This window comes from Jaculus jaculus, chromosome 1 (genome assembly GCF_020740685.1).
Source record: "Jaculus jaculus isolate mJacJac1 chromosome 1, mJacJac1.mat.Y.cur, whole genome shotgun sequence".
NCBI classification, from domain to species: domain Eukaryota; kingdom Metazoa; phylum Chordata; class Mammalia; order Rodentia; family Dipodidae; genus Jaculus; species Jaculus jaculus.
The window spans coordinates 262,869,869-263,156,042 of NC_059102.1; the positions used below are offsets into that span (position 1 = coordinate 262,869,869).

General features: G+C 46.0%; 6 protein-coding genes and 2 pseudogenes across 17 annotated transcripts in view; 5 read left to right on the forward strand and 3 right to left on the reverse strand.

Annotated features, from left to right (window-relative positions):
* Window positions 1–14,273: 14,273 nt before the first annotated feature.
* On the forward strand, window positions 14,274–136,966 carry Znrf1 (zinc and ring finger 1). 6 transcript variants are annotated; one of them, XM_045149056.1, is made up of 5 exons: window positions 14,274–15,057; window positions 122,100–122,195; window positions 131,342–131,447; window positions 132,801–132,892; window positions 133,256–136,966. In XM_045149056.1, exons 1-4 carry the CDS (start codon window positions 14,634–14,636, stop codon window positions 132,856–132,858), a joined length of 684 nt encoding a protein of 227 aa, XP_045004991.1. In that variant the 5' UTR covers window positions 14,274–14,633; the 3' UTR covers window positions 132,859–132,892; window positions 133,256–136,966. The 6 variants fall into 6 exon arrangements, with proteins under 6 accessions (XP_045004991.1, XP_045004996.1, XP_045004999.1 ...); XM_045149061.1 differs by having other exon boundaries at window positions 133,396–136,966; XM_045149064.1 differs by having other exon boundaries at window positions 133,717–136,966.
* Ldhd (lactate dehydrogenase D) lies at window positions 135,022–141,841 on the reverse strand. 4 transcript variants are annotated; one of them, XM_004659616.2, is made up of 11 exons: window positions 141,725–141,841; window positions 141,488–141,600; window positions 140,968–141,109; window positions 140,645–140,786; window positions 140,355–140,514; window positions 139,997–140,196; window positions 139,759–139,887; window positions 139,550–139,677; window positions 138,915–139,005; window positions 138,702–138,813; window positions 135,022–138,616 (listed from the first exon to the last, which is right to left on the reverse strand). In XM_004659616.2, exons 1-11 carry the CDS (start codon window positions 141,791–141,793, stop codon window positions 138,451–138,453), a joined length of 1,452 nt encoding a protein of 483 aa, XP_004659673.2. In that variant the 5' UTR covers window positions 141,794–141,841; the 3' UTR covers window positions 135,022–138,450. The 4 variants fall into 4 exon arrangements, with proteins under 4 accessions (XP_004659673.2, XP_045004967.1, XP_045004975.1 ...); XM_045149032.1 differs by having other exon boundaries at window positions 140,355–140,562; XM_045149040.1 differs by having other exon boundaries at window positions 141,716–141,830.
* A 9,404-nt stretch (window positions 141,842–151,245) lies between these two features.
* LOC123458620 lies at window positions 151,246–157,611 on the forward strand (annotated as a pseudogene).
* On the forward strand, window positions 157,454–186,357 carry Zfp1 (ZFP1 zinc finger protein). 2 transcript variants are annotated; one of them, XM_045157974.1, is made up of 4 exons: window positions 157,454–157,592; window positions 164,666–164,724; window positions 179,327–179,453; window positions 184,505–186,357. In XM_045157974.1, the coding sequence occupies exons 2-4, from the start codon at window positions 164,710–164,712 to the stop codon at window positions 185,557–185,559; spliced, it is 1,197 nt and encodes a 398-aa protein (XP_045013909.1). In that variant the 5' UTR covers window positions 157,454–157,592; window positions 164,666–164,709; the 3' UTR covers window positions 185,560–186,357. The 2 variants fall into 2 exon arrangements, with proteins under 2 accessions (XP_045013909.1, XP_045013914.1); XM_045157979.1 differs by lacking the exon at window positions 179,327–179,453 and having other exon boundaries at window positions 157,522–157,592.
* Window positions 186,358–186,726: 369 nt separating this feature from the next.
* Window positions 186,727–186,874, forward strand: LOC123458041 (annotated as a pseudogene).
* A 23,282-nt stretch (window positions 186,875–210,156) lies between these two features.
* LOC123457767 (chymotrypsinogen B) lies at window positions 210,157–214,985 on the reverse strand. The gene is made up of 7 exons (XM_045142397.1): window positions 214,934–214,985; window positions 212,646–212,749; window positions 212,470–212,549; window positions 212,296–212,374; window positions 211,863–212,043; window positions 210,719–210,852; window positions 210,157–210,377 (listed from the first exon to the last, which is right to left on the reverse strand). Exons 1-7 carry the CDS (start codon window positions 214,983–214,985, stop codon window positions 210,216–210,218), a joined length of 792 nt encoding a protein of 263 aa, XP_044998332.1. The 3' UTR covers window positions 210,157–210,215.
* A 2,861-nt stretch (window positions 214,986–217,846) lies between these two features.
* Window positions 217,847–222,680, forward strand: LOC101611862 (chymotrypsinogen B). The gene is made up of 7 exons (XM_045141645.1): window positions 217,847–217,898; window positions 220,087–220,190; window positions 220,287–220,366; window positions 220,462–220,540; window positions 220,793–220,973; window positions 221,985–222,118; window positions 222,460–222,680. The coding sequence occupies exons 1-7, from the start codon at window positions 217,847–217,849 to the stop codon at window positions 222,619–222,621; spliced, it is 792 nt and encodes a 263-aa protein (XP_044997580.1). The 3' UTR covers window positions 222,622–222,680.
* A 20,414-nt stretch (window positions 222,681–243,094) lies between these two features.
* The window catches only part of Bcar1 (BCAR1 scaffold protein, Cas family member), a 43,138-nt gene continuing 58 nt past the window's right edge, over window positions 243,095–286,174 (reverse strand). Inside the window, exons 1-7 of one of the 3 annotated variants that reach the window (XM_004659613.2) lie at window positions 285,885–285,977; window positions 256,229–256,861; window positions 251,184–251,345; window positions 250,865–250,981; window positions 248,535–249,632; window positions 247,720–247,809; window positions 243,095–244,044 (exon numbers count right to left, since the gene is read on the reverse strand). In XM_004659613.2, the coding sequence (XP_004659670.1) occupies window positions 243,532–244,044; window positions 247,720–247,809; window positions 248,535–249,632; window positions 250,865–250,981; window positions 251,184–251,345; window positions 256,229–256,861; window positions 285,885–285,896 (2,625 nt within the window). In that variant the 5' untranslated portion in view covers window positions 285,897–285,977 and the 3' untranslated portion in view covers window positions 243,095–243,531. Of the gene's footprint in view, window positions 244,045–247,719; window positions 247,810–248,534; window positions 249,633–250,864; window positions 250,982–251,183; window positions 251,346–256,228; window positions 256,862–270,112; window positions 270,199–285,884; window positions 285,978–286,174 lie in introns of those variants that run through there. The other 2 variants (XM_004659612.2, XM_045159900.1) reach the window with 2 other exon arrangements.

Below are 286,174 nucleotides of genomic sequence, written 5' to 3' on the forward strand. Positions count from 1 at the left end.
GGAAAATGGCTGGGTATGCTGGTGCATGCCTTTAATCCCAGCATTTAGGAGGCAGAGGTAGGAGGATCGCTGTGAGTTCGAGGCCACCCTGAGACTACTTAGTGAATTCCAGGTCAGTCTGGGCTAGAGTGAGACCCTACCTTGGGAAAAAAAAAAAAAAAGAAAAAGGGGGCTGGAGAGATGGCTTAGCGGTTAAGCACTTGCCTGTGAAGCCTAAGGACCCCGGTTCGAGGCTCGGTTCTCCAGGTCCCACGTTAGCCAGATGCACAAGAGGGCGCACGCGTCTGGAGTTCGTTTGCAGAGGCTGGAAGCCCTGGCGCGCCCATTCTCTCTCTCTCCCTCTATCTGTCTTTCTCTCTATGTCTGTCGCTCTCAAATAAATAAATAAAAATTAAAAAAAAAAAAGAAAAAGGGAAGATGTACATCTCCATAGGCTGATGAGCCCATCAGGTCTGCCTGAGACAGTCTAGGTTTTTAGCACTGTATCTAGCAAAACATCCTGCATCCTAGAAAACTCAAGAACTAGGCAAACTGGAACAGTTGATCCCTCTTCAGTAGATATATATGTGACTGAATGAATTGTGAATGAATGAATGTGTTAGTATGGAATAGCTTAAATAGGGGAATTAAATGGCATTTTTAATAAGTAAATTTATTTATTTTAATATTTTAATTTAATTTATTTATTTGAGAGAGGGAAAGAGGTTGAGAGGGAGGGATAGAGAGAGGGAGAATGGGTGCACCAGGGCTTCCAGCCACTGCAAATGAACTCCAGATACATGCATCACCTTGTGCATCTGGCTTACATGGGTCCTGGGGAATCAAACCGAGGTCCTTTGGCTTTGTAGGAAGCACTTTGACCTCTAAGCCATCTCACCAGCCCTTAAAGGGCGTTTTGAAGGTGACATTTGAGCTTTTCAGCCTGGGCTAGATGGAGACCCTACCTTGAACTGCTCCCCCCCCCAAAAAAAAAGGCTATGAACAAAGACCTTGAAGTACAAAGGATGTGTTCCAGCTGTTCCCCCAATTGATTCTCTCAGGGGACTATACTTCCTTCCTGCAAAGTTCACATCACAGTTGAATTCAATATTTATCTAATACTTACAAGCTTCAGGAGAACAGGAACCCAGTTCGTTTCATTGAGTTGTTTGGTTCCATGAAAAATAAACTCAAGCAGCAAATAAAGCAAGCCATGACCCCCAGAGAGCTGGCCAGGTCAGAAGGACATCTTCTGTGCAATTTCATAGTTATTCAAGACCACCAGGTATGGTGGTTCACACCTTTAATGCCAGCACTCTGGAGGCAGAGGTAGGAGGAGCACTGTAAGTTCAAGGCCAGCCTAGAACTACAGAGTGAATTCCAGGTCAGCCTGAGCTAGAGGGAGACCACTACCTCAAAAACAACAACAAATTAATCAAGACCTTTATATGTAATTCTTTTTTTTTTATTATTTATTTGAGAGTGATAGAGAGAAGGAGGCAGAGAAAGAAAGAGAATGGGCGCACCAGGGACTCCAGCCACTGCAAATGAACTTCAGACGCGTGCGCCCCCTTGTGCATCTGGCTACTGTGGGTCCTGGGGAATCAAGCCTCGAACCGGGATCCTTAGGCTTCACAGGCAAGTGCTTAACCACTGAGCCATCTCTCCAGCTCTGTATGTAATTCTTTACATCAAGGAGAAAATACAGAATCACCAACTATGCTCTTGAATGCTTTTGTTTTGTTGTGTTTCAGTTTTTTGAGGCAGGATCTCACTCTAGTGGCCTTGAACTCATGGCAATCCTCCTACCTCTGCCTCCCGAGTGCTGGGATTAAAGGCATGCGCCACCACACCAGGCTTGAATGTTTGTTTGTTTTTTTCTATCCATGCATTCATCAGATTTTTCTCACATACTGGAGACCTGGAAGACAGACAAACAGACAGAAGGGAGGGAGGGAGGCCACTTGAGCCTAGGCATTAGACCAGTCTCTGCAACATAGTGAGACACCCTCCCACCCAAATAAGAAACTCTAGTCTCTGCCTCCACCCTCCTTTAATAGCCCACTGTTCCTTCATTTCTCTTATCACAAAGACCAAAGATTACTCTGAAGAAAAAGGGTGGGCTCGCCTCAAAATAGTAATCCTCCTTCAGCTTCCTGAGAACTGGGACTGCAGACATGCACCACCACACCCAGCTAAGATAAATAACTTTCTATGCGTGTGAAAGCACACCAGAATAAATAAATGCACTCAACTGACATGGCTTGGCGTTAGTTGCTTATTAGCTGGAGGTCATAAGCATTGCATGAGTGACTAGCAGAGTCAAATATGCTTTGCCCTTCACGTGTATGGCAGGACATAGTAAGAAGTGCAGCTGGAGAAGCTAGAGCTACTTAGGAAGGGCTCTGCTTAGATGTCTAAGTTTTATTTGGAGTATGGATAGAGATAGTCCAAAACTCTGACTGTCCCCACATAGCTTGGTAATCTGCTTCCTACCAAAAGTCATGGGATCGTCCTCACCTGATCATTTCAACACCCCTCCACTCTCACCTCCTTTGCTCCTGTTTCTCCAATTCTTTTGTTTGTATTTCTAAACAGAGTCTTGTGTTGCTCAGTCTGGCCTCAAACTTGCTGGGTAGGTGAGGATGACCTTGAAGTCCTGATCATTCTGCTTCCGACTTCCAAGTGCCGGGACTATCCGTGTTTTCTGCCACCCCTGGCTTCTACTTGTCAAAGTCTGTATGTCACAGGCTGTGGGCACAGAAAGTACTCTGGGTTTCGAGCCCTGGGTGTTCTGTGTTCTTTCAGTGCTTTTCTTTCTTAAATGTGAAAAGAAATTTGAGGAGATGCAGCATTTCCATCTTCCTGATTTCCTCCTCCGGCCCTGCCTTTCCATCTTCCGCCCACTCTGTGTCCCACCCACAGTGTCATGACACTGTCATCAAAGCCGGGACTCTGAAGCAAAATCAAGAGCTCTCTGGCTGCTTCTTTGTGGCTGTGCATCTCTGAGATTCACAGATGAATGTTCTGTCTGAGACAGGATGGATACCGTTGAAGGAGGCCCTATTTCCTGATCAGGCAGGCCACAGGCTCTAATCATCCTCTGTCTTATCAGAAAGTCACTTATTAGCCAGGCCACAGGAGAGCACAATACACAGGAAACCCAGAAATCCAGGCCCTGGCTTACTCTTATCAGCAGTTACCATGCACCTTCAACAGAACCAATTATCTTCTTTTCTGTCTCTCTATTTTTGTTGATTATGTGGGTATATTTTTTCTTCATTAATTTTTTTCACTGTCCATTGTACATATTCATTGTACGTGGTACTGTATTACATAAGGACATTTTCATGTAAGTATGCATTGTACTCTGAACATATTCCCCCCATGTCCTCCATTTTCTCCTCCTTCCCTACCCTTTATTCTTTTGTTCCCCTACACAGTTTTTTAAACTTTTTATTGACAACTTCCATAATTATAGATAATAAACCATGATAATTCCCTCCTCCACCCTCATTTTCCCACTCTCAAATCCATCTTCCATTAAATCCCCTCCCCTTTTCAATTAGTCTCTCTTTTATTCAGATGTTATCATCTTTTCTTCCCATTATGAAGGTCTTGCCTACACAGTTTTGCTTCTACTTTCATGTCATATATACATACATGATTTTATTTGTCTATAAAATCTAAAAACCACATATGAGAGAAAACATGATATTTGTCTAAGACTGGTTTAATTCTCTTAATATGATTAGCTCCAGTTGCATCCATTTTCCTCAAACAATACAGCTTTGTTCTTATGTTAAGGCTAAAAAAATCCATTGTACATATACCATGGATATATGCCATATGTATAATATTATAATTGAAAATTTTTTTTTTTTTTTTGGTTTTTCGAGGTAGGGTCTCACCCTGGTCCAGGCTGACCTGGAATTAACTATGTAGTCTCAGGGTGGCCTTGAACTCATGGTGATCCTCCTACCTCTGCCTCCCGAGTGCTGGGATTAAAGACGTGCGCCACCACGCCCGGCTTGAAAATTTTTTAGTATTTATTTTGAGAGAGAAAGAAAGAGGCAGAGAGAGAGAGAGAGAATGGGCACACCAGGGCTTTCAGCCACTGCAAGTGGACCCCAGTTTTGTGTGCTCCCTTGTGAGCATGTGTGACATTGCACACTTGTGTCACTATGCATCTGGCTATGTGGGACCTAGAGATTTCAACATGAGTTCTTAGGCTTTACAGGCAACTTAACCACTAAGCCATCTCTCCAGCCCCTATAATTTCTTTTTAAAATATATTTTATTTATTTATTTACTTATTTGAGAGAGAGAGAGAATGGGTGCACCAGGGCCTTTAGCTACTACAAATGAACTCCAGATGCGCATGCCACATTGTGCGTCTGGCTTTATGTGGGTACTGGGAAATCAAACCTGGGTTTTTTGGTTTTTCCAGAGAGTACTTTAACCGTTAAGCCATCTCTCCACCCCCAATCCACAACTTCTTTACCCATTCCTCTGGTGTTGGAAAGCTGGGTTGTTTCTACGTTAGCTATTGTGAATAGCACTGCAGTAACCACTGAGGTCCAAGTTTCTCTATGGCATGTTGACTTGGAGTCATCTGGGTAAATACCCAGGTGTGGTATAGTTGGGTTACATGGTGGATCTATTTTTAGTATTTTGAGGAACCTCCATGCTGATTTCCATAGTGGCTGGACTGGTTTACATTCCCACCAGCAGCATGCCCGACAACCCTTCCTCTCTCTAGTCCTCCATGTCCTCCACTACAGAATGTAGAGGCAGCTGACCTCCCAGACCCTGTGCGTTTCAGAGCCACGGACCTGGCCTGAGCCCCTCTAGTAGTTCTCTCTTCCTTAATCAGCAAATACTTGGGAAGTGCTCTTCATACTTGGTTGCTTATTTCCCTGACTTATCTGCTTAAGTTTTCCATTTTCAAGCAAGACGAGAGAACTGTAAGGAGCTCTGAGAGGGGTGAGGAGGATGTCTCTCACTGAGAGACTTTTGTCTACCCTCAGTGGAGATGCTTGGGGCTCCCCGAAAGCCACAGAGGCCCTCCCCATCCTCTGGTTTGTGGAGAGAGAAGGCCCTAGGTTTCCTGTTGCTACACAGGAGTCAATTCTGACAAGCCATTTGTCTATTTTTTGAACTGTGCAAGTCCCAGAGTTACCGTAAACTACCTGAGATGTTTGTAAGAGGGGCTCTGCAGCAAAGTTACCCCCATCTGCAGTGGGCTTAGGCAACGCCTATTTATTAGCTTTCACCTGACTCTTAGGGGAGATGGGTCAACCTCATAGCCACAGGAGCGCAGTGAAGCAGCTCACTCAGGGTTAGAAACAAATAAAGAGATTCAACTCAGGAGAGGGACTTCAGTGAGTAACAGATTATTGGTAGGTCCTGAGAATTCCTATCTCTTGGACCCATGAGGATCCTTGTTCTACCTGCTAACTAGGTCCATTTCTGCATCTAATATCCTTGCATTGAGAGCATAGGAAAGGACTTGCTGATCTCTCCGGTCTCATTAACTTCTTTTTTTGTAGTGCTAAGGATCCAACTTAGGGCCTATGGCTAGGCAAGGCAAGGGCTAGAACTCTGAGCTTTAATTGCAGTCCCAACCCCCCGCCCCACACACACAGTTTTTGTTTTTTGGTTTTTCGAGGTAGGGTCTCACTCTAGCCCAGGTTAACCTGGAATTCACTATGTAGTCTCAGGGTGGCCTCAAACTCACGGCAATCCACCTACCTCTGCCTCCCTAGTGCTGGGACTAAAAGTGTGCACCACCACACCCGGCCAGTTTTTGTTTTTGGAGACAGGATCTTGCTGAGTTAACCAGGATAGTCCTGAACTCACTCTGTAGCTCCACTTCTCTATCTCCGCCTTCCAAGTAGCTGGCATTACAGGCATGTATCACTACACCTGGCTTCTCACTGAAATCTTTTTTTTTTTTTTTTCAGTTTTTTGAAGTAGGGTTTTGCTCTAGCCCAGGCTGACATGGAGCTCACTATGTAATCTCAGGGTGGCCTCGAATTCACAGTGATCCTCATACCTCTGCCTCCTGAGTGCTGGGGTTAAAGGCATGCACCACTATACCTGGCTCAATCTTTTTTTTGGTGGGGGGCATATGTGGTGTGTGTGTGTGTGTGTGTGTGTGTGCATATTCATATGCATGTGGGTGCACGTGTGTATGTGGAAGACAGAGGTTGATGTCAGGTGTCTTTCTCTATTGTTCTCTTTTTTTTGTTGTTTTATTTATTGAGGTAGTGTTTTGCTATAGCTCAAGCTGACTTGGAATTCACGGTGTAGTCTCAGGGTGGCCTCGAACTCACGCGATCCTCCTACTTCTGCCTCCTGAATGCTGGGATTAAAGGCATGCACCACCACATCCAGCTCTTGTTGTTGTTTTAAAAATATTTTTATTTATTTACTTGCAAGCACATAGAGAGAGGGAGAGGGAGAGGGAGGAAGGGAGGGATGGTGAAAGAGAGGGAGGAGAGAGAATGGGCATGCCAGAGCCTCTAGCCACTGCAAGGGAACTATAGATGCATGCACCACTTTGTGCATCCAGCTTTACGTGGGTACTGGGGAACTGAACCCCATTCATTAGGCTTTGCCAGCAAGCACCTTAACTGCTGAGCCATCTACCTAGCCCTGTTTTTTGTTTTTTTTTTAATCAAAATTTTATTTATTTAAGAAAGAGAGAGAAAGAGGCAGACACAGAGAGAGTGAGTATGGGTGCACCAGGTTTAGGTTTCCCCAAATTCCGTGTTTCAATTGTGGTAGCAGTTTAATAAAGTTTTTAAGGTAACAGAACAAAGAAAATCATCAATTTACATACTTTGAATCCATTGGTGGAAACTTCAGGTGGGCAGGTGACAGCAAACTGGGGAAATTTGTGCTGTATAGGCCTCAGATGCTCTCTGATGAAGTTCTTAGTTTAGGGTTGGTGGAAGTCAGGAGTCTGTTAGTAATTCCCAAAGGATTTACCTATTAGTCACAAGCATGTTAGGTCACATACAGAGGTGGGTTATAAATGGCTATTTAAGGGGCTAAGATAGTCCAAGATAATTGGGCTCTGGGCCTGCAACTTTCCAACTCCCCACAACCCTTGGAGTTCGAATCAGTCAATCAACCTTTAAAATGTTTAATGCAGGTGCAGCTGTTTTTCTGGGAACTTGAATTCCCAAAGCAGTCCTAATCTGTGTGGTTCTGTTTGAAAGCATACAAAGCAAACTAAATTGTCATCTGGAGATTCCGTGCTTAGCATGTTCACTTGAAAGCTTAGAAGCTCAGCTCTGTTCCTACTAGCCATGTGATACGTTAATTTTTTTTTTTTATTTTACAGAAGATTACTCAACCCAAACTTTATTTTTTTTCATTTTTTAAAAATTTTTATTAGCATTTTCCATGGTTATAAAAAAAATCCCATGTTAATTCCCTCCCTCCCCCCCACTTTCCCCTTTGAAATTCCATTCTCCATCATATTACCTCCCCATCACAATCACTGAACTTACATATATACAATATCAACCTATTAAGTACCCTCCTCCCTTCCTTTCTCTTCCCTTTATGTCTCCTTTCTAACTTGCTGGCCTCTGCTACTAAGAGATACTTTAATTTAATGTGCATGTGGCATATATTTTATCTACCTGTCCATCTGTGTATGTGCCTAACTACCTCTCTAAATTCGTGAGGCACAGCTTGCATGGTAGCATTCACTTGCACTCAGGAGGCTGAGGCAGGAGAATTGAGAATTCAGGACCAGCCTGGAAGCTACATAGCAAGATCTTACCTCAAAAAATAAAAATAAGGGCTTGACAGATGGCTTAGTGGATAAGATGTTTGCCTGCAAAGCCAAAGGATCCCAGTTCGATTCTCCAGGTCCCACGTAAGCCAGATGCACATGGTGGCACATGCATTTGGAGTTTGTTTGCAGTGGCTAGAGGTCCTGGTGCACCCATTCTCTCTCTCTCCCCCTCCCTCTCTCCCTCTCTGTCTCTAATAAATAAATAAAAATAAAATCTTTTTTTTCTTTTTTTAATTTTTATTAGCATTTTCCATGATTATATAAAAAAATAAATAAAATCTTTAAAAAATTCGGAGGGTTGTTGTTTCTAGGTAGGCTCTCACTCTAGCCCACACTGATCTGGGATTCTAGTCTCAGGTTGGCCTCAAACTCACATCGATTCTCCTACTTCAGCCTCCCAAATGCTGGGATTAAAGGTATGTGCCATCGGGCCCAGCTTCAATTTTTAAAATTAATTAATTAATATTTTTTGTTTTTTCAAGGTAGGGTCTCACTGTAGCTCAGGCTGACCTAGAATTCACTATAGTTTCAGGGTGGCTTCGAATTTACAGTGATCCTCCTACCTCTGCCTCCTGTGCATATTTTGTAAATGCAGTAAACACACAGATTTTTTAGCTAAGGAAGAGGGAAATTTCTTAACTTGAAGAGGGCAAGTTTCTCAACTTCTTTGGGCTTAGGGAGAGCTCCTATCTCAGCATGGTTAGAAGAATTAAATGTCAAACTCATTTAAAGAACTTTGCATTCACTCTGGCACATCATAAGTGCTCATATTACTATTATGTAGGTTAATATGCTGATAAATCTCCCCATGCTGTCTTTGGGAAAGGATTCATCTCCCTCCATGGCTCTAGGAATCTCTTGTCTGATCCTAATCACCAAATCTTTAACTCCAGAGCCCACTCCCAGCCCACTTTGGTCTCTCTTGCTCCTCTTCACTTCTTCTCTTTTTAATTTATTTTATTTTTATTTTTGTTTGAGAGAGAGAGAAAGAGGCAGAGAGAGGGAGAGAAAGAATGGGTGTGCCAGGGCCTCCAGCCACTGCAAACGAATTCCAGATGCATACACCCCCTTGTGCATCTAGTTTGCATGGGTTCTGGGGAATTGAACAGAGGTCCTCTGGCTTTGTAGGCAAATGCCTTAACCACTAAGCCATCTCTCCAGGTACCCCCCCTTTTAAAAATTTTTTTTATTTGATGGGCTGGAGAGATGGCTTAGTGGTTAAGCGCTTGCCTGTGAAGCCTAAGGACCCTGGTTCGAGGCTCAATCCCCCAGGACCCACATTAGCCAGATGCACAAGGGGGCGCATGCGTCTGGAGTTCCTTTGCAGTGGCTGGAGGCCCTGGCGCGCCCATTCTCTCTTTCTATCTGCCTCTTTCTCTCTGTCTTTTGCTGTCAAATAAATAATTTTTTTTTTTTCGATTTTTCGAGGTAGGGTCTTACTCTAGCCCAGGCTGACCTGGAATTAACTATGTAGTCTCAGGGTGGCCTTGAACTCACGGCGATCCTCCTACCTCTGCCTCCCGAGTGCTGGGATTAAAGGCGTGTGCCACCCCAGGCCCAGTCTAACTGAAGTTCTCTCAATTGCTCCAACATGTCCTACTCTCTCATCTTTGGACCTCTGAATAAGCTGTTTCTTTTTCTTAGAATTCATTCCTCCTGAAACATGGTTCTGCCTTGCCTGGCTAATTCTACAACTTTTTTTTTCTGCCTCCAGTAAGAATCATTGTGCTTTTGCCTGTCTCCTGTCTTTCAATCAGCACTGTGCTCTTTCTCCATCATCACACTGAATCATTCATACATTTATACAGCAGATACTGAAAGCCTACCACATGCCAGGCCCTGTTCTAGGTTTATCCATCATGCTGTATTGTTGGTGGCTTCAGCTCCTCTCCTTTTTCTCCTCTTCTTCCCTCTTCTTCCTTTTTTTGGAGTGCTTGGGATTATATCCAGAGCTTTGCACATGTTAAGCAAACACTGTACCTTGATCCACATTTCCCAGCCCAATATTTCTTGATATATGGTATTATAATAAAATTCATATGTCACAAAATTGACCCTTGTAAATATATTATTCAGTGGTTTTAGTATATTCACAAGTTGTACACTCATCATCTAGATCCAGATCATTTTCATCACTTCAGAAAAAAACTGATAGCTGGGTTTGGTGGCGCATGCCTTTAATCTCAGCACTCTGGAGGCAGAGGTAGGAGGACCACTGTGAGTTTGAGGCCACCCTAAGACTACATAGTGACTTCCAGGTCAGCCTGAGCTGGAGTGAGACCCTACCTCAGGAAACAAAAACAAAAACAACAAAAAAAGAAACTGATTATTAGTTACTCTCCATTCTGCCCATCAGGCCCTGATAACCACTAACCTCTGTCTCAATGAATTTGTCTACTTTGGATATTTTATATGTGGAATCATACTACATGTAGCATTTTTTTTTAAATCTTGTTTTATTTAAATTATTCATGTTTTTTTAAATTTTATTTATTTATTTGAGAGCGACAGACACAGAGAGAAAGACAGATAGAGGGAGAGAGAGAATGGGCGCGCCAGGGCTTCCAGCCTCTGCAAACGAACTCCAGACGCGTGCGCCCCCTTGTGCATCTGGCTAACGTGGGACCTGGGGAACCGAGCCTCGAACCGGGGTCCTTAGGCTTCACAGGCAAGCGCTTAACCGCTACACCATCTCTCCAGCCCACATGTAGCATTTTTATAGCATGGTGTTTGCCAGGTTTGTTCATGTTGTAGCATTTATCACACTTTGTTCCTTTTGATAACTTCATAATACTTAATTGCATGGATACCATTATTTAATCTGTTCATTGCTTGTTGGACTTGTAAACTGTTTATATTTTGGGGGTATTTTATTTTTATTGTTTTTATTTATTTGCTTTTGTTTTTCGAGGTAGGGTCTCACTCTAGCCCAGGCTGACCTGGAATTCAGTATGTAGTCTCAGGGTGGCCTTGAACTCACAGCAATCCTCCTACCTCTGCCTCCCAGTTGCTGGGATTAAAGGCGTGTGACACCACGCCTGGCTTTTGGGGGTATTTTAAATAATGCTGCAGCTAAGAGTGATGGTTCACACTTGTAATCCTAGCACTTAGGAGATAGAAGAAAGAGGACCAGGGCTGGAGAGATGGCTTAGTGGTTAAGGCACATGCCTGCAAAGCCTAAGGACCCAGGTTCAATTCTCCAGATCCCATGTAAGCTAGATGCACATAGTGGCATATTCCTCTGGAGTTCGGTTGCAGTGGCTGGAAGCCCTGGCATGTCCATTCTCACTCTCTCTCCCCCTCTCTCTGTCTCAAGTAAATAAATAAAAATTAGATCATTGTCTACATAGCTAATTCAAAGCTGGCCTGGGCTATGCAAGACTCTCACCAAAACAAAAGCAAACACAAATAATGCTGTTATGAGCATTCATATGTTGTGTGTGTGGATGTATGTTTTTATTCTTTTAGAAATAATCTCAGAATGGAATTGCTGGGTCCTATTGTAACTCTATATTTAAACTTCTTAAAAATAATTTTTATGTTTGTATTTATTTGAGAGAAAATGGGCACAGCAGGGCCTCTTGTCACTGCAAAAACCTCTAGATACAGGCCAGGCATGGTGGTGCACACTTTTAATCCCAGCAGAGGTAGGCGGATTGCTGTGAGTTTGCGGCCAGCCTGAGAATACATAGTGAATTCCAGATCAGTCTAGGATAGGAAAAGACCCTACCTTGAAAACCAAAAAACAAACAACAGAAAAAAGAACTGGACATATGTACCACATAGTACATCTGGCTTTTTTGTGGGTACTGGGGAATTGAACCCTGGCTGGCAGGCTTTGAAAGCAAGTGCCTTTAATCACTGGACCATCTCATCAGCTTTCTATGTTAACTATTTCAGGAACTGCCAGGCTAGCCAAAGCAGTTGCACCATTTTACATTCATCCTTAAGTGCCTAAATCAGGAGGCTGATTTCTCTACTTCTCTCAATGCTATCATTGTTATTAAGTGGTTGGAAGATGGTTGTTCTAAAGTTCTATGAGAACAGGGACTCCACATGCTCTGTTCACCTAGAATGAAATAAGAGTGCCTAAAACTCATTAAATACCAAATATTTTGTTAGGCTAGGTGTAGCTCAGTGGCAGAGCATGTGCCCAGCATGCATGAAACTCAAGTTTTCAATCCCCAGTCCCACAAAATACACACGATGCACAGGCACATATGTGTTGAATTAGATAAAAAGCTACTGGGGGCTGGAGAGATGGCTTAGCAGTTAAGGCACTTGCCTGCAAAACCAAAGGATCCAGGTTCAATTCCCCAGGACCCACATAAGCCAGATGCAAAAGATGGTGCATGTGTCTGGAGTTTGTTTGCAGCCTGAAGGCTCTAGGGTGCCCATTCTCTATCTACCTCTTTCTTTGACTCTCAAATAAAGTTATATATATATATATATATATATATATATATATATATATATATATACATATATATGTATATATATATATATATATGAATATGATGTATTTTTTAAAGCTACCTGCCAGGTGTGGTGGTGCACGCCTTTAATCCTAGCACTTGGGTGGCAGAGGTAGGAGGATTGCTGTGAGTTCGAGGCCACCCTGAGACTACATAGTGAATTCCAGGTCAGTCTGGGCTAGAGAGAGACCCCACCCCAAAAAACCAAAAAAAAAAAAAAACAAAAAAGCTGCTTATATGGTAACAGTGGCAATGCATTTGTCTCCCCAATAGAGTTCTATCAAGGATGTAGTCTCTTTTCTTCTGCATAGTAATAACTGTGACACCCCTCTTCTGAGAGGAAATTAGGTAAAGACAAAGTCCCCCCCCCCCCAGTTACTAATTTGGATTTCAGATGTACATAAAGTCCTGATTTAGGCACGTGCGGAAAATGTCTTGACTATTTGTTCTTTCATTTTTTTATATACAAAATTCTCAACGTCCTTGTGCAAGGCTTTTTACTTCCCCCTCCCTTCCTTTATTTCAGCCCCGGAACCCATGCTTGCAAATAGCCATCTTCCTGTTGTCTTCCAGGCTGGTCACACTGGAATGATCAATATCTGAGACAAGCCAGCTAGCAATCTCTGGCTCTCCTCTTTAAAATTATCTCGGGCTGCTTGTGACGCAGAAAGTCCGTTAGGCCAGGGACTGGTGATGCTCATAGCCAGAGCTGAGCACTTGACAAATGGTTGTTCAACAAATGAATGAATGTGACTATCTGACAAAGTCAGGAACTGAAGTGGAAAGGTGATTCTCTGTTGCAAAATGCATATTTGATCAACAAATGTTTACTGAGTACTGTTTCCTAGCCTTGTGTTTCTATGTCAAAATACACAGTAAATAGAACCAAGATTTGGCCTTGAACAAGGAGTTTCCAAAATCACTTCTAGCGGCATCCTTCTATTTCCATGACTATTTCTCTTTTTGTCCTCCACTTATTGATTCTGAGGATTACATTTAAGCCCAAGGAATCGACTCCTTTGCTTAGAGGCCCAAAATAGGTAGTCCTGATGTAAGGTCAGCAAAGCTCAGACTTACAAGTGCCACAGGAAGCATTGTGGTATATCCTAATAGCGAACTCCCTTCCCCCAAATGCTAGGCTTCCTGATGTTAGGGTCCTTATCTAACTCCTCCAAAAGGCTAAGCTCTTTGATGTCGGGGTCCTTGGCTAATTCCACACCCAAAATACTAAGCTTTTTGATGTTGGGGTCCTTGATGGGGAGCCTCCAAAATAGACAGCACGTCCACCAGAGGGTGCTGTGGGGGCAGATTTGTACAAGAGGGGAGCTCCACCAGTGACCCTCAGAGGCAGGTAGGCATCCTGAGTGATCTTTTTTCCTAGTGTTTGCTTCCCACCCACCCAACCCCCACCCCTTAAGCCATCTTCCCCGCGCCACGCGTGGTTCCTCCCCCTGAACAATTGGCCACGTTCGCGAACTTCGTAGTACTGGTTTTGGAAAGACATCTTGCTTCCGTGGCTGACATCCCCCGTGGTTCTAGCTGTCCGGCCTCGGTCCAGCCGTGAGCTGGAGGTGTGGGTGGGGAACCCTCCCGGGCTTCGGTGGTGGCCGGGGCTCCGCAGGGGCGGCGAAGGGGTTAACCGGGGGGGGGGGGGAGGGGGCGCGGGCCGCGCGTGCGCTCTGCCGCCCTCCATTGTCTCCACGGCGGTGAGGAGCGCCGGCGAGCGCTGCCCGGGACCGAGCAGGGGCGGCGCGGCGCGGCACGGCACGGCGCGGCGGGGCTGGCGGGGCCGGCGGCGGCTGGAGCCAGAGCGCGACACGACGCGATCGCGGCTTCCAGAGCTCCGCCCGGCCGCTCGCCGCCGCCACCCGTCCGAGGCCTGGAAGGGGTTCCGGGCCGCCGTCCATGGTCGCCGCGTCCTGAGGCGGGGGACGCGCCCGGCGCCCCCGGCCCTCCTCCGCGTCCGCCGGCGGGGCGGGCGGCCTCCTCCGCTCCCTCCTTCCCTGCGGCTCCGCCGGCTTGGCGAGCCCGGGGGCGGCCTGTGGCGCGCGGAGTCCGCGCCGGACTGCGCCTCTTCGGACCTTGAGGGGAAACATGCATTTGGCTTGGATTGTTTGAAATTCTTAGTTTGGGGTCCCCGCCCGCCTGGCCTTTTTTTTTTTTCTTTCTTTCTTCTTCTTTTTTTCGCCACACGGATTTTTTTTTTCCCCTCCAGCTTTTTCTTTTTCTTTTCGTGTTCTTCCTCCGGGTCTCCTTTTTGACTCCCTTCCCCTTTATGTTCTCCCAGCCCTCCCTCCACTACTGACGAGTGGGGGAGGGTCTCGGCCTCCAGGTTCCCGCCCCCAACGGGGCCCCGGGCGAACATGGGGGGCAAGCAGAGCACGGCGGCCCGTTCCCGGGGCCCGTTCCCGGGGGTCTCCACCGATGACAGCGCCGTGCCTCCGCCTGGAGGGGCGCCCCACTTCGGGCACTACCGGACGGGCGGCGGGGCGATGGGGCTGCGCAGCCGCTCGGTCAGCTCGGTTGCCGGCATGGGCATGGACCCCAGCACGACCGGAGGGGTGCCCTTTGGCCTCTACACTCCCGCCTCCCGGGGGACGGGCGACTCGGACAGGGCGCCCGGCGGCGGAGGGTCCACGTCCGACTCCACCTATGCCCACGGCAATGGTTACCAGGAGACCGGCGGCAGTCACCATAGAGACGGGATGTTGTACCTGGGCTCCCGAGCCTCGCTGGCGGATGCTCTACCTCTGCACATCGCACCCAGGTGGTTCAGTTCGCACAGTGGTGAGTCCACGGGTGGCGGAGGGAGGCCTTGGAAGGTGGAGTACAAGGGAGGGCGCGCCGGGACTCCCCAAACCTCCTCGCGTGCCAAGGTATGGGTATAAAGCACACTTGTACATGTCTGCCTTTCCCTTGGTTCCCTGATGCCAGAGGATGAATGGGATGCATACTGTCTGTTAGAGGCTGTCTACCAGGTAACAGAGCCGGGCATTTTAGGACTCCAAGGCATGTGTGCACTTGTGGATGATGGCACAGTGAAACCTGCCCATTGAAGTTCCTTTTTATTAGCATCTCCATTCCCAGAGAAGAGTACTTGTCTGGCTTGGGCGCTTCCTTTCTAACCACTGCAGCATGGTGCCTACCACTCCGTTTTAGGGCAGTGTCTCCTAAACAAAGAGTGTTGAAAGAAATAAAATTGAGGTCAAGTGGCTCTTGGGTGAGGGTTCTTACCCTTACTCAGAGAGGGGGATGCCCAGTTTTTTCTCCCTGCTTGGAATCTGTATGAATTGTTTAAAATGGAGCAGGCGGCTTGCATAGACAGATGTGGCCTGTTACAAGGAGCGCCTCCCTCCTTGGCTTTGCAGGACCAGGGCTCTGGTCTCTCATGCTGCATGCAGTAGGCTTGGCTCAATGACTCTCACATCCCTCCATCTTTTTTCTTCAGCTCCATGCTAAGTGCTTGCTCTTCCTGTGAATCTGCATCTTTTGGTAACAGTCTGGCAAGGTGGGATGCTATTGTCTGGCCGTTGGCACATGACTGAGGAAGAGGAAGGTTCATTGAATCTGGATGAATTCAGTTTGTGAACTTCTGGTGACAGGCCAGCGAGAGGCTGGAGGGGAATTCCCAGGCTCTGGCCGGCTGGGCAGGAGAGGCCTGGCAGCCTCCTGTAGAGGAAAACAGGTCTGTCCGCTTGGCTGTCTTGAGAGGCCAGGTCATGCTTCTAGAAAATTGGTCAAAAGGGGTGTAGGGCTGCTGTTTGCTAATTAGCAAGATGAGTTCAGAAGTTATATATTAGATTACTTTGGGTGAATTGAGAAAATTTAGATGCTGTGTCTGAGAAACATTTTTGTTTCTCTTAGGCACTTTATGGAAGATTTAACTATCAGGTAATGGTTGTAGCTATTTGGAAGCAGTAGGTTTTGGAGCTCTTTTCTTTCTTTTGGTCAATTCAGTAATTTTTTTTTTTTCAATTCAGTAAATTTTAATATGTGAAATTACTTTCGGGGGCATAGTGACTAGTGTAAGGTAGCACTTGGAAGTAGCTTTTGAATTACTAATAAAATGGGGTCTTAATCCCAAGGAAACTCTGGACATCATTGGAGCTTCTCTGACTTGAATTAAATGGTTGAGAATGAGATGCAAGGCTTGTCTGTCTTTGGTACCATACAGGTATTTGGTCAGCTTTAGGCATCTTGCGCTTAATAGTTGTTTCTATGAAGTTTAGTCTAAAGAGTCAGCTGTATTGGTGAAATGTTATGATTAAGTTTTTTTTTTTTTTTTTTGTTTTGTTTTTCAAGGTAGGGTCTCACTCTGGTCCAGGCTGACCTGGAATTAACTCTGTAGTCTCAGGGTGGCTTTGAACTCATGGTGATCCTCCTACCTCTGCCTCCCGAGTGCTGGGATTAAAGGTGTGCGCCACGATGCCCGGCTATGATTAAGTTTTTAAAAGAACTATCATAAGTATCTGATTTTAAACTGAAAAGCAGAAGAAATTGGTTCTCTTACAATCACAGAATTTTGTGTGTAGCAGGACAGCTAAAAGGCTTGTATGAAGAAGAAAAGGAGATTAAAAAAAATTATTTGCAAGGAGAGAGAGAAAAGAAAAGAAAATGGGCATGCTAAGGCCTCTTGCCACTGCAAATGAACTCCAGATGCAGGTGCCACTTTGTACATCTGGCTTTACATGGATACTGAGGAATTGAACCCAGGCCAGCAGGCTTAGCAGTCAAGCGCTTTAACTGCTAAGCCATCTGTTCAGCCCCAGGACTTTCTTTTTTGATAAAATTTCTTAAATTTGTCTTATACTAGAAACTTATCTACCTTTATTCCACTACCAGATTTCCTAATAGTTATGAGCTTTTACACACTCAGCTGTGAAGCCTTGTTTTTTAATTTTTTTTTTTTTCATGCAGTCCTGAGAGTAGGGAGGAGTGCCACTAGCCATAGGGACACAGGAAAAGTTGGAGCATACTATCCTTTAAGGAAGGTGTCTCTAGAGTGTGCGTGGGGGAGGCTGCTGTTAATGTTAGGAGTAATACTCTTTTTTTTTTTTAAACTGTTATAGGACCATTCTGTCCTTTTGTAAGATTTTGAACCTATAAAATGTTTGTAACATCGTGTAATTCACCCCATAACATTTCTACAGATTTTCAAATGCTCTGATGGCAAACCGCTGTTTATAGGATTCATTTTTTTTTTTTTTTAATTTCAACAAGAGTTAAGTAATTAGCTTTCTCTGTGCTGTTCGCTTGAAATGAGCCCTCATTTGTAGTGGTGGTTCTATCTCCTTGAACAGGCTATGGGGTTTTCTGGGGCATTTTTTTCCTCTCGTTCATTGCTGTAAGGAGAGAAGCTCTTTTAATTTTTTTTTTTTTTTGAGCCTTTGAGTCAGGCCTGAGCTGCTTTTGCTCTTGTATAGTAAGATTCAGTTGGAGGCATTTCAGCGTGCAGTTGACCAGATTGCTGGAAGTTGATATGGTACTATCAGTTGTGTTTTCAAGGTGTTTTGGAGATTTTTCACTGCATGGAAAGCTGCTGTTAGTGAAACATGTAAAAATAGTGGGCTTATGCTGTGTCTGCAAGTAGAATACTAAGGGGCCCCAGTCTCAGGTCCTCTTCTGAATAGCTTTGACCTTGGACAAGGCACATTACCTCTCTTGCTTCATCTTTGTTACTTTAAAAATAGATGTGGTAATCCTTGGTGGTGGCAGCCTATAAGAGTTGTTCTCCAAACCTCATGTGAGGACACACTGCACTCACTTTTGTCTTCTGGGTTCCTGTGCTTCCCCATGCTGTGACCCTCACACATTTTGAGGTCCTTCCATTCTTCACACAGATAGCTCCTATGGACCCCACAGGGCTCAACAGAAATTTATTCTACCAAGTGCTGGGATTAAAGGCGTGCGCTACCATGCCTGGCCAGAGGTTTCTTCTCAGAGGTCACCCTTCAAAACTGGCCCTGTCTGTGATCCTTCCCATTCATTCACTGTAACCTTAATAGTTCCAAATATACTTCATAAGCATATTATTTACCTATTATTTTTTTTTCTTCTTATAGTTTGACTAAGTTGTAAGCTCTGTGAGAGCAGAACTCTCTCTCACTGTTGTACTGTACCTGACACAAGTCTTTGCTGAATGAAAGAATGTGAATGGTTTATATCCATCATGTCAGTCATCACTGTAACTCTGAGGTAGAGCTATTCCCTCCCTCCTCCCCACTCACAAGTGAGGAAACGCATTTGTGGAGCTCATACGGGATCGGACAGCTAGTAGGTAGCAGAGCGGGGACTAGAGTGCAGGTGTGTGGTGGTGCCAGAACTCTGGTTCTGGTTCTGGTTTGGTTTTTTTTTTTTTTTTTTTTGTGTTTTGAGGTAGGGTCTCACTCTGGCCCAGGCTGACCTGGAATTCATTCTGTAGTCTCAAGGCGGCCTCGAACTCATAGTCATTCTCCTATCTCGGCCTCCCAAGTGCTGGAATTAAAGGCGTGCGCCGTCACGCCTGGCTTACTGAGATTACAGGCATGCTGCTGTATGCAACTGGAATTTGGGCTCTTAACTATCACTTTCTGTCCTCTCTGTAACACGAGGAAGCAGGCTACTGTCCTGGAAACTGTTTTGGCCAGTGATTGTGAAGGCTAGGCTCATGTTCTAGTTGAGCTGCTGATAAAGTACCTGATTTGTGACCTTGGGCAGGCGAGTCATTTAGTCCCAGGGTCGCTGTCAGATGTCTTCTGTAGATGTCTGACCTGCCTTCATTGTAGTCATTGCTGAGGGTCTTGTGAGACAATGTACAAGAAAGCCAAAGGACATGTAAATGGAAAGATGAGGTTCTTTTGGGGTTGCTTCTCCTACAGTCCGTGCAGTCTCTTGTCTCCTCAGGACCTGACGGGTAGAGGGGTTTACAAGTGTGGGAAGGTAGCCCGCAAATGGAAGCTAGTGCTGTCTGGAGTCTGACCTATGCTGATGAGCGCTTTATTGTGGTGAGTGCCACCAGGGAGAGCGACAAGAAGCAGTCACGTCTCTTCCTCTTCCTGTCTGAGTGTTAGTTTTGCTCTGAGGTGATGTTACAATTTCAGGTTTTCAGGGTATTGTTCTGGGGCCTGGTCATTCTTTTGTAGAGGCCCTGTCTATCTCAGAATAGAGGTTTCTAGGTGTGGGGGAAAACATGGAGGAGCCACCATGTTAGAAGATAAGCATTGTTTTCTGAATCCTGCTATAAAATGGCTGGTCACTGAGTGTTACAGTCTGGCTTCTTAGTCACGTGTGTGTATGCATGTGCATATTTAGAAAACTCCAAACTTGTTCCTATTGCTATCTGGGCCACTAACTGGGACTGAGATGGGTGACTTTTGATGAGTGTTTGAACATGCTAGCAGGGTATCTCCTGGAGCCTATTTTACTACCACACTAGGATTCTCAAGAAGTTTACTTTTCTCTATTCTTAATGAGAGAGGGTTGCCATTACCAACTCCACTGGAGTAGATCAGAAAGCCTCATTGTGTGTCTAGGTATGCTAGAGATAATGGGCTTTTACGTGACTTCTGAAGAAGGAAAAGCTTTCTGTGGCCTCTAGAGAACACGGGGCATCTTTACCTTTAATGAAGACAATTTAAATGTGAAAATTTTTTTAAAAATTCATTTTCTGTTACCATGAGGGCCTCCTTTCTTCTTTCCTCCCTCCCTCCCTTCTTTCCTCTTCCTTCTTTCCCTTCTTCCCTTTCTTTTTAGTAGGGTCTCTAGCCCAGGTTGACCTGGAACTCACTCTGTAGCCCAGGTTGGCCTCAAACTCACGACCATCTTCTACATCATCCTCCTGAGTGTTGGAATTAAAGGCAGGTACCACCACACCTGGCATGGACTTATTTTCTGTGTTACTGGTGGCAAAGATAATTCCTAAGAGTCATAGTTAATTATTCCCCATGAGATCTGAAAGGCATTGCAAGCAACAACGGTTTTTTGTTTTTAGTTTTTAAGGTAGGGTTTCACGCTGAAATTTACTGTGTAGTCTCAGGGTGGCCTTGAACTCACAGTGATTCTCCTACCTCTGCTTCCGTAGTGCTGGGATTAAAGGTGTGTGGCACCACACCAGGCTTTGTGTCCTTTTTGTTTGTTTGTTTGAGGTAGGGTCTTACTCTAGCCCAGGCTGACCTGGAATTCACTCTGTATTCTCAGGGTGGCCTTGAACTCACAGTGATCCTCCTATCTCTGCCTCTCGAGTGCTGGGATTAAAGGCATGTGCCACCACGCCCAGCTCAGGTCCTTTTTTGAGAAGGAATAGGCTGTGTATTTTATAAATGTGATGAAATTCAACCTAAGCTTATTTGCCACTGAAGTTTAGTGTGCCCAATTATAGTTCTAAATTTCACTTATGACACTTTCAAAATTGGAAAAACAAACAAATAATCATTGTAGGGAACTGGTGGTGATTTAAATGTGATCATGTCCTGTTGCTTCTACTCTTAAGTAGGATCTGTGATAGTGACTCACTGACGTTGAGGCACTAGAATCTTGAAGTTAGCCACAAACATGAATGCTAACCTGTTAGAATGATGATAGAGGAGCATACATTTGTTTGCTATGCTTTGCCATGGCCCAGTCTGAATCCAGTCATTCTTAGCATTTTATTGTGGGTCTTACAGGCTTAATATGAGAAGAGACTCACTTGTCAGCAATCCAGCAGTTGTCACTTCTGAATCTTATGCTCTCTTAAACACAGGTTTGTCTTTGCATACAGCAGTAGGGTTCCTATTTGTGATGTGCCCTTTGGATAAGGGTGAATGGTGGGTTGGTGAAGACTAACCTTCAAGTGTGAAGGAACTAAGGAGCCAATTTTAACCTTAAAGCAATAGCTGGACAGCTTCTAAGATGATGCCACTGTATGTTTTGATATGTCCCTGGGATTGTTAGTCTTGGGTATAAATTCACTATCAGCTTAATACTTCAAGTTAGGAGAGACATACTAAGAATTTGTGTACTCTTGGATATATAGCAAGAAAGAGACAGACACAAACTAGACCTCTCCTGATTTCTGCAAATGGTACCAGAGGGTTCTGAAACTTGACTATGTCTAGTTATTCTCTAGGGAGACCAATAACAATGCAGGTGACTGGACCCCCACCCCAAATTCAGTAGAGCTGAGGAGAGACCCCAGAATTTGAAACTGCAACATATTTGAAAGTCTACTTAGAAAAGTATCTATATTTGAAATAATTCTATGATGCTTTACATTTTCTTTTTCAAAACAGAGAAAGAACTCAATGTTTTTCTTTTTTTGTGCATTCATTAGCATTATTTTTACTATTGTTAAAGTAGTTATATATTTTCTAGGCAAGATCCATACAATTCTTTTTCTTGATGCCTCCCAGAGGGTAGGTTCATCCAGCAAGAACATTATTTGAGTTTTCTTTCACATGGAACTAAGCACTTCTTCCTATATAGAGGTCCACGTCAATCTGTCATGGTGTTGAGAATTGAAACTGCTCAGACCAGAAGGTAATTATGCCAATATCTTCTTCTGTGCTCCCCTCCCCCTTGGTTTTTCTTACAAGGCCAGCTGCCTGTAGCTACTGCTGAGGCTACTGTTGAATCCTCTGTCTTACAGGCCCAGGCTAAGCAAGCTAGACAAGTCAAGATCCAGAATGAATCCACACAGCAAAGTGAATACAGTATCTGTTCCCCTTTCTCTCACTGATCCAGAACACGAGACTTTTTCTGCCTGCATCGAGTGAGACCTGTTGAGCTATGATATTCATTTATTCAGTTGATTATTATTGGGTATTTGCATTATACCAGGAGCTATTGTAGTTGCTAGGAATATATATTTATTGTAAATATTAATATTGTTGCTTTTCTCAAGAATCTTCGCTTCTTTACTCCTTAAGAACCCAAGTCTTACAGCTTTAGATTTTACCTTGATCAGATGATTTCTCCCTTTGCATAAACACATCAGGTGGTCATGAGGTTGATACAAGGATGAAGTCTATTCTTCAGCCAGTCTGTGCATCTTCTCCTAATCTCTATTTCGGGCTGGGCAGCTGATCGACTAAGAAATTTCTCACGTGTCCCAGTATAAGGAGTTCTTTGTCTTCTCAGTGATAATATCAAGGGAAAGGCTGCTTTTTTTTTTTTTTTAAACTTCATGTTTATCCTTTGACTTCAGTATCTTTGTTGTCCCTAGAGCCACTTTGCTTTCTGGTCATTGAACACTGTTTTCTAGAAGCATGATTCACTACCTTTTAAATCTGTGTCAAATTTATTCCAAGCTACAAAATATCCATAAGAATATGTGCTCCTTAGTCCCCTAAGTGTCCATCTCTGAGCGCCACAGTATTGAGATCAGTGCTGCTCCCCTCCAGTGATTTGGTTCTTTTTTTTTTTTTTTTTTTTTTTTTCCTGAGTCTTGCTTTAGCCCAGGTTCACCTGGAACTCACCCTGTGGTTCCAGGCTGGCCTCAAACTCACAGCAATCTTTCTACCTCCGCCTCCCAAGTACTGGGTTTAAAGGCATGGGTCACCATGCCCTACTCTCCTTTTTTTTTTAAAAAAAGTTTTATTTTTATTTATTTATTAGAGACAGAGAAAGAGAAAGAGAGAGAGAGAAAAATGGGCACACAGGGTCTTTAGCTACTGCAAATGAACTCCAGATGCATGTGCCACCTTATACATCTGGCTTACGTGGGACCTAGAGAATTGAACCTGGGTCCTTAGGCTTCTCAGGCAAGCGCCTTAACCGCTAAGCCATCTCTCCATCCCTCTCCCTTATTTATGTATGTATTTATTTATTTTGATTTTCAAGGTAGGGTCTCTCACTCTGGCCCAGGCTGACCTGGAATTAACTATGTAATCTCAGGATGCCTCAAACTCATGATGATCCTCTTACCTTAGCCTCCCGGCAGCTGGGATTAAATGTGTGCACCACCATGCCCAGCTACCTCTTCCTTTTTTTTTAATGTGTGTTTTTTTTTTTTTTTCCAAAGTAGGGTCTCACTCTAACCTGGGCTGACTTGGAACCCACTCTGTAGTCCTAAAATGGACTTGAACTCATAGCAATCCTCTTGCCTCTGCCTCCTCAGTGCTGGGATTAAAGACATGAGCCACCACATCTGGCTTATTTTATGAGAAAGAGAGCAAAAGGGAGAGAGAATTGGCATGCCAGGGCCTCCAGCCATTGCAGTCAAACTCCAGACATGTGCACCACCTTGTACGTATGTACAACATTGTATGCTTTTGTCACTTTGTACGTTTGCCTTCCGTGGGACCTGGAGAGTTGAACATGGGTCCTGAGGCTTCGCAGGCAAGGATCCTAACTGCTAATATATCTCCCTAGCTGTTTTTTTTAAAGGAAGTATCTTTCTTTTAAAAAAATTTTTATGTTAGATTTATTTTTATTTATTTATTAGAGACAGAGAGAAAGGGAGAGAGACAGAGAAAGAGAATGGGCATGCCAAGACCTCTAGTGACTGCACACAAACTCCAGACATATGCACCACCACGTGCATCTGCCTTACATGGGACATGGAGAATTGAATCTGGGTCCTTAGGCTACGTAGGCATGTGCCTTAACCGCTAAGCCATCTCTCTAGCCCCCCCCCCCTTTTTAGGAATTACTTTACATTTTACATTCCTACCAGTGGTGTACACCCTTCCAGGTCATCCACTTCCTTTCCACCTCTCTTCCCCACCTCTCCTTCCCTCTCTCCTTTTTTTTTTTTTTTTTTTTTTTTTTGAGATAGGGTCTCACTTTAGCTCAGGCTAACCTGAAATTCACTATGTAGTCTCAGGGTGACCTCGAGCTATCTGTGATCTCCCTGCTTCTGCCTCCCAAGTGCTGGGATTAAAGGCGTACACCACCATGCCTGGCTTCTCTTCTCTTCCTCCTCCTCCCATCTCTTCTTTTTCTGAGACAGGGTCCTGTTACATAGCCCTGGCTGATCTGGAACTTGCTATATGGACCATACAGGCCTTGAACTTATAGAATCCTCTTGACTGTACCTCCCAAATGCTAGAATTACAGTTATGAGCTGGCATAGCCCAGCTTATCCCCCCCCCCTTTTTTTTTCTTTTAGGCTCTTAAAAAATTTTACTTTTTAAAAATTATTTTCTTATTTGCTGGGCTGCATAGATGGCTTAGCAGTTAAGGTACTTGACTGCGAAGTCTAAGGACCCAGGTTCTATTCTCCAGGACAAACATAAGCTAGCTGCACAAAGTGGCACATACACTTGGAGGTTTTTTTTTTTGCTGGAGCTGGAGGCTCTGGCATGCCCATTCTCATTCTCTCTCTCAAATAAATAAATAAAATATTTTAAAAATTATGTATTTAATTGCAAGCAAAGAGAGAAAAAAGAGAAGAGAGACAGACATAGAATAGGCATGCCAGGGACAGTTAGCTGCTACAAATGAACTCTAGATGCACGTGGCATTTTGTGCATCTGCCTTCACATGAATACTGGGGAATCGAACCTGGGTCCTTAGGCTTTGCAGGCAAGCTCTTTAACTGCTAAGCCATCTCTTAAGCACTCCTTACTCCCCCCTGTTTTTTCTTCTGAGGTAAGTCTCACTTTAGCCAGGCTAACCTGGAATTCACTGTGTAGTCTCAGGCTGGTTTTGAACTCATAGCAATCCTTCTACCTCTGCTTCCCAAGTGCGCCACCACGCCTGGCTCTTCCCACTCTTGAATTCCCCTCCCTCCACTGAATCCCTTTTTTTTTTTTAATTTTTTTGCTTTATTTTTATTTATTTATTTGAGAGCAACAGACAGAGAACGTGGCGGGGGGGGGGAGGGAGAGAGAGAGAATGGGCGCACCAGGGCTTCCAGCCACTGCAGACGAACTCCAGATGCGTGCGCCCCCTTGTGCATCTGGCTAACGTGGGTCCTAGGGAATCAAGCCTCGAACCAGGGTCCTTAGGCTTCACAGGCAAGCACTTAACCGCTAAGCCATCTCTCCAGCCCCCTGAATGCCTTTTTGACAAATCTCTTGTTTTTTGTCTTTTGGGTTTTTTTTTTGGTGGGGGAGGGTTATTGAGGTAGGATCTCAACAGTAGCCCAGGCTGACCTGGTATTCACTATATAGTCTCAGGCTGACCTTGAACTCATGGCAATCCTCCTACCTTGGCCTCCGGAGGGCTGAGATTTAACCGGTGTCCCACCACACCCGGCTTCTCTTCTATTTTGATGTCATCTTTTTTCCCTCTCCTATTGTGAAGGTTTTGTGTATGTTACTTTAGCCGCTGTGAGGCCTTGAGTACAGTATTATAAGGACTCCTCCCTTCCTTTGTCCCTCTTTCTTTTTGCCACCTCTTCTGCAATGGAACCTGAACCTTGGAGGATCTTGAACACTCCACTGTTTCTTCTCAGCACTTTGGTGAGTTTTCTTTTTTAATATATTTTATTTATTTGGGATCCTTTGGTTTTGCAGGCAAATGCCTTAACTGCTAAGCTATCTCTCCAGCCCACTTTGGTAAGTTTTTTTTTTTGTTTAAAGTTATTTTATTTATTTATTTGAGAGAGACAGAGAGTCAGATAGAGACAGAGAGAATGGGCGCTCCAGGACCGCCAGCCAGTGAAAATGAACTCTAGGCTCATGCACCACCTTGTGCACCTGGCTTACATGGTACTGGGAAATTGAACATGGGTCCTTGGGTAAGTGCCTTAACTGCTTAGCCATCTCTCTAGCCCCTGTGGTGAGTTTTGAATCACCCCAGTGGTCACCATCATCTGAAAAGAGAAACTTCTCTAACCTAAAGTGAGAGTAACATTAATATGTGGACATAAACATAGTATTTAGAGGGCATTTTGATGGGCCTTATATAGCCCTTTAACCAGACAAAAGTAGTGGTTGATTTCCTAGCATTTATGACCTCCCCAGCCATAGGCTTTTGATTAGGATTTCATTACCAGGCATGACTTAAATATTATTTACTTATTTATTTGACAGAGAGGAAGAAGAAGGGGGAGAGAGAGAATGGGTGTGTGGGCCTCCAGCCACTGCAAACAAATTCTATATGCATGTGCCACCTTGTGCATCTGGCTAATGTAGGTCCTGGGGAATTGAACCTGGATCCTTTGGGTTTGCAGGAAAATGCCTTAACTACTAAGCAATCCCTCCAGCCCACCAGGCATGAATTAGATCAAGCCTCCAACCCAGTCAGAGAGCAGGTGTTTTCCCCTATAACAGACTTGTCACCATTGTACCATTTGGTGTATTTGGCCTGGCTGTTCAGCCATTAAGCCTGCATAGTCCATTTGCTGGTTAAGACTTGATGACTTTTCTCTCCCAATAGCTGCATAGCTGTTTTCAGCATCCTGACATCTAGTCAACAGGAATGGAGCATCTTATTTTCACTTTTTTTTTTTTTTTTTTTTTTTTTTGGCTTTTTGAGGTAGTATCTTGCTCTAGTCCAGGCTGACCTGGAATTCACTGTGTAGTCTCAGGCTGGTCTTGAAGTCATAGCAGTCCTCCTACCTCTGCTTCCTGAGTGCTGGGATTAAAGGACATGTGCCACCAGGCCCAGCCTGTTTTTACTGTGTTTGATAGTAGATAACATAATGGGTGATATATAATATCATAGAGTTTATATTTCTGTTATAATTATTGGTAGGCATCAGTCATTTCCTAGTCATATTTCTTCATAGAAATATCTGTTCATATCCTTTGTCTACTTTTGAATGTTTTCTTTTTGTTGTATTTAATTCTGTTTATGCTATTTTGAATGTTTTTTTTTTTAATTTATTTTTACTTTATTTATTTATTTATTTTTGGCTTTTCAAGGTAGGGTCTCACTCTAGCCCAGGTTGACCTGGAATTCACTCTGTATTTTCAGGGTGGCCTCAAATTCATGGCAATCCTTCTATCTGTGCCACCCAAGTGCTGGGGTTAAATGTGTGTGCCACCACACCTTTACTTTTATTTATCTTTATTTGAGAGAGAGAGAGGGAGAAAGAGGGGGAGAGAGAGTAGATGCTCTAGGACATCCAGCCACTGCAAACAAACTCCAGATGCATGTGCCATCTTGTGCATCTGGCTTACGTGGGTCCTGGGGAATTGAACCTGGGTCCTTTGGCTTTTTAGGCAATCATCTTAGCCATTAAGCCATCTCTTCAGCCCTTGAATGCTTTTTATTTTTTTAAAGAGATTGACATCAGTGTCTTCTTCCATTGCTCTCTACTTTATACTGAAGCAAGGTCTCACTTGAACCCAGAACTCAGCAATTTGGCTAGTATAGCTGGTCAGCTGTCCCCTGGGAACTCCTTCTCTGACTCTCAAGCACTGGGATTGCTGATGGACCACTACACCCTCTACTCACTGGGGTTACTGGTGGGCTGCTATGCCCACCATTGTTTATTTGGGTGCTGGACTTACAGACTTTGTTTCTCATGTATATGCAGCAAGCATTTGCCCAGCCCCTTTAATGTTAGGTTCTTTTTTTTTTTTTGAGATAGGAATTCACTATGGAGTCTCAGGCTGGCCTTGAACTCATAGTGATCCTCCTAACTCTGCCTCCTAAGTACTGGGATCAAAGGCATGCACCACCCTACCTGGCTTTCTTTAATGTTGTTTTAATGCTTGTTTATGAGAGTAATGCTATTTACTGTACTGTTATTTCCCAGGAATAATTAATAAACCTGTGTTACATGGGAATAACACAGTAACATTTTCTCAAAATAAGGAATTTTAAAAGCTCGTGTTGAGAGACTTTTTTTTAATGATGATTGACTATCAGGTGATGTCTTAATTTCTTTCTTTTTTTTTTGTATTTTATTTATTTATTTTGAAAGGGTGTTACCAGGGCCTCTAGCCATTGCAGTCAAATTCCAGAAACATGTGCCACCTTGTGCATCTGTCTTACATGGATACTGGGGAATTGAACCTGGGTTCTTAGGCTTTGCAAACAAGTGCCTTAACTACTAAGTCATCTCTCCAGCCCAATTTCTGCCTTAATTTCTGAAGGATTACTTTTGGAGAAATGTCTCCTTATATTTTGGTTCACATGCTTTGTCATTTTGGTCTTGGTGAATTATTCTTATTGTAGTGTGGCTCCAGCCTTTGTGTTAGTAGTAGTTGGCCTTCTATAAAGTATGATTAAGACATACTTTAGAAACAGTTGTTTTACTTATTTCCAGTCTGTGTACTCTACAGTATCAAAATTGAATTCTTGCTTGTGGGAGAAACTGAAATGTGGAGATACTCAGGTGATCTGGGCCAGAACTAGAACAGCTCAGGGTTTGACCCAAGGGTCATGCAGTCCTTTTGTCCCCATTTCTGAACTCTTTGGAGCCTCTTGTTTGTTTTCTTCTCAAATAACCTTTTCCCTTATATAGGATTCTTCATTCTGATGTCTGCCTAAGGACCATGGGGCTCCTACAAGGATTCCAAAGTAACAAATTCACTTTATGTAACATTATTTATTCCATATAGATCATTTACACCCCCAAAGGTATAACACCATCTAAGCTACATTTTCAAAGGCGCTTTCTTAAAATACTTCTCACTGTAACAAGCAGCCCCAAATACCCAAGTACACACCGTAGATGATTAGATTTCCTCAATCTGAAGCCTTTACACTGTTGTGGCCAGATGCCCTGAAAAGCTGTAGGTGTCTTAAGGTCTGTGATGCAAGCGAGCTGCCTTCCATCTTAATATCTAACAAGACCAGCCACATAGCTGGGTTTAATCCATCCTTTTCATAATTCTTTCTCAACCTTAATAAAGGTCAAATGTAACACAAAAAACTAGCAGATGTAAATATGCCCCGTGTTTTGAGGCATAGGAATCTCCTATGAAGTGAAAGACCTTTGAGAAATACTATTATGCACTGTTCTCTTTTGCTGTGGCTTTGGAAAACCTTTGGATTCCTTTATTGAAATTTGTTTGAAAAAAAAATCTTTTTAATGAAACAGTGTGAGTCACAAAGCAGCCACCCCTTCTTATAATAGCATTTCTCACCAGGGGAATTTTTGGTAGCTGTTGGGGGAGGGATTTGAGTAGGATGTGGATGATGCATCCCTTGGAAGAACATAACCAAAGGCCACCGCATGAGAACGCTGGTGCTTTCCCTGCTGATTCCAAGTTCTGAACTCAAAATGCAGGACAGCTGAACAGAATAGAGAAGCATGGACCAGTGAATGGACAAATGCAGCATGCGCAATGACATTGGAGCATCAACATTGAAAATCAGTTCATTAAAAAAGCAACCCAAGCCAGGCGTGGTGGTGCACGCCTGTAATCCCAGCACTCAGGAGGCAGAGGAAGGAGGATTGCCATTAATTTGAGGCCAGCCTGAAATTACATGGTGAATTCCAGGTTAGCATGGACTAGAGTGAGACCTTACCGAAAAACTAAAAAAAAAAAAAAAAAAAAAAAAGGTATATAGTCAGTTTAGGTGTCCATCAGCATATGAGTGGATAAAGAAATATATATGTGTATGTGTTGCAGTCCGGTTCGCATTGCTGTTAGAAATCACCCAACCAAGAGCAGCTTCTGGGAAAAAGAGATTTATTTTGGCTTACAGGCTCGAGGGGAAGCTCCACGATGGCAGGGAAAAACGATGGCATGAGCAGAGGGTGGACATCACCCCCTGGCCAACGTAAGGTGGAACACAGCAACAGGAGGGTGTGCCAAACACTGGCATGGGGAAACTGGCTATAAAGCCCTTAAGCCCGCCCCCAACAATACACTCCTTCCAGGAGGCATTAATTCCCAAATATCCATCAGCTGGGGAGCTAGCATTCGCAACACCTAAGTTTATGGGGGACACCTGAATCAAACCACCACAGTATGTATGTATGTACAATGTAGTTTTATTCAGCTATAATGAAAAGTAGTTGCTGGGCGTGGTGGCGCATGCCTTTAATCCCACCACTCAGGAGGCTGAGGTAGGAGGATCATCTGGAGTTCCAGGCCAGCCTGGGGCTATAGATTTAGTTCTAGGTCATCCTGGGCTACAGTATGTTCCTACCTGGGAGGGAAAACAAAACAAAAGATCAAAGTCATCTTATTTGCAGGAAAATGGATGGAACTAGGGATATTTATATTAAGTGAAATATGCCCTTCCTTGACAAGTGCTGTATGTTAATGTGGAATCTAGATTTAAGAAAAGAAAATAAGATGTGAAAGTAGAGGGGGACTATTTGGGAAGAGGAAGGGGACCAGTGGGGTGGGGAGGGTAAGCAAGGGTAAGGGAGATAATCAAAGTACCTAATATCCACTTAAGAAAATGACATGATGCTCATAATGAGGAAAAGATGATGACATCAAAATAAAAGGGAGACTGAGGCCTGGAGAGATGGCTTAGTGGTTAAGGTGCTTGCCTGTGAAGCCTAAGGAAGCAGGTTCAATTTTCCAGGTTCCATGTAAGCCAGGTGCACATGCATCTGGACTTCATTTGCAGTGGTCAGAGGCCCTGGTGCTCTCATTCTCACTCACTCACTTTCTCTCTAATAAATAAACAAATGAAAATTAAAAAATAAAAGTAAAAGAGAGACTAGTTGAGAGAGGGAAGTTATATGATGGAGAATACATTTGTGAAGGGAAAGCAGAGGAGGGGAGGGAGTTATGGTTTACTATCTATAATTATGGAAGTTCTCAATAAAAAATAAATACAATTTTACGATGAAACCCATTATTTTGTACAATTAGTATACACTAATAAAACTATAGAAATTAAAAAGAATTAGACCTAAAGACATAGAATGGCACTTCAAAGGGAAACATTACCCAGTCAGCCTCCTTATAAATGGTGAAAAGGCATGAGTTCTAGAGGTGTTAAGAATTTAGGATGAGCTGGACGTGGTGGCACACACATGTAATCCCAGCACTTGGGAGGCAGAGGTAGGAAGATGACTGTGAGTTCGAGGCTAGCCTGAGACTACATAGTGAATTCCAGGTCAGCCCAGCTAGAGTGAGACCCTACCTCAAAAAACAAAGGAAAAGAATTTATATTGAGCCTGGATTCTGATACCAACATCCAAATCGCCTGCTCTAACCCTCCCTGCAAACCTGAGGTGAAGGCTTTGCTTTACTTGTTATTGCTTGTTTGCTTGAGACAGAGTCTCTTTGTAGCCCCAAACTGGCCTGGAACTTACTGTATAGCCCAGGCTGGCTGTCCTGCCTTGGCTTTCCGAGTGCTAGGATGACAGGACTGACCCATCATGCCTGGCTTCTGAGTTTGAGAGCTTTTTTTTTTTTCCAAAAATTTTTTATTGTTTTTATTTTTTAAATTTTTTTGTTTTTTATCTTTATTTATTTATTTGAGAGTGACAGACAGAGACAGAAAGAGGCAGAGAGAGAGAGGGTGGGGGGCATGCCAGGGCTTCCAGCCACTGCAAAGGAACTCCCTAATTGAGGGCTGGAGAGATGGCTTAGTGATTAAGCGCTTGCCTGTGAAGCCTAAGGACCCCGGTTCGAGGCTTGATTCCCCAGGACCCACGTTAGCCAGATGCACAAGGGGGCGCATGCATCTGGAGTTCCTTTGCAGTGGCTGGAAGCCCTGGCGCACCCTTTCTCTCTATGTATATCTGCCTCTTCCTCTCTCTGTCACTCTCAAATAAATAAATAATTAAAAAAAATTTTTTTTATTAACAACTTCTATGATTATAAAAAAAAAAATCCCATGGTAATACCCTCCCTCCCTCCACTTTCTCCTTTGAAACTCCATTCTCCATCATATGCCCTCCCCATCTCAATCAGTCTCTCTTTTATTTGGATGTCATGATCTTTCTTTTCCTCCTCTTATGATGGTCTTGTGTAGGTAGTATCAGGCACTGTGAGGTCATGGATATCCAGGCCATTTTGTGTCTGGGGAAGCACATTGTAAGGAGTCCTACCCTTCCTTTGGCTTTTACATTCTTTCCACCACCTCTTCCGCAATAGACCCTGTGCCTTGGAAGGTGTGATAAAGATATTACAGTGCTAAGCTCTCCTGCCACTTCTTTCCAGCACCATGATGCCTTCTGAGTCATCCCAAGGTATTGCCATCTGAAAAGAGAAGATTCTGTAAGAAAAGTGAGAGTAGCAGTAATATAAGGGTATGAACATTAAAAGAAGTGCTTACTGGGTAGTTTGATAAGCATAGTATATACATTTATCCAGACAGCAGCAGGCATTACACCCCTAGGGCTCATGACTACTCCTGTTATAAGTTTTCAGTATCAGGGATGTATTCCCTCCTATGGAGTGGGCCACCAGTCCAATTAGAGGGCAGGTGGTTTCCCCCATGACAGATGTGTCACTATTGCACCTGTTGGCTCATTTGGCCTGGCTGGCCAAATAGAAGGCTTGCAGTGTCCACTGTTCAGTATCTTCACTGGTGATTTTGCTCTCTCCCATTGAACTGCATGCAGAATGGCTTCTTCCAGCTTTCTGTCAGCTGGTCTACATGGAGGAGGTTATCAACTAAGTTCCAGCAGGATTTCTAAGTGGCCTTGCAGCCCTAGTATGTGGAGTCTTCAGTACGGTCTTACCATCTATTTCTGGTGGGAAAGCAAGGGCCTTGGCAATGGCCTATAATGTTTTGGGGGCATCAAGGACCTCCCTGGCCAACAACTCATTGGAATGTATCCCATCCCTGGCACTGAAAATTTCCTAGTAACAATCTATGACTACTGAGTGTTCCATTGTCCAAAAAAGTAGGTTTCCATATGATTTATTTATATCCTCTTAGATTTTGATTTGCCCTACCTCCACCTTTCTTTACTCAATCTCTTCCCCTGACCTCACTTTGGGCCTTTTCACCCCCATTAATCTATTCTTCTACTTAAAATACCATCCTATTAAGTACTCCCCTCCCTTCCTTTCTCTTCCCTTTATATCTCTTTTCTAGCTTACTGGTCTTTGCTAATGAGTTTTCTTCCTACTCACACAGAAGTCCAATCATCTGTAGCTAAGATCCACATGTGAGAGAGAACATGTGATGCTTGGCTTTCTGGGCCTTGGTTACCTCACTTAGTATAATCCTTTCCAGATCCATCCATTTTCCTGCAAATTTCATAACTTCATTTTTCTTTACCGTTGAGTAGAACTCCCTTGTATAAATGTGCCATATCTTCATTATCCACTCATCAGTTGAGGGACATCTAGGGTGGTTCCATTTCCCAGCTATTGTGAATTGAGCATCATTAAACATGGTTAAGGAAGTATCTCTAAGGTAATGAAATGAGTCCTTAGGATATATGCCTACGAGTGCTAGATCATGTGGTAGATCAATTTTTAGCTGTCTTGGGAACCTCCACAATGATTTGCACAATGGCTGGACCAGATGCATTCCCACCAACAGTGTAGACGTGTTCCTCTTTTTCCACATCCTCACCAGCATTTATGGTCATTTGTTTTCATGATGGTGGCCAATCTGACAGGAATGAGATAGAATCCCAACGTAGTTTTAATCTGCATTTCCCTAATGACTACGGATGTAGAACATTTTTTAGATGCTTATATGCCATCCGTATTTCTTCTTTTGATAACTCTCTAGTTCCATAGCCCATTTTTTAATTAGGTTGTTTGACTTCTTATTATTTAAGTTTTTGAGTTCTTTGTATATCCTAGATATTAATCCTCTATCTGATGTATAGCTGGCAAAGATTTTTTCCCATTCTGTAGGTTGCCTCTTTGCTTTGTTCACAGTGTCATTTGCTGTACAAAATCTTTGTAATTTCATGAGGTCCCAGTGGTTAATCTGTGGTTTTATTGCCTGAGCAATTGGGGTTATATTCAGAAATTCTTTGCCAAGATCAATATGTTAGAGGGTTTCCTCTACATTTTTCTTTAGCAGTTTCAGAGTTTCTGGTCTGATGTTAAGGTCTTTAATCCATTTGGACTTAATTCTTGTACATGGAGAGAGAGAAGAATCTATTTTCATCCTTCTACAGATACATAAGTAGTTTTCCCAGCACCATTTGCTGAAGAGGCTGTCTTTTCTCCAATGAGTATTTCTGGCATTTTTATCAAGTATCAGGTGGCTCTAGTTACCCAGACTTACATCTGGGTCCTGTATTCTGTTTCTTTGATCTACATGTCTGTTTTTGTGCCAGTACCATGCTGTGTTTGTTACTATGGCTCTGTAGTATGGGTTAAATCAGGTATAGTGATACCACCAGCCTTATTTTTGTTGCTCAGTATTGTTTTTGATATTTGAGATTTTTTGTTATTCCAAATGAATTTTTGGATTCTTTTTTTCTATGTCCATGAAGAATGTCATTGGAATTTTGATGGGGATTGCATTAAATGTGTAGATTGCTTTTGGTAAGATTGCCATTTTCACAATATTTATTTTTCCGATCCAGGAACATGGGATGTTTTTTCCATTTCCTAGTGTCTTCTGTAATTTCTCACTTGAGTGTTTTAAGGTTTTCATTTTAGAGATCTTTCACTTCCTTGGTTAGGTTTATTCCAAGGTACTTTATTTTCTTTGATGCAATTGTGAATGAGAGTGATTCTCTGATTCCATCCTCTGTGTGTTTGTTGTTAGCATATAGGAATGCTACTGATTTCTGTGTACTTATTTTGTATCCTGCTACATGGCTGTAGGTGTTTATCAGCTCTAACAGATTGCTGGTAGAGTCTTTAGGGTCCTTTATGTATAGAATCATGTCATCTTCAAATAATGATAACTTGATTTCTTCCTTTCCAATTTGTATCCCTTTTATGTGCATCTCTTGCCTTATTGCTATGGCTAAGAGACTTCCAGTACTATATTAAATAAAAGTGGGGACAGTGGACACCCTTGTCTTGTTCCTGATTTTAGTGGAAAAGCTTCCAGTTTTTCCCCATTTAGTAATATGTTGGCTGTAGGCTTGTCATACATAGCCTTTATTATATTGAGATATGTTCCTTCTATTCCCAGTCTCTGTAGGACTTTTATCATGAAGGGATGTTGGATTTTGTCAAATGTATTTTCTGCATCTAATGAAATGATCATGTGGTTTTTGTCCTTCAGTCCATTTATATAATGTATTACATTTATCGATTTGTATATGTTGAACCATCCGTGCATCTCTGGGATAAAGCCTACTTGGTCAGGATGAATGATCTTTCTGATATATTCTTGTATTCTGTTTGCCCATATTTTATTGGGAATTTTTACATCTATGTTCATGAGGGAGATTGGTCTGTAATTTTCTTCTTTTGTTCTCTCTTTGCCTGGTTTTGGTATCAGGGTGATGCTGGCTTTGTAGGAGTTTGGTAGAATTCCTTCTTTTTCTATTTCCTGGAAAAGCTTAAGAAGCAATGGTGTTAGTTCTTCCCTGAAGGTCTGGTAAAATTCACTAGTGAACCCATCTTGGCCTGGACCTTTTATAGTTGGGAGGTTTTTAATAACTGCTTGGATCTCCATACTTGTTATAGGTCTGTTTAAGTGGTTAATCTCATCTTGATTTAATTTACTTAGGTCATATAAATCATGGAATTCATCCATTTGTTTCAGATTTTCACACATAGTGGAATATATGTTTTTATAATATGTCCCTATGATATTTTGAATTGCTCTGGTATCTGTTGTGATAGTGCCTTTTTCATCTCTAATTTTATTAATTTGTGTCTCGTCTCTCTTTTTGGTCAGATTTGCTAAGGGTTTATCAATCTTGTTTATCCTTTCAAAGAACCAACTCTGTTTTATTGATTCTTTGAATTGTTGTTTTGGGTTTTATTTCCTTAATTTCTGCCCTAATCTTTATTATTTCTTCCCATCTACTGGTTTTCAGTTTGTCTTGTTCTTCTTTTTTCAAAGCTTTAAGGTAAAGCACTAGGTCGTTTGCTTGCAACCTTTCTAATTTCTTAATATAGGCACTTAAAGCTATAAAATTCCATTTAGGACTGCTTTCATTGTGTCCCAAAGGTTTTGGTATGTTGTGTTCTCATTATCATTTGACTCTATGAAATTTTTGATTTCCTTCTTGATTTCTTCATTGACCCATTCATCATTCAGTTGTGTATTGCTTGGTATCCATGATTTTTTCATGCTCTATAGCTTTTCTTGCTATTGATTTATAGTTTGATTCCATTGTGATCAGATAGAATGCAAGGAATTATTTCAGTTTTCCTGTATTTGTTAAGATTTGCTTTGTGTCCTAATGTATGGTCTATTTTAGAGAATGTTCCTTGTGCTGCTGAAAAGAATGGATATTCTGCAGCATTTGGATAGAATATCCTATATATATCTGTTAGGTCCATTTCTTCTATGACCTCATTTAATCCAGATGCCTCTCTGTTTATTTTTTCCCGGTTTGACCTGTCAATTGATGAGAGTGGGGTGTTGAAGTCACCAACTACCACTGTGTTTGGTGTTATCTGTGATCTTAGTTCTAATAGTGTTTGATGAAGTTGGGAGCCCCCATGTTAGGTGTATATGTGTTTAGGATTGTAATTTCCTCCTGTTGGAGTGTTCCTTTAATCAATATAAAGTGACCTTCCTTATCTTTCCAAACTAATATTGGACTGAAGTCTACCTTGTCAGATATTAAAATAGTGACCCCTGCTTGTTTTCTAGGCCCATTTGCTTGAAACACCATTTTCCAACCTTTCACCCTAAGATATTGTCCATCCTTTGTAGAAAGGCGAGTTTCTTGGAGGCAGCAAATTGAAGGATCCTGCTTTTTTTTTGTCGTTTGTTTATTTTTATTTATTTGAGAGCGACAGAGAGAGAAAGAGGCAGATAGAGAGAGAGAATGGGTGCGCCAGGGCCTTCAGCCTCTGCAAACGAACTCCAGATGTTGCGCCTCCTTGTGCATCTGGCTAACGTGGGTCCTGGGGAATCGAGCCTCTAACCAGGGTCCTCAGGCTTCACAGGCAAGCGCTTAACCTCCAAGCCATCTCTCCAGCCCAGGATCCTGCTTTTTAATGCAGTCTGCAGACCTATGTGTTTTGGTTGGGGCATTGAGTCCGTTGATATTAAGAATTATTATTGAAAGGTGTGAATTTATTTTTGCCATTTTTCTTGTTTTGTTGTTCTTCCAGTTTTACTTTGCTTTCTTGTACTAACTAGCATTTGAGTATGGTTTGTTTTTTCCAGGTTCCTTATATGTGTGTTTTTCTTTCTCTTCAGCATGGAGGATCCTTTCAAGTATTTTCTGCAGAGCTGGTTTTGTCTTCAAGTATTCCTTTAGCCTGCTTTTGTTGTGGAATGTCCTTGTTTCTCCATCTATCTGAATGGATAGCTTTGCAGGATAAAGTAACCTTGGTTGACATTGTTATCTTTCAGAATTTGTAATACATCACTCCAAGCCCTCTGGCTTTTAAAGTTTGTGTTGAGTAATCTGCTGTGATCCTGATGGGCTTGCCTTTTTTATGACTTGATTTTTGTCTCTAACTGCTTTCAATATATTTTCTTTGGTTTGTGTGTTTGGTAGTTTGATTATAATATGGCAAGGAGAGGTTCTTTCCAGGTTTTGTCTTCTTGGTGTCCTAAAGGCTTCCTGTATCTGCATTGACATCTCTTTCCCAATTTGGGGGAAGTTTTCTTTTATGATTTTGTTGAAAACGCCTTCTATGCCTTTGCAGTGAAATTCTTCTTCTATTATGCCCCAAATTCTTAAGTTTGATCTTTTCATAGCATCCAGAATATCTTGAAATTCCCATTCATACTTTCCTATTAGTTTGTCTTTCTCTTTGTTGGACTGTATTAGATCTGCCACCTGGTCTTCTAGTTTAGATATTCTGTCCTCTCCCTTCATCCATTCTTCTGGTGAGATTTTCTAGAGAGGTTTTTTTTTTTAATTTTTTTTTGTTTATTTTTATTTATTTGAGAGTGACAGACAGAGAAAGAGGCAGAGACACAGAGAGAGAATGGGCATGCCAGGGCTTCCAGCCACTGTACATGAACTCCAGATGCATGCGCCCTCTTGTGCATCTGGCTAACGTGGGTCCTGGGGAATCTAGCCTCGAACTGGGGTCCTTAGGCTTCACAGGCAAGCGCTTAATCGCTAAGCCATCTCTCCAGCCCTCCAGAGAGTTTTTTAAATTTCATTGACTGTGTTCTTCATTGCTAGTACTTCTGATTGGTTTTTCTTTAGTACTTCCATTTCCTTATTTATGTTTTGCATTGACCTTTTCATTTCATTAACTTGTGTCTTCTTTGATTCCTTTAATTTTTCATTCCTTTGATTTCCTCCCTGATTTCTTTGAACATATTTATAATCATTCTTTTGACATCTTTCTCAGGCATTTGCTCTCATTCTCACTGGCAGTCTTTTTTGATGCATTAATACTTTTTGGTGGATTTATATTGCCTTGATTTTTTTGAGTTTCTTGTGTTATAATGTACATATTTTTGCATCTTGGATTAATTTAATGTTTGGATTTTCTAATTATCTGCAGTACTATTAGATATATCAATAAATCTGATGTTACATATCTTGAGGTTAGGAGCTTAAGGTGCTAGGTATGGCTCTTAAGACTCTCAGAGTAACTACAAAAGTGACTTTAGATGTTGGGTTTGCCTGCTATTAGCGTATTCAAGAATGCTTAGTGGAACAAAATACAGGTAATTTCCAAATTTTAACTAAACAATGTACACATTTAATGAAAACAAGCATGGAGTATTTATGTAAGAGTAGGTATTATGACTACCAGATCCTCAAACAAAGTCACAGTCCCTTAAGATGTGTGTTGCCCCATACCCTAATCCTGTTAACTAGGAGGCTAAGACTTCTGGTCTGTTGAGGACCCCAGTTCGCAGGCAAGTGTCTCAACCACTAAGCCATCTCTCCAGCCCTTAAAATATATTTTATTTATTTTTTTTTTTTTTGAGAGGGAGAAAAAGAGAGAGAGAGAGAGAGAATGGGTATGCCAGGGCCTCTAGCCACTGCAGACGAACTCCAGACGCATTCACTTCCTTGTGCATCTGGCTTATATGGGTCCTGGAAAATTGAACTGGGGTCCTTTGGCTTTGCAGGCAAATGCCTTAACAGCTAAGCCATCTCTCCAGACCTTCAAATATATTTTACTTATGAGCGAGAGAGAGACAATGAATGTGGGCATGCCAGGCCTTCCAGCAAGTGCAAACAAACTCCAGAAGCATGCGGCCTCTTGTGCATCTGGCTTAGGTGGGTCCTAGAGAATTGAACTGGTTTCCTTTGGCTTTGCAGGCAAACGCCTTAACCACTAAGTCATCTCTCCAGCCCTAAATTTTTATTCATTTATTTTTTTGTTTATTTGTGTGTGTGTGTGTGTGTGTGTGTGTGTGAGAGAGAGAGAGAGAGAGAGAGAGAGAGAAAGAGAAGGGCAGAGATAAAGAAAGAATGTTATTTCCAGGACCTCCAGCCATTGCAAAAGAACTCCAGACTCATGTGCCACCTTGTGCATGTGGTTAATGTGGGTACTGTGGAACCAAGCCTGGGTCCTTTTGGCTTTGCAGGCTACTGTTTTAACTGCTAAGCCATCTTTCCAGCCCTCTTTCAAATTTAAAAAAAATACTTCATTTATTTATGACAGAGCAAGAGAAAGAAGCAGATATATATAGAGAGAAAATGGGTGCACCAAGGCCTCTAGCCATTTCATTTTCATTTCTTTTTTCTTTTTCTGTTTTCAAGGTACGGTCTTGCTCTAGCCCAGGCTGACCTGGAGTTCACCATGTAGTCTCAAATTCACCATGTGGCCTCAAATTCATGGTGATCCTCCTACCTCTGCCTCCTGAGTGCTAGGATTAAAGGCATATGCCACAATGCCTGGCTACAGTGGTATTTTCAAAACTTTGAAGTTGACCTTTAATTCATTTGTATTATAGTTATAGAATAGTCTAAATGATACTGAACATTTAGATTTTACTGAGATTTGAATTGTGGCATGCAAATAGCCAGTTTTCATAAATACTTCTTTTTTATTAGAAGGATCTATCAAAACTGTTGAGTGAAATTTGATTTTATATCTCTAGATCAAAAACCTACCAATTGTGTTGTTTGTTCAGTCTGGTAAATCTTGTTTTTTTTTAAGATACACTTTAAAAAATATTTGTTAGAGAGAGAGAGGATGGGTATGCCAGGTGTTCTACCCCTGCAAACAAACTCTAGACCTATGCTCTACTTTGTGCATCTGGCTTTACATGGGTATTGGGGAATCAAACCCAGGCCCTAGGCTTTGCAAGCAAGCACCTTTAATAACTGAGCCATCTCTCCAGTCTGAATTTTGGTGTTCCTAATCTACTAATTCCTAAGATTATGATATCATTTGTCAACATCTACATTTTGTCATTTCTTTTTTTTTTTTTTTTTTTTTTTTAGGGTCTCACTCCAGCGCAGGCTGACCTTGGAATTCAATATGTCATCTCAGGGTGGCCTTGAACTCACAGTTGTCCTCTTACCCTGCCTCCCAAGTGCTAGGATTAAAGGTGTGCACCACTTACATTTTGTAAATCCTGTTGCATATAATTTGAAGTTCTTTTAAATTAATGGTTAAAATTGTTTATATCCTCTTGAAGAATTACTGTGTTTGAAAGTGAGGAGGAAAGTGGGGGAGGGAGGGAGGGAGGGAGAGAGAGAGATCGAGAAAGAAAGAGAGAGAGAAGGTAGAGAGGGCATACACGTGTCACAGTGCACCTGTGGAGGTCACAGGACAACCTTGGTGTTGACCTTTGCATTCCACCTTAAGGCAGAGTCTCTCATTGTTCACTGCTGCATTTGCCCGGCCTAACTAGAGATTCTATGGTCTCTGTCTCTCATCTTGCCATAGGAAAGCTTGAATTATAGACGTTTGTGCTACTACATTTGGCTTTATGTGGGTTCTGGGGATCTGAACTTGGATCTTTACAGTTGTGAAACATGTGCTTTATTCACTGAGCCATTTCCCCAGCCCAGAATTTTTTTTTGTAGTGAGCATTTTTATCTCTAATAGCTTATTCCTTTGTTCTGTTTTGTCTTGTATTAATGTTAGCATTTTGCTCTTTTCCTCTTTCTCCTTCTCCTTCTTCTCTTTTGTGGTAGGGCCTGCCTCTAACTCAGGCTGACCTGGAATTCATACTGTAGTCCTATGCTGGCCTCAAACTCACAGTGATCCTCCTGCTCAGCCTGGAGGGCTGGGATTAAAAGCATGTGCCACCATGTTCTGCAGTTTTGTTTTGTTTTAAAGTATTTATTTCAGAGAGAGAGAGGAGGGGGAGGAAGAGGAGGAGTGAATGGGCGTCTCTGCAAATTAGCTCCAGACACTTATGTCTGACTTAAAGTGGGTACTGACTGGAGAATTGAACCAGGGCCTGCAGGCTTTCCAAGCAAGTCGTTTTAGCTGCTGAGCCATCTCTACGGTCCTCAACTTTGAGTTAGGGTCTCATTCTAGTCTGGGTGGACCTGGAACTCACTCTACATTCCCAGGCTGGCCTTGAACTCACAGTAATCCTCCTACCTCTGCCTCCCAAGTGCTGGCATTGAAAGCAGGCTACCACATCTATGTGGCTTCAACTTTATTTATTTGTTTATTTTCAAGGTAGGGTCTCACTCTAGCCCACGCTGACCTGAAATTCACTATGTAGTCTCAGGGTAGCCTCGAACTCACGGTGATCCTCCTGCCTCTGCCTCCTGAGTACTGGGACTAAAGGTGTGTACCACCACACCTGTCTTCAACTTTCTTTTTTATAAATACCTGTCCGGTATATCTTTTTTTTTTTTTTTTTTTGGTCTGTTTTTCGAGGCAGGGTCGCACTGTAGCTCAAGCTGGCCTGGAATTCACTATGTAGTCGCAGGGTGGCCTTGAACTCACGGTGCTCCTCCTACCTCTGCCTCCCCAGTGCTGGGATTAAAGGCGTGAGCCACCACGTCCGGCGCGGTATATCTTTTATTGTCCTTTACTTTCCGTCTGTCTGTCTGTCATTCTTCTTCTTCTTTTTTGGCAGTATTAAAGATTGAATTTAGGACCTTGTATGTATGTATGTTTTTGTTTTTGTTTTTTGAGAGAGAGAGAGAGAATATGTGTGTCAGGGCCTTCAGCCACTGCAAAGGAACTCTAGATGCATGCACTCCCTTGTGTACATATGCAATATGGCGCACTTGTGTCACTGTGCAGTTTACATGGGACCTGGAGATTCAAACATGAGTTCTTAGGCTTTGCAGACAAGCATTTTAACTGCTAAGCTACCTCTCCAGCCTAGACTCTGTCTTAATGTCCTAGATGTGTCTCTTGTAAAGAATACAGTTGGGTATTTGTTATTTTTTCAATCTCATATATGATTATGTCTTAATCAGCATATTTATTTTGATTGAAATTACTTTTTAATCATTTTTATTTATTTATTTGAGAGTGACAGAGAGAGAGGGAGGAAGAAAGGGAGGGAGGGAGCAAGAGAGAATGGGCATGCCAGGGCCTCCAGCCACTGCAAATGAACTCTGGATGTGTGTGCCCCCTTGTGCATCTGGCTAACATGGGTCCTGGAAAATCAAGCCTTGAACTGGGGTCCTTAGGCTTCACAGGCAAGCGCTTAACTGCTAAGCCATCTCTCCAGCCCTGATTGAAATTATTTTAATATATCATGTAATGTTTTATATATCTTAGGCTGAATATAAGGGGATGTTGAGTGCTCAGTGCTAAATGAGACAACTGTAGCACACCTTCTAAGGTAAAGGGAACATTGCAGAAAAGGGAGTGGAGAGTATGTAAGCCAGGTACTTGCCTACCTGTAAGGACCCAGGTTTGATTCCCCAGTATCCATGTAAACCAGATACACAAGGTGGCATATACATCTGGAGTTCATTTTCAGGGCTAGAGGCTCTGATGCACCCAGTCTCTATATGCCTCTCTCAAATATATAAATAAATAAGTAAGTAATATATATTTTTTAAAGAGAAAGTCTGGTGTGGCGGCACACACCTTTAATCCCAGCAGTCAGGAGGCAGAGGTAGGAGAATTGCCATGAATTCAAGACCTCCCTGAGACTACATAGTGAATTCAAGGTTAGCTTGGTCTAGAGCAAGACCCTATCTTGAACCCCCTCACCCCCATAAAAAAAGAGAGAGAAAGTCTAAGAGCCAAAGGGTGGGAAGGAGTACTTTGGGATGCTATTTTCTAGACTTGACGAGACCATTGTGTTTATTATCTCATGGAGATTGTCTGCTGCTGCCACCTCCAAGAAGACCTGCACAATATTGGGCCCATCAATATTTTGACCCTGATGATGTCCTCCAAAAAGAAAAAAAATTGGGCTGGAGAGATGGCTTAGTGGTTAAGGTGTTTGCCTGCAAAGCCAAAGGACCCATGTTTAATTCCCCAGGACCCATGTAAGCCAGATGCACAAGGTGACTCATGCATCTAGAGTTTGTTTGCAGTAGCTTGGGGGCTCTGGTGCACCCATTTTCTTTCTCTCTACCTACCTATTTCTCTCCCTGACTCTCAAATAAATAAATAAACCGAATTTTAAAAATATTTAAAAGAAAAAAAATCATCAAAATAGAAGAGGGACTAGTTGGAAAGAAGGGGTTCAGTGGAATGGGTGTGGGGGAATGGAACAAAAGACAATAGTAGAAAGAGATTATGAGCAAATTATAGGATGTGCATGTATGAAAATTCTCAATTAAAATTCATATACCTTATTATTTCTGCCTAATTACCATTACTGTCTTAATTTGTGCTGTTAGCTATATGTTTTGCTTCCTATCTTTCATTAGTTAAATTTGGGTTTTCCTTATCCTTCACTTCCATACCTTCCTCTACTCCCACCATCTATAAGCTTTCAGATCTTTTAAAGGCTCATCATGAATTTTTGGCCTGCATACTTCAGTGAAGTCTAAAGTTAACTCATTATCTCTACTCTCTTCCCAAATAAGAACCTACAGTTTTCTTACACATTTCTGTGGTTCTGTATTATAATTCCACTTTGTTTTCATACCCTAGAATTAATTGTTGATATTCTTATTTGATAATGTCTGCTCATTTAGATTCACCCACTTGCTTACCCCTTCCTTTGCCTCCTGTTCCTTCTTTCATGTTACTTCATCCTTCTGACCTACATTTTCTAACACCAGAGGTGTGATGTATATTTTTTCATTCAATTGCTACTAACCCATCCCACTCTCAGCTTGGCCAAAACATTTTTATTTTTTCCATGATTATTGGGTAATTTAGCTAGATATAAAAATCTGGTTTATTAATTTTTTTAGTAATTAGCCAATTTTACATTTTCATTTTGTTTAGCTTCTCTGATATTGTAGTTGAAAAGTCTGTTAATTTAAAAAAAAAAAAGTATTTCTTGGGGCTGGAGGGGTGGCTTAGCAGTTAAGGCATTTGCCTACAAAGCCAAAGGACCCAGGTTCAATTCCCCAGGACCCACATTAGCCAGATGTGCAAGGTGGCAAATGTGTCTGGAGTTCATTTGCAGTGCCTGTAGGCCCTGGCATGCCCATTCTCTTCCCCCTTCCCTCTTTCTCTGTCAAATAAATAAATAAAAAATTAAAATTAAAAAGTATTTCTTAGCCAGGCATGGTGGCACATACCTTTAATCCCAGTACTCAGGAGGCAGAGGTAGAAGGGTCACTGTGAATTCAAAGCCACCCTGTGACTACATAGTGAATTCCAGGTCATCCTGGGTTAGAGTGAGACCCTACCTTGAAAAAACAACCAACCAACAAACAAAAACCCCAAAAGTTATTTCTTATTTGCAGGTACACCCAGTGTGTGTAGGCACATGCAGCAGGGTCTCTGAATAGCTGCAAATGAATGTCAGAATCATGTACCACTTGGCATCTGGTTTTACATAGGTGCTGGAGAATTGAACCTAGTCTGGCAGGTTTTACAAGCAAGCACCTTTAACCATTTGAGCCAGCTCTCCAGCTCTAAGGGCTTTTTTTGGGGGGGAGGGGGGGTTCTTTGCTGCTTTGTGCTTTGTTCCTGGCATTCTGCAAAGTTATTTTAATGTGATTCTGATTCGATTTACTTTTCTTTTTTTGCTCCCTTTTTTTTGTTGTGTTTTTGAAGTAGGGTCTCACTCTAGCCTGGGCTGATCTGGAATTCACTATGTAGTCTCAGTGTGGCCTCAAACTCATGACAATCCTGCCTCTCGAGTGCTAGGATTAAAGGCATGTGCCACCATGCCTGGCTTATTTTTATTTATTTATATATTATTTGAGATAAGCCCAACAGACTGGCCTTTTTTTTTTCTTTCAAAGAAATATATGTGTATGCATGTGTGTGTATGTATGGGGACTCCAGGGTCTCTTGCTAGCTGCAAATGAATGCCAGAAGCACATGGTGGCTCATGCATCTGGCTTATGTGGGTTCTGAGGAATCAAACATGGGTCCTTAGGCTTTGTAGGTAAGCACCTTAAACACTAAGCAATCTCTCTAGTCCCTGGCTTTCTTTTATATGTATATAAACTTTATATAAATATAACTTATATATAACATTTATATAAATATAAAATATAAAATTATTATTTTTTAACAGGCAATTCTCTTTTATCCCTCACTCCAGCTCCCATTTCCTTGGAGACCCTCCTCAGTCAGTCCCTGTGGGGTAGCAGGGGACCATGCCTCAGGATATTCCTGTCTACTCTGTGGTTCTTACAATCTTTCTACCCCCACTTCTGCAGTGTTCCCTGGGCCATAGCAGGCCTGTTGGCAGTCTTAATTTATTGTTGAGCTCCCTGTAGCCTTTGGATTTCTGTTTTGATAGGTTTTGATCACCATGTTTGTCACCATCAACCTGGGGCTGGTTGTCAGGCTATCAGTAAGAACAGTATTTATGTCATCATTTCCCCTGCAGTTTCTCCTGGGCTGTGGAAGTTGTGGTAGAGGTGACACATCTCATGGTGGGCAGTCGGCTAACTTCTTGGTTCTTTTCCATTTTCTCTGCTATCTGTAAAATAAAGCAAATTCTCCAAGAGTGAGAACAGTTTGAGTTAAAAGGGAAGTATGTGCTGGGTGTGGTGGCAAATACCTTAATCTTAGCAATTTGGGAGACTGAGGTAGGAGGATCACTATGAGTTTGAGGCCAGTCTGAGACTACATAGTGAATTCCACGTCAGCCTGAGCTAGAGTGAGACCCTACCTTGAAAAAACAAAACAAAAAAGGGTTATACAAATTTGAGAGTTTATTTATTATTTTGTGGTGTGCAAGTCCACTCTTCTTTTCCAAAGAGTAATGGGGGCTTCTCTCTAGTGTATGAGTTTCCTTACAGTGGGATTCTGACTTTGTTTCCAATGCCAGATATGAGTTCTCCCTCACTGAGCAGGCCTCATGTCCAATCAGAGAACAGCTTGTTACCTGCAGAGGTGTACCACTATTGTACAAGTGTTTACTTCTTGTTTGTTTGTTTGTTTGTTTTTCCAAGGTAGGGTCTTGTAGTAGACCAGGCTGACCTGGAATTCACTGTATAGTCTCCGGGTGGCTTCAAATTCATAACAATCCTCCTACCTCTCCCTCCTGAGTGCTGGGATTAAAGGTGTGCGCCACTGTGCCCGGCTAAGTGTTTACTTTTTGACTGGCTGGTTGATTTCATAATCTGTTGGGTCTCCTGCTTTTTCATGCTCTTGGCGATTGTTCTCGTCCAGCAGCTTCCACAGGGCTCTCAGCATTATGAAGACTAGCCAGGTGAGCGCTAGTTTTCCTTTTGGTTCCAGCATGATGTGTGGATGTCCTGTGATGGCAGCCAGTAGTGTCTTCAGCAATAGGGTCTCTTACCTTTTAGCTCTGGCAGGTAATCATTACGTGTATACATTATGTTTATTGTCCTTGAATATGAGATTTCAGGTCTTTCAAAGCATTTAAGATTTTACCATCTGTCACTCCAAATTTTGCCTTTCTCTTATCCTCTTCCATTTCTTCTTTAAGAAACTCTGGACACTATGTATTGGACTTATTATTTATTTATATATTTATGTGTGTGCACACATGTGTGTGTATGTGTACACTCCAGGGTCTCTTGCCACAGCACAGGAACACCCATCTGGCTTTATAAGGGGAGCTGGTGAATTAACCCAAGCCAACAGGCTGTTCAAGCAAGCACCTTTAACCACTAAGCCACCTCCCCAGTCCTGTATTGGACCTTCTTATTCTATCCTTCATGTTTCTGAAACTTTCGTTTTCTAAATTCTTTTTTTTTTTTGTTTGCAAGTTTATGTATTTTATTAATCCCATGGTTTTACAAATATGTTCAAGTATCCTAATAGGATCTCAGTGGCTCCTAATTATTTAGTTCTCTATTTCACAAATAGGGAAACTGCCTTAGCAGATCCAACTTTCTACCTATGTTGTACTTTTAACTTCTTCTTTATTATTATTATTAACATTTTGTATGGATTAACATGTGTTGGTACCCTCTTTTCCCTTGTCCCTGCCTCCATTCCACTGGGGACCCTCCTATTGGGGTTGCAGGCATTTGTGGGTTATGCATTGTGGTAGCAGCAGTCAGTTAATTTGGGGGGGAGGGAATTTTCAAATTTCCTTTCTTTGGATTTTCGAGGTAGGGTCTCAGTCTAGCTCAGGATGACCTGGAATTCACTATGTAGTCTCAGGGTGGCTTTGAACTCACAGCGATCCTCCTACCTCTGCCTCCCGAGTGCTGGGATTAAAGGCATGTGCCACCACACCTGGCTTTCACAATTCTTTATACCACCCTTTGGATACTTCATTGAATTTTTTCTTCACTCACTTTTAATTTATGCACAGAGTTGTAATATTTCATTTAAGTTGCCTTTTAAGTTCCTTGGACTGATTTAGTGGGTTAATAATTGGTGTAAAACCAAAATATAGCAAATTACTTTGCTTATGTTTTCTTGTGTTCTTCTCTGGGACAATAAGTAGGGTTAAATAGCTGCTTTCTGTTGTGTGCACTTCCTGCTCAAAAATTCCATGAAGCCTTATCACTCTGGCATCACACTGTTGAGCAAATAGCCTTCTGCACTGGCAGGCCAGGCCGAGAAACAGGAAGTTGGAGCCCAGCATGGCTTTGTGCTCCACACCCAGAGGAAGAGCAGCTCCTGAGTCATGGAGGGGAAACCTTGCAGCATTGTACCTTTGGGGGCTTCCAGCTGTGGCAGGGATCTGTTTCTATGGCAACAGAAGCTTTAGCTCTTCCTCTTTTCTCATATGCAAGGGGAAAGTGACCAGCTAAATTTTTGAGCATTGTGTTCTAGGCAGGCTAGATTCATTCTCCTTCTTTTAGACCATACTGACCTATATAGTAGCCACTAGCTATAGGTGGTTATTTTAAATGTCAATTAATCAAAATTCCATTTAAGGTTTTGTTTGTCTGTTTGTTTGTTTGTTTGTTGTTGTTTGGTTTTTCCAGGCAAGGTCTTGCTTAGCCCAGGCTGACCTGGAATTCACTAAGTACTCTCAGGGAGACCTCAAACTCACAGGGCTGCGGCAGGCAGAGTACCACCAAGAGTTCAAGGCCAGCATGGTCTACAGAGTGAGTTGGGACAGCCTCAGTTTCATGAGACCCTATCTAAAATAATAACAATAATAAGAAGAAAACTGGGGCTGGATAGATGGCTTAGCAGCTAAAGGTTCTTGCTTACAAAACCATAGCCAGGTATGGTGGTGCATGCCTTTAATCCTAGCATTTAGGAGGCAGAGGTAGGAGGATCGCCATGAGTTCGAGGCCACCCTGAGACTACATAGTCAATTCCAGGTCAGTCTGGGCTAGAGTGAGACCTTACCTTGAAAACCCTAAAAAGGAAAAAAATAAATAAACAAACTTGAAAAGATAAAGGTATAAAGGGTAAAGAGTTTAGTACTTAGTTTTTCTGATGGTTTTTGTGGGGTTGGCAAGGATGGTTTAGAGTTGATTTTCTGGAAAAAAATCTAAAAGAAAAAAGATAGGTTGCAAGCTGTCAGGGAGGAATTTAGAAAGAATTCAGAGACAACATTTTGTAAACGAGTCATAAAAGAAAGAACACACTTCAAAGGATGAACCAAAGGGTGTTCTATGAGAAGAAATTAACAGAACATTGCAGTGATACTTACTTTTTATGTAAATATGGAAGCAAAGATTCTTTCTGGTTTTTTGTTTGTTTTGTTTTTTTGAGGTAGGGTCTCACTGTAGCCAAGGCTGACCGGGAATTCACTATGTAGTTTCAGAGTAGCCTCGAACTCATGTGATCCTCCCTCCTTTGCCTCCCGAGTGCTGGGATTAAAGGCGTGTGCCACCACACCTGGCCTTCTTGTGTTTTGGTTGTTTTTTTTTTGTTGTTGTTGTTGTTCTTTCTGTTTTTATCTTGGTCATAAAATAATCAGAATATTCACTGTAAAAATTTCAAACATTGAAGTAGAAAGTCCTCCATGATTCCTCACATATGTATTCTTCCAGATGTTTGCCTCTGCAAATGAATATCTGTGTATAAAACCAGTACAAAGAGTCAGGCAAGGTGTTGCACGCCTTTAATCCCAGCATTTAGGAGGTAGAGGTAGGAGGATCACTCTGAGTTCAAGGCCACCCTGAGACTACAAATGGTGAATTCCAGGTCTAGAATTCCTGGGCTAGAGCAAGACCTTACCTCAAAAAGCAAAAAAAAAAAAAAAAAAAAAAAAGGAAGGAAAAAAAAACCCCACCCCCCCCCAAAAAAAAACCAGTAAGAATAAAGGAGTACAAGGGTGGGTGTGGTGGCACATGCCTTTAATCCCTGCACTCGGGAGGCAGAGGTAGATGGATCACCCATGAGTTTGAGGCCACCCTGAGAATACATAGTGCATTTCAGGTCAGCCTGAGCTAGAGTGAGACCCTACCTTGAAAACACGTGCACACACACAGCATAAAACACATGATGCTTATTGTTTCACAGCTTCTATTTCTGTTCTATTGTCCTTTCATTGTTCCATGCCATTCTATGCTTGTATGAGTTATAGTTTTTGTTTTTTGTTGTAATTACCAGAAATCTGCTCTTTTTGGAAGTTGCACCTATTTATTATAGCAACTTTCTCCTTTCCCCAGCCCATTGTGACTGTTTGGAAGAAGTCACAATAAACCCCTTTTCTTTGCTAGAGAGGTCACGTCTGCCATCTCCATAAGTTATTGCAAGAACATCACTTGAAGATCACGTAACACTTCCTAAAAGCTTAGTTTGCTCTTGTAGCACAGTTACCTTCCAAGCTAGGAAGAGCCCAGAGGTGGCCCCCACCTGCAGGGAACATTTGGTAAGTAAATAACTCCAGACCATAGGACTCCTGACTTGTTCTAGAATACACTGCTGCATTCCATTTTGCTTTCTAGTGGGATGATTGCTTCTGTCAGTGGCTAGACTAGAGGATAAAGGGTTTTGTTTTGTTTGTTTTATCTTGGATTCACAATCTGAGCAAGAAACTGCATTAGAGAGGGGGTGCGTTTCAGGTCAGGTTGTGAGAGGCTGCATTCAACTGGGTGCTTTTGATTCCTTAGGGTGCTATAAACCAAAATGTCAAATGGGCAGCAAGCTGGTGGAGTTTGCAGTGGCCTGCTGGGGCTGAGTCATGGGTTTGGGATTGGAACACACAGAGGGGTCTTGTGTGAGATTGACCCTCCAGCGCCAGCAGTTGCAGGCATTAGGTAAATGTCCTATTTTTCTTATAAATGACCAATAGCTCAGCATCGTGTCTTTGTAAAAGAACTCTGATCTTCATACTACTAAGGAAGAAAAAGCACCTTTTCTATTACTTTGATTTATTTATTTATTTATTTACTTACTTATTTATTTATTATTTTCAGAGAGAGAAAGATGTAGATAGAGAACGGATGGCTCAGAGCCTCCACCTGCTGCAACCAAACTCCAGACACATGCGCCCCCTTGTGCATATTGGCTTATGTGGGTCCTGGGGAATCGAACCTGGGTCCTTTAGCTTTGCAGGCAAGTGCCTTAACTACTAAGCCATCTCTCCAGCCCTGGTTTGGGTTTTCTTTGTTTGGTGTGGGATTTGAACCCAGGGCTTGGTACACGTCAAGCAAGTACAGGATTTTTGAGCTACATTTATAGCTCTTGGTTTGTTTTTTTTTTTAAACAAAAACTCTATTGATAGTTTCCATACATATAGACAATATACTATGTCCACAATCCTCTTCCACCATCATCCTTTTTCCCCTCCCCTGTGGTCCCTCCACTAAGTGCCTTCTTCTTTCTAACTAGTCTCTCTTCTATTTTTATTTTTATTTTATCTTTTGCTTTTGAGGTAGGGTCTCACTCTAGCCCAGGCTGACCTGGGACCCTAGTCTCAGGCTGGCTTCCAGCTCACAGCAGTCCTTCCATCTCTGCCTCCTGAGTGCTGGAATTAAAGGCATATACCACCACACCTGGCCTCTCTTCTATTTGATGCCATCATTTTGTTTCCTCTTATTCTACAGGTCTTGTGTAGGTATTGTCAGCCACTGTAAAGTCATGAATACTATGGCCACTTTGTATCTGGAAAACAGTATTACAGAGCACTCCTCCCCTTCCTTTCGCTCTTATATTCTTTGAGCCACTTCTTCCACAATGTTCCTTGAGCCTTGGAGGGTGTGATAAAGATGTCTCACTTAGTGCTGAATACTCACTGTCACTTCTTAGCACTTAGATGAGTTTTGAGTCTTCCCAGTGGTCACCACCATGTGAAAAGAGACGCTTCTCTAATCAAAAGTGAAAATAAACCGGGTGTGGTGGCACAAACCTTTAATCCCAGCACCCAGGAGGCAGAGGTAGGAGGATCACCATGAGTTCAAGCCCACCCCGACACTCCATAGTGAATTCCAGGTCAGCCTGAGCTAGAGTGAGACCTACCTTGGGGGAAAAAAAAAAAAGTGACGGCTGGAGAAATGGCTTAGTGGTTAAGCGCTTGCCTGTGAAGCCTAGGGACCCTGGTTCAAGGCTCAATTCCCCAGGACCCATGTTAGCCAGATGCACAAGGGAGCACATGCATCTGGAGTTGGTTTGCAGTGGCTGGAAGCCCTGGCGCACCCATTCTCCCTCTCTCTCTCTTTCTCAATCTCTCTCTTGCTCTCAAATAAATAAGTAAAAAAAAAAAAAAAAAAAAACTAAAAAAAATTACAAAGTAAGAATAACATTAATATGTGGGCATAAATGTAAGTATTTAGAAGGCTGTTTGGTTGGCACGTCACAACTGGCCATGTGTTTGTCTTTTAGAAGATGTTTCTGTTACATGTGATGAGGCCGCTGTAGGGCAAGAGCAAAGGTATCGTAGCCCTGAAACTGGAAGTAGGGTACAAAATGAAGGTTGAACTCATTACCCAGCAGTGGGTCAGTGTTTATCCAGTTCCAGTAGGTGACATGTGTCATTTCCTCTGTTTCCCGAGAAAGTAGAGAAACAGGAGCAGATTAGGAAAAGTACTTGGAAAAATTCTGTAATGATTTCAGCCTGAGCCAGGCTTCATACTTGAATGTTTGAACTCTTCTCTACTAAGAATTTATAACAGTCTGCTTTTGTTAGTTATTACATCATTTTAAAGTAAGAAACAAGTAGAGTTGTAACAAATAATGTATAATAACAGTACTTCTAATGGCACACATTTATTTAATTAATGCTTACCAAGTGCCTGTCACAGTTTAAGTGCATGAGTCTGTCTTTGTCCTGTGAGGTGGTTACTCTTGCCATTCGCATTTGGCAGATAAGGAAACTGAGCCCCAGCACTTAGGGAACTTGCCTAATATCACCCAGCAGGAAAGTGGTGTGGCTCTATAATAAGTGATATCTCATATTATTATTAAATTGCCCTCATTTTGGCTATGAGAAATGCAATTACAGGAGCCCCTTTCACCCCTGTGGTCTTTCCTTTTACTTAGAAGCTTGTAGCGTTCTTTATAGTTCTATAAAATGACGGAGAAAGAAAGTACACTCTTTACCATCATCAGTCTTACATAAGAGTTGCATTTGAGGGGTGGGCTGGGGATATAATTCAGTTGGTTGAGGGCTTGCCTAGAATGTGCAAGGCCCTGGATTTGATCCCTAGCACCACATAAGCCCCATGTGCTCTTGGGAGGTGGAGGTATGAGGCTCTTGAGTCAGAGACTAGCCTGGGTTGTGTACCAGGATCCTATGTGAGACTTGTCCCAAAATCAAAACATGGTGCCTGGCATGGTGGTACACTAATCCCAGCACTCAGGAGTCAGAGGTATGAGGATCACGATGAGCCCCTCCTCCTTGCCCCCCCCCCCCCCGACTATATAGTGAGTTCTAGATCATCCTGGGCTAGAGTGAAATCCTACCTTGAAAAAACAAAACCAAAACAAAAATAAACTAAAAAAAGGCAGGGGGTCCTGGAGAAATGGTTCAGTGGTTAAGGCACTTGCCTGTGAAGTCTAAGGACCCAGGTTTGATCACCTAGTACCCATGTAAGCCAGATGCACAAAGCGGCGTATACTTCTGGAGTTCATTTGCAGTGGCTGGAGGCCCTGGTGTACCCATTCTCTCTCGATCTGCCTCTCTCTTTCAAATAAATAAATAAATTTTTTTTTTTTAAAAAAAAAGCTAGACATAGTGGCTCATGTTTGTTGTCTGTAAGCCCAACACTTGGGAGGCTGAGGTAGGAAGATCACTGTGAATTAAAGACCAACCTTGGCTACTGAGTGAGTTTCAGGTTAGCCTAGGATAGAGTAGTGAGACCTTGCCTCAAATACTCTTTCTTCCCTCATAAAAAGATATATGTATATTTTTTGCTCTTTGTTATAACATCAGTCCTCAACTGTTGACTCCAACAGGACCTTACTTCTCCTTCTCATGCTTGTCTTCCATTTCTAAACAGCTTAAATTCCATGTCAGTCATTGTAAGTCACTGACTCTCTTCTCTCTGTAACTTTCTGTCTCATTAGTCCCAGCACTCAGGAGGCAGAGGTAGGAGGATCGCCATGAGTTCGAGACCCGCCCCCACCACCTTCTTTTTTTTGATTAGTTTGGCACTAGAGATTTGTCACTTCTATTAATTGTCCAAAAGTTATTTTGGGGGTGTCACTGGTTTTCATTGTTGTTTTTCTGTGTTTTGTTATTTCTGCTACTCATTGTGTCCTTTTAGTTTTTTTTTTAATATTTTCTTTTTATTTTGGTTTTTCGAGGTAGGGTCTCACTCTACCCCAGGCTGACCTGGAATTCACTGTGGAGTCTCAGGGTGGTCTTTTTTTTTTTTTTTAATATTTTTATTTATTTATTTATTTGAGAGTGACAGACACAGAGAGAAAGACAGATAGAGAGAGAGAGAATGGGCGCGCCAGGGCCTCCAGCCTCTGCAAACGAACTCCAGACGCGTGCGCCCCCTTGTGTATCTGGCTAACGTGGGTCCTGAGGAATTGAGCCTTGAACCGGGGTCCTTAGGCTTCACAGGCAAGCGCTTAACTGCTAAGCCATCTCTCCAGGCCCCTTTCTCTGTTTTGAAATAGGATCTTGTTATGTAACCCTTGCTAGTCTCTGGCTCAAGAGGCACCTGCCTGGGACTCTGGAGCACTGGGGATTGATTGCAGGCATGTAGCATTATGCCTAGCTTTCTTCTCCTCCTCCTTCTTCTTTTTAATATTTAACTTTAATTTATTTATTTGAGAAAGAGACACAGAGAGAGAGAGAATAGGGCCAGGGCCTCCAGCCACTGCAAATGAACTCCAGACACCTTGTGCATCTGGCTTATGTGGGTCCTTGGAAACCGAACCATGATCCTTTAGATTTGCAGGGAAATGCCTTGACTGCTAAGCCATAACTCCTCTATCCCCAGCTTTCTTCTTTTTTTTTTTTTTTTAAATTTTTATTAGCATTTTCCATGATTATAAAAAAAAAAAATCCCATGGTAATTCCCTCCCCCCCACCACTTTCTTCTTTTTTAATTCAAGCAGTTAAAGCTGTATAATTCTTCATAGATAGTGCTTTATTTAGCTTTTTTGGATTATTATATAAATTTTGAGGGTTTTTTTTTTTGAGATAATGCCTCATATATGTGAGGTGGCCTTGAGCTTACTATGTAGCTGAGAATAACCTTGAATTTCTGTTCCTTCTGTATGGGCTCCACCAAACTCAGTTTATGCTATGCTGGGGATTGAACTCAGGACTTCGTGTATGCAAGGCAGGGACTCTGTCCACTGTCACATCTCTTTCCTATATACTGTGCTTTTATTTTGATTTATTTCAGCATATGTCTTTTAATATTTTTGTTTACTTACAAGCAGAAAGCAGAGAGTGAATGAATGCATCAGGGTCTCTCTCATACTGCAAATGAACTCCAGATGTGTTTTTATCATTTTGTGCATGTGGCTTTATGTGGATACTGAGGAATAAAACCTGGGCTGACAGGATTTGCAAGCAAGTGCCTTTAACCACTGAGCCATCTCTCAAACCCTCATGTATTTTCTGATTTTTCTTCTTCTATGACTCATGGGTTGTAAGAATTATCTGTACAAATACCTGGTGATTTTCCAAATGCCATTCTGGTGTAGGTCTTTAGCATAATTCTGCTATGGTCTGGAAACATACATACATTACATGACTCTTGACTTTTCTAAGTCATGTTTGCGGTCCTAGAGCATGCCATAGCTTGGGGAATGTTCCACAAGCATTTGAAGAGAATGCCTTTGCTGCCGTTGTCAGACAGATTGTTCTGTCACTGTCTGCTGGGTCAGTTTGGTTGGTGGTGTTTTCAGTTTCCTGGAATATATACTGATTTTCTGCCTGCTTATTTTTGTTTTTTGTTTGTTTGTTGAGGTAGGGTCTTGCTCTATTTTAGGCTGACTTGGAATTCACTTTGTTGTCCCCAAGGCTGGCCTCAGACTCACAACAGTACTCTTACCCCAGCTTCCCAAATGCACCACCATGCTGTGGCAGAGAGAGAGAGAGAGAGAGAAAGAGAGAGAGAGAGAGAGGGAAAGAGGGAGGGAGGGAAGGAGAGAGAGAGAGAGAATGGGTGCACCATGGCCTCTCGCTATTGAAAGTCAACTCCAGATGCATGCGGCACTTTGTGCATCTGGCTTTATGTGGGTACTGGGGAATCAAACTCAGGTCATTAGGTTTCACAGGCAAGCACCTTAACCACTGAGCCATCTCTCAAGCCCTGTGTGCTTGTTTAAGTACTCACAGAGGGAAGAGTGTTAGTAATAAAGCAGCTCCTGCTTTCTTCTGATGAGTTTGCATGGCTGGCTGTTGCAGTCAGGTTTACATTGCTGGCAAAAATCACCCAAGAGCAGCTTGTGGGAAAAAGAGGGTTATTTTGGCTTACAGGCTTGATGGGGAAGCTCCCTGATGGCAGGAAAAACGATGGCATGAGCAGAAGGTGGACCTCACCTCCTGGCCAACATCAGGTGGACAATAGGAACAGGAAAGTGTGCCATACACTGCCAAGGAGAAACTGGCTCTAACACCCATAAGCCCACCCCCAACAATACACAGCCTCCAGCAGGTGTTAATTCCCAAATCTCCATCAGCTGGGAACCTAGCATTCAGAACACTTAAGTTTATGGGGGACACCTGAATCAAACCACCACACTGTCTTTGCCCTTTCACTTTTAACTATCTGTCTCTATTTACAGAGTTTTTCTTATAGAAAGCATAGGATTTAGTATTGCTTTTTAAAAATTTTTTGTTCATTTTTATTTATTTATTTGAGAGTGATAGAGAGAGAAAGAGGTAGGCAGATAGAGAGAGAGAGAATGGGTGCGCCAGGGCCTCCAACCACTGCAAACGAACTCCAGACGTGTGCGCCCCCTTGTGCATCCTCCTGGGGAATCGAGCCACGAACCGGGATCCTAAGGCTTCACAGGCAAGTGCATAACTGCTGAGCCATCTCTCCAGCCCTAGTATTGCTTTTTTTTTTTTTTTGGTTTTTCAAGGTAGGGTCTCACTCTGGTCCAGGCTGACCTGGAATTCACTATGTAGTCTCAGGGTGGCCTTGAACTCATGGCGATCCTCCTACCTCTGCCTCCCGAGTGCTGGGATTAAAGGCGTGCGCCACCACACCCGGCTAGTATTGCTTTTTTATCCAGTCTGATAATCTTTGGCTGTAAATTGGAATATTTACACTTGATGTAATTATTAATATAACAGGGTCTAGCCATCTTGCTCGTTTCCTGTTTCCGTTTGTATTCCTCCTCTTTTCCTGTCCGTATTTGGATTAAGAAAAGCTTATCCCTGGCCGGGTGTGGTGGCGCACACCTTTAAGTCCAGCACTCAGGAGGCAGAGGTAGGAGGATCGCCATGAGTTCAAGGCCACCCTGAGACTACATAGTGAATTCCAGGTCAGCCTGGGCTAGAGTGAGACCCTACCTCGGGTGGGGTGGGGGGGAGCTTATCCCTCTTTAGCTCCACTATGGGCTTTTTACTTCTTTGTCTTATTTAGGAGGGCATTGCTGTAAGTTTCACAGTGTAGATTGTGTGTGTGCAGAGCATGTGTAGTGTATGAGCATGTATGTGCTGACGTGTGCGTGCTCGTTTGAGAAGGCTAGAGAATGTCGGGTGTTCTCCTACATCACTCACCCACCTTTTTTTCTGTTAACTGATTCTGGAGCTTGCTGTTAGAGAGCCCCAACAATTCTTCCATCTTTGGTCCCCCACAGGTGTAGGGTTACAGACATGCATGGCTATGGCTAGCTGTTGACATGGTGGTGTAGTCAGCTTTACATTGTTGTGATGAACCTCCAAACCAGGCACAGTTTTTAGGAGGAATGGAATTTATTTCAGACTTACAGATCCAGGGGAAGCTCTATAATGGCAAAAAAGAAAACCCACCACCAAATGCAAGAGCAAAATCTGGCAGCCAAACAGCAGGGAATCCAGGCATAACTCAGACTGATCCAACTCCAGTAATAACTTAGGGCTGGACCCCAGGATCCACCCACTGTGACACCTCCTCCAGCCAGGCAACTGGAGATCTGAGTTTCAGGCTTAAATAAACTAAATCTATTGGGGAACATCTATTCAAACTACTGCACATGGGTTCTGGAGGTTCAAACTCAAGTGATCTCAGTCTCCCTCAGATTTTCATGCTTGTGCAGGAAATGAACTCAACTGTTAAGCCCAATAATATAGAGGTACTTATCACAGGTGCCTTTAGCTAGTAATGCTAGTTCATGGACAGTGACCTCTGTAACTTTGTGACACACACAACAACTCTACAATACATTGAGGGCTGGAGTGGGTATTAGTTGTTATTTGTTTTAACCAGTTAATTATCTTTTAAAGAAGCTTGATTTAAAATGAGTTCAGAAATACACACTCCCATCAGCCTTCCTTAGAAGATTTCTAAGCATCTAAACCCAGCCTTACATTCACCTAAAAGGAGAATGAGTAAACCCTAAAAATTAAACTCAGAGCTCAATTTATTTAGCAAACGTACAAAGTAAATAGTCAGAATCGAGCTATATGAAATTGACGCTTAGAAGGCCCAGACAGCCTCATTTTTCTGGTATTATGTTTCAAGAATGAGGGGAATTTTAGTATAACAGACAGGTGAGGGCTGGGCTGTAATTAGTAGGAGGCTGCCATTATCAGTTTAATGCCTGTTAGCATAACAGGTTCCACTTATGTAAGAATGCAGAGGGATCATACTGAGAATCTCAGTCACCTCTTAAACTCCAGCAGAGCTAAGCTCCTATAGCTAGCTGCCAGCGTCTTTCTGAGTGTGAAAACATCTGCTGTTTCTTCTTTTTTTCCCAAGCAGTAGATTCAAGGACCTGTTGCTTCCAAGCATCAGTGTTCACAGACCAGCTCTCAGTCAGAGTGGGGATCCTAAAGACTTGTTGCCTTGGGCTCCTGGCACATCTCTGAGGTTCTTTTAAGGACCCATCTCTAGACAAACACAGCCTATTCTCTGGCAGTTAAGGTATCTGCTCTCTTACCCTGAGAGCTTTGGACAACCTACCCAAAAATGTAGAATCAACTTAACTCCTTTTCTTTCAGCTGTTGAAATTTTAAATACTTATAAAGTGATATTAATACTTTAATGGTACTTGGATGAATAAGATTTGTCCAGTGAACACATGGATGGTATATATTTGTATATATGTGTGCTTAATGAATTGGAGAACTGTGTGATTCAGTGTTTTTTTTTTTAAATGTATTTAAAGAAAAGCTTGGGCTGTGCAACACTTGTACATGTCCAGTTGTGTTGGCTGGGGATGAAAGTCGTGAACTTGCCAGGTGTGATGGCACAAAGCCTTTAATCTCAGCACTTGGGAAGCAGGCAGAGGTAGGAATCCTGTGAGTTTGAGGCCAGCCTAGGACTGCAGAGTGAGTTCCAGGCAGCCTGGGCTAAAGTGAGATCCTGCTTTGAAAAACAAAAACAACCAAACAAAAAAAATCATGAACTTGATAGGTGGGGCACTTTGGTAGTGCCTTACACATATTCTCTTAAGTTTTTCCTTACAACAATCTCAGGCAGCATAAGGCAGTTAAAGTCAGAATTTGAATCTGACTGTGGCATCATATTTTGCAATCTTTGTGATAGGTAATGCTTCAGATATGATTGGGTTTATTCTCTTTCCTGTTGCGCAATTGACAGGAAGTGTTGTTCTTTAGAAGGAAGAACAGAGTATATGGTACTGTTAAAATTTACATCTAGGCCGGGCATGGTGGCGCAAGTCTTTAATCCCAGCACTGGGAGGCAGAGGTAGGAGGATGACCCTGAGTTTGAGGCCACCCTCCCTGAGAATACATAGTGAATTCCAGATTAGTCTGGGCTAAAAGATTTACATCTTTAATCTTTTGTTTTTCCTGGTTCAGCAAATTCTTTTTGCTTTTCAAGGTAGGATCTCACTCTAGCCCAGGCTGACCTGGAATTCACCCTGTATTCTCAGGGTGGCCTCAAACTCACAGTGATCTGTTGGGCCTTGAGAGGCCCGGACACGAGGCCTAGTGGAACTTCCTGAGCCTAGCTAAAGTTTGGCGACCTGTGTCTGGCCAGCTATGACTCAGCAGGGCACCAAATTGCCTCTGGCCTGCTACTTCTGCAAAGAAAGTTAGAGTTCCCGTGTGCACTTAGAACCAATCATTTCAAAAGTCACAATATGTTATTGGCCCTTCCACCTCATCCTTTCCTGAGATCCCCACCTTCGTTCTCAACGCTATATAAACACCTGCCTGTTACAATAAAGTAAGATCCTGCTTCGACAAGTCTCCTGACTCAGTGTGTTTCTCTCCAGTGACTAGGAGGGAGTCTGGGTCGTGGACACTCAGCATCCCGCTCAGCCCCAGGAAGAGACCGGCGGGACCGGCTCTCCTACAGCCCTACCTGCTGCAGAGCCCGGCAGCGATCCTCCTGCCTTTCCCTCCCGAGTCCTGGGATTAAAGGCATGCACCACCGTGCCTGGCCAAACTTATTTTATATATATAATTTATTTTTATTTACTGAGAGAGAGAGAATGAGAATGGGCATACCAGGGCCTCCAGCCACTGCAAATGAACTCCAGACACATGTCCCACCATGTGCATCTGGCTTACGTGGGTCTTGGGGAGTGGAACCCGGATCATTAGGCTTTTCAGGGAAGTGCCTTAACCATTAAGCCATCTCTTCAGCCCCTAAAACACATTTTATTAGCCGGGCCTGGTAATGCACACCTTTAATCCCAGCACTTGGGAGGCAGAGGTAGGAGGATCGCTGTGAGTTCAAGGCCACCCTGAGACTACATAGTGAATTCCAGGTCAGCCTGGGCTAGAGTGAGACCCTACCTTGAAAACAACAACAACAAAAATATTTATTTTATTTGCAAGCAGAAAGATACAGAGAGAGAGGGGGGGAGGGAGGGAGGGAGGAAGGGAGAAAGTAGGGGTGCACCAGGGCCTCTAGCCATTGTAAATGAACTTTGTGCATCTGGCTTATGTGGATGCTGGGGAATGGAACCCAGATTTTAGGCTTTGTAGGCAAACACCTTAACAGCTGAACCATCTCTCCAGACCTGGTTCAGCAAACTCTTTAAGAATGGGACCATGTTGATAGATTAGTATGTATAAACAAGGTGGCCTTCAGACGCTTGTGTTTTTTTGTTTGTTTTTGGTTTTGTTTTTTTTTTTTTTGAGGTAGTTTCTTGCTCTCAGGCTGACCTGGAACTCACTAGGTTGTCACAGGGTGGCCTCACACTCATGACCATCCTTCTACCTCTGCCTCCTGAGTGCTTATTTTTGTGTTTTATTCCTGGGTTTTAAGGTCAATGTGCATATGACTTACTGAGAAGAAAGTTTAAGCACACACTCAAAATCCGTTCTTCTCTGTTGCTAGATAACAAAAACTGTTTCAAAACTTAATTAGCCAGGCGTGGTGGCACAAGCCTTTAATCCTAGCACTCAGGAGGCAGAGGTAGGAGAATCACCACAAGATTGAGGCCACTCTGACACTACCTAGTGAATTCCAAGTCAGCCTGGGCTAGAGTGAAACCCTACCTTGAAAAACCAAAAAAGAAAAAAAAAAAAACACTTAATGACTTAGCCAGGTATAATGGTACATTCCTTTAATCCCAGCATTGGGAAGGCTGAGTAATAAGGATCAACATGTGTTTAAAGCCAGCTTGGGGCTACAGAGTGAGTTCCAGGTCAGCCTGGGCTAGAGTGAGACCCCAAAACAAACGAACAAAAACCTTAACAATTTAAAGCCGGGCGTGGTGGCGCACGCCTTTAATCCCAGCACAGGCTGGAGTGAGACACTGCCTTGAAAAACCAAAAAAAAAAAAAAAAGAAAAAACCAACCTTAACAACTTAACAATCATAGCCATAATAATTCTGTAACTCAGAAACTCAGGCAGGGCCCAGTCTGGTGGCTGTTCTCTATGGCTACCATCTGAAAAAGGAGTACAGATTCTCTAAAGGACAGTGAAGTCAGCATGGATAAACATTATTAATTTAGGGAGAATTTGATGTATGTAACCCCTCTTTTAGCCAAAGACTAGTGAGAGCTTGACACTGGAGGACATAACCTTTGTCTCCATAGGATTCTGATCTGGTTCCCAATTCCAGAGATGAGTTCCTTTACATTGAGAGGACCTCTTAGCCAATCAGAAACTCATAGCAATCCTTCTGCCTCAGCCTTCCTAGTGCTAGGATTATGGGTGTGAGCTACCATGCCTGGTTTAAGGAATAAATTTCTACCCTTTTTATTGTTTCTTTCTAAGAATCACTTTGGTATTAGCATGAGAAGCCTTATGCTAATTTGGAATTCAGGATTCATAGTTATAGAATCTATAGTGAAATTATTCTTAGATCTTGTGATGAAATTGGCAATTACATTGCCTTAGATGATCCAATAAAGATGCATACTATTTGCTCTGTTTTTAGTAGCAGGAAATCCAGATCGCATGAAATGAAACTAATTCTGAAGTCCTTATCTCTATAAAATACTTGGATCTAGACGTAGTGGCACATGCTTATAATCCCAGCCAGCACTTAGGAGGTGGAAGCCAGAAGATCAGTTCAAGGCCAGCCTTGGCTACATGATTGAGGTTGAGGCCAGCCTCTATAGAATGAGACCCTGTCTCAAAAAAAAAAAAAAAAAAAAAAAAAAGTTCAATCAAGGATTATGTTTTGCACGTAGTTATCATGTTTTCTTAGTTTCTTTTATACTAGAACAATCTCTCCTCTTCCCACCAACTCCCTTCACAGGATTGACATTTCTGAAGAGCACAGGACCAGAAATTTTGGAGTTGTTAGATCTCTCCTTATGATTAGATTCAGATTACATTTTCTTGGCCACAAAGGGCTGAGTAGATAATCTTTGTCCTTCCTATTGTATCATACTAGGAATCCTGTAATGCCATTTGTTCCATGAATTAATCTATGCCTAATAACTCTGAAACGGTGTAAATGTCTTACTTTGCAGTAGCCTTAGACTCAAGGGTATCTCAATCATGAATATTTATTTTTATTTGCTTGTCTGTTTGTTTAATTTGTGCTGGGAATTGAACCTGGGGCTCTACCTCTACACTATTCCTAGCCATCTTTGAATTCTTTTTAGCTTCATGAATATCCTTTTCATTTCCAAACATTATACTTAGTTCTTTTTTTTGTCTCAAATATTTAATTATCTAATTATTTATTTATGAGAGAGAGAGAGAGAGAGAGAGAGAATTGGCATACCAGGGCCTCTAGCCACTGCAAATGAACTCCAGATGCATGTGCCACCCTGTGCATCTGGCTTTATGTGTGTGGGTTCTGGGTAATCAAACCTAGGTTCTGAGGTTTTGCAGGCAAGCACCTTAACTACTAAGCCATCTCTCCAGCCCTATTCTTTTTTGTTTACTTACCTTTTTTCTCCTTCCTTCCTTTCTTCCATAATATTTTAGTTTCTAGACTTTTGAATCAATCATTGAAGTCTTTAGCCCTTACGTAGATTCTTTTAAAGGATCTATCAGAGTGTACTGTTTTCTGACCCTTGCCCGTGTTGGATTATTTTGTAGTTGTTGACCGAGAGTGCATCCCAAACAGTATAAGGGATGTGGCACGTGATCGCTGGTCACTGGAAGCTGCTCTTTCTTTGCCTGGGTGTGCAGCGCCGGCAGGGCTGTTCCTTTTCCCTTCCTCCCCCTCCACTCAGTTCTCTGTTTCTGGCACCTGGGGATTTCAAGTTTTTCTTCGTTCTCCATCTGTATTGGGTGTTTGTTGCATAGAGTTTTCAGATTATCTGGGCAGTTGTGTTACTGTAACTGGAAGTTTTTGTGATTTTTTTTTTTTATCTTCGATTTACTCTCTTCTATTGCACTTTCAAGAGTAGAGTTTTTATCTTTTTCATCATTTAGAAAGTCCTGAAATCTTAGCTCTTAAATTATTATTAACCCCGATTACAGAGGTCTTACCAATTTTTTTTTAATTTTTAATTTTTATTTATTTGAGAATGACAGACAGAGAGAGAGAAAAAAAAATGGGCACACCAGAGCCTCCAGCCACTGCAAATGAACTCCAGACGCACGCACCCCTTGTGCAACTGGCTAATGTGGTCCTGGGGAATCAAGCCTCGAACTGGGATCCTTAGGCTTCATGGGGAAGCACTTAGCCGCTAAGCCATCTCTCCAGCCCCCAATTATTTTTTAATGATTAGAAGTTGGAGAGGGGATAAGATGGTGGAAAGCATCAAGGAGGATCTTAAAGTTGTTGCAGCTTAGAGTGTCTTATTTTGCTTAATGTTATAGTTATTTAAAAAAATTTTTTTTCTTTTTTTAAAATTTTTTTTGTTCATTTTTATTTATTGAGAGTGACAGAGAGAGGGAGAGAGGTAGATAGGTAGAGAGAGAGCAATTGGGCATGCCAGGGCTTCTAGCCACTGCTGACGTACTCCAGACGCATGCGCCCCCTTGTGCATCTGGCTAATGTGGGTCCTGGGGAATCGAGCCTCGAACCGGGGTCCTTAGGCTTCAAGGCAAGCGCTTAACTGCTAAGCCATCTCTCCAGCCCTAAAAAATATTTTTATCAGAGCCAAGTGTGGTGGTGCATGCTTTTGATCCCAGCACTGGGGAGGTAGACGTAGGAGAATCGCCATGAGTCTAAGGCCATCTTGAGACTAAATAGTAAATTCCAGGTCAGCCTGAGCTAGAGTGAGACTATCTCAGGGGGTGAAAAAAATCTCTCCTTGCAAATAAGTAAATATTAAAAAAGAAGAAGAAAAGATTATTTTGGCTCAGGATTTGAAGGTTTAGTCCATGGTCAGGGGCCCTGCTGCTTTTGGGTGTGTGACAAAGGCAGTGAGTCATGGCAGGAGCATATAGCAGAGGAAGCTGCCCCTGTCTTGTCAGCCAGGAAGCAAAAAGAAGGAAAGAAGACAGGCCAGAGTATCAGTGTCCCCCTCAAGAGTATGACCAACATGACTGGCCCATTTCCAACTAGGCTCTCTCTACCTTTTTTTTTTTAATTTTTATTTATTTATTTGAGAGCGACAGACACAGAGAGAAAGACAGATAGAGGGAGAGAGAGAGAATGGGCGCGCCAGGGCTTCTAGCCTCTGCAAACGAACTCCAGACGCATGCGCCCCCTTGTGCATCTGGCTAACGTGGGACCTGGGGAACCGAGCCTCGAACCGGGGTCCTGAGGCTTCACAGGCAAGCGCTTAACCGCTAAGCCATCTCTCCAGCCCATCTCTCTACCTTTTAAGTGTGTGCCACCTATCCATAGTGCCAAAGGCTGGAGGCCATGCTTTTCTTTTTTAAATTTGTGTGTGTTTGTGTGTGAGTGTATGGGCAAGCACTTGCCATGCATGGTGCACTTATAGAGTCAGAGGACAACCTCTCACCCTTTGAGACGGGGTCTCTTGCTGCTTCTGTTGCTGCTGCTTGTGAGCTTCTGGGTTCTCTTGACTTTGCCTCCCATTGCCATAGGCATCTTGAGATCACACACTCGAGTGTGTGCCACTTTGTTTCCAGTTTTAGATGGGTATTAAGGAGGATCAAACCTGGGTTGGCGGATTTGCAAGTAGGTTTAAACCACAGAGCCATCTCCCCACAACCTTGCGGACCATGCTTTTAAGACACAGGCATGTGGGGGACAACATTTATCTAAACTATAATAGTTGGGTACAATAGGTATAAAATATTCACTTAAAAAAAACAACAACAGGGCTGGAGAGATGGCTTAGTGGTTAAGCGCTTGCCTGTGAAGCCTAAGGACCCCGGTTCGAGGCTCGGTTCCCCAGGTCCCACGTTAGCCAGATGCACAAGGGGGCGCATGCGTCTGGAGTTCGTTTGCAGTAGCTGGAGGCCCTGGCGTGCCCATTCTCTCTGTCTCCCTCTATCTGTCTTTCTCTCTGTGTCTGTCGCTCTCAAATAAATAAATAAATAATTTTTTTAAAGAGTTTAAAAAAAAACAACAACAAAAACTTTTAGAAGACTGCTGCTGGGCATGGTGACACACACAGTTGAGTTCAATGGCCAACCTGAGCCACAGAGTGAATTCCAAGTCAACCTGGGATAGAGTGAGGCCCTGCCTCAAAAACTGAAAAACAAGCTGGGCATGGTGGCACATGCCTTTAATCCCAGTACTCAGGAGGCAAAGGTAGAAGGAACACCATGAATTTGAGGCCACCTTGAGACTACATAGTAAATTCCAGGTCATCCTGGGTTAGAGTGAGACCCTACCTTGAAAAACAAAAACAAAAACAAAACAAAACCAAGCTGAGAATGGTGACACATGCCTGTCTATAATCCCAGCACTTGGGAGGCTGAGGCAGGAGAATCACTTGAAGTTCCAGGCCAGCCTGGCTACATAATAAGACTGTCATAAGCAAAATAAGGGCTGAAAAGATGACTTCGCAGCTAAGGTGCTTGCTGGCAAGCCAAATGACCCAGTTGTGATTTGCTAGTAGTCATATAAAACCAGATGCACAAGGTGGCATATATATCTTGAGTTCATTTGCAGTGGCTAGAGACCCTGGCATGCCCATTCTCTGTATATCTGACTACCTCTTTCTCTGTCAAATAAATGAATAAAATAATTAAAAAAAAAAAAAAGAAAGCAAAACAGGGCTGGAGAAATGGCTTAGTGGTTAAAGCATTTGCCTGCAAAGCCAAAGGACTTAGGTTCAATTCCCCAGGACCCACATAAGCCATATACACAAGGTGGCACGTGCATCTGGAGTTTGTTTGCAGCAGCTGAAGGCCTTGGTGTGCCTATTCTGTCTCCTTCTCTATTTGCCTCTTTCTCTCACTCTCTCTCTTTCACATAAATAAATAATAAAATGAAATATTTTTTTAAAGCAAAACAAAACAACCTGGAGCCTTATCTATAATTTTTTTTTAAATTTTATTTATTTATTTTGTTTTGTTTTTCAACACAGTCTCACTCTAGCCCAGGATGACCTGGAATTCTCTCTGTAGTCCCAGGCTGACCTTGAACTCACAGCGATCCTCCTACCTCTGCCTCCTGAGTGCTGGGATTAAAAGCGTGCACCACCAGTCCTAGGATCTATAAGTTTTAGATTGCAACTTTGCAGATGCCCTGATATAAATATAGAAATAACCTGTTTTTATTTTTCTTTTGGCTCATTCAACTTGCCTTTGGCCTGTGATTCTCATCTGCGCCCCCCCCCCCCCCCCCCGCCACAAGTGACCTGTTTGGATTATCCCAATGTAATGTTTGAGGAAACAAAGTCATTACATTGCCAAGCTAAATATCTCCAGGAGGAATGAATGACATCTTGATTCACAAGTGGCTCAGCACAGTTTTGATAATTGTTTAACTTTCCTTTAGTTTAAAATTGGAGTACATAAGCTTTGTGATTCAGACAGCTTTTGAGCTTTGGCTTTCTTCTCTACAGTAGCTGGTTAGATTCAATTCATGGCTCTTAACCTGAGATCTGTTTCACAGTCATCTGAAGAACATTTGTTGTTTAACTTTTTACTTTGAAATAACCGTAACATTACTGAAAGTTAACTAATAGGTGCCCCATGGACCTTCCTTCTGATTTTTCTTGGTACCATTGGTACAATCCACAAGCCTTACTCCAAATTTCACCAGTTATATTAGCAAGCAGTCTAACCTCTAAGCCATCTCTCCAGCCCCAAATTTCACCAGTTTTAAATGTACCCATTTGTGCATGTGTGTATGTGCAATGTCCTATGTGTGGGTTCATATATCCAACATCACAGAGGTATAGAACTCCATCACCAGAGACTGTCATTTGTGTGCTGTGCTCCACGCTCCCTCCCCACCTCCAGCTCTTGGCAACCACTGATCTATTCTCCATCTTTGTAATTTTGACAGTGAATGATAAGTAAATGAGATCATATAAAATGTAATCCTTAGCTGGGCGTGGTAGCTCATGCCTTTAATCCCAGTACTTGGGAGGCAGATAGATGTAGGAGGATTGCCGTGAGTTCAATGCCACCCTGAGACTACATAGTACATTCCAGGTCAGCCTGGGCTGGAGTGAGACCCTACCTCGAAACACGCCCCCCCCCCAAAAAAAAAGTAACCCTTGGGAATGGAGATATGGCTTAGCAGTTAAGGTGCTTGCCTATGAAACCTAAGAACCCAGGTTCAACTCCCCAAAACCCACATAAACCAGATACACATGGTGGTGCATGTGTCTGGAGTTCGTTTGCAGTGGCTAGAGCCTTTGCACCACTCCTGTTCTCTCTCTGTCTTATAAATAAAATAAAATATTTTAAAAAGTAACCCTTGAAATTAGCCTTTTTAAAAAACAGCATGATTTCCTATTCATGCCACCGTGTGTGTGTGTGTGTGTGTTTTAATAGCTTATTCCTTATTATTATTGTTATTATTATTATTATTATTATTATTATTGGTTTTGGTTTTTTGAGTGCTGGGATTAAAAGGTGTGTGCTACCACACCCAGCAGCTAAATCCTTTTTATTGCTAAATAATAGTCCATGTGGATAGACAGCAGTTTGTTTAACCCATCTGAGGAACTTTCTACAAATACTACTGCATGGCTGGACATGGTGGTACACACTGTAATTTCAGCACTTGGCGGTCAGAAGCAGGAGGATTGTAAATCCCAGGCCACTCCCAGCTACACAGCAAGATCCTGTAATGAAATGCATACACCAGTATATGTTCACTGGGTTTAGATATCAGCACAACCCAAACCCCTCTTGAGAGAATGTCACATTCCCTTCATCTACCTCATGGACTCATAATAGGTCTAAGCACAAGGTCTCTGATTTTTACGTTTTCCCCGTCAAGAACCTTCACTGACCTGAAAGGCTTCTCTAGAAGGCCAGCAGGCTTGTTTAAGGTGAGACAGGTCTTCTGATCTCAGGATGTGTCATGTTCTCATTCCTGTAAAGCTGCTCCCAGCTTCTAACTTCCAGCAAACAGGCCTTCCAGAGACAGTTAAAGTGAGAAGTAAGGTCTCACGGAGGCAACTACCAGCTCTCCAGTCAGTGTTTTCCTCTATTTGCTTTCTTACAAACTGCTTATCTCCCTCCATCCCTCTTGCTTTTATGATTTTGCCAAACATAATCTTCATCTTTACACGAAGTGCTCTGTGATTCTGCTCTATGGAGCACAGGCCTATACGCTGACAGCAGAACTGGAGATCTATGTGGAAACCAGGAGAATCTGAGCCTGCAGACAGCAGACGGTTTTTGTTCTGACTGTAGCCCAGGGTGGTGTGTGCAGACCGCCCCTTACTTTACCTCCATGAGGTGTCTCATTGGAACTGAGGGAGGAGCCTGCTGAGAAAACAGACTTTGCTGACTCTGAAGTCCTGTCCAAGGTGGGCTGATTGCCTTCCTGAGGCTCTATTTACAGATTTCAGAGGAAATCTAAGGGATTTTATCTCACCTCCCACCCTACCTTATAAAATTAGTTCAGGTGGGTGGCTAGAACCTTAAAGTTAAACACCAAGTATCTAAATATACATACGAGGTGGGAGCAGAGGGTCAGAAAAAAAAAATATGTTCTCTAACTTGAGGGTTCCAACTGGAAAGAAAAATTTCAAATGCCTGATGTCTGCAGCTGCCAGGGGTTAATTTTGAACACAGTGGTTTTCTTTGCTTTGTATCCTGGGTTCCCATCTCAGGCTGCAAAGCACAGTTCACATAGTAATTATTACTTTTGTTTTTGTTTTGACACAAGGTCTCATTAGGTAGCCTAGGCTGATCACAGCTCAAGATCCTCCTGCCTCAGGGTCTTCCCAGTGCTGATTTGGAAGTTACTACCATCATGCCTGGCTACAGTTCACACACACACACACACACACACACACACACACACACACACATATATTTTTTTGGTTTTTCGAGGTAGGGTCTTGCTGTAGCCCATGGAATTCACTATGGAGTCTCAGGGTAGCCTTGAACTCATGGCGATCCTCCTGCCTCTGCCTCCCGAGTGCTGGGATTAAAGATGTGCGCCACCACGCCCGGCTTACAGTTCATATATTAAGTAAGCAAAGTTGATTCTCCAGTAGTTTCCTCATCAGCTTGGGCTATGTCCTTTCAGTTCGCACATTGATATGCATACATCATATTTTTAAAGAAAATCTTGAATTTGAAAAGAACTTTTAGAGCATTCCCTGGCTATTCCTGGCCTCCCCGTTCAGGCCACCCCACTGTGGTATCCACTGGCTTGTCTGCTTATCATATCATGGCAACTTGAGTTCTTCCAATCCATATTCCCTTTGCTAGCCATTCTTCCCAAGCTCTGCTCAGAGCTGTGCTTTATTTATTTATTTGTTTGTTTTTGGATTTTTGAGGTAGTGTTTCACTGTAGCTCAGGCTGACCTGAAATTCACTATGTAGTCTCAGGCTGGCCTCTAACTCATGACAATCCTCCTACTTCTGCCTACTGAGTGCTGGGATTAAAGGTATAAACTACCACGCCCAGCCAGAGCTGTGCTTTTGGTTGAATTGGCCATGTATGTCTTCTGAAGCAATAGATTAATTGGATTGTTCCATTTATAATTATTTCTGCTTTGGGCTTTCTCCTTCCTCCAGCAAGGCCCTTAGTTTCCTCTGATTTTGTGGTTCTTGTGGGAAAGGAAGAAGCCCATAGGGGAATAATTAAGTTAGTGCTTCTACATGGGTCTCTTCTCTTCCAGAGTATGAAGGACCTTGACTATAATTATCCAGAAATGTATTTCTTACCTTCAGCAGTTTTGGTTTGAAGAAGAAAACTAAAATCCAGTGTGAGGACTGGTAGAGTTCTAAAAATCAGGTTGTGATGAGGGATGGCCACTTTGCTCTCCTGGAACCCTCTCTTTTGCCTCTTATTGATCTCGGTGGCTCAGGGGCCAAACTAGGCACCAACTCATCCTTTCCTATCCAAGAGCTGGCACTCATTTCCCTATATGGCTAATGGAGGAGGAGGTAGATAAAGGGTAGAAATGGTCACACCACGAAAGAGATCTCTGTGGCTTCTTGGTTATTGGGCCTTTTGCTAGGTTTCTAGCTCTGATACTCTGGTATCTGAGCCAGACACCTCTATTAAGGATATAAGTAATCATTGCTGGAGTGGAGAGATGGTTCAACAGTTAAGGCATTTGTTAGTAGAGCCTGGTGACCTGGGTTCAGTTCTTTAGTACCCACATAAAGCCAGATGCACAGGGTGGCCCATGTTTTTAGAGTTCGCTTGCAATGGCTAGATGCCCTGGTATGCCCTTTTTTTTTTTCTCTCTCTCTCTGCTTGTAAATAAAATTTTAAAAAAATCATTGCTTTTTACTTTAAACAGTGATTAAATCATTTACTAGTCAGATAATATAGTAATCCCCCCTTATCCTGAAAGGATATGTCCCAAGATACTCAGTGGGTTCCTAGGATTACAAACCCTAAATATACTGTTTTCCCCATTGCTATGCAGTGATTTCACATAATGCCTGCATTCATCTGTCTCTCCATGTACTATGCCCTACTTTCTCATTTGCATCATTACACTTGAGTTGGAGACCGTAATTAAGTTAAGAATTGTTACATAAGTACTGCCGATTGATAACTGAGACCTAATACACAGTGTGGGTATGCTGGACACAGTCACATCTCAGGTAGAATGAAGCATGATGGCGTTTCATCATACAACACAGCTTATGAATTGTTTGCTTATGGACTCCATGTTTCGGGACTGCAATTAACAGCAGCTGACCATAGGTAACAGAGCTGTGTTTCTACTTCCTACAGATAGTTCTCTGGTGGCTTTGCTTATTTTCCTCCTGATATTAGTTCCTTTGGGAGATTGGCCTTATCTAGTCATGTGGAAGCCTGATCTCCTAGGAGTATGGGATTTGGTCCCTGGTGATGGTACTTTGGCTTTTACTACCCACTTCAGTAAGACTTCAGACCTCCTTGTCTCACACATGCAGCTTTTCTACTGTCAAGTCCAAACAAGAGTGTCTGGCTCTCTTCCTGGCCTGATCTCTTATGTGGCATTCTTTTGTTTATTTTTTATTATTATTATTATTATTATTATTATTGACAACTCCCATAACTATAGACAATAAACCATGATAATTCCTCCCCCCTTTCCCCTTCACAGCTGCATTCTCCATCATATCTCCTTCCCCTCTCAATCAGTCTCTTTTATTTTGATGCTATCACCTTTTCCTCCTTTTATGATGATCTTGTATAGGTAGTGCCAGGCACTGTGAGGCCATGGATATCCAGGCCATTTTGTGTCTGGAGGAGCACATTGTAAGGGGTCCTACCCTTCCTTTGCCTCTTAAATTCTTTCCTCCACCTCTTCCACAATGGACCCTGAGCCTTGGAAGGTATGATAGAGATGTTTAGTGCTGAGCGCTCCTCTGTCACTTCTTCTCAGCGCTATGTTACATAGCATTCTTGGTTTAGAGCAGTAATTAAAGGAGCAGGGTGTCTTGATGAACTTGTTACTCTGATCATGTCCACTTGCAGAAACAAGGACATTGTAACAGGAAGAATGGGTGGGCAGCACTCATCTGTAGAGAGATGGCTTTCCTCTACCAGTGGGCAGGGCCAGGCATCACCCTATGATGCACTGATGCAGAAAGTGAGTTGAGATGTGTGGGAACATCATTTCAACATTCTCCCTTGCTCTCTTCTTATAACTTTGCAAAAAAACTATTCCCCTGGTTTATAAAGAAAGTGTTAGTGCTGGCTTAGAATTTAGAGCCACTGGGCTGGAGAGTGGGCTTAGCTGTAAAGGCACTTGCCTGCAAAGCCAAAGGACCCAGGTTTGATTCCCCAGGGCCCATGTAAGCCAGATGCATAAGGTGGCACAGCACGTGCATCTGGAGTTGGTTTGCAGCAGCTATAGACCCTGGCATGCCCCCTGTCTCTCTACCTACCTCTTCCTCTCTCTCAAATAAATAAAATAAATGTTTTTAAAAGTGTTTTTTTTAAGGCCCCCCCCTTCAACACTCCCACCCAGTGCCAACAGCATGGAGCATTGCCTTGAACCCCAGAATGTTCTAGGCGTGTGGATGCACTTTTAAAAAGTGTTTAAAAAAAAAGAAGAATTTAGAGCCACTCTCCCTTATACATGTGTCTGTTCTGGTTTTCTAGTCATCCTATGTATGACTTACAGTATTGCCTTCTTGGGGCAGAACCAAGGCACTGACTTATAGTACGAGATGACTCTTTTTAAAGAGTTTATTTATTTATTTACTTATTGGAAGTAGGGTCTCACTTTAGCCCAGGCTGAGCTGGAGTTCACCAGGTAGTCTCAGGCTGGCCTCAAACTCATGGCGATCCTCCTACCTCTGCCTCCCGAGTGCTGGGAATAAAGGCATGTGCCACCACACCCCACAACTAGATGACTCTTTTGAAGAACTTGGTCTATAATATTTCCATGCTGCTAATACAGGTATAGGCCATATTCCGTTCTCAAACAGAGAGGTCTTCTGTGGCAGGCTCTGATTGTGCCCCTGGGAGAGAAGCTTTTTCTTTGCTCTGTAGGACTCAGAAAACATCCTCTCAAGTATGGTACAAGGAGGGGATTTCTCTGACTAAGGGACTTTCCTTCAGTAGACATGCTGTTGTCAAAGGCCTCAGTAAACAAAGGTATCAGTAAGCAGAGTTAAGTACAGGAAGAGAGACCAGAGGCTGACACCTGACCTGAGAGGCTTTGACTCGAGGACCCAGCTTATTCTGAGAATCTTTCCCCTACAGACTGCATGGCAAAACAGCATTTGTTCACTGTGTATTTCTTGCACTCTCCTCCAGCCCCTAGTCCCTCTGGAGGCCCCAGATACTTGCTCCTTACTGCCATTGACTCCCCAGAAACTCCAACTCCTGACTTCTTTCTGTAGCTCAGAACACTAATTACACTCAATCATCTTGGCCCTTTTGTTTCATACTTTGTGTGATTCCCATGTACTTGCATGTTAATAAGTTTGTATGCTTTTTTCTCTTATTTTTCTGTCTGCTGCCAGTTTGCTTCTCAGATGCTATATCTTCCTCCCCACAGGGGAAAGAGAAGGTTCTTTTGTCCTGTTAGCCCAACAAAACAAAGGCATTGTGGACATTCCAGGAGGGAGAAAGTCCTTCTCATCAGTCTGAGACGCCTCAGTTCTGCTGGAAAGGTATACAGAGCTGTCCGTAGCTGGACGGGCGTGGTGGTGCACATACCTTTAACCCCAGCGCTAGGAGGCAGAGGTAGGAGGACCACTATGAGCTGAAAGCCAGAGTGAGTTTCAGGTCAGCCTGGGCTAGAGTGTGTGGGGGAGGATTGGGGGGCCATGAGATTAAGGAGGAAAACTGTCTCTTGACCTCAGGACCTTACCTAGATATTCAAGTGAGTTTACACATGAAAGGACTTGATTTTACAGACTAAAACAGCATAAACATGCAGTCTTGTGGATGTGATTATTGGCTAACTGAAAGCCTTGTTTCTAACTGGGCATATTTTTGAAGGACCAAGCAGGTCTCCCTGATATCAGTAGTTTCAAAGAAAACAAGCTTGTTTCTGCTCTGTTAGTTCCTATCTGGTGACCCAAAACCATCCCTGGGGTGCTCGGAATTTAAAATCAGTTCCTTTGCTGATTAGGCAGGTTATGTTTATATGTTTCAGGAAACATTTTCTATTATAGAACATTCTGGAGACCATACTTATTTTTCATTTATAGCCAAGGGTTAGTTCTATAGTTCCTCTCCCCATATTTCTTTGGCCCTTCTTTTTTTGTGTCTGGTTTGAAATGGAAGGTTCCTTTTGTAAAGATGAGCTGGAACCTTTTTCAGAGGCAAAGGCTTAAGAACATTGATCTATAAAGGAACTTATCTGAGGCTGGAGAGATGGCTTAGTGGTTAAGGTGCTTGCCTGCAAAACCAGAGGACCCAGATTTGAATCCCCAGGACACACGTAAGCCAGATGCACAAGGTGGTGCATGCATTTGGACTTTGTTTGCAGTGGCTGGAGGCCCTGGCATACCCATTCTCTCTTTTTCTATCTCTCTCAAATAAATACATAAAAAATAAAATATTTTTAAAAACTTACCCAATTTTGTAAATACCCCAAGCTGTGTGTTCTTCACATTTTCTCTAGAAGAGCTGAGACAAGATTCCATGATTTTCAATGCTAACACTCTCATAAGTCCTAATGTCATAACAAACAGGTTTGAAAGCCAAGTAGATAATTCTGACTGGTGTTGGTATTTACCTTTCTTGGTTGAAGAATAAATCTTGTTCCTCTTTAGCAAAGATTAACAGATAGAGAAATTCAGAAGTATCAAAATGTGGGAAGACAGATCTTCATTTTATAACATCTGTGGACTTGCCTCATGGGAAAGACATCTAATGCCATAGAATTCCTATCCCTGATACATTCAGTCCCCACACCTTTCACTTTAGTTACTTGTCTATCTGGAGTTCCAAATTTAGGTTTCTTCTTATGACAGCTTTCAGATATGTTCAGAATCTCCTGGGATTTCCTTCATTCAGAGTCCAGTAGCTCCAGGGCTTCTTAGATTGCCTCCACCCTGCCATCCTCCCTTGCCTTGCCTTCTGGATTTCTAACTAAGCAGAATAATATAGTGAGGTTATTCCAGTAAGATGTAGGCGGCCACAGTTTTATTTTCTTGTTTGTTTTTCCAGAACTGCCAGGTTTCATAAATACCTGGAGGCTTTTTAAATAAATTATCAACATCCTGGATTGAAAGGTACTTGATAACGAAAACCTTCTACACTTCAAGGTTAAAGAGCCTTCCCTCAGCAGCATAATGACAAGTATTTGTTTTTTCATGTGCTTTCTCTTTTTGTGTGTGTGGCATTTAAAAAAAATTTTTTGGAGCCGGGCATGGTGGCGCACGCCCTTAATCCCAGCACTCGGGAGGCAGAGGTAGGAGGATTGCCATGAGTTCAAGGCCACCCTGAAACGACAGAGTGAATTCCAGGTCAGCCTGGACCAGAGTGAGACACTACCTCAAAAAACCAAAAAAAAAAAAAATTTTTTTTGTGTATTTATTTACTTAAGAGACAGAGAAAGAGGCAGATAGATAGAGAATGGGCGCGCCAGGGCCTCCAGCCAGTGTAATCGAACTCCAGATGCATGCCTTCTCTTGTGCATCAGGCTTATGTGGGACCTGGGGAATTGAGCCTCCAACCCCGGTCCTTAGACTTCACAGGCAAGCACTTAACCTTAAGCTAAGCCATCTCTCCAGCCCATGTGTGTGGCATTATTTATTCATTTATTTGCAAGGAGAGAGGAAAAAAATATGAGTGGGTGTGTCAGGACCTTCAGCCGCTGGAAGTGAACTCTAGATGCATATGCCACCATACATCTGCCTTTATGTGGGTACTGGGGAATTGAAACCAGGTTGTTAGGCTTTGCAGGCAAGTGTCTTAAGTGCTGAGCCATCTTTCCAGCCCTCATGTGCTTTTTATCTTGATTCTGTCCACTTTTAAACCTTCTAGTTCTAGTTCCAAAGATAGAGATAAAATAGAAACCAGCTTTACAAATGAAATTGAAACTCCATAAACAAAAGAGGAATTCCTCTTCTAGCTTCAGAATTGACCCAACAGCTGCTTTGAGAGGAAGTCAGTGGAACTGGTTCTGTCTGCCTTGGAAATTGCTATTTATACATGCTGGTCTGAGTGGGGAGAAGAATGTCAGTGCCAGTGTAAAGCGCCTCAGTAAATACAGGGCCTTATGGAGGATTTCTGTTCTCCCCCTTCTCATCCTATAAACATTCTACTTTGGGGATGTTTTTCTTTGCTTTCTATGTAGGCATGTGTAGACCTGATAATAGTCTCAGCTGACTCCATTAGGTAAGCTGTCCTCATCCATTATGTATTCTTTTAGTTTTACTTCCAGTAGCTTCGCTTGGAGCTGTCTCTCTGAAAGGAGCACAATTACTTCCTCGACCAGCTGGATCAGCACCACTGGTTGGGGTAGGTAGGAATGGAGTGGTCAGAACCTCCCAGAAGACTGAGAGGAGGCTTCAAGGTGAAGGCAGCTTTTTCGGACCACAGTATGGAGCCCTGCTCATAGTGGGGATCCTAGTCTTTCCTGTGAGAATTGGGCAGGAAATAAACACTGAATGTCACCAGGTTGTTTTGAAAGAAGGCTTGGGTAGGAGTTGATGACCCATCACAGGTGAAAGCAGTCTGGTGCAGTAGGTAGCAGCACTTCCACCTGCCCTGCTGGTTTGACCCAGGAGAATTGTTCTACATTCTATGGTCCTTTTCCTTGTCTCTTTTTTTTTTTTTAAATAAATTTTTATTAACATTTTCCATGATTATAAAATATATCCCATGGTTCCTTGTCTCTTTTACAGAAATCAGATTTCATTGCCTAGAACATGTACTGGGCTTTCTGTGGGCCCTACTGAGAGAGTTTGACCATGTTTGTTTAAGTAAGACAGTTTCCAGGCTGTGCCAGATTTTTCCATCAAGGGGCTACAGGTGCAGCCTTTTCATATTGGAATCTAAATGACCAGGTTCTGGCCTTGATCCTGCTCCTGTGTGAGCAGTAAAGGAAACCCTACATGTCCCAGGCTTGCCTGCTGTACTAAGAGCCATAGCAATCATTTGCTTGCTCTCTGAGCTGATTCAGTCTAGGCATCAGGACTCCTTGCAGACATTTACAGATCCCCTTTCCTGTTACAAGCTTGGCATCAAGTATCTGCGGGATTTCAAAAAGAACAGTATAATAAATCAAGGTCAGGCATAATAAATCTCTGATAACTGGGTATCAAAGAAAACTACAGCCTTTTTAAAATTTTTGTTTGTGATGAAATGGCATAGATCTCCTAGGAACGTTTTTCTATCATCAAAAGACTCTGGTCTCTTGAAGTTTGTTCTCGGGTCTTACTTGATCCTTCCATTTCTAGCTGTGAGGCAAGAAGTATTTGGAGCCAAAAGTTTGAGGTTTTTCTTCTACCTGAAATAGTGGTTGGAAGCTGAGTAAATCATTGTCCAAAGTGGACAAAAGATCTGAAGCTGGAGGATTGAATCACTCCCCTCTCTCCTCCCGGCTGCTTCATTTCACTTGATTCTTGCAAGTCATACTCTTAGTGTTTCTTCTGCCGTTTCTCTCTTACTCCTTTGCCATTTACTGTCTGGGGACAGACAGCTTGGGTAGAAGTATATTACCCAGCATTTTGGTTTGATGATATGGTTCATTCCAGCACAGGAAATGCCTCTCCAAGAAGCACTTGGAGTTACCATGGCCAAACCAAAGCTGGGTGGTAGTCCTGCACACTGATACAGGGAAAGGAAGTTATATTTGCTTATGCAGATGAGCACTAGGACCATGAAATCCATCATAGCCTACTGGACTCTGGAACTCTTAAAGCTTAAATGGAATTCTAGCATTTGAGAAGCCTGGATTTTAGTCTTGGGTAATAACCGTAATTTTGAGGAAAGACATTTGAAGTCATCTTGTCATTTCTCCTCTTGCTGTGAGGTTATTAGTTTCTTAAGTGTATAAGGAAGAAAAAGCTAAGAAAAGAAGAGAGAAATCTCTGTAATGCCTGGCCAGGGTAATTTCCCTCAGGGGACATTCATAAATTCGGACCCTGCAATGGTGGTCTGATATTCTTTCCAGTTAATGATGTAATTTGATATTTTGTGTAAGAAGTACCTAGTGAGAATTCACCATGGGAAAAAGACCTAAGAAGAATGGGACTTGTCATTTGATTTCTACATCTCAATGTAACCTTCCTCCACCAGGTTTTTTTTTTTTTTTTAACTTTTTATTTACTTACTTGTGTGTTTTTACGTATGGACATACCAGGGCTTCTTGCCTCTGCAAAAGAACACCAGATGCTTGTGCCAGTTTTTTGCATCTGGCTTATATAGGTGGCTTGGTTGAACCCCAGGCCAGCAGGCTTTGCAAGCAAGCACATTTAACCACTGAGCCATCTTCCCAGCCCTGCCAGCACTGCCCCCCCCCAACCATGCCACCTTTATTTTCCCCATGGAATGGCTCTTCTTGCCACCAGCTCTGTTTGAAATGTTGATTCAGGAGCCTGCATCAATGTGTCAGCGTCTGTCCTGGCTGAGGCCTGTGACTGACAGGTGGCCTCAGTGTACTAGTGCTGGACAAGGGTCCCTCTCAAAGCGTCTGATGCTGAAGTGCTTGGAGGTGCTGGTTTCTGTTGTATCCCTTCAAGTTAATCTGAGAGAAATGTAAAAATGGGTTACACTTGACAAAGTGTCTACGAGAAAACATCCTTGTTCTTGTTATGATGCTGTATAAGACAGTCTAAGCAAATGACTGTTAAATAACTTCAAAAGATTTGAAGCACTTTAAAGATCTTGCTTTGGCAGGCCTGTTCTAGCTCATTTGTAAGAACATGCTCTGAACCTCCTGTGTTTAAAGGCATCTCAGAAGGGTCATGCCTTGATGTGTCTCACCAGAACAGCATTCGACCCAGCCCTGGGAGGCTGGCGTGTCAGAGTAGCACCACCTGCTCATGGCCTCTCCGAAGGAAAGGCAACTGGAAGAGTTTCCACCTGCAGTGATTCGTGGGCAATACGCTGACCTTTTGCTAAACTTGAAGGTTGCTGGCATGGTAGTGACTGTTTATCAAACAGTCAGTGGAAGGGCTAAGTGAAGCAGTGCAAACATGGACGCGTCTTGACCTTTCCATGCAGTCTGAGTTCCTGTTGTCTGCACATATAGCAGTGGTGGGTGATAGTACCCTCAAAGAGAAGCTCTTGCTGCCTGTGGCAAGATGAGGTTCTCCCAGCCTTTCCCCGAGAACCTCTGTGCTCCAGGTGGCTGTAGGTAGTGGGGAGTTGGAGGTGTGGGGCAGGAGTGCACAGGCGTCCTGCACAGGGTAGGGATGAAAAGCATTCTTCCCAGGTTCTTAGCTTCTGTGGTGATGAATTTAGTTATAGTCCTGAATTTAATTACACAGTCCAGAAGGGGATGAGATAAAAGAAGTTAATCAAGTAACAGCTACTGGCAGAAACTAATAAGAAAATATATGATAAAATCTTGGCTTGAAACTGTTGGCAATGACCCTTAGGCTCTACCACATTGCTTTACATATGTATGTTCCTAACCACTTCCCTAAACTGGTCCAGAAGCAACAAGTACTTCTGGATTCCCTCCTTTCCCAGGGCTTTTCCTGTCATCCCACTCCTTTTATCCACAGTCAGGGTAGGCTTATTATAAACAATTTATGCCTCCTTTCCCCAAATTTCAAGAGTATATGAATACTTTTGGCTTTTTGCATTTCTAGCTGATAGCTAGTTTTGATTCTGGTACTTGCAGAACTCTACCAGGATCCAGTCCTTCACTAGCAAATGTCGGTAACAGCTCAGTCACGTGGATATTATATACATAACATCATTTTATTGCAGAGACACTGCAGTCAAGAGTTTTAGTTCCATGGTATGAATAACAGATATCCCCTTCTTACCTTTCCTAATATAGACTGCTCCCCTCTCCCCTCTTCCTCCCTTCTCCCTCCTTTCTTCCCTCAATCCTGTCCCTCTCTTTCCCTCCTGTCCTTTCTTTTTTTGGTGTGTGCATGGTGCCAGTGATCAGGTCCCTGGGGTACCCCAGCCCCTAATACAGATTTTTTTTTGTTTTTAGTTTTTTGAGGTAGGGTCTCACTGGAGCCTGGGCTGACCTGGAATTCACTATGTAGTCTCGGGGAGGCCTTGAACACACAGTGATCCTCCTACCTCTGCCTCCTCAATGCTGGGATTAATGGCGTGTGCCACCACGCCCAGCAGATTTTTTTTTTTTACTAGGGTATGTGTTCTGAAAACATTTTAAATAGTGTTTATTTATTTATATATTTATTTGAGTGAGCAAGAGAGGAAAAGAGGCAAACAGAAAGAGAATGGGCACGCCAGGGCCTCCAGCCACTGCAAACAAACTCCAGACACATGCGCCACCTTTTGCATCTGGCTTACGTGGATCCTGGGGAATTGAACTGAGGTCCTTTGGCTTTGTAGGCAAATGCTTTTACCACTAAGCCATTTCTCCAGCCCCTGAAAATATTTTATATTATTTACTATGTATGAAACTTGGGGCTTCCCAATTCCTTTTGTTAACTTGTAAATAGCAATGTCTTTTTTCATGGGCAAAAGAACCCAGGGACCTTTTTGAATTTCTTTTTGAGAGACATACCACAATAACTCATGATTTAGAATGCTTAACCCATAGAATGAGAAGCAAATATAAAGTCATAAGCTAGTCTCTCACCTTATGGGTGAAAAGTAATGAAAAATGCCAAGATTTGTCCAGAATTATGGGAGTAGTTGGGGACAGACTCTAGATGCAAGTGCACATGCATCAGCTCTCTGCTTAGCCCTTTTTCTACATGCCACCTTGGGAGCAAGCCAGGCATGTGTGAGTCCTCCTATGCCGATAGCCAGGGAGAGCACTGGGATGTTCTGAGAGAGCCACCGGCTCCGCACAGGTGGGTGTGCAAATCTGGAGGTGAGCAGGTGAGCCGGTAGAGTCCAGTGCCAGCATAAATGGCTGTGCAGGTTTTACTTTCCCCTCAACCCTTTTGTCTCTGACTCCAGTTCTGCTGTATCCACAGTCTTTGCTTTGGATGAGTATTATGTACATAGCTTTGAAAGTTACATAGTGGTATTTCACTGTCATTTTTAAATTCTAGCCCAAACTAGTTCAGTAATCCCAGCTATTAAGGGAGGCAGAGGCAGAAAGGTCTTGAGTTCAAAATCTGCCTGGGCTATAGATTAAGTTCAAGGCCAGAATCAGGAAGCCTGAGTAACTTAATGAGAATATGTCTCAAAGTAAAAAGACAGAGGGCTTGGGAGATGGATGGATGGATGGATGGGTGTGTGTGTGTGTGTGTGTGTGTGTGTATTGCAAGCAGAGATAGAAGAGAGACCAAGAGAATGAGGGTACCAGGACCTCCAGTCCTTGCAAATGGACTCCAGCTGCATGCACCATTTTGTGCATCTGGCTTTATGTGGGTGGTGGGAACTCCAACTTCGGTTGTTTAGTTCTGCAGGCAAGCGCCTTAACTGCTGAGTCATCTCTCTAGCTGTTGATCTACTCTTAAAAGTATCTGAATTACTGGATGAAAGTAGATGATGTGGTGGTTTTAAGAGTGAGCAACACAGGGTTCATGAAGTCATTCCAAATGCTGTGTGAACTCCATGTGTGCACCATGTTTGTCTGCAGGTGTCAGGAGAAGTGAATGCATGTGAACATATGGCAGACCTTCCCTATAACAGTGATAGGCAGTGGGTTAGTGAAAGACCCACTCCTAAGAAGAGAGGAAACTCCATGCACAAAGCAGTCACTGCTTTCATCCAGTAGTGATGATGGAGGGTAAGTTACCCTCTCTTCAGCTGGCTGTGACCTCCCTGTGTGCATCCGTCTCCTTCCTTCTATGTGGGGCTAGAGAACAACTGGAGCTAATCTCTCGGCTTGTGATTTTTGTCAAAATAGCAGCTCTCCCTTCTGTATTTCTGTTCTTTCCTTATACTTCTAGATCATACAGAAAACACCAGAATATTATTTCTGGAAACTTCTCTACCTCAGTCAACTATTAGCTAATCTTTGAAATAAGGGTTATAATTTTAAAAGCAAAACTCAGTGGCATGGCTCTTGGTTAAAAAGGAACAGGTCTGAGTGTGGCTTGTTTTGTCTTTTAACCACCACTATGCCCCATGTATTTCCATGTTGTTTTGAGGACAAGCTACATGATTGGGATCCAGCCACTCACAGCTATTCCACCTTTAACTCCTGGTGCCTCAATGTCCTCATCTCTAAAGTAGGAGTAATAAGTGGTCCAAGTGATCCCAGAGATTCAAGAGGTTAAGCACATTCGAGAAGATAAAGTGCCCCAAACTGACCCTGCATAAGAGAGGCTCCAGAGATGTGGCTGCTATCATGTTTTTCCTCTTATTACTGTATCCCCTCCTCCCAACCATCCTCCTGGGTAGATGGAAAAGCTAAATGAGCCGTAGGCTCAGAGCTGCTGTGAAGAGAGAACAGAGACGTTTTCTAGCTGCTATTGGCTATTCTTGCAGCACTTGGTACCCCTGTGTCTTGTATCATTGAGAGCCAGAGGGGCTTTTCAGAAAGACTGGCTGCCTATCCCGCCCTGGCTCAGTGTGTGCCTGGCTGTGCTTCTCACTTGGCCTATCAAAGAGCAGTGGACAACACTGGGTTGCAGACCAGGTCATGCAGAATCACAGTATTCACTTAACTCAGACTGATGAATCATGGAACTGAGGGGTCTCACCTTACAGAAGAGAACAGGCTGTGTTCCTATGGCCCTTGTTCCCTTGTATCTCGAATAAGGAAAGGAGGAATGCATGTCCATAAAGTGAGAAATTATACAGCTCCCATTGCCTTGGTAATTACAGTATTGCATGTGATAATGCAGGCAGCTAGAGCTGAAGAGAGAGCAGGGGAAAGTAAGAAAGCTTAGGGGAAGCCACTCCTCATTCTAGTACTGTCTGACAGCCAAGGCACTGGGCTCCTGTGGCCATGGCTCCTGCACTGGGCTGGCAGGGCAGCCTGGGGGTTGCACGGTGGACATGTTAGCTTGGGTAGATAGGGATAGCTACTCACAGCTAAACTCCCCCAGAGTCCTTCTGCTTGTGCCATGGATCCTGGCCCAGACTACTTTGGCTATGTCTTCATAGTAATAGTCTCAACCACTGACTTTTAGCAGAAATCCCAGTGATCCAAGAACTAATTGTCAAGGGGGCTAGGGAGTGGGGAGATTCAATTATAAAAGTAATTTTAGTTCATCTTTGCACAAATCAAATAGTACAGGGCATCTAAAATAACGAGATTACACTTTTTTTACCACACCAGTCTTGCTACCCATGGTTCGTTAGCCAGCTAGCCATTGTGTATGTACCATGAGTGTGTTCAGAAGTCTATTCTTGCTTGCCAGGCGTAGTGGCACACTCCCATAATCCTGTAATTCTAGCACTGGGGAGGTGGAAACAGGAGGATCAGTTCAAAGTCATCTTCACTGCCTAACCAAGTTTAAGGCCAGTCTGGTATTCGTGAGACCTTGTCTCAAAAACCCAAATCTCAGTTACCAGTTAGAGGTACTGCCACGAGCAGCCCCTCCGAGGCAGCCTTGTCCTTGCTGGTGCTTATGGAAGGAAGCACGTATGAGTTTATTTCTAAGGGAGGTACACTCTCCACAATCTGTCTTTTGCCTTTTTAAAAGTACAAGTTGTGGACAAATTGTACAGATGTTTCAACAGGTTTTGTTGTGTTGAAACAGCACTGAATTTATAAGTCTGTATGGAAAGGAGAGTATCATCTTTTTGCTGTTGTCTTACATGTGTATGTATGTGCTATGTGTGCATAAATGTATGCATGTTCATATATGCATAGACACATGTATATATGTTTGCATATGAAGGCCAGAGGTCAACATTGACAGTCTTTCTCAGTTGCTCTACACCCTAGGTTTTTTGTTTTTGTTTTTTCCCTGAGGTAGGGTCTCACTCTACCTGATACTGACCTGGAATTCACTATGTAGTCTCAGGATGGCCTCGAACTCATGGCAATCCTCCTACTTCTGCCTCCCAAGTGCTGGGATTAAAAGTGTGCACCCATGCCCAGCTACCACCCTTGTTTTTCAAAAAATAGTATATATTATTTTATTTATTTGTGAGCGAGGAGAGAAGAGGCAGATAAAGATAGAGAAACGGTGCACCAGGGCTTCCACTGCAAACAAACTCCAGATGCATATGTTACCTTGTGCATCTGGTTTACATGGGTGCTGTACTGGGGAATTGAACCTGGGTCCTTTGGCTTTGCAGGTAAGCACCTTAACTGCTGAGCCATCTCTCCAGCCCACCACCTTAGTTTTTGAGACAAGGTTTCATATTAAAATCTACAGCTCACCGATTGAGCTAGATTACCTAGTCAGACAGCTTATGGTCCTTCCTGTCTCTCTGCCTTCCCAGTGCTGAGATTACAGGTCATATTGCCACATCAGGTTTTATTTACATGTGTGCTGGGAATCTAAACTCAGGTCCTCATGTGTCCATGGCAAACACTTCATCCATTGAGCCATCTCTCCAGCCCTGAGATTATTATTTTTCTAATATTACATCTCTTGTGAGACTATAGAATGTCTTTCCACTTTTTGGATCTCTTTAGGGGTCTACACATTCTTGTTTAGTGGAATCCTAGAAACTTAGTGGTTTCTTTTGCTATTATTTACTACTAGTTGATTATTGCTAGGATAGACAGTTGCTATTTGATATGATAAATAAATCTTACATCTAACTATATAATATTAAAATAAGAAGTATGATACTTTCCTTTCTGATTTTTTGCTGTCCTCTTCTGGTATGTAGACAAACTTTCAGGTGCTGGTTCTCACTTTCCACCTTTTTTTTTTTTTGAAAGAGAGAGAATTGGCACACCAAGACCTCAGCTACTGCACTTGAACTCCAGATGCTTGGGCCACTTACTGTGCATGTGCTACCTTTGTGTGTCTGGCTTACGTGGGATCTGGAGAGAGATTGAACATGGGTCCTTAGGCTTCCAGGCCACTTCCACCTCTTTTTGAGACGAGGTCTCACATTGTTCTTACTCCTGCTTTCAGCAGGCTAGCTGCTCCCCCAAACGTCTACCTTTTTTGGTTTTTCAAGGTAGGGTTTCACTAGCCCAGGCTGACCTAGGACTCACAATGTAGTTTCAGGGTAGCTTTGAACTCATGGCAATGCTATTAATTCTTCCTCCTAAGTGTGGAGATTAAAGGCATAAGCTACCATGTCCAGCTCCACCTCTTTGAAACAAGGTTTCATATTGTTCACACTGTTGCTTTCAGCAGGCTAGCTGGTCCCCTAAACTTCCAGTGGGTTCTTCTGTCTCTGCCTACCTTTGTATGCATAGGTGTTGCTGGAATTACATGCCTGCCACAATGTCTGGCTTGTTTTTGTTTTTGTTTTTCGAGGTAGGGTTTCACTATAGCCCAGGCTGACCTGGAATTCACTATGCAGTCTCAGGGTGGCCTCAAACTCAGTAATCCTCCTACCTCTGCCTCCCGAGTGCTGGGATTAAAGACATACACCAACACTCCTGGTTGTGTCTGGCTTTTTACAAGAGTGTTGGGGTTCTGATTTCAGGTCCTCATGTTTGCATGGCAAGAGCTTTATCTACTGAGCCATCTTGCAGCCCCACTGAATTTTACATTTAGATTTTCTTGCCTTAAACTGTTCATCATTACACATACTGCAAGGTTTAACAAAAGCTCCCTCCATTAAATATGTTTACTATAGATTTTGGTTTTCATGTAATTGTTTCCTCTTATTATGTCATTGAGAATTTTAAACATGATAATAATTCATTAATTTTGTTTTCTGTATCAAATGAAATAATCCCCCCCCCACACACACTTTGGTCTATTGATATGATAAGGTTTCCTGGCATTTGGAGAGAAACAGCATTTACAGTGACGTATATGTCCTCAACACACTACTATCTATAGGTCTTTTCTTTGTAGTATTCAGTTTTTTCAAAGAAAGGACCTCCAAATTCTGGTATCTACGCTCAGACTTCTGTGACCTCTGTAATTAGCCAAGTCCATACATTGGGTCTGCAGAGACAGCTTCACAGCACCTGCAGGGCTGGCAAGGAGAGCTTTTTTTTCCTCACCTTTTAATTTTTATTTATTTGAGAGAAAGAGGCAGGGAGAGAGATAGCAAATGGGTGTACCAGGGCTTCTAGTCACTGCAAACGAACCCCAGACACATGTACCACTTTGTGCATATGGCTCACATGGATACTGGGGAATCAAATTTGGGTCTATAGGCTTTGTAGGCAAACACCTTAACCACTAAGCCAACTCAAGGAAAGTTATTTTTTTTTTAATTAATTAATTTAGGTAGCTACTTATTTTGAGAGAGAAAGACGAATAGAGAGAATGGGCATGCCAGGGCCTCTAGTCACTGCAAACTTAAGATACATGTGCCACCTTGTGCCTCTGGCTTATGTGGACACTGAGGAATTGAACCTGGGTCCTTAGGCCTCTCAGGTAAACGCCTTAACCCCTAAGCCATCTGTCCAGCCCTCAAGGAGAGTTTTTAGATGGCATCCTTACCCAGCTTTACAAGCAGTGCCCTGTTCCTAAGTTAAAGAGTAGTGCCACTAATAGTTTATGGAATATTTCTTTCAAAACAAATTGCCCAAAAGTTAATAGCTTAAGCCAACAATAATCATTATCTCTGGTAATTTCTGGAAGCCTGGAATTCAGAGCAGCTGTGCTAGGCATTTTTGGCTTTTAATGCCTCTCATGAAACTGCATGGATGGTGACTGTGACCATCTTAAAGGCTTTTCACTCACTGACTCCGGGTCCTGGGAAACTCAAGGAGATGAGGACTAGGGTGTCTGGGGCTGTTGTGACATCTGTGTTTTCTGTGTTTTTCATGTGATTTGTTCAGTCAGCATCCCTCTGGTAGCTGCATGTAGTACATATTAACTTGGTTAGGATCCTCAACCCAAGAGAACCAATGGAAGCCACATCACCTTGGGAGTTACAAGAATCAACTTTGCCACATTTGTTGGTTAAGATGGGTGCAAGATCGCTTTAAGCAGAGAACATAGAGTCTGTTGCTCAATAGGAGAATGCTGGTATCACATTTTTAGAAGGTCACATAGGATGAGGTATATATTAGTGCAGCTGTCTTTAGGGAGTAGCAGTGTACTTCCTACAAGGAATCCTTTTACCTTTTTTTAGCTTTATTTATTTTTAAAAAATATTTTATTTTTATTTATTTATATGGGAGAGAGATACAGAAATAGGCAGGGAGAGAGAGAGAGAGAGAGAGAGAGAGAGAATGGGCGTGCCAGGGCCTCCAGCCACTGCAAATGAACTCCAGTTGCGTGCACCACCTTGTGCATCTAGCTTATGTGGGTCCTGAGGAGTCAAACCTTGGTCCTTTGGCTTTATAGGCAAGTGCTTTAACCGCTAAGCCATCTCTCCAGTCATAATTTAGTTTTATTTATTTATTTATTGGGTTTTCAAACTAGGGTCTCACTCTAGCCCAGGCTGACCTAGAATTCACTATCTAATCTAAGGCTGGCTTCAAACCCAGAGTGATCCTCCTACCTCAGCCTCCTGAGTGCTGAGATTAAAGGCATGAACCACCACAACCGGCAGAAAGAAAGAGAGAATGACTATGGGTGCACCAGGGCCTCCAGCCTGCAAACGAACTCTAGACGCCATGTGTGTCAATTTGTGCATCTAGCTTTATATGGAAACTGGGGTATCAACCTTGGGTCATTAGGCTTTATGGGCAAGTACCTTAACTACTGAGCAATCACTCCAGCCCTAATTTAGCTTTTTATATGCATGCATTTTATTTATTTTATTGGGTTTTATTTTGAGATAGGATCTGGCCATAGCCCAGGCTGACCTGGAATTCATTATGTAGTCTCAGGCTGACCTTAACTCACAGTGATCCTCCTACCTCTGCCTCCCAAGTGCTGGGCTTAAAGGAATATGCCACCATGCCTGATTATTTAATTATTTAATTATTTATTGGTTTTTCATGGTAAAGTTTCACTCTAGCTCAGGCTGACCTGGAATTCACTATGTAGTCTCAGGGTGGCCTCGAACTCAACAGCAATCCTCCTACCTCTACCTCTTGAGTGCTGGGGTTAGAGGTATGCGTCACCACGCCTGGCTTATATATCTATTTCTAAATATATGTGTATGTGTGTGTGTGTGTGTGTGTGTGTGTGTGTATTGAGGTAGGGTCTCTCTGTAGTCCAGGCTGATCTAGAACTCACTCTGTAGAATCAGGGTGGCCTCAAACTCACAGTCCTCCTACTTCTGCATCTCAAGTGCTGGGATTGAAGGCATGCACCACCACACCCAGTTTATGTATGTATTTTTAAAATAAGGTCTTACTCTGTAGTCTGACTAAGAACTCATGATCCTACTGCCTGAGCTTTGCATGTAATGGAATTGCAGGCATACACCATCATATTAGCTTCAAAATGCTAGCAGAACTTTTTAAAAAAAAATAACTTGTAGGGCTGGCGAGATGGCTTAGTGGTTAAGGTGCTTGCCTGCTATGCCTAAGGACCCCGGTTCGAGGCTCGGTTCCCCAGGTCCCACGTTAGCCAGATGCACAAGGGGGCACACACGTCTGGAGTTGATTTGCAGAGGCTGGAAGCCCTGGCATGCCCATTCTCTCTCTCTCCCTCTATCTCTCTTTCTCTCTGTGTCTGTCGCTCTCAAATAAATAAATGGAAAAAAAAAATAACTTGTATTGTTAAATGTATTTGAATTAACTAAGTCAACCTTTACAAAGAAGAGATAGGGCTAGGTGTATAGATACATACCTATAATCCCAACTACTTAGAAAGATGAGGCAAGATGAGAACAAGTTTGAAGTCAAGCTAAGAAATTTAACAAGCCTCTGTTTCAAAATCAAATTAGGGCTACAGGTGTGGGTCATTGGCAGAGCACTAATTAGCATGTGTGAGGTTCTATGTTTGATTCCCCAGCACTTTTTTTAAAAGAGTGTGGTAGTTTGAATAGATATCCCCCAATATATCCAGTGTTTTATTAGTTTGTAGTTTGGATCCACAGCCACCTAGCTGGAGGAGATGTCACTGGGTCGATCTTAAGGTGTGGTGGTGGGTTTGAGATTCCAATCTAAAGATATGCAAAGTGCCCGAGTTCCACCTGGAGTTCCTGAGGTGTGCTGTGTGGTATTTGGCTTTTGTCTTTTGGGCTTGTGATTTTTCTCTCTGTGTTTGGACCTGTGAAAGCAAAGCCATCTTTTTCTGCCATTATGGAACTTTCCCTAGATCTGTAAGCTCAATAAATATCCCTTCTTCCATAACTGTGCCTTGTTTGGAAGTTTATCTCAGCAGACTTGAAGCTGTCTACTATAGAAATTAGTACCAGGAGTGGGGTTAGATGAACCTAACCATGTGGACTTTGGTCTTTTGGAACTTTTGTTTAGAACAGCGGGCATGGACTTGGTGCTTGTAACAGAAGACACCTTCTGGAGTGGTAAGCCAAGTTTTATGGACTATTCTGATGAGAATTTGAGAATACTAAGTGCAGACAGTGTTGAACTTTGAGGCTTGGCTTATCAGCTTTCTAAGGGGAAGGAAAGACTGCGGAGGACTTTGTTGGAACTGGGCTACTGGCATAAGGGCTGATTGTGTTCTGCTGCCCAGGCCCAGAGAGTTTGATCATGGTTAAATTTGTAATGGACTGGTATGCTTGGCTAAAGATATTGGGCTGAGAGATTTAAATTTTTAATTTGGGAAACCTCAAGCAAGTTAAAATTAGAAGGCACTGAGACTGGTTTTAGGTTACTGAAGCTGCTATTGTCAACACATTAGCAATCTTAAGGAAGATGGCCCAACTGCTTTACATTAAAACAATGGAAAGGGGCTGAAGAGATGGCTTAGGGGTTATGGTGCTTGCCTGCAAAGCCAAAGGACCCCGTTTCAAGTTCCTAGTACCCACATAAGCCAGATGCACAAGGTGGCACATGTATCTGGAGTTCATTTTCAGTGGCTGGAGGACCTGGTGTGCCCATTCTCTCTTCCTTTTTCTCCCTCCCTCTCTTTCTCTCTTTCCTTCCCTCTCTGAAATAAATAAATAAAAATAAAATATTTTTTAAGCAATGGAGAGGATGCCTGAGGAAAGACTATGATAGAAATGCAAATTCTTTTGGGAAACAGTTCAGTGTAGAAGGAACCTGATTTTCAAGGTTAAGATTTATTTCATTCCTGAATTAAGAACATGCTGTGTTCTGCACACCTGGTTTTGGAAGCATGAAAAATGCATGGAGTGGTCATGAAATGCATATGGTTCCAGGAGCTGTTTCTGAAATGCAGAATAAGGCAGGACATGATGACCTTGACTGGCTGGCAAAGCCATTGGAAGATGGACCATGGTTTGCATGTAGACCTTAAGACATTTTGGATATACCAGGACTGTGCAAGGACTACCATGGAGTGCACTGTTGGCCTGGCATAGAAGTTTTCCCTGCCTACTCTGCCCAGCTGGAGGGGCAGAATTGAAAAAATCTGGAGTCTGCCTATCTCTGGTTATATTGGACTTGAACTGCAGAAGTTTGCTTGATGGTGGTTGGGTTTGCATTGTTTTAGTGTCTCCTTGCTATGCCTTATACCAGTTGAAAATGCTTATTATGCCTTTATATGTTGAAGGTTTTTAACTTGTTTGATTTTACAGGACTCACAGCTAAGAGAAAATCTTAAATCTCAGAGGAGACTTGGGACTTTGGTACTATCCTAAGTTGGTCAAGACTGTGGGAACCTTTGAAATTGGACTGAATAAAATTTACAATTTGTGATGGTTTTGAATCTATTGGGGGCCAGGGGCATATCATAGCAGTTTGAATAGATGTCCCCCAATATATTCAGTGTTTTATTAGTTTGTAGTTTGGATCTGCAGCCACCTGGCCATAGGAGGTGTCACTAGGTGAATCTTAAGGTGTGGTGGTGGGCTTGAAATTCCAATCTAAAGATATGCAAAATGCCTGAGCTCCTCCTGGAGTTCCTGAGGTGTGCTGTGTGGTTTTTGTCTTTTGTCTTTTGGGCTTAAGGTTTTTTTGTCTCTCTGCTTGGACCTGTGAAAGCAGGCCAATTTCTTCTGCCATTATGGAACTTTTCCCTGGATCTATAAGCTTCAATAAATATCTCTTCCTCCATAACTGTGCCTGGTTTGGAAATTTATCTCAGTGGACCTGAAGCTGTCTACTACAAGGAGTATCTTACTCTAGCCATAGCCTGTTGGCCCAGATTTGATTCCCAGGTGCCCACATATAGCCACATGCACAAAGTGGTGCATGTGTCTGGAGTTTGTTTGCAGTGGCTAGATACCCTGATGTCCCTATACTCACTTTCTCTTTCAAACAAATAATAATTGATTTTTTTAAGTTGCATTATGGCACTCACAATATAGTGCTACATGTGGGTGTTCCCTCAGAAAAAGGATATTGTGTGTGTGTCTGTTATGATGTATGCAGCTGCTTGCACCATTTATGCAAGTGTGTAGAAGCCAGAGGAGAATGTCAGGTGTTCTGTGTCACTCTTTCATGTTACATCCTTGAGACAAGTCTCTCACTGAACCTAGAGCTACTTTTCAGTCAGACTGGCCAACCAGCGAACCCCAGCAATTCTGTCTCCAATCCTGCTCAGGACTAAGGTTACAGGTGTGTGTAGCCATGGCAAGCTTCTTGCATGGGTTCTGGGTATTCAGACACTGAATAGCCAGCTTGTAGAACAAGCTTCTGCCACTGAACCATGACTTTATTAAACCAACATCTGGTCAGAGTTTCCACATGGTATTTGTTTTGTTTGCTTTTTTGTTTTTCAAGATAGGGTCTCGCTCTGGCCCAGGCTGACCTGGAATTCACTATGTAGTCTGAGGGTAGCCTTGAACTAGTGGCAATCCTTCTACTTCTGCCTCCCAAGTGCTGGTATTAAAGGCGTGCATCACCATGCCCACCTTGTTACACTTTTCTTGAGGGGGAACGTCCTCTCCCCCACAGAGCTAGGTCCTTGTGCCACTAAACTGCACCCCCAGCCTGACATTGGCCATGGCTGCTGCTGCCCCTTCCACCTCTTCCTTTCCTTCCCATCTCTCCACCCCCAAACTTTGAACTCACTCAGCTTGAATCCACATCAGTCCTCCTATCTCAGCATCCCAAGTGCTGGAATTTCAGGAGTTAGCCACCATGTCTGGCAACACTGGCTTCTGGCAAAGACCAGAGTCAACTGCTTTCTATTATAGAATGGCTCTCATTCTAGATTAGTCTTAACACTTCATCAGAGTGTCATTGAATCTGTTCCTCTATTTTATTCCTGTATAGACTAGAAGTTAGTTCTAAAGGCTTGATAAGTTTCAGTTTAAGCATTTTTGGCAGTGTTGTTGGCTATGTATTTCATGTTGGGTCATGTGCTGGGACATAACAGATGTCAGACTTTCCCACCATTGGTTCTGGTAAGTTTGATCATTAGGTTCAAATGGTGACTGCTGTGTTGTTCCTTTGTAAACATACATTTCTTCCTTTTCAGTGAGCAAGTTTCTTACAGGCTGTGGTGGTTTGACTCAGGTGTTCCGCATAAACTTATGTGTGCTAAATGCTTAGATCCCCAGCTGGTGGCAATCTGACAATTGAAGCCTCCTGGAGGCCGTGTTTTGTTGGGGGTGAGCGTATGGATGTTATAGCCAGCTTCCCCTTACCAGTGTTTGACATAGTCTCCTGTTGCTCTTGTCCAACTGATGTTAGCCAGGAGGTGATTCCACCCTCTGCTCATGCCATCATTTTCCCCTGCCATCATGGAGCTTCCCCTGGTCTCTGTAAGCCAGAATAAACCATTTTTTCCCTACACGCTGCTCTTGCGAGATCGGGTGCTTTCTACCAGCAATGAGAACCTGACTGCAGCACAGGCCATTCATTGGTCGAATGCAAATGTCCTGTTCTTCAACAACTCAATGATTTTAGCATTCTAAAGACAAAATCTAGTGGTCCTCTCCTGAAGCAGTGGTGTCTCTGGTGGTCTGTGTCAGCACTATCTGTGTATGTAATTATGTGGTGCTTTCTTATGCATTGACAGGAGTGCAGGATCATCCTTAAGTCTGGAGAGGTCTGAATTCCAAAACACCTCTGGTTCTAGGTTATAGGTAAGACACCGTAAGACAGAAGAAAATAATGTGCTAGTTCTGTTAGAGGAACAATGAAGGACTTCTCAAAGCATATACACAGCTGAAACACAAATGGCTCTTAAAGCTGAGAAATTGCTGGGAGAATGTGTAGGGAAGGGTCAAGGAAGGGCTGAACAGTATTAGGAACTGGGGGCTGGGAGTGTTGCTTAGTGGTATAGCACTTGTTTTCCAGGCCCTGGGCTTAGCTTCTAGTACTCCAGGGACTGAGGTGGGGTTGGGAGGTTGAAGAGGAAATAAAAAGGAGACATAGGCACTACCAGTGGGGTAAGCAGAATCCAAAGAGTATAATATGAGTACCAGTAGAAGCCATGGGTCAGGAGTATTAACTACACTACTAGGGTGAAACCCTGAATGCAGATTGTTTGAGTTAGCAATACGAAGAGGCCCTTGAGTGATTTCAAAAGAGCTGTGAGAACCTTGAGGATCAGACCCTGACCAAAGTGGGTTTAAAGGGAAAGAAAGGAATTAGACAACCTTTTAGAGAGATATGACAGAAAGAAATGAATTAGCTACCAGGGGCCATGGGATCAAGTGAAGACATTTAAAAAAAAAAAAAAAAAAGAAAGAAAGAAAGAAAGAAAAAGAGAGAGTTGGAGAAATGGTTTAGTGGCTAAGGCACTTACTTGCTTGTAAAGCCTAAGGACCCAGATTCAACTTCCCCAGTACCCATGTAAGCCAGATGCATGTATCTTGAGTTTGTTTACAGTGGCTAGAGGCCCTGGTGTGCCCATTTTCTCTCTCTCTCTCCCTCTCTCCCTCCCCCAGATAAAGAAGTTGGGGGAGGATGAGGAAGAAACTGGTTTTTGTTTTCACGGTCTCACTGTCCCTGATTGGAACTCACTGATTTGGAACTCACACTGTAGCCTAAGCTGGCCTCAAATTCAGCAATTCTCCTACCTCAGCTTTTGGAGTGCTGGGATTATAGATATGAGCCATTATGTCTGGCTCATTTTTCAAAAAAAAAAAAAAACATTTAGGGGCACTTTTGGGGGGGTATACCAGCATGTTTGTTTGCTAATGAGAATAATGCACTAAAAGACAAAGAGTGAAAAGGTTGCTCAGCATGGCAGTCTATATTTCACCAGCACACCCATGAGCTAAAGGGTAGAGAAAAGATGCTGTGGAGAGGAGGGTCTACAGGGGACAAGAGAGACAAACTGATAAGACAAAAGCCTTGGCCAGACTGTGTGACAGGAACCACAGTGATCAAATCAGCTCCTACCACCCCTTGGATGATAAATAAAGGTGTTCAGAGAGCAGCCCAGCAGTGAAGCTGCCAATCAGCCAGCCCCACCCACAGACACAGAGGGGAGACTAGTCTGCAAGGGCTCAATACAAGAACATGAAACAACCTTCCCTTTTTGGGAAGGGCAAAGATGAATCAGTCCATAAAGTGCTTGCTGTGCAAGCATGAGGAGCTGAACTCAGATCCCCAGAATCCACATAAAATGCTGGACATGGTACATACACCTATAATCCCAGAGCCAGGGAGACAGAGATAGAAATATCTGTAGGGCTCACTGGCTATTTAGTCTAGACAATTTGGTGAGCTCTGGGTTCATAGAAAACCTGTCTTGGCAGATGTGGTGGCTCACACCTTTAATCCCAGCACTCAGGAGGCAGAGGTAGGAGGATCATCATGAATTCAAGACCACCCTGAGATTACATAGTGAATTCCAGGTCAGCCTGGGATAGAGTGAGACCCTACCTCAAAAAATTAAAAAAAAAAAAAAAAACAGGGCTGGAGGGATGGCTTAGCAGCTAAGGCATTTGCCTGCAAAGTTAAAGGACCCAGGTTCGATTCCCTACAACCCATATTAGCCATATGCACAAGGGGATGCACACATCTGGAGGTTGTCTGCGCTGGCTGGAGGTCCTGGCATGCCCATTCTCTCTCTCTCCCTCTTTCTCTGTCAAATAAATTTTAAAAATTTTTAATAAAATTTTTAATAAAATTTTTAATATTGTTTATATATTTATTTGCAAACAGAGAGAGATAGAAAAGAGACAGAATGGGCATGTCAGGACCTCCAGCCACTGCAAACAAACTCCAAATGCATATGCCATTTTGCACATCTGGCTTTATGTGGGTACTGGGCAATGGAACCCGGGTCATTAGGCTTTGCAGTCAAGTGTCTTAACCACTGCACCATCTCTCTATCCTTTTCCATAGTAATTTTTAAAAACAGCTTTCTTTTCTTTCTTTTTTTCTTAAATCAGTAATGCATTGTGGTAAAGTATCCATTTCTCTCCCTTTTTTTAGGGGTAAATTAGAACAGATTTATTAAGGGAGAGTTGAGGCAAAAGGGAGAAAATCAGAAAAGCTCCAAAGCCAAGAGAAGTTCCCCCTCCTGGGCGGGGGAGAGGAAAACAGGGAAAATCTGAAAAATATTGATTTCTTAACTAAGTAGTTTGACTTTATGAAATTTACCCAAAGGGTGAAACTGGACAAGCACCCAAGGCATTATTTGAAGTGTTGTTTCTAATACTAAAAATTGAGCCAGCCTTAGTTAGCACCTGTCTGTAGGAAATTAAGTAATTTATATTTTCATGAGCAACACACTGTTTCTTCAAAGAAATGAAGGAGGAAAGGGGATGTAGCTCAGTGGTAGAGTGCTTGCCTAGCTTCCAGCACTTAGTGGAGGAGGCAGGAGAATTGGAAGTTCAAGATCATACTTGGCTACATAGTGATAAATTATTTACATGGAAAAAAGAATATCTTTAAAATATTTTTTTAAGTTTATTTGAGAAAGAGAGAGTGAGAATGGTCATGCCAGGCCCTCTTATTGCTACAGATGAGCTCAGGACACATGTGACACTTTGTGCATCTGCTTTACATGGGCAGTGGGAAATCAAACCTGGGCTTGCAGGCCTTGCCATTTCCTCTACCTGAGAAAGAATATTTTTGAGAAGAAACAGATTTTGCACAGTATAGTTAAGGGCTGGGTGTTTAGCTCAGTGGTGGAACTGCCTTCTTACTATGTATGAGGCCTTGGATTCAGTCCCCAGCACCACAAAAATAAATAAAATTAAACCATGTATATGATAATCACATCTGTGATTTGTAAAATCTTACTAACAGCCGGGCATGGTGGCATACACAAAGGCAGAGGTAGGAGGATCACCATGAGTTTGAGGCTACCCTGAGATGACATAGTGAACTCCAGGTCAGCCAGGGCCAGAGTAAGTCCCTATCTAAAAAACCAAACCAAACAAACAAACAAAATCTTGATAATATTTATTTTAGTCCAGATTATATATTTTTTAGTTAAAAAAAAAAAAAACTTCTACATGGGGAGTAGGGTGGCAGATGAATAAGCCTGGAAGTTAGGGGACTTTGTGCCATTGCAGTTTCCCAGAAAGCCCCTGGTGGGAGGAGCATGGCAAGCAGGCCTGATGCACATGCTGCAATATGCTTAAGGACCATCTCGAGCAGGGTAGAGCAGATGCCCCTCTAAGTGGGTGCCCAGGCTAGTTTGACCAATCCATTTCCAGCTGTGGTGGGTTCTATTCTATACACTGTTCCATGGATTACATAGTTGATTGGTTTTGCCTATTGAAGCCAGACTCAAATATTTGTCAACCGAAACACAGACCGAGCGATCCTGTTCTGTCATGAGACCTTTGGAGGACTGCTGGGGTGTGTTTTAGGCTGACATTTGTGTATACGCTCCCTCCTCACTTCTGTAGCTGTCGTCTACCTTCCTTCCAGGGCACAAAATAGAATATCATAGTCTAAGCTGCAGGTTTGGCCCTTTCATGCTGTTTCTTTTCCCTTACTCTAGCTAAGGGTTTTCCCTCTTTGGGAAAATGTGTCTAAAGCTACCTCACCCAATTATTTTGTATGCACTAAAAAACTGAAGGCCCTCTCCATCACCCCTCCCACTAGCTTCACGGGGTAAATGGATAGAAGCTGACACCTGCAGAGAACTGGAGTGTCCAGAGAAAACCCGAAAAATGATTCTACTGCTCTCTAGCCAGAGGTGTGAATGGGGTTAATTGGTTCATCTGCTTCAGGATCTAAATTAAGTTGAACCAAAGTCAGGAGGTTGCCTTATAGTACTGGCTTTTAGGTAAGTAAAGAGGAAGGGAAGAAGAGAGTGAGGACCACTCTGCACCCCTCCCATGTACTGTAAATGTTCTTAGTTGCTGTCAAACCAGGCTTATCTTCCTGTCCATCATGCTGCACCCTCCCCCCACCCTCGCTCAGTGTTTGGCCTAATCCATATCTCTTGTCCCTCTTTCCTCTAGGCCTCTGCCCCTTACAACAGTTAAACAAGCATCTCTGTCAGATGCCTCAAATTTCCTATGTCCAAAACTGGACCATCATCTTCCTCCCTGTCCTCTTTCCAGCATCCCATTTTTCTCAGAGTCTTATCTCCATGAAAACTTTCATTTCCTTGCTTGCCTAAGCCAGAAACTGGAACATCCTTGTTTGAGACAGAGTCTGGCTGTGTATCCCTGACTAGCCTTAAACTTGTGATCCTCAGCCTTCTAAATGAGTTCTGGCATGACAGGCCACTATGCCTAGCAACTTCTAAGCTAGTAAATTCAAAGGGTGAACCCTTTAAAGATCCTTTAAATCTGTTAATCTGTACACTTTTTTGCCAGAGCCTGGCACAAGTTATTGGGGGATGCCAGAAAACTCAGTAATCAGGATAAATAATTGTTCAGAGTCAAGTCGACCAGATGTCCCTTCTGGATTCAGAATCCACCAGATGGCCCATTGGGCAGCCAGCCCAGGGCCCCAGAAGCATAGGGGACCTTGATGTTTGCCAGGGGTGGGCAAGGCAGCGAGGCCTGCTTCTGTCCATTCACACCAGCAGTAGTCTGAATGACTGTAGCCACTCTAGACTGTGAACACCCATGCTCTCCCAGAAGGGTTACTGCACTGTGGCCAGAGTGGCATTCCTAAAGCCTGAGCCACCTCAGAACCCTTCAGTAATATGCAGTGTTCCTGGAATGATGAACCTTTTGTCCTTTACCAGACTTGATTCCCACTTAGATCTTTAGCTTTCACTTTTACCACTCTAACTTGTCAACATTTTTTTCTTTCTTTTTTTTTTTTTTTTTTTTTTTCAAGGTAGACCTGGAATTCACTATGTAGTCTCAGAGTGGCCTCAACTCACAGCAATCCTTCTGCCTCCCCAGTGCTGGAACTAAAGGCTGCGCCACCACGCCTGGCTTGTCAACATTTTTTAAAAGGTAGTATATTGCAGTTTCACTACATACCAAAAAATGTATATAGTACACTATAATTATATCTTGATGTACTATCATAAGCTCACACCTCTGTGTGATCTGTATCCTAGAACACCCTCTCATGCCTCTTCCATGTCACTACCTACATAATGGGTAATTGCTGTCCTGCTTTGCAACAGATTTACCTGACCTATTTGTTTACTTTAAGTGGGAAAAAAAATCACACAGGGCTGAGAGATGGTTTAGTGGTTAAGCGCTTGCCTGTGAAGCCTAAGGACCCCGGGTTGAGGCTTGATTCCCCAGGACCCATATAAGCCAGATGCACAGTGTGGTGCATGCATCTGGAGTTTGTTTGCAGTGGCTAGAGGCGCCCATTCTCTATCTATCTATCTGCCTTTTTCTCTGTCTGTAGCTCTCAAGTAAATTAAAAGAAAATTTTTTTAAATATATTTTTTAAAAATCAAACAGTGTATACTTGGAGGTCTGCCTCCTTTACTCAGCATTGTTTGTTGAGAGCCATCCATGTTGTGATATAGTGCTGTAGACATTTAATTAGCCTTGCTGGGACAGTTTCCATTATATGAATAAACTATCTTTTATCCATTTGTTTCTTTCATTGCAGCTGTGTAACTAAACATTTCCCAGCTTTGAAGCTACAGCTGTTTATTGTGCTCTCAGATTCTGTAGGTCAGGTATTTGCATGGGGCATGGTCAGAGCAGCTTGTCTCTGCTTCATGGTATCTGGGGTCTCAAGACCTCAGCAAGAGCTGTCAACCAAAGGTCTCTCATGGCCTGGGTTGCCTCACAGCCTGGTGGCTGTCTCCGGAAGGTGAGAGTCCTGAAGGAGCTAGGCCTTATTATGGCCCTGTTTTGTATAATATGCTGTTTCTGTTGTATGCTAGCAGTTCCAGCCCATCCAGGTTCAGAGGAGACCATATAGACTCCAGCACTTAATGAGAGGGGTGTCAGGATTCTGTAAGTATATGTGGGACTGGGAACAGTACTGAAGCCATTTTTAAAATACCCTTCAGCTGTTGATGTTTTCTTTTTTTGGTGTGTGTATAGTATGTATAGTATGTGCTCATGTGTATCCATATGTGTATGCCCCGTGCACCTGCGTGCAGAGGCCAGAGGACATCAGTTATCCTCGTCTGTCACTTTTCCACCTCATTTCTTCAAGATAGAGGCTCTACTGAACCTGGAGTTCATGCCGCTTTTTTTTTTAAATCATTATTGCTGGGGATTGAATTCCGCAACTTGTGTTTGTGCAGTGAGCATTCTCACACACTGAGCCTTCTCCTCAGCCCAGATGTGCTCCTTTCTGATCCAACTCTGTTAGTACACTTGGGTTGGTTGGTTGGTTTGTATTCCAGGCAGGGTCTCACTCTAACTCAGGCTGGCCTGAAACTCATTCTGTAGCCCCAAGCTGCCCTTAAACTCCTACTTCAGCCTACTGAGTGCTAGGACTAAAGCCACGCCACCATGGCCCGGCTGTTAGTACTCTTGTAGTTCTTTGAAAGAACCATCTTCTGGCCACAGCTGGTCCTGGGTGACTTCTGCTTGTTCTTTAGTTTCAGCTTAGATTTCCTTTCTTTAAATATTTTTATGTATGTATTTATTTGAGACAGATACACAGAGTGCATATGGACACACCAGGACCTCCTGCCCCACTGCAAATGAACTCTAGATGCATGCATCACTTTGTGCATCTGGCTTTACATGGATACTAGAGAATCAAACTTGGGCCATCAGGCTTTGCAGAGCAAGTTCCTTTAACCTCTGAGCCATCTCTCCAGTCCTAGACTTCCTTTCTGATATTGCTATCATATTACTGCCCCAAATTTCAGTGTAGGTCTCACTCCTAGTTCTGTTTGGTACCATGTTTTGTCCCTGTTCTAAGGCTGATTATATAGTGGCACTCTTGTATATTTACTTCTGTGTCCTCCATCAGAGTTAAGGCTCCATGAAGCAGCTCTTCTTTCCCTGTATGCTGTTCAATGTCTATCCCAGAGCCTGGCACAATAAAATGGGGAAAATGGATTCAGCCTTCAGTGTCCACCTATTAGAGACACTGATGTGTACACAGAGTCAAATGCTAACATAATGTTGCACATAGGATTAACTATGTTGTAGGATACTTAACTACATACTCTCATGCAGTCATCAAGTGTGAGGACAGAAAACAATTTTAGGTGTAGATTGTGCTGCTGAACCCTTTCCTTCTGTAGGTTAGAAATGTAAACAGAGGGGCTGGAGAGATGGCTCCATGGTTAAAGGCGCCATCTTACAAAGCCTAGTGGCCCAAGTTTGATTCCCTAGTACCCACATAAAGCCATAAAGTGGTGCATGCATCTGGAGTTTGTTTGCAGTGGCAATAGGCACTGAAGTGCCTATTTTCTCTTTCTCTCTCTCTCCTTCGCTCCTTCTCTCAAATGAGTAAATATTTTAAAAAAGAAATGTAAACAGAACTGTAACATGTGTCATTTACCTAGAAGCAAGTAGCCTGAGACAAGCAATTATAGGTCCTCGAGGTAGTGTTGTGAGAGGCTTCATTACACTGTCTTCACCTTCATCTTTGATGTACAAGGACTATGTAGCTTCAGTGATAGACCCATAAGCTACTCATCACACCATTCCTGTGTTTGAACTGCAAGAAGGTTGCCTCGGGCTGGAGAGATGGCTTAGCAGTTAAGCGCTTGCCTGTCAAGGCTAAGGACCCTGGTTCGAGGCTCATTCCCCAGGACCCTCATTAGCCAGATGCACAAGGGGTGCAGGCTTCTGGAGGTCCTTTGCAGTGGCTAGAGGTACTCTGTCTGTTGCTCTCAAATAAATAAATAAAAGACAAAAAATTATTTAAAAAAAAAAAGGTCACGTTTCCCTGACCCGGGTTCGATTCCCAGTACCCACATAAGCTAAATGCACAAGGTGGTTGGTGCATGCGTCTGAAGTTTATTTGTAGTGGCTAGAGGCCTTAGAGGCTTTAGTCCTAGCACTCAGTAGGCTGAGGTACGAGTTTAAGGGCAGCTTGGGGCTACAGAATGAGTTTCAGGTCAGCCTGAGTTAGAGTGAGACCCTGCCTGGAATACAAACCAACCAACCAACCCAAGGCCTTGGTGTGCCCATTTTGTGTATCTGCCTCTAACTGTCTTTCAAATAGATAAAAATAAACAGTAAATATTTAAATATTTAATTTATCCAAACTCATGTGCTACCTTAAGCATCTTATGCATCTGGCTTTACATGGGTACTGGGAATCAAACCCATGTGCTTATGCTTTGCAGGCAGGCACTGAGCCATCTCTGCATCCTATGCCTCCTTTTTCAATCTTGCTGCCCTTCTCTTCCCAGGACCTGGACCATTTTCCAGCCAATTATCTAGTTGGGTAAAATAAAACATTTAAAATATCATTGAAGCCGGGTGTGATGGCATACACCTTTAATCCCAGCACTCGGGAGGCAGAGGTAGGAGGATTGCCATGAGTTCGAGGCCACCCTGAGACTCCATAGTGAATTCCAGGTCAGCCTGGCCTAGAGTGAGACCCTACCTTGGGAAAAAAAAAAAAAATCATTGAGCCGGGTATGGTGGCGCACACCTTTAATCCCAGCACTCAGGAGGCAGAGGAAGGAGGACCACTATTAGTTTGAGGCCACCCTGAGACTACATAGTGAATTCCAGGTCAGCCTGGGCTAGAGTGAGACCCCACCTAGAAAAAACAAAACAAAACAAAAAGTTGAAGTTAGGCTCTTTTTCTATTGTTTTGTTTTTATTTGACAATGAGCTTTTCCCCATTTCTTTTTCCTCTTGAACATTTTTGTAGTACACAGGCTAAATTACTGCTGTTCTATTTTGGTTTAGTCATTGATCTGACTAGATTGCTCTCAAACCATCCATACATTGATTTGTTACTTTTATCCTATTTTCCATGCCCTTCCCTTCCATATTAGTGTGTAATTTAACTCCAGATGCGTGTACCACTTTGTGCATCTGGCTATATGTGGATACTGGAGAATCAAACCCAGGCCATCAGGCTTTATAAGCAAGAGCCTTAATCATTGAACCATCTCTCCAGCCCTTGTGCATGCATTTTAAGTTTTAATTGTGTGTCATAAGCACTTTTAGCTCCATTCCTGTGAGCACATTGAGCCATTGCTTGTGTCTGCTGCCAGGTGTAGAGGGTCTGCTAAACCTACGTGTCATGGCATACATTCTCTCTGTGGCACCTGCCCGTTCTCCTTGAGTATCTTCTGGGTTGCCTGTCATGGTGCTGTGATAGGCATCCTCAGTTGTCTTCTGATTGACCTGTAAGGCTTTCTGTAGGAAATAACCTAGAAGTGGGGTTATTATGGGTCATAGACCAATAGACTTTCTAGAATCGTGCCTTCTGAGAATTTGGAAGGCATAAGGGGTCCCGGTTCTCCCTAGTTTCCTGTGTTAGGAAGGTAGATTGCTTGGGATGTCTCAGCTTCAGCCTGGATCTGGTTTTTCTTTCTTCCTTTTCTTTTTTTTTTTTTTTTTTTCCCTGAGGTAGGGTCTCACTCTAGCCTATGCTGACCTGGAATTCACTATGTAGTCTCAGGGTGACTCACAGTGATCCTCCTACCTCTGCCTCCCGAGTTTTGGGATTAAAGGCATGCGCCACCACACCCGGCTTCAGCTTGGATCTGAAATTTTGCAGTGATATCCTCTAGAGAACAGAGAGAAAGGTTAGGATTTTATTCTCTTGTAGGTTGGTATGACATTTGCATTCACTGGCTTTGAATTGTTCAACCACATGCTGCCCCTTCCATGTCCATGTATAAAATGAGCCATGACTATTGAAGTCCATTCCACTGTCCTGACTCCAGTGTCATTTCTAGACCTTCTGTGGAGGCAGCATGGTACCATAGTAAGTAATATGGCAGAGGTAGACTGGCATATAAGCACATAATTTTCTTCTCTGTGGGTGTTAGCCACATCTGTAAGCTGAAGCCAGGCCATAATATGGATGTGCCTAGTCTACATGCCTGCACATATCCATTGCAGTCTGCCTATCCTTATCCTCCTTGCTGTGAGACATGAAAAGTCATAGCACGAGGATTTAGAAGAAAGAACATGGTGCTCCATGAAGTATTTATGGGTAGACTTAATGTCACTGTCTGGAATTTGCTTCAAAATAATTGGGTGCAGGGGGAATGAGTGGATGGAGTAATAATCGGATGACTATCTTAATTGACCATTCAATTTTAAGCACATTTGAGACTAAAAGAAGGAGCTACACTAGGACAGCAAACTTAACCCTGGATTTTCCTGGCAAACCAACCCCAGGGAAAAATGGAACAGGATTCACCAGTTGGTCTCTGTTGAAACCCAGTGATGAGTACCTGGAAGCTCATCATACTCTAGTTTTTATTTGTTTGTTTGAAAATTGCCATAGTCCACAATGCACGACCCATATACCTTAACAAGGAGGGGCCAATGGGAAGGGGGTAGGTCATGGATGATTCTAACAATGATACCAAACTGCCTGTACTTGCAGAATAGAAAACTAATTTAAAAAATAATAAAAAAATAAATTTACCATGTACCTCCCCCCCCCCCAAAAAAAAGAAAAGAAAATTGCCATAGTAAAAAGGGTTTTAAAAGGGAACTTTACCAGGCTGCTGAAGCATTGCCAAGCTGGGCCTTTAGCTAAGTGGTAGAGCACTTGCATGCACAAGACCTTGGGTTTGATGTCCCCTCCCCAACAAACAGAAGTCTCCATTGTCCAGGAAGTTGCTATTAGATCTTCTGCTGACCTATGTGTGAGTAGTAAGCTCAGGTCACTGCTCCTGGCTACACTCTAGGCACCTCTAGGTATGGGGAAGGTTAGATGGGGAAGGGCTTCACATCCTGTTGGCAGCAAGAATAAAAAACTCCAATGATTTGATTTGGCATAGGGGTAGAGGCTGCCTTCTTTTCCTGTCCCAGTATAGTCAAGCCCTGCAGGTGACAACTGAAACAGTTCCTTCACATCCACACTACAGACTGGTGGCAGAGGTACCCACAGTTTATGCACATGTGATTGCTATCTGTGCCTCTTATCAGAACATGGGTGGCAGGAAACAGCATGCAAACAGTGGGTTTTTAACCGACATACACTTCCTTGTCCTACTTAACCCTTATGGTGGTCACAGCAGTTTCTGGAACCTTAAGTAGAAGGCAGCCTCAGCTGGGAATGGACTCACAGAAGGCTGACATACTCTTAATTTGTTATCACTTTCTGGTAGTACAGCTGGGACTTTTTCACAGGGCTTCATGAAGTGTGATGTTTATTCATCCAATGAAAGTTTTCAAGAGCCTCTCATGTGCCAGGCTCTGGGCATATAGTAGCAAGAGACCTGCTCTGTCTTCAAGGAGCTTATTGCGATGGGGGTGGGGGGCAAAGGACAGCAGGTGCAGTGGGTGTGAGTGCTAAGAAAAAAGTAAAGCTGGTGGGCATGGCTGAGGTTAAGATGAGAACTGTTCTAGATGGGCTGTTTAAAGCAGGTGTCAGAGAGAAGGATGGGCTAAAAAGCAGGAATGACAACAGTGGGAAACGGGTCACCTCTCTCAAGCTGCTGAGTGTTCAAGAATTGACTTTAAGACTGGAGAGATGGCTTAGTGGGTAAGGTGTTTGCCTCCAAAGCCTAAGGACTCAGATTCGATTCCCCAGTACCTACATAAGCTAAATAAACAAGGTGGCACATGCATCTGAAGTTTGTTTACAGTGGCTAGAGACCCTGATGTGCCCATTCTCCCTTCCTATCTCTATCACTTTCTTTCTCAAATAAACAAAGTTAAATTTAATTTTAAAAAAGAACTTAAAAAAAGAATAGACTTTAGGTTTAGGCTATCAGGTAGAGGTCACTGGTGACCTTGGTAAGAGAGGTTTTAGGGATTAGAATAGGGACAAGCATGACTAGAAAGAGAAGCATAGGTGTTCAATGCAGGCAGCTCCTCCTTCTAGGTGCTGCATTGTGAACAAAGCATTGCTGAGGTGGGTGGAATTGAGAGAACATTGTGTAAGGTAGGGAATAGTGCAGGTACACCCTACTCAGGCAGGAGGGAAACGTGCTCAATGGAATACACTGTCAGTGACCATCTAACATGCGTTAGCAAATATTAAGGGACCCTGATCTTGAGGTCTTGAGGTGGAGACCTTGTTCATTTTATTTCTTTAGACCTCATAAGTAAATCACAAATGGTTGAACCATTTCTGAAATATATATTATTGCATGTTTTAATCTTCTCTTGTTATGCAAATTGTCTGAACTTTAGGATTTTAGACCCATAGTTTTTGTTGTTGTTGATTTTCATTTTTTGAGGTAGGGTCTCACTCTAGCCCAGGCTGACCTGGAATTTACTGAGTCTCAGACTGGTCTTGAACTCAGTGATCCTCCTAACTCTGCCTCCCGAGTGCTGGGATTAAAGGCGTGCGCCACCACGCCCAGCTCCAAGAATCTGATTTTTAAAAAGCTACATGTTAGGTATGTTTACTGGAAGGCCACTGAAGGCTATGAGTGAGAGAGCTCTGTGGCCATTCGTTCCTGCCCCCTAAGGGTCATCAGTTCAGTGAATATAGAAATTACATTTACTGCTTTGTCATACTTCCTTACCACTTAATAGCTGGAATAAATAGGAATGGGCAACTGATTGGTTTGATTGTTCATCCTCCCTGAGTGTTGCCAATAGCTACATTTTCATTGGTGCCCCAAGAAGGCATGGCTAAATGTTTATGTTCTACCTCCCAACTCATGCGTTGAAGCCCTGATCCCTACTGTGATGGTATTTGGAGGTAGAAACAGGAGGTGATTAGCTGTAGGTGAGATTGTGAGACTGTAGTCCACACTCTGGGATTGTACTCTCAGAAGAAGAGACAGGGCTAGAGAGATGACTCAGTGGTTAAAGGCACTTGCCAGCAAAGCCAGAGGACCCAGTTTTGATTTCCCAGTGTCCATGTAAAAAAGCCAGATGCATGAGCCAGATGCATGAAATAGCTCATGCATCTGGAGTTCATTTGCAGTGGCTAAAGGCCTTGGCATGCCAATTCTCATTCTCTCTCGCACGCGCTCTGATAGATGATTGACAGGTAATTTTTTAAAAAATCTGATCCTTTGGAAAAATAACCATGTCACCTATAATATTTTATTAGTTTCCTATTCCAGGTTCAGATCTATAACACTTTTTTTTTTTTTTTTACATATTTGGAGGAAAAGATTCTAAGATAGTCTCACTAAACTGGTGGTATTATCAGTGGTAGAGTACTTGCCTATCATGTTAAAGCTCCAGGTTCTAGCACCAGGGGAGGTGTGTGTGTGATAGAAAATGGTCGTACAAGGCAACAAGAAAATTGCTGGAGGGCTGCATTACTTCTGGAGGCTCTAGGGGGGAATCCATCCCTTGTTTCTCAAGTTCTAGAGGCCAGTAACTTAGCTCATGGCCCCTTTCTCCATCATGGAAGCCAGCAACATTACTAGTTCTCAGATCTTTTTCTGACTGCTTCTGTATTTTTCTTCTCTTCTGACACTCTCCTTGTAAGGACACACTGGACTTACCTAGATAATTCTCTCCATTTTAAGACCCCTAATTTATTACATCTGCATAGCACTTTTCTGTACATAAGATTAACATTCTCAGGTTCTGGGGATTGGGATTTAGATGTCTTTGAGGATTGTTATGCTGCCCACCACACGCTGGAATAGCTGTGTCTGTGCTCTAGGTTGGTGAGCGCTTCTGTTTTACAAGTGAGAAAGGGACAACTAGGATGGTGCTGTGACTTGGTGTCATCAGTGGAAGAGGGACAACTTGAACACTAGTTGAACACTATAGTTCTGAGTCCATGTGTTTTGTTTTTTTTTGCAAGGTAGGATCTCACTGTAGCCCAAGTTAACCTGAAAGTCAGTCTTGTTTTAGAGTGGCCTTGAACTCAGGACTATCTCCTACCTCAGCCTCCCAAGTGCTGGGATTAAAGGTGTGTGCCACCACACCCAGCTAAATACATGGTTTTTAAAAAAGATTTTATTGTTGATTTATTGATTTATTTGACAGAGAGAAAGAGAGGGAGAATGGGCATGCCAGGGCCTCCAGCCACTGCAAACTCCAGACACATGCACCCCCATGTGTATTTGGCTAACATGAGTCCTAGGGAATTGGACCTGGATCCTTTGGCTTTGCAGGCAAATACCTTAACCATGAAGCCATTCCTCCAGCCCTAGATACATGTTTTTATCTTGTATCTAGATACTTGTTATTTTTTAAATTCTTTCTACACATTTCAATAAATGGTTTTTTTCAGTATTTATGCTTCTGAAGAAAATTTTCTGGGAAATTGATGTGCTGACTGGAAATGAGGAAAAGTCAAAATCAATGTAAAAATCATCTTCAAGGCAAAATGTCAAAGTGAAGAAGACATTTGCAATTCACACAAGCATTTATATTTGAAAGGTCCAGTACAAAGACTGTTTACTGGCTTAATATTTTGTCCACTGAAATGTGCTTGACTCTGATGTAATATCATGTCACAAATCTTTTTTTTTTTTAATGTTTTCTTTATTTTAGAGAAAAATAGGTGAAGAAGGGGGAGGGGAGAGAAAGAGAGAATGGGCACGCCAGAACCTCCAGCTGCTGCAAACGAACTCCAGATGCATATGCCCCTTGTGAATCTGGCTTATGGGGGTCCTGGGGAATCGAACCTGGGCCCAGTGGCTTTGTAGGTAAGCGCCTTAACTAATAAGCCATTTCTCCTGCCCACAAATCTTTTTTATTATACAAATTACTTGTTACCATTATGAGGCCCTTGATTGTCTTAGCCTTGGCTCTGTTATCCTAGTAAAGATCTAGAGGTGGCCTCACATTCCTGTTACCAGATTGGAGTGATTTCTCCCACACACCTTGACCTCACCCTCTATTCTCCAATTCTTATCTACCAGATTCAAGTAATAGAGTCAAGAGAGAAGAAAAACAATACAGAACACTTCACATGCCTTAGTAGAGATCATACACTATTTTAGGGATCTTAGAATCCATGGTCCTCCTTGTTAGTGCTATTCCCAGGGAGTCTCTCCAGGAAATTCCTTTTGACCCTTTGGTCAGTACTTCATAGCTCTTTAGGACTTTCCATCTCTTTATCAATGATGGTCATAGCTATGGATGACAGAAAAATAAGGCCTGAAGCATGAAGGTCTATTACCCTGATACTTCCCTTTGATAGAGTTGAGCTTTCAAAACAACTCCAGCCTCCTCTTGTGGCGTCTTCCTCTTTAGATGCCATATCACAACTGGAGAGATAGATGGCTTAGCGGTTAAGACATTTGCCTGCAAAGCCAAAGGATTCCAGTTCAATCTCCAGGACCCACATAAGCCAGATGCACAAGGGGGCGCCTGCATCTGGAGTTCTACAGTGGCTGGATGCCCTGGCATACCTATTCTCTCTCTCTCCTCTCTCTCTCCCCCTCTTTCTCTCAAATAAAAATACAATAAATAAATAAATAGATGCCATATCAAAACGCAGTTATTGCTGGGCATGGTGGTGCACGCCTTTAATCCCAGCACTCTGGAAGCAGAAGTAGGAGGATCACTGTGAGTTCAAGGCCACCCTGAGACTACAGAGTGAATTCCAGGTCAGCCTGGGCTATAGTGAAACCCTACCTAGGGGGGAAAAAACACAGTTGTGATACTTCTTAGTGTCAGCCTCTGTTTATTTCAGTGACAGCTGAGCAGAGGATGCTCTGATGAGATGAGCTGGGGCTACGTCCCAAGCGAGAACCCAAGCCGTTAGTGCTGCTATGTGTCCTGGCTCAAGCTTCAACCCATAGACTTTGTGAAATGAATAGAGCAGCCTGTGTTGAGCACCACAGAACTATTATCTACTTGGACCTCCAGTGATGTGAAGGTCAGGTTTGCTGGCATTAATAGGTGTTAAGTTGCACATTGTGGGCAAATGGTTTTATTTCATATGAGCAGTCACTTGCATTTGAGTGTCATGTTCATTTGCTGATCAGTCAAATACTATGCTGAGCATGAACTAATAGTATGTTCAAACATTTTCTTTTTCTTCGTTGAAAAAAAAATGCAGTCAGCCAGTGAGGTGGACAATGCCTTTAGGAACTGAGAAATAAAATACTGATCCTGTATAGATTCTTTGTCCTTTTCCCTTTCCTAATTGTCCTGTTCAACCACACTTCTGATATTTCTCTTTCTCCTTCTCTGTCTCCCACCTCCATTTAAAAAGAAGGAAAGGGGGGTGCTGGAGAGATGGCTTAGCGGTTGAGCACTTGCCTATGAAGCCTAAGGACCCCGGGTGAGGCTTGATTTCCCAGAACCCACATAAGCCAGATGCACAAGGTGGCGCACGCATCTGGAGTTCATTTGCAGTGGCTAAAGGCCCTGGCATACCCATTCTCTCTGTCTCTGTCTCTGTCTCTCTCTCTGCCTCTTTCCTTTTCTGTCCATCTGTCACTCTCAAATAAATAAATAAAAATGAACAAAAAAAATCTTTTTAAAGAAGGAAAGGTAGCGCACACCTTTAATCCCAGCACTTGGGAGGCAGAGATAGGTGGATCACTGTGAGTTCTAGGCCACCCTGAGACTACATAGTGAATTCCAGGTCAGCCTGTACTAGAGCAAGACCCTGCCTCAAAAAAAGGAAGTGGGGGCAGCAGTGGCTGGAGAGATTGGTCAGTGGTTAAGGCACTTGCCTGCAAAGTCTAATGACCCAGACCCAGGTTTGATTCCCCAGGACCCACATAAAGCCAGATGCACAAAGTGGCACATTCATCTGGAGCTCATTTGCAGTGGCTAGAGCTCTCACTCTGTCTCTCTCTCTGTGTGTCTGTCTCTCTCTCTACTTGAAAATAAATAAATAAATGTTTAGCTGGTTATGGTGGCACATGCCAGTAGGAAATTGCTGAAGAGGCAGAGGCAAGTGGATCAGGAGTTCAAGGCCAGCCTGGGGGGGGGGGGGGATATTTAAAAAGAAGGAAAGCTAATTGAAGGTTGGGATTTTAACTACATCAGTAAAGACCCCAGGACTGTCTCTATCCAGTAGAGAAGCAGAGCCAGCCTACTACAGGGCAGTTCCAAGACCAGTCACGTTTCTCTGGGGCAGTCTGCTAAAGGTACTTTCTTTCCTTTTTTCTTTCTTTCCTTTCTTTCTGTGTATGCTATGTAACGTGTAGATGCACGTGCATCGCATGTATGCAGAGAACATCAAGTGTCCTTTTATCACTGTCTCCTTATTTCCTCGAGACTACCCTCCCCCACACCAGGAGCTGCTGTCCAAACTGCTCTTGCCTTGGCAACTCCCTGCCCCAGCCCCTGGGCTGGGGGTTGTTGTGGCCATGCTCAGCTTTTCGTGTAGGTTCTAGGGAGCCAAATTTAGCAGTGTCTAGCCCAAGAAGTTCTCATGCTTAAATGACAAGCACTCCTAACTGTTGAGCCATCTCTTTAAAGGTATTTCCTAGAAAGGAGGCCTAACCTGCATAGCCAGTGTCATGGTCCAACATCATTTATCTTCGACCTGAAAGAAGTAATACTCCTTTCTGTTGTCATTGTCTTTTTGGCTTATGGACTGGTTTTTGATGTTTGGTTTTAGTTTTTGAGAAGTGATCATTGATTGCTCCTTCCTGCTGGTTTTATGGGGAGCAGATTAGGGAATTCAGCTCACTCTTAAGAGTATTCATTACAAGTGTTGGGTTCTAGAAGTATAAGCGTGTGGTGTGTTTGTGATTGAAATGGACGTGGACAGTCAGGAGAAAGGAGAACAAGGTATTCAGCTAAATAACTAAACATTTCCTGACCACATTTTTGTTTTTCATTTTTTTGAGGTAGGGTCTCACTCTAGCCCAGGCTGACCTGGAACTCACTTTGTAGTCCCAGGCTGACCTCAAACTCAGTGATCCTCCTGCCTCTGCCTCCCAAATGCTGGGATTAAAGGCATGAGCCACCATGCCCAGCTATTTTGTTGTTGTTGTTTTTGTTGTTTTATTTTGGTTTGGTTTTGGTTTTTTGAGGTAGGGTTTCACTCTAGTCCAGGCTGACCTGGAATTCACTAAGTAGTCTCAGGGTGACCTCAAACTCATGGCGATCCTCCTATCTCTGCCTCCTGTGTGCTGGTATTAAAGACGTGCGCCACCATGCCCGGCTTTCAAAAATACTTTGTTTTATTTATTTGCAAGCAGGGGTGGGGAGAGAAAGATTGGGTGCCAGGGTCTCTAGCCACTGTGCCACTAAGGATGAACTCTAGATGCATGTGCTACTTTGTGCATTTGGTTTTATATGGGTACTGGGGAATCAAATAAACCCACATCATTAGGCTTTGTAGTCAAGTGCTTTAACTGCTGAGATATCTCTCCAGCCCTCCTGGCCAGATTTATTCATTCTAATTGCCTAGCTTTTAGGTAATCCCTGATATCTGAAAACTAGAAGAAATTCTGGCTCCCTCCATTGGATACTGGACAGTCTTCTTTCAACAGATGGTCCATCATTTAAATAAGTTAACTCCAAAACACAAGACAAATGTTACTCCTGGGGACTTTACACCCACACTTTTTGTGTAGCAATTGAGCTGCCCATAAATTTGCCTAAGCATGGTAGCCAGGTGACACAGGATAATGAATCAACGATCCCTGATGAGTAGTTGGGAACTTGATTTCACATTTGGGCTGAGGTTATCATGTTCATGTGTCTGCTAAGGCTCAGGTCATCAAACTGTCATGGCCTTCTTACCTACTAAGCAGCCCTTCTTATTTCCCAAAGAAATAGTTTGGAGTATTAGGAGAAGAGGACCAGTAACATCCTGAGCTCCTGCTGCTGGCAGAGGCTTTTCTTGGGTCTTCATGTGGCTGGGATGTTGTGGCAGCCTAGTGGAATGGGTTGGAGTCCCCAGCTACCTCATACACACACTGTGTGGTTCTTCCCTCTGTTCTTAGCTATAGATATCTCCACTGAGCCTGTTCTGGTTTTTAGCAAGTGAACACAAGTAACTTTATTTGGTATGTGATTGAGTCTATATATTTGATCAAATATGTATTTTATGTACTCATTGGATCCAAAGCATATATATTTCACAATTTAACATCTTAGAAATTGGTATGTGCTACATATCCACATCTTAAAATGATAATTGGCAGCTTTTCACCCTCGCTGTAGAAGGTTGATAGTATTATGTCATACAAGTAAAAGCGTCTTAGAGCCCACAGAAACAGTATGTAGGTACAGCTCATTTAATAGGCAGATTTACCAGCAAGTCCCAGTGTACTCAGCAGTACTGGGTGCAGCCCATAACAGTGCCACCCTGCATTTCCCATTGTCTTGCCCTGTATGGAGTAGTTACAAGTTCAACTTGAGGCTTTGAAGTGATGTTGCCCAGCAGGCAGAGCTCTCCACGAATAAATATTACTAAGTAGCACATTCAAGGCCACATGGCTAGTCCCAAGATTTGTTTTTCTATTTTCTGGTCTGATTCTTTTCCTCCAGACCAGTCAGTGAGGAATCCAGAAATAACAAAAATATGCCAGGGTTGGAATAGAGCATGCTTAGAGTGGAGAATGGAGATGACTTGTGAGAGAATGTTTGTAGTAGATAAAATGGGGAGCCTAGCAGAAGATTAAGCATAATATGTTGAGCTATCAATGTGTGATGCATTGAAATGACAAGTATGTAGATGGTTGTTGATTCAAGGATTATTTGTATGTGTGTGTGTGTGTGTTGAGATAAGATCTCACTCTGTAGCTCAGTCTGTCCTGAAACTGTGTAGCCCAGGCTGACCTCAAACTTGTAGAAAGCCTCTTGTTTCAGCCTTCTGGGTGTTGAGATTACATACACAAGCCGCTCCACCTGGCTAAGTATACTTACTTAAAGATCTGAATATGATAAAATATTCAAAAAAACTCAAAAGGAGGTGGAGAAATGGCTCAGTGATTAAGGCACTTGCCTATAAAGCTTAAGAGCCCAGGTTTGATTCCCTAGTACCTACATGAACCAGATGCACAGAGGGTTGCATGCACCTGGAGTTTTTGCATCAGCTGGAGGCCCCAACATGCCCATTCATATACCCCGCCCCTCAGATAAATAAAATATTTCTAAAAACCAGAGAGCTAAAGCCAGGCATGGTGGCACACACCTTTAACCTCAGCACTCGGGAGGCAGAGGTAGGAGGATCACAGTGAGTTCAAGGCCACCCTTAGACTACATAGTGAATTCCAGGTCAGCCTGGCTAGAGCGAGACCCTATCTTGAAACAACAACAACAAAAAAAAAAAAATTAGAGCCCTAAATATGAATATCTAAGCAGATAGGATTCTAGGAAGGTAGTGGCAAGGACACGGGCTCAGCTCCTTGACTTCCAATGCCATCCATTTACTTCTTTGAGCAAAACAGGGGACAGAGCCAGGCATGATGGTGCACACCTTTAATCCCAGCACTCAGGAGGCTGAGGTGGGAGGATCACTGTGAGTTCAAGGCCAGCCTGAAACTACATAGTGAATTCCAGGTCAGCTTGAACTAGAGCGAGACCCTACCTCATAAAACCAAAAGAAAAGAAAGAAAAGGGTTCTGAGAAAGTGTTAAGTGAAGCTGTAGAGGAAGAAATACTTAACACATAAGTGGTAGGAGTACTAGAAGGAGAAAAATTAGGGGAAATGTATGTCAGTCATGGTAGGCCGGGCCTAGGTTATAATGTTACACCAAATAGGCCCATGAACTCAGGAGCATAGCTCAACACATTTGTTGTCTTCCCAGGTAGCAGTATGCATTTGCAGATCAAGAGGCAGGATGATGCCCACTTGTGGCAGTTGTTACTCAGGTATCCAAGCTTTGTTTCCCTGTGCAATGCAACATTGCAGTACTTTGGCGAATCATACAACAGCTCTTGAAGTCTCCTTGGATGTGTGTATATCAGTTTTGCTCACAATTCATGGGCTAAAGGATCATATTCCAAACCCACCCTTAACTTCAAAAGAAATAGGCAAGTGCAGTTATGCTATGTAACTAGAAGAGAGAAAGGTAGAAATAATTGGTGAGTAGTCCTCATGACTTCCCACTAGGGAAATAATGAGACATACAGAAAAAGAGTTCTCTAAAGAAGATCTGACTGTGCATATTGAAAGAAAAAACTGATGGGAAAATACATGCTCAAGCATATCCTAGTAACATCTCTGAATTCTTACTATGAAGAGAAAAATGTTTCAGGCTTTCAGACCAGTGGAACAAATTATTTCCAAAGGAAGAAGAATCACAATGACCTCAGGTTTCAGCAAGAAGCTAGAAAGTGGTAAAATTTCATCTATAGACCATTAGGCACAAAAGGAATTCAAACGAATCCTATGCTCAGGCAAGACAGCCCATCAGCTATCAGAGTAAAAGAAAGGTCTTTGAGCCTCCACAAAGATTCCAAGTGTGTCCTCTCTTCCTCCCCATCATTCCCAACCTCACTGTGCCCACATGATACTCTGCTCTCAAATGTCCCATGTCAACGTCTCTGCTCACTTGTTACCTTCTCCAGACCTCCCTCAGCACTGAACCTAAAGCCACTGTTCAGCTTCTCCTCCTTCACAGTGAAGCTTACTGCTTTACATATTGTCTGGTGTTTCACTATGAAAATGCTCCAACACACAAAAAAATTTTTAAAGTTTAATCCATGCACCTCTCTTTTATTTTATTTTTTTATTTTATTTTATTTTATTTTATTTTATTTTATTTTATTTTATTTGAGAGACAGAGAGAGAATAGGCACGCCAGGGCTTTTAACTGCTGCAAATGAACTCCAGATACATGTGCCACCTTGTGCATCTGGTTTACATAGGTCCTGGGAATCAAACCTGGGTCCTTTGGCTTTGCAGGCAAGCACCTTAGTTGCTAAGCCATCTTTCCAGCCTGCATCTCTCTCTCTCTCTCTTTTTTTTTTTATTTGATATTTTTTGTTTTATTCGACCACCTTAGGATACGATTATCTATGGTTTAGTGGGGGAGGGGGGATGTTTGGTTCTTTCCTTTTGGTTTTTTGAATTAAATTTCATTTAGCTCAATCTGGCCTCAATCTCACTATGTAGCTGAGGATGACCTTGAACTCCTGATCCTCCTGCCTCATCCTCCCAAGTGTTGGGTTTATAGGGTTCACCATCACACCTGGTAGTTTAGTATTTGCTTACATGTTTTTCTTTTTCTTGTTGAGGTAAAACTGTCAAACAATGAAATCTCAAATCTGAAGTGTTTATTTGATGAATTTTGACAAATATATGCACATGTATAACCCAACCCCTCTTAATATAGAACATATTCATTACCCTGGAAAGTTTTCTCATCACCTTCTGTCAATCTGTCCCCCAGAGACAGCCGCTGTTCTTTTCCATGATCTATTGGTTGGGCCTGTTCTATACTTTCCTCTAATTAGAATCATGCGGTATGCCCTTTTATGTCCTTCATTTGGCATGTTTTCAATGTTCCTCTGTGTTGTTGCATGTACTACTAATGGTTTTCCATTGTAGCCCATAACTGTATTGCATCTTTATTCATTCTGTTAATGGACAGGTGGGCTTGTTTCCATTTTTTGACTAGTTATAAATAAAGCTGTGATCAATATTCTTACAGATATCTACTTATACATTTTCATTTTGGAGACCACAGTAAAGATATGGATAAGAAATTTCTTGGGTTTTATAACAGGCATGCCTAGCCTTCAGCCCATAGGCTACATGCATCCTAGGATAGCTATGAATGCAGCCCAACACACTTGTAAATGACAATGTTATGTTGCAATGTCAAAAGGTTGGACACCTGTTTTATTATAAGAAATGACTTTTTCCTCATTCTCTCACCTACATAATAGTTATAGTTGGGCTAGAGAGATGACTCAGTGCTTAAGTCCCAGGTTATATTTCCCAGTACCCACATAAAGCCAGATGCACAAAGTGGCTCATGCATATGGAGTTCATTTGCAGTGGCTGGAGAACTTGGCATGCCCATTCTCTGTGTGTATGTGTCTCTGTCCTCTCTCTCTCTCTCTGCTTGCAAATAAATACTTTTTAAATTTAATTTAATTCTATATCCTTATCAACACTTGTGTTGTCTTTTCAATTTTATCATCTGGCTTTTTTTTTTTCAATCTGGCTTTTAATAGACAAACATATTGGGATTTACTCTCTTTCTTTTCTTCTCTCTTTTTTTTTTTCTTGTAGGGTCTCACTCTAGCCCAGACTGACCTGGAATTCACTGTGTAGTCCCAGGCTGGCTTTGAACTCACTGCAATTCTCCTGCCTCTGCCTCCCAAGTGCTGGGATTAAAGGCGTGCGCCACCACATCCAGCTCATATTAGGATTCTCTAAAGAAACTCCCTCTCACTGTGTGTGTGTGTAGGTATAAAGAGGTTTATTATAAGAAATTGGCTCAACTGTCTGGAAACTGGAGACTCAAGAAAGCCATTGGTTTTCCCAGGAGGACTGATAATGTAAGTCTTAGTCCAAACCAGAAGCCCAATGTCCCAGCTTGAGCAATCAGGCAGAAATCCTACTTCTTCTATTAGATTGGATGAAGTCTACCACATTCGGGAGGGCAATTCTGTATATAGTCTACCAATACTGATGCTAATTTATGCAAAGACATCCAAGAATAATATTTAGGCAAATATCTGGGTACCTCATCACCCAGTGAAGTTGATATAAAAAGTTAACCATCATGGGCTGGGGAGATGACTCAATGAGAAAGCACACTTCGCTGCAAAAGCATGGAAGCCTGAGGTCTTCTGAGTTTGATCCCCAGCCTCCACATAAATAGACAGCTCCAGGTTCAGTGAGAGACTCCATCTCAAGGAAACAACACGAGGAGTGGTAGAAGAGGACACCAGTGTTGTTTTCCTCTGGCCTCTGCTCGTACACATGGGATGTGCACATCCACACTCACACCACACATAATACACACACAAGTAAACTTCAAAACACATACGTGCACACATGAACACCCCCAGGCCCTAGAACATAACTGCAGAGGCTGAGTCCAGAAGACAGGAATTAAAAGAGGCAAGAATTAGAACTCCTGGGTCTTTTCCAATCTAGAATTTTCTGCAGGAGGTACGATTCATACTTAGGCTCACCAACTGATATATTATGCACTGGGTTTTGGAGTAGGGAGAGAGAGAAAGGGAAAGAATAAAAATATGTGTGTCTTTGTGTGTGAAGGATAATGGTACCTACAATACAGAAATGTTTAGAAGAGTCTCATCCCATGTTATTCTTGAGATTATCTATTTGTCATAACTCCCACTTGGTAAATTCATTTAGTGAAGTCCTGTTATATTGCCATTAAGCATCACAGAATGTAGCAAGAAAAAGTTGAAGCTGGCAAGTGGGACCTGACTGGCAGAACAGTGTTGGAGTGGTTCTCTCAGAGCTCCTGGCTTCTCTTTCCTCAATAGGAGCTTCTGCCTGGGTGTGTGGCTCCCTGGTCATTTCTTTTGATTCCTCTACCTTTAGGTGATTCCAGAGACAGACAGAACTGGGGCAGCCATTAAAATAGCGCATCAGCATCAGGAGGGAGGGGGAAAGGGAGGGTTGGGAGAGAAACTGGAGCAACATGAAGCCAGAATGTGGTCCTGACTGGGAAATCAGGTCTTAAAGGAGAAGATTGCAGTTTGGAAAAATGAAAAGTCCACCAGTCCCCAGCACATGAAAACTCTTAACTTACTAACAAACTAAATGTTGCAATGGTTTGGGAGAATTCATCAAATGTGAGCTAGTTACTCCTACCAGCATTGCTTTTTCTGTCATATGGGAAGGGGCCTGTGTCTGAGAGGCCAGCTTAGTCAGACCCAAGAAGATGCTCTTCAGTTCACACAACCCCATGGGCCTTCTTAGGGTCACTGTTGGCTCACCTGCCGGTGGGCATAACCTGCCATTGTGAGTGTTTTCTTTTGACCTGGCACAGAAAGGACTCTTGCAGACTTCCCTTTCTTGGCTTGAGTCTCAAGTAGGCAACTAAATGGCAAGGAATTCCCCACTTCTGCAAGCCACTGGGAGATGGGAAGCAGCTGAGCCCTGGATCAACATCTCCTCGGCTTTTCTGGATATACAGTGAGCTGACTTGATGACGAGGGAAAAGGAAGTAAGTTAGGTCTCTACTGGAAGTGTTCTCCCTGGACTGGAGAGGTGGCTCAGCAGGTAGGAGCACTTGTTGCACAAGCATGAAGGCCTGACTAGCCCTGAGTTCTGGTCCCCAACACCCACATAAACAGTTGGACATGGCTATGCAAGCCTGTAACCCTGGTCCCGTGGGGAGTGGAGACTCACTGGGGCTCCCTGGTCAACCACACTGACCAAAAAAAAAAAAAAAAAGGCAGCTCCAGGCTCCATCTCAAGGGATCGTGTAAATGAACAATTAATAGAAGACACCTGATATTCTCCATAGCCTTCCACATGTGTGCAAATGGGGCATGCACATCTGCACACATTCATACATACCCTCACACACACAGGAAATGCTGTCTTGGCTACTCTCTTAGTTGTTTTTTTATATTGCAGCTGTTGGGGGGAAGAGGGAGATAGAAAATGGGCACACCAGGGCCTCCAGCCACTGCAAGTGAATTCCAGACGCATGTGCCAACTGTGTATCTGGTTTTATATGGGTACTGGGTCCTTTGGCTTTGCTGGCAAATACCTTAACAGCAAAAACCATCTGTCCAGCACCTTCTCTTAGTTTTTTAAAACAGTATCCCATGTAGCCCAGACTGGCCTCCATGTATAGCTGACGATGACCTTGAACTTCTGATCTTCCTGCTTCCACCTTCCAAATGCCATGACTACTCCACCACCACACCCAGTTTTTATCTTGGCTCTTTTTTTTTTTTTTTTTTTTTTTCTGGTTTTTCAAGGTAGGATCTCACTCTAGCCCAGACTGACCTAGAATTCACTATGTAGTCTCAGGGTGGCCTCAAACTCATAGCAATCCTCCTACCTCTGCCTCCCAAGTGCTGGGATTAAAGGTATGAGCCACCAAGCACAAAATAGGGGTCATTGCAGACATTCTCAACTATATGTACTGCTTTCTTGTTTTTAGACATTATCAGAAAAGGTCAAGAAACCAGTTATGGAAGTCTCCACCTCTGCCCCAGTCTGGTGACAGGAGACAACTGCTTGGCTGGCAAGCGTGAACTGTGTGGCTGTAGCAAATTCGTGCACATTCACCTAGGGTGGGGAGCCCCAGGGGCACCTCCAGGGTGTGCCTGGCAGTCTTCTCTCCCAGGCTATGGGGGAATATCTTGAAGAGCCCACCTGTGGCTGTTTTTCTTCCTCTCTACCAGGCTGCTGCTGAGGCCTCTGAGACTTGAGAAAATCCTGTGGCCTGCATGTCTCTGCAGACCTTGGGCTTCCTTTCCTGCAGGGCTGCTTTTCACTTGGTACAGACTTCTCAATTTTTTTTTTTTTTTTTGTTTGTTTGTTTGTTTTTCGAGGTAGGGTTTCATTTTAGCCCAGGCTGACCTGGAATTCACTATGTAATCTCAGGGCAGCCTCCAATTCACAGTGATCCTCCTACCTCTGCCTCCCCCAGTGCTGGGACTAAAGGTGTATGCCACCACACCCAGCTAATGCAGGCTTCTTTCCAAAATGGGATAACAACTTCCTAGAATTTCTAACCTTCACATAGTACATAAATATCACAGTATTTATCATTCTGTAGGGGTATTGGTACTAAACAGAAACTGGACAATTACAAGAAAAGGTTGGGGGCAGTAAAAGGGTAGAAACCATCTTGATCTTTCAGGAAAGAAGGTGAGGGCCATAGTTTCTTCCCCTTAGTTCTCCATATTTTTCTGCCTCTTCTCTCTTGTCTTTTATGTTCCATTTAAAGGTAATTTGCAAACTCAGCACCTTATAGCTAGTGTGCTATAGGCTCAGTGCCAAGCATAAAGAACTCTATCCTTGTACATTAACAGAACTCCTAGGGAGAATAATGTTATCCATATTTCAGGAGCTAGAATCATCTAAAACCTCAGGAGGAATGTTGTGACCATGTGGAAGATTTAAAATTTTTTGTTGCTTTTTTGGGGGGTTTGTTTGTTTTTGGTTGTTTTTGTTCTTGGTCTTTCAAGGTAAGGTCTCGCTCTAGCCCAGGATGACCTGGAATTCACTATAACTAGCTTTTACACTTTTTATTTCTACTGTTTTTTTGTTTGTTTGTTTGTTTGTTGTTTTTCGAGGTAGGGTCTCACTCTATCCCAGGCTGACCTGGACTTTACTATGTAGACTCAGGGTGGATTCAAACTTATGATGATCTTCCTACCTCTGCCTCCCAAGTGCTGGGATTGAAGGCATGCACCACCACGCCTGGCTCTGGATTATCCTTTTAATGATTTACCTAATTTGATTTTTGTTTTGTTTTGTTTTAGACCCATGTCTTTTTGTCATGGAATTCCTTATCTTGTGTTTATCAGCCCATGGCACAGAGACAGGGTCCTTGAGCAAGCTGGCTAGATGGACTAACCAAATTGGTAAGGTCAGGTTCAAGTGAAAAACCTGCCTCAGTAAATAAATGAAGAATAGTTGAGGAAGGTACCCTATGTCAGCCTCTGGCCTTCATGAACATGCACATATACTCACACACACACCCCACCCAAAAAAGTATATTAAGTTAGTTAATGGGACTCAGTTCAGAAGGTCCTTGTCAGAATTTACCAGCACTGATACACTGCTGATAAAACTGTGGGTACATACATAATAGGTCCAAATTTCTGTGAGAATAAAATAGCAGATCATGAAACCTGTGTTTGCCTGCACTGTCCAACAGCTGTTTCTCTTAATAGCATTTGGGCGCGCTCTGGAGAGCCACCCAGTGCTTGCATACTTTTCAAAGGACAGCTGCCTTAGCCACAGGGTGTTCTGGTAATGGATGAAGGTGCCATGCAGGCGGGTAGATGAGGAGGCAGGAAGGATGAGAGATGAAGGTATACAGGCTGGTAGCATTTCCTCCATGGGCCATCTAGCCAAGGGACATCGAGTGATATGAGGCCCATGGTTATGAGAGACAAATGACTCAGCTGCCTTGGTTTGCTTTCTCCTATCCTTGTTTCTATTAGTCCCCACTGGAAAAGGGTCTAAAAGAAAATCAAATCAGGTGTCAGCAACCTCTGTTAAGTGGTGTGTGATGCAGGGTGTCCAGTGAAAGCTGGGAGCTAGAGAGAAAAATCTGTGATGAGCAGAGAAGTTGGGACTCATCTCATTGTCTATGGCACTGACCCCACACTATTGTCATTGCTGAGCATATCACACGTACGTGGATATTCTGGGTTTGGAGCAGACATTTCATCCTGCTTTTCCTCTCTTTCAGGTTTCAAGTGCCCCATTTGCTCCAAGTCCGTGGCTTCTGATGAGATGGAAATGCACTTTATAATGTGTCTGAGCAAACCTCGCCTCTCCTACAATGGTAAGGCCTGGGCCTGTCTCACTGACATCCTGTGGTCAGTAGGGAGAGTTGACCAGCTCTGGTGGAAGCCTCTGGCTGGGGCTGGGTGGCTGTGTGTAGTTTCCATGTCTGCATGGTGGTAAGGAACCTGCTGCTTAGAGAGCCATGAACAAAAGTTGGGATGGCAGAGGAGTGGGCCAAGGGAGATGGGCCCATGGTCGGGTCCACAATGGTGAGAAGGCTTTTAGCTGCTCAGTTCTCTGTCTTCCATCTCTTTTTCATGAACATTGATTGGGAGATACTGTCATCCATTTCTTTCCTGGCCCAGCACCTGATCATGGTAAGCTCCAAGACAACTGGACCCACTCTAGGAGACAGCAAAAAGGCCCAAGTAGAATACCTTCTCTTCATGGAGAAGGACAGCTATTGTGCTGGTAATGCACATAGGGTACTGGGAATCTCACTGTGCAGCTCAGGCCCACACCTGATTAAGACATGTGACTCTCAGCCAGGCGTGGTGGCACACACCTTTAATCCCAGCACTCTGGAGGTAGGAGGATCACTGTGAGTTCAAGGCCACCCTGAGACTACATAGTGAATTCCAGGTCAGGCTGAGCTAGAGTGAGACCCTACCTACCTCGAAAAACCAAAAAGAAAAAAAGACATGCGCCTCTCGGAGGCAGAGTTGGAAGGAGTAAGTGCGCCTTTGGGGCTTCCTGCTGATGTGATCTTGCTGTTCTACCAACGCTTCCCTCAGCACTGAGCAGTGGATGCAGCAGGGGTAGGATCATGGGGTCTGGATATTCTGTGATACCCACAAGTCACTGTAACTTGTTTAGGGACAAAATGACTCTCAGCACCTGTCTGATGTGCTTCAAGTAAGGATTTGGAACTCGCTGGTGAAGAGGTCCAGTCTTCCCCTAGCACTCACTGATTAATCTAGGGCAAGTTGTGCAGCTTATAGAACCTTGGGTTTTGGTGCATAAAATGGGGATAACAATCTATGCATACAAAATCCTTTTGCACAGAGCCTGGCACATGGCTAGTGCTTGGGAAGTTAGAGCTACCATCAGAGAAGCAAGGCCCCACAGTGTAAACTGACACCAAGCTACCTTTGTGCTGCCAGAGTGCTCTGGCCTTCCATCCCGTTTAGTCTGGTCTCCAAACTGTTTGCCAGGGAGCTGTTTTCTCTATGGGGGCAGGTAGCGGGTCTGGTGGGGGTACTCCCTAGTCCTCTCAGCAGGCCCAGCTTCTTGGATTAAAGGCAGAGAAGGGGGTAGGTAAAGAGTTCTGGCATTCCTGAGTGTTTGAGTGACCCTTTCCCAATGGCAGACTGTGCTGGGGGACAGCATTAGCCTGGGGATGGCTTGTAATTCTTGGATGTTCCTGGAAGATAAATCTGAGGAGTCTGACCTGCTTCACTTTTCCTAAAAATACATGCTAACACAGGTTGAATATCACTTATCCAAAATCCTTGGAGCCTGATACTTCATATTTTGAAACATTTGGAACATTTTCATAGGTATTACCAGTTGAACATCTCTAATCAGAAAATCTAGGATGAAAAATCCAGAACTTTTGGAGTGTTGTGTCAGCACTGGAAAAGCTTCAAGGGCTGAGGAGTATAACTCAGTGGTAGAGTGCTTGCCTAGCATGTGGAAAGTCCTGGATTTGATCCCCATCCACCCCCCAAAAACGTTTTTATCATATTTTATATTATTTCAGATTATAAATTTTCAGATTACAGATGTACAATTTATCATATATTTTACCTGCTTGGTCAGATGGTTCCAATTGTACGAGGACATGTCACCTACTTGCCTCAGTACATGTAGCCTGATGACCATGTCTCTAGTTGAAGGACCAGATACAGGGCAGGATATGTGTCCCTGTCTCTGCGTACACACACCACCCATCCATGAGCGTATCTCTCTAGTGGACAGCTTTTCCTTTTTCACGACTGACTGCCACTGCGACCCTGAGGCTGTTGTCATGTGTGCACCAAACTTCCTGTGCTCAAGCTCAGCTTTGTCCCTGTTGGCCATCTCTGCCTGGGACCATGGAGAAGGGTTTTCCCTGTGTCTCATGGTCCTTCCCAGCCACTGCTCAAACACTGTATTCACTGTGCCCCACATGTGTCAAAACCTCATGAACACTGTTTTGTCCTGTGGGTGACTGGCAAGGGCTCCCTGTAGACACTGCCTTTGCTGTCATGAGAGCATAAAGGCCTGTCCTAAGAGAACGTGGCTCTCAGAGTCATCGGAGAGAACTTTACAAGAGCAGCTGTGGAGGACAGTGCTCTCAGGACAACCCGAGTCAGGAGTCACCCACCCACATGCTGATGAGGAAAATGGGGAAGATGAGACTCTTTAGCTTCTCTCTCTGAGAACTGCTCATGACAGCCCCAAGTGTCCCCAGGTCCGCTACTGTCCATTGTCTTCCCACCACCAGCTTAGAGGACAGATTGGCCACCCAAGGCGGAGACACTGCTGCTCTTGTTCTGTTCCTTGTTTTTCCTTCATCTTCTATTTGAGAGGCCATGGGCGCATGCGTGTATACTGGCTTGCAAGAGCCAGTCATTTACCCCCTGAGGTGGAGAGGCCTCTAGCCCTATGAGTGGATGATGTAGGGGCAAGGAGGCCCTGTTGGTGTGGGCTTCTCATAAGCAGTCTTGTTTTTCTTTTATTATTTTATTTTTCAAGGTACGGTCTTGCTCTAGTCCAAGCTATCCTGAAATTCACTATGTAATCTCAGGGTGGCATCGAACTCACTGCAATCCTCCTACCTCTGTCTCCCGAGTGCTGGGATTAAAGGTGTGCGCCACCACGCCTGACTCAGTCTTGTTTTTTCTGAACACACCTAAGAGGAAAGAGGACAGTGTTTGCTATCTAGGTTTATGTGCAGAGTGGGGTCTCCCACACATTGCCAGTGCCTGGTCCAGTACAGAGGAAGCATGTACCCTTGGGTCCTCAGGCCAAGTTTCCAAAGCAGGAGCTCTAGGCTCTGCCAGTAATGTGTTCTGCCCACAGCTTCTCATCATCCCAACCTCACATGCTTTACCTTACTTTAATACGTACCAAAAAAATGGGGGGCTGGGGAAATGGCTTAGCAGTTAAGGCATTTGCCTGTGGAGCCTAAGGACCCCAGTTCAATTCCCCAGAACCCATGTAAACCAGGTGCATAAGGGGGCTCATGCGTCTGGAGTTTGTTTGCAGTGGCTGGAGGCCCTGGTGTACCCACTCTATTTCTCTCTCAAATAAATAAATAAAATATACTTTATTAAATGAGACCTTTAGAGACTCTGAGTTAAGCAAAGCACTCTTGGAATCTTTCTGGAAAGAGGGCAAAGTGAGGCTTTTTTACATGGCAGAGAAGTCGTTCTCCCATGATACATCACTGGAGAGCTGGGAATGCAAGTAGAGTACCTGCCTAGCATGTGTGAAGCCCTGGAGTCCATCATCAGAACCGGAGGAAAATAAAAAAGGGACTCCTGGTCATTGCCCTGCCCTGGAGACACACACATGTGGACATGCTCCACGGTTGCTGGCACCAACTGGGGAAAATTTTATAAAATTTATAATGGTTATGTAAGATGAAATTTAGCTAACCACCAAAGAAAAAAAGTAGAAAGCTCCTAAATGAGGCAGATAGAAAGTAGTATTTTTCTTATTATGAGGGTTGGAAGGCCTCCAGTAGTTGCCTGCCAGATTTTTTTAAAACTTGGGAAAAGCAAGACTAGTTTAACTGGTTCAACCAGTGCTCAGAGAATAAGAACCAACACCTGGACTAGGGTAAGTAGCTGCCTGGGAGGCTTATGACCATAAGAACCCTGCTACAGGAGCCAGAGCATCAGCTGTTAGCTCTTTTGTCCTCCCTAGCCATCCTCTGGCAGCCCTGGACCTAGAACCCCAGAAGGCAAGGGAGCTGCACAGGAGAGGAGGAGGTAGGGAGCCTTCTGGGTAAACATGGTCAGCTTTAATACTTTTCTTTCTCTCTTCCTTTCCAGAATCTCTTTGGTTCTGAGACTGGGAAAAGTAGCCTTGAAAAACAAGCTCATAAACCCTGACTAGGCAATTGCCAGCTAGCAGAAAGCAGAATAAGGCCCCAAGGTGGAGATCTGAGTTTCACCCTAACAGAAGAGAATTCTGGTACTGTAGTGGTGACTGAAAGCTCAGGAGTACTACTCCAAGACCTGTCAGGTCTGCTCAGCTCTTGGAGACGCTGGTGGATCAAATGGTTTGTCACAGAGTCCAAGAGAACTTGGTAGTCAGCACTCTGCCTCAGTAGGGCACAGGCCCCTGCCCAGCTGCTTCACTCTGGTGCCTTCCCCCTTTTCTCTGCCAGAGGCCATCGTTCCATCTTCAGGGTTCTGGAAATGCTAATTGTTACATAAGCTTTCTTTAAAGGGGTGAGAGTCTGGCTCCCTTAACAGCAGAAAACCTGCTACAGCCAGTGACCTGGGCAGACACATGCTTGTCTGTCTGGTCTTTTGCTCTCAGAGACCTCATGGTTGGGATGGAAGTGCTCTGCCCTTTCTTGGGCCTGGGGAAGCCAGAGCCTGGCTGAAGAGTTGGCTTAGTCCCAAGTTGGGCTCTGCTCAGAGCTATTGTTAGATGTTGGAGCAATGGCTGGAGTCTGGCAGCTGTGGAGATATCTGTCTTGATGCTCCTTCTACTGGAGAGGACAGGAGGGAGGGTGGCCACTCACTCAGGGTTCTCAGCTGCTGTTGACCAGCCTGACCAGATTAGCCACCACTGTGTGTACAAGGAGTGGGAGGAAGGCCCACAGGGGCCCTGTGCCAGATGGGGAAACAGAAGCTGTGGCTAGAGGAGAGAACTAGAGAGCCACCATGAGTGTAAAACACTCCAGGCCTATGTTTTAGTCGGCTTATCCCTCTGGGTATCTTCATTGTAACCCCAACTCTCCAAAGCAACTAAATTACACCTTACAGTGCCTGGGGCATTGGGACATGGTGCTGCTAACAGGGGGCACACTCTGCTTAGTGTGAGTACCCCAGATTTCCCACAAAGAGAGCGGCAATATCTGGTACTGATGTTCCTTCCTACTCTGTCCTACCCCAAGCAGATGGGCCAGCAGCTCTGCACTTGCTGATAGGCAGAGTCTGGCCCCACATCATTTACTAGGGGTTCTTCCTCAGGCTCCCTCCTTCCTTCTCATTGCCTTGGGCCCAAGGGGAATGTAAATACATGTTCTCACTCTTAGCTACTGACTCAAAACTGCACATCAGCCTTCCCCCCAAGCCAATCAGTAGAACTATGTCTCTGGCTGTTTCCTTCCAAACCCCTTGCAACCAGGAGCCCGATGGCCCCTCAAGTCATGCATTGCCAAGGTTCTGTACCAAGGCATCCAGTGTGAATGCTGCTCTTCAGTCTGGCCTGTCTGCTGAGAGTGGGGAGAGCTGTCTATGAGAAGGGTAGTGTTCAGGCAGCAAGGAAGGACATGCATGTGACCCAGTCCTTTAAGGGAAGCAGGCTAGGGTGGCCAGGCTGAAGGAGCTGGAGCTGGAGCTTGAGAGTCATGGCCACCTAGCAACTGGATAGGCAGCACCCGCCTCCCAGGGGCTGTAGGATTCCCTGAGGTGGCCTGAGAAGCAAGGACCCTTTCTTCCTCCTCTTTGACTTTTCTTTGGCAAATAGCAGTTGTTTGACATGCTTTTGCTGAGCAGAAGTATGCCATGTCCTCCACCCCAGTCTGTCCTAAGCATCACTTTTCCTGCTTGGGTCATCCTCAGTTGGTTCCCTGATATGGTTGGCGGGACTGGCACTAGCCGCAAGGCCAAACTCCCCCATGGGCAATGACATTGGCTGGCTTTGCTCAGGCAAGCAAGAAGACTGGGAACAGCTTGAGAGGCAGGAAAAAAACAAAAACAAAAAACAGAACGCAAAGGCAAAACACATGTGTCGGGTCCTTCCTCCAGGGTCCTGGACATGTCAAGGGGTACTTGTGTCCATCTGCAATGTGGCTCCAATGTGTGCTGGGCCCAGGATCCTTGGCTTTGTGCCACAGTGTCCCTGCCATCACTTCCCTCTGGCAGTGGATCAAAAGCTACTGTCAGATGAGGGTGGAAGTCTTACAGGAACCAGCTGCTAGCCAAGCCTCAGCTTCAGCCATTTCTAGTCCCCTCTGTGATCTCAGGGACATCTGGGAGCTACTGATTCTGAGAGCTCTGGTGATTGGGACAGGAAGCTTTACTCAGACTTCCTGTAGGCTTGTTCATCCTGCCTTCTACCGTGGAAAAATGCTGCTCCCCAGGCTCTGTGTTAGGTGTGGGCACTGCTGGTTTCCCACAAGGTCAGAACCCAGGTCTTATTCCTCCCCACCTCCCAGGAACCTCCAGGTGACCTTTCACTGCTTCCATCTGAGTAAAATATGCTGCCTACCATGTGCAAGCCAGGGGCAGTGCATCTGCCCATTTCAGTCCTTCCTTTAATGCTGCAGACCCAGGTTGGCTGGTAAGGTACCTAAAACTGCTTTGTGAAGAAGCCAGGGAAAGGCTGCATTTACCAAACAGTATTCCAGCCTGCTTCTGCCAGACCTGAGCCGCAGCTCTGCTCTAGGAGATGAAATGATGACCCCTGTACTTCCTGCCCTTTCCCCTTCCCGTAGTGATGTGCAACGGGAGAAAGAGGAGTCAGAAGCCCAACCAAGCCTCCATGCCTGCCTGCGTGCTCCTACCAAGTCACCTTCAGGGGCCACAGGGGCTCTCCTGGAGCTGATGCAGATGGAAAGTGAGCACGGCCAGTGCGGGAAATTGTTTCTTTGGGACCCAGAGAAGTCTCACTTGCTCCTTGGGCTCAGAGTTACACATCAGTAGGGGAAACAGGAAGAGATCTGGAAGGAAACATGAAGGTACCAGGGGCTGAATGCCCATGTCATGGTGAGATGTCCTAGACAGAGAGAGAATGGAGGAGTAGCCACAAATGTCTACAGGACAACTTTTCCCTCCCCAAACTAGGATAGTTTTCCTCCTTTCTCTTTTGAGGGTTTTTTTTCCTTCCAATATGCTATTGTGTAAAGTGTCATGCTTACATCAAAGTTGAAAGCAACCTGCAATGAGCACCTGTACCCTAGGGCCTGCATTATCCTGTCTCACTTGACCACCATCTTTCTGTCCATTCACAGACCTGTCTTGTGCTTTCCTTACATCTCAGAATGTGTGCTTTTTTATTAGAGATTCTAAGTATGAAAGTAATGCATAATTCAAACAATGCAAATGAACAGAAAAGTTATTTTATTCTATTCTTTTCTGCCATTTAAAAGTTTGTGTATCTTAGCAGGCTTTTTCTTTTTGCCTACAAACATTTAAGTATGTATGGTATGTAGTGATTAAAAGGATGGGATTGGGGGCCAGAGAGATAGCGAAAATGTTTAAAATATTTTTTAAACAAGGATGGGTTTGTACTGGAGAGATGGCTCAGAAGTTAGGCACTTGCCTACAAAGCCTAGCAACCTGGGTTCCATTCCCCAGTACCCATGTAAAGCCAGGTATACAAGGTGGCACATGCATCTGGAGTTCGTTTGCAGTGGCTGGTGGCCCTGGTGTGCCCATTCTCTGTGTGTCTATCTCTCTCTCTCTTCTCTCCCCTCTCCTTTCTCTCTTTCTCTTTGCTGGAGGGACAGGGGGAGATGTGACTGGGCCTTTTATGTTTATTGGATTCATGCCATATTTGGAATGTAAGGTGACAGTATGATGGTAGACTTGTTCCATCTCCTTTCTTTGTTCATCTCAGCCTTTCGGTCAGGCCCTCAGGCTAAGCAAATGAAAACAAATTATCCTGGTGGCCAGGAAGCCAAGTGACTTCTCTCACACTCTTGTGAGGAGGGACTTAAATATCAAATTGGTTCTGTTTTATGCCTTTTTTTTTTTCATGGGGTTCCTGCTAGGAGTCTTAACACATGATGAAAATTCCTGGATTTTATTGGCCCCTAATATTTCTCTTTCTACCAAAATAAATCAGAGGACACCAAGAAACAGCAATGGGAGAAGTCACCTGAGCAGAGGGTCTTAGTCCTGTCATGACTATTCATTTACAAGACCTCTGACATGGCCAAGATACGTGATTTCTCAGGACTTCCATATCCTCATTCACAGAGTGAGCATGCTACCGTGTGGCCCTGCCTAGCTTATGGGATCACGCATCTCCAAGTCAAAACATACTGTGGACTCTCAGCAGGAATCATTGGCAGGTTCATGAATGATAACGTCTGAGTAGTGAGAAGCAATTCTGCTCCAAGATTCCTTTCCAACAAGTGTAGCCTGATCACTTGTTTGCACTGTGATTTGGGGAGCTTTTGGTTGATGTCATGTCACCTCTTTTATCTGTCCTGAGATTATTGGGGTCTATCTATTGCCTTCTTGGACTTTGGTCTCCCTCGTCAGTCTCTTCTCATGCTGTCTGTACCTGTTGCCCATGTCTCTTTTATATCCAACATGTAGACTAAAACAGCCTCCTGAAGGTCTTCTTTAGTGTGTCCCTGTGGAGATGCCTAGTAGACACCTCTGAATTCATCATCCCTGGCCTTCCTTGCCTGTCCTCTGGAGTCTCTGTGTTAGTGACAGTGCATGCCATTTGCCCAGCCCTTGTTAGCATCAGCACTTCTGCTCCACACCCAGTGTCAGTGTCTACAGTGGGATCCCCATCTTCAGGCTCCTCTTCCATTTTCTAGAAGTATCCAGAGCTGTGATCAGGGCACACCTCCTGTGCCTCTCAGTTAAGCAGAAGAGACCAAGGTTCCATAGCAAGGCACATGTCTGTCCTTGGGGACTTGGTCTCATTTCCCCACTGTGACCATGTGTCTCTGTCTTAGATTTCCTACAATTCTCAGGTGTGTGATGCTGTTCCCTTTGCCCAGTCTCTGCTCCCTCCAACCCCAGTCTCTGCCCATTGGCTTATCTCATTGTGACCTTCTCCAAAGCCTACCTTGAGCAGTCCTCACCCTGTGTGAACACCAGTGTCAAATGGCTGCCTAAGAAATACAGTACAGTTCCTGCTGGTTGTATTATTTTGTTTGCATATTTCTCTAGCTTCTGTGTCCCACTACAAAGCAGGGTGGTCTAAGTCATGCACGTGTTCCTAGACATGCCCTTGCTCTATGCCACTACATGCAATTGACTAACCTTGTGGCCCACCCTCTTCCTCTTGCAGATGACGTGCTGACTAAAGATGCTGGTGAGTGTGTGATCTGCCTGGAGGAGCTGCTTCAGGGGGATACGATAGCCAGGCTGCCCTGCCTGTGTATCTATCACAAAAGGTATGAGTGCCTAGCAGGGACACATCAACCAGGTCTCACACCCCACGTGCTAGATGCCCATCCCCAACTATTTGGTCACTCTGGTCATGGCATGGCCTATATTCCCACTGAGGGCTCTGAAGGGTGGGAGATGGACAGGCATGCACTGTGCTCTTGGCTCAGTAATCTCAAGGGCAGAGCAGAGGTAAATTGCCCAAGAAAAGCTCTGCTTTGACCATTGAGATGGTAGGAGCCAATGAGCAGACTGCAGAGCCCCATAGGTTGGAAGTGCTAAGGATCCCACCAGGACTCTTCTGTCTCCCTGAGCCTCCACCTCCTCCATGGGCCCCTGTGCTCCACAGGGTGGTGGAGATAGCATAGGTGGAGAGCATCCTGATGGCCCTGTGCTCACTATCCTCCCCAAAGACCGGAAGGCAGGAAGAGCAATACCTGTCTGCACGAGAGCTGCTATAATTAGACAGGCCAAGACCCACCCGTGGCCTATAACAGGATCCTTGCTCTTGTTTCCAACTGGAAAGAAGACACCTCCTTGCACAGGACAGGAGTACACCCTGTGCTCCTGTGACCACCACCTGCTCTCTGCTTCTCCAGGCCAATGCTGCTTCCTGGCACGGGCTTTTCCACTGGGCTTCAGGGAGATACAGTGCCTGGTGAACAATTAGTCTTTGGGGGAGAACAGTACTTCTTGATCTGGGTCCCACATAGAGCTGTGTGGTGTCCTTGGGAGGTACTAACCAGAACCAAAAAAGAAAACCCTTGGCCCTGGGGAAGACTTATGCAAACTGTCTGATTTGTCTTGATTTGAGGAGCGTGCTTTGGGACAATCCTTGTTCCCTCTTTGCTGCAGACAGTCCTCTGTAAACACCTGGGCTTCACTAATACCCCCACACTCAAGGGTCCAGCTCCCCTTTCCCCTTCATGGCCAAGCTAGGCAGATTTGGGGCTTTTGAGAAGGACTGTCTTGGTACCTTAGAGCCAAGCATGCTGACTAGCCTCTTGTATGGGCTCACTCCTCCCTCTCAAGCCTTGCCCATAGTTGACCAGCTGCTCTCATCTTCTCAGTAGTGGCTGTTGCTATCCTGGGCTCCCTACATGTGGGTCTTGGTCCTTCTCAAGACCATTCTTCACCTTCCTGCAGGGCCAGACTCCCCTGAGCCTTCTGCTGAGCCAGTCATCCCTCCTGTCCACCTCTCTCCTGCTTCAAACAGGAACATATGTGATTGCCTATGCCTGGGGTCCTTTCAGAAGAGATTTAGAAAGCCCTTCCTGGGAGTCTTCCCCCATTGAAAGACCCTTCTGGCAGGAGTGGTATAATCAGCATTTGACAGGGTTTCCTCTTGCTGCCTTGCCCAGCTGCATAGACTCGTGGTTTGAAGTGAACAGATCTTGTCCAGAACACCCTGCGGACTGACCCTGCCAGGCTTGCTTGCCAACTCCTCTCAAAGGTGAGCCCGTGTTTGGGGCGGGGGGACTCTGGGTTCCAGGTTTAGGGTCAAGTCACCAAAGGCCTGGGGGTGAGGGGGGGGTCTGGGCTGCCCTGATACACCTCTGCAAGGAGAAAGCAGGAGCAGAGGAAAGACAACAGTTACCCTACCCATAAGTGGAAGGGATTTTTCTCAGGAAGGCTGAGATGCATGCTCATGATCATGAAGAAACACTGTGAAGAGGTAGACTTAGCTGGGGAAAGACCAGTGTGTTCCAGATGTCCAGGGCCAGTCTCCCTGAGGAGAGCCCAGAAAGACCCTGTGGCATGCAGAAGCAGACGAGCCCCACCAAGCACTGGCTTTGCCTCCTTGTTCACCTCTCAGAAGCTGCGCTTCTCTGGAGATGGGAGACTCGCTCCCTGGCTGCCTATGGACGTCACTCATTAGCTGGCCCAGGGACCATGCGCTGCCCACTACAAAGTGCTTGTCAGTGGGTGTTTTACTGCTGGTTCTTCCACCTGCAGGCCACTTCCTTCACCCCGCTTCCAGATGAATCTGAGGCCTCCAGGCCAGACTGAGCCCCTCCATCCCTCAGCACAGGGTCACAGTTATAGCAAGCTAGCACCACACCTTCCCCAGGGTACCCCTGCTTTACTGCTGAGCACTCTATCCTGTCCCCCAACCCTGTCTTTCCCTTCCCAGTGCTGGGTTGGCACTCTTTTTTTCTTCCTGGCAAACAGATACAAGCCCCAAAAAAATCAAAAGTCCATGTCCATTTCATCTCACATCCAAAGGTTTGGGGGCCTCTTTTCTTCTCTCTCCTTTGTTTTGTTTTCTTTTGCTAGGTTTATTTTATTTATTCCAAGTAAATGCTCAGAACAGCTGACGATGTCAGACAAATCAGGGACATTTGCTCTTTTTATCTTCACTCAAAGTCTGATGACAAGGGGAGAAGAAAAAGCGAGGGTGAGAGTGAGGCAGAGGGAGTGGAGCCTGGCCCCGGAATGCAGGTCCACATTTCTGGCATGATGTTTGGCTTCTGGGGGGCCTGCCGGGACTGAACCACAGATGCCCTGGTCAGCCTGCCCTCAGCAGGACACACGCTGCTGCCACCATGGATGCGGCGGCCCTCGGCCAGACGGAGCACGACTGACTTCTTCCGACCCACACAGGGACAGACAGGCCCTGTTCCTAGGAGGAGGCTCTTCGGACACTGGACAGAACTGAGCTTGGGACACAAGAGGGAGCAGGGCACTCCTTCTGCACTGACTTCCAGAATATGCTCCTCCCTCCTCCCTGAGGACACCCAGTTGGATGAGAGTCTGAGAGAAGAGTCAATTGACCGCTATCCTTCCCCTCACCCTCAACCCAGGAGGGAAAGGGCATTTTCTTTTTCACCTTTGAAAGGCATTGTGGGTCTGTCTTTAAAGTGTTTACAACAAAAAAATTATATAAAAAAAAGTCTAGTGTCGACTGGTGTTTTCCCTCGTGATGTTTACAGATTGCTGTTTGCTGCCCAGCTATATAACCCACTCAGTGACAGAACCGACCATAGCCATGTCCTTACCACTAGCACTCTGACGGCGGGCGGGCACACAGTCCCTTCTGGTGCCCAGCACCCTAGTTGGCTCTCCATGTTACCAACCTCTGTATTTTGAGTTTTGGGGGGTTTTTTGTTTTGTTTTGTTTTTTCTGGCTTGGTTTTGCACTTTTTTCCCCTTAGGGCTCTGACATCTTAATTTCATTGCCAAAAACAAAACCCATTAATGATATTTCCCCCCACACTTGCCCTTCCCTTTCCTTCTGGTTCTGGTCAGTTCAGAGGACTTAACAATCACAAGTGTACTGCAAAAATGCCTGAACATTTTTCTTAGGCCCTTGTGGATTTTTTTTCTGAGAAAACTTAAATCAACAAAGACTTACTAAGGAAACATGTACCACTACCCCTGTTTTCAGGCACTCTGAGAACATGTTAGCCATTGATGTTCACACCATGGCATTGGCCCATGCAAAATAGGTTCCTGTATTTATATATTAAAATACAAAAAAAAAAACCCTTATAAAATGTTTTAAAAAATTGTTCAAAGCTTGGGAGAGAAGCTTTCCTCATCGGTCAAGGTGTTTTGATATGGTATTAAAATAATGTCTAATAAAAGGCACTGTGTGATTTTATTCTGATGAAATACTGTTATACAGTCAAGAAATGAGGGTAAAGTCCTATCTCCTCGGTCCCCCACCACTCACATATGCCAGCATTCCCTCAGCACCTGCCTGGCATTTTTGAGGTGTGTTTAGTGGTTCTCACAGCCACACCTGGGTGGAGGGGAAGTGATGGTTCAGGTATGTGTCATACAGGTTTACAAACTTTAAGCATCACAGTTCTGCCATTGTCTTTGGAGTGGTTGTGATGGAACTTTCTGGAAAGGGGCAAAGATCTTACAACTATTGGTGGCTGCAAAGATATGAGTGCCCCTAGCGAGGTGCCAGCCTGGCCCCTCCCTCCTCGCAGCTCTGTGCCCCATCCCATGTTCAGTTTGCCTGTTGCTCCTTGCTCAGCTCAGTGCTGACTCATGGGCTTGCTTCATTGAGGCCCAGGAAGAGGCCTTGGTTTGGGGCTGAGCCAACTCAAAGCCCTTAAACCAGAACCGGCCACTCAGCCTCACATAATTGGCAAAGTGCAGACTGAGCAGGAAGTTCAAGGCAGGGGACGGTTGTATGTGCCCAGCCTCCGTCTCCCAGCCAGGCTCCTGGAGCTGCATTTAGGGCCTCCTGCAGAGCCAGCCAAGGAAGCCCAAGGGGAGACAGCTACACACCTTCTCTGTCCTGACCCTTCTTAGGCCTGGACTGTGCTGCCGCCAGGACCCCTTGCTCTGAGGTCATCTTCCTTCAGACACTTCCTGAGGCAACTACTCTGTGCCAAAGCATTCAGTGGAGGCCAGTGGGCATGTGTGAGCCAGGGAAGGCAGGCAAGCTCAGAGAACCTATGTGTTTTAGAGCCTGGCTGCTAGAGTTGAGACCCTGGTACCTGAGCCATGAGCACTGTTGTGGGTTGTTGCCTAGAGCATGGGTTCTCTGCATTTGAGCACTGTACTTGGCAGCATGATGATAGAGAAATAACTTCATTCATCTGAACTTCAGATTCCTTGCTTGGGGACATAAATCATGCAGCTCAGACAGAGGTCACCATGAGGGTCAGGGGATCTGCCCTGAAAGCCTGGCACATGCGCAGCAGGCTTCCTTGTAGCTTTGTTACTGCAAAGGGCACTGTTCTATTCACAGCACCTCCTGCTTCTGCCTGGCAACTGTGTCTCCCTGTTCTATATTTAATTCTACCAGCAGAGCTGGCGGGGCAGGGCCCAGCCCTGAAGGAGATCTCCTTGCCTGACCCCTGGGCCTGGAGACAGAGGCTTTGTGTGCCCACCTTGGTGGTTTGCACCTGGCTGCTTTGGCATTGCCACAGCTGAGCCCAGTGATTGAATCGGGTGGGGCAGGGCTAGGTCCCAGCTGGGTGCTATTCTAGGCTCTCTGGGCTGGTGCTCATCTCTACCCCCAGTGACTTCCACTCCCACCAGGCACAGGGAAGCCCTCTGCTGGCTACCACACCTTCTGAATTTAGACCCAAATACCAACACCTGGTGTGAGGGCGGGGACTAGGCTTGCCTGGGCTTCCCAGGTGACGCCAGCACCCTCCATCTAGACAGCTCTCCAGAATCCTGTGGTGGTCTTGCTCTGACCCTCTGGAAGAGGAAAGAACATGGAGAAGCCAGGGGGAGGGCTCTTCCTCTTCTCTTCTGGGAGCTCCCTGGAACCCCTTGTGAAAACCACCCATCTAATAGCCATTTAATAGTAATGAGGCTCATAGGAGAATGTCTTTAGGAGATAGATGCTGAATTACATAGGTGACTAATTTAAGAAATGTATAATCTAATTTCAAGTGTGTCCCCCACAAAAAAAAATCACACATAAAGCAAATAAGGCAAAATGTCCATTGTTGACTCTTCAGTGACTGATATTTTAGTGAATGGTGTACTTGTTCTTTCAACTTTTCTGTATGTTTAGAATTTTCTTTAATAAAAGAAATCCTGGGGAAATGGCCATCTACTGAGTTGCTTACTAGTTTAAGAGCCCTGCCCAGCAGAACTCCACCCGGGAGGACTGGTGGGAAAAGCCGGGTCTGTCTGGAAGGGGAGGCTGTGTGTGTGAGCATGGTGCTGACTGCATGCTCTGTCCTGCTGTGGGGCTGGAGAGGGCTGAGGAGACCTGCCACCGAAGTGCCCCTGCTCCCAACCAGGGCCGCCAGGAGACAGGTGTCACAGAGCCTTGTCCTCAAGCCTTGGTCAGTGTCACCGCTGTTAGAACCAGATGTAAGCACAGAGAAGGGGTCCTGAGAACCAAGGGGGCCTTGGGAGAGGCTATGAGGAAAGCGAGAGGCTGAGGCTATCCCCTGTCTTAGCTCCCCTGCCACCTTGTGCCCAACCCCTTTCCTAGAGGCCCTGAGGTAAGGGAGAAGGTACTACAATCGACTGGGATCTGCAAGGGGAGAAAGATTTAGAGGCTGGCCACTAGACTATTCCTGGCCCTAGGAAGTAGGTGGCCCTGGTTGGGTGCTGCCAGGTGCCACTGAGCAGATGTTATCTGTTGAAGATTTATGGTGTCGGGCGCCCTCTTGTGGGTTTTTAGGGAACAACACCAAGTACCCTAGACAGGAGCTGTGGCCAAGGATCCCAAGGCTGACAGACCCTAAGGTAAGCTGACCCTGACTTTGAGGGTGAAAGTTAATGGTACTGTACATCACACCACGAAGTATGGTACATGAAGGATGATGATGTCTGCATTTCTAACTGCCAGTTGCAGTGGCCTGAAGGGTGTACGGACTTCCACGGCCTGGCGGGAAAGCTGTCATAAGTGACCTCTGCCACAGGCAGCTCTGTAACCTGAGGGTCTCAGAAGGCATTGGGACAAGCTGCCGCCCAAAGCTTGAGCACCACCCGCCTCCTAGGGCTGCCATAAATCTCAGAGAACGGACTTAACACGGGTCACTAGCCAAAGGTCGGAGACCAGGAGGGGAGCGTGTGTGCATGGGAAGTGCCACTTGATGCTCCAGCCACAGCTGCAAATGAGGCTCACATTAACTGCCAGGGCCCCAAGGAGAAGGCCTAGCAACAGTGGGAGACTCCTTCCCATTTCAGAAAAGGAGCGCTCCTGTCACCAGGTGCAGGATGAAGCATGAAGGGTCCTGGGCTCCGGCAGCAGGGAGGCCTTTACAGGGGGCCCTGATCTTAGTCTTAGAGTGGGCCCATACCATCTCCACCAGCCAGGGCAGGATGTGTAAGAGCACAGGGGAAGCAGCTTCTCTGGGAAAAACCCTGGGTCATCTACTGGACCAAAAGGCTCCTAAGACAAGCAAGGGGAAAGAGATAAACTCGGCTTCTCTCCTCACCCTATCCCCGGGCTCCACGACAGAGGACTAGCCAACACAGAGACAGCATCATCATCCTTTGAAGAATGGGTGGCAGGAGGGAAACCTCCGGAACGGGGGTTCTGCAATATGAGACTTTGGGCCAATTGCTTGGAGCTCCTCAGAGCACCTTGCCCGGGTTCATGAGGCCTCTGGGATCCAGTGTGACTTTGAGCTGCCTCATAGTCTCCATGCCCACAGCGCCCACCTCCTCATGTAGCAGCTGTCGCTTGCCCAGCCCAATGCCGTGCTCCCCGGTGCAAGTCCCATGGAGTGCCAGCGCCTGTCTGGGATGCCATGCAAAGGGATCCTTAGTGGCCAGTAGTCCTCCTCCCCCCCTTCCCCTCCCCCTCTTGCTGGTTCAGTCCCTACCTGCCCAGATTTTCTGCAAAGGCCTTAACCCTGGTCTGCTCCTCAGCGTCATCTGGGTTGACCAGCAGGATGCAGTGGAAGTTGCCATCACCCACATGCCCAACAATTCCTCCTGATGGGAAGAACAGAATATACAATTGTTACCTCCAGCCTCCCTGTCCCTTGGCCTAGTGCCTTCCCACCTCATCCCAACCAACAACGAGTAGCTAGAACCTGTGAGTCGCGAGGCCCTCAGCTCCTTCTTGGTCTGTACCAGGATTTCTGGCAGCCGAGAGATGGGCACACACACATCCGTGGAATAGGCCTGGGTTGGAGGGTAGACTGGTAAGGTTCTCTCTGTCATCCCCCTGCCTACCTGGATGTGAGGGATCACTGTGGTTCAAAACCACTCAGGGAATGTGGCTTCAGCTCTTGGCCTCATGGAAAGAAACAGCCTGTCCTCCGGCCATCTGCTCTGGGTGTGTTCACCAAGCCTTGTTAGCCCAGGCCTTTGCCACTTCCCTGATTCCACAGCAGGGACCCTGTGCAGGTCCCTAGTATCCCATACTAATGAGCTTCTGCAAGACCTGCCCAGCCTTCCTTCTGGGTTAGAGTAACTCCATGTCTTCCTGGGGAGGCCTTGCATATATGTTTAGAACTCCTGAGGACTCAATGCTGTTTCCAAGGCTGGCTTGCAGGAAAGACTCCCTCTAACCACATCTGGAATCACAGGGTAGGATGATCTGTAGTCTCACTCAGCCAGACCCAGCCCCTTGGTGGGTCTCAGCCTTTTCTGTGCAGTAAGGTAGTGGATTAAGGAGAGTATCTGCTGAGCTGCAAATCCCACTTCCACACTAGCTCCAGCTCACCTTACAGCCTGGAGACAGAGCCAGCATTGCGTACCAAGCATTGTGCCGCGCTGCCCAAAGCTGGCTGCGCTTCTCAGCCTCATTGGCCCAGGCAAAGTGGGAGCCACCATTGTCCTGAGTGATTGCCTCTAGAATGGGAAGAGGAAGACTGACCCCAGGCCCTGTACTGGGAAAGCCTAGACCCCATTGTCCTGGCCTCCCCAGCACACCTGTCCGCTGCACCTGCTCTGCTAGGGCCTGCTTGGAGCCGTGGAACTCCAGGAAGAGCGTGGGGGCCACAGGACAGTCCAGCTTGCTGTGCTTGTTGCAGGCGTCCATCATGACATCATCCAGGAACTCTGGGACCAGAAAGTGGGCTGGCCAGATAATGCCTGGCCTTGGCGGGGGGGGGGTGGGGGGGGCCTTTTCAGTAGAGCTCATCCTTGACTGTCCCAGTCCTTGACTCACCAAGGCGGGCCACGGGCACTGCGGCCTGGAGGATCTGAACGGTGCTGTCCACAGCAGCCTGGACACTGGGGAAGGCACAGGTGGCAGCCACTGTGGCCTCAGGGACAGGGTGCAGCCGTAGGGTGGCAGATGTAATAAGGCCCAGCGTCCCCTCAGAGCCCACAAAGAGTCCTGTGAGGTTGTAGCCAGCTGCACTCTTCCTGGGTCCAGAGACGCGATACATAAGGTAGGTGAGTGCTCAGGTCATGAGTGATTTCTGTCCAGAGGTCGAAAGCTGGAACCCCAGGTGCCCTCCCCGCCAAGGGCTCCTCCCAAATGTCACCCATTTATCCGGGAGGCCCTCGGCGCAAGGGCTCACCTGAAGTGGCGGCCCGGGCCTGCAGTGTGAAGCAACCTCCCGTCGGGCAACACCACCTCCAGGTTGACCACGTTGTCCTGCATGGTGCCGTAGCGCACAGCATTGGTGCCCGACGCCGCAGTGGCCGCCATGCCACACAGAGAAGCGTCTGCACCTGGGTCTGGAGGGCAGACTGCTGGACAGGGCTGCTGGGGAGGACCTTTCCCTCCTGTGGGCAAGGAGGGGTAACAGCCCAGCACCCCGCTCCAGCCCTTGAGTTCCCAGGAGAGGTGTGTTAGCCCCAGACCTACCCACAGGAAACCAAAGGCCGCTGTCACGCAGGTGCATGTTGAGAGTTTTACGGGTGACTCCAGGCTCCACCACCACAGAGAAGTCTTCCGTATTCAGCTCCATGATCCGGTTCATATGGGTCAGGTTGATGCACACCCCACCCTGGCAGCCGGGAGAGGGGGGCCAAAAGGCCAACTGGCCCAGTGTCTCCCAGTCAGGCACAATCCCTAGGAACCCACTCTATGATGCCCCAATAGCCACACTAGAGTTCTGGGATGGCAGGTGCAGATGGCTACAAACGTGCCAAGTGTGATAGAGCCAGACCCAGTGCACCCCAGTATACCTGCACGGCACAGACTCCCCCTTCCAAGCCGGTGCCTGTGCCAAATGGGATGATAGGGACGCCTTGGCTATAGCACAGGGCTGCCAGCCTGCGGACCTGGTCCACATTCTGAGGCCATACCACAGCATCTGGAGGTTGGCACCTAGAAGCAGACCTGAGGTTTAGAAAGGCTTGGTACACGTTGGACCTGCTCAGCACAAGAAACTTTGAGGGTTTTTTTGTTGTTGGTTTGTTTTTGGTTTTTCGAGGTAGGGTCTCACTCTAGCCCAGGCTAACCTGGAATTTAGTATGTAGTCTCAGGGTGGCTTTGAACTCACAGCGATCCTCCTACCTCTGCCTCCCAAGTGCTGGGATTAAAGGCGTGTGCCACCACGCCAGGCTAACAACTTTGAGTTTTCATAGAACCTGAGGCCCCACAGCAAACAAGTGGCAGAAAACACCCCTCTATAGAAAATGCCAGAGCACCCCAACACAGCTGGGTGGGGATGAGGACGGCCCAGAAGCCCCAGGCCTCTGATACCTGTGCATTGACTCATCGTGCCCGTGATGCTCCCTCACCGAGGCAGCAGTGGACACATGGGGGTCCCCCACAACCGCCTTCAGAGCCTCCACAAAGCCCTGGCTGAGTTCACCCTGTCGGAGACACCAGAAAGTAGCAGGGGTCACAGTCCTGCCCTGCAGGAGTGGGGGCTGGTCGTGGGGCAGTGCCTCGGGGTCACCCAGCCTGGAGTCCCTCCCCCAGACATACACACCACACCTGCGACCCCCTGGAGCAGTAGCCCCTCCAGGGAGATAGCTTCCAGGTTGCAGCCCGGAGCAGGGCCATAACGGACCACCTCTACTGAGAGTAAGGCCCTCAGAAGCTAGGGGCAGCCTTTGCTGTACTGGGGTGGAGCCTGCTTAAGGTGGAACCTCTTAAGGTGGAGCGGGTTTAAGGTGGCCCTTGCAAATCCTACAAGGTCAGGGGCTCCCATGTGAGCTGAGTCAATGCTTTATACAAGTATGGCCCACCAGAAAAAAATGGAAGATGGGGATAGCAGCCAATCCCTGCCTTAAAAGTATACAGTGGTTTCCTGTGGCCAGTCAACACAAGCTCCTTGTGGAAGCTTTAAAAGTCTCTTGTCTTCTCTGACCTCTGCTCAACTTCCAGCTTTTATTTTGACCTCCAGGCTTCAGCTTCCCTTTGCCTTCTAAAGCTCTGGGCCTTAGAGCATAATACTGTGTCCTATTTCCTGAGCCATCTCCGGACTCCCCGCCAGGCAGGTTCTTCACCCTTCACATGTCAGCAGCGTGTCACCAAGTGGGCTGTCATCAGAGCCATAAACCCTAAAGCTCCCATGAGCCCTTCCAGCACGGAAGCAGTTATTACAGCACAGCAGCCCAGGAAGACTTCCTGGAAGAGGAGTTCGCAGGCTGAGCAGTGCTTCCCCAGGTAGATGAAGAAGACCTTACTTCCCTCAGGAGAGAAGGTGGTGGCTGCAGGCTTGACACTGGTCCTAGTCAGCTTCTCCCACAGCGAAGCTCCGGAAGCTTGTTGCTCCCACCATTGAGATAAACTACCCACAGTGTTCATTTTCTTCCTGAGAGTCAGGAGTACAAACTTCTTCCTGATTTGAATTCACTCCAACCACATTTGGATGAGCTTGTCAAAAGACAAAATTATGCCAGATTCATGACGGTGTACACCTGAGGCTGAAGCAGGATGGTGAGTTCAAAGCCAACCTAGGATACACAGAATACTTCAGACTAGGCCTGAGGTACATGTTGATCCCTTGCCTTAGAAAAACAGTCAAGGATAATCTGGGCATGGTGGTGCATGCCCTTGATCCCAGCACTCAGGAGGCAGAAGCAGGAGGATCATGGTGAGTTCAAGGCCACTCTGAGACTACATAGTACAGCCTAGGTCAGCCAGGCTAGAGTAGAACCCTACCTCAAAAAACAGAAGAAAAAAATAAAAACAGACAAGGGCTGGATGTAGTGGCACATGCCTTTAATCCCAGCACTCAGGAGGCAGAGATAGGAGGCTTGTTGTGAGTTCAAGGCTACCCTGAGACTACAGAGTGAATTCCAGGTCAGCCTGAGCTAGAGTGAGACCCTACCTCGAAAAACCAAAAACAAACAACAAAAAAACCCTCAAAGTTTCTTGTGCTGAGCAGGTCCAAGTGTCACTATAAACTTGTGTATGTTCTGAACTCTAGGTTCCCAGCTGGTGGCAATCTGACAATTGAAGCCTCCTGGAGGCAGTGTATTTTGGGGGTGGGCTTATGGATGTTATAGCTAGCTTCCCCTTGCCAGTGTTTGGCACACTCTCTGTTGCTGTCCATCTGATGCTGGCCAGGAGGTGATGTCCACCCTCTGCTCATGCTGTTATTTTCTCCTGCCATCATGGAATTTCCCCTAAATCTATAAACCAAAATAAACCCTTTTCTCCCACAAGCTGCTCTTGGTCAGGTGTTTTCTGCTAGTGATGCAAACCTGACTGCAACAGTAAAATTTGTACTGAAAAATGGGATCATTACTGCTAGACACTTGACTGTGTGGCTTTTGACCTTTTGGTATTGATTTACAGGAAGAATGTGGAAGAATTTGAAACCTTGGCCTAAGAGACACCTTGTAATGCTATTGAAAGACCCCCAGAGGGAGACCTTCACTCAAGTCTTGAGATACACGCACCCAAAGACACAAACTTGCTGCAAAAGCATGAGGCTTTATTTGGGAAACCAGAGCTCTGGGGTCGACACGTATCTCATGCAGGAGACAGAGGAGTCGACCCTGAGCCCTATTGGGTGTTTCTTTTTATAGGGTTTTTAGCAAGGAAGGGAAAGGGGAGGGGGTTTCACAAGGGCATTTGCCAAGCTTGTACAGTTATGTCTACATATCTTATTTGTGCATAACCAGAGTTTAAGTCCTTGGTCAGGCTGTCTTGGGAAACTATTTTATTATTTTGGTTTTTCTCAAAACTGTATTTTTGTTTATCCTCTTCCCAGGACATAAAGTTTAGGTTGACCCGACCAATCTATATCTTGGGCCACCCGCAACCTATCTTTTAGCCTATTTTTGATTTACTCCTGAATATACAGTTCAGGCTGTCCCCTACCTGTAGCAACCAGCTATTTCTTCACTAAGTTTACTTTAAAATTTTCTATCCTGCCTTTCACTATAAGTACAGCTTGATGGACCATTCTGGTCAGAGTTGAAAGACCTGAATGAAGTAAGAACTATGGAATTTGAGGTTTGGCTTGTGAGGGAAAGAAAGAGCTTTGCCTGGACTGGGCTTGAAGCAATGTGTGTGAGAGGCTTGCTGTTAAAACTGTGTCCTGAGAACTTGTGCAGGGTTGTATTGAGTAGAAATGGACTAGTGTGAGCAGAGGGATATGACACAGGAAAAAAAGTCAGGGGGAATCTTTGGGTCAAAACTGCTGCCTGTTCAGCTGCATATGTTTGAGAAATTACAGCCATTGAGATTGGGCCAGCTGATCTGTATTGGGACAACAGGAAAAATGCTGACTCTTTTGAAGGGGCCTGAATGCTGGAGTATCCTCTTCTTCAAAGTCTGCTTTATTCCCCCCTGGATTAAAAATTGGCAGCTCACCTGGTACTATGGAATATAACAAATGCAGGGAAGAGAGGGTTATTGGATTTGCAACATGGTTTTGTATTTTAGAAATGGTCATGGGTAATATGAAGCAGGCTTGTTGGATTACCTGTATGTAGGCCGATGGAGCCATGTGAGTGGACTGTAGGTTGCACTCGAGCCCCAATGGAGATGCCAGGACTATGATATGGCTGCCAAGGAGAGCTGTCAGCACTGGATAAAGTTTTCCAGGACTGTGAGGAGCTTAGCTGGAGGGGTGGAATTGGAACTCCAGAGACCTGTCACTGGTTAGAATTGTTGGACTTGGAGCTACGGAGTTTGATGTTTACCCTGTTTAAATCTTGTATTGGTTAAATATTTTTTTGCTATGTCCAATGCCATCTTTTGCATTGTGAATGTCTATTCTGTGCCATTATGAGTTTTTGGTTTCTTTTATGGTTCAGTTAAAAGACCTTGGACTAGAGCATACGCCTTTAATCGCAGCACTCAGGAGGTTGAAGTAAGAAGATCACCATGATTTTGAGGCCACCCTGAGACTACATAGTGAATTCAAAGTCAGCCTGGGTACGGCGAGCCCCTACCTCAAAAATCGAGGAAAACAAAAAAGACCTTGGACTATGGGGATGTTTGAACATTATTAGGATTAATAAAAACTATGGGGACTTTGAAAATTGGACTGAATATATCATATTTTACATCATGTACAGTTATCAGTTTATGGGGCCAGGGGCAGAATGTTGTGGTTTGATTTAGGTGTCCCCAATAAAGTTATGAGTTCTGAATGCTAGGTCCCCAGTTTATGGCAATTTGACAATTGAAGCCTTCTGGAAATGGTATATTGTTGGGGGTGGGCTTATGGGTATTTAGCACACTGTCCTGTTGCTGTTGTCTATCTGATGTTGGCCAGGAGGTGATGTCCACCCTCTGCTCATGCCATCCTTTTCCCTGACATCATGGAGCTTCCCCTTGAGCCTGTAAGCCCAAATAAATGCTTTCCTCCCACGAGCTGCTCTTGGTTGGGTGTTTTCTGACAGAAAGGCAAACGTGCCTCCTTAAGGCTTCAGTTTAGCTGACCATGCTTTTTATTTTTATTTTTTTTTAATTTTTTTGTTTAGTTTTACTTATTTATTTGAAAGTGACAGACTGAGAGAGAAAGAGGCAGATAGAGAGAGAGACATAATGGGCACGCCAGGGCCCCAGCCACTGCAAATGGACTCCAGATGCGTGCACCCCTTGTGCATCTGGCTAACATGGGTCCTGGGGAATCAACCCTCGAACCAGGGTCCTTAGACTTCACAGGCAAGCACTTAACCGCTAAGCCATCTCTCCAGCCCTATTTTTTGTTTTTATTTTATTTATTTATTTATTTTGGTTTTTCAAGGTAGGGTCTCCCTCTAGCCCAGGCTGACCTGGAATTCACTATGTTGTGTCAGGGTGGCCTCACAGTGATCCTCCTACCTCCCTCTCCCACATGCTGGGATTAAAGGCACGCACCACCATACCCAGTTCCTCATATCACTTTTTATTTATTTATTTTTTTATTTTTTGTTTTTTTTTAATTTTTATTTATTTATTTGAGAGCGACAGACACACAGAGAAAGACAGATAGAGGGAGATTGAGAGAATGGGCACGCCAGGGCTTCCAGCCTCTGCAAATGAACTCCAGACGCGTGCGCCCCCTTGTGCATCTAGCTAACATGGGACCTGGAGAACCGAGCCTCGAACCGGGGTCCTTAGGCTTCACAGGCAAGCGCTTAACCGCTAAGCCATCTCTCCAGCCCTCATATCACTTTTTAAACAGTCTGTCTTAGTGAGCTGTACACTGCTGGGATGAACCTCCAAACCAGACACAGTTTATGGAAAGAATGGCATTTATTTCAAGCTTACAGATCCAGGGAAAGTCCCATAATAGCAGAAGATGCTGGCCCCTTTACTAAACCCATACAGATAGAAAAACCACCACCAGCACCACAAGCAAGCACACTCTGGCAACCCCAGACAGAGCTCAGGCATTCTGCATACCTTAGGCTGAAGTTCAGATCCACCCCCAGTAACATGCCCCCCTTCCTGTAGCAGGAGTCTGCCTCTACCCACTGCAAAGGAACTCCAGATGCATGTACACTTTATGTATCTGGCTTTATATGGGTATTGAGGAATCAAACCCAGGTCTTTAGGCTTTGCTAAGCCATTTCTCCAGCCCCCAAACATGTCACTTTTAATGATAATCTTCCACCTCTGGTCCTCAAAGGCTCATGGCTATTTCATAATGCAAAATGTATTTGGTCCATCTATAAAAGTCCCCAAAATCTCAACAGTTCTGATGTTGTTCAAAAATCCAAAGTCAGAACCCGGTATGGTGATGCACACCTTTAATCTCAGCACTTGGGAGGAAGAGGTAGGAGGATCGCTTTGAGTTCAAGGCTACCCTGAGACTACTACATAATGAATTCCAGGTCAGCCTGGGCTACAGTAAAACCCTACCTCAGAAAACAAAACAAACAACAACAAAAAATAGCTCCAAATTTTCTGAGACTCAAAGCAATCATCTATGAGTTCCTATAATTCTCGTTAAGTTATATACTTACAGTGCACAATACAGAGAATAAACATTTCTATTCCAAAAGAGAAGAATGAGGGCATAGCAAGGAACAGTTAGATAGATGTAAGCAAGCCGGAAAATACTAAACATGTCCAGCATCTGAAGCTTACAAGGTATCCTATGACAAACAGGCCTGAGGCGTCCACCTCCTCTGCCGCTTAAAGTACACGTAGCCCTTCTCATGGGCCCATTCAACTCTATGTCTACAGCTTTCCTCAAAAGATGCCCACAAAATCCTGGCAACTCCAATGTCTCAGGGTCTCCGCCGCAGCATGCTTCACCTTTACAGCCCCTGTGCAATACTCTCAGGGCGTTCTTGCAGGGAACCGAAACCTGTCACATCTTGTCTGACCTCAACAGCTTTTGGGAACCTTGGTGCAAGTCTTCATGACCACATAACGCCTGCATTTTGCATACTTGCATGCAAAGCCACTGTCACGTAGACAACACTTCTGGGTTCTGTTGCCAGCTCATGGTCTAGTCTGGTCCCCTTCTAGCACAGTTATAGTGGTCTGTGTGCCTTGGTGGCTAAACCCTGGTATTTTTTGATAAATTTTATTTATTTGATATTTATTTGAGACAGAGAAAGAGAGAATGGACATGCAAGGGCCTCCAGCCACTGCAAATGAACTCCAGACACATACACCACCTTGTGCATCTGGCTAACATGGCTACTGGGAAATCAAACCTGGGTCCTTAGGCTTCACAGGCAAGAGTCTTAACTGCTAAGCCATCTCTCCAGCCCAGAAAAACACTTTTTTATGGTAGTCATTAACAAATCCTCTCAACAGCATTCTTCATTCAGTCTCTCTCCTTTCAAATGAATTTGCGTTTTTATGGGCTGTAACCTGCAGTGTGTGGGCTCTTGTCCTCAGGGTATCTGTGTTAGTGACTTTACTCATTGCTGTGACCAAAAAGCGGAAGGGCTTATTTCAGGGGCAGAGTCCATCACGACTGGGAAGGCACGGCAGCAGGACAGGGAAGATGGTTACATCCACAGTCAGGAAGAAGTGGACAAACAGGAAGTAAAGTCCAGCTATAAAACCTCAAGGCCCACCCCCAGTGACCCACTTCCTCCAGCAAGGCTCCACCTCCTAAAGATCCCACAACCTTCCCAAACAGTCTACCAGCTGGGGACCAAGTGTTCAAGCACATGGACCTATGGGAGATATTTCACCTTCAAACCTCAGTAGTACCCTTCTCCTTGTCCTTGTGCAAAGTGCAAGGTTCCTCCTTAGTCTTTAACAATTACAAGTGTTCTCTGCACCCTCCTTACTTGCAACTTCAAATTCACTGTCACTTGTTTCCTTACCAACCTGCATATTTTTCATTATTTTTCTCCTCCACTTGAAGCTCACTCTCATTGTGAACCTGGATAGAAGCAGTGAGCAGTAAAGCCACCATCTCAATGCTCTATTGTCTAGAAACTTCTACCAAACAATTAGTCCACTACTTTTTTTAATTAAATTTTTAGTTGTTTATTTAAGAGATCAGAGAGAGAAAGAGTCAGACAGAGCGCATGAGTATAGGCATGCCAGGGCCTCCTGCCGCTGCAAAGGAGCTTCAAATGCATACACCACTTTGTGCATCTGGCTTTATATGGGTACTGAGGAATCAAATCCTGGCCATCACACTTTCCAAACAAGCACCTTTAACCACTGAGTCACCTCTCTAGCCCTCCCCTCCCCAACCATTACTTTTTTAAATCAAAATTTAAAAACTTGGGCTGAAGAGATGTCTTAGCAGTTAAGGCACTTGCCTGTGAAGCCTAAGGACCCAGGTTCGATTCCCCAGAACCCATGTTAGCCAGATGCATAGAGTGGTGCATGCATAGAGCTCATTTGCAGTGACTGGAGGCTCTGGTGCACTCAATCTCTCTCCCCCCTCCGTCCACTCAAATAAATAAATATATAAAATATTTTTAAAACTTTATTTAACCAGGCATGGCAGTGCATGCTTTTAATCCCAGAATTTGGGAAGCAGAGGTAGGAGGATTGCGATGAATTCAAGGCCACCCTGAGACTACATAGTAAATTCACAGCTCAGCTGGGTTAGAGTGAGACCCTACCTCGAAAAAATAAAATAAAATAAACTTTGTTTAAAATTTACATAATCTTGGGGGCTGGAGAGATGGTTCAGTGGTTAAGGCACTTAGCTGCAAAGCCTAACAATCTGGGTTTCATTACCCAGTACACACGTAAAGCCAGATGCATAAAGTGGCACATGTAATCTGGAGTTCATCTGGAGGCCCTGGTGCACCCATATTCATTCTTTCTTTCTTTCTTTCTCCCTCCCTCCCTCCCTCCTTCTCTCTCCCCTTGCAAATAAATATTTTTTAAAAAAGAAAAAAATCTACATAATCTCTACCCACCACCCTCCTTTGTCCCCCGTGCCCAGCTGTGTTCACTGAAACCCCTCTTCTTTCCTGCTATTCCTCTTCCACTGCAGTGTCTTTTTCCTCCCTTCTCCGTCATCCATGATGACCTGTTGATAGGCCCAATGTTATACAGGTCTTGTTCAGGTAACAGCAGCCACTATGAAGTCATGAATACAACAACCTCTTTGTGTCTGGAACACATCATTCCAAAGCACTCCTCTCCATCCTTTGGCTCTTACATTCTTTCCACAGCCTCTTCTGCTATAGTCCCTAAGCCACTGGAAGATGTGACTGAGATGTCTCATTTAGTGCTGAACATTTACTTGTCCCTTCTTCTCAGCACTTGAAACTTGAAACTTGAGTTTGAGTCTTTCCAGCAGCCACTGTCATCTGAAAAGAGAAACTTCTCTAATCAAAGCAAGAGCAGCACTAATGTATGGGCATAAACATAAGTATTTAGAGAGCAATTTGATGGGCATACTATATCCATGTACCCAAGATGCAGTAGTAGCTCCCCTCAAGGCTTATGAACTTCCCAGCCATGGGCTTTCAACTAGACTTTCAGTGTCAGAGCATAAATTTCCTCCCATGGAGCAGGCCTCAAATCCAACCTGAGATCCAACAGACATGTCACTATTGTACTAGTGGGACATTTTGCCTGGCTGCCAGTTGGGTAACTTGCAAGGTCCACTGCTAGGTAAGACTGTTGATGACTTTTCTCCCCGCTCCCCTGCAGGCTACAAAGTATTTTCCAGTACTATGACTGCTAGTAAACAAGGAGGAGGCTTTCAGCTTAATTTTCAGCTTGATTTCTCAGTGTCCTACAACCTAAGTAAGCATTTGGTGTCTTAAGCAATGGTGTCTTACCATCTCATTCTGGTGGGCAACCAAGAACCTTGGCAATATATATTGTTTGGAGGGCTTAAGGCCCTCCCTGACCAACAACTCACTAGGTGGTATCCACTCCTGGCACTGAAACTTTTCAGTAACAACCTATGGTTTCTGAGCACATCATTATCTACCCCAAAGGGTACTTCTGCCCAAACTTTCTCCCTTTTAAACTTTTATGTATATATGTTTTTAAATGTTTATTTAGTTGAGAAAGAGAGAGAATGAGTGGCAAGTCAAGGCCAATTGTCATGCTTCAAATGAACTTCAGACTTACATACCATCTTGTGTGTCTGGCTTCATGTGGGTACTGGGCAATTGAACCTGGGCTGGCAAGCTTTGAAAGCAAATGATCTTTTTTAACTGCTGAAGAATTTTGTCTTTCTCTCTGAAGTACAAAATTATTCAATCAAACAAAAAAGATGATGAAGTGCTGGGGAGATGGCTTAGGATTAAGGTGCCTGCCTGCAAAGCCTAAGGTACCCTTGTAAGCCTAAGGTACCCATGCACATTGCAGTGGCTAGAGGCCCTGGCACGCCCATTCTCTCTCTCTCCTCCCCTACTTGAGAGGTCAAGTAAGTAAATTAAAATTAAAAAAAAAAAAAAAAGATGAACCGCATGCCGGAGGACCCCTGTGTCTGTGTCTTGCTTCAACAGTGTTTGGATGGAACAGATGCTGGGGCGTCCTCCTTTTTTTCCGCCCCCAAATTTCCAACTGCCTTCCAGTCTCTCCAGTTGCCACCTGCATGACCGTCTCCTAGCTGTCTGCCCTTTCCAGGACCATCCAGAACCTTCTAACTCCGTATTGCCGGGCCAGCCATGACCTCCCAGATTCGTCAGAGTTATTCTACTGAGGTGGAGGCTGCCATGCCATCAACCGCCTGGGCCACTTGCACCTGCGGGCCTCCTACATCTCCCTCTCTCTGGGCGACTGTTTCCCCCGGACCATGAGGCTCTGCGGGCTGGGCGGAGAAGCGCGAGGGCGCGGAGCGGCTACTCACGATGTAAACCCAGCGCCGGGTGCTCCTCCAGGACGTGCAGAAGCCTTCTCTTGGCCCTGGAGAAGAACCTGGACCAGGCTCTTTCGGCTCTTCATGCGCTGTCTACCTACACAGACCCCATCTGTGACTGCCTGGAGAACCACTTCTTGGATGAGGAGGTGAAGCTCATCAAGAAGATGGGAAGCAGGGCGTGGTGAGTGGCACACGCCTTTAATCCCAGCACTCAGGGCGCAGAGGTAGGAGGATCGCCATGAGTTCGAAGCCATCCTGAGATTATATAGTGAATTTCAGGTCAGCCTGGGCTAGAGTGAGACCCTACCTTGGAAAAAATAAAAAACCTAAAGCTCATGCCTATCATTCCAGCACTTGGGAAGCTTAAGTAGAAGGACCACCATGAGTTCAAGGCCAGCCTTAGCTACAGAGAGAGTTCCAAGTCAGTCTGGGGTAGAGTGAGATCCAAAAAGCAAAAGCTGAGCAGTGGTACATGCATGCCTTGAATCCAAGCAGAGGTAAGAGGATCACTGAGTTCGAGGCCACCCTGAGACTACATACTGAAAGTCAGGTCAGCCTGGGCTAGAGTGAAACCCTACCTGGGGGGGGGGGGAATGTAGCCAGGCATGGTTGCTCACACCTTTAATCTCAGCACGTGGGAGGCACAGATAGGAGGCTCGCCATGAGTTCGAGGCCACCCAGAGATTACTTAGTGAGCTCTGGGTCAGGCTAGGCTACAGCTAGACCTTACCTCCCTACCTCAAAAAAGGAGGAGGAAGGGGAAGGGGAGGAGGAGGAGAAGGAGGACCACCTGACCAATCTGCGCAGACTGGCGAGCCCTCAGCCAAATCTGGGCGAGCATTCGCCTTGAAGTGCGACTAGATAGATACTGCCCAGCCTTCCAGGGGACTCCTGCTCTGCCTTAACCACCCTCAGGACCTCTTCCACCCCAACCTCTTCAGCCACTGGTCAGCTTTGTAACTGCCCAGATCCCCTCCCAAGCCTTGGACCAAAGGAAATATCTTGTGCACCAACTCAAAAAAAAAAAAAAAAGAAAGGAGCTAGCCGGGGGTGGTGGCGCACGCCTTTAATCTCAGCATTTGGGAGGCAGAGGAATGAAAATACCTTACTGAGGACTGGAGAGATGGCTTAGTGGCTTAAGGTGCTTGCAGGCAAAGCCTAACAACCTGGGTTTGGGGCTGTCTGGAGTTCATTTGCAGCAGCTAGAGGCCCTAGCATGCCCATTCTCTTTTCTTTCTGCTAGCAAATAATTTAAAAATATTTTTAAAATGCTAAACAGGGCTGGAGATGGCTTAGCAGTTAAGGTGTTTGTCTGCAAAGCCAAAGGATCCCGGTTTGATTCTCCAGTACCCACATGAGTCAGATGCACAGGGGAGCCGCTTGCATCTGGAGTTTGTTTGCAGTGGCTACAGGCCCTGGCATGCCCATTCTCTCTCTGTCTCTTTCTCTCAAATAAATAATAAGTAAAAAATATATATTTTTAAAAAGACAATAAAAAAGATGCTGAACACTCTTACCACACCTTACAGCAATCATGCAGTTTACCAAAAGGTGTCAAAAACCTGTGTCCACACAAAACCTTGCACACAGATTTTATAACAGTTTAATTTATAGTTGCCAAAACTTGGATGCAACTAAGATGTCTATGATGGTTAATCTTTAATGTCAGCTTGACTAGATTTAGAGTCACCATAGAAACATACCTCTGTGTATATCTATGAGGCTATATCCAGAAAGGTTTAACTAAAAAAGAAAAACCTACTCTGAATCTGAGTGGTACCATCCCACGGCCTGGGGTTTCCCACTATTGATACAATGTGTCCAGACACCTTATCTTCCTGCTGCCACATCATGATGGACTGAAACTCAGACTTTTAATTTATTATTGTTATTATTATTTGGTGTTTTGAGGAATTCACTATATGGTCTCAGGATGGCCTTGAACTCAGGGCAATCCTCCTACTGCTGCCTCCCAAGTGCTGGGATTAAAGGTGTTTTGTTTTGTTTTTGTTTTTTTGGTTTTTCGAAGTAGTATCTCACTCTAGCTCAGGCTGACCTGGAATTCACTGTGAGTTTCAGGGTGGCCTTCAACTCATGCAATCCTCCTACCTCTGTCTCCCAAGGGCTGGGATTAAAGGCATGCACCACCATGCCCAACTGCAACTCAAACTTTAAGCCAAAATAAACCCTTTCTCCCTTAAGCTGCCAGGTGTTTTGCCATAGCAACCAGAAAAAAATACAATGTCTTTCAATATGTGATCATACTATGGTATACCCAGACAGTGGAACATTCTATTTTGCCAAAAAGAAATGAGCAACTGAGCCAGGAAAAGACATGGAGGAAGCCAGGTGTGGTGGCACATACCTTTAATCTCAGCACTCTGGTGGCAGAGGTAGGAGGATCGCTGTGAGTTTGAGGCCACCCTGAGACTACATAGTGAATTCCTGGTCAGCCTGAGCTAGAGTGAGACCCTACCTGGAAAAAAAGAAAAGACATGGAGGAAACTTAAATGCATATTAGGAAGTGAAAGGAACCAGTCTTTAAAGGTACATGACTTTACTCCCAACACTCAGGAGGCAGAGGTAAGAGGATCGCTCTGAGTTGGAGGCCATCCTGGGACTACAGAGTGAGTTTCAGGTTAGCCTGGGCTAGAGTGTGATCCTACCTAAAAAGAAAGAGAGAGAAAGAGAGAGAGAGAGAGGGAGGAACCAATTCGAAAAGGCTATATAAATATGATTCCAAATATGACATTCCAGAAAAGATAAACAATGAAAAGATCAGTGGCTGCTGGGATTGGGAAGGAATGAATAGGTTAAGCACCAAGGACTTTTAAGACAGTGAAACTATTCTGTGTGACATTGTAATGGTTAATACATGTTGTTATACATTTGTCAAGATCTGCAGAGTATACATCAAGAGTGAACCCTAGGTGGGAATGCAATCTGGTCCAGCCATTGTGGAAAACAGAGTGGAGGTTCCTAAAACAGCTAAAGATTGATCTACCATATGACCCAGCTATAGCACTCCTAGGCATATATCCAAAGGACTCATCTCATTTCCTTAGAAGTACATGCTCAACCATGTTTATTGCTGCTCAATCTATAATAGCTGGGAAATGGAACCAGCCTAGATGTCCCTCAACAGATGAGTGGATAATGAAGATGTGGCACATTTATACAATGGAGTTCTACTCAGCAGTAAAGAAAAATAAAGTTATGAAATTTGCAGAAAAATGGATGGACCTGGAAAGTATTATACTAAGTGAGGTAACGCAGGCCCAGAAAGCCAAGCGCCACATGTTCTCCCTCATATGTGGATCCTAGCTACAGATGATTGGGCTTCTGCGTGAGAAGGAAAATACTTAGTAGCAGAGGCCAGTAAGGTAAAAAGGAGACATAAAGGGTAGAGAAAGGAAGGGAAGAGGATACTTAATAGGTTGATATTGTATATATGTAATTACAATGATTGTAATGGGGAGGTAATATGATGGAGAATGGAATTTCAAATGGGAAAGTGTGGGGGTGGGGAGGGAGGGAATTACCATGGGATATATTTTATAGTCATGGAAAATGTTAATAAAAATTTTTAATTAAAAAAAATAAAGAGTGAACCCTAGGGCTGGAGAGATGGCTTAGTGGTTAAGATGCTTGCCTGCAAAGCCTAAGGACCCAGGTTCAATTCTCCAGGTCCCATGTAAACCACATGCACAAGCCATATCATCTGGAGTTCATCTGCCGTGGCTAGAGGCCCTGGTGTGCCCGTTCTCTCTATCTGCCTCTTTCTCTTGTAAATAAATAAATAATAAAATATTTTTTTTTAAAGAGTGAGCCCTAACATAAGCTATGAACATTGAGCTCTCATGACACATCAATATGGGTTCATCATTTGTAACGAATGGGCTTCTCTGGTGTGGGATGTTGACAGTTAGGGAAGCTATATGTATGTATGAGGCAAGGAGTACTTGAGAACTTGATGTTCTAAAAAAGAAAAAAAGGGGAGAGTGAAACCCTACCTTGATAAACCAAAAAAAAAAAAAAAAAAGGCGGGGGAGCTGGGGGATAGGCAGATGGCTGAGTGGGTATGCACAAGCATGAAGGCCTGATTTCAACCCCTGGCACCTTCACAGAAAAGCTGGCTGAACATGACTAAGCACACCTATGGAGTCCTATGGAGGGTATAGACAGAAGAATCCCTGGAGGTCTCTGGTCAGCCAGTCTGACTGAAAATGCAACTCCAGGTTCAGTGAGACTCTGTAGCAGGTCAGTGAGGGATTCTGTCTCAAGGAAACAACACAGAAGAGCAACAGGGGGGGACACCTGACATTCTCCTCCGGCCTCTGTACATGGGGCCCAACATCTCTGCACACACATGGACATACTCTACACATACATACACAAACCACACATGTTGCACATATGCAAAAAGGAAGGAAAAAGAGGACTGCAGATGAAGGGATGGGAGCTGCTGATCAAGGGCACCAAGTCATGCATGATTAGTAAGGTCTGGAGATCTAACACAACCATGTGATAATATTGTTGTATTGTACTCTTGAAATTTGTTAAGAGGGTCAACCTTAAGGGTTCTCACCCCATACACACTGAAAAGTGAGGTGATGTGTATGTTAACTAGCTTGATTGTGGTGAATACTTTACAATGTATATATCAAATTATCAAGTTGAGCACCTTAAATATACACAATTTCTTTCTTTTTTTTTTTTTCCTTTTTCGAGGTAGGGTCTCACTCTGGTCCAGGCTGACCTGGAATTAACTCTGTAGTCTCAGGGTGGCCTTGAACTCACGGCGATCCTCCTACCTCTGCCTCCCGAGTGCTGGGATTAAAGGCATGTGCCACCACGCCCGGCAATATACACAATTTCTATAATGGTAGACCATAGCTCGGGAAGGGGAAAACAAAATTAAAAAACTAGTTGCAGTACATTGACACTTTCAGCTAAATAAAAGGGATATAGTGTTATCTCTGGAAAATGAAACTATTAAGTAGTTAAAATATGTAAATTTTTAAGAAAGTATTTGACAGAGGGGAGAGAGAGAGAGAGAGAGAGGAGGGTGGGAGGGAGGAGGGAAGAAGGGAGAGAAAGGATACACCAGGGTCTCCTTCCACAACAAATGAACGACAGATGGGTATGCCACTTTGTGCATCTAGCTTTAAGTATTGGGGAATCAAACTTGTGCCACCAAGATTTGCAAGCTGTCTTTAACCACTGAGCCAAAAAGATGTAACTTTTGTTTTTATTTATTTATTTGAGAGCGACAGAAAGAGAAAGAGGGAGAGGGAGAGAGGGAGGGAGGGAAGGAGGGAGGGAGGGAGAGAGAGAGAATGGGTGTGCTAGGGCCTCTAGCCACTGCAAACGAACTCCAGATGCATGTGCCACCTTGTGCATCTGGATTACATGGGTCCTGGGGAATCGAGCCTCGAACTTAAGTTCTTAGGCTTCAAGGGCAAACGCTTAACCGCTAAGCCATCTCTCCGGCCCAAGATGTAACTTTTTAAAAAGCGTAATTTTATTTAAAAAAAATTTTTTTATTGTCAAGGAGAGAGAGAATGAGACAATGAGAATAGGAGTGCCAGGGCCTATAGTCGCTGTAAACAAACTCCAGATACATGCGATACTTGTTGCATCTGGCTTTACATGGGTATTGAGGAACCAAATCCTGTCCCTTAAGCTTTGCAGGCAAATGCCTTAACCGCTGAGCCATCTCTCCAGGCCAAAACATGTAACATTTTAAAGCCAAGTTTTTTATATTTTGGAAGGAGAAATGGACTGTAATTCACAACCCCACTCAGACTCGAATAGTCCAGTTCAGGTTAAGAGATATCTTGGGAAGTAGTCAAGGGACCTTCCAAATGAGGGGGTAGACTAAGGAACAGACTTTCCAGAGAGTCCCAACCACCGCAGCTCGGAGGCTTATGGGAAATGTAGTCCTGACGGCGGTTCACCACCGCGCAGAGAACTCTGGGTGCGGCGGGCGCCTCTTCTGACTGCGCATACGCGAGGCTGCCAGCGCGCCGACCGCCGCCCTTCCCCCACCTGCAGCCGCGAGCGGGTCACAGGCCCCCCCCTCCCCTTCGCGCCGTCCCGCTCCGTGCTCGGGCTGGCTCGGAGCCACGAGTGGGAGGCTGACCCCTCCAGGTACGAGGGGACGCTGTGAAGCAGCGCTGCGCGGCCTGGGGCCGAGGGACAGGTGATGAGCAGTGGGCTCGTGCCTGGGCTGCGGGGCGGGAACCCAAACTTGCCCGACCGGCCGGTGGCGGCGGCGACCCCCGAGGGCGTGTGGGGCTCTTCTGGGAGCTGGCCCGGGGGTCCGGCCGGCCGGTCGCACTGGCCCGGGCAGGAACGGCGGCGGAGGGCGCGGCCCCCGAGGCTCGGTTCTTCTCTTTGTCAGAAGATGCGCCTGCGGCGGGCGTCGTGGGGCTCGGGCCCGCGGGAGCGAGTCGGGAAGCCCGGCGAGCACGCGCCGGGCCCGCCCTGCGGGGAGTGGGTCGGGTCGGAGCGGAGCTGCGCACCTGGCCACGCCCCTCATGCTGCCGCCCGCCAGGTCCCTGGCCTAGCCGCGTGCAGGGAGCTGGAGCGTCTCCGAAGCGCCGAAGATGCCCGCCGGGACCTCTGTTGTCTTTCCGGAGTGTTTTCAGTTACACGGTCACCTGATTTCGCATCTGCGCGGTGGCGTCCCCAAGGGTATCTCAGCATGAACCGAAGGGAAACCAGGCCCAGACAGGAAAGATGACTTGCACCAGACATACATAGGGAGCAGTGTTTATTTATTCATTTATTTATTTTTCCATTTGACTTTCATTTGCCCACTGGTAGTTTTTGATGTGCACAGGTCTAGCGTGGTTTGTTTTCCCTAGGCAAGATCTCACCCTAGTCCAGGTGGACCTGGAACCCACTTTGTAGCCCTAGCAGGCCTTGAACTCGGGTCGATTCTCCTAACTCAACCACACCTGGCTTTAAATTTTTGTTTATTTGCACGTGTGTGTTCGTGTGCCAGGGTCATTTGCCACTGCAAACAAATGCCTGACTGGTTTTATATGGGCGACCTGGGTATTGAACCCTGACCTGTAGTGGGCTTTGCTAGCAAATGCCTTTAACTTCTGAGCTATCTCTCCAGCCCCATGCAAGCGCTTTGAATGTTTCTATGCTTGAATTTGATGCTCTTTCCTTGTAGCCAGAACCTTTCACAACTTTGAGACTATAGGAGAGCTCTCAGATGAGCTTGAGGTGTAACTTGGTAATAGCACATATGGCTAGTTTGTAAATAGATGCTGGTTTGTTAATGTCTCTCTAGGAGACGTTACTTTATTCCAAATACTGACCTATCATGATGGCTAGTATTTTACCTGGCTCAGCTGTGTAGGCTGCCAATTTAGTGGCTTTACCTGCCTACTTGTTCCCTGGCTGGTTAAAGAGTTGTCTTTTCCCTGGGCATAGCAGCTCCTCACACCTTTAGTTCCAGCAGTTGGGAAGCTGAGGTAGGAGGATCGCTGTGAATTTGCAGCCAGCCTGGGGCTGTATAGCGAGTTCCAGGTCAGCCTGGGCTAGAGTGAGATCCTGCCTCTAAACAACAGCAGCAAAATAAATAAATAAAAGAAAAGAAAGTTAGAAAGAGTTGTCTTTTTAATGACTTTTGTTCTTAGTAACCCTCCTTTCCAAATGGCTCTATGGGCATGTAGTACCAAAGACCATTACCTAAAGTCAGTATAAACATTTACCTTGTCCAAGATGCAGAGCAGTTAAGTTCAGCATTTTGGGATATTAGGTGTGCTGGAAGGACCTTGGTCTCTAATTTCAACAGAGTTTATACTGTGGCATAGCCTTCCAACCCCCCACCCCTTCCCCCAAAATTTTTTTTTCTGTTGTAAGGAGAAGGGTGCCAGAAATTATGTCGTGGTGGATTCTGTAGGTAAGGCTAGACATGTCTGATAACTGGTCCTGGTAAACTGAATTAATCCTTTGCTGCCTAGCCATTGAAGTTCCCTTATCACCAGAACAGCTTGAAGCTGAACAGCTTGTACCTGATGAAGGCGTTGAATCTCCAAAGGCTGTCCTAACTTAACTTTGATGCTTCCTTAGCCAGAAGGGCTGTCACTGTTAATCTCAACCAACTAGGATAGCAGTTCCAACTGGCAGAACATTCCTAGTTTTGGGGTTAAGATTCCCAAAGCAATTCTCTGTTTTTGGAGCACATACATTTGGGGGCCCTAATGTAGGGCCTGGCTTTACTTGGTCAGGTGTACCTGTTAACAACTCTTAAACCAGAAAAGGGGCTTCCTTTTGTCTCCCTTTAGAGTGTTACAGAGCAGTTTTGGCAATAATCCAAGATAGGGGACCCAAATTTTACAGAAACCTGCTGTAATTAATAGTTAATACTTACTGTCAACTTGACAGGATTGAAAATCACTTAGGAGACATTTCTGGGCATGTCTGTAAGGGAGTTTCTTTCTTTTTTTTTCCAAGGTAGAGTCTCACTCTATCCCAGGCTGACCTGGAATTCGCTCTGTATTCTCAGGGTGGCCTCAAACTCGTAGCAATCCTCCTACCTCTGCCTTCGGAGTGCTGGAATTAAAGGCGTGCGCCACCATACCCAGCTGTAAGGGAGTTTCTATACCAGGTTAATTGAGGTGGAAAGACCCTTACTAACTATGGGCAGCACCATTTCATGGACTGGGGCCCAGAACTGAATAAAAATGAAAGAGCTAGCTGAGTACCAGCATTCACCCTTCTCTGTTTCCTAAGCTCAGACTCACCACTTCTGTCTGTCGCCATGCCTTTTATGGTGTGCTGTCAAACTGTGAGCCAAAATAAACCCTTCTGTCATGGACAGGAAAAGTAACTCATACCCTCACCATTCCCAGAAGCGCTGAGGCTATCTCTCAGTGTGAAGAGGCCAGTGAGGTGCCTGCTTTCTGCCCACTAGCATTTGTGTTCGTACAAAACCTGGAGTGTACTTGTAGCAAGGGAGTCCGGGCCTTGCAGGAGGAGACTTTGTAACCGCTAATGTTAACATTTCTTAATGTTTGCTTCTTCTCAGTCTTGGGTTCTTTTGCTTTACTCCAGATCGAAATTCCAGAAAGACTAGTGATTTCCAAATGAGGCTTTACTGGGACTTATGCTTGAGCATGAGGAACACAATGCAAAGGATAGGGTCTTTGGCATGCTCTCTGAAAAAGCACTCAGTTAAGCTTGTCTAGTTTGACATGTGGCTCATGTAGATGTACTAATGACTGTCAGGTACAGTGTACGGTTTAGGATTTCTGCATGAGCAGCAGTTTTGTTTTTTTTGAGACAGTCTCACTAGCCCAGGCTGTCCTGGAAATGAGTCACCATACCCAGCTTGCATGGGATTCTTTTTGCTTTTGTCTCCAGGTCTTCTTCTTCTTCTTTTGTTTTTGCTTAAATGTGAGAGGGACACCCTGTCACAACACCAGGAAGGTCTCTTTGCAAGCTTTGAAGGAAGCAGGTGTTAGGAATAGGATCATAGGATGCATATCCTATAGAAACCTGGTTAAAGAGAAAACATGGGGCTGGTGAGATGGCTTAGTGGTAAGGCGTTAGCCTGCAAAGCCAAAGAACCCCAGTTCGATTCATTCCCCAGGACCCATGTGAGCCAGATGCACAAGAGGATGCATGCACCTGGAGTTTGTTTGCAGTGTCTGGAGGCCCTAGTGCACCCATTTTCTCTCTCTCTCTGCCACTCTCTCAAGTAAATAAATAAGTAAAAATTTAAAAATAAGAAAACATGGTTAAGAAGTGCAGCTTTATTGTCTCAGACACCTTTTTATATTAGGTCTCCCTGTATTCCTTGCCATTTATCTCAGTCTTCTTGTCACTTTATTTTTGTAAAAGAAATTTTCTTTTTTTAAAAAAATATTTTTAAATTTATTTAAGAAAGAGAGAGAGAGAGAATGGGTGTGCCAGGGCCTCTGGCCATTGCAAATGAACTCCAGATGCATGCACCACTTTGTGCATCTGGCTTATGTGGGTCCTGGGGAATCGAACCTGGGTCTTTTGGCTTTGCAGGCAAGTGCCTTAACCACAGAGTCTTCTCTCCAGCCCTCTTTTTCTTTTTTTTAAACAGGGTCTCACTTAAGCCCAGGGTGATCTAGAATTCTTTAGTGCCAGGCTGGCCTTGAACTCATAACAGTCCTACTTCAGCATTCCAAGTGCTGGGACTAAAGACATACACCAGTACATCTGGCTGTAAAAGAAATTTTCTCAACCTTATATTTTCTTTTTCTTTCCTTTTTTTCCTTTCCCCAGAGGTAGGGTGTCTGCCTGCCTGCCTGTCTCTCTCTCCCCCCTCCTCTCTCTCTCTCTCTCTCTGACCCAGGGTTGCCTTGAACTCACAGGGATCCTCCTACCTCTGCCTTTCCAGTGCTGGGATTAAAGTTGTGTGCCACCTCACCCAGCTATTTTTAATTTTTATTTATTTATTTATTTGCAAGCAGAGAGAATGGGCACGCCAGGGTCTCTAGCCACTGCAAATAAACTCCTAATGCATGCACCACTTTGTGCATTTGGCTTTACATGGATACTGGGGAATCAAACCCAGGTCATTGGTCTTTGCAGGCAAGTGCTGTAACTGCTAAACCATTACTCCAGCCCCTCAACTTATTTATTTATTTATTAATATTTATTTTATTCATTTGAGTGAGAGAGAGAGAGAGAATATGATGGGCACACCAGGACCTTCAGTCATTGTAAATGAACTCCAGACGCATGCGCCCCCTTGTGCATCTGTCTTACATGGGTCTGGGGAATCAAACCTAGGTCTTTTGGCTTCACAGCAAATGTCTTAACTGCTAAGCCATCTCTCCAGCCCTTAGCTTTATTTAATTTTTTTCCATCTTATTTATTTATTTTGGTTTTTCGAGGTAGGGTCTCACTCTGGTCCAGGCTGACCTGGAATTAACTTTGTCATCTCAGGGTGGCCTTGAACTCATGGCGATCCTCCCACCTCTGCCTCCCAAGTGCTGGGATTAGGCATGCGCCACCACGCCCGGCTCATCTTTTTTATTAACAACTTCCATAATTGTTAATATCCCATGGTAATGCCCTTCCTCACCCCACTTTCCCCTTGAAACTCAACACTCCATCATATCCCCTCCCCCTCTCAATCAGTCTCTTTTATTTTGATGTCATGATCTTTTCTTCCTAATACGATGATCTTGTGTAGGTAGTGTCAGGCACTGTGAAGTCATGGATATCCAGGCCATTTTGTGTCTGGAGGAGCATGTTGTAAGGAGTCCCACCCTTCCTTTGGCTTTTCCATTCTTTCCATCACCTATTCTGCAATGTACCCTGAGCCGTGGAAGGTGTGATGGAGATATTGCAGCCCTGAGCACTCCTGTCACTTCTTCCCAGCACCATGATGCCTTCTGAGTCATCCCAAGGTCACTGCCATCTGGAAAGAAAAGGTTCTCTACCAAAAGTGAGAGTAGGATTAATATAAGGGTATCAACATTCAAGAAGTGCTTACTGGGCAGTTTGATGAGCATAGTATATACATTTAGCCAGACAGCAGCAATTACACCCCTAGGGCTCATGACTACCCCTGTTGTAGGTTTCCAGTATCAGGGATGTATTCCCTCCCATGCAGCAGGCCTCCAGTCCAATTAGAGGACAGTTGATTTACACCATGAGAGACGAGTCTCTATTGCACCCGTTGGCTCATTAAAGAGCAGCTCCCTAATATCTGCAGCATTTATAGGAATGTGTCCTGGAATATTCTAGATGTTGGCAATTTGTGTTCCTTGTTTGTTTTGGGTTTTAGACAGGGTCTCGCTATGTAGCCCAGGCAGGCTTGAACTTGAACTGCCTTAGCCTTCCAAGTGCTGGGATAACAGGGTGGGCCATCACATCCAGTTTCCTCCCTACCCTTGGCCAGTTAGGTTAGAGGCTTATCAGTATTGGTCTTTTCACATACAAACTTTTGGTTTCTTGCATTTCTCTATTGCTCCCCCCCACCCCAAGATAAGATTTCACTCTGGTCCAGGCTGACCTGGAATTCACTATGTAGTCTCAGGGTGGCCTTGAACTCACAGCAGTTCTCCTATCTCTGCCTCCCGAGTGCTGGGATTAAAGGCCACCACGCCCCCGCAAGTTTTTTGCTCCCCCTCCATTGTTCTAGGGAATTAAACAAGGGCCCCCTGCATGCTCTGCACTTTACAATGGAGTAGTAGTTCATCATTATGGCTAGTCATGACAGTGGGAGCATGTGCTGTTACTCATTTCATGGCAGCCAGGAAGCAGAAAGAGGGAAGGGGCTGGTGACAACACATCTTTTTCCTGACCATGTTCCCAGTACCTATTAACTGGAAAGAAGCCCCCCCCCCCTTCTTCTTTCTACCACTTCCCAATAATGTCATCATATTGTGAATCATCACAGGATTAATCAGTCCACTGAGGAGAGCAAAGCCCTCATGGTCCACTCACCTCCAGGTAATGGATCTGGCTAAGCCTTCAACACGAGTCTTCCATATCCAAACCCAACCACCGAACTATACCACCAGCCCTTTTCTAGGCTTTTTTTTTTTTTTTGAAGTAGGGTCTCGCTCTGGCTCAGGCTGACCTGGAATTCACTATGTAGTCTCAGGGTGGCTTCGAACTCATGGTGATACTCCTACCTCTGCCTCCCAACTGCTGGGATTAAAAGCGTGCATCACCACACCCGGCTTTCTAGGCATTTTGATTTGATTTAATTACTTGTAGTTTCTATCTCTGCTGACATTGCTGATTTGTTTGTTTATATTGTCTCCTTTTTCATTAAAGCCTTTAGTGTGTGAATCATAAATGTTTCACGTTCCTTATCTGATGATTTCAGTGGTAGAGGGCTCTGTTGTGTTGTCTCCTGGTGGTGGTTGTCTTAGTCCTGCCCTTTCTATCCAAGGTAGGGTCTCCTTCTAGCACAGGTTGACCTGGAAGTCACTATGTAATATCAGCTGGCCTGAGAACTCACAGCGATCCGCCTACCCTCTGCCTCCTGAGTGCTGGGATTAAAGGTGTGTGCCACCACACCCAACTCAGTCTTGCTTTTTTGGGTGTCTCATGTTTAAGGAGACTGTTATGTTTCTTTTTGCTCCCTCTGAAGAGGCAAAGGGAGTAATACTTTCCCAGGTGATGTGTAGGAATTTCTAAACAAGACATTTTAAGATTACAAGGCATCTCAGATCTCAGTAACATACCTTCCTTTTTTTTTATTCCAGCTTTGTATTTGTACTACTTTGCTTTTACTTCAAAACTTCAGAAAATGATTAAGTCCCAGGTGAGTTATTTGTTTATTCTCCACTTTGTTTTTCATTGCAATTGTGGACATTTATATGGATCTACAAAATGAAGTAGAAACGTATGACTGATTTAGACTCAAGGAAAACATAGTAAGCTAATAATGCCAGCTGTTAAAAAGTAAATTGAACTACGTGTCTTGCATTGGTTATGAGTAGCACCCGTTCCTTTGTTCTCTACTTGAGGTCTGAACCTGATTCATATAGCATTCTTTAGTATTAGCATAGGGCATTATTATATATATTCTGTGTCTTCAATGAGGTTAGGTTGGTGCTAAGTAACTCAGTAACGTATGTGGGTATGTATTTAATTCCCGCCCCCCATCTAACAGGTGTATTGTCATTACTGTTTTGAGTAGCTTTCCAGAGTTCATTTCTACAAATTTATGTGGGTACAAATAACAAATAGAAGAACACATATGAATCAGGTTATTGCTTACATGTGTTTTTGTTTGTTTTTTTACAGGTAGGGTCTCACTCTAGTTCAGGCTGACCTGTAATTCACTATATAGTCTCAGGGTGGCCTTGAACTCATGGTAATCCTCCACCTCTGCCTCCCAAGTGCTGGGATCAAAGGCATGCGCCACCACACTCAGTTTACATGAACTTTTTATTATTTTTATTTTATTTATTTTAGAGAGAGAGAGAGAATGGGTACACCAGGGCCTTCAGCTGCTGCAGATGAACTCCAGAAACGTGTGACCTTTTGCATCTGGCTTACATGGGTCCTGGGGAATCAATATTGGGTCCTTTGGTTTTGTAGGCAAGTACCTTAACTGCGAAGCCATCCCTCTAGCCCTTTGTGTGCTATTTAAAAACCTATACTTTTTTGGTTTTTGATTTTTGAAGTAGGGTTTACCTCTAGTCCAGGCTGACCTGGAATTCACTGTGTAGTCTCAAGGTGGCCTCAAACTCTTGGTGATCCTCCTGCCTCTGCCTCCTGAGTACTGGGATTAAAGGCATGTACCACCACGCCCAGCTTGATCTTTTTTTTTTAATTATTTATTTGAGAGAGAAAAATAGAATGGGCACTCCAGGGTCTTGAGCCACTGCAAACGAACACATGTATCACCTTATGCACCTGGCTTACGTGGGTACTGGGGAATTGAACCTGGGTACTCAGGCTTCTCAGGCAAGCACTGTAACTGCTAAGCCATTTCTCCAGCCCCTGACTTCACTTTAAATATAAATATATATATGTCTATACATACATACATACATACATACATACATACACACACATATATATATATATACACATACATACATACATACATACATACATACATACATACATACATATATAATTTGTTTATTTGAGAGAAAGAGAATAGGCACACCAGGGCCTCTAGCCACTGCAAATGAACTCCAGCCACAGGTGCCTTCTTGTGCATCTAGCTTTACATGGGTACTGGGGAATCGAACCTAGGTCCTTTGGCTTTGCAGGCAAGTACCTTAACTGTTAAGCCATCTCTGCAGCTCTGACTTCACTTTTTGGTTTATAGAAAAACTGAGTAGCGCTGGTTATGGTGGCACACACCAGTAAGAAATTACTAAAGAAGTAGAGGCAAGAGGGTCAGAAGAATTGAATGTAAAATACAGAGAGATCCCATATTTCCCTTCACCCCCACCACTCATCCCTTCCTTTGTATTTCTTTCCTTTTTTTTTGGGGGGGGTAGGGTTTCATTGTAGTGCAGGCTGACCTGGAACTCACTATGTAGTCTCAGGGTGGCCTTGGACTCATGGCGATACTCCTACCTCTGCCTCCTGAGTGCTGGGATTAAAGGCATGTGCTACCATGCCCGGCTCCCTTTGTTTTTCTGTGACATGGTCTTTGCTATGTTGTCCAGGCTGGCTGTGAATTTATACTCTTCCTTCAGCCTCTAACTGCTGTGATTGCAGTCATGTAATACCAGGTCTGGCTCCTCCGTTGTGCCATGGTACATTTGTTATACTTGATAAGCCTGTATTAATACTTTTAAGTTCTTAATTTATTTACCTTAGTGTTTGCTCTTTGTGTTGGACACTGTGGGTTTTGACAAAAGAATAGTAACATGTATCTACCATTAAAGAATCCTTCAGATGACTTTACTCCCAAGATTCCTTTGTGCTCTGCCTCTTCATTCTTCCCTTCCTCTCCCAAAGCCTCTGGCCAACTGCTGACCTTTTCATTATATTATCTCCCTAGTTTGGTCTTTTCCAGAATCATATAGATGGGCTCATGTAGTAGATTACCTTTTCAGGTTGGTTTCCTTCTGTTAAAGAACTAAGGTTCTTCCATGCTTTTTTTAATTTCTTTTTTTATTTGAGAAAGAGGATAGGCAGACAAGGGCCTTCAGCCACTGTAAACGAACTCCAGGTGTGTGCGCCCCCTTGTGCACATGTGCCACACTGGGCACTTGTCTCTCTGTGCATCTGGCTTATGTAGGACCTGGAGATTCGAACATGAGTTCTTAGGCTTTGCAGGCAAGTGCCTTAACTGCTAAGCCATCTCTACAGCCCTAGCCTTTTCTTTTAAGGTAGTGTCTCATGTAGCCCGCCTTGCCTTGAACCTGTTATGTAGCTAAGCATGATGTTGAACTCCTGATCCTCCTCCCTCCATCTCTTAAGTGCTGGGATTCCAGGTGTGTGCTGCCATGTTTTGTTTCTGTGGTGCCGGGGATTGAACTCTGTGTGCTAGACCAACTCTGCAACCCAGATCTCAGGTCCTTCATTTTTACCACTCAGTGTTGTGTCTGCATGATCCACCTATTGAAGGACATCTTGGTGACGTCCCTACTTTGGCAGTTAAAGTGCAGGGTTTGGTACGAGCATACTTTACAACTCATTTGAATGATATCAAGGACCATGGTTGCTGGACCATACAGTAAAAATAATTTTTTTGTTTTTCGAGGTATGGTCTCACTCTAGCCCAGGCTGACCTGGAATTCATTATGTAGTCTCAGAGTGGCCTTGAACTCACAGTGATCCTCCCACTTCTGTCTCTCAAGTGCTGGGATTAAAGGCATGTGCCACAATGCCTGGATCTTAAAAATATTTTTTTAAATGTCTTATTAGTTTTCATTTTTATTTATTTATTTGAGAGCGACAGACAGAGAGAGAAAGAGAGAGAGAGAGAATGGGCACTGTAGGGCCTCCAGCCACTGCAGATGAACTCCAGACGTGTGTGCCCCCTTGTGCATCTGGCTAACGTGGCTCCTGGAGCCTCAAACTGGGGTCCTTAGGCTTCACAGGCAAGCGCTTAACCGCTAAGCCATCTCTCTAGCCCAACCAACTATTTTTTAATAGTTCAGGATCCTAGTCCATGGAAGGGTGCCACCCTATCTTAATTAATCTAATCAAGATAATCTCTCATAGACCAGCACAGAGGCTAGCCTAATCTATATAATCTTTCACAGATGACTCTAGGTTCTGACTAGCATTCTGGATAAGGGTGTGTGTTTTGCTTTTTTGTGAGGTAGGGTCTTACTCTAGCCCAGGCTGACCTGGATTCACTATATAGTGTCAGGGTGGCCTCAAACTCATGGTGATCCTGCTACTTTTGCCTCCCAAGTGCTGGGATTAAAGGCATGCATCACCACGCCTGGCTTAGGATTTAGCCATTTTAATAAGTGTTTAGCAATATCTTTTATTTATTTACTTATTTTTAAATATATTTTATTTATTTATTTGAGAGAGAAGTGAGGGAGAGAATGGGCATGCCAGGGCCTCCAGCCACTGCAAATGAACCCCAGATGCATGTACCCCCCTGTGCATCTAGCTTATGTGGGTCCTGGGGAATTGAACTTGGGTCCTTTGGCTTTGCAGGCAAGTGCCTTAACCGCTAAGTCATCTCCCCAGCCCCTGTATTCCTTCTTATAAAGTGCTCAATTAAGAGCTCAAGTTCTTTGAGATCTACAGGCTTTCTGCCATCATCCAGGATGCAGAAGGTCTTCCTGTTCTGTCTTGAGCTTCAGTGATAAAGTTCCCAAATTCTATATGCCTTTGGATTTTTTCCCCCTTTGTCCCTAAAGGACACAAAGTGTCACCGAAAAAAAAAAAAAAAAAAGTTATTGGCTAAAGTGGGTGCATGGTTGTCTCTGAGTGCCACATTTTTACCTCTTGTTAATTTGCAAGCTGCTCAAAACTTTCACAGGTTAGACGGCACAAGCAAACTCAGGAGGAACTCAAATTGCAATGGCTATTTTCGGGACTGGAGAGGAAAGAGTAGAAGCTAAGGCACCAGTGTAACCATTGCTTCTAGGGGCCTCAACGAAGGCAGTGGAAGCAGGGATAAGAGGGCAGGTGGGTGGACAGTTGTTTAGAACTACCCACCTTGGTGTCCAGTTTGAATACCTGGGTAGATGGTTACCTTGCCCTGTAGTATCCCCCTTCACAGAAGGTGACCATTTGGGGTTTTATACCAAGTGCTAATGTCAGAAAAAGTCACATAGCAATAAAATTGACAAAGAATGAAAAGCAAGTGACATAGTACTTTGATTAACTAACTCTAGGTCCTAAGTATAGGGAATTTTCTTTCCATGCTAAGGTAAAATATAAAATGTGGATTTATAGTCTGAGGTAAATGTTTGGTGGAATTTATGTTTATTAATATCTGTTCTGACATTCATGTACTTGGGAACTCACACTACCAAAACAACAATATTATGGCTCCCACACATAATGATTTTGCTTAATTTGGAGAAGGAATAATATGTCATTTATTTCACATGGAAAACACCAGTGCTCCAGATACAGAGCAGTGCCAATATAAGGAGAAAATTACAAGTTCCCCATAATTGCTTGCCAGTCCTGTGAAGGATGATGGGCCCATCCACCAGGGAACTGTGATGGCTGGCAGAAACACAAATGCACAGAAAGGCTCTGTGCTTTGAAGAGTCAAGTGACAGCATAATTCAAGCATATCAGGAAAAATATAAAGATAGGGACGGTTTGGCATTAAACCACTCCATAATATATACTCAAAATGTTCAAGAATTACTGTTGTAGATCTTATTCTTTTGTTGTTGTTGTTTTCTATCCTTCCCCGAAGTAGACATCTTCCTGCAGAGGTACCCCTTCTTTTCTTTCTTTCTTGACAACTTCCATAATTGTAAGCAATATCCCATGGTGATGCCCTCCCTCCCCCCACTTTCCCCTTTGAAACTCTATTCTCCATTATATACCCTTCCCCTCTCAATCAGTCTCTCTTTTATTTATTTTTATTTTGGTTTTGGTTTTGGTTTTGGTTTTCCAAGGTAGGGTCTGACTATAGCTCAGGCTGACCTGGAATTCACTATGTAGTTTCAGGGTGTCCTCAAACTCACGGGACTCCTCCTACCTATGCCTCCCAAATGCTGGGATTAAAGGCATGCAGCACCACGCTCGGCTTAGTCTCTGTTTTATTTTAATATCATGATCGTTTCCTCTTATTATGATGGTCCTGTGTAGGTAGTGTCAGGCACTGTGAGGTCATAGATATCTAGGCCATTTTGTGTCTGGAAGAGCAAGGAGTCCTACCCTTCCTTTGGCTCTTACATTTTTTTCTGCCACCTGTTCTGCAATAGACCCTGAGCCTTGGAAGGTGTGATAGAGATATTGCAGTGCTGAGCACTCCTTTGTCTCTTCTCAGCACCATGGTGCCTTCTGAGTCATTCTAAACTCACTGCCATCTGAAAAGAGAAGGTTCTCTAACCAACAGTAAGAGTAGCATTAATATATGGGTATGAACATTAAGAGAAGTGCTTACTGGGCCATTTAATAAGCATAGTATATACATTTAGCCATCACCAGCAGACGTTACACCCCTAGAGCTCATGACCCCTGTTGTAGGTTTTCAGTTTCAGGGATGTATTACCTCCCATGGAGTGGGCCTCCAGTTCAATTAGAGGGCAATTGGTTTCCCCATAACAGACTTCCCACTATTGCACCTGTTGACTCATTTGGCCTGGCTGGCCAAATATAAGGCTTGCACTGTCCACTGTTGAGTATCTCCACTGGTGATTTCTTTCTGTCCCATTGAACTGCATGCAGCATGGCTTTTTCCAGCTTTCTGTCAGCTGGTCTACATGGAGGAGTTTTTCAGCTCAGTTCCAGCAGGGTTTCTCAGTGACCTTGCAGCTCAGGTATGTGGAGTCTTCAGCAATAGGGTCTTACCATCTATTTCTGGTTGGAAACCAAGGGGCTTGGCAATGGCCTATAATGTTTTGGGGGTATCAGGGACCTCTCACCCCTGGCACTAAAAAATTTCTAGTAACAATCTATGGCTCTTGTGTGTTCCATTGTCCAAAAAAGTAGGTTTCATATGATTTATTTATATGCTCTTAGATTTTGATTAGCCCTTCCTCCACCTTACCTTTACTCCATAACTTCCCCTGACCTCACTTAGGCCTTTTAACCCCATTAATCTATTCTTCTACTTATGTATATACAATACCATACTATTAAGTCCCCCCTCCCTCCCGTTATATCTCCTTTCTAGCTTACTGGCCTCTGCTACTGAGTTTTATTCCTGCTCACATAGAAGTCCAATTTTGTTGACATTAAAAAAATTATTAATTTTTTCTCATTTTATTTATTTATTTATTTATTTATTTATTTATTTATTTATTTGAGAGCGACAGACACAGAGAGAAAGACAGATAGAGGGAGAGAGAGGGAATGGGCGCGCCGGGGCTTCCAGCCTCTGCAAACGAACTCCAGACGTGTGCGCCCCCTTGTGCATCTGGCTAACGTGGGACCTGGGAAACCGTGCCTCGAACCGGGGTCCTTAGGCTTCACAGGCAAGCACTTAACTGCTAAGCCATCTCTCCAGCCCTTTATTTATTTGAGATAGAGTGAATATATGGGCCAGGGCCTTCAGCCACTGCAAACAAACTTCAGATGCATGGACACCTTGGGCATTTGGCTTACATGTGTACTGGGGAATTGAACCTAGGTCCTTAGGCTTTGCAGACTAACCACTAAGTCATCTCCAGCCCTAGGTTGACTTTTGTTTTCTTGTTGTTGTTGTTGTTGTTGTTTTCGAGGTAGGGTCTCACTCTAGCCTAGGCTAACCTAGAATTCACTATATGGTCTCAGGCTGGCCTTGAACTCAGTGATCCTTTTGCCTTTGCCTCCCAAGTGCTGGGATTAAAGGTGTGTGCCACCACACCTGGTTGCTTATGTTGACTTTTTAAAAAATACTTTTGTTTATTTGCAAGCAATGAAAGAGAAAGAGAAGACACATGCCAGAGTTTCTCGCCACTGCAAATGAACTCCAAATGTGTGTGCCCCTCTGCATCTGGCTTTATGTGGGTACAGGGGAATTGAACCTGGGTCTTTATGCTTTGCAGGCAAGTGCCTTAACTGCTGAGCCATTCTTCCAGCCCTTGTGCTGACATTTTTGTTTAAAGCTTTGTCTGTTCCATATGTACCACTGATCAATATAAAATTCAGTTTGGGCCTGGAGAGATGGCTCAGTGGTTAAGGTGTCTGCCTGTGTGGTCTAATGACCTGTTTGATTCCCCAGTACCCAAATAAAGCCAGATAAAGGTGGCATATGCATCTGGAGTTTATTTTCACTGACTACAGGCCCTGGTATGTTCATTCTCTCTCTCCTCTCTCTGCTTACAAATAAACAAGTGATAATAAAGTTCAGTTTTGAAAAACTGTAACTGGAATTACTGCTTGTATAGTTTGCTTCTCATTGCTGGGACAAAACTCCCAAACAAAAGGAGCTGAGTGGGACAGGGTTTGTTTGGACTTACAGTCTAGAGGAATAGATTCATCATAGTAAGGAAAGGATGGTAGAGCAGAGTCTGGAAACTGAATCTTGCCAAAGCAGTTGGCAGGAAGCAGCAAGAGTGAGCAGAGCTGTGACAAGGGGTTAGCTGGTCTGTAACACCCCAAAGCCTACTTCTAGGAGCACGTGTCCTCCAGCAAGGCTCTACCTCTCAAATTGCCACCTGCTGTGGACCAAGCATTCAAAACGCATGAGGCGGGGCCCTAGGGGTCTCACACACTGCAGTTGTGGGAGCTGCAGGTGGAGCGCACTCCACTGCTATTCTCCTCCGGCAGCTGTGGAGCATGGTCAGGGGCTGCAGGGTGATCCCAGACCTTTACTGAGCTTCTGAAATACTTCAGCCATGAGTAAAAGATCCATAGAAGAGCTGGTAGAAATTGAGATTGATGGAACTGAGAAGCTGGAGCACACAGAGGAAAGTTCTGTGCACCCCAGCTGAGTGTGTAAGTCAGGCCGTAGACATCAGTGAACCCATGAACAATTTAAAGAAATTGCTAGAACCAACACTTCATAACACTTCATTGTTCTTTGGATGCTCGTGAACTTTGTCTGCAAGATAGCCAGCTGGATCCAGAGCAAAGCTTGTTTGACCAGGGAGTAAAAACAGATGGGACTGTACAGCTTAGTATACAGGTCATTTCTTACCAAAGAATTGAGCCAAAGGTAAACATTCTTGAAATTGTGAAGACTGGCTAGAGAGATGGCTTAGCAGTTGAGCGCTTGCCTGTGAGGCCTGGGGACCCCGGTTCGAGGCTTGATTCCCCAGGACACATGTAACCCAGGTGTGCAGGGAGGCACATGCATCTGGAGTTTGTTTGTGGTGGCTGGAGGCCCTGGCGTGCCCATTCTCTCTCTGTCTGTCGCTCTCAAATAGAAAAAAAAATTTAAAAAAAAAAATTGTGTGAAGCCTGCAGAAACTGTTGAAGTGATCCAGACGCCCACCATGGTAAAGCGCCCCCTTGTGCATCTGGCTAACATGGGTCCTGGGGAATTGAGCCTCTAAGTGTGGTCCTTAGGCTTCACAGGCAAGCGCTTAACGGCTAAGCCATCTCTCCAGCCCTTGAGAGGCATTTAATTGTAGTAAACCAGCTATTGCAAAATTCCAGAATTATCTGGTTTTCCCTGTCAGAGATTTAAAAAACTGAAAAAGTATACTTCAATTAAAAAAAATAAAAGTTTGGGCCGGGCGTGGTGGCGCACACCTTTAATCCCAGCACTCGGGAGGCAGAGGTAGGAGGATCGCCGTGAGTTCAAGGCCACCCTGAGACTACAGAGTTAATTCCAGGTCAGCCTGGACCAGAGTGAGACCCTACCTCGAAAAACCAAAAAAAAATAAATAAATAAAAGTTTGGTTTAGTTTGATGTAACTTTCTTTGTTTAAAAAATAAGCCAGCGTGGTGGTGCACACCTTTAATCCCAGCACTTGGGAGGCAAAAGTAGGAGGATTGCCATGAGTTCAAGGCCATCCTGAGACTACATAGTGAATTCCAGGTCAGCCTGGACTAGAGTGAGACTACCTAGAAAAACCAAAAAAAGTAAATAAAAAATAGGTGGAGCTGGAAGGCTCCCCAGGTGGGCACGTGCTCCTCCCCTCCCCTCCCCTTCCTCTGTCCTCCCTTCCTCCTTTGCTGCTGCCTGGTGAGGGTGGTATCACCCCTTCCCCCTCCACAGCCTGCACTGTGCCCTCAGCCCCCTTCCCTCAGATGAGACTAGAGCCGAGGCCTGCAGTCTGGAGATGCTGCAGGACCCGCGGCCCAGAGCGTCAGATTGGTGAACCCTTCTAAGAAGTCTGCGATTTAAAAAACATGGCCTACGAGCCGGGTGTGGTGCTGCACACCTTTAATCCCAGCACTCAGGAGGCAGAGGTAGGAGGATCGCCATGAGTTCAAAGCCATCTGAGACTACATAGTGAATTCCAGGTCAGCCTGGGCTAGAGTGAGACCCTACCTCAGGGAAAAAAAAAAGGCCTACAATAAAACTAGCCGACAAAAGGTGGGAAACAGAATAGAAATGAATGGGAAGGGGGAGTATTTCCTGAAGTGAAAAGGATTTACAGACGCTGATAGTACTTGGGAACCAGAACAACATTTAGATTGTCCAGAGCTAGTTGAAGCATTTCTTTTTAAAAAATATTATTTACTTATTTATTTCAGAGTGAGAAAGAGGCAGAGAGAGAGAGATGGGGGGAGAATGGGTGCACCAGGGCCACTGCAAATGGACTCCAGACGCATGCGCCCCCTTGTGCATCTGGCTTACCTGGGACCTGAGGAATTGAACCTGAGTCCTTTGGCTTTACAGGCAAATGCCTTAATCACCAAGCCATTTCTCCAGCCCAGTTGAAGCATTTCTCAAGAGGCTGGTAAAGAAAAAGATGGAACAAAAAGAAAATCTTTATCTGACAGTGAATCTGATGATATCAAATCAAAGAAGAAAAAAGATACTGCTGACAAACCCAGAGACTTTGCCAGAGGTCTTGATCCTGAACTAATCATTGGTTCTATAGACAGCAGTGGAGAATCGATGTTTCTCATGAAACTCTGATGAGGCAGACTTGGTGCTGGCGAAGGAGGCAAACATGAGGTATCCTCAGATCGTCATCACTTTCTGTGAAGAGAGACTGACTTGGCACTCTTGTCCAGAGATGAAGCTCAATAATTGTTTGCATTGTTTTAATATATGTTTATACATATATATATATAATCTGGTCTTGGATTTTAAACTACTGGTGTGAAAGTAACTATATTCTTATGCAGATCAAGTTTGATATGTTGGTTTTGAAAATAAAAAATTATTCTGATTTATTATGCAACACCACTTGTGTTTCTCGTGAAACAGATTTTAGAACAGACAACAGTACTTAACCTATGAAAATATTAATTACTTGCAAGTAATTATAAAAGGAAAGTTTGACCTCCTCATAGGCAGTCTCTGTAAAATAGAGCTTCCCGCTTTTTTTTTTACTTTATTTTTATTTATTTATTTGACAGAGAAAAAGAATAGGCATGTTAAGGCCTCCAGCCACTGCAAATGAACTCCAGACACATGTGCCCCCTTGTGCATCTGGCTAATGTGTGTCCTGGGGAATCAAACCTGGGTTCTTTGTCCTTGCAGGCAAACGCCTTCATTGCTGAGATAAGCCATCTATCTCTTCAGCCCTTTTTGTTGTTGTTTTTCAAGGTAGGGTTTCACTCTAGCCCAGGCTGACCTGGAATTCACTATGTACTCTCAGGGTGACCTCAAACTCACAGCAATCCTCCTTCCTCTGCTTCCCAAGTGTTGGGATTATAGACATGTGCCACCACACCCAGCCCCTTATTTTTCTTTTTGAATATTATGTATGTGTATGTCTACAAATATTTATACACATGACAGACCTGGCCACCTTGGATATATACATATATCCAAGCATAACGATACTCAAAAGGGAGATTATTAGATTGTTCTGAAGATTTTTGAAACGAAATAAATATGTTCAGTGCCTTACTTCATGCTAACACTAAACAGAAATGGCTAGGAAAGTCTCTTTTGCTTTTTCTTGCTTTAAAGTATCATGCATAGATCAAGATGAGAAACTGGCAGAGAGCTGTCCTGTCATAGAAGGTTGTTCCTCAGATACTACTTTATGCATGGCCTTCATCCTTTCCTTTATACCTAAAAGTGGCTTTAGAAGACCTCACATTGTGTTACGAGAAGAGCGCCATGGTAGTAGTGGTCGGGTGGTGCGACCAAAACCGCACAGTGAAGCATAGGGGCAGGAGTGGGGGACCAGAAGAAGAGAGGTCTCAAACCTCCCTTCTAGTCACCCTAAATCACAACTCTAAATGTTGTGTTACAGGACTTGAATTTGTATTGTTGGTTCATTTATATTAAATCCTTCAAGATACTGTAGTAAAGACCTAAAAAGAGAAAGAAAAATATATATATATGAGGCTGTGTGGGATACTACACATCCAAACTACTACATTTCACTCCTGGCCCCTATAAACTCATGGCACTCCGAGTCATGTCAGTCCCCAAAGGTTTTTATTTATTTATTTTTGCATGATGGGGGGTTGGCGTTTGAGGTAGGGTCTCACTCTAGCCCAGGCTGACCTGGAATTTACTATGTAGTCCCAGGGTGACCTAGAACTCATGGCTATTCTCCTCCATCTGCCTCTCAAGTGCTGGGATTACAGCATGAAGCATCTCACCTGGCTGCCATAGTTTTTATTGTTGCTTTATCCTAACACTATTCAAAAGTTCAAAGTTTCCTGTCAGCCTGCAAGATCAGAACATCAGTTAAATGGTTGCAGGACATAATTGTAAAAGGTAAACATTCTCGAACTGCAAAAATAAGGCAAAGCAAGGACTAAAACCAGGTTGGCCTTGAACTCATAGTGATCCTTCTACCTCTGCCTCCTGAGTGCTGGCGGTGCTCCACTGTGCTTGGCTTGATTCAGGAGTTTTATTCAAGCTTGTAACTGGATTTCCAGCTGCCTGGCTGGAGGAGGTGTTGGTCACTGTAGATCTGCCTGGGGTTCCCGGTGTGTGCTTTTGGTGGTAGTTACTTTTCTCTCTGTGTGGATCTGTGTAAAGGGCCCAGCTTCTTCCACCTTATGGAACTTCCCCTGGATCAGTAAGCTTTAGATAAGTCCTGTTCCTCCCATAAACTGTGTCTGGTTTGGAGGTTCATCCCAGCAACATGAAGCTGAGTACAACACCCTGTATCTTAGCTCCATGCTGGGCCTTTGTGGTGGTTTGATTCAGGTGTCCCCCATGACCTTAGGTGTTCTGAATGCTAGGTCTTCAGCTGATGGAGATTTGGGAATTAACGCCTCCTGGAGGCAGTGTATTGTTAGGGGCGGGCTTATGGGTGTTATAATCAGTTTCCTCTTGCCGGTGTTTGGCACACTCCTGTTACTGTTGTCCACCTGATGTTGGCGAGGAGGTGATGTCCACCCTCTGCTCATGCCATCATTTTCACCTGCCATCATGGAGCTTCCCCACAAGCTGTTCTTGGTCAGGTGTTTTCTGCCAGCAATGAAACATCTTCTGTAACAGTTTCTGAAATTCAGTAATTTTTCTCATTCAACACTAACCAGGCCCAAACATACTTAGTTTCTGAGACCAGATGAGATCAGCATATTCAGGGTGACATGGCTGTAGACAAAATTGAATTATTTCTGAAGAACAGAGTTTTATTTTCTCACACTGGAAGTAGGAAGCCAAAGATCTTGGTTCTCTCAAGTGTCTGGTGAAAGCCTGGTCTTTGCTTCTAGGATATGGTGTAAATGTTTTGCCCTGGCATGGCAAAAGGACAAAAAAGAACAAACTCCTTCCATGTTGGATTATCCATCTATGCATATGTCTTGGTGGGGTCTAATGTAGCACAGACTTGTCTTGAATTTGCATCAAGTCCTCCTGCTCTGCCTCCTGAGTGCTAGAATTGTAGGCCATGAAAGGCACTTGCCTGCGAAGCCATAGGACCCAGGTTCAATACCTCAGCACCCACATAAGACAAATGTACAAGGTGGCACATGGGTCTGGAATTTTGTCTGCAATGGCTGGAGACCCAGGTATACCCATTCCTTCTTTATCTCTCTGTGTCTCTTTCTAAAATAAATGAAATTTTAAAAATTAGTGATTAGGTTGCACTTTTTTTCCCTTCTGGCTTACATGGGACGTGGAGAATCAAACCTGGGTCCTTAGGCTTTGCAGGCATGCACCTTAACTGCTAAGCCATCTCTCCAGCCCCAAATGTTTTCTTTCTTTCCTTCTTTCTTCTTTCTTTCTTTAGAGAGAGAGGGAGACAGGAGAGAACTCCAGATGCATGTGCCACCTTGTGCATCTGGCTTGTATGGGTCTTGGGGATTCAAACCTGGGTCCTTTGGCTTTGCAGGCAAGCACCTTAACTGCTAAGCCATCTCTCCAGCCCCAAATTTTTTATTTTCGCTTTTGTTTTGGGTTTAAAAATATTTTTTTGTTGTTTTTGTTTTTTCGAGATAGGGTCTCACTCTAGCTTGGGCTGACCTGGAATTCACTATGTATTCTCAGGGTGGCCTCGAACTCACAATGATCCTCCTTCCTCTGCCTCCTGGGTGCTGGGATTAAAGGCATGCACTACCATGCCCAGCTTTCTTTTCTTTTCTTTTCTTTTCTTTTCTTTTCTTTTCTTTTTTAATCTATTTATTTGAGAGCGACACAGAGAGAGAGAGAATGGGTGTGCTAGGGCTTCCAGCCACTGCAAATGAATTCCAGACATGTGCACCCCCTTGTGCATCTGGCGAACATGGGTCCTGGGGAATCAAGTCTCGAACCATGGTCCTCAGGCTTCACAGGCAAGCACTTAACTGCTAAGCCATCTCTTCAGCCCAGTCTAGATATTTTTACTAACATATCTTCCAGTTCCCAGATCTATTCAACTGTATAATTGGATATTAAACTACATATGTAGGCCTGGCATGGTGGTGCATGCCTTTATTTAACCCCAGCACTTGGGAGGTAGAGGTAGGAGGATCACCATGAGACCGAGGCCACCCTGAGACTACATAGTGAAGTTCAAGTCAGCCTGCCTGTGCTAGAGTGAGACCCTGCCTTGAGAGGAAAAAAAAGGGAAAGGGCTGGAGAGATGGCTCAAGCTCTGCAATGGTAGCATCAAGAGCATCAGGTACTGAATGAATACTTACTTATGTGCATTTCTCCTTATGTATTATGAGCAGAAACTGTTAATTTTAAATACCTATTAAATATGACAAATGTAAATAAATGTCTTAATTTTTTAGAGACATGACCATAACAGATGCACATTTGGTGTTGTGTGATGAACACTGTATCATTTCAGGGATTGGTTTCATTCACGGATGTGACTGTAGACTTCTCCCAGGAGGAGTGGGAGCAACTGGACCCCTCTCAGAGAATTCTCTACATGGATGTAATGCTGGAGAATTATAGCAACTTACTTTCAGTGGGTAAGGACAGCTTTGGAGTAAGGCTTGATGTTTGCCTAGTAGCATTTAAGCCCCTTTATCAGTTACCAAAAATTATAAACTTCTGAATTACTGAGTGGCATTGGAATCTGTCTTCATGAATTGAAACAGAGAGTGCAGCCTTTGAAGTTGTGCTTCTTCCTTTCAAGGTTCCTGATATCCAGGTACTTAGGAGCTATGTTTTTATTTTTAATTTTTATTTATTTATTAGAGACAGACATGGGACCTGGAGAATCAAACCTGGGTGCTTAGGCTCCACAAGCCAGCACCTTAACTGATAAGCTGTCTCTCCAGCCCAGGAGCTATGTTTTATTAGTAAGCTCTCTGATATCACCAAACTCATTTTCAAGTTGGAGTGGCAAGGGTTGCTGATAGTATAGTTAGAACTCTATAGGGGAGATATGAGAAAGAAAGTAAGGGACTGCAGAGTTGGCTCAGCAGGTGCTTACCTGCAAAACCTAAGGACCTGGGTTTGATTCCCCCATACCCACAGAGCCATATAGTAGATGCACAAGGTGGTGCAAGCATCTGGAGTTCATTTGTAGCAGCTGGAGGCCCTGATGTGCCTAATCTTTCTATCTGCTTCCCCTCAAATAAGTGAAATACTTAATATGGGCTGGAGAGATGGCTTATTGGTTAAGGTGCTTACCTGCGAAGCCAAAGGACCTAGGTTCAATTTCCCCAGGCCCACATAAGCCAGATGCACAAGGTGGTACATGCGTCTAGAGTTTACTTGCAGTGGCTGGAGGCCCTGGTGCACCCATTCATTCTCTCTCTCAAATAAATTTAAAAAAATAAAATAAAATTTAAAAATATTTAATGAAAAAAAAAAGAAAAGAAGAGGCCAGTAGAAATGATATTCCAGGGATTTTGAACAACTTAATACCTTTGAGGGTTGTTTGGTTTTTTACTTTTTATTATAACTTCCATAAAATATACAATATACCATGATCATAACATCCTTCCAATACTCCCCTTTTCCCCCCCTCCCCATACCCCTGCTTCACTGACTCTTTCCAACTAGTGTTTTTTAGTCTTTGTTTTTGAGGTAGGGTCTCACTCTATCCCAGGCTGACATGGAATTCATTATGTAGTCTTGAACTCACAGCGATCCTCCTACCTCTGCCTCCCGAGTTCTTGGATTAAAAGGCACATGCCACCATGCCTGACTAGTCTCCTGTTTTGGTGCCATCTGTTTTTCCTTCCCATTGAGGTTTTTGTTGTTGTTGTTTATTTCTATTTATTGATTGAGAGTGACAGAGAAAGAGGCAGATAAAAAGAGAGAGAATGGGCATGCCAGGGCCTCCAGCCACTGAGTACAAACTCTAGACACGTACGCTCCCTTGTGCATCTGGCTAACGTGGGTCCTGGGGAATCAAGCCTTGAGCCGGGGTCGTTAGGCTTCACAGGCAAGCACTTAACCATTAAGCCATCTCTCCAGCCTGAGGGTTTTTATTTATTTATTTGAGAGAGGAAGAGAGACAGAGAATGGGGGCCCCAGGGCCTCCAGCCACTGCAAATGAACTCCAGATTCATGCACCACCTTGTGTATCTACATTACATGGGTACTGGGGAATCATACCTGGGTGCTTAGGCATCACAGGCAAGTGCCTTAACCACTAAGCTATTTCTCCAGCCCTTGAGGGTTTTTTTGGTTTGCTTTTTTGTTTTGTTTTCTTTCATTTTGATGTAAAGTCTTACACTAGCCCAGGCTGACTTGGAGTTAATTCTTTAGTTCCAGGTTGGCCTCAAACTCACAGTGATCCTCCTAAGTGCTTGGATTTAAGGTGTGCACCACCATGCCTGGCTTATTATTTATTTATTTATCTGCTATTTATTTATTGAGACAACAGAGAGAGGAAGAGGCAAAGAGAAAGACAGAATGGGCATGTCAGGGCCTCCAGCCATCATAAGAGGAGGAAAAGATCATGACATCAAAATAAAAGAGAGACTGATTGAGATGGGGAGGGGATATGATGGAGAATGGAATTTCAAAGGGGGAAGTGGGGGGAGGGCAGGGTATTACCATGGGATATTTTTTATAATCATGGAAAATGTTAATAAAAATTGAAGAAAAAATGTAAATAAATAAGTAAAATTAATTATTTCTTTGTAAGCAGAGAGAAAAAAAGAGAGAATGAGCACATCAGGGCCTCTTGCCCCTGCATACAAACTCCAGACACATGTGTCACTTTTCACTTTGTGCATCTGGCAGACATGGGTACGGGGGAAGCAAATCCAGGCTGTCACTGTCAGGCTTTGCAAGCAAGCACCTTTAATCACTGAGACATCTCTCTAGTGTAGTCTTAGGCTGGTCTCAAACTCACAGAGAGCCTCCTGTCTCTGCCTTCTGAGTGCTGGGATTAAAGGCATGTGCTATCATGCCTAATCTGGTTTTTTAAAGACATTTTTTGGTATGTTTATGTATAGGTACTTATGCATATGGGAGCCAGAGAACAACCTCAGAATGCCATCCACCCTTTTTTGATGCAGTCTCTCCTTGGCCTAGAGTTTGCCAAGTAGGCTAGACTGGCTGGTCAGCAGACCTCAGGAGTCTCTTCCCAAGTGCTGGGATTATAGGCATGCACCATCATGCCCAGCTGGGTTATTTTTATTTTTATATTTTGTTTATTCAAGGTAGGGTCCTGCTGTAGCCCACGCTGACCTGGAATTCACTATGATGTAGTCTCAAAGTAGTCTCAAACTCACAGCAATCCTCCTACCTCTGTCTTCCCAGTGCTGGGATTAAGGGTGTGCACCAACATGTCCAGCTGACCGTGGTGTTTTTTTTTTTTTTTTTCCTTTCATTTTTTGTTTTTTTACCAACAACTTCCATATTTGTAAACAATATCCCATGGTAATTCCCTCCCCCCCCCCACATTCCCCTTTGAAACTCCACTCTCCATCATATCCCCTCCCCTTGTCAATCAGTCTCTCTTTTATTTTGATGTCATGATCTTTTCTTCCTATTATGATGGTCTTGTGTAGGTAGTGTCAGGTACTGTGAAGTCATGGATATCCAGGTCATTTTTTTGTCTGGAGGAGCATGTTATAAGGAGTCCTACCCTTCCTTTGGCTCTTACATTCTTTCTTCCACCTTTTCCACAATGGACCCTGAGCCATGGAAGGTGTGATTGAGATATTTCAGTGCTAAGCACTCCTCTATCACTTCTGCTCAGCACCATGGTGCCTTCTGAGTTATCCCATTGACCATGTTTTTGTGGTTTTTTTATTTTATTTTATTTTTTAAAAATTATTTATTTATTTATTTGAGAGCAACAGACACAGAGAAAGACAGATAGAGGGAGAGAGAGAGAATGGGCGCGCCAGGGCTTCCAGCCTCTGTAAACGAACTCCAGATGCATGCTCCCCCTTGTGCATCTGGCTAACGTGGGACCTGGGGAACTGAGCCTCGAACCAGGGTCCTTAGGCTTCACAGGCAAGCGCGTCACCGCTAAGCCATCTCTCCAGCCCGGTTTTTTTTTTTTTTTTTTTAATTTATTTGAGAGTGACAGAGAGAGGAAGAGGCAGGGGTTGGGGGAATGGGCACGCCAGGGCTTCCAGCCACTGCAAATGAACTCCAGATGTGTGTGCCCCCTTGTGCATCTGGCTAATGTGGGTCCTAGGGAATCGAGCCTTGAATTGGGATTCACAAGCAAGCACTTAAATGCTAAGCCATCTCTTCAGCCCCAACCGTGGTTTTTATTTTACTTTTTCTGAAAACTTTAGTCATTTTGTCATCTGGCAATGTTATTTATGACCATTGTCATTTTCTGTTTTGTTTTTGTTTTTGTTTATTATCTGAGAGAGAAAGAGGCAGATAGAAAATGGATATACCAGGGCCTCCAGCCACTGCAGAGGAACTCAAGATGCATGTGCCACCCTGTGCAGCTGGCTTATGTGGGTACTGGGGAATCAAACCTACGTCCTTAGGCTTTGCAGGCAAGTGCCTTAACTGCTAAGCCACCTTTCCAGCTCCCATGGGTTTTTTTTCATTATTTATTGATTTTTTTTTAATATAAAGGTTCCGCCTCCCCTGCCTCAGTTTTGCCGAGGGTCTTTGGTAAGGTTATTGGTATTTTTTGTGGGGTCTAAGAGGCCTCAGTCAATCTCTGCAGGAATGGGGGAAACATAGTGTTCCAGGAGGCTCTTACAATCTTTCCAGCTTCTCTCCTGTGATTTTCCTTGAGCCTTGATGGACAAGATAGAGGTCTGGTTTAGTGTTGCTTTTTTTGTTGTTGTTTGTCTATTTTTGTTTTTCGAGGTAAGGTTTCATTCTAGTCCAGGTTGACCTGGAATTCACTATGTAGTCTCAGGGTGGCCTCAAACTCACCATGATCCTCCTACCTGTGCCTCCCAGTGCTGGAATTAAAGACATATGCCACCATGACCAGCTAGTGTTACTTTTTATGTAGACTTTGGATCTGTTTTTAGGAGGTTTGAGTGACCATAGTGTCTATCACCATGTCCCTGGAACTGGTTTTCAGGCTAGCCATGAAAGCAGTATTTGTGTCACCACTTCTCCTGTAATGACTACTGGATGTGAGCAAATGAGGTGGAAGTGACTCATCCCGTGGTAGACAGTCAGCTCTCTCTTCTTGATGTGTTGATTTATCGTTGTTCTCACCTGTATTCTTCCCCATTGCTGAGTAGAGCTCCATTGTGTGTGTACCATATCTTCATTAACCATTCATTTGTTGATGGGCATCTGGCCTGCTTCCTGTTCTTGGACTGCACATGTGCAGGGTCCCAGCCACCCCACACCAGCAGCAGGGGTACTGGGCCAGCTCTTCTTTTTCTTTTCTTTTTTCTTTTTGTCACCATACGCTTTTATATTTTTGTCTGTTCCTTTCAAAGTTTTAGAAATGGGAAAAGTTCTAACTGATGATTTTTTTTTTCTTTTGTAAATGCTGGGAGACTGGGTCGAATTATTCAGCTACATGATAGGACATTTGTGGAGACTTCACATTCGGTAACATGCAACACCACAGAGGAAGAACTGAGAATGTAAATTTTGTTGTGCTCTCTCCTAGAAGTGTGGAAGGCTGACGACCAGATGGAGAAGGACCATAGAAACCCAGACGAAAAGTCAAAGAAGCAATCATCAGTTGAAGAAAGAGGTACTCTCCTTGGAAAGACATTTAATCTGAGCACAGACTTTGTTTCATTAAGACATGTTCCATACAAATATGATTTATATGAGAGAACTTTGAAATATAATTCAGACTTACTTAATAGGAGCTATATAAAAAAGACAGACAATGAGTGCAATGGATTTGAAAAACCACTTTTGTATCTGAAGCAAGAGAAAACTCATCCTGGAGTAGAATATTCTGAATATAATAAAGGTGGAAAAGCCAGCCATAAAGATGTCATTTTTAAACATCAGAAAATCAAAAATTTGGTTCAACCTTTTGTTTGTAATTACTGTGACAAGACCTTCTCCTTTAAGTCACTTCTCATTAGTCATAAGAGAATACACACTGGAGAAAAACCCTATGAATGTAATGTATGTAAGAAAACCTTCTCCCACAAGGCAAATCTCATCAAACATCAGAGAATTCATACTGGGGAGAAACCTTTTGAATGTCCTGAGTGTGGAAAAGCATTTACCCACCAGTCAAACCTTATTGTACACCAGAGAGCACATATGGAGAAGAAGCCCTATGAATGCAATGACTGTGGAAAAACATTTGCTCAGAAATTTGAACTTACTACACACCAGAGAATTCATACAGGAGAACGACCCTATGAATGTAATGAATGTGCAAAAACCTTCTTTAAAAAATCAAACCTCATCATTCATCAGAAAATTCACACAGGGGAAAAACGCTATGAGTGCAGTGAGTGTGGAAAATCTTTTATCCAGAATTCACAACTCATCATACATATGAGAACTCATACAGGAGAGAAGCCCTATGAATGTACTGAATGTGGCAAAACTTTCAGCCAACGATCAACTCTTAGGTTACATTTGAGAATCCATACAGGAGAGAAACCGTATGAGTGTGCTGATTGTGGAAAGGCCTTCAGCCGGAAGTCCCGACTCAGTGTCCATCAGAGGGTTCACATAGGGGAGAGACCCTGAGGCTGCAATCAGACTGCGCTGTGGAAACCCAGAATCCTTCCTGAAGGGGGAGGAGGATCTCATGAAACATGCTGAATCAACTTGGGAGTTCATACTGGAGGATACAGTCTCTCAACTCAGATATTTTTTTTTAAAAAGAAGGATCTCTTAAGAATATTATCCTGGAAGTTGGCCATGATATCCAGCTAAGAAAACACATCATAAAATACAGTTGTAAATAGACATACCCAACTATATTGCATTGAGCTTTGTTGTTTGTTTTTTGGAGCTGGGGATCAAACCCAGGGACTTACTTGTGCTTGGTAAGTGCTTTACCACTGAGCTACACCCCTACTTCACCATAAGCTTTTTCAAATTTTGAATGAAGGGAATATTTTGAGAAGCATATATAAGCAGTGCCCTAGAAATTTATGTCGCAAAACAAATTATTTTAAAACTGTTCATGTGAATATAATAGTCACTGGGCATTTGAAATTCTTGTCTTTGTGATGAGTAGGATACATCAAGCAAGGTTTTCCATACTAACCATCACATGTATGTTTTGGTACCTTTCCAACTTATTATGCATTCCAAATAAAATATGTAACAGATTTTAAAGTAGCATGTAACCTCTATTTCCCCTATGGCTTGCTGGCATCTGTAAGGTCCTTTGTCACTGGGCTGCCTCTTCACTAAAGGGAAGCACTGGATAGAAATGCGCACGGTCTGAGAGCGAGGAGTTCTCAGGAGTAAAAGGCAGCAGATGTGAACTGTATTACTCAGTATGCACTACAGAATAAAATTGTGCTGTGCAGAGAAGTCTACTGTCATGCTCTTGTTATTACCCTGTTTCTCTTACTGCTTTATGAATTATCTTTCAAAAATGGATAGGGTGGGCTGGAGAGATGGCTTAGTGGTTAAGTGCTTGCCTGTGAAGCCTAAGGACCCCGGTTCGAGGCTCAATTCCCCAGGACCCACGTTAGCCAGATGCACAAGGGGCACATGTGTCTGGAGTTTGTTTGCAGTGGCTGGAGGCCCTGGCACACCCATTCTCTCTCTGTCTTTCTCTCTGTTGCTGTCAACTAAATAAAATTTTAAAAAAATGGATAGGGTGCTTGTGGAGCTCACAAATTGTTACATTTCAGAGGCTAGTGAAAAAAAGTAAGAAAACTCAAGAGTTGTGTTTCTAACACTTCTCAGCCTTTTGGCTAAGATCAAGTGAAGAATTGTATTTCTTTTTTTTTTTTTCTTTTTCTTTTTTTTTTTTTTTGAGGTAGGGTCTCACCCTAGTCCAGGCTGACCTGGAATTCACCATGCAGTCTCAGACTGGCCTCAAACTCATGATGATCTTCCTACCTCTGCCTCCCAAGTGCTGGGGTTAAAGGCATGCACCACCACACCTGGCTCTGCTTTTTAATGTTTCTGTGTGCATAATCCATAATAGAAATGAATTTTTCAGTTTTGTATCATTTCTGTTGAGTTTCACTGTCATCACCTGTGGTATTTCCCTGTGGAGCTGACTAGCATCTTCTGTACTTTTCTGCCAGTGTTCACAAACACCTTACATTTTTCAGTGGTCCCTCCATGTGTTGATGCTTAACATTTAAAAAGGTATCCTTCTGCATAACTGAAAGATTGCCATTTCAGGTTTGATTTCAAATTCACAATCCCAACCTTTTCCTATTGAATACACATATTTTTTATTTATGTATTTGAGAGAGAAAGAGTCAGAAAGAGAGAGTGAATGGGCATACCAGGACCTCCTGCCACTGCAAATGAACTCCAGATGCATGTGCCACCTTGTGCATCTGGCTTATGTGGGTCCTGGGGAATTGAACCAGGGTCCTTTGGCTTTGCAGGCAAGCACTTTAACTGCTAATCCATCTCTCCAGCCCTCCTATCCATTATAAATCATGCATCAGAATTATAAATAGCAACCACAACTGGATTTTTATTTTTGAAAATTTGTGGTATACTGTGACTATATATGATGGGAGTGACTTTCTGAACAAATTTACCAGGCTATCCATAGCTAAACAAATCTTTATTAGTTATGATATTACAACTAATGACAAGGATACAGGAGAAAAATTAATTTCATATAGTACTGTTGTAAATGTAATTATAGTGGCCTCTTTTAACATTAAAAATATACATGTGGGCTGGGGAAATGGCTTAGTGGTTAAGGCGTTTGTCTGTGAAGCCTAAGGACCCCGATTTGATTCCCCAGGACCCACATAAGCCAGATGCATAAGGGGGCACATGTGTCTGGCATTCGTTTGCAGTAGTTAGAGGCCCTGGTGCACCTATTCTGTCTCTCTACCTCTTCCCCTCTCTCTCTCTCAAATAAATAAAATACATTAAAAAAATAAAGTATGCATGTGTGCACACACATGCTTCAAACCAGGAATCTCACTCCTGGGAATCTGAAAAAAATAAAGTGTTAATACTTCAGATTTTGTTTGTCAATGTACATTTTAGTATTTGGGGTAAGGACCAAAAAAAAGTGACCATCAGTAAGGGAATGATTAAATAAATCTCAGTAAAGATCCACCATGGCTGAATGATTCTACTGAGAAGCTTGTAGGTCATATGAGTGAATGAGTATGTCAATATCCCAAGTTTTGTAAAATAAAGATCTAGAAACCTTATATGTGTGTATCTGTCTATGATTTTATGAGCTTGGAGAATAGAAATTCCTTTCTTTGTAGCCTCTGTAACGCATTAGCTATACCATTAGGGGTTCCAATGGAAACTTCAGCTAACCCCATTTTTTTTGTGAAGGGAAGGGATGAGAACAAGGGATGATGAGGCCAAAATCTTGAGAGAGGGCCTACTGAATATTCGTTAGGCCTCAGCGAGACAGCTGCTTCCAGAAACAGAGAGCCAGGGAGCAAAGCTAGAAAGGAAAGGGTTACCTCTCCTTGCAGCCATCAGGCTCCTTTGGGTGCCTCTGCTGTTTGAACCCCACCAGAAGCCCAGGTAAAGTAGACGTGTTGTAAGAAGGGCAGAGAAGGGTGGACCCAGGGGTTAAGCAGTAGTCACCCAAGTCTTCCACCACAGCCTGTCATGTCACATAGACAGGGAGCCTGACCCTCATAAAAACAAGTCCTCTGGGTGACAGAGCCCTTGAAGGAGAAGGCTGTGGGCAGATTAAGAGCACACTCGGGAGACAGACTGACCAGTCATGTCACACAAGTCAGATAGTAACTGGGTCCTCTGTTCTTCCAGATGCCTCTCATTCAGAAATATCCTTGGTACTTTCAAACACAGTAACTGCCCTGAGCACACATGCACTAAATAAATGATGTCTCAATCTAGTCTGCTATGTCCGCAGATTTTGAACCCACTTCCACATGGCACACCACCTTTCCCTCCTCTCCTTCAAGAGACCTTAACACGTTCTTCCTGGGTGGGCTGCAGTCTCACTCAACGGTCAATCTAACCCCAAGCCTCTAACCTTATACCTCTCTTCCTGAACCCTAACCCTTCTCAAGCTTGCAGGTTCAATGTCGTGAGGCTTTCCTAGCATACCCTACTTAACCATGTGTGGTGGTTTGATTCAGGTGTCCCCCATAAAGTTAGGTGTTCTGAATGCTAGGTTTCCAGCTGATGGAGATTTGGGAATTAAAGCCTCCTAGAGGCAGTGTATTGTTGGGGGCAGGCTAATGGGTGTTACAGCCAGTTTCCCCATGCCGGTGTTTGGCACTCTCCTGTTGCTATTGTCCACCTAATGTTAGCCAGGGGGTGATGTCCACCCTCTACTCATGCCATCATGGAGCATCCACTTCGAGCCTGTAAGCCAAAATCTTTTTTTTTTTTTTTCCTTGGTTGGGTGATTTCTACCAGCAATGCCAACCTGACTGCAACACCATGATAGACATCCCGAAGGGCATCCGCTTTCCCTCTCATGTTCCTTGTACATTTGGGAGCAGGAGGGCTCCACAAAACCCAATTTCAGAGGAAATATGTAATTGGGAATTACTGTATGAATAGTGTTTTAAGTCATACAACTACATGAAGCAGCATGATAGAGGCAGGAGGATCAATAGGTCATGTCAGGCTTCTCTACACAGGAAGTTACAGACCCTATCTCAAAAAAGAGGGTACAAGAGACAGCTCAGTTAAGTCATGTGCCTGGAAAGCCTAACGAACCTGAATTCAATTCCCCAGCACCCAAATAAAGCCATATGCCCATAGTAACACATGTGTCGAGTTCATTTGCAACAGCTAGAGACCTTGATGTGCCCATTCTCTCACTCCCTGCCCTCAGTGTGGTAAGTGATTGTCTTTAATCCCAGCACTCGGGAAGCAGAGGTAGGAGGATTACCGTGAGTTTGAGTCCAGCCAGAGACTCTGAATTCCAGGTCAGCCTGGACTAGAACAAGACCCTATCTGGAGGCGGGGGTGAGGCAAGCAAACACCACCACCAAAATAAAACAGGTGAAGGACTGGGGAGATGGCCCACTAGTTGAGGTTGCTTGCTTTTAGGGCCCAACAGCTTGAGTTCGAGTCCCCAGTATCCACATAAAGCCAGATGCACAAGGTAACACATGTACCTGGAGTTCATTTGCAGTGGTAGAAGCCCCCAGCACACTCATTCTCTCTTTCCTTGCAAGTAAATAGAATTTTGTTTTGTTTTTTCTTCGAGGTAGGATCTCACTCTAGTCCAGGCTGACCTGGAACTCACTATGCAGTCTCAGGATGGCCTTGAACTCACGGCGATCCTTCTACCTCTGCCTCCCAAGTGCTGGGATTAAAGGTGTGTGCCACCACACCCAGCTCAATAAAAATATTTTTAAGAATTAATGAAATAAATGGTGACTACACAGTGAATTCCAGGTCAGCCTGGGCTAGAGTAAGACCCTACCACAAAAAAAAAACAAAAAAATTCTATGAAAGAAGTATAATAAGTAACTTCTAGGAGCAAATTATGAGCTTGTTTTTAGGAGGGCTAGAGGTGGCTGCACTGGTGTGTGCTGGGTCTGCTCTCCGTCCTTTTTGGGGCTTTGGGGAAGAGCCAGCAAAGGAGACAGAGCAGCAGCCAGGGTTAGGGGTGACAGGCAAGAGAGGGTGGCACCCTGAAAGTTAGGTGAAAAAATTATGTCCAGCCAGACAGAGTGAACACAAAATCGAATACTGATATTCCTGTGCATGCCAGAGACTGACATCCGTAAGGCTGCTTTGATAGGGACAGTTTCAAAGGAAAGGTCCGGAGGAGTCCCCATCAAATTGAGATGAGCAGCAAAGTGCACGGCTGAAGGGTCAGAGCTTTTGTCCCGCTCGTAAACTGACAAGTTCACCTATCACTGTTTCATGGCTCTGCCTGAAGGCACATCGTTAGTGATTGGGAAAATGCCCTTCATATTTGTTACTCACAGCAATTGTAGTGCCAGGGTAACATTTTCCTGTGCCAGTTACCTCAGGGTGACACGACAGGAACCATGTGATGCCAGCGTACCAGGTGGATTATGTTATAGCAGAGAAACTTTAAGCTCAGAGCATCTAAATTACAATGGGCTTAAAGTTAAGAGTCTACCTAACTCTTGTCTCAAAGAGAGAAACCATCTTTGAAATAAATCTCCTCTCTTTGGGAGAGAGAATTATCAGAAACCTGGAATGGTAATCCTAAACTCTTGAGAGGCTTAAACAGGAGGACCATGAGTTCAAAGCCAGAGGTTCTATGTCAAAAAAAAAAAAAAAAGATCTGAAGGCTATTCACCATTTATACATCCTGAATAGACAGCTCGGAACAAAGACCATCAGTGTCTATTTCTTCCTAGATATACGCAAGAAGCCTGAGAAGAATCTCCTGAGATGGGTGGGTAGCTGTCTGACATCTCATGGGTATATGTGAACAAATGTCTCTTATCCCAGATGGGGTAACCCATAAAAAGAGAAAAAAAAAAAAGCCGGGTGTGGTGGCGCACGCCTTTAGTTCCAGCACTCTAGAGGCAGAGGTGGGAGGATTGCTGTTTGAGGCCACCTGAGACTACATAGTGAATTCCAGGTCAGCCTGGGCTAAAGCGAGATCCTACCTCAAAACAACTAATCCGGGGCTGGAGAGATGGCTTAGTGGTTACGCGCTTGACTGTGAAGCCTAAGGACCCCCCAAGGCTTGATTCCCCAAGACCCACGTAAGCCAGATGCACAAGGTGGCACATGCATCTGGAGTTCGTTTGCAGTGGCTGGAGGCCCTGGCTCGCCCATTCTCTCTCTGTCTGTTGATCTCAAATAAATAAATAAAAAGAATTAAAAAAAAAAATCTAATCCAAGTCTAGGAGTGTGACCTAATAAGAAACAGGGAACTTCCTGCCCGACTTGCAGGCAGCCTTACTGGAGACTCTCCACTCCCCCAGCAGTAGTTTACTATTCATACAACCTTGACGAGAGGCCTGGGGAATCTTCACCTTCTGACTTTCTGGTCCTTATGTTTGGTTAGCTTCCTGAATATTATGAACCTCCTGCCAGGAAGGAATGTTTAAATTCAGAGGAAATAGCTAAGAGATTTGGGCTTTAGACTATTTAAAGATGTTGGAAACGGGCTGGAGAGATAGCTCAGCAGTTAAAGGCGCTTGCTTACAAAGCTTGATGGTCCAGGTTCAATTCCCCAGCACCCATGTAAGCCAGATGCACAAAGTGGTACATACATCTGGAGTTTGCAGTGAATGGCAAGATGCCCCTGGTGTGCCCATTCCTTCTCTCATTCTCTTCACTCACCCTCTCCACACCTCTCTCTGCTTGCAAATAACTAAAATAAAAGATGTTAGAAGCTGGAGAGATGGCTTACCAGCAAAGGCTATTGCCTGTGAAGCCAAAGGTCCCAGGTTCAATTCTCTAAGACCCACATAAGGCAGATGCATGTATTTTTCTAGCCACATTCCATAGAGTTGGATTTGTTGGGTTGAAATGCATAATAATAAATGACAAGAAAGGAAGTTAAAACGGATTGGGAGCCAAATCAGCCTCCTTGCCTCTGTTGTTCTCTCTTCATTCCTGTGGTTGGAGCGGGAGCTGATAGCAGCCTATGGTGAAAAGTCTCTGGCTAAGGCGGCTCTCCATTGAGACCCAAAGGCCTTCAGGCTGTGATTCCAGACTACCTTTGCCCATCTAAGGAGTTCCTTTTGGCCATTTATGGAAAGCTTTACTTCCTGTTTACAATTAAAGGACACTAGCCAAGGCTATACTTTGGTGGTACTTGAGGGCAGCAGAGAAAGGACAGCCCGCTATACTCCAAAAGGGCCAGGGGCTACTTTTCTTCCTCTGGGAGCTCCCTCCCTCTCATCCAAGGCAGATCAGTACATACTGCAAGGAGTCCTTCCCTCTCCCCTCGCTATTCCCCCTCCAGCCTTCTCCACTGCTCTCCAGAGCAGGAGGGAGCAGTGCTGGTGGCTGATGGTGTTTGGGCCTGCCTGCCCTTCTGGCAGACGCCCTGATCGGGAACACTGATGGGTAACCAGGTTGTGACTTGGTCCAAGATGATGAGTGTGCAGGACCTGGTCCTATTTGTAGTTTTCCCTTCCAGTCAGTCCAGCCTGGCTGACTGGATGGGTTTGGCTCTGGAGTGAAGCTGGGTTTCACCTCCACAAGTCAGGAGGGTCTCTTTTTTTAGGGGGGGGCTCGAGGTAGGGTCTCACTGTGGCCCAGGTTGACCTGGAATTCACTGTGTTCTCTCAGGGTGATCTCAAACTCACTATATCCTCCTACCTCTGCCTCCCAAGTACTGGGTTTAAAGGTGTGTGCCCCATGACCAGTGGGTCTCTATTTTTAATTGTGCCCCATCTTAGAGCATACCTCATTAGGGTTAGTGCAGTGAGACTATGTCTCACCCCTAACAACACAGGAGATCCACTGTCCTCCCATGAAGCCTTTTGAGTGAATGTCACACTTCCCATAGACCCACATAATAGGACTTATGAGAAAGCATCAGGTAGCTTTGTTAGGCAGTTTAGGGTGACTGGGCCCTGAAAGTAAAAAGCAGAAATGGCCAGGCGTGGTGGCATGCCTTTAATCCCAGAGAGGCAGAGGTAGGAGAATCACCATGAGTTTGAGGCCACCCTGAGGCTACATAGTGAATTCCAGGTCAGCCTGAGCTAGAGTAAAACCCTACCTCAAAAAAAAAAAAAAAAGAAAGAAAGAAAGAAAAGAAAAAAATCAGAAATGCCCTTAAGTCTACCCTTGCAATCTCCACTTTACTAGAGATCAGAGAAGGATCTCTCCTCTCCTTACCTCTTGACTGAAGGAGTAACCTGAGCCCCTCCTGGGAGAGAGTTCCCCTTTCCTAGAATTCAGCCCCAAAACTTGGCATCATGGCTGGCCTCTTCCTGAGCCAGGCTCCTGAGTCCAGACTAATCACAGCTCTCTCTCAGACTCACCTGAGCCTGAAGGTAAAGGTAAAGTCCACCACACTACAATTAAATGTAGATCCTAACCAGGTGGGCAAGCCTCTTTTACATATCTTATTTAGGGCTGGAGTGATGGCTTAGCAGTTAAGGCGTTTGCTTGCAAAGCCAAAGGACCTAGGTTTGATTCTCCAGGACCCACGTAAGCCAGATGCACAAGGTGGCACATGCGTCTGGAGTTCATTTGCAGCGGCTGGAGGCCCTGGTGTACCCATTCTCTCAAATAAGTAAAATATAAAAAATAAATATCTTATTAATTATTATTTATTTATGAGAGAGAATGGGTGTGCCAGGGCCTCTAGCTGCTGCAAATGAACTCCAGATGCAGGCACTTCTTTGTACATCTGCCTTTACAGGGGTACTGGGGAATCACTGGGTCATTCAGTTTTATAGGTAATTGCCTTAATCTCGGAGCCATCTCTCCAGCCTTGGGAAAGTCTCTTTTGTTGGTGGTTCATCTCTCCTCAACTTCCAGGTACCTGTGCTGGTAAGCTTCCCCTCGTTTCAGCCCAGGTGAGATGAAGGGAGACCCTGTCTCCCACATGGGCTCTCTATGCCCCCTGCCCTCCACACGGCAGGAGTTTTCTGCACTTTTTCCTCTCCCCAAATCCCTTTTTACATTTCAGTCCCATGCTCACCTCCCGCGGGAGCTCTCTGGCCATGCGGGAGTACCCATTTTCCCCTCCTCCATTTACAGGCCAGGCCTCTCCTTTGCACATTGTACATATTGTAATGGTTCAAAAATTATCCTTCTCAGTCTGGTTTATCTAATTCTTTGGTTAAAAACAGACACAAACTCAGGGTTTAGAGTTCAAGGACTTTTCCCCAACTCTAAAATTCCTTTACACGGTGTCATTTTTTTCCCCCAAAGTAGGGTCTCACTCTAACCCAGGCTGATCTGAAATTCACTCTGTAGTCTCAGGGTGACATCAAACTTATGGTAATCCTCCTGCCTCTGCTTCCCAAATGCTGGGATTAAAGATGTGCACCACCATACCTGACCAATTTTTGATATTTTCATATTATTTATTTGGCATGTTATTTTCAGGTGGACACATGACGTCATGGTGCACATGTGGAGGTCAGAGGACAACTTTCCACTTATCCTTTCTATCCATCTCATTTGAGGCAGGGTGACTTGCTCAGTGTTCACCACTCCTAGGAAATGTTTTCCCTGCCTTGCTTCTCACTTTAGGCACACGGGGATTCCAGAAGACAACCACAGCTTCCAGCTTTTATGTGGGGCCTGGGGATCTGAACTCAGGTACTCAGAGTTGTATGACAAGCACTTTACCCACTGATTCATTTCCCCACACCCCCCTAAACCTTTTTTTTTTCTTTTAAAAATCTATTTATTTAAGAAAGAAAGACAGGGACAGAGAGAGAATGGACCCTTCAGGGCCTCCAGCCACTGCAAAAACTCCAGACCCATGGACCACCTTGTGTATCTGACTTAAGTACGTGCTGGGGAATCGAACCTGGGTCCTTAGGTATTGCAGGCAAGCACCTTACCCATTGAACCATCTTTCCAGCCCTAGTTTTTTTTTTTCTCTGTTGTCTAAGATTGCTAAAGCATTGTTAGGATGTACGTCTCAGATTCCCCCTAAACTTTTTATCTCACCATTTCATGAAGCTGGGTGGCATATACATATAATCCCAGCATTGCAGGTTTTCATACTGTAGGATTCTTTATTGTGACCTGGCAAAATTAGGGATGTAAACAAGGCATGAGTAAAGCAATGAAGATTTATTGGAGGGGGAGGTAGGAAAGCCCCAAAGTGTCAGGGCAAGCATGCTTAGGATTTCAGTCAGCTTTTAAAGCAGAGAAAAGCGGGGGGAAAGTTACATTTAAATACATATATATATTTGAGAGAGCAAGTCAGAGAGAGAGAGGGAGGTAGGAAGAGAATGGGCGTGCCAGGGCCTCCAGCCACTGCAAATGAACTCCAGACTTGTGCGCCCCCTTGGGCATCTAAGGCATGGCACAGAAGCACTAACTGTCAGTATGCCACGAGCGGCCACCACTCTTCATCTGGGAGCAGCCATAAAGGTCAAATTTGTTATAAAGAAAAATAAGCTTTTTTTTTTTTCTTCAAAGTCTAAGGATCAAATTCAGACCAATTTTTTGGCAGCTGCTCTCAGACTCTCACTGCTGAACTGAGTTTAAACTCAAAAATGGTAACTTCTTGGGGCTGGAGGGATGACTCAGCAGTTAAGGCGCTTGCCTGCCAAGCAAAGGACCCATGTTCGCCTCCCCAGAACCCACACAAAACCAGACGCACAAGGTGGCACACACATCTGGAGCTCATTTGCAGTGGCTAGAGGCCCTGGCACACCCATTCTCAATCTTATAAATAAATAAAATATTTTTAAAATACATTTTTTAGAAAAGAAATTAAGACTAGAAAAAAAATCCCGGGCGTGGTGCACCTGGCTTCAATCCCAGCCCTCGGGAGGCAGAGGCAGGAGGATCGCCGTGAGTTATGCGTTCAGGGCTGCTCTGTAACTCCAGAGTGACTTCCAGGTCAGCCTGCTTGAGCGAGAGTGAAACACCACCTCCAAAAACAAAACAAAAAATAAACTTTTTAAAGCAATCACGAAGAAAGAAAAATCTGAACAAACTAATAACAAAAAGGAGGTTAGATAAGTAACTAAAAAAAAGGCTGGAGAGATGGCTTAGCAGTTAAGGTGTTTGCCTGCAAAGCCAAAGGATCCCAGTTGATTCTGCAGATCCCACGTTAGCCAGATGCACAAGGGGGCACATGCATCTGGAGTTCGGTTGCAGTGGCTGGAGGCCCTGGCACTCCCATTCTCTCTCTCTCTGGCTCTTTCTCAAATAAAAAAGATTTTTTTTTAAATATTTTTTTGTTCATTTTTTATTTATTTATTTGAGAGCAACAGACACAGAGAGAAAGACAGATAGAGGAAGAGAGAGAGAATGGGCGCACCAGGGCTTCCAGCCACTGCAAACGAACTCCAGACACATGTGCCCCCTTGTGCATCTGGCTAACGTGGGACCTGGGGAACCGAGCCTCGAACCGGGGTCCTTAGGCTTCACAGGCAAGCACTTAACCGCTAAGCCATCTCTCCAGCCCCAAAAGATTTTTTTAAAGTCTGGGGCTAGAGAAATAGCTTAGCAGTTAAGGTGCTTGCCTGCAAAGCCTAAGAACTCACATTCAAATCTCCAGATCCTGCATAAGCTAGACGTACAGTGATATAAACTGGCAACATTACACGTGTGCACAAAGGGACATATGTGTCTGGAATTTGTTTGCAGAAGCTGGAGGCTGTGACATGCCCATTATCTCCCTCTCTCTTGCTCTCTCTCTCTCTCTCTCTCAAATAAATAGTAATAATAATAATAATAATAATAATAATAATAATAATAATAAAGTGTAGCTGGACATGGTGGCACATGTTTTTAATCCCTGCACTCAGGCAAAGGTAGGAGGAATGCCATGAGTTCAGGGCCACCCTGAGACTATAGTGAATTCCAGGTCAGCACAGGATAGACTGAGATTGTACCTCAAAAAACCAAACCAAAAAAAAAAACCACCAGGCATGGTGGTGCATGCCTTTAATCCCAGCACTTGAGAGGTAGAGGTAGGTGCATCACTGTGAGTCTGAGGTCACTGTTAGACTACATAGTGAATTTCAGGTCAGCCTGGGGTAGAGAGTAAGACAAAGAAAAAAGAAAAAAAAAACCGTTAAGGGGCTGGAGAGATGGCTTAGCAGTTGAAGGTGCAAAGTCTGATTACCTGAGTTTAATTCCCCACTATCCATGTAAAGCCAAATGCACAGAGTGGAACATGAATCTGGAGTCCATTTGCATTGATTGGAGGCCCTGGAGTACCTATAGTCTCTTTCTCTCTATTTGCCTCTTTCTGTCCCTCTCTCTAAAAAAAAAAAAAGAAACCTGTTAAAATTGGGCTAAAGAGATGGTTCAGTGGGTGGGGCATGGTGGTACATACCTTTAGTTCCAGCACTTGGGAAACTGAGGTAGAAGGATCTCTGTGAGTTTGAGACCACCCTGAGACTACATAGTGAATTCCAGGTCAGCCTGGGCCAGAGTGAGAACCTACCTCAAAAAACCAAAAACACAGAAAGCCAAGTGCCACATGTTCTCTCTCATATGTGGATCCTAGCTACAGATGATTGGGCTTCTGCGTGAGAAGGAAAATACTTGGTAGCATAGGCCAGTAAGTTAAAAAGGAGACATAAAGGGAAGAGAAAGGAAGGGAGGAGGATACTTAATAGGTTGATATTGTATATATGTAATTACAATGATTGTAATGGGGAGGTAATATGATGGAGAATGGAATTTCAAATGGGAAAGTGTGGGAGTGGGGAGGGAGGGAATTACCATGGGATATATTTTATAATCATGGAAAATGTTAATAAAAATAAAAAAAAAACAGGGCTGGAGAGATGGCGTAGCGGTTAAGCGCTTGCCTGTGAAGCCTAAGGACCCCGGTTCGAGGCTCGGTTCCCCAGGTCCCACGTTAGCCAGATGCAAAAGGGGGCGCACGCGTCTGGAGTTCGTTTGCAGAGGCTGGAAGCCCTGGCGCGCCCATTCTCTCTCTCTCCCTCTACCTGTCTTTCTCTCTGTGTCTGTCACTCTCAAATAAATAAATAAAATTAAAAAATAATAAATAAAATAAAAATAAAAAAACATAAAATAAAATAATAGGGTTGGAGAGATTGCTTAGTGGTTAAGGTGCTTGCCTGCAAAGCCAAAGGACGCAGGTTTGATTCCCCAGGACCTATGTAAGCCAGATGCACAAGAGGGCGCACGTGTCTGGAGTTCATTTGCAGTGGATGGCACACCATTCTCTCTCTTTCTCTCAAATAAATAAATAAATAAATAAATTTTTTTGGTTTTTTTTGAGGTAGGGTCTCATTCTAGCCCAGGCTGACCTGGAATTCACTGTGCAGTCTCAGGGTGGTCTTGAACTCACAGTGAACCTCCTATCTCTGCCTCCCAAGTGCTGGGATTAAAGGCGTGTGCCACCATGCCTACCTAAATAAAATATTTTTTAAAAATAAAATAATAAATTCAAGAAAAGAGAGATGGCTCTGTGAGTAAAGTACTTGCTGCACAGTTATGAGGACTTGAGTTTGGATCCCAGAGCCCACATAAAACAAATGCAGAGGGGAGTGTAGGACTCTCCTTTGGCCCAAAAAGAAAAACAGGGTCTCCTGGAGTTCATGACCCATAAACAAACATTGACTTAAGCCACCCACAGATCACAGAGAAACAACCCATATGCTGACCCACAAACAACCCCGAACCACACTGACACTTCTGGGGCATTACAACCTCAGAAACCACACTTCCTGAATCACTTCTCAGAATATACCATCAACAGCCCCTAGACTCTCACCCATACCTGCTTCTTTGACCTGTCTATTTGTAAGCTGCACTTCAGCTCTGGGGAGACGCAGAGAGCCTCTAGTCCGTGCAGAGAGCCCTCACCGTTCGTTGTGTCTGCAGTAAGTGGTTTTCTGTTGTAGTTTGAATCCAATGCCTTTCTCTTCAGCTTTCCTTCCAGTGAGTTCCAGGCCAAACTGGACTAAAAGTAAGACCCTGTCTTTAAAAATAAATAAATTCAGTAGCAAGAAAGGCTATAGAGCATACACAAAATCATGGAAACTAAACAATACACTACTAAATGATGAATGGGTCAATGAAGAAATCAAAGAGGAAATCAAAAATTTATAGAGTCAAATGATAATGAGAACACAACATACCAAAATCTCTGGGACACAATGAAGGCAGTTCTAAGAGGTAAATTTATAGCCTTGAGTGCCTATATTAAGAAATTAGAAAGGTCGCAAGTAAACGACCTAATGCTTCGCCTTAAAGCCTTGGAAAAAGAAGAACAAGGCAAACCAAAAATCAGTAGACGGGAAGAAATAATAAAGATTAGGGCAGAAATTAATGAAATAGAAACAAAAAGAACAATCCAAAGAATTAATGAAACAAAGAGTTGGTTCTTTGAAAGGATAAACAAGATTGATAAACCCTTAGCAAATCTGACCAAAAGAAAGAGAGAAGAGACACAAATTAATAAAATCAGAGATGAACAAGGTAACATCACAACAGATTCCAGAGAAATTCAAAAAATCATAGGGACATACTATAAAAGCATATACTCCACAAAGTATGAAAATCTGAAAGAAATGGATGATTTCCTTGATCTATATGACCTACCTAAATTAAATCAAAATGAGATTAATCACTTAAATAGACCTATAACAAACATGGAGATCCGAACAGTTATCAATAATCTCCCAACTAAAAAAAGCCCAGGCCCGGACGGATTCACTGCTGAATTTTACCAGACTTTTAAGGAAGAGCTAACACCATTGCTTCTTAAGCTTTTCCAGGAAATAGAAAAAGAAGGAATTCTACCAAACTCCTTCTATGAGGCCAGCATCACCCTGATACCAAAACCAGGCAAAGATAGAACAAAAAAAGAAAATTACAGACCAATCTCCCTCATGAACATAGATGCAAAAATTCTCAACAAAATATTGGCAAACAGAATACAAGAATATATCAAAAAGATCATTCACCCTGACCAAGTAGGCTTTATCCCAGAGATGCAGGGATGGTTCAACATACGCAAATCTATAAATGTAATACATTACATAAACGGGTTGAAGGACAAAAATCACATGATCATCTCATTAGACGCAGAGAAAGCATTTGACAAAATCCAACATCCCTTCATGATAAAAGTCCTACAGAGACCGGGAATAGAAGGAACATATCTCAATATAATAAAGGCTATTTATGACAAGCCTACAGCCAACATATTACTAGATGGGGAAAAACTGGAAGCTTTTCCACTAAAATCAGGAACAAGACAAGGGTGTCCACTGTACCCACTTTTATTTAATATAGTTTTGGAAGTCTTAGCCATAGCAATAAGGCAAGAGACACACATAAAAGGGATACAAATTGGAGAGGAAGAGATCAAGTTATCATTATTTGCAGATGACATGATTCTATACATAAAAGACCCTAAAGACTCTACTAGCAAGCTGTTAGAGCTGATCAAAACCTACAGCAATGTAGCAGGATACAAAATAAATACACAGAAATCAGTAGCCTTCATATATGCTAACAACAAACACACAGAGGATGAAATCAGAGAATCACTCCCATTCACAACTGCATCAAAAAAAATAAAGTACCTTGGAATAAACCTAACCAAGGAAGTAAAGAACCTCTACAATGAGAACTTTAAAACACTCAAGCGAGAAATTGCAGAAGACACTAGAAAGTGGAGAAACATCCCTTGTTCCTGGATTGGAAGAATCAATATTGTGAAAATGACAATCTTACCTAAAGCAATCTACACATTTAATTCAATCCCTATCAAAATTCCAAAGGCTTTCTTCATGGAAATAGAAAAAACAATCCAAAAATTCATTTGGAATCACAAAAAACCTCGAATATCTAAAATAATACTGAGCAATAAAAATAAATAAATAAAAGATATATTCAGAATAAATGACATATTCTACTGCCCAGTCTTCAAATATCTTACATATTGTATGTACATATTTATATACTCTTATACGTTACTTCTAACAGTGTCCTAAGGCATTAATATTTGAGGAAAACTATGTCATACCACATGTTTTCTACTTAGATTCTTCCTCTTGCATTACAAGGTTGTTTGTTATCTGCAAAACCCCTCCTCACATGAATTCTCCTGAGTAAAAAACAATTAGCACGCAGGGCATGGTGGCGCACGCCTTTAATCCCAGCATTTAGGAAACAGAGGTAGGAGGATCACCATGAGTTACAGCCCACCCTGAGATGACATAATAAAAGTCCAGGTCAGCCTGGGCTAGAATGAGACCCTACCTTGAAAAAACAAACAAAATAACAACAACAAAAAAAACACAACTACTATTCTTAATTGTTAAATTCACATTTATCCCTAACCCCCACCACCAATCCATTAAAATGGATGTGATTGCTAAAAAATTAATATCAGCTAACAATCGCATGATGTAAGTAAGGCAGTTATCTTAATTACTCCTGGCTGGCTGTCTACAGTTACTTTTCTTTCACAGTTTTGTATGCTTGAGACTGAACTGACAGCTCATATTTCACTGTTCACACAATGGAACCTCTCATACATTAAGAGACGGAAAATTCAATTGAACCAATGCAGTCCTAGGCCATTGTTACTATAAATCAGCAAATTACAAATGCTTTGAGAAATCTTAACACACACGATTCTGCAACTACAAAGGTTACCGTGGGGACAACTGCTTTTATGAGCTGTTTAGAACACTTTCCCCCCACCCCTGCCCCTAAGGTAGGGTCTCAGTCTAGCCCAGGCTGACCTGGAATTCACTCTGTAGTCTCAGGCTGGCCTGAACTCACAGCGATCCTCCTACCTCTGCCTCTGAAATGTTGGGATTAAAGGCGTGTGCCACCATGTCCAGTCCTGTTTTTATTTTTATTTATTTGTAAGGACAGAGAAAAAGAGAGAGAATATGGGCACACCTCTTGCCACTGCAAATGAATTCCAGATGCATATGCCTCCTTTGCATCTGGTTTACCTGGGTCCTGGGGAACCAAACAAGGGTCCTTAGGCTTTGCAGGCAAACTCCTAAACCGCTAAGCCATTTCCCCAGCCCCCTAAACAATTTTTTTTTTTAAAGACGTGGACACATTTTGAGTTTAGGCCAGTAATTCTCAGACTGGAGCCAGGACCAGCATCACCTGAGACTCACAGCGGCATTGCTGACAGCCCCATTGCCAGCGGCTGAAACCCGCAGGTGTGGGACGGGGCTCAAAGCTGGTGTGGCTAATGAGTTCCCAGGCGCTTCTGCTGCGCTAGTTTGCGCCCCGCCCCCCTGGAGAGTCCCTGCCCACAGTTAAGTCCACTACAGACGCGACAGCCAGGGAAGTGGGGAAATGGCCCTGCCTCGCAGAGCCCTCGGGCTCGTTTGCAGGCAGGAGGCCGGTGAGTGCTGTCCTGGGGCACACGCAGGAGAGGGCGCCCAATGCCAGTGGAGGCAAAGGAGGCCTGAGGCGAATGTGAGGTGCCACAGAATGCCAAATTTTTCTGTTGTTTTTTTTTTGTGTGTGTGTGTCAGGACCTCCCTGTGTAGCCCAGGTTGGCCTTGAACACACAGTGCTCCTGCCTCCTCTTCCCAAGTGCAGCTTCTTTAAGGCAACCTGGTCTGATGACCTTCCACCTGACTTTTTTTTTTCTTTGTTTGTTTTGTTTTTCAAGGTAGGGGCTTGCTGTAGCCCAGGCTGACCTGGAATTCACTATGTAGTCTCAGGGTGGCCTTGAACTCAAGGTAATCCTCCTACCTCTGTCTCCCCACTGCTGCGTGTGCCACCATGCTCAGTCACTTTTTTTTTTCCCTTAGTATTTTATTTATTTATTTGCAAGGAGAGAGAGAGAGAGAGAGAGAGAGAGAGAGAGAGAATGGGCACACCAGGGTCTCCAACCACTGCAAACATTTGGCTTTAAGTGGGTACTGGGGAATTGGACCCAGGTCGTTAGCCTTTACAGGCAAGCACTTTAAATGCTAAACCATCTCTCCAGCCAAGACTTCTTTTTTTAATTTTTTTTTTTTTTTTTTTGGTTTTTTGAGGTAGGGTTTTGCTGTAGCACAGGCTGACCTAGAATTCACTATGGAGTCTCAGGATGGCCCCAAACGCATGGCAATCCTCCTACCTCTGCCTCCCGAGTGCTGGGATTAAAGGCGTGCGCCACCACGCCTGGCTCCTGACTTCTTTCTGATCCTAAGACTGAGTGATGCCATGTCTGTCTCTCTGTTATCCCCGTTGTTACGGGGCTCTCTTGCATACCTGTGACTCCACCTGGCCTGCCATGGTGCTTGTTCTGATAAAAGCAAGCTCTGGCCCGTTGGCTCCTCCCCATCAGCATCCTGGTTCCACACGCAGCTCCCCCCCTTGCCCTGGCCTGTGCAGGAGCGTCGGGGAAGAGCCGCTGCTTAGTCATACACGTGCCCATCATGAGCACTTTCCTTAGTGATCTGCATGCGTCTTCCTGGTGTTCTCGTGAGGCCTGGTACACTCATGCCACCATGCCCACCTTGAGTCTTTAGACCCTCTTCCACCATCCACAACAACTCTCCTACTTCTGCCTTGCTTAGTGAGCTCCAGTCCCTTCTCCATGCTTCTAGAAACCATCTGGCAACATGTTGGCACCATCCCCTAAGGGCCAGGGCATTAATCTATGGCCTGGAAGAATGCTCCCAAATGGATAAACTCTCCCTTGTGTGGTTGCTGGCTCTGCCCCTCTTGACCTGTCACTCTCAGAGCAGGGTCCCTACCATATGTTCCTGGCACCCCTTGGCACTTGTTAACTGGAGTCAGCAGCTCCCTTGGGATTTGGTCCCTCTTCTCCCAGGCCTAGACACCATGACAGCTGAGAGCCAGGTGTGGGCAGATGCATAGGGGGTACACATATCCCCAGGAGGGAGGGCTCCAGCTCAGCCTCAGGGAAAGAGGAGATCACTTCAGGGCTCAAGCACTGTCAGGGTTCAAGGTTTCAGGGTGATCAACCCAGAAGTTTGCATTTCAGTGTCAGGGTCTTGGTCTTGGGCATAGCAAACCACCCAGGTTGAGTTTAAGCCTCTTGGAAGTGCGGCTGTCCTTAGGGGCAGACCCTGGACTGGGTATCAGCTCTCTGTTCCCAGGGCACTCTCTGCCTTCACACTTGATTTTAGTTGTCGGTTAATCACTTTAAGCTGTTTCTTGTTCCAAAACCTTCTGTTCAGCAACAACTTCCCAACTTTGCCATCCGTACAGTCACTTTCCCCTCCATATTTCTCAAACTCCTGACACTTGGGAAACTTGATAATAAATTCCCATCAACCAGAATACCATCGTCTCTGGGCATGATGCACACCTGTGATCCCAGCTGAGGCAGGAGTCCTTTTTCTTTTCTTTCCTTGATTTTTTTTTTTTTTTTTTTTTTGTCTCCAAGGTATGGTCTTACTCTGTAGTCCCAGGCTGGCCTGGAATTCACAGTAATTCTCCTACCTCTGCTTCCAGAGTGCTGGGATTAAAGGCATGCATCACCACCCCCAACTACAGTCCTCTTTTTCAACTGTAAATTTTATAAGATTTTAAATACAGATCAAGTATTTTCAAAGACATTTAGCCTCTGAATGGGGATATGTTGTCAACGCAAATTACACATTGGATTTCATAGATTGTCATGAAGAAATATATGATGTATAACTTTAAAATATTGGTTTCAGGGCTGGAGAGATAGGTCAGTGGCTTGCCTGCAAAGCCTAACGAACAATCTGGTTTCTGTTCCCCAGTAACTCTGTAAAGCCAGATGTACACAGTGGCACATGTGTCTGGAGTATGTTTGCAGAGTCAGGAAGCCTTAGACACCCATTCTCTCTCTCTCTGCCTCTTTGTCTCTCAAAATATACATAAATATTTCAAGGGCTGTGAAAGATGGCTTAGTGGTTAAGGGACTTGCCTGCAAAGCCAAAGAACACAGACTCAATTCCCTAGTACCAATGTAAAGCTGGATGCACAAGGTGGAGCATGCGCATCTGGAGTTTGTTTGCAGTGGCTAGAGGTCCTGGTGCACACATTCTCTCTCTCTCTCTGCTCCTTTCTCTCAAATAAATAAATAGATAAAATATTAATTTTTAGTATTGATTTTGGTCCAGGCGTGGTGGTGCATACCTTTAGTCCCAGCACTTGGGGGCAGAAGTAGGTTTGCCATGAGTTCAAGGCCACACTGAGACTTCATAGTGAATTCCAGGTCAGCCTGGGCTAGAAAGAGATCCTACCTGAAAAAAAAAAAAAAAAAATATATATATATATATATATATATATATGTATAATATTATATACATGTGTGTATATATATATATATGTTTCATGTTGAAATGCTGATATTTGGATATATTGGAGTAAATATGTTGTGGTGGTTTGATTCAGGTGTCCCCCATAAACTTAGGTGTTCTGAATGCTAGGTTCCCAGTTGATGGAGATTTGGGAATTAGCGCTTCCAGGAGGTGGTGTACTGTTGGGGGCAGGCTTATGGGTATTATGGCCAATTTCACCATGCTAGTGTTTGGCACACTCTCCTGTTGCTATAGTCCACTTTATGTTGGCAAGGGAGTGATGTCCACCCTCTGCTTATGCCATCATTTTCCCCTGCCATCGTGGAGCTTCCCCTCGAGCCTATAAGCCAAAATAAACTTCTTTCTTCCCACAAGCTGCTCTTGGTTGGGTGATTTCTACCAGCAATGTGAACCTGACTGCAACATACCTTATTATTAAAATTAATCTGTTTTTCCATAAACCAGAGTCCCTCCTTAAAAAAGAATTCCCCTTTCCTATGCACAAGGGGGCGCACGCGTCTGGAGTTCGTTTGCAGTGGCTGGAGGCCCTGGTGCGCCCATTCTCTCCCTCTCTCTGTCTGCTCTTTCAAATAAATAAATAAAAATAAACAACAACAACAAAAAGATTCCTGGAAGCATTAAACCTGAACCTCGAATTGTGGTTGGTTAGCTCACCCCAAAACTTGGTATCAGGGCTGGTTAGCTCAACCTCCACTCAAAACCTATAAATGGCCCCAATTTGTGTCTGAAGGTGGGATTTACCCCCTCCTGTCTTCTCATGGGCAGGAGCTCTTCATACTCTTGCCTGCTGGTCTCTAAATCTAATAAAGTCTCTAAACTCGGGGGTGGGGGGGGTGGGGGGGAATTCACACAGGAGCTGGGTTAGAAATGGCTATGCAGTTTTCCCATTAGCCACCAGGTGGCAGTCTTATCCCAGAATGCCTGCCATACTCCTGGAAAACCTGGTGGGGCAGGAAGGGTGTGTTGACACAGGCGGTTTAAAACAGTAAGTGAAAAGGACCTAGATTTGTGTCTCCTACACGATTTTATATTGAATACTGTGGTGGTTTGACTCAGGTGTCCCCCATAAACTTAGGAGTTCTGAATGCTAGGTTCCCAGCTGATGGAGATTCAGGAATTAACGCCTCCTGGAGGGAGTGTATTGTTGGGGGTGGGTTTATGGGTGCTATAGCCAGTTTCCCATGCCAGTGTTTGGCACACTCTCCTGTTTCTGTTGTCCACCTTATGTGGGCCAGGAGGTGATGTCCACCCTCTGCTCATGCCATCCTTTTCCCCTGCCATCGTGGAGCTTCCCCTCGAGCCTATAAGCCAAAATAAACTTCTTTTTCCCACAAGCTGCTCTTGGTTAGGTGATTTCTACCAGCAATGAGAACCAGACTGCAACAAATATATTTCACATTCGTTTGTATGTAAAAAAAAGCTGTAGAACAATAAAGGATATATATTTATACCCTTTATTCTCTGTGCCTCCAGGTTCTCTCCCACCCAGCTGTTAAGGCTTCAGTTCCCCTCCCTTCTGTGAGTTCCTTAAACACAGGCTAAGCAGGCGCTGTGTATTCTAACTCTCAGCCCTGGACCCTTAATATTTTTTTTTTTTTAGATTTTTATTGATTTATTTGAGAATGACAGAGAGAGAAAGAGGCAGATAGAGAGCGAGAGAGAGAATGGGCGCGCCAGGGCTTCCAGCCTCTGCAAACGAACTCCAGACACGTGGCTAACGTGGGTCCTGGGAAATCGAGCCTCGAACCGGGGTCCTTAGGCTTCACAGGCAAGCACTTAACCGCTACGCCATCTCTCCAGCCCGACCCTTAATATTTTAAGAGGCATATTATTTTAAGTCTCACTCCATTAGGTAGCTTTTCTTTCTCCTCTTGCTTTTCTCCTCCAAATCAAATCATCTACTGGCTGTTTTCCTGTCTTCATAACTAAATTGTACAGACAGCCTTAGCGTCAACATCATATCATCAGGACACTTAGTATTCCACAAGGCAGAAGAAAAAAAATGTGAAAAACTGAGAAATGTAGGAAGGAGCCCAACCAACAGGCAGGGACAGTGTAGACTCTGGTCTCTCCAAAGAGCTACCTTAAAGAAACTTTACAGGGCTGTAGGGATGGCTTAGCAGGAAAGGTACTTGCCTGCAAAGCCAAATGTCCTAGGTTCAATTCCCCAGGACCCATGTAAGCCAGATGCACAAGGTAGCACATGTGTCTGGAGTTCGTTTGCAGTGGCTGGAGGCCCTGGTGTGCCCATTCTCTCTCTCTTTCTCTTTTTCTCTCTGTCAAATAAATCAATCTAAGTTTTGTTTTTTGTTTTTTGTTTTTTTAATAAACTTTACAGGGAAACATGATGAAAACAGAGAAAGAAAGACTGTGACCCAGGGGTGCAGCCATACAAGGCCTAGGGCAGAGGGCTGCAGGCTGGGCTGTAGGAGGGACAATAGGAAGGCAGGAGGAGACAACCTGCCTTGCTTGTCCCCACTGCACCTTGGTGACAAGGCATGCCTGCCCTAGGCCTGCGCAGGGTCGCTACTCCAGAGGTCCTCAGGGTACAGGGGTCAAGTGTAAAAGATAAGCCAAGAAGGACAGGTCGGACACTTCCTTGTCCCTAGTCTGTCCCTTCCACCTCCCCTGGAAGCCACTTCTCCCTAGGGATTAAGCATAAAGCAGAGGAAACTCCTCACCAGGACAGGGTGTGCTTCCCCGGGCTTCTGGGTCTGAGGCTCCCCAAACTCAAGCTCATCCCTGCTTCCCACTGGGGGAGCTCAAGGACTGACATCCACTGGGGACTCTGACCTTGCTCCTATGCATATAGAGAGTTCAATAAGAGAGCCTAGCTACTTCAAAAGGAAATCTCCAGCTGGTATCACAGATTGCACTAGAAAGAGAAATGTGGGGTGTGGGGGTGGGGAGAGATGTACCAAAAATCAAAACAGGCATATAAACATACTAAACAATATAATATTTAAAAGGCTGGACATGGTGCCACACAACTTTAATCCCAGCTCTTGGAAGGCTGAGATAGGAGGTTTGCTGTGAGTTCGAGGCCGTAGTGAATTCTAGGTCAACCTGAGCTAGAGTGACACGCTACCTTGAAAAACAAAAACAAAAACAAAAAAAATCAAGCAAGAGGGTTGAAGAGAACCAGGTGCTGTGGGGCTAGAGTCTGTAATCCCAGCTCGTGAGGTAGAACCAAGGACCCGCCGAGAAGTTCCTGGGGCAAGTAACCATGTAAGTACTCATGTTGAGCAACAAGAGAGCTGCCTCAAGCAGGGTGGAGGTTGTCCTCTGACCTCCATGTGTGTACCATGCTCAAGACCTGCCCCCGGCAACCAGAACTATACACGCATGTACACCTTAACACACAAGTGAGAAATAACGTGGTAAAGTTTATGAAATGTGGGCCGGAGAGATGGTTTAGTGAGTAAGGCACTTGCCTACAGAGCCTTAAGACCCAGGTTCAATTCCCCAGTACTCACGTAAGCCAGATGCACAAGATAGCACATGCATCTGGAGTTCATTTGCAGTTGCTAGAGACCCTAGTATGCCCATTCCTTCTCTCTCTCTCCTCTTTCTCTCTATCAAATAAATAAATATATTTTAAATTTTATATGAAATGCAAAACAATCAGAAAAAATTTGCTGCCTGACATAATAGAGAAGAAAAATGACTAAAAATTATTGATCTGAGTATCTAAATGAATATGTTAAAAATCCGGAGAGATGTCTCAGCAGTTAAGGGCATTTCCTGCACAAGCACGAGGCCTCCGATGAAGCCTGAGACTACCTGACTTTGCATCTCTACAGGTCACGTAAACTGTCGGGTGTGGACACACAGTCTGTATTCTCAGGCTGGCCTGAAACTCACAGCAATCCTCCTGCCTCTGCCTCCCAAGTGCTGGGATTAGAGGCGTGCGCCACCCTGAGAGGCGATAGGTAACAATTTTTAATGGAAGGGAATAAATGTCTGCCCCGTACGTCTTATGCGACAACTACATTGTGTACTGAAAAGACAGGTGCCTCGGGTTCTGAGGAAGAACAAGTGAGAACTAAAGGACGAAATGGAGATGCCCGCAGTGTGCAACTCCTCCAAGAAAGGACACTGCGCACCAGGGCTGAGCTCAGGCTCGCTCACAGAGACCCAGCCGTTTGGACCCAGGGTGTCAGCTCCGCCTGCCATTTGGCAAAGGGATTGAAGCGATGGGAGCCAGCCTCTATCCGCAGCCCAGAGAGGGAACAGCAGTGCCACCCTTGGTGGGTGACTGGGTAACCCCCATGTACCCTGGGCCACACAGAGATGCCCGGAGTCAGTGTTTCTGAACAGATATTAATTTATTGAGGACAGTGGGAGGGAGGGGGCGGGAGCATGCCCTCAGTTCTGCTCCAGGATCTGCTGAACCCAGGGCATGAGGGCAGTCACACGGGCATACACGGCAGGAGTGGAGGTGGAACAAACGCCGCTTCCCCAGGACACGATGCCCACCAGGGTCCAGGCTCCATTCTTCTGGCAGACCAGGGGGCCGCCAGAGTCGCCCTGTGGGGACAGAGAGAGGACTAGTCTTCAGGTCTAAGGAGGGTGCCTGGACTTGGCGGGCTCCAGGGAAGAGCCGGGAATGGCTGTGGGCTCCACTCCCAGGAGAGCCTGGGCAGCTGGCTTGCCCTGCCAGCCGGAGCACCCCACACACCCGCGCAGCGCAGCACCACCTTGGCCAGAGCCACCTCCTGGGGGCCTCGGTAGGCATCAGCCCTGGGTGCACTGGGGGAAAGTAGGGTTCAGGCGAAGGGGCCGCAGGGAGCCCAGGCCTCTGCAGGCCTGTGGCCCCCGACCCGTCAGGACTGAGCAGATCCGCGGGTACAGCAGGCGAGAAGCCATACCATGCAGGAGGAGACTCCACTGGCGCCTGCGCAGATCATCACGTCGGTGATCTTGCTGCCCCAGAATTTCTTGCACTCAGCGTTGGACACGAGGGGCAGGGCTGCCTGCTGCAGCTTGTCGGGGGTCTTGAGGGCTGCGGGGACAGAGGCTTGGTGTCAGGGTCCTGCAGGCAGTCTGCAGACTGGAAGACAGCCATGGGTCTTAAATGCATCTGTGGGGACAGCTGCAGCCAGGTCCAGAGCTGTCACACCAGCCCTGGCCTGCCTAGCTTGAGAGCCTGGCCCTGTGGTGCTGGGCGGTGGGTGAGCTCTCAGGGAACTGAGAATCCTGCCTGCTGCGTCTAAGGGACCCAGGCCGGGACCCTCCCCACACACCGGGGACCAGCAGGGGTGGATGTCTACCGAGTCCAGCGCTTCCCTCGGGCCCGTTGTCCTTAGCTCTCCTTCCTGCTTGCGCTGGCGAATTTAAACTGTGGTTGTTGTTTTGTTTTTGAGTCAGGGCCTCACTCTGACCCTGACTGACATGCTACTCGCTCTGTAGCCCAGGTTGGCTTTAAACTCACGGAGAACCTCCTGCCTGAGCCTCCTGAATGCTGTGATTAAAGGCTTATGTGCTTTACATTTTTGTGGGTGTGTATGTGGGTGTTGTGTGGAGGGCATGCACATGTATGTTGTGACCCTGCTGATTATGTGCCTACTTCACCACGAAGCCATCTCCCCAGAACAAAGTTGTTTGTTTTTTGTTTTTTGGTTTTTTGTTTTTTTGCGGTAGGGTTTCACTGTAGCCTAAACTGACCTGGAATTCACTATGTAGTCTCAGGGTGGCCTTGAAGGCACAGTGATCCTCCTTCCTCTGCCTCCTGAAGGCTGGGATTTGTTCTTTTCCTGAGGGGGGTTTCAATGTAGTGTCTCTCTCTACCTCAGGCTAACCTGGAATTCACTATGTAGTGTCAGGGTGGCCTTGAACTCATGGTGATCCTCCTTCCTCTACATCTAAGAAATCTAAAAGAAATGGAATGATGTGTAGATGTTGAAGTTTAGACCAAAGGGGGGGAGGTCATGTGAATCACAACTAGACACTTTTCCTGCCCAGGCCGACTCGCCCAGGGCCCGCCCTGTGGCACAAACGCCACCTCACACTCACCATTGTGCTTGGTCTTGCCCCAGCCGGTGGTGGCGCACAGGGTGCCAGCAGGGAAGTCGTCGTCGGGGCTGGGCAGGCACACGGCCGACACGGTGTCGGAGAACTGGGCGGGCGTGGCCAGCTTCAGCAGGGTGATGTCGTTGCGCACAGTGAACATGTTGAACTTGGGGTTCTTAAAAACCTGCGGGCGGGGACCCGATGACTTGCTGAGGCCCTAGGAGGAGCCCCCGCTCCGTGGAGTCCCAGGGGACAGGCTCCTTTCCGGGTGGCCCAGTGAGGACAGAGTTCCAGGAGACTGGAAAGAGAATTCCCAGGCCAGCAGCAGCCCCATGGTCTTGCACCCCTCAAGCAGCCGGGGGCATCAACCCCTGGGCAGACGCCCCCAGCCCCGGGCTGAGAGCCTGACCCAACCAGCCCGCCTATGCGCATGTACCTTAGCGATCTTCAGGACCTGAATGTTTTCCTCGTCGGAGCCCTGGTCAAACTCCCCGGCCACCACCACATCAGATGTCCTAGGCATTGAGACCCGCGGGAGGGAGAGTGACGACCGGGCCTGCTCCCCTCCTCACCCCAGTGGAGCCGAAGCGGGAGGCGGCCCAGGACTCACTTGACTCCGCAGTGGGCAGCAGTGACCACCCAGTCCTCACTGATGAGGGAGCCCCCGCAGAAGTGGAAGCCAGTTTTGTCCTGGGGAAGCAGAGATGGGGTCATAACTCCCACCTGAACAACATGCGCGTGTGAGACGGCCCAGAGAGTTCCACCTGCCCAGAACGCCCCTCTCACCTGCAGGGACACCTGCCAGGGCCAGGAACCAGGGACAGCATCCTCCCCATTAACAATCCTGGACAGGCCAGCCAGCACTGGTTCAATGGTGGGGACTCCACAGCCTGGGGTGGGAAGGTGGGCGGTGCGTGAATAAGGGCTCTGGACACAACCAACGCAGGCCTGTGTGCCTGTGCCACAGAACCTCTAGAGCAGCTCGGAGCCCACTGAGACGGTGGGTGCCATCTCCTCCTGAAGCATCTCTTGGCTTTCCTCCATGCTCCAGCTCAGGGTTTCCCCATCCACAGGCCTACTGACTCCAGTCATCCTCCAAGAACGCAGAGCAGCATTGCTGCCCCTCTGTGAGCAGAAACCAGACTGCACCAGCCGACTGCCAGGCTCTCGCTCCTGGCTGGCTGCTCTGTGACAGGGGCTATTTGTAAAGTTCTGCTTTCTTAACTCTCCAAGAAAGTGGGATTTGAAAGGACGCCCCATGGGAGCAGCAGGGGAGCGGAGCAAGCAGTCGGGCATGCTGTGTAGGTGAGGAGGCACTGCCGTGCCAGCTAGCAGGTCATGCCATGGCTTCACGGCTTGCCAGCACTCTGGAGCAGCGCAGTCCCTGTGAGTAGCCCGCCACTACCGGGGTCCTTCTGGTCTGCCCCAGGGCCATCTGTCACATGCCTCTCAGGTCCTCGGGATGAGGAGATGGCCAAGATGGCTATGCCAGACCCCAAAGTCATAACATCAGAGATAAGTATATGTGTGTATATGTAGATCTGTCTATCTATCAACCTCTATTTTTTTTACTTGGTTTTTCAAGGTAGGGTTTTGGTGGAACTTACTATGTATTCTCAGGGTGGCCTCACGCTCACAGTGATCCTCCTGCCTCGGCCTCCAGAATGATGGGATTAGAGCGTGCACCATACCACCATGCCCAGCCATAGTACATTTCATTTATTATTATTATTATTTATTTTTTTTTTTTTGGGGGTTTTCAAGATAGGGTCTCACTGTAGCTCAGGCTGATGATGAACTCACTATGTAGTTTTAGGTGGCCTGGAACTCACGACAATCCTCCTCCTACCTCTGCCTCCTAAGTGCTGGGACTAAAGGCGTGTGCCATTGCACCTGGCTTCCTTCCTTCCTTCCTTCCTTCCTTCCTTCCTTCCTTCCTTCCTTCTTTCCTTCTTTCTTTCCCTTCTCACTTTCTTTCTTTCTCTGTCACTCTCTTTCTTTCTTTCTCACTGTATCTTTCATCATTTTTGTTTTTGTTTTTTTCAAGGTAGAGTCCTACTCGAGGCCAGGCTGACACAGTGCTCCCTTGGTAAGCCCAGGCTGACCTCAAATCTCAGGCACAAAAACCCTCCTACCTCAGCCTCCTGAGTGCAGGGACTAATGGCGTATGTCACTTTAAGTGAACATTTTCTCTTTTTGAGGTAAGCCCAACAGACTGGCCTTTTAAATTTAATCATATATTTTATGTGAGAAAGCAAGAGAGCAAGAGAGAGAGAGGAATTAGAACACCAGGGCTTCCAGCTACTGCACGCAAACTCCAGATGCATGCACCCTCTTCTGAACATATGGGACCATGCATGCTTGTGTCACTGTGCATCTGGATTACATGGGACCTGCAGAGTAGAACATGAGTCCTTAGGCTTGGCAGGCAGGCCCCTTCCCTGCTGAGCCATCTCTCCAGCCCCATATTATTTTTCAGACAAAGTCTCATCTAGCCCAGGCTAGCCTCAAACTCATGATTCCTGTTGTCTACATTTCAAGTACTGGGATCACAAGTATGAGCCACTGCTTTTTAAAGTAGAAAACAGAATACTACACTGGGCATGGTGGCACAAACCAGTAACCCCAGCACTTGGGAGGTTGAGGCACTAGGATCATTACAAGTTCAAGGCCAGCCTGGGCTACACAGAGAGTATACACTACCATCTCAAAACAATACAAAGAGAACAACACGCTTAGAACTGGCAGCCTAACAAATACAAGCCCTGGGTGGACACTCTGGGAGGTCTCCTGAGCCTCAGCACCCAACTGGACCACGTCTACATCAGCAGACCACAGCTGGGCTCACGCTTCCATTTGCTACTCAGAAAGACCAGAAGGTCCCCTCTCCTCCTTGTAGCCTCAGGTTGGAGGAGGGTCAGGATAATTCCCCAGGAACGGGGCCTAGCTCTTAGTAGGCCAGAGTCCCTCTGGCCTCTCTGAAGGTGTCTGGCTGTTAAGACTCTGAGGGGTCCAGGGACCATCTCCCCAACCTCCTCCCAGGTCTGACTGGCCACCCGGATCCTAGCACTCACCAAAAGTGGCACCCACAAGGGCGAAGCAGGACAGGAGCCAAAGGAATGCCATGGTGCTCCAGTCAGGGAAGATGGGGCCCGCTTGCTCTGGGGCCCCTTTTATGGTCCCTGTGGTCCTCAAGCCTTGCCCAATCTCTGTGGCCCTACCCAACCAGGGGAGCCCAAGAGCTACCCTCCCTGTTATCCAAGGATCCTGGGTGGTAGGTGGGAGCCAAGCCTTGCCACGGTCTGCCTGGCTCTCAGCCCAAAACCCCAACCCCTGGGAAAAGGACAGCTGCCCTGTCGTAATAGCACCCGTGAGCCTTGGCAATGCCCAGCATCTCCAGGGTGCTGTGGGCAAGGCCCCTGCCAGGCCAGGAGCTCGGGCCCTGCAGATGTTCTTACAGCCTTTCCAGGAGGTGGGGTGGAAGGCTCTGTTGCTCCTGGTGCCATAAACGGTGCTCCCGGCTCCGTATTAGACACAGTCCCCCCACGTGGTCTGAAGAAGCCCAGCTGCTGGTGGCTGAGGGGCCCCAGAATAGCTGCCTGGCCCACGACCATGAATGTGGTCACAGGTGCTCCCCGGAGGGGTTCACTCACGGAGGAGCAAAGGGTTGCACGGACTTTGGGGAGTATACAAGAGTCTCTTCTCCTCCAGGCAGCGGGCGAGGACAGGGACAGCAGGAATGCCCTCTCTATCCCTAATAAAAGTTTTAAGATTTTTTTATATTTATTTGATATATATATATATATATATATGTATATATATATATATATATATATATATATGGAGAGAGAGAGAGAGAATATGGTCATACCAGGATCTCCAGCTACTGCAAATGAACACAAACATGTGCATCTGGCTTATGTGGGTCCTGGGGAATCATACCTGGGTCCTTTGACTTTGCAGGCAAGTGCCTTAACTGCTAAACCATCTCTCAAGCCCCCAAATAAAAATATTTTTAAAATTAAGAAAGAGGTCTGGAGGGATGGCTTAGTGATTAAGCGCTTGCTTGTTAAGTCTGATGACCCCAGTTGGAGGCTTAATCCTGCAGGACCCATGTAAACCAGATGCACAAGGGGGCACACGCATCTGGAGTTCCTTTTCAGTGGCTGGAGGCCGTGGGGCACCCATTCCCCTTCTCTGCCTCTTTCTCTCTGTGTCTGTTGCTCTCAAATAAATAAATAAAAATAAAGAAAAAAATTTAATTAAGGAAAAAGCAGGGTGTGGTGGCTCACTCCTTTAATCCCAGCACGAGGGAAACAGAGGTAGGAGGATCACTGTGAGCTCCAGGCCACCCTGAGACTACATAATGAATTCCAGGTCAGCTTGATCTAGAGTGAGACCCTACCTCAAAAAGCAAGGCCCTCCCAAATACCCGCCCACCACATGCCCACAGCATACATCCACACACCACACACATATATGCAAGAAAATAATAAAAATAAAATAAAACTTTGATTCCAAAATGACACAGAACAAACTTTTCCTTGTCAAGTAACAATGGGACAAGACAGGTATGGGGGGGGCAGCTGGAGAGATGGCCCAGTGGTTAAAGTGCTTGCCTGCAAAGCCTTACGGTCTGGGTTTTATTCCCCAGTACCCACATAAAACCATATGACCAAGTGGTGCATGCATCTGGAGTTTGTTTGCAGTGACTAGAGGTTTGTTTTTTAAGATTTATTTTTATTTATTTGAGACAGAGAGAGGGTGCATTTGTGAGAATGGGTGCACCAGGGTCTCTAGCCACTGCAAATGAACCCCAAAAACATCCACCACATTGTGCATCTGGCTTACGTAGGACTTACAGAATTGATCCTGGGTCCTAAGGCTTCAAAGGAAAGCGCCTTGATCACTAAGCCATTTCTACAGCCTAACTAAAGGTTTTTATTTATTTATTTGCCAAGACAGAGAGACAGAGAGAAGAGACGCAGAGAGAGTTGCGAGAGAGAGAATGGTCACACCAAGGCCTCTAGCCACTGCAAACAAACTCCAGATGCATGCACCATATTGTGCACCTGGCTCTACCTAGGTGCTGGGGAATTCAAACATAGATTGTTAGGCTTGGCAGGTAAGTGTCTTAACTATTGAGCCATCTTTCCAGCACCCAGAGTTTCTTCTTCTTCTTCTTCTTTTTTTTTTTTTTTTTTTTTTGGAGGTACAGCCTCTGCCTCCCCAGTGCTGGGACTAAAGGTGTGCGCAAGTTTCATTTTGTAAGCAACTAAAACTTTGTTACAAAGCCTAGTTCCCCAGGGTGTGGAATAGCACAGGAGGGTGATTCTGCTGAGCACCCATAGATGTGGGGTCTTGTCCACAGCATTCCTGCTGTCCCTGTCCTCGCCCGCTGCCTGGAGGAGAAGAGACTCTTGTATACTCCCCAAAGTCCGTGCAACCCTTTGCTCCTCCGTGAGTGAACCCCTCCGGGGAGCACCTGTGACCACATTCATGGTCGTGGGCCAGGCAGCTATTCTGGGGCCCCTCAGCCACCAGCAGCTGGGCTTCTTCAGACCACGTGGGGGGACTGTGTCTAATACGGAGCCGGGAGCACCGTTTATGGCACCAGGAGCAACAGAGCCTTCCACCCCACCTCCTGGAAAGGCTGTAAGAACATCTGCAGGGCCCGAGCTCCTGGCCTGGCAGGGGCCTTGCCCACAGCACCCTGGAGATGCTGGGCATTGCCAAGGCTCACGGGTGCTATTACGACAGGGCAGCTGTCCTTTTCCCAGGGGTTGGGGTTTTGGGCTGAGAGCCAGGCAGACCGTGGCAAGGCTTGGCTCCCACCTACCACCCAGGATCCTTGGATAACAGGGAGGGTAGCTCTTGGGCTCCCCTGGTTGGGTAGGGCCACAGAGATTGGGCAAGGCTTGAGGACCACAGGGACCATAAAAGGGGCCCCAGAGCAAGCGGGCCCCATCTTCCCTGACTGGAGCACCATGGCATTCCTTTGGCTCCTGTCCTGCTTCGCCCTTGTGGGTGCCACTTTTGGTGAGTGCTAGGATCCGGGTGGCCAGTCAGACCTGGGAGGAGGTTGGGGAGATGGTCCCTGGACCCCTCAGAGTCTTAACAGCCAGACACCTTCAGAGAGGCCAGAGGGACTCTGGCCTACTAAGAGCTAGGCCCCGTTCCTGGGGAATTATCCTGACCCTCCTCCAACCTGAGGCTACAAGGAGGAGAGGGGACCTTCTGGTCTTTCTGAGTAGCAAATGGAAGCGTGAGCCCAGCTGTGGTCTGCTGATGTAGACGTGGTCCAGTTGGGTGCTGAGGCTCAGGAGACCTCCCAGAGTGTCCACCCAGGGCTTGTATTTGTTAGGCTGCCAGTTCTAAGCGTGTTGTTCTCTTTGTATTGTTTTGAGATGGTAGTGTATACTCTCTGTGTAGCCCAGGCTGGCCTTGAACTTGTAATGATCCTAGTGCCTCAACCTCCCAAGTGCTGGGGTTACTGGTTTGTGCCACCATGCCCAGTGTAGTATTCTGTTTTCTACTTTAAAAAGCAGTGGCTCATACTTGTGATCCCAGTACTTGAAATGTAGACAACAGGAATCATGAGTTTGAGGCTAGCCTGGGCTAGATGAGACTTTGTCTGAAAAATAATATGGGGCTGGAGAGATGGCTCAGCAGGGAAGGGGCCTGCCTGCCAAGCCTAAGGACTCATGTTCTACTCTGCAGGTCCCATGTAATCCAGATGCACAGTGACACAAGCATGCATGGTCCCATATGTTCAGAAGAGGGTGCATGCATCTGGAGTTTGCGTGCAGTAGCTGGAAGCCCTGGTGTTCTAATTCCTCTCTCTCTCTTGCTCTCTTGCTTTCTCACATAAAATATATGATTAAATTTAAAAGGCCAGTCTGTTGGGCTTACCTCAAAAAGAGAAAATGTTCACTTAAAGTGACATACGCCATTAGTCCCTGCACTCAGGAGGCTGAGGTAGGAGGGTTTTTGTGCCTGAGATTTGAGGTCAGCCTGGGCTTACCAAGGGAGCACTGTGTCAGCCTGGCCTCGAGTAGGACTCTACCTTGAAAAAAACAAAAACAAAAATGATGAAAGATACAGTGAGAAAGAAAGAAAGAGAGTGACAGAGAAAGAAAGAAAGTGAGAAGGGAAAGAAAGAAGGAAAGAAGGAAGGAAGGAAGGAAGGAAGGAAGGAAGGAAGGAAGGAAGGAAGGAAGCCAGGTGCAATGGCACACGCCTTTAGTCCCAGCACTTAGGAGGCAGAGGTAGGAGGAGGATTGTCGTGAGTTCCAGGCCACCTAAAACTACATAGTGAGTTCATCATCAGCCTGAGCTACAGTGAGACCCTATCTTGAAAACCCCCCAAAAAAAAATAATAAATAATAATAATAATAAATGAAATGTACTATGGCTGGGCATGGTGGTATGGTGCACGCTCTAATCCCATCATTCTGGAGGCCGAGGCAGGAGGATCACTGTGAGCGTGAGGCCACCCTGGGAATACATAGTAAGTTCCACCAAAACCCTACCTTGAAAAACCAAGTAAAAAAAATAGAGGTTGATAGATAGACAGATCTACATATACACACATATACTTATCTCTGATGTTATGACTTTGGGGTCTGGCATAGCCATCTTGGCCATCTCCTCATCCCGAGGACCTGAGAGGCATGTGACAGATGGCCCTGGGGCAGACCAGAAGGACCCCGGTAGTGGCGGGCTACTCACAGGGACTGCGCTGCTCCAGAGTGCTGGCAAGCCGTGAAGCCATGGCATGACCTGCTAGCTGGCACGGCAGTGCCTCCTCACCTACACAGCATGCCCGACTGCTTGCTCCGCTCCCCTGCTGCTCCCATGGGGCGTCCTTTCAAATCCCACTTTCTTGGAGAGTTAAGAAAGCAGAACTTTACAAATAGCCCCTGTCACAGAGCAGCCAGCCAGGAGCGAGAGCCTGGCAGTCGGCTGGTGCAGTCTGGTTTCTGCTCACAGAGGGGCAGCAATGCTGCTCTGCGTTCTTGGAGGATGACTGGAGTCAGTAGGCCTGTGGATGGGGAAACCCTGAGCTGGAGCATGGAGGAAAGCCAAGAGATGCTTCAGGAGGAGATGGCACCCACCGTCTCAGTGGGCTCCGAGCTGCTCTAGAGGTTCTGTGGCACAGGCACACAGGCCTGCGTTGGTTGTGTCCAGAGCCCTTATTCACGCACCGCCCACCTTCCCACCCCAGGCTGTGGAGTCCCCACCATTGAACCAGTGCTGGCTGGCCTGTCCAGGATTGTTAATGGGGAGGATGCTGTCCCTGGTTCCTGGCCCTGGCAGGTGTCCCTGCAGGTGAGAGGGGCGTTCTGGGCAGGTGGAACTCTCTGGGCCGTCTCACACGCGCATGTTGTTCAGGTGGGAGTTATGACCCCATCTCTGCTTCCCCAGGACAAAACTGGCTTCCACTTCTGCGGGGGCTCCCTCATCAGTGAGGACTGGGTGGTCACTGCTGCCCACTGCGGAGTCAAGTGAGTCCTGGGCCGCCTCCCGCTTCGGCTCCACTGGGGTGAGGAGGGGAGCAGGCCCGGTCGTCACTCTCCCTCCCGCGGGTCTCAATGCCTAGGACATCTGATGTGGTGGTGGCCGGGGAGTTTGACCAGGGCTCCGACGAGGAAAACATTCAGGTCCTGAAGATCGCTAAGGTACATGCGCATAGGCGGGCTGGTTGGGTCAGGCTCTCAGCCCGGGGCTGGGGGCGTCTGCCCAGGGGTTGATGCCCCCGGCTGCTTGAGGGGTGCAAGACCATGGGGCTGCTGCTGGCCTGGGAATTCTCTTTCCAGTCTCCTGGAACTCTGTCCTCACTGGGCCACCCGGAAAGGAGCCTGTCCCCTGGGACTCCACGGAGCGGGGGCTCCTCCTAGGGCCTCAGCAAGTCATCGGGTCCCCGCCCGCAGGTTTTTAAGAACCCCAAGTTCAACATGTTCACTGTGCGCAACGACATCACCCTGCTGAAGCTGGCCACGCCCGCCCAGTTCTCCGACACCGTGTCGGCCGTGTGCCTGCCCAGCCCCGACGACGACTTCCCTGCTGGCACCCTGTGCGCCACCACCGGCTGGGGCAAGACCAAGCACAATGGTGAGTGTGAGGTGGCGTTTGTGCCACAGGGCGGGCCCTGGGCGAGTCGGCCTGGGCAGGAAAAGTGTCTAGTTGTGATTCACATGACCTCCCCCCCTTTGGTCTAAACTTCAACATCTACACATCATTCCATTTCTTTTAGATTTCTTAGATGTAGAGGAAGGAGGATCACCATGAGTTCAAGGCCACCCTGACACTACATAGTGAATTCCAGGTTAGCCTGAGGTAGAGAGAGACACTACATTGAAACCCCCCTCAGGAAAAGAACAAATCCCAGCCTTCAGGAGGCAGAGGAAGGAGGATCACTGTGCCTTCAAGGCCACCCTGAGACTACATAGTGAATTCCAGGTCAGTTTAGGCTACAGTGAAACCCTACCGCAAAAAAACAAAAAACCAAAAAACAAAAAACAAACAACTTTGTTCTGGGGAGATGGCTTCGTGGTGAAGTAGGCACATAATCAGCAGGGTCACAACATACATGTGCATGCCCTCCACACAACACCCACATACACACCCACAAAAATGTAAAGCACATAAGCCTTTAATCACAGCATTCAGGAGGCTCAGGCAGGAGGTTCTCCGTGAGTTTAAAGCCAACCTGGGCTACAGAGCGAGTAGCATGTCAGTCAGGGTCAGAGTGAGGCCCTGACTCAAAAACAAAACAACAACCACAGTTTAAATTCGCCAGCGCAAGCAGGAAGGAGAGCTAAGGACAACGGGCCCGAGGGAAGCGCTGGACTCGGTAGACATCCACCCCTGCTGGTCCCCGGTGTGTGGGGAGGGTCCCGGCCTGGGTCCCTTAGACGCAGCAGGCAGGATTCTCAGTTCCCTGAGAGCTCACCCACCGCCCAGCACCACAGGGCCAGGCTCTCAAGCTAGGCAGGCCAGGGCTGGTGTGACAGCTCTGGACCTGGCTGCAGCTGTCCCCACAGATGCATTTAAGACCCATGGCTGTCTTCCAGTCTGCAGACTGCCTGCAGGGACCCTGACACCAAGCCTCTGTCCCCGCAGCCCTCAAGACCCCCGACAAGCTGCAGCAGGCAGCCCTGCCCCTCGTGTCCAACGCTGAGTGCAAGAAATTCTGGGGCAGCAAGATCACCGACGTGATGATCTGCGCAGGCGCCAGTGGAGTCTCCTCCTGCATGGTATGGCTTCTCGCCTGCTGTACCCGCGGATCTGCTCAGTCCTGACGGGTCGGGGGCCACAGGCCTGCAGAGGCCTGGGCTCCCTGCGGCCCCTTCGCCTGAACCCTACTTTCCCCCAGTGCACCCAGGGCTGATGCCTACCGAGGCCCCCAGGAGGTGGCTCTGGCCAAGGTGGTGCTGCGCTGCGCGGGTGTGTGGGGTGCTCCGGCTGGCAGGGCAAGCCAGCTGCCCAGGCTCTCCTGGGAGTGGAGCCCACAGCCATTCCCGGCTCTTCCCTGGAGCCCGCCAAGTCCAGGCACCCTCCTTAGACCTGAAGACTAGTCCTCTCTCTGTCCCCACAGGGCGACTCTGGCGGCCCCCTGGTCTGCCAGAAGAATGGAGCCTGGACCCTGGTGGGCATCGTGTCCTGGGGAAGCGGCGTTTGTTCCACCTCCACTCCTGCCGTGTATGCCCGTGTGACTGCCCTCATGCCCTGGGTTCAGCAGATCCTGGAGCAGAACTGAGGGCATGCTCCCGCCCCCTCCCTCCCACTGTCCTCAATAAATTAATATCTGTTCAGAAACACTGACTCCGGGCATCTCTGTGTGGCCCAGGGTACATGGGGGTTACCCAGTCACCCACCAAGGGTGGCACTGCTGTTCCCTCTCTGGGCTGCGGATAGAGGCTGGCTCCCATCGCTTCAATCCCTTTGCCAAATGGCAGGCGGAGCTGACACCCTGGGTCCAAACGGCTGGGTCTCTGTGAGCGCGCCTGAGCTCAGCCCTGGTGCGCAGTGTCCTTTCTTGGAGGAGTTGCACACTGCGGGCATCTCCATTTCGTCCTTTAGTTCTCACTTGTTCTTCCTCAGAACCCGAGGCACCTGTCTTTTCAGTACACAATGTAGTTGTCGCATAAGACGTACGGGGCAGACATTTATTCCCTTCCATTAAAAATTGTTACCTATGGCCTCTCAGGTTGGCGCATCCCCTAATCCCAGCACTTGGGAGGCAGAGGCAGGAGGATCCCTGTGAGTTTCAGGCCAGCCTGAGAATACAATGTGCATTCCAGATTCCATGAGACGGGGTCACATGCAGTTCAGGCTGGTCTGAATTCCTGCTCTCTGGCAATGAACTACATGAATGTCATATGGGAAAGAACTGTGGGAACTTATCTTATGACCGGGCAAATAGCTTTTCTGAGAATATTGCTGCTGAATTCCTGATTTGTAACTTGCCTTGAAGGCAGTCCTACAACCATGTAATCCATCTGCTTAAAGCAATGTGACTACCTTTCCTCCGCCTTGGCGCACCTTTGGCCTGAACAGCACTGGTGACCGGTGGTGACAAGGGTTGGGGATGCTGACTGATCTTAAGCTATGTCTGTGCCCAATGGCCCCAGTAGCCTGGTTGGACTCTGGACTCAGAACAAACGTGCGTGTGTGAGCAGAGCTGACCATGGCGTAGGCGACAGCGTGGACAGTGAGAAAGAGCCCTCCGAACTGTCTCAGATCTGCTGAAGACAGCATGGGCTTAGAGCAATTATATTTGTGCGTGGAGTGCACGTGTGTGCCCACACATGCACGCACCTTCACACATGCACATGCGTTTTGGATTAAGAGTTGAACGGGTCATACTCTAAATCCCTTCCTTAACACATGATTATGGATTATCCAACGTCAAAAGTTCCTTGTCCTTTGCTCATGTAATACTACTTGATCATTTATTACTGAGTTTTGGCTGTTCCATAAAAACACCAATGAGGGGGCTGGAGAGATGGCTCAGTAGTTAAGAAGCTTGCCTGCAAATCCTAAAGACCCAGTTTCAATTCCTCAGTACTCATGTAAAATCAGATGCACAATGTGGCATATGCATCTGGAGTTCATTTGTAGCCATTGGAGGCTCTTATGCATCCAGTCTCTCTGTCTCTCTTCTATTTCTCTCTCTCCTTGCAAATAAATATTAAAAAAAAAAAACACCAATGAGTGCAGTAGCTAGGGTGCTTGCCTGCAAAGCCTAACGACCCAGGTTTGATTTTTCAGTACCCACCTAAAGCCAGATGCATGGAGTGGCACATGCATATGGAATTCATTTGTAGCGCTGAAGGTCCTGGCATGTCCATTGTCTCCCCCACCACACCTTGCAAATAAATAGAATATTTAAAAAGCTAACAAGAAAATACCAATGTATGCCTGTGTCCAAAAGTTAGTCACAGAAACATCAAAGCTGTGTCAAGAGCAGATGCAGCAAGTTCACCCTTGGTCTAAAGTACACTAAGAGCCACTTTTTCTCCTCCTTCGGTAGCTCTAAGTGGGTTAGCTTTTAAATTCCACAGCCATGTCCCCCATTAGACACTGATCCTGTGCCTACGTCTCCCATGTGAAGTGATTACAGGCATTTATCTCCAATGTTGATTCTCAATGTTGTCTGTAAGAATCTTTTGTTTGTTTGTTTTTGAGGTAGGGCCTCACTCTGGCCCAGGCTGATGTGGAATTCACTATGTAGTCTCAGGGTGGCCTTGAACTCACATCGATCCCTCCTACCTCTGCCTCCCAAGTGCTGGAATTAAAGGCATGTGCCATCACACCTGGCTTACACTGAGTGCTTTTCTTATGTCAAATTACCCTTGTGTGCTTGAGAGAAATCCCACTAGGGCATGGTGTATAATCCTTTTAGTATGCCATTGAATTTGGTTAGCTAGTGTTTCATTGAAGATTTTTTGCATCTATACTTATGAGGAATATTGGTGTGTAATTTTCCTTTCTTTTCAAACATTGTTTTATTTTTAATTTTTTGTTTATTTGAGTGAAAAAGACAGAGAGAGAGAGAGAGAGAGGGAGAATGGGTGCACCAGGGCCTCTAGCCACTGTAAACAAACTCCAGACATACATGCCACCATATGCATCTGGCTTTCATGGGTACTGGGGAATCGAACCTGTGTCCTTAGGCTTTGCAGACAAGCACTTTAACTGCTAAACCATCTTTCTAGCACTATATATGTATTATATGTGGCTCTAAAAGATATTTTATTTGCTCCTGTGTGTGTGTGTGTACATATCAGGGCCTTTTGCTGCTGCAAACAAACTCCAGACACATCCACCACTTTGTGCATCCTTTTTTTTTTTTTTTTTTTTTTGTTTGTTTTTCAAGGTAGGGTCTCACTCTAGCCCAGGCTGACCTGGAATTCACTATGGAGTCTCAGGGTAGCCTCAAACTCATGGTGATCCTTCTACCTCTGCCTCTTGAGTGCTGGGATTAAAGGCGTGTGCCACCACACCCTGCTCACTTTGTGCATCTTAATGTACTCTACTACTGGGTAGTTAGACCTGGGCTAGTAAGCTTTACAAGCAAGTAACTTTAACCAATGAGCACATGTGTATAGAGTTCATTTGTAGTGTCTGGAGGTCCTGGCATGTCTATGCTCTCTCTGTCTCTTTGTTTCTTTGTCTCTCTCTAAAATAAACAAATAAATAAATAAAATATTCAAAGGAACAAAGATGGGGCTGGGTGTGGTGACATAGGCCTTTGATCCCAGTACTCAGGAAGCAGAGATGGGAGGATTGCTGAGAGTTCAATGCCACCCTGAGACTCCATAGTGAATTCCAGGTCAGCCTGGGCTAGAGTGAGACCCTACCTCGAAAAAAAAAAAACAAACAAAAAAACCAAAGATGGCCTTCAGAGATGGCTTAGCATTTATGGTGCTTGCCTGGAAGGAATAAGAACCCATGTTTGACTCTCCAGGTCCCATGTAAGCCAGACACACAAAGTGACACAAGTGTGCAAGGTGGCACACACGCACAAGTTGGTGCACCTGTGTGGAGTACAGTTGCAGTGGCTGGAGGCCCTGGCATGCCAGTTCTCTGTGTCTAACTTTCTCTTGCTCTTGCTCTCACATTGAAAAAAAAGCACAAAGGTGGTGACTGTTGAGTGTGAGTTTGTACATGCAGAAGAAGAGTAGCTGTTTTACAAGGCAGCCACAGTGGATCTGATTAGCACAGGGAACAAACTACACTTTCATTTGGAAAATAGATCCCCAATATTTCCTAGCCAGAAAAATACATGAGGGAAAATAATTTAGTCAAAGAAGTATTAATCTACATTTTATGGAAATTTTGGGGCTGGATAGATGGCTTAGCGGTTAAGGCGCTTGACTGTGAAACCTAAGGACCCAGGTTCAATTCTCCAAGTCCCATGTAAGCCAGATGCACATGGTGGTACATGCATCTGGAGTTTATTTGCAATGGCTAGAGGCCCTGGCATGCCCATTCTCTCATTCTCTCTAATAAATAAATTTTAAAAAATCAAAAAAGATAAAGAAAATTTGAAAAATAAATAAATAAGAAATTTTGGGGTTTCCTATTAGCTCTATGTGCAAGGTGTCATAACCGGTATAAACCAAGTCCCCATGTTCTCTGCCTTCCAGAAGGGATGGTCAGGAAAATCTCCTGAATGTGATTCAGAATGGGCATGAGATTTGAATCCTCTTTTGCTATTAAAGGAATAGGTAGATCATCCATGTAGAAAACTGTTTAATAGTTTCCACAAAAATCTACCTGCCCTATGAGCCAGCCATCCCACCCCTTGACATCCAAGCAAAACCACCATACCAGGTAGTCTGGCCTGGTGCCACAGGCCCATAATCCCAGCCTCTCAGGAGGTTGAGACAGGAGGGTCCCAATTTAAAAAAAATACTTATTTGCTTATTTATTTGTAAGCATAAAGAGATAGAGAGAAGAGAGACAGACAGGATGGGCATGCAAGGCCTCCAGCCGCTGTAAAATGAACTCGGACGCAAGTGCCACCTTGTGCGTCTGGATTTATGTGGAGAACTGAACTCTGGTTGTTGAGCTTTGTAGGCAAGTGCCTTAACCACTAAGCCATTTCTCCAGCCCCAATTTTTCTTTTCTGTTTTTGTTTTTGTTTTCCAAGTGAGGGTCTCACTCCAGGCTGACCTGGAATTCACTATGTAGTCTCAGGACGGCCTCAAACTCATGGTGATCCTCCTGTCTCTACCTCTCGGGATTAAAGGTGTGTGCCACCATGCCTGGCTTTCATTCACATATGTGTGTGTGTGTGTGTGTAATTTATTTATTTATTTATTTGAGACAGAGAGAGGGGGAGAGAGAGAGTGAGAATGGGCACACCAGGGCCTCTAGCCACTGCAAATGAACTTCACATGCCTGCGCCACCATGTGCATCTGGTTTACATGGAAGCTGGAGAATTGAACCAGGGTTCTTAGGCTTCGCAGGCAAATGCCTTAACTGCTAAGCCATCTCTCCACTTCTTTAGGAGCTGGGAGCTGGGTTTGATGCTCATGCCTGTAATTCCAGCACCTAAGAGGGGAGGCAGAAAGATCAATACTTCCAACTTATTCTGGGCTGCATAGCCATCCTCAGCTACATAAGGAGTTCAAGACCATCCTGGGTCACATGACACTGTCTCTAATGAAACGAAAACAAACACACAAGGCTGAGGTAGAGCTCAGGGCTAGGGCACTTGTCTAACATGTTAAGGCTCTGGGCTCACTCTCCAGTAACACACACATGCATGCACATGTGCGTGTGTCATACAAGGTTTTGCCATCCCGTCTCTGCCCGGGCAGTCTCCAGTCAGCTTGGTGCTTGGGGCCTCTGTTTCCCACACAGCTCCTCCTCTCCTTGAGAGCACCTGGCATCTAACTCATGGCCTCTCAGGTGGGTGTACCTGTAGCTCCCTGCAGCTGTGCAGGTTCTCACAGGCCCTGCCTCACTATCTCCCCGGGCCAGCAGCAGGCAGCCAGCTGTGGGTTCCCACCACCACGTATCAGCATGGCCACCTCTGCTCCTCTCCAGGGACACCTCGTGCTTGCTCTGTTCAGTATGCCTTGACATGGCCTCTTCCAGAAATGCCCTAGCTGCTCGACAGGCTCTTAGGTGGTTACGTAGCCTCTTCAGGATGAGGCCCTCTTGGCCTCAGTATCAATAATAGTCAAGAAAATGATTTAACATTGCAGTCCATAGCAATGTGTATTTCCTCTGCGTGTGTGTTAGTGCAGGTGTGTGGCGTGCATGGGGGTTGTGCACGCATGTGGTAGCCAGAAACCAACCTTGGAGGTCATCCTCGCTCTGAGACAAGGTCTCTCCTTGGCTTGGAGCTTACTGATTAGGCTAGACTGGCTGGCCAGGGGCTCTCGGGGACCATCCTGGCCCCACCTCCCCAGTCCCTGGATCACGGGTACATTGCCCACAATGGTTTATGTGGGCCCTGGCATTTAAACTCACATCCTCGTGCTTGTGAGACAAACACTTTACTGACCCAGCTATCTCCCCAGCCCTGGATTTTTTGTTTGCTTGTTTGTTTTGGGATTTTTTTTTAAAGCAGGGTCTCATTCTAGACCAGGCTGACCTGGAACTCCCTCTGTAGTTCAGGCTGGCCTCAGACTCATGCGATCTTCCTCCCTCAACCTCCTGAGCGCTGGGGTTAAACAATACGCCTCCATGCCTGCTCTGTTGTTCTCTCTCTCTCTCTTTTTGTTTGTTTGTTTGTTTGCCTGTTTTGAAGTAGGGTCTCACTCTAGCCCAGGCTATCCTGGGATTCACTATGAAGTCTCAGGCTGGCCTTGAAATCACAGAGATCCTCCTACCTCTGCCTCACAGGTACTGGCATTAAAGGCATGTGTCACCATGCACAGATGTTGTTCTATTGATTTTTTTAAAAACATCTTTATTTTAGTTATTTATTTGAAAAAGAAGAGAGGAAGAGAGAGAAAGGGGCAGAGAGAGAGAGAATGGGCACGCCAGGGCTCCAGCCACTGCAACCAATTGCTTATGTAGGTACTAGGAAATTGAACCTGGGTCCTTAGGTTTTGCAGGCAAACACCTTAACTACCGAGCATCTCTCCAGCCCTGTTGATATGTGTGTCTGTGTTTTTAAGATTTATTTTTAGCCGGGAGTGGTGGCACATGCCTTTAATCCCAGCACTTGGGAGGTAGGGGAGGATCGCTGTGAGTTTGAGGTCACCCTGAAATTACATAGTGAATTCCAGGTCAGCCTGAGCTAGAGTGAGACCCTAACTCAGAAAACAAAACAAAACAACACAAAAGATTTATTTTTATTTATTTATTAGAGACAGAGAGGGGGAGGGAGACAGAGTGAGAATGGGCATGCCAGGGCCTCTACACTCCACTGCAAATGAACTCCAGACACATATGCCACCATGTGCATCTGGCTTACGTGGGACCTGGAGAATTGAACCTGAGTCCTTAGGCTTCACAGGCATGTGCCTTACCTGCTACGCCATCTCTCCAGCCTTGTTGTTGTGGTTTTTGAGAGACGATCTCACTGTGTAGTACTGGCTCTTCGCAAGTGTGGTGATCCTTCTGTCTCCTGAGTCCTGGGATTACAAGGCATGCTCCGCCAGCTCGGACTTGACTTTGTTTTAAAGTTAGCCTTGGGCTGGAGAGATGGCTTAGTGGTTAAGCGCTTGCCAGTGAAGCCTAAGGACCCCGGTTCGAGGCTCGGTTCCCCAGGTCCCACGTTAGCCAGATGCACAAGGGGGCGCACGCGTCTGGAGTTCGTTTGCAGAGGCTGGAAGCCCTGGCGCGCCCATTCTCTCTTTCTCCCTCTATCTGTCTTTCTCTCTGTGTCTGTCGCTCTCAAATAAATAATAAATAAATAAATAAATAAATAAATAAATAAAGTTAGCCTCCCCCTCCTCTCTTAGCAATCCCATCCCTCTCCCCATGTGGGCTTTGGCCTATTCCAGGCGGGACCTGGTGAGTGTTCACTGATAGGATGGCTTCACTTGTGTGCCCACTGGGGCGCCACAGGTCAGGCCTCACTGCACTCTGTGCTCTGCCCTGCTTTCCCACCTAATGTGCATTGCCTCCCCTCTGGCATTAGACCATCTTCCTCTAAAATGAGCAAAGGGCACGAACAGGCAAATAGGTCAAGAGGGGCAAGTGCAGACTGGATTCTGTTATGTCCGCTCCTAGCGGAGTCAAAGTGGATCCTATCCTTTTGTCATGTGAGACCCACACACTAAGCCTCCCCATTTACACATGTGGAAACAGGTCTGAGAGGGTAAGTAACTTGCCCACAGCAGTCACACCTCACCTGTACTCTGCACATTAGTCATCAACATGAGGGAAGTTAAAGACAGCTGTGGGATTTCAGGTCCCTGTGTTGTGGTTTGTTTTTTTTTTTGGCGGGGGGCTGCCTTGCATGTGGCAGCCTCAATCCCAAATCTCCCTCCTCTTCACATGCTGGGAGAGATCTACCTGTCATTCAAATCAGGGAGCTCCTACTTGAGTCCACACCCCATCAGATCTAGTGGGGCCACTGCAGGGTCCCGTGGCCTGTCATTTTACTCTAGGGTGCCACATGCCCAACTCCAGGGCACACATTGTATGCCTATATGCCATGCACACTGGCACCAGTGGAAAGGGACTCCACCTAAGTGTGCATGAGCAGCTTGTCACTTGAGTTGCTCTGCCCACAGCCCAGGTGATTGCCGTGCTCCAGGAGTAGAGTCTGCACTCAGCCTTCTTGGCCATCCTCAAGACCACATGGAGCCTCTTTGGGCCCCTGGGCACCCACACATCACCTGAGCCTCTGTCCCACACCATGGGTTAAAGGTATGCCCCGAGTCTCTCCCCTTTGACCAAACTGGCAGGTTTTGTTTTGTTTGGTTTTAAGATAGGGTAGCCTGAGCTGACCTTGCACTTCTGATCCTCCTGAAATTACAGGTGTGTACCACCGTGTTCATCTTCGCAGTGCTGGGGATCAAGCCCAGGACTTCGTGCACGCTTTTTTTTAAAAAAAAATTATTGACAACCTCCATACATATAGACAATATACGCTGAATATAATCTCCTCCTACCACCTTCCCTTTTCCCCTTCCCAAATCCTCCCTCTACTGAATCCCTTCTCCCCAACTAGTCTCTCTTCTGTTTTTTAACATTTTATTTATTTGCAAGCAGAAAGATACAGAGAGAGAGAGAGAGAGAATATGGGTGGGTGCTCCAGGGCCTCTAGCTACTGAAAGCGAACTCCAGGCGCATGTGACACTGGTGCATCTGGCTTTCCATGGGTATTGAGGAATCAAACCCTGGTCATTAGGCTTTGTAGGCAAATACCTTAACTGCTGAGCCATCTCTTCAGCCCCTTTCTTCTCTGTTTATTTTTCTTTTTTTCAAGGCAGGGTCTCATTCACTGTAGTTCAAGCTGACCTGGAACTCACTCTGTAGTCTCAGGCTGGTCTCAAACTCACAGTGATCCTCCTTCCTCAGCCTCCTGAGTGTTGGGACTAAAGGTGTGCACCACCAGACCTGGATTCTTTTCTATTTTGATGTTATCATGTAAGTAGCATCAGTCATTGCAAGGTCATGAACACCAATGGCCACTTTGTGTCTAGAAGAAAGCATTGCAAAGCACACAGAAATATTTTTACTGACTTGAAGAGATGGCTCAGAGGTTAAAGGCATTTTCTTACAAAGCCTGATGGCCTGGGTTCAAGTCCCCGGTACCCCTATGAAGCCACATGCACAAGGTGGTACATGCATCTGGAGTTTGTTTATGGGGGCAGGAGGCCCTGGTGCATCCATTCCTTCTCTCTCTAACTCTTCTTACAAATAAATAAGATATTTAAGTTATTTTAAAAATTTATTTGACAGAGAAAAAGAGAGACACAGAGAGTATGGGGGCCAGGGTCCCTGACCACTTCAAACAAACTCTAGATGCATGTGTGTTATTTTGTGCATCCTGCTACATGTGAGTCTTGGGGAATCGAACTTGGGCCATCAGGCTCTATAAGCAAGTGCCTCAAACGCTGAGCAATAACCTTGAATGGTTTATTATCCTCCCACATCCTCCTCCCCAGTGCTAGGATTATAGGTGAGTGCCACCATGCCTGGCTGTTTAGGGGCTTTCAAGCAAGTTGGTCTACTAAATTATTTGTCCAAGGTCCTCCAGACCCCAAGAAACCAGGCTTAGGCTCACGCTGGGGTTTCTGGGTTCAAGCTCAGGAGATAGGGCCTGGCAGAGGAAAGGTCAAGGCCCTCCAGTCAGCTCCTTTTGCCCTTGGTCCCAAGCTCAACATGGGCTGCAGCTGCTGCCCTCCCAGGCTCTGTGCCAACCTGACTCTGACATATCCTGCTTATTCAGGCACATGGGCATGGAAAGGACTGTCACTTCAAGGTCTCAGATAACAGCTTGTGGGCAGGGGTATAATGGAGGGCACACCCTACTCTACCAAAGGACAGTACATACTTCTAGCTACAATGCCATGGCCTGCCTCTGGCTCCTCTCCTGCTGGGCTTATTTTATCTATTTTTTGTTTTGTTTTGTTGTTCAAGGTAGGGTCTCACTCTAGTCCAGCCTGACCTGGAATTCACTATGCAGTCTCAGGGTGGACTCGAACTCACAGCGATCCTCCACCTCTGCCTTCAGAGTGCTGGGATCAAAGGTGTGCGCCACCACGCCCAGCTTGGCTTGGGTTTTCTTAAGCACTGCTTTCAGAAGGCAGCCAGCCTGGCTGAGGTGAGAAGGCTGGTCCCCATTTCCCTTAATTCCCCAGGTCAGTAGTGCAATGTTAGGAGCCCAAATGAGTCAATGTCAACCTCTACCGTGGGGACACTGGAGGATTGTACCAGACCACATTCTCCCTCACAGTCCTAGAATCACTTCCAAACCTGTCAGTTTGGGAGCCCCACTTCTGTCCCTACCCCAATCTGAGGCCCCCAGGAGAGGAGGCAGGCATTCTTAGGGCTGTTCTCAGGCCTTGCATACTGAGCAAACATCTGGAGAGACTAAAAATTCTTTGGGGTCTGGCTAAATGTATATACTATGCTTATCAAACTGCCCAGTAAGCACTTCTCTTAAAGCTCATACCCTTATATTAAGGCTACTCTCACTTGTGGTAGAGAATCTTTTCTTTTCAGATGGCAGTGACCTTGGGACGACTCAGAAGTTATCATCGTGCTGGAAAGAAGTAACCAGAGTGCTTATTACTGTAATATCTCTATCACACCTTCCAAGGCTCAGGGTCTAATGCAGAAGAGGTGGTGGAAAGAATGTAAGAACCAAAGGAATGGTAGGACTCCTTACAATGTGCTTCCCCCAGACACAAAATGGCCTGGTTATCCATGACCTCATAGTGCCTGACACCACCTACACAAGACCATCATAAGAGGAGGGAAAGATCATGACATCAAAATAAGAGAGACTGATTGAGATGGGGAGGGGATATGATGGAGAGTGGAGTTTCAATGGGGAAAGTGGGGGAAGGGAGGGTATTACCATGGGATATCTTTTATAATCATGGAAGTTGTTAATAAAAATTTGAAGAAAAAAAAAAGATTCTTTGGGGGCTGGGAAGATAGCTCAGTAGGTGAAGTGTCTGCCATGCAGGCATGAAGACCTAAATTCCAGTTCCCAGAATGCAGATGAACCCAGCAGCATGCACTTGGAATCCCAACCCTGGGAAGGCTGAGGCAGAAGGATCCCAATCCAATGGCATGCTGGTCTTGGATTTGGTGAGTTCTAGGTTCAGTACAAGACCCTGTCTCAAGAAATTGAGAGTATTACCATGGGATGTTTTTTTATAATCATGGAAAATGTTAATAAAAATAAAATAAATAAATTAAAATTAAAATTAAAAAAAGAAAGAAAGTGTGTGTTTGGGGAGGGGGCACTGGAGAGATGGCTTAGCAGTTAAGGCACTTGCCTGTGAAACCTAAGGACCCAGGTTTGATTCTCCAGGTCCCACATAAGCCAGATGCTCATGGTATCTCATGCATCTGGAGTTTGTTTGCAGTGGCTAAAGGCCCTGGCACGCCCATTCTCATACTCTCTCTCTTTGTCCTTCTCTCTGTCTCAAATAAATAAATAAATCAGAAAAAAATTTAAGAAATAAAGTGGGGGGGTGGAGAGATGGCTTTAGCGAAGGCATTTGGCTTGCCTGTAAAGCCTAAGGACCCAGTGATTCCCCAGGACCCATGTAAGCTAGATGCACAAGGGGGCGCATGTGTTTGCTCCTTTGTAGTGGCGGGAGGCCTTGGTGTGCCCATTCTCTCCCTCTCTCTTTCTGTAATAAATAAATAAAAAGTAAAATATAAGGCTGGAGGGATGGCTTAGCAGTTAAGGCATGTGCATGCAAAGCCAAAAATCCCAGGTTCAATTCCCCAGGACCCACATTAGCCAGATGCACAAGGGGATGCACATGTCTGGAGTTTGTTTGCAGTGGCTGGAAGCCCTGGTGTGCCCATTCTCTCTCTTTCTCTCTCTTCCTCTTTCTCTGTCAAATAACTAAATAAAAATATTAAAAATTAAATAAATAAAATATAGCAGGGCATGGTGGTGCACGCCTTTAATCCCAGCACTCGGGAGGCAGAGGTAGGAGGATCGTCATGAGTTCGAGGCTACCCTGAGAGACATAGTGAATTCCAGGTCAGCCTGGGCTAAAGTGAGACCCTACCTCAACAAACCAAAATAAATAAAAATAAATAAATAAATAAAAAAAAATAAGAAGGTGGAAGGGAAACAAAAGAAGGTAATGGGAGGGGACTTTGGTCAAAATACATTATGTAAATGTACGAAAATTGTCAATAAAAATATTTAAAGAGCAGGGCATGGTGGTGCACATCTTTAATCCCAGCACTCAGGAGGCAGAGGTAGGAGGATTGCTGTGAGTTTGAGGCCAGCCTGAGACTACATAGTGAATTCCAGGTCAGCCTGGGCTAGAGTGAGACCCTACCTCAGAAAACAAACAAACAAAAAGTTTAAAGAAAAATAAGGTGCAGGGCTGGAGAGGTGGCTCAGCAGTTAAAGGCACTTGTTTGCAAAGCCTGGTGACCTGGGTTCAATTCCCCAGTACCCATGTAAAACTAGGTGCACAAAATAGTACATGCATCTGGAATTCATTTGCAGTAGCAAGAGGTCCTGGCATGCCCATTCTCTCTCTCTCTCTCTTTCTCTTTCTGTATGTGTTTGCAAGTAAATAAAATATAAAAAGAAAAACAAGGCCAGGTGTGGTGGTGCACGCCTTTAATCCCAGCACTTGGGAAGTAGAGGTAGGAGAATTGCTGTGAGTTTGAGGACACCCTGAGACTACATAGTGAATTCCAGGTCAGCCTGGCCACAGTGAGACGCTACCTTGAAAAACCAAAAAAAAAAAAAAAAAAAAAAAGGAAGAAAAATCAGGTGGAGAACCTGGGAAAATGGCTTAGTGGGTAAGAGAGCTTGCTGAACAAGTATGAGGGCCAGAAAGACGAGAGCTTGATCCTCGACACCCATTCTGGGTGTGCGCATGCATGCAGGGCACCCCAGTCCTATGTGGGAAGGGGGTGGAGACAGAAGAGTACTTGGGGCTTGCTGGTCAGCCAGTCTGACTAAACAGCAGCAGCTCTGAATTCAGAGAAACAACACAAAGAGCAACAGAGGGCTGGAGAGATGGCTTAGCCTTTAAGGTACTTGTCTGCGAAGCATAAGGACCCAGGTTTGATTCCCCAGGTCCTACGTAAGCCAGATGCACAAGGTGGCACATGCGTCTGGAGTTCATTTGCAGTGGCTGGAGGCCCTGACACACCCAATCTCTTTCTTTCTCCCTCCCTCTTTTTACCTCTAATAAATAAAATTTTTAAAAATGTTTTTTAAAAGAAAGAGCAATGGAGGAGGCCACCTGACATTCTCCCTGGCCTCCACATGTGTGTGCATGGAGCATGTGCATCTACACACCCATACATGCATTATATATACACCCTGCCACACCAGCATACCACACACACACATGTATACATTATACATGCACACCCCACATCAACATACCACACACGCGTGCACACACACATACATAAAAGAGTGACCAAGACACCTGACATCAATCTCTAGCCTTAATATGTGCACGTGCACAGGCATATACTTGTGTGCACCACATACACATACACAGGCAAAAAACAGGAGAGGACAAAATTCTCTTAACAATTTGGATGTTGTTGGCTTGGTCCCTTTGAGCCCTTTGGAACTTTCAATCTCGCCCTTTTATTCATTTATTTATTTACTTATCTATTTGTTATTTGTGTATGTGTGTGTGTGTGTGAGAGAGAGAGAGAGAGGAGAATGGGCACACCAGGGCCTCTAGCCACTGCAAACAAACCCCAGACACATGCGCCACCTTGTGCATCTGGCTTTACATGGCTACTGGGGACTCAAACCTGGGTCCTTTGGCTTTGCAGCCATCTCTCCAGAAGCCTCGCTCTTTTAAGCTCCTATCCCCTGAGCACTTGCTACATTCCAAGGACAGAGCCGAGCATGTTGCCTGCTGATGCATAACTCATTCTCTCATCAGCCCCATGTGACTGATAGGGAACTGAGACCCAGTCAAGTGGCTGAGGTGGGCCGCCATGGGGGCTGCTCCAAACCTTACACTGCACTGGCTTGGTTCGCCCTCTCTGGGAGGGTGGGGGAGACTGAGTCCTTTGCATCCTCATATCTGGTACGTTACCCAGCTGCCCAGGGTGGCAGTGGTGGTGCCTTCCAGGTGTGAGTCAGGGCTGACCTTTCAGAGAAGGAAGAGGGACTCAGGGTGGGTCCCAGAGGCTGGGTGAGAGACGGGAGGTGAGACCTAGGGGGTCAACTTTGGCCTCGTCCCTCTCCTCCCCTTCCCCGGCCGCCACTGGCTCTTGTTTGCCAGAAGAGTGGAGCCGTACCCTGGTGGGCATCACGTTCTGCAGTGGTGTTACTTGCTCCAATTTTACTCCTGCTGGGTATGTCCACACCATGGTGCTCATGCCCTGGGTGTAGCAGATCCTGGCAGCCATCTGAGCCACTGCCTCTGGCCTCACTCTGCTACTGAGCTTGGGCCTCCGCTGTGCTGGACTGGGCTGAGTCAGGTCAGGTGGTGGGGCTCTCTAGGTGCCCCCTTAGTCTCCTCCCCCACCATGTAGGCTCCAGCTCCAGAGGGTAGCAGGAAGGACACGGGCAGCTGAAATGAGGGTGCATCATGTGGGTGGGTGGTGCTCAGGCCAACCTAGCTTCCCCACCTCTTCCCATGAGGCAGCAGTGTCACCTGTCAATTTGCTGAGGGGCCCTTTCTTGGGGAGGAAGCAGCTGGAGGACAAGGCCACTCTGACCCTATACACCTGTGCTTCCAAGGACTCTTCCAGTTCCTCTTTCCCAAGCCATGCTGGAGCTGGTGACTGTAAACCCAAGATAAAGGGGGGTGGTGACGACTCAGGGAATATATTGAGGGCGCACACATGGCATGCGTGTGCACACGCGTGCACACACACACACACACACACACACACGCCATCCCCTTCCCCTGGATGGAGCCAGTAGCTTTGGTAGGAAAAGGTCCTGAAAGCTCAGGTTGTACCTGCCACTTGTGGCCCAAATGCCCAGAGGCAGGAAAGGGTTAAAAGGAGAATGCCATACCTGATTTTAACATAGTAACAAAAACAGCATGGTAATGTCACAAAAACAGACATGTAGATCAGTGGAGCAGAATAGAGGACCCAGATGCAAACCCAAGTAGCTATAGCCACCTGATATTCGATAAAAATGCCAAAAATAGGGCTGGAGAGATGGCTTAGTGGTTAAGCGCTTGCCTGTGAAGCCTACAGACCCTGGTTCGAGGCTCGGTTCCCCAGGTCCCAAGTTAGCCAGATGCACAAGGGGGCGCACGCGTCAGGAGTTCGTTTGCAGAGGCTGGAAGCCCTGGCGCGCCCATTCTCTCTCTCCCTCTATCTGTCTTTCTCTCTGTGTCTGTCGCTCTCAAATAAATAAATAAAATTTTAAAAAAATGCCAAAAATACTCATTGGAGAAAAGACAGCCTCTTCAGCAAATGGTGTTTTGAAAACTGGATATATATCTGCAGAAGGATGAAAATAGATTCTTCTCTCTCGCCATGCACAAGAATTAAGTCCAAATGGATTAAAGACCTTAACATCAGACCGGAAACTCTGAAACTGCTAGAGGAAAAAGTAGGAGAAACCCTTCAACATATTGGTCTTGGCAAAGACTTTCTGAATACAACCCCAATTGCTCAGGCAATAAAACCACAGATTAATCACTGGGACCTCATGAAATTACAAAGATTTTGCACTGCAAAGGACACAGTGAAAAAAGCAAAGAGGCAACCTACAGAATGGGAAAAAATCTTCGCCAGCTATATATCTGATAGAGGATTAATATCTAGGATATACAAAGAACTCAAAAAGTTAAATAATAAGGAATCAAACAAGCCAATCAAAAAATGGGCTATGGAGCTAAATAGAGCATTCTCAAAGGAAGAAATACGAATGGCATATAATGTTCCACATCACTAGTCATCAGGGAAATGCAGATTAAAACTACATTGAGATTCCATCTCACTCCTGTCAGATTGGCCACCATCATGAAAACAAATGATCATAAATGTTGGTAGCGATGTGGAAAAACAGGAACCCTTCTACACTGCTGGTGGGAATGCAATCTGGTCCAGCCATTGTGGAAAACAGTGTGGAGGTTCTTAAAACAGCTAAAGATTGATCTACCATATGACCCAGCTATAGCACTCCTAGGCATATATCCAAAGGACTCATCTCATTTCCTTAGAAGTACGTGCTCAACCATGTTTATTGCTGCTCAATTTATAATAGCTGGGAAATGGAACCAGCCTAGATGTCCCTCAACTGATGAGTGGATAATGAAGATGTGGCACATTTATACAATGGAGTTCTATTCAGCGGTAAAGAAAAATGAAGTTATGAAATTTGCAGAAAAATGGATGGACCTGGAAAGGATTATACTAAGTGAGGTAACCCAGGCCCAGAAAGCCAAGCGCCACATGTTCTCTCTCATATGTGGATCCTAGCTACAGATGATTGGGCTTCTGCGTGAGAATGAAAATACTTGTTAGCAGAGGCCAGTAAGTTAAAAAGGAGACATAAAGGGAAGAGAAAGGAAGGGAGGAGGATACTTAATAGGTTGATATTGTATATATGTAAGTACAATGATTGAGATGGGGAGGTAATATGATGTAGAATAGAATTTCAAAGGGGAAAGTGTCAGGGGGGGAGGGAGGGAATTACCATGGGATTTTTTTTATAATCATGGAAAATGTTAATAAAAATTTAAAAATTTAAAAAAAAAAAGGAGAATGCCAGCCAGTGTCCCTCTCTCTCCGCCTCCTTCACCCTTTGCTTCCTTAGGGACAGCTGCCCGCCTCTCCCTCCAGTGGCTGTGCTTGGGAGGACCCTCAACTCAGAATACACTTTAGTCCCGTGTCTTGGTTTTGCCCATCCACTCAGTCCCCCCCTAGAAGCTGGGGGTTACCAGCCACTCCCCCACCCTTCTAGCTCTGGATTTAGCCTCTCACATCCACCCTAGGCCTCCTGAGCTCGCCCTGCCATCCTGTGACTGCATGCCCAGGTGCTGCCCCAGACTCCCGGACCACCAGAACAGCCAGGGCCCTAGTGGCAGGGTGTCCTAGGACTCGGCTCAAAGGGTGAAAGACATGCCTCTCAGGGGCCCAGAGTAGGAAGGGCCTGGGCCCACCCCTAGAATCCTCCACAAAGCCCTCTGAGTATGGCTACTAGGCTGTCTTGCAGGTGCCAATGATTTGAATGCCAGGGGGCAGTGCAGGCCCCAAAGCCCCAGGTCTTGTTACTCTGCCAGCTCAGGACACCCTCATTCATTAGCTGCTCAGGTCTCAAGGCTATGGGGTCCCATCAGGCACCCCATGACCAATGGCCCTTTCAGATCAGTGGGGAGGGCTCTGTCCCTGGATCCTAACAGGTGATCCTGCAAGTGAAGGGGGTTCTGGGCAGGAAGAGGGCACTCTGCGGTTGGGGGTGCTGCTCAGGAGGAAGTTGTGCACTCTTCTGTTCCCCCAGACCATACTGGCTTCCTCTCTGTGGGAGATCCTGGGCGATCACTGCTGACCCTGTGGGTGGTCAGGTGAGACATCATGGCTCAGTTTGGGACTTCCTGGGAGCCAGGCAACCCCCAACCAAAGCACTGTGCCCAGAGGGGAAAACCCTTAAGTAGGGACAAGCTCCTCTTACCCCTGCGCCACAAGCAGAGCCAGCATTCTTTCAGAGATGCCCACCCCAGTGGCTACCACCCACCTCATCACGTGCGAGGATGGTCCCAAAGCAAAAGGAGTTTGCCTGAGATCGTCCCAAGCTTTTGATGCTGAGCTGCGGCTCCTCCCACCAGCACTTCTGGGAGCCGCCTAGCAGCAGTGGGAGCTTGTGCCCCTCGGCTATCTCCTCTCTGCCCACGATGAGCTTCCCCACACTGACAGCCAATGAGGTAGCTGCGGGGCTGCTCGTGTGGCCCTGGAGAGGCGGCAGAGGGTCTGGGACCAAGTGCCCACAGCTCTCCTCAGCGTGCTTTATTCATTCTCTTCCCTAAATAATGAAGCGCCTCTACATATACTCACAGGTGCTTCTGATTACAAAATAACTTTGGGAGCTGGAGAGATGGCTTAGCGGTTAAGGCGCCTGCCTGCAAAGCCAAAGAACCCATGTTCAACTTCCCAGGACAAGGTGGCGCCATGTGTCTGGAGTTTGTTTCCATTGGCTGGAGACTCTGGCATGCCCAATCTCTCTCCCTATCCTCTCTGCCTCTTTCAAATAAATACATAAATAAATATAGTAAGTTTGGTTTGGGCAGGGGTTGGAGATCAGTGGTAGAAAGCTTGCCTAGCACGTGCAAAGTCCTAGGTTCAATCCTCAGGACAAACATAAACATGCCTGGCCTTATTGAAAAACACGAACAAATAAAAATGGCATCTTCGTTTAGCAGTTAAGAGCTTGTCTGTGAAGTCCAAGGACCCTGGATCGAGGCTCGATTCCCCAGGACCCACGTTAAGCCAGATGCACAAGGTGGCAGTTCATTTGCAGTGGCTGGAGGCCCTGGTGCACCCATTTTCTCTCTCTCTGTCTTTCTCTCTCATCTGTCCCTCTCAAATAAATAAATAAAAACAAAACATAAACGTCATGTTGAGCTGGGTGTGGTGGCACATGCCTTTAATTCCAGCACTTGGGAGGCAGAGGTAGGAAGACCACCATGGGTTCAGGACCACTGTGAGACTATATAGTGAATTCCAGGTCAGCCTGGACTAGAGTGAGACCCTACCTCGAAAAAGCAAAAACATAAAATAAGGGGGCTGGAAAGAAGGCTCAGCAGTTAAAGGCATTTGTTTGCAAAGCCTGATGCCCTGGGTTCAGTTCCCCAGGACCCACATACATTTAGATGCACAAAGTGGCACCTGTGTCTGGAGTTCATCTGCAGTGGCTGGAAACCCTGGTGCTCCCTCTTCTTCTGCCTTTCTCTAAATAAATAAAAACAAAACAACAACAACACACACAAAAAGCAAAAACAAAAAGGGCTGGAGAGATGGCTCAGCATCCTGGCCTGAGAGTCCAGAGTTCAAATCTCGAGATTCCACACAGACATCTGGGCCTGGCCATGTGAGCCTGTAACCTCACTCCTGTAGGAAAGTAGAGACCAGAGAATTGTTAGAGCCCTCCAAGCTCCAGAATTAGTAAAAACTTTCAGGCCCACCGGGCGTGGTGGTGCACGCCTTTAATCCCAGCACAGGCTCAAAATAAGGCCAGGTGGAAGAGCAATGCACAGAACACCCAGTGGTGCACTCCGGCCATCGCACTCCATCACAGCTGCCTGGGTCCCTTCAGAAGGCAGAGCTGGAGCTGCCACAGAACCCAGAGCTGAGTAGCAGTGGAGCAGGCCACTGGGCCCACACCTGAAACTTCTCTGCAGGCCTCTCTGGACCATGCCTGGTCCAGGCACCCTTGCAGACAGGGGGACACTGGTGGGCATCATGTCCTGAGACTGCAGCATTGGCCCCACCTCCACTCCAGCAGTGTAAGACAAGGTCTGGGAGGTTCTAGAAGTTAAGCCCCTCCCACCCCTGCATCCAAATAAAATCAGAGGAAGTACTTGTTCCTTCAGTCTCTCAGGGTGCTCTCAGCAGCAGATCTCCCCACCCTACCCCTTTCTTGATTAGGCAAGGCCCAAATTCATATGCAGACTGGTCAGAGCTGGGAGCCGCATGGGATGCCAAACGCACAGAGTAGCTCATTTGGGGCACAGCACAGCCACCCAGGGCAAGAACCTGCTCTACACCCTGCCTTCCCAATGGTAAGGTCAAACTAAGTGTAATTCAGTAACATACTTTGAGAGTCCCACACTGGCCGGGTGTGGTGGCACATGCCTTTAATTCCACACTCAGGAGGCAGAGGTAGGAGGATCACCAGGAATTCAAGGCCACTCTGAGACTACATAGTGAATTAATTCCAGGTCAGCCTGGGGTAGAGCAAGACCCTACGGGGGAAGAGAGGAAGAGAGTCCCAGACTGAAGTTTCCTTCTAAGAGGTTTTATAAGGTCTGGAAAATAGATTTCTTTCTGTGCAATGAGTGGCCCCCCCCCCCCCGACAGTAACCTTGGTATGTCTTCTTTGTGGGGTACAGAAGACCCAGTGGCATGCATCCTCCTCCCAGGGCTGCTCCAGGGCTCAAGATGCCAGGGGGAGTTGCAGCTGCTATGTGGCAGGCTGTGCTCAGGGACAGCTTGATGGCCTTAGGCCTGCATCTCGGACAAGGCCCTACTTTACACAAGACAGCTTACCTCACCTGCACCCAGACAAGCCCCCGCTAAGTTTTGGTTTGAAGGCACCTGCTTTTTTCATACCCCCAGAGGCCACCTTTTGTCTTCACTTTTTTTTTTTTAAAGTATTGTTTATTTGCAAGGAGAGATAGATAAAGAGGGAAGGAGGGAGGGAGGGAGAGAAAATGGACATGCTAAGGCCTTTAACCACTGCAAATAAACTCCAGATGCATGTGCCACTTTGTGCACCTGGCTTTATATGGGTCCTGGGAAATCAAACCCCTTTACCCTCTTTTAAATCACTTCCCCTTTGATCTGCTGATTCCACTCAGCAGCACCAGAGGGCTAAGGATACAAGTGACTTCCCAACCATCAGCCCACTTTCTCACACACCTCAGGAGGTTGCTTTTCATTTTTAAAATTTTATTAAATGTAGACTATTAGTCAAATGATTGGAAAATCAATAATGAAAAATGTTTTTTTTTTCTTTTAAGGTTTTCTCTGGGTGCAGAGAACACGCTAGTACTTAACTTGCCTGTCACAGAACAGGGTCAGACCAAAGGGGCACAGGGAACCCCATGGGTTGGGGTGCTGTGTGCCCCATCCTGGCCTGGCGATCCCCTGTGGCCCACAGTGCATTCAGCTGGCTCCTCAGCTTCAGCTCCTCTGAGGAAGCACCGTCCCACATCCCACCCTGTCATAAATATGCATAACCCCCTGGACAGTCAAGGGCACCAGGCCCGAGGCACAGCTGGGGTTGCCTGTCCCCAAGCCTGCAGGACATTGACTCTCAAGTGGATGCACGGAGTGGCTCCCCAACCTCAAGACCCTAGCCATGTGCTCTCAGGCAGCAGCCAGCTGGCCTAGGACCCGGCGAAACTGCTGGGTGCTGTGGCCTAGCTCCTTGACTCTGTCTACCATGTCCTGGGCTGCAGAGGGTGACGGGTACTGCAGGGCAGCAGCCTTTGTGGTGGCCACAATGCCACGCAGGAGGTCACACAGCAGGTTACTGTAGTGCGTCACCTGACTGCGCACATCGGCTGCCTTGGCCTGCCTTGACAGTGTGTCCCCAATGAACACCAGTTTGTGGGCACTGAGGATGACAAACTTGCTGTGTGCCACAAAGATCTTGGGTGGTTGGTTGGTGGCTACGGCAGTGAAGAAAGCTTCTACAGCGTCGGTCAGCGTGGTCAGGTTGGCCTCGCACTGCTCCAAGTAGAAGAGGAGAAGTTGCCGGTCTGAGGGCCCTAGGGCCCCCGTCCGCCCAGGCGCCAGGGGCTGGGCTGCTGTCCAGTTGGCCAGGTCGTGGTCTATGGGACGAGACACCTCCTGCTCTAGTCGCTCAAACTGCTTTAGCTGGAGGAGTAGAGGAATCAAGGAGGTCAGGCTGTCAGCCAACATACATGTGCGATTATATTCATCAGAGCACCGCTCACCAGAACAAAACCGAACAACCTAAGTGTCCAGTAACAGGGAACTACAGGCTTAAACATGCTGGAGAGTGCAGTACATTTCTCTTTCTCACAATAGTGATTCTGTTACTATACAATTATTTTTAATTTTTTTTTTTTTTTTAAATTTGAGAGAGGATTGGCATGCCAGGGCCTCAGCCATTGGACTGGAATGCCAGACGCTTGCGCCACCTAGTGGGCATGTGAGACCTCATGCTTGCTTCACCTTTGTGTGTCTGGCTTGTGTAGGAACTGGAAAGTCAAACATGGGTCTTTAGGCTTTGCAGGCAAGTGCCTTAACTGTTAAGCCATCTCTCCAACCCACTGTACACATATTTTAATTATTATTTGCAGGGGGGGTTCAGATAGGGTCTTATTATATAGCTCTAGCTGGCCTGGAACTTGCAAAGTAGTTCAGGTTGGCCTTGAATGTATAGCAACCTTCTTGCCTCTGCTTCTTAAATCCTGGAATTACAGAAGTATGACACTATAAACCAATTTATTTATTTTTGTTTTGTTTTGTTTTTTGAAGTAGGGTTTCACTCTAGCTCACGCTGACCTGGAATTAATTATGCAGTCTCAGAGTGGCCTCAAACTCATAGTGATCCTCCTACCTCTGCCTCCCAAGTGCTGGGATTAAAGGCATGTACCATGGCTAATTTTTTAAAATTTCTTAAAATATTTCTATTTATTTATTTGCAAGCAGAGAGAGATAGAGAAGAGACTTACAGAATGGGTATGCCAGGGTCCCCAAATGCTGCAAACAAATTCCAGACACATGCACCACTTTATGCATCTGGCTGTATGTGGGTACTGCAGAACTGAACCCAGGTTGTCAGGTTTTGTATGCAGGCACCTTAACCACTGACCAGCCCTCCAGCCCTAAACCAACTTATTTTTAATTATGAACATATTTTCCCCATTTTGAGTATTTTCTATGTGTCATTTCTCCTCAGACCATACCACCGAGGATGCTACAACTACAAGTTCCACTTGGCAGCAGGGGAAGTGCTGTGTGGTCAGAGATTAGGGTGAGATGAAAACCTTCATGGGTGATATTTTTATATTTATGTTGTGTTACTGTTTCAGCTTTTCATGTTTTCTTCATAATCAGAATTGAATACTCTCAAGATTTTTTTTCAAAAACACTCTTTCCTATTCTAAGAAATGATTTAAAATATGAAGAAAACTTTGCCGGGCGTGGTGGCACACGCCTTTAGTCCCAGCACTTGGGAGGCAGAGGTAGAAGGATTGCTGAGAGTTCAAGGCCAACTTCATAGTGACTATATTCTACATAGTGATTATATTCATCAGAGCACCGCTCACCAGAGACTACATAGTGAATTACAGGTCAGCCTGAACTAGAGTGAGACCTTACTGCAAAACAACAAAAACTTTGTATCTAAACAGAGGATTATTTACAAAGAAAATTGAATACAATGTAAACATTCAACAGACATTATTGGCCTTCAAAAACAAGTTATGAAGAATATTTACTGCTGGAGAGAGACAGAATGGGACTGCTCACAAGTGTCATCTCCAACAGGCACAGCCCCATCCCAGACCCAGCAGTGAAGAAAGCTTCTGTGACTTCTCCTGCAGCTGCTTGTGGGCCCCAGTCTTTGTTTTCTACTCTTTCCCACAATAATAATAATAATAATAATAATTTATTTTTCATTTGAGAGAGAGAGAGAGAGAGAGAGAGAGAGGGAGGGAGGGAGGGAGAGAGACACAGACAGAAGATGGGCATGCCAGGGCTTCCAGCTATTGCAAACGAATTCCAAATGCATGCACCACTTTGTGTCTCTGGCTTTATGTGGGTACTGGAGCACAGAACTCAGATCTCTAGGCTTTGCAGGCAAGTGCCTTAACTGCTGAGCCATCTCACCAGCGCTCTCCGTGATCCTCCTACCCGTGCCTCCCAAGTACTGGAATTAAAGGCATGAATTAAAGGCATGCATCACTGCACCTGGCTTTATTTTGTATTGGGGGGGGGGGGCGGAGAGAGACAGAGAATGGCAAGCACCTTAATGTCTCAGCCATCTCTCTGGACCCCCCTTTTTTTTTCAAGGTAGGGTCTCACTCTAGCTCAGGCTAACCTGGAATTCACTATGTAGTGTCAGGGAGGCCTTGAACTCATGGCGATCCTACAACCTCTGCCTCCCGAGTGCTGGGATTAAAGGCACATGCCACTACACCTGCCCCCCCTTTTTTCCTAATATTTTATTTATTTATTTATTTATTTGACAGAGGAAGAGGGAGGGAGAGAGACAGAGACAGAATGGGTGTACCAGGGCTTCCAGCCACTGCAAACAAACTCCAGACACATGCGATGCCCTGTGCATCTGGCTGGGTCCTGGGGAACAGAACCTGGGTCCTTTGGCCTTGTAGGCAAATGCCTTAACTGCTAAGACAGCCCTCCAGGACCCCCTCTTTTTTTTTGGTTTCTCGAGGTAGGGTCTCACTCTGGTCCAGGCTGACCTGGAATTGACTCTGTCATCTCAGGGTGGCCTTGAACTCATGGCAATCCTCCTACCTCTGCCTCCCGAGTGCTGGGATTAAAAGGCGTGTGCCACCACGCTCGGCGACCCCTCCCCCCCAACCTTTTGAGGTAAGGTCTCACTGTAGCCCAGGCTGGCCTGGAACTCATGGCAATCCTCCTACCTCTGCCTCCTAAGTGCTGGAATTAAAGACAGGGACCACCATGCCTGGCAGAGGAGGAGGAGGGAGGGACAGAGATAGAAAATATCGGTGTGCCAGGGTCTCACTGCAAATAAACTCCTGACACACGTACCATCTTGTGCATCTGGCTTTATGTGGGTACTGGGGAATCAAACTCAGGTGGTCAGGCTTTGCAGACAAGTCCTTGAGCCACTGAGCCATCTCTCCAGCCCTTCTTTGTTTTGTTGTTGGTAGGGTCTTGCTCTAGCCCAGGCTGACCTGGAATTCACTGTGTAGTCTTAGGGTGGCCCTGAACTCATGGTGATCCTCCTACCTCTGCCTCCTGGGAATAAAGGTGTACAACACTACGCCCAGCCCATCTTTTCTTTTTTGACAAAGTCTCATTGTAGCCCAGGGTGACCTCCAACTCTCTCTGTAGCCCAGGCTTCTAACTCATGCAGATCCTACTTCAGCCTCCAAGTGCTGGGATTATAGGTGTGAGCTACCATGCCCAGCTTGTTTTCTACTCCACTGTTCTGTGCTCTGTATTATGTGCAAGTTTCTCTGATAATATTTATGTGCTTACTGCTGTGCTGGGAATGGAACAAAGTCCTCAAGTATACTAGTATGATGCTTTCTCTTCCAATGCACTACAGAATCAGCTCTATTGTAAAGCTTCAAAATAAACCATCTCAGGCCAGGTATGGTAGTACACAGTGTAGTTCCAGCTACTCAGGAAGCTGAAGTGGGAGAATCAACTGAGGCCAGGAGTTCAAGACTAGCCTGGGTCACAGAGTGAGATCCCATCTCTAAAACAAAACAAACAGAACAAACAAGCCAGAAGACAGAGATGGTCCTGAGGCTGGACAGTGACTGATGGAGTGGGGCACAGTGGCCAGGGCTCTGCGCTGTGCCTTACCTGCTGCAGCTCCAGCTGCCCTTTCCCCTGCCGTATGATGTTGCCCTTTTCCAACAACTCCTTCTGGGTCTTCTCAAACTCTTCCTTCCCCTGGCAGGAGAGACAAGAATTGGGGTGAGCAATCTCTCCTGGGTAGGAACGCCAACAGTGCCATGGGTGCAGACAACCCAGTAAACACCAGGTGGCGCTGCAGGTACTCCCAGGCCCAGGCAAGATAGCTTCATAAGGATGTAGTCCCTGTAGGAAGGAGCCAGACACAGGTGGGCACTCAGCACAGGATGTACTCACTCCATGTGGCCATGTCCTTCCTGCACCCCACACTGTGAGTCAAATCTAAACCTTTCTCTTGGTCCAGAAGGCCGGGGCCCCTGCTCCTGCTTTCTGACCTTGATACAAGCAGGCTCTTAGCCTGGAACTCCACTCAGCTGGCATGCATATATCTATTCAAAAGATCCAGACCCGGAGGCCCACGCTACCCCACTTTCCCATTCCCCTTGTTCTACTCCCCCGTTCCTAGTGTCTATGTTTTTACTCTAGAATCTGTCTCCCTCAACAGAAAAGGACCACATCTGCTGTGATCACCAGAAAACCAAAGCCCATAGATGTTCTGCAGCCATTCCTGGTTGACACTGCAGGACCCAAGGACACAGCCATGCTGGCCACCAAGCCCAAGGTAAGATATAAGGAGGGCACTGGGGCTCACCAGTGACCAATTCTAGAGCCCAAATCTCCCTCTGACCACAAGAGCCCTATGCTTGGGCGAGGGAGGGAGTATAAGGTGTCTGTAAAAAGGCCTGGGCAGGGTGGGCACCCACCTGCAAATGGACATAGTCATAATCTTCCATCCAGCCCCCCTCGCTGTTCTCATACTGCCCATCTGGAGAGTCCTGAGAGGTGAACTTGGGGGGCGAGGGCAGAGGCCGTGACTGGATGCTGCTGGCCTTATCAGTGGGATTGGGGTGCTGGGAACCACCTCCCTCGGGCCCTGGGGCAGGGGCCTTGGTCCGTCTGAAGAGCAGCGAGGCATTGCCATGCAAAAATGAGGCCAGCTGCTTGGCATCCTCAGGCACAGCCCGTGAGCAGGCCACCAAGCGGTCCAGGTCTTCAAGAGTGACTCCTGGGCCTCCCCGGCCATTGTCAAGAACCTGACCATGGACCGTGAGCGTCTGGTGCACACCCTCCATCTTCTGTAGTTGCCGGTTAAGCTTGGCATGCAGGGTGCGGTCAGAGGTGTGGGTAGCATTGCTCACGGCACCACGGGCAAACTCCAGTAGCTCATGGACGGCTCCCTGGACAGCTGCCACTGCAGCCCTCAGGTCCTGCACCTGTGGCTCTTGAGGCTCAGGGTTGCTATGCCAGCCCCCAGCCCCACCGGCACTGCCCACCAGGTCCAGAAGGTGGGCTACGGTGGCACTCACACCCTGCTGCAGCCGAGACAGGGACTCCACAGCAACTTCCAGTTCGAGGGGCTCACGGCCTGGCACTGCTACCTCCAAGGAGGATGCCGACTGGCTGCTGCGCGTGCTGCCCGTGCTGGAGGCTGACAGGCGCTTGCCATCAGCGGGGGCCTCTCGCTCAGCTGGCGGGGGCACAGCATACACACCATCATCAACCGTACTCCCGTCAGCCACCTCAGCGGGAAGCGTCCGTTCACGAGGCACGTCATACAGTGTGCCAGGGCCAGGCCTCCGCAAGCCAGGGGGCACGTCATAGAGGGCAGGGGCAGGAGGTGGCACGTCATACACATCTTCAGCTGGCAGAGAGTCTGATGGAGGTGCGGCGAGGATCAGCGGGTGGCGGGTTGGGTCAAAGGGCTTGGCCTTGGCGAAGGCAGGAGGTACATCATAAGTCTCCTCACGCTGCAGTGGGCCGTCGGGAACATCTTTGCTCACCGATGGAGGAACATCATATACCTGGGAGCCAAGCACAGTTAAAGATGTCACCAGTCTGCCCACTCCAAAAGCTGGAGGCAGGGCGGAGGCACACACAGACAGGCCCATCATGGTACGCACACCCAGCATCATTCTTCTCCACGATGGTGATGGCAAAGAGCCTGGTTCCGAGGCCTGGTGACTCCTCTGTGCCTGCCTACTCAGCTTAAGATGAGCAGCTTCTTCTCAATGTGGTGTGGAAGGACTGCACTGTGTGTGTGAGCTTAAGCAACCGTAACTAGACAGTAGGGAGAGGCTTGCTACCATAATGCCACTGTTTCCCTCCACCATCAGTGGGCTTTCTACTCTGTAGCAGGTACTTGGCTGAGCTTTGTGTAGGATCAAAATAATTCTAAATAATTATTAAGCTCCTTTTTTTTTTTGAGGTAGGGTTTGTTTCACTCTAGCTCAGACTGACCTGGAATTTACTCTGTAGTTTCAAGATGGCCTTGAACTCATGGCCATCCTACCTCTGCCTCCTGAGTGCTGGAATTAAAGGTGTGTGCCACCACGCCCAGCTTACTTTTTTTTTTTTTTTAACATTATTACTACTTTACTGAGGTCTCCTCAGTTTTTGCTTGATTTAAATTTTTAAATTTTTTTGTTTATTTTTATTTATTCATTTGAGAGCAACAGAGAGAGAGAGAGAGAGAGAGAGAGAGAGAGAGAGAGAAAGAATAGACACATCATCCAGCCACTGCAAACGAACTCCAGATGCATGCGCCACCTTGTGCATCTGGCTTACGTGGGTACTGGGGAATTGAGCCTCGAACCAGGGTCCTTAGGCTTCACAGGCAAGCATTTAACCACTAAGCCATCTCTCCAGCCCCCTAAATTTTCTCCCCCCAAGGTAGGGTCTCACTCTAGCCCAGGCTGACCTGAAATTCACTCTGAAGTCTTAGGATGGCCCCCTTTTACTTTCAAGTGATCCTGTTTGGACATTTTACAAGTGAAAGGGTGATTAGTAAATACATAAAATTATCTTGAGCCAACATAAAATAACAGATTTTGTGGTCACATTGCTGATGTACTCTTAAGAACATGCTGAGAAGACCCTACAATAGCCCATTTTCTAGATGATGAGGCCAAGGCTCTGAAGGGAGCTGTTTCCACATCTGTTCCAAACCACGTGAGGGCAGGCAGCATGTATGCACTCCATACCTCCCCACCATCCAGAGGAAGCTCCAAGGTCCCAGTGTTTGCTGAATGCTTACCGCATGGTGACTGGATGGTGGTAAGCCCTTCTCCACGCTGGGAGGCACGTCATACACATCTAGCAGTGGGTCTCGGCCATTGGGACCCTTGACAGCCATAGGGGGGGTGTCATATACCTGTAGGCAGAAAAATGGTGAAATGAGACCAGTGCCAGGCCTACCTGGTTTAATGGAAGAGCAGAAACTCTGAGGTACCTACCCCAAGTCCCTGACTGTGAATGCTGGGCCACCCAGTCTCTGGCTGGGGCTGAGAAAATGCAGCTCCCCGAGTGAGGACCCGTCCTTGCCTTCTCCCGTGTCCCTGACTCCCAAAGCCTACCTCCTGGCCATACTGGCTGGAAGGCAGTCCTCGAACAGGGGGTACATCGTAGATGTCCTGAGGTCCTGGGGCTAGCAGATGGCGCGGGATGTCATACTCGTCCTGCTCTGGCTGGGAGGTCTCATAAACGTAGCCCTGCCCCACTCGGGTAGGCACCACCACCTAGGGGCAAACAGTCAACTTCACCAATGACCCTTGAAACTGGCCCTCCGGATCCACCCACAGGTCCTCAGGGACTCCCTTGCGGGGCAGGTGAGGCACCCCAAGGATACCCCGGGTAGGCTTCACTTCTCACCCATCTTTCTAAGTGAAACACACTGCCTGTGACTTAATTGAGTACGGGCAAGGAAACAAGAGTCTCTACAGCTTGATCCAGAAAGTTCCATAGACCAGAGTACATACATGTATGGTAATAGATACAGATAATGGGATAGAATAGGCTGGATGTGGGACCACAGCCCTGGCTCCAGAGCTGCTACCAGTGGGCAAGGAGCCATCTTGCATTGGAGTCCCACAGCCTGGCAGAAACCAGAGGCTCCATATAAGGCCTCTTGTGTCCCTCCTGTCAACACTTCCCAACTTCCCCTCTTTAGAAAGGCCCGCTCAGCATGGAATGCCCTAACCCTAGGACCACAGTGGCCGCCAGGCTGAGGACAGACGCAGTACCAGCTTGGGTCCAGGCCTAGCAGAGCAGGGCAGCAAACAGCCTTCTTCTGCTCACCGAGCACCTTGTGGGGAGACTCCTGAGAACAACCTTTGAGCTGGTTTGGAAAATCATTTATATGACAAAGGGAGCTTTAACTAGAACCAAGGCCCTATGCCCTCTGTGCCCATCCATACCCATTAACTGCCTTGTGTACTTGAAAGGGGTCAGGCCTTAGCGTAGCGGGTAAGGGAGGTCACTGGCCAGAGGCCAAACCCTGCGCAGGGGTAGGAGTCTGTCCTGGGATGCATGCTCTACCTCCCACAACAGCACCCAGCCTGGGAGGGACAGGGGCATGCCAGGCAGCCTCCTTTCTGTGGACTCTCGAGCCAGGCTCAAGGCATCCTCCCCCGCAGGCTCCCAGTTACGTTTTCCCCACAGAAAGGCCTTTTGTTTGTTAATCAAAGGGGATGTCTGGGACAGGGTTGACTCAGGGCCTCTTTCTCTCCACATCCTCCCTCAGGCTCAACTCTCCTAGAGCCCTGTCCAGGCCCCTCAGCGGAGCCTCCCAGGCAGCACAGCTGAGCCAGGCAGTTGACACTCAGGCTAGCAAAGCTTCTGGGCTGCCTCTGGCGTAGATCCTGGCAGGCTGGTATGTGCCACTAAAGGGGCTTCAGTGGGAAGAGGGGGATCTCCTCGGTGGGATGTCCCCACCAGCCAACACCAGAGTCTGGGGTGGAGTCACAGCTGCCTCTCCAGACTCATCTCCCTCCCCTGGCCCCAGACTTAAGTCTCCTGCAGAGCTATTTTTAGATCCTGGAACCTGCCAATAGAGGAGCCGGAGGGGGCTAGAGGGACGTGGCAGGTTAGGCAGATCTGAGGCAAAGCCTGAGGCCTCTTCAGCCGGTGGTCTCCCAAATGGGGACTAAACCCTAAGGGAAAGACTACATATTCCTCAGACAGTTGGTGAGCAAGCCTCTGTGCCCATGTAGGCCCCACTTAACAAAAAGGCCAAGCACAGGCGGAAGGCTCTCTCCACTTGACTCTAGGGCCAGGAATGAAGGGCAGCTTCTACTCCTGCAGCTGAGTCAGGTGACAATAAGCAGTCATAATGGCCACCAAATGTTTTTCTATTAGGAAAACAGAGCAGGCAAGATGATAGCAGGGAGAAGAGAAGCTTGTTAGGGAAACAGACTCTCCACACAGCTGCTGGGTCCAGCTAATCACAGGCCACAAAGCACTGCACCTGAGATCCCATTAGCAGGCCCTGGAAGCCTCTGGGGGTGAAGGGAGGTGGAGACCCTGACACGCCCCCTGCCCTCACAACCTCCCACATAAAAAAAAAAAACACAGCACCCACCACCTCCCCCCACCCCCAGGCTGGGCAGGACAGGGCTGTTTCAGCTTCCACAGAGAAGTTTTGGGCCCTCTAAGGACTAAGGCTCTAAGCAGCAAGAGCTAGGGGATGGTTGTGCAGTAAGGCCCCACCCCTCCAAGCAGCTCAGCTTCTAGTCTCCCCATTCTGCAAAAGGGATAGCACCCTACTAACCTAGGCCAGCCCCCTACACACACACACATTGAGGACTCTCCCCTTTCTCTCTGGGAATGGACTACAATAGGACATGGGGTCAGACAGGGGACTAACTCATCAGGCACACCAGCCCACACCCTTCGTGAAGCCTGGGAGGAGGAGGAACTTCCCAGACAAAAATGACTTAGTTCACACACATCCCCCACTCCCAGAAAAATGCAGCTCTTGACCCAAGGGTGCTTCTTCAGGAGTGGCCTTACAGATGCTTTCCCATCTGAAGTCCCACCTGCACAGGAAGAGCCTCTGTGCGCTGGTGCCCTGCTCTAGTTTCCCATAGCCCCACTTGGGATGGCTATTGCTCCAAGAGTCCAAGCCCTTGTGGCCCCAGCCTTGTCACTCACCCTCCTGGCTTCCTAGGTCCCAGGGCCCCTCCTACCCACATGAATTACTGAGCCGGGTGCTGCCTCCATGATCCTGGAACCAGGAGCCTTAGTTGCAGACACTTGAAGAGGCCCTAAGGCTCATGCAGGTAAGATTTTGAAATACGGGGTACAGATATACATGCCAAAGGGTTTATTGCCACACTCTAATAACATGATCAATCAGAGACCACTTACTATGTACCTTCAAGAGTGGGACAAACATGCCAATCAGTTTTGGGGAGAAATTTAATAACCAAGAAAATGCTTTTGGTATGTTGTGCTGGATTTATAACTTCAAGATGCAAAAGTACATGCACACAATCCCAGCATTACATTCAGAGGGCTGAAAGAATTACTGTGGGTTCAAGGCCAGCCTGCGCTACAGTGAGACCCTGTCTCAAGCCCACCCTCTCAACAACAAAACCAAAACTAGCTCATGTATAAATCTTTGCGAGACAAATAGAGAATATGCTAGACAAAATGCAGCTCCATTTCCCAGCGATTATCATCATTATGCATTTTCTATGGCAAACATGCTTTTCATGTTCATAAAACTTAAAAAAGCAGAGGCAATCAAGGATGCCCAAGCAGGAATGATGGGGACTCTTAGGAGAGGGCACAGGGTTCCCTTCCTGGGCCATCAGCCAGGGCAGGGTCCTCAGGACACAGACCTCAACAGCTCCACTGGGACGAGAAGGACCCAGACAGAGCACAGAGTCTAAGAGCAGGCCACTTGGCTGGGCCCTGGCACTTCCACCTTCCTGCTGCAGTCAGCCAATGGCAGCAAGAGGAACTGTACTGCAAAGACTGGTGCTGTAGGACCTTGTATGTGTGGCATGAGTGCATGTGGAGGGGATGGGCCCTGGCTTGGCCCAAGGCCCACTGGCTGGGTGCTGTTTCTGCTGTTTTCCCATGGGACATCCCTCCTGCCACTAACAAACCCTGAAGGCAGGCTTCTGTGCTGTGCTTTTCTTTGGTGAGGTGGCTGAGGAGGCAGGAAGGGCAAGAAGTGAACGCCAGTGACCCAAGGTCTCCTGGTGGTTAGGCCTAGAAGCCAGCATCTATGACATCTCATCCTTTGCCTGTCCATGGCTCCTGGCCAGGTCAGCTGGATGTCAGGCTGCTCTATGGGCAGGGATGGGCTGACACTACTCACTACCTGTTTGGTACCTATTAAGAGTCTCACCTTACTTAGAACTGGGTGGTTTTGAGGACAGAGGCTCAGTGCCAAGGCAAGGACACAACGATGGGCCAGGCCCTGGGACGCTGACCTGGCTGAGCTTGTGCTGCTTCTCTCGAGGACTGCAGGGCCCATCACCAGCTGGCTGTCAGGGCACTTCCTAGGGGTGGGGTCTTTGGGGCTGGCTGTAGTGGACGGGCTTGGAAGGAGACAAGGAGATCTGGATGTGGCAACTCTATCCTCAAAGTCTGGAGAATACCTCCCTTACTTCTAGGCTTGGACACTCCATTCCCCAACTCTCCAAGGGGCGTTGGCACAGGAAGACACAGGAAACTGAAGGTGAGGAAAAGTTGTTCCTGACTCAGCCTAAAGCCACCAGGGTGCCTCACCTTCTACTTCAGTCCTGTTGCTTTCAAGACAGAAGGGCTTGAGGTAGCATGGAGGAACTGAGGGTACCCAGCCCTAGCTTGGAGCCCAGAGGTCTTATCTCAGTCAAGAATAGTTAGCTTGTGGAGCTAGGGACAACCAGAAGTGTGCTGGGCCCAAGGGCTGAAATTCAGAAGCCCTGAGTACGAGGTGACTTCCCTTTTCCACACTGAGGCTCAGAAGGCCACAGGGACAAGTGACTGCTAAAGATCCTTTAGGAATTCTTTGTTCCTTCTTCCTTAGGGGAAACCCTTTACCCCCTGGCAAGTCTCTATTGCCCAGCCTCTCATGCAGCTGGGTGAGGCACATGCTTAAGTTCTGGCTAACAGGAGGTAAGAAATAATACAGGTGTGGTTTATGATCACAGGTTCTTAAGAAAGGGCAAGTTCTCCTAACAGACAAGCTGCCCTTCTGACCTCCCTTTATACCATCCCAAGTATTACACTCCCCCTTCCTGGACCACTCTGGATACCTGACTAGGGCAAGTCCCTCTTACATAAAACCTGATTCCCTCAGTTCCAGGCATCAGGTCCCCTCGATCTGTTCTCAGTCAGGCATTACCTCAAGGCCTGTCGCAGGACAGTCTGTGGCTAACACCTACCCACACAGAATGGCCTGCTGAAGACCTCCTCATCCTCCCGAGCCAGTTCTATGAACCTTGTTCATACTCACCTGAACCAGTTAAATGAAGTATTGCCCCAAATAATTCCCTTCTTAACCTCAGACCAAATGCAAAGTCACTGCTGGAGTGGTGACCAGGAGGTGGCCAGATCCCACTGGGCCCAGAAACCAGGATCTGGGCTAACCCCATGGAGCTACATAGCTGTGCCAAGGTGGCCTTACCTTTGACGGTGGCTTTGTCCCTTCCCAGTTGCGGGTGTCCATGGATGGAGGGACCTGGTAGATGTCATGCCCTATGCCCGCAGAAGGTGGCACCTGGTAAATGTCCTGAGCAGGACTTCCAGGCCCTGGGGGCACCTGGTAGAGGTCTGTGGCTGGGCTGGGAAATGGGTGATGGGGCATCTGCTTTGAAAACGTAGGTGTCTGCTTGGCTGGTGGTGATTGAAATTGCGGGCTGGGCCCAGGGGCTTGGTAGAGGCCTTGCTGAGCCTTGTTGGGAGTGGGTACCAGGTAGACACTATCAGACTGGGGCTGGTATGCAGTGGGGAGCATGGGTGTGTACTGGGATGCTGGGGGTACTGAGGAATGGAGGCTCTGGGGGAGGCTAGGCTGGGGCTGGGCTGGGGTGGCAGGTGGGCCTGGGGCAGGCCCTGCTGGCTTCTTGTCGTACATGCCGACTAGGATCTTGAGGCGGTTCCCAGGCACAATGCCCTGACGCCCATGCAGTGAGCAGAGCCACCAGCCATCCAGGCCTTGTGTGTCTCGCTCCAGCACCGTCATGATGTCGCCCTTTCGGAAGGAGAGCTCATCTGGGGACTCAGCTACATTGTCATAGAGGGCTTTGGCCAGCACATTCTGGGAAGAGAGGACAAAGCAGATATGAGCACAGGAAGAGGGCCACCGAGCTCACCTAGCTCCCCCCCCCCCCGCCCCCCAGGATCAGGAGGCACCTGGCTTTGACTCTAGAAAAGAAAAACTCAGTTGAGTCTGGCCAGACCACAGGTCCTTTATACCCACTTTCCCAATCTGAACCCCAGAAGAGATGCTGAGCTAACCCCAGGATGTTTTTCAACTGAGCAGGGGAGCTCTCACAATCCTCTTGACGGAAGGAGCCATCATGAACAATGTTCCTAAAACCCATTCCTATGGTCACGGTCATGTGATGGCCTGTACCAAAGAGGCTGGTGATTATAAAACCACCAGATTACAAGCAAGTGACTGTCTCAATAGATGAAAAATAACTTGACAAAAATCACACCTTCCTAAAATAAATACACTGAAAAAAAATGAGGAAATTTCCCCAAGTTCACACACATACAAAACACAGTGAAAAATAAAAATAAACCTACAGTAATAAAAAGAAAAACCTCAAACATGTTCTCATAAGGCCAAGAGGAAAATAATATTCTCTCAATTCCAACTCCAGGATCTAGACTACTGCTTCCCTGGACAGTGCAATTCAAGAGGAACAAAATGGTGGGGGGGTCAGCACAGAGGGACACAATGTTTATCATCTGCATTTACATCATCTATATAAAAACACACCAACTAGAAGAATCAGTAACTGATGGGAAATGTAACAGCAAAGACATCATGTAACAACAGAAGCTAGAAGTTATCTAGGTACTCATCAAACCAAAACCACACAAGCTCAAAGAGGAGGAAATGTCTAAGTCTAGTAAAGGAACTCAAGTTTAAATGTGAACAGAAGGAAAATGTATCAAATTCATGGTGGAATAATATAACAGTGTAAAAAGTTAATTTGGGAGCTGAGGAGATAGCTCAGCAACTAAAGGCACTTGCTTACAAAGCCTGATACTCCTCAGCACCCACAGAAAGCCAGAGGCATGACTGGAGAGATTGCTTAGTGGTAAAGGCACTTGCTTGTAAAGCCTAAGGACCCAGGTTTGATTCTCTAGGTCCCATGTAAGCCAGCTGCACAAAGTGGTACATGCATCTGAAGTATGTTTGTAGCAGTTAAGAGACCCTAGCACGACAATTCTGTCTCTCTCTCTCCTTGTAAATAAATAAATACTTAATTTGGTGCTGGGGAGATAGCTCCATGGTTAAAAGTGCTTGCTTGTAAAGCCTACCAGCCCAGGTTCAATTTCCCAATACCCAAGTAAAGCCAGATGCACAAAATGGTGGATGTATGCATCTGGAATTTATTTGCAGTGGCAAGCAGTCCTGGTATACCCATGCTCACTTTTGTGCTTTCTCTCAAATAAATAAAAATACTTAAAACTTTTAAAAATGGGGGCTGGAGAGATGGCTTAACGGTTAGGGCACTAGCTTGTTAAGCCAAAGGACCCAGGTTCGATTCCCTAGTACCCATGTAAGCCAGATGCACAAGGAGGCACATGCATCTGGAATTTGTTTGCAGTGGCTAGACTAGAGGCCTTGGCATGCCCATTATCTCTGTCTCACTCCTCTCTCTCTTTCTTACAAAGAAATTAATTAAATTTTAAAAAATTAAATGGCTGGGCATGGTGGTGCACGCCTTTAATTCCAGCACTCAGGAGACAGAGGTACGAGGATCACCATGAGTTTGAGGCCACCCTGAGACAACGTAATGAATTCCAGGTCAGCCTGGGCCAGAGTGAGACCTTACCTCAAAAAAAAAAAAAAAAAGAAAAAGTTAACTCCCTTAAGCTTTCTTTCTCTCTTCCTTTCTCTATTCATTTTTTTAAACATTTTATTTATTTATTTATCTATCTATCTGAGAGAGAGGTTAGAGGCACAGAGAAAGAGAGATAAAATGGGTGTGCCAGAGCCTTCTGCCACTGAGAAGGAACTCCAGATGCATGCATCCCCTTGTGCATCTAGTTTATGTGGGTCCTGGAGAATCGAACTGGGATCCTTTAGCTTTGCAGACAAACACTTTAACCACTAAGCCATCGCTCCAGCCCCACCCCCCTTTTTTTGTTGTTGTTTTTGAGACCAGGTCTCATGTTAGCTCATGCAGCCCAGACTTTCCTTGAAGTTCTGATCTTCTGCCTCTACTTCCCAAGGCCAGCTGAGCTTACAGGAACATGCCATGACCCAGGGCTTTGTGCATGCTAGGCAAGCACAATACCAACTTAGCTACATTCTAGTCTCCCCAACTTTCTTAATATAAGCTTGTTCTACTCAAGGCTTCACCTCTTGTGGTTTCAGTTAGTTACCCATGGTTAACCGTGGCCCAAAAATATTCAATGGAAAATAACAGAAATAAATAATCTTTCAGTTTTCACCTATATGCTGTTTTTTTTTTTTTTTTTTTTTTTTGGTTTTTCGAGTTAGGGTTTCACTCTGGCTCAGGCTGACCTGGAATTCACTATGTAGTCTCAGGGTGGCCTCGAACTCTCGGCGATCCTCCTACCTCTGCCTCCCGAGTGCTGGGATTAAAGGCATGCGCCACCACGCCCGGCTTACCTGTATGCTGTTTTAAGAAGTATGAAAGCCGGGTGTGGTGGTGCACACCTTTAATCCCAACACTTGGGAGACAGGTAGGAGGATCGCCATGAGTTTGAGGCCACCCTGAGACTACATACTGAATTCCAGGTCAGCCTGGGCTAGAGCGAGACCCTACCTTGAGAAAACAAACAACAAAACCCCAAACAAACAAAAAAAGGAAGCATGGTAAAATCTTATGCTGATCTACTCCAGCCTATCCCTTTGTCCACAATGTATATACTCCTTGCTTTGTCAGTTACTTAGTAGCCACCTTGGCTATCAGACTCACTGTCAGGTACTGAAGTTTATTATATTTTTTTCTAGGGCTGGAGAAATGGCTTAGTGGTTAAGGCACTTGCTTGCAAAGCCTAAGGACCCAAGTTCTATTCTCCAGGTCTACATAAGCCAGATGCACAATGTGGTGCATGTATCTGGAGTTCGTTTGCAGTGGCTAGAGGCCCTGGCATGCCCATTCAATCTCTCTCTGTCCTAATATATACATAAAAATACAAAAGGGCTGTGCTTTTCTTAAAAGAATGTTTTTATTTCATTTATTTGCAAGCAGAGAGAGAGAGAGAGAGAGAGAGAGAGAGAGAGAGAGAGAGAGAGATATTGATTGATTGAGAGGGAGAAATAAAGAAACAAACATGCAAAGGGAGAGTCAGGTATGCCAGGGCTTTTTGCCATTGCAAGCGAACACCAGATACATGTGCCACTTTGCACATCTGATTTTACATGGGGCCTGGGGAATTGAATTTAGGCCATCAGTGCTTTTCAACCAATCTCTCCAGCCCCTATTTAAAAAAAAAAAGACAAAACTTTTTTTTCAATTTTATTTATTTATTTGATAGAGAAAGAGGGGGAGGGGGAGGGGGAGAGAGTGAGCAAGCTAGGGCCTCCAGCCACTGTAAACAAACTCCAGATGTGTGTGCCCCCTTGTGCATCTGGCTATGTGGGTCCTGGGGAACTGAACCTGGATCCTTGGGCTTTGCAGGCAAATGCCTTAACCACTAAGCCATCCCTCCAGCCCCCATTATGATTACTTATTAATTAATTAAGTTTTGTTTTTCAAGGTAGGGTCTTGCTCTAGCTCGAACTCACGGTGATCCTCCTACCTCTGCCTCCCAAGTGCCAGTATTAAAGGTATGTTCCACCATGCCAGGCTTCCCCTATTATGCTTTAAAAATTTTTTTAAATATTTTACGAATTTTTCATCTTTTTATTTGAGATAGAGAGAGGCGGACACAGAGAGAGAATGGGTGCACCAGGGCCTCCAGCCACTTCAAATAAACCCCAGATGCATATACCATCTTGTGCATCTGACTTACGTGGGTTCTAGGGAACTGAACCAAGGTCCTTTGGCTTTGCAGGCAAATGCTGTAACCATTAAGCCATCTCTCCAGACCCCCATTATGCTTTTTTTTCTTGGTTTTTGGAGGTGGGGTGTCACTCTAGTCCATGCTGACCTGGAATTCATTATGTAGTCTCAGGGTGGCCTTGAACTCATGGTGATCCTCCTACCTCATGATCCTCCCACCTCTGCCTCCGGAGTGCTGGGGTTAAGGGTGTATGCTACCACACCGGCTACCCATTGTGCTTTTAATGATCCCAAGGTGCAAGTGTAGTGATGCTGGCAGTCTGGACATGTCAGAGAACAGCTGAAAAATGCTGAAAATAAGTAATACGAGATCACTCACTTATTTTTATAATACACCATAGCTGTTCTTTCTTTCTTACCTTTATTTTTTTGGTTTTTCGTGGTAGGGTCTCATTGTGGTCCAGGCTGACCAGAAATTCACTATATAGTCTCAGGCTGGCCTTGAACTTCATAGTGATCCTCCTACCTGGGATTAAAGGCGTGCATCACCAAGCCCGGCTCCATAACTGTTCTTTATTGTTGTCACTAATCTATTACCATGCCTAATTTATAAATTAAACTATTATAGGTATACATGTGTAGCAAAAAGTAGCACATGCAAGGTTTAGTACTACTTGAGGTTTGGGGCATTCTCCAAGAGTCTTAATGTACCCTATGAGGATAAGAGAGAAATAGTGTAAATTCACTATCATTTAATAGTGAATTACAACAACATAGAGGCCAGGCATGGTGGCTCACACCTTTAAGCCCAGCCTGGACTAAGGTGAGCTGCTTCAAAGAAAATTACAATTCACTGTAATAAAATGGCATAGAGGCCAGGCATGGTGGCTCACACCTTTAAGCCCAGCCTGGACTAAGGTGAGCTGCTTCAAAGAAAAAAAAAAAATGTCATAGGGCGTTTTTCTTACTGTTGCTGTTGAAGAATTTGACCAAAGGGGCTGGGGATTCTTCTAGAATGAAATGCTAAAACAGAGGTCAGTAGGGGCTGGACAGATGGCTTAACAGTTAAGGCACTTGCTGGCAAAGCCTAAGGATCCAAGTCTGATTCTCCAGGACCCATGAAAGCTAGATGCAGAGGGTGGTACATGCATCTGGAGTTCATCTGCAGAAGCTAGAGGCCTTGGCATGCCCATTTTTTCTCTCCCTCTTTAATAAATAAATAAATAAATAAATAAATAAATAAATAAATAATCAATTAATTAAAAAATAGGGGTCAGTGTTATTAATAAGCCAATTTTGAAGACCAAAGGCACAGGGCACCACTTCCCAGCTACAATAATGTGCCACAATGCTAAGTAAGTAGTTTTAAGAGCAGGATGGGGCCCAAAAAAACAACTGGAAAAGGTTTACACCCCACAGCAGAAGAAGCCAGGAAACTCAACGTATGAAGGAAGCTCAATATGGGTTTTGACCTCACATTACAGACAAAGCAGTTAAGACCCAAGTACAGAAGGTCCAACTCTAGGGCAAAGTAAAACTAATCAGGAATTTTCAGGAGTTCCTACAATCAACACAGCAAAGAAAAGACCATCAACAGAAATCACCATAATACAAGAAGAGTTCCCTCCAGGGAAACCAAATGGTCAAGGCCTGCTGAAAGATGCGAAGTTCCAGCAAGTAGAGACAGACAGGGACCACGTCACACAATCCTTCAGGTGTCTAGCAACTGGGGGAAGTAGTCTCAGCAAGAGCCCGGCCCTACCAACCTCAGATGCACTCAGCATCTTGAACTTAGTGCTCACCTGTCCCTACAGAGTCACCTGGGTTTACCACAAGGGCCACAGCCAAGTAAAGGTAAGTAGTGGTGTCAGCCATGCCCTCCTGAGTTAAAATAACAAACAGATTCTAGCCCATGGCTACAATGTAATAATATCTACACAATACTCCACGTAAGTCAAAGACAATTATCCAGGGACGATTCCAGACATGTCACATTATCTTTGTGCACGCTTCTGGGCATTGGGGAAGAAGTGTTAGGAAATAAAGAAAAGCTGGAAAGAACAGCACCTCCCACCTTTACTGGCACTACTGTCAACTGTCACAACCACCCTGAAGTGGGCATTGCCATGACCTTGCTGTAGCAGGCAGACCCTCCCAGAGCACGAACCTGTGCACCACACGTTCCAGGAGCCAAACAAGTTGTTCCGGGAGATTGGTGGGGTCTTGTGACTCGAGGCAGGAGGACTACAGCGTGGACACACAGAGGGAGACACAAGAACCTGGTGGGAGACTCCAGTGTGCCACCAGCACTAGAGCAGTCTTACTTACTGTCACTGCCCTCCTTGCCCAGGTGCTGAGCTCAGGCTGGGGACAGCGATGACACAGAGAGCAGCGGGGAACTATCCCAGGCTTCACCCCTGGGGAAGCCACGTTCTACAGGAAGCCTTACAAGTGCTGCCCAGTGGAGGCTGGCAGAAACCCCACACAACCGACTCAGGGAAGGCTCCAACCAATCCACCAGCTTGGCCTTTATTCTAGATGTCCTTAGAGGTCCGAGCTTGATCTAGACAACTTGGAAATGGGAACTGGGTGGTGGCCACTTGCTATGTGATTTTTCCCATTTGGACCCAAGAAGCAAGGCACTATCCTCTGGCTGGGCATGGTGGTACACACCTGTAATCCTAGCACTTGGGAGGTGGAGACAGAAAACTCAGGAGTACAAACATGAGGCTATCCCAGGCTACATGAAACCCCATCTCAGAAAACCAAAGAGGTCTTCTCCAGACCTCACCACCTACAAGGTATCAAATAGGAAGCTCAGGCAGCAGAAAGGGCCATGGTCCCTCAGGCCGAAATCCAAAGTGGGAGCCCAGGACATAGGGCAGAAGAATCCCAAAAGTCAGCAGCTGAATCCTGTGTCCACACTGACCACAGAAGGAGCACTGAACAGCACCCTAGGGAGAGGACCCAGGAGCCACCAGCAACAGGTCATTTCTCTAGGACAGTCCAGATGCTCTAGCCTCAGAAAAGGAGAGGACTTGGGAAACCAAGAGGAGTAAGCCCCAGGGAGAGGCCTGGAGAAGGTGACTCACCTAGGTGCCAAGGTGCAGAGGTCCCACAACTGCTAGTGACTGAACCCTTGTCCATACCCAGATTACAACAGAATCACAAATGCACCTTAGAAACTGGATACAGTAATTCCAGCACTCAGGAAGCTAAGGCAGGATGGTTGTGAGTGTGAGGCCACCATAGGCTACACAATGATATCCCTCACCCCTTAAAAGAAAAGAATTTGGGAGGGAGGAAAGGGATGGTGGGGGGGAGATTATGATGATGGTATATTGTCTATATTTGTGGAAGTTGTCAATAAAAAGTAAAAAGAAAGCCGGGCGTGGTGGCGCACGCCTTTAATCCCAGCACTCCGGAGGCAGAGGTAGGAGGATCGCCATGAGTTCGAGGCCACCCTGAGACTCCATAAGTGAATTCCAGGTCAGCCTGGGCTACAGTGAGACCCTACCTTCAAAAATCAAAAAAAAAAAAAGTAAAAAGAAGGGCCCGGCATGGTGGCACATGCCTTTAATCCCAGCACTTGGAAGACAGAGGTAAGGAGGACTGCCATGAGTTCGAGGCCACTCTGAGACTCCATAGTGAATTCCAGGTCAGCCTGGGCTAGAGTGAGACCCTACCTCGAAAAAAACAAACAAACAAAAAATAGTTCAAAGAAAACTTCAGAAAGGTAATAAATTATGCTGCAATAAAACATCATTTGAAATTTTTAAATGGGCCAGAATACCATTGGAAATGTTCAATACAATGAAGGAGTATTTTCTCTTCCTGTTCTATAGGATTTTTCCATTTCTATTTAATAAGAATTTCCTATTTTGAGATTGGAAAAACAACATATCCAGAAAAAGAAAATAGTGGAACACCTCCTAGACTATGGGGCAGCATGGAGCAGAAGCAGACAGTTATAGCAGGTCCGGAGGCCAGAGACCCTAGAGGAAGAGGCGGGGGCAGGGACTGCTCCATAGCCCACCAGGGTTTACAGCCCCCTTCCTCAAGCTGCCAGCAAGAAAAGCAAATTTCCCAAATATGGTCTGCAGCCTGCCTCCAGGAATCACATCCCTTCAGGGGCGGTCTTGACACCCGGCCCACCCTCCCTAAGTGACCCCAGAACATGGAGCCGCCTGGCCCCCAGCCTCTGCCCTGGTGACCACAGGAAGTGCCAGCAGAGTGAGTCACAGGGAAATTCCCTCCAGCCAAGTCAGAGAGGGAGTAGGAGTATAGACAGGGGGCCTGCCCCTAGGAGGCCCCTTACCTCTTATGACTGTAGCCCAGGGAAGGCTGGCAGAGGTCCTACTGGGCATACGGGCACCAAAGAGGCCAGGAAGAGACAGAGGTAGGGAGGCTGGTGGGCTCTGCTGGGAATAAGGTACAGCGAGGGAGAAGTGAGGGACAGGAGAGGTGCTGTCTGGCCCAGGTGAGCCACTGGGCTTCTGGCCTGCCAGGTTTATCAGCTCCACCTACCGGCATGAGTTTACCGAGCCAGCCAAGTGTGGCTGCCACTGTATAGTGTAGGGCAGCTGGAACCAGGCTGAGAAGCACCTCATGGACTGGGCACGTGGCACCAAATGCTTGGCACCAGGAGCTCCTCTGCCTGTGTCAGCTGGTATGCTATGGCCCAGAGCCCCACAGCAGCCTCTCTCCTTCTTGCCCAGCCTGAGTCCTGACCATTCTCAGTACCTGACCTACAGACTTTTCCAGCCAGCCAGCCTCGCTCCCTTTCAGTGCTTCTGCCTCCCCAGCTGCTCCTCAAGGCCATGCTGCTCCTTTCTTCTTTTAAACCACTAAACAACAGTTCAGCCCTGTCCAGGGTCCAGCTCTCCCTCCCACTGCTCTGGGACCCTGAGCAAGTCCCTTCACCTTTGTACCAGCAGATCCTCTCAGCTACCCTGGTTTCACAGGATTGCTCTTTTTACAAGAGAATCCCCTAACTCTTGCACAAGCTCCTGAAGACAGTGTAGCCTAAGCTCACCCGAGGACTCTACCACCATAGCTCACACTGCTGTGGGGCAGACAAACATCAAACAATAATTTGCCATGGCTAGAGGTGGAGCACTTGCCTAGTTTGTGGAGGCCCTGAATTCCAATTCCCTATGCTTAACAAAAAAAAAAAAAGTACTGATTTGCCAAGATGGGAGAAAATGTAGGGTGCCAAAAGTAATGAGAGACAGGCCTATGCTTAGGTAGCCTTCCTAAGGAAGCAGCGATTAGCTGACTCACACCACAGAAGAGAATGCAAACAGAGCAGGGGCAGGAGCCATGATGCTGGAAAGGATGAAGGGAGACAGTTTGTGACTCTAGGGTGGCAGATTGCAGGAACTGGTTAGGCGGCAGGATCCCATAGGATGACAGATTGATCATTCTGTGGTCTATAAATGTTATTCATACAAATAATGGCTTTCCATAGCCACATAAACTCAAAGAAGCAAAAGTTCACACAAGCCTGAGCTCCTTCTCTGGTTATGCTTCTAGTCCCCTCGTCTACTCCTCTTGAACCCTGTATTTGGAAAATAACAGCGATTCTGTGTCATGACCCAAGCTAGAGAAGCAGTTTCCCAAGCCCACTTTCCCAGCCTCCTTTCACTGCTGGGCAGTTGTATGACTTACACGAGGCCAATCATCTCCAAGCCCAAACTCAGAAGAGGTACAAAACTGGAACCTGCAACCAAGGAGGGGTACACGGCCAGATCACCACTGCCAGTCCAGGTGATGCTGCTAGCTGCCATCCATGTCCAGAGCACCACAGAGGCTGCTCCCAAACCTGCAATCTCGACACCTCACTCCTGCCCCCGGGGAACTCTTCTACTTATTTATTTATTAATTATTTATTTATCTAAGAGAGGGAGCAGGGAGAGAGACAGAGAGAATGGGTGTGCCAGGGCCTCTAGCCACTGCAAACAAACTCCAGACACATGTGCCATCTTGTGCATCTGGCTTATGTGGGCAGTGAGGAGTCGAACCTAAGCCATCTTTCCAGCCCCTCTGGGAACTCTTTTGTTGGATCCTACTCCTTCAGGACACATTTGGACCTCAGCTCTTCCTATTAGGAAGGCTTCATGACTGAGTGCACCCACTTTTACCTGACATACTGACAGCATTTCTTGTTAATGCTTGATTCATGTCCCTGACCCAGCATAGGAGACAAAAACCAGTCTTCACTGAAACAGTGGGTGCTGGAATCCCAGGCCTGATATGAGATACACCACAGCAAGTGCTTGCTGAGTGGGTGGGGCTGAGAAGAACCCCCAGCCCAATGCCAGTGCTCTCCACTCCACACAACATCCTAGTTGTTGCTCATGGGAGCTGAGAGGGCTGCCCCACACACTCTGCCTGGCTCTGAGAATGGCATTCATTGTGTCCTGGAGCCCGCTGAGGCATTAACTGTGCTGAGCTAGCCCTTAGATACAGAACAGCAAAAGGAGAACTTCAACCTCAGCTCTGAGGGCTGCCTCAAGGAGCCCTCAACACCCCCCCCAAACCTCCTCAAACCCCGACTCTAGGGAAGGGTGCAAGCTAGTGGCTTGGAATTCTGAGGGGAAAAGATACTATAGTTTCCTCTCCAAGAAGCCTTTGAGCAGTCTGGTTCCACACACCCAGCACCCACAACCAGCCCAAGGTAGAAATGAGGACGAGGAAACAGGCATCATGACAGGTTCCCAATGATAGCAAGAATAGTACATTTACCCCAGGCCAGAGGCCAAGCTCCTTCCCACACTGTGATCATCTGACTCACTCTCAAAATGACCCCAAGAGGCCCTAGGGTCACCCTATGCTCATTCCACAGGAGGAGAAACTGATCCTTAGTGTAGGTGCCTAACTCACCTAGGGTCACAGAGGCAGGAAGGAGCAGGGCTTTAAAACAAAGTGAAATGGGGGATTCCTGGAGTAATGCTTAGGTTCACAGAATCTAGGAATATGACCTTCACAGGTTTTTCCCACCCTGCCTTGATCTATTCCCCAATGTACGATACAGGCACCTACCCTAAGCACAGAGCATCACATACAGACGCTTGGGAAACACTGGCTCTCTTCATACTCAGAACCACTGCAGACATGGGCTGAATTTATTTCTGGGATATTCTGTTTGCTTGTCCCAAAAAGCCCCCAGTTGCCAGTGGATATAGGGCCAGTGAGTATGAGCAACTGACAGTCATAACCACAGTCCTTCCTCACTCATGCCCAGACATCCACCTGGAGGGGCAAGCAGCCAGAGAAAGATCTTCTGACTGGGGTCCTGACTCCCTTCTAAGCCTGGCCCAGGATCCAACAGGCTCTGAGATGGTACTTCTTCCTGTCCCTGTCCCAATGTCCAGAGTAGAACTCTTAAGCTGCCCTAACACTGCCATGAACAACTGAGCAGCCGTCCAAGACCTTGATGCCCAGCTGGCAGGGAGCAAGAGAGAACCAGCACTCCGCACCACCTGTGTACATGAGGACCACATGCTAGAGCCCACCCAAAAGGAGTACAGCTCCCATCCTGCCTGTCTTCTCAGCTCCATGCCTGACACAGCCAGAGGAGAGGTCTGGAAAGGAGGGAACTGTGCAAGCCTAAGAAAAAAGGATGGTAGAAACCAACTTACAGAATGTATACTAGCAGAGAGCTACAAAGGCACAGAGGCCATAGTAGAACTGGCAGCCTCGCAAGGCCAAATTTTCAGAGTAAACAGACAATGGCATAGATCATCACAACACGTGGAGAACCGGTTCTAGAGTAGGTTCTTGGAGGACAACTGACTGTCGCTTTCTGCCTGGGTCTTCACATTGGCACCAATAACTGGGGTGAGAAGTAGCAATTGCCTCCAGGGCTTTTATGCACAGACCAGATTACCAGGTGACAATGCCTTTCCTCTAATGCCTTGGTGCACACAGCACTTTTTCCTGCTAATCACAACCTATAATGGTTAGAGGTTCCTGTCCTCCTCCCCCAACCCAAGGTGACTTTACTGGCACAGCCTGCCACTGCCCTGCTGCCTAGACTCCACTCAGCTCTCTCTCGGAGCTCTTTCCTTGCTCAGGGCAACAGGACGTGAATGCTAGTGCCAAGAGGGTGTGCCCATAGCTCCTCCCCAATGACTCCCTTCCTGGTTCCTCCACCTGGCCCCTGAATCCTGATTCTCCAAGGCACCCACACCTGCTCTTTTGGCTCATCGGACCTGGCCAGCCACCCCACTATCCAGCTCTCCACTGGGAAAAGGAGGGCGTGTCCTCTTGCTCAGGACTATGGCAAACCTCCACATTTGGCAAGAGGTGAACATACAATTATCTGTGAATATGTCCAAATCCACAGCAAATTTCAACTCAGGTGTGTCCCTCAGCCTGGATCTTTCCTCAACTCAGGTTAAGTGCTGACAGAAGAAAACACACCATAGCCCCCATTCTAGGAATATCAATTCTTAACAGGCCCCCAAGTTCTAATCTGCACTGGCTCCTATCTACCTACCTGCAGCGGTCAGCAAATCTCAGCTTCCCAGACCACCTCATACAATCCTGGCATAGCCAGTGCACACTGGGACCCAAGGGTTCTGGAAGCCCCAATCAGACACCCTAACACTATGGACAGTCAGGCATTCCAATGTGGATCCCAAAGATCTCACATCCAAGCTGTACATCAGGGCCCTGGCAACCTCCGGTGATTCTCCATTTGCACAGTGTAGGTACAGCCCTGGACTCTGCCGCTATGATGGGGCTCCTAGAGTCTTCGGGCGACCCGGCAGAGAAAGGCCAGGAGCGGCTGCCCGTGCTCCCGGCATCCAGTGCTGGCGGGAGACAGTGAATCATTAACGCGCCCGGGACTGGCACTCTGACGCCACGCACCAGCTCACCCTCAATCCCCAGCCGGGAGGCGACGGGCTGCCACACAATCCAAAGGACAGATGGAAGGGCGAGCAGCCACCCCGTGGGTTAGCTCACCTACCTGCACGACCTCAAGGGATTCCCCACCCTCGTAGCCAAGGAAACTGAGGCTCAGAGGCTGGGCGCAGAGGGCCAAGGTCACTCGGCAGCGGAGGGGGAGAGCGGGCCATCAGCCAGCAACTTTCCCGGATCCAGGAACTTTCCAGGCGGCCAGCGGCCCCTGAGCTGGGCCCTTCCTACCGCCGCCGGGGAACGCTGGCTCCGGGATCTCGGCAGTCCCTTGCTCGGGCTGGCATGGGAGGACCCCGAGCGCGGACCCGGACCCGCAGGACAGCTACGCGCTGAACCCCTCGGCGCCCCGGTCGGGTCGGCAGGGCGGTCGCCTCCTTTCGACAGCAGGGCTGGACGACGGGCCCGACCCGGCCCAACGTACTCACCAGGTAGTTCATGGTGTCCTGCCGGCCCGGAGCCGCGGCTCCCCGCAGGGCGCACACTGAGCTGCCCCGCCGCGCGAACCCGGGGCTCCCCGCACGCCGCAGCCCGGACCCGGGTCCGCCGGCTTATGCCTCGGCCTCCGCCGCCCACAGCCGGTCCCACCTCGCTCCGCCCGCCGCCGCCCGGCCTGGCTCCCGGCATGCCCAGCCGCGCGCGCCCATTGGACGCCGCGACCCTGCATGCAAATGAGCCGCTGGCCGCGGGCCGCGGACACGCAGGAGTGTGCGAACACGCGCCTGCCGGGGGACAGCCCCCTCCTCGCGGCTGCAGGCCCCTGTCCGTCTCAGAGACTTCAAGCCCACTGCGTGGGAGACATTTTCCTTCAGATGGATGTCCTCCCCTCCCTCGGCAACCCAGACTTGCTCCTCAAAAGTCTATGCAAACGCCTCCGCTTTGGGGAAGACTTGGACTGCTTTCAGCTCCGGCTTGCTGGCCGAGCTGAACCCCTTTTTTGCCTTCCAGATCTTAGACTGTTGCCTTCTCCACCCGTCAGCCCCTGGATATCCCATGCCTGCCTACATGGTCATCCAACTCAGATTTGAATTTGGAGGCAAAGGAAAGGGGTGTGCCTCAGTCTGCAGAAAAATGATAACCTTATCTGGTGACTGTGGACAGATCTACAGTGCAAGGACCCCAGGAACCCAGCACGGTGACTCATGCCTAGTAATCTCAACGCTCAGTAGGAGGACTGCCACGAGGTCGAGGCCAGCCGGGACTAGAGCGAGACCCTACCTCCAAACAAATACCAATGAGAATTTTTTTTAATGAAGAGTCACAGCAGAAGGACTGGCCAGCTGCTACAACTTGACCTGATACTCTTACAGGCAGCAGCACCTCCCCTCCCCCTGCATTCCTCTGACCTTGGGGGAGTCCAACTGTTTCTCCGAAGTCCAAGGGAAGCTGGACTGCTCCTGTCCTGTCCCACATACACCTCCAGCCACCAAAGAACTCAGGAACTAGACTCTTGCCAACTCACACTCCGCTCTCCACTGAACTGATTCTGATCCAGGGTCTCCTTGTTCAGGCTAGGGGGCCCCCTCCCCCACCATTCCTGAGTCAGCCCCGTCCAGACATAAAACCTGTGCCCAGTACTCTCCTGATACCTGCTCTAACTCGTCTGTTTCAGAAATGTGGAACGTGTGCACACTGGGAACAAGAGAGAAGGAAAAAAAAAAGAACATCCAGGGAGGGGCCAGTGAAGGAAGCCTGAGCTTTTCAGAGCCCCTTACCACTAGGTTGCACGTCGATGACTGTCACTGCATGCAACAAAATGAGTGCAGGAGTCGCCGAGAGCAGTCTAGAGACAGAGTGGGTGCTGTGAGAACTGGGATGGACCCTACTCCAGACCAGACAGAATCCTGAACTGTCAGTCAGCAGTCCTGAGGCTCACTGGGCCACATCAGGTCAAGGAAGCAGTGAGGCAGCCTTGTCTTCATTGAGCAAAGAGCTCTCAGGAATGGCCCTGACACACACACCTAAGGAGGGCCTGCAGCTGCCCCTCCACCTGACAGGCACCTGGCACCACAGCTTAGCCCACAGTCTCTGGCCAGATGTACACCTTGGATGCTTTCCCTCTCAGTGTTCCTTCATCTGTGAAGTGAAGGGGCTGGGCTAGGGCAGCCTAAGCTAGGTTGCTCAAAAGCCCTCTGGATAAGGGCTGGAGAGATGGTTCATCGGTTAAAGGCTTACAAACACTAACAGCCTGGGTTTGATTCCACAGTATCCACAGAGCCAGATGCACTAAGTGGTACATGTGTCTGGGATTTGTTTGCAGTGGCACAAGGACCTGGCATACCCATTTATATTCATATTCTCTCTCTTTGCTTGCAAATAAATTTAAAAAAAAAAAAGTCTTCTGAGGCTAGAGAGATGGCTTAGTGGTTAAGGCATTCCCCTGCAAAGCCAAAGAACCCAGTTCCAGTCCCCAGTATTCACATAAAGCCACAAGGTGGCACATGCATCTGGAGTTCATTTGCAGTGACTAGAGGCCCTAGTGCACAACTCTCTATCTGTCTCTCTCTCTCAAATAAATATATAAATAAATAATTTTTAAGCTCTTCTAGATAGTTGGTTAAATCAGATTCCTGGGTTCTAACCCTATGAAAAGCCAAGCATCTGCATTTCTCCAAGGTTTCTGGCTTAGAAACCATAGGCCAGAGTTCATGGCATGGACAGTGAGCAAGGAGAAATGACCCAGAATCCTAAAGAGGAATGGGGTGAGAAAACACAGTCCACTTCCCCACAGAATAGGAGCAGCTCTCAAAACTAGCACTCATGTGGAGACTGTCACACCAGGCTCCAGCCAGCAGGTCTAAACCAGTGCAAGCACACCTGACCTGTTCTACTGTGTTGGGGACTGACGGGCATCCCTTTGGCTCAGGATGCACAACCATGCCTGAAGAACAGGTCTCCAGGTAAAGTCTCTTTGGGACAGGATAGGGACACAAAAGGCTTGGCCCTCACAGAGGCTAGGCTAGTCCTGACTCCAACGTAGCAAGCTAGCCAAAGGAGACTGCCACAGGAGGGTGGTGGCTGCCTGGGATCCTGGGAACCTGAGACTCTCCCCTTTGAGTAGCAGATCTTAGTGGTACTGGGGGCAGGGCTGCGGGAGTGTGTGGAGGAGGGGGAGGGGAGCTGGGCTCAGGCATTTCAAAAATTTGCTCCTTTTCCACTCCCCCCCAAACCAGTACCTCCTGGAATGGCATTTCCGCTTAGGAAACAAGGCTCCAAGATTGACACCCCACTGTGTTGGGGGATGCCCCCTCTAAAGCTGGGTGGGGGAGGGGCATCCACTAGGCTGACTGTGGCTAAGGTATATAGAGCTCTGCAGCTGTCCAGGAGCACTGACAGCATCCAGCCCCCCAACACACACAGCCAGTACAGGCCCCATGGTAACTCTGTGCCCATGTGCTAAGTTCATGCCTATAGCAGTCCTGCCCAACAAGCTTCACCACTGGCCCCATCCCACTGACTCCCAGACACAGGAGGGACAAAGTTAGTAGCCTGAACAGGTAGATGGAGTTGCCAGACCCTGGCACTACTCCTCACCTGAAAGGGAACTTAGGGACAGGGGCATTCCAGGCCGAAGCCAAAGACCTGTCACTCAAATGCCAAAAGGCAGGCAGTTAAGACCCAAGCACTTACCCATCCTCTAAGAGAAACAAAAACTGCATTCAGCACTGAGGCCAGCACTGCCCCACCGCACTGAGCTTTAGATCCATTATTGAGGATGGGGAGTGTCTGGGGGTGACCTCAGAGGAGGCCCTCCTTAGTGGGAAATACTGGCCTGAGAAAGGGTGCCCCAGTCTCCTGAATAGGGGGTGGATGTAAGTATGCCCTGTGCTGGCACGCATAGGTACTGAGAGGGTGCTGCTGGAGGGAGATAGCAGGGTCATGGCCAGGCAACAGTGCCCACCCTCCAGAGCAGTTTTCAGTCACCCCAGGAGTGGCCTGGAGTCTCCTTAACAGACTGAAGACGAGCTCACAGGCCTGCAGCGGCTATCACCAACCCTTGAGGCCTAGAATAGTTAAAGGGAACATAGTGGGTCACTAAAGCATCCAGTGCTGTTTGTACTGGGCCCAAAATGGGGAAAAATCCTGGGGTAGGACTGGAGCTTTCTGAGCCTCGGCTGCAGAACAGCCGGACACACTGCAAACCTATCACTGCTTAATGCCCAGCAATGTTCACTGGCACATAGGACAGCCAAGGGGAGGATGTGTAACAAAATGCCCCACTCTACAAGGCTGATTGGATAAAGCAAGCACCTCCAGGAAAACTGTAGCACAAGGAGTTCTTCCCCAAAACCAAAATAATGCAGGGAAATGCTCAGGCTAAATGCAGTGAAAGAGGCCTAAAATGACGGACCTCTGTGTGAGATAATACAGCCTCTCCCACCTAGAGCTCTGGCTTTCTCAGCAGCAGGAGGGTGGGCTGGATGGGTCAGCTGATGGCCAGCTCTGGGAGTGGCAGTGGGAAAGGATTTCCTGCGGCCGGAGCTGAGTGCTGCGGCCCCAGGGACAGGAAGATACACTACCTCTAGAAAGCCATAGGGTTGCTGCCTTCCTCCTGTAATAACCATTCACAGTGGTGACTTCAAAACCTGAGCAAGGGTACAGGCAGGGACCCTGTGAGTGACTCAGCTGATCACACATGCCAGTCAACCCTCACAGCTGCCAAGGGAACCAGGGTAGAAATACCACTACCCAGAGGGTCAAAGAGCAGTGCCTTGCCAGCTCACATAGCCAGGAAGTGGTACAGCTCATATCTGTAACTGCCAATCCAGTGACCCAGGCATGTCTCCATGGGCAAGCACCCAAGGTGACCCCAGACTGCAGATTGTGTATTCTTAGGACGGATGTTAGAGCTGTTAGCCTTAAGAGCTTTCCCATCTCTTTCCCTGCTCTCTGTAGTGACTAACGGGACAGTTCACTTTTAAGTATAGTGGCGATGTCACAGGAATGTGGGTGCCTACAACCCTGGAGCCAGATTTCTCCTGGTTGGCCATGCCCTTTATTTTTTTTTTTTAACTTAATTTAATTTATTTATTTGAGAGAGATACATAAATAGGCGAGGAGGGAGGGACAGAATGAGCACACCAGGGCCTCCAGCCACTGCAACGAACTCTAGATACATCTAGCTTATGTGGGTCCTGGGGAATTGAACCTGGGTCCTTTGGCTTTACAGTGGCAAAAGACCCTGGTGTGTCCATGTACTATACTCTCTCTCTCAAATAAATAAATAATTCTTTTAAAGAGCAGGATCGAAGGTGTAGGGTATTAAACAATACCAGGGGATAGGAATAGCCCAGGAGTAAGGGGGCACAGACTCAGGCTTCCACCCTGCCCATGCTCCCTGTTCTCCCAGGGGCAGACCCAGAGGGTGGCATGACTCTCCTGCCTCTTTTCACTGCTTTTCTAACATGAAGACTATAGAGCAGCAGTGGCACCTGCGGCGGGGGTGGGGAGGTCACCTCAGGTGGGGGATTCTGCCTGTGTCTCAAGCTGGGGGACCAGCAGGGCAGCCGGGGTGCTACCCAGGGTGTTGGCCCAAGTGGCCTGGGTGCCTCTTCTGCACTTCTCTCTCCCAGTAGGGGCCTCCCTGGATGGCAAACAAGGGTGGACTGGGCCTACACCATCCCTGCCCCCAAGCCTGGGGTTCAGTGGGGCTGCCCTCCCTGCTAGCTCTGGGATCTAGCTTTTGCCTCCTCATCCCCTCAACGTGGGGGGAGGAGTCAGGCTGGCAGAATAAATGGGTCAAGAAAGAGAGAGGCAAGAGGGAAGGACAGGGATGGGGCAAGTTCCTGTCCCCAGAGAGAAAGCTCAGCTGCTAGTGGCTGCCCAGCTTCTATCCAACAGGCTGGGTGGGCAGGGACAGGGTGTGGTCAAGAGGCCTTCTCAGTCGGGCCATCTGCTCCTGCTCTCCCATGGCAACCAACCCCAGCAGATCAGGCGGCGGGGGGGCACCTCACATGCCATCTGCCACCCTCCTCCCTGTGCCGCTTCCACTGAGCACCAGTGCCCACACCTACAGACTGGCAGAAAGTGTTGCCAGCCATGGGTGCTGGAGTCGGGGGACCAGCAGGGTCACAGGAAAGGAGCTGGTATATATAAGAAGTTCCCTCCTTGGGCAGTAATGCAGTCATCCTACCTGAGCCTGCTCCAGCCTATGGAGCAGGGGTCCGTCTGTCCCCAAGAGATTCAGGCCAAAGTCTTGTCTATGCTGAGCCTACAAGGACAGGAGCCTACATGAATGACTGCAGCTGGCAGTGACACCTTCAGCTGGTCACTGCACCTCTCAGAGCCTCAGGATATGTTAAAACACACCCCCAGCAGCGGCAGGGCCATGTCCAGGAGTGGAGGCTGCACAGTATACAGGGCACCCTGGTGTCTCACTGCTAGCAACACACCCATGTCACACCATACCACATGCCACATATATGCAGCACTTAGTTTCTTGTTGCTGGGACAAAACACTGACCAAAACCAGCTTACAGAAGGAAAGGATTTATTTCAGGCTTCCAGTTTTGAGGTGAAGCATCATCATGATGGAAGAAGCGGACTCATTTTATCACACATGCACAACAGAGAGAGAGTAGCAAAAGCTAGCTGGCTCTCAACACAGTAAGAGTAGGCTGAACTCCTCAAACCAAAGTCGGCCCCCAGCAATACACTTCCTCCACAAGACTCCACTTCCCATTCTCCACAAGTGGGAACTAAGTAGGAAACTTAATCACAAATACCTGAGGCTACAGGGAACTTTTACATTCAAGCCCCCACACAGTTTCACCCTGCTAGGTACTAGGGCACACCTCTCCTGGGCCACATCTCTAACCCAAGGCCCCAGCCAAGCCTTCTGTATGTCCCCAACCCCACCTTGGAATCCCTAGCCCTGAAATCCCTAGCAACCCCAAACCTTATCTGAGGCTCTAAGCATAAGCCTTCCTTAGAGTTCAGTAGCCTCCAGATCCACTGCAGGAGGTGGCAGAATCTTCCCCGGCTCATTTTGTGTGGTGACTGGTTACAGCATCCAGCTCTATCACTCACACTGAGCAAGCAGCCACTGCAGACCAGGTGTCCTAGGAGTATATCCCCACAGAAGCAGTCCTCTCTTCTCAAGTGACTGACCCTGCAGCCTTGAGGGGGGAAGGCAGGGCATGAGCAGGCCTGCCTGGTAACAAGGACTCTGAGGGGAAACAAAGGAGACAGCAGTGGTGGGAAGAGCTATTTTTTTCAAATATTTTAAAAACACTTGTATTTATTTATTTGAGAAAGAGTTTGTGCACAAGAGACAGAAAGGCAGATAGAAAGAGAATAGGCATGCTAGGGCCTCCAGCCACTGAAAATGAACTCCATATGCATTCACTACCTTGTGCAACTGGCTTATATGGGCCCTGGGAAATTGAACCAGGGTCCTTTGGCTTTGCAGGCAAGCACCTTAACTGCAAAGCTATCTCGCCAGCTCAATTTCTTCACACACACACACACACACACACACACACACACATTTATTTATTTATTTATTTATTTATTTATGAGAAAGAACTGGCGCACCAGAGCCTCCAGCCACTGCAATCAAACTCGAAATGTGCGCCACCTTGTGTGCATGTGTCGCCTTGCGCATGTGTCGCCTTGTGCATCTGGCTTACATGGGATCTTGGGAGCCAAGCATAGGTCCTTAGAGGCTTCGCAGGCAAACACCTTAACCACTACTAAGCTGTCTCTCCAGCCCGGGAAAGGCTATTTCAAACAAGATGTTTGGGGGGCCTCTGAGGGAGTAGCATCTGAACAGATGTGTGAATTTTTTTAAAATTTATTTATTTATTTGACACAGAGAAAGAGAGAGAGGGAGATATGCAGATAGAGAGAGATAGAGAATGGGCATACCAGGGCCTTTAGCCACTGCAAATGAACTCCAGAAGCATGTGCCGCCTCGTGCATTTGGCTTACGTGGGTCCTGGGGAATGGAACCTTTGGCTTTGCAGGCAAGTGCCTTAACTGCTAAGCCATCCCTCCAGCCCTGAATCTTTTCTTTCCTTATTTATTTGATGGGGGCTGGGGAGGGGAGAAGAAGCAGATACAGAAAGAGGGAGGGAGGGAAAGAGACAGAGAAAGAATGAGTGCTCTAGGGAATCTAGCTACTGCAAACAAATTCCAGATGCATGTGCCACCATGTGCATCTAGCTTACATGGGCCTTGGATAGTGCATTAACCACTAAGCCATCTCTCCAGCCCAGATGTGTGAATCTTTTGTTAAGGATCATTATGCAGAAAAAAATAATAACAACGAAGGCCAACCAAAAAAAAAAAAAAAAAAAAAGGCATAGGCAAGTGGGTTTCTTCTCTTGGTGGAGCTGGAGGAGCAGAGAGGCCTCGGGCTCAGGAGTCCTAAGTGGCTCTTAACAACCCCACCTCAGCCCTTACTTCTTGATTTGTGAGGAGCCTCCTGGGCTTGAGGCCTGCAGAGATGAAGCAGAAACAATAGCCTGGTGGGATGTCTGATCAGTCTGAACTAGGGTGGGAGAAAGGTACACAGTCAGCTCTGTTTAGGCAACTCTCCTTGCAGCCCTCCAGGCAGAGGACTTCTGGGGTGCACTGAGGCACTGGGAAAAAACACATGTAACTGAAAAACCCAAGGATGGGCCTTGCAGCCCTCCAGCCAGGACCTCTGGAGTGGACAGAGGCATTGGAAAAACACATATGACTCAAAAGCCTAAGGCTGGGGTTAGGGAGATGGATCAGTGGTAAAAGCACTTGCTGTGCAAGCATGAGGAGCAGAGTTTGATTCCCAGAACCCACGTAAAAAGCCAGCATGGGACTGGAGAGATGGATTAGCAGTTAAGGCACTTGCCTGCAAAGCCAAAGGACCCAAGTTCAATTCCCCAGGACCCATATAAACCAGAAGCACAAAGTGGTACATGCATTTGGAGTTCGTTTGCAGCAGATGAAGGCCCTGGCACACCCATTCTATTTTTTCTTTATGTCTGCCTCTCTTTCTCTCTCTCAAATAAATAAAAATTAAAAATTATGTTTTTAAAAAACCAGCATGCTGGGCATGGTGGTGCATGCCTTTAATCCCAGCGTTCAGGAGGCAGAGGTAGGAGTGTTGCTGTGAGTTCGAGGCCAGCCTGAGAGTACATAGTGAATTCCAGGTCGGCCTGGCTTAGAATAAGACCTCTACCTCAAACAAACAAACAAACAAAAAATCAAACAAAAAATCCAGCAAGACCTGAAGTGGTGAAGTGGGATGGAGATAGGAGAATTGCTGGGGTTCTCTGGCCAGCCACTTTAACTGAAAAATAGTGAAAAACGTGAAGCTGCAGGTTCAGTGGAGTCTCATCTCAGGGAAACAAGGCAGAAGAGGAATAGAGGATGACACCCACCACACACCTTTAATCCCAGCACTCAGGAAGAAGAGATAGAACTGCTCTGAGTTCCAGGTCAGTCTGGGCTAGAGAGAGGCCCTACCTCAAAAAAAAAAAAAAAAAAAAAGAAAAAGAAAAGAAAAACTAAGGTTAACCTCCCAGGTAACCTGGTAAGAGAAAATTAAATTCAAACTCTTAGACCCCCTGGGAGAGCTCTGACAGGTCTTATCACTTGCTGGGCATCCAAGTAACTGGATCTATGGCACAGACAACTTTTCAGGCACGTCCCTAGGTTGAATGATTGGGTATCAAGTTTTATAAACTACTGAAACAGGGCATGGTACTAACAACACACTAGTGTTCCAGTTCTTGAAAATCCACAGCACACAAAAGCAAGTAACATGGGGCTGGAGAGATGGCTTAGCAGTCAAGGTATTTGCCTGCAAAGCCAAAGGACCCAGGTTCAATTCCCCAGGACCCTCGCAAACCAGACACATACAGTGGTACAGGTGGTACACGCATCTGGAGTTTGTTTGCAGTAGCAGGAGGCCCTAGTATGCCCCTTCTCTCTCTCTCTCCCGCCCTCAAATAAGTAAATAAATAAAACTTTTTAAACAGCAAGTGATAGCTATCTATGGGCAAAAGGAGCTAAATGTCCCATGGTTCATCCATAAGTAGAATACTACTCAGCAATCAAGGAGCAAGCCAGTGATGGTACTAAGTGTGGGTGACACTCTCAAAACTGCTAAACTTAGGACTGGAAGATGGCTCAGCAGTTAAAGGTGCTTGCTTGTTAAGTCTGCTGGGCCAGGTTCAATTCCCCAGTACCATTGTAAAGCCAGATGCAAAAGTGGTGCATGTGTCTAGAGTTTGCTGTGGTAAGAGACCCTGGTGCATGCACACATGTGTGCACACACGTGCAAACCCATAAATTAATTTGAGGACTAGACAGATGGCTTAGCAGTTAAGGTGCTCACCTGTGAAGCCTAAGAACCTAGGCTCAATTCTCCAGTACCCACGTAAGCCAGATGCACAAGATGGCACATGTGTCTGGAGTTCATTTGCAGTGGCTAGAAGCCCTGATGCACCCATACTCTTTCTCTTCTATTTCTGCTAAATAAATAAAAATTTTAAAAATTAAGTGGGGTGTGGTAGTGCATGCCTTTAATCCCAGCACTTGGGAGGCAGATGTAGGAAGATCACTGTGAGTTTGAGGCTACCCTGAGACTACATAAGGAATTCCAGGTCAGCCTAGGCTACAGCAAGACCCTACCTTGGGGATTGGGGGTTTAAAGTGCCGCTAGGCCAAATAAAAGAAGCCAGATCCAAAATAGTGTGTGTCCATTTATCCAGAGGTCAAGAACAGGCAAATCTAAGCCTGTGATGAAATAAGAATGGTGGGTGCCTGACAGAGATGGGGCACTCCCCTGTAAAGAGGCTTCTGAGAACTTTCTGAAGTGACAGAGATATTCCTTATCCTGACTTGACCAATGACTTCACGGAACTCTGAATAAGACAAAACTCATCTTACTATACATTTAGCACCTACATGTTTTATGACATGTAAAAATCTACCTTAATACAAGTGTTCGTAGATAAAAATAAAAAGCATAGAACATGCATGGCATTACAGTGTTTGGGAATTAAAAAATAAACAAGAAAAAGGTGCTGTAATACTACATCCATCAGTGCTACCCTTTTTGCCCTGGGTGTCAGGGATCTATCTAGCCTAGGCTTTCTGAAATAACCTTCCTTCTTTCCCCATTTATTACATAGTTCTTGAGCTTTTGATGATCCCAGACTATGTGTGTCTTCCACTATAATCTGCTTCAAATCCTTCCTGGAATTTGGCAGGGTTTAAATAATAAATTAAAATTCCTTAACCACCACCCCCCTTTAGCCTCTAATCCCCCTTAGAAAAGAGATTAACTGTAGAGCCAAAACTTGTGACCATGTCTCCTGCCAGAGTGTATGAGCACCCTTCTCACCTCTACTGAGGTCTCTGGCAATTTTTCTTGGAGAGAGGGAGGCAATGCCTCAGCAAACAGTGAGAGTAAGACAAAGAAACAACAGGGTTTGGCCAGGATGCAAAGAAAGCAAAAGCAGATGTGAGGAGGCCAAGTCCAGGGCTGGGAGGTGAAGAGTGTTGAGGGCAGGAGTGAGGCACAGCTGACCACAAGGACACAACCTTATTACCCCAGAGGCTTCAGGGGCCACACACACTCCCAGTAACCATCTTGAACCCCCTCCCTTAAGGTACTGTGATCCACATGTGGGGAGAGGCTTGCCTGGCCCTTGCTGGACCAGGTTGCTGCAGATCATGCCTGAGGATGAGCCTGCCCCAGCCCAGTGGCCTCTGCGACCTGCCCACTCCGAAGAGTATGGCACCTGGGCAACCACCTGGGCCAGGAGGCAGAGGATGAGCTAATGACTCCACTGAAGGCCACTCTCTGTCAATGGCATGAGGTCACTGACCAGAGAGAAAAAGCCACTGGAAGCAGAGGGGGAATAGCAGGGAGCGGGTGGAGGGGGACACAGGCCAGTCAGACTGAAAGCCCCTTCCCCACTCTTATGCAAGAGTCAGGAGAGGGACCCTGGTCACCACACCAGCCAACAGAGACTGGAAATGGCAGACCCTCAAAGCAGCAGCTATCCAACAGCCTCTAACAGCCCTTGCCAAGTTCTCCCCATATTCTAGGCTCACCGAGATGCAGGATCCTCTGTAACTCAGGGCATAGAGCCTGCACTGCTCATTCTGGAGCTCCAGCTGGCATCCCAAGAATCACTCCCCTCAAACCTGAAGCAGCCTTGTTAGAACCCACCCTGGCTCCCAACAGGCTCCCACCCAGGAAAGTGGCTGAGAGCCAGGAAAGCTTACATAGGGACACGGTCACCTGTCTTAGTGCAGGAAGAGTAGGAGAGACACAGGACTGGCCCCAGATGGGGTGGGGAAGAGGAGTATGACAATGGCTTGGGCAAGATGGCTGTGGAGCACCAACCTACTCCCAGCTGTCAGCCAGGAGTAAGCTAGAGAGGTGCAGAGTCAGGTGGTATTGGGTCCAGACCCTGATGAAGCCTGTGGTCTTGTGAGAAAGCCTGCCAGCAACTACCAGACCCCCATCTTTTTTTTTTTTTAATTTTTATTTATTTATTTATTTGAGAGTGACAGACACAGAGAGAAAGACAGGTAGAGGGAGAGAGAGAGAATGGGCGCGCCAGGGCTTCCAGCATCTGCAAACGAAGTCCAGACGCGTGCGCCCCCTTGTGCATCTGGCTAACGTGGGACCTGGGGAACCGAGCCTCGAACCGGGGTCCTTAGGCTTCACAGGCAAGCGCTTAACCGCAACGCCATCTCTCCAGCCCCAGACCCCCATCTTTAAATGCACAATCACAATCGGGGCTAAGAGATCTCCCAGGGGTGGTGCTCCAAGGGTGAGGAGAGACCCGGCAAGTGGACAGAGGGCTGGGGCCAGTTCCTGCAAAGGAAGGGCCAGGCAAGGCCAAAGCCCTGTGGTAGGAGAGGGTGTGTGGCAAGGGCTTTGGGGACTTAGTTTTGGGGACTTTAGACTTAAGACATACCTCTTCCTACCATATCCTTTTGTGCCCTTTTTGCAAGGCCCCAGTGGGCCATTGCCTGGCTATCTGGCCAGCTATGCATCCCAGGGCAGACCCCTGACTCCTTGACTGGCTCTATCTGCAGCACCAGTGGGCAATAAGCGGGCAAAGCTGCGGGGGGAGGGGGATCCCAAAAATTACTGATGGAGGTTCAACTAGGAGCCACATCCAGTTCACTGACATCTGTCAGCTACTTTTGGTGTTGGTCAAAGTTAGATCAGGCCTGCTGCCCAGCCCTGAGCTAGCTATCTGGCCTTCCTGAGTCCAAGTTGCATGGCTCCTAGGAATACAAAAGCAGCTACACATGCCTGAGACCCTAAGTTTGCCCCCAGCACTGAAAAAACAGGGGGAGGAGGGTCACATTTGGAAAGCCACAAGCTGCAGCCCCCATAATTAGGGTGGCCACAAGGGATGATGGTCACTGTATTGCTTTGAATCCTTCCAGACTTGGTTCCCACCCAGCCCCACCTCTCTTTGGCCATGTGACTATGACCAGACACAGGACTCTCTTCCCATGCCCAGCACTCAGGACATGATCCACACAGGTCAGTATCTATGTTCCCCTAAAAAAGGCCTCATGCTTCAATAAAGGAGCATAATAGGGCCTGGGGAGCAGCCCCCATTTCACAGACAGTAAACAACAGGCAGAAACAGACAAGGGGGAGTTGCTGCTCTGGACAGTGATCTATCTGTCACCTTTTTGTGCCAGGGCAGCCAACCCAGCATCTTGCCACTCCTGAACACAGATCCCATGCTCACGTTGGCCAGAGGTCTGATATAGCCAACAAAGCATTTTTCAAGTGTGAACAGCTGGGACAGACTGACAGACAGGTCCAGGGCACTGGAAAGCCATACCTAGCAAGAAGGCAAGTGTCAAGGGACAGCTAGGAAAATAAGTGTGCAGGTACTGCCTAAGTACTGCTCTTAAGTCCCAGAAGAGGAGGGAGCACTAAGCAGGGAACAGGGACACCATGATGCCTCCTCTCTCTGGGTCCTCTGATCCCATGGAGTCTAATGACAGGGTAAGACACCTAGCACAGCCCCTGCGTGAATACCAAGGAGTCATGCTCAGCTCAGCCTGGCCCATTCCAGCCTCTTCTCTTCTGACCATCACCTCCCATACCATTCTGAAGCATGCTGTAATTTCTGTGGACCAAAGTTGCCTGCGTCAGCCCCATCCAGGAAAAGACTGCCCAAATGAATGGGTGTGCTGAAAACCCAAATGTGTCTCTGAGTGCCGCAGGGCCAGTTACCATTCTGGGTTCCCAGAGCAGGCAGCTCCAGCTGACGTCTCCACCAGGCCTCCTCAGCAATGGAAAGCAATTTTCTGCTCCAGAAATGAACTGCCCCTAGCCCCGAGGCTCCAGGACAGAGGCAGGCAATTGGACAGTTCAGCTACTCCCTGCAGATCCCTAAGGGTTGTGGCTACAAAGAAGAGGGGAAGAAGTGATCTGGGGTGAACCACAGTGGGGACAGGCCAGTAGACCTTGACCTCAGGCCGCCACAGCGATTCCCACCTGTTCAAGTCCCACCAGACCTATCTCCTCCCAGTTACAGATGGTCCCACTGAGGCACTGGGCTGAGGACAAGCTGTCCAAAATCTTGTGAGGCAAAGGGCTGCATGCCACCTCAGACTCCAGGTCCCAGGGCTCTACACTGACTGCAGACAGCCAAACCAAATCAAATGTGACCCTCTCACCCAGTGGTCTGTCCAGAGTGGTGACCTCTGTTCTTTACTGCCTTGGAGGTCCTGGCTCAGGGAGTCTGGGTTATCCCTATGACCAATGTACACACGCGTGAGGCTAAATAGTGCCTATGCTCTGTGCCCGAGAAGATCCAGAGCTTTGCAGGAGCATAGAGAAAAGGAAAGGGACTTGGCAGGCTTTTCCTGTGTTTTCTCTCTAGAGACAAAGCAATTACGCTATGAACTGGAAGAGATGGGGGGTAGGGGTTCCCATCAGCACAGCCTGGAAGCCCTAATTTTTTTATCTGTAACTCTGCATTACTGCTTCTGGGGGCGGGCAGGAGCTAGAATCTTTAATTCTGTAATAACAATGCTTTACACTTACACAGCATCTCTCCTCCAGGAGATCTCCACACATGCTATGATGGTTAATTTAAGAGGCCACTTGCCCTGCCAAGGCTAGCCTAGCTATCTGCTTCACTGAGAGGATGGGGTCCCCCAAGTGATAAGGAGCGATTACAGAAACAAGGCCAGGCTAGATGGGGCTCTTGGCCCACTGCCTCTTCCAGTTAGGGAAAAGCTCCTGACTCAGCAAAGAAACAATGGCTGGAGGCCACCACTCTGAATGCAGATGGTGGCCCTTCCAACAGGACAAAGTATGGCCTTCCACCTCGGTCTGTCCGTCTGTAAAGTGGGCTGGATCCTGTATCTGAGGATTTGCCTCCGGATAGGATAGCAGGGATCACTTGACACTCTCTGGAGATGAGACCCAGGACTCAAAGTATGGAGCCCTGAGCTGAGGGCTTACTCAGCTAGCTAGGAAATGGGGGTGTTGTCAGGTAAAGGGGAAGCCCCCACAGACAGGAAAGGTAGGTGCTGATCATACAGGCCCTGGGGTTCAATGGGTGAACAAAACTTCCTCGAAAGTGAGTGTATAAGCCAGAGGGGGAAAGGGAAGGTAGGGTAACCAGGTTTTCATTCGTCAAGCCGCCCTGGGGCCGGGGTATCTCTGGGGCACAGCCAGACCCCGCCCCAGGTCTGGCCACCCCATGGGGATCCAGGAGCACAATGGGGCAGCTCTCCAAGGGAGTTTGCGGGACATGGGGGATAGCGCAGACCTTCCCCACCACTCCACCGGCCCTTCCAACCTGGACAAGGGTTGGTGACAGATATCTCTTCCTGGTAGGCCTGACCACCCTGGTAGGGAGTCCCGGAGGAAAGCGCGGACTCCCGCTTGACTCAGCTCTCCCGGTGGCACCCAAGGGCTCAACAAAGATCCCCCCTCTGCCTCCCCAGCCGTCCTGGGGGGCTCCCCGAGGTGAGACAGACACCCGCCATCCACGCCTCCGACCAGCTCTACTGGAAGACAGAGAACAGAAAGGCGGGGACAGAGAAGCCGGCTTGGGGGAGACGCCCCCAACCTGTTCCCCACCCCAGCCAGAGAAAGGCTAGATGGGGCGACCCCTCCGCCCTCCGCCAACCCGGCAGTCTCGAAGCGCCAGGCCTGCAGCGGGCGGCGCGGGGTCGCCGGCCGAGCGGGGTCCCGGTACTCACCGGCACGGACATCTTGGCCGCCACTCCCAGGGCCCCGGCGAGCAGCGGCACGGCCGGGCGGACTGGGACCTCGGATCGGCCCGCGCCGCTCGCTGCCCCCGGCGCGGGCTCTCGGCGCTCTGGCGGCGGCCCGCGGGCTGCTGCGCGCTCCCGGGCACCGGACCGTCCGGCCGCCCCGCCGCGTCGCCCCGCGCATGCGCCGCCCCTCCCCCGCCCGTCTGTGGCGCCCCGGGCCGCGTTAAAGGCGAAGACTCCGGACCCTGGTATTTTTCTGTCGGCCCAAAGCGGCG

Coding starts and splice junctions, on each gene's coding strand:
- LOC101611862 (XM_045141645.1), top strand. CDS start 217,847: ATGGCATTCCTTTGGCTCCTGTCCTGCTTCGCCCTTGTGGGTGCCACT. Junction 217,899..220,086: donor CCTTGTGGGTGCCACTTTTG/GTGAGTGCTAGG, acceptor TTCCCACCCCAG/GCTGTGGAGTCCCCACCATT. Junction 222,119..222,459: donor GTGGAGTCTCCTCCTGCATG/GTATGGCTTCTC, acceptor CTGTCCCCACAG/GGCGACTCTGGCGGCCCCCT.
- Ldhd (XM_045149022.1), bottom strand. CDS start 141,793: ATGGCCCTGCTCCGGGCTGCAACCTGGAAGCTATCTCCCTGGAGGGGC. Junction 139,888..139,996: donor AGTGCCCGTGGCCCGCCTTG/GTGAGTCAAGGA, acceptor TTCTGGTCCCAG/AGTTCCTGGATGATGTCATG. Junction 139,006..139,549: donor CTCTGTCTCCAGGCTGTAAG/GTGAGCTGGAGC, acceptor CCTCCAACCCAG/GCCTATTCCACGGATGTGTG.
- Znrf1 (XM_045149056.1), top strand. CDS start 14,634: ATGGGGGGCAAGCAGAGCACGGCGGCCCGTTCCCGGGGCCCGTTCCCG. Junction 122,196..131,341: donor ACCTCGCCTCTCCTACAATG/GTAAGGCCTGGG, acceptor TTCCTCTTGCAG/ATGACGTGCTGACTAAAGAT. Junction 131,448..132,800: donor CTGTGTATCTATCACAAAAG/GTATGAGTGCCT, acceptor TGCCTTGCCCAG/CTGCATAGACTCGTGGTTTG.
- LOC123457767 (XM_045142397.1), bottom strand. CDS start 214,985: ATGGCATTCCTTTGGCTCCTGTCCTGCTTCGCCCTTGTGGGTGCCACT. Junction 212,375..212,469: donor GCTGCCCACTGCGGAGTCAA/GTGAGTCCTGGG, acceptor CTCAATGCCTAG/GACATCTGATGTGGTGGTGG. Junction 212,044..212,295: donor AGGTCCTGAAGATCGCTAAG/GTACATGCGCAT, acceptor CCCCGCCCGCAG/GTTTTTAAGAACCCCAAGTT.
- Zfp1 (XM_045157974.1), top strand. Junction 179,454..184,504: donor TAGCAACTTACTTTCAGTGG/GTAAGGACAGCT, acceptor GCTCTCTCCTAG/AAGTGTGGAAGGCTGACGAC.